This window comes from Salmo salar, chromosome 12 (assembly GCF_965601325.2).
Source record: "Salmo salar chromosome 12, fSalSal1, whole genome shotgun sequence".
In the NCBI taxonomy this organism is placed as follows: Eukaryota; Metazoa; Chordata; class Actinopteri; order Salmoniformes; family Salmonidae; genus Salmo; species Salmo salar.
This window is the reverse complement of record NC_138302.1, coordinates 33,327,334-33,602,579: the sequence shown is the minus strand read 5'-3', so window position 1 is coordinate 33,602,579 and position 275,246 is coordinate 33,327,334. Positions and strand designations below refer to the sequence as shown.

General features: G+C 43.9%; 3 protein-coding genes across 7 annotated transcripts; 1 reads left to right on the top strand and 2 right to left on the bottom strand.

The window, feature by feature from the left end:
• Positions 1–3,098: 3,098 nt before the first annotated feature.
• On the bottom strand, positions 3,099–41,520 carry LOC145859434 (CD276 antigen). Of its 5 annotated transcripts, XM_082958862.1 has the most exons (6): positions 17,281–17,604; positions 16,154–16,253; positions 11,293–11,481; positions 7,816–7,917; positions 7,303–7,638; positions 3,099–6,833 (listed from the first exon to the last, which is right to left on the bottom strand). In XM_082958862.1, exons 4-6 carry the CDS (start codon positions 7,892–7,894, stop codon positions 6,457–6,459), a joined length of 792 nt encoding a protein of 263 aa, XP_082814988.1. In that variant the 5' UTR covers positions 7,895–7,917; positions 11,293–11,481; positions 16,154–16,253; positions 17,281–17,604; the 3' UTR covers positions 3,099–6,456. The 5 variants fall into 5 exon arrangements, with proteins under 5 accessions (XP_082814988.1, XP_082814989.1, XP_082814990.1 ...); XM_082958863.1 differs by lacking the exons at positions 16,154–16,253; positions 17,281–17,604 and adding an exon at positions 41,246–41,520; XM_082958864.1 differs by lacking the exons at positions 16,154–16,253; positions 17,281–17,604 and adding an exon at positions 41,246–41,514 and having other exon boundaries at positions 11,293–11,476.
• Positions 41,521–52,356: 10,836 nt separating this feature from the next.
• LOC106564916 (E3 ubiquitin-protein ligase TRIM35) lies at positions 52,357–59,405 on the bottom strand. Its single transcript, XM_082958860.1, has 6 exons — positions 58,474–59,405; positions 58,120–58,215; positions 53,615–53,845; positions 53,442–53,464; positions 53,232–53,350; positions 52,357–52,992 (listed from the first exon to the last, which is right to left on the bottom strand). Exons 1-6 carry the CDS (start codon positions 58,876–58,878, stop codon positions 52,466–52,468), a joined length of 1,401 nt encoding a protein of 466 aa, XP_082814986.1. The 5' UTR covers positions 58,879–59,405; the 3' UTR covers positions 52,357–52,465.
• Positions 59,406–78,279: 18,874 nt separating this feature from the next.
• On the top strand, positions 78,280–224,278 carry LOC106564922 (alpha-1,6-mannosylglycoprotein 6-beta-N-acetylglucosaminyltransferase B). Its single transcript, XM_082958859.1, has 17 exons — positions 78,280–78,938; positions 84,593–84,705; positions 129,425–129,575; positions 137,068–137,177; positions 139,248–139,324; positions 141,050–141,235; positions 143,255–143,419; positions 157,268–157,437; positions 188,269–188,400; positions 201,563–201,696; positions 203,164–203,294; positions 215,365–215,520; positions 216,086–216,232; positions 216,408–216,524; positions 218,909–218,983; positions 221,870–222,156; positions 223,128–224,278. Exons 1-17 carry the CDS (start codon positions 78,871–78,873, stop codon positions 223,324–223,326), a joined length of 2,418 nt encoding a protein of 805 aa, XP_082814985.1. The 5' UTR covers positions 78,280–78,870; the 3' UTR covers positions 223,327–224,278.
• Positions 224,279–275,246: the final 50,968 nt, after the last annotated feature.

Genomic DNA, 275,246 nt, shown 5'->3' with positions numbered 1-275,246 from the left:
GACAGAGCAGTATCCATCAACACCGCACTACAGTTTAGCCAACCGTATGTGGTCTCCCGTGGCAACAAAGCACAAATGTACATGCTGTGCATGTACTGTACTACCTGACAGCTCACTCACACCACGGAGCTCCAGTTCTAATTCTATCACCTAACACTCCGACCCAAATGATGTAGATGCATTAAAATGGGCGTGGCAACCAGACTAGGACAAACATCTCTGTTCCAATGAGGGAACGAGAACATGGACAATCTCAGACCTCTTGGTGTGAATGGGGGGTTTGAGGTATGACTTGGTGCACTGATACCTCCACTTGTTCTGGGTGTTGAGTTGAGGTGACATTCAGGATGTTGAACAGCTTGTGCCAAATGATGTCGACAGTCCCTCTGGGTGGTATTCATTAGGCACCAAACGGAAGGAAGCAGACAACAGGGAGGGACTACTTGGACATGATCCAATAAAAAAAAATGCTCATTTTGGTTTCCCGTATTTTAATGTTTTCTGTTGCATGTCCTAACGAATACGACCCAGGTCTCCTGTTTCTGGCCCTATGGTACAGCTACATGGTGCTCGGACATTGTCGTGCCTGATGGGTAAAATGAACCACTGTCCCATCGGAAAGAGAATTGCATGTGTGTACTGCTCATGGGGATTCTAGAACAGAGCACGCTTCTCCTCGATCCTCGCTCTGGAAGCTGGTAGCTCCGCTTGTTGTGAGGAGATGTAGCCATCTGTGCCAGTTAAACAAGTCTTATGCAATTGTTTTGGTCTTGCTTCTTTATCTTCAAAAGACTTTGCCTCTGCAATCTTGCTAGTCCTAGACTATATCAAAACGATACGAAGGAGAATGGCATCAAAAGAGCAGGGTTCAGTACAATGAAGCTTTTCGCTTTGATGGAAGATTTTCTTCCCTATTCTTACACTGCAAGCTCTGGTGTGAAGCAGAGCTAGAGTCTCAGCACCTTGCTGTTTACATCAAAGTAGCTCCAGCACGACTCCGTTCTGCGATGTTATTCACATTATTGATTTCCAGAGCAATAGCGTTATATAAGCACAGAATATCTAATTCTCCTTCTGTCTGCATAGAGTACACATAATAAAGTCTATCTATCCCTATGAGATTCAGAACAGAAAACATTCCCCATTTCCATTATGCTCTTTCATTGAACTTTGACTTATTTTTCTTTGCCCTTTGAAGGCCAAAATAATCTGGAGAGAAACTGTTATAATTGTAGGCCCATTTATAATAACAAATCAATGTCACTTCTCCCTTTTATTTACACCCAAGGCTATTAGTCCCAAAGCCAACTGCCATTTTAGCGTTACCTGTTCTTTACGTAAATCCCAGGCCTGTGTTGACAGAATGGCCCTCGTCACCATGTTGATATGGCCAGCTGTGGATAGGACAGCTCACCTGACCATCGACCAGCAGGCTGTCAAGGCTGTAATGTAAACCACTCTGAGAGGAGATAACAGTGGCTAGGCTAATTGGACAGGGAGAGGAACACACGGCCCCTCTCTGTGTGCGTGCACGTGGCAGAGAGGCATCGGAGGGCTTCTGGTCCCCATGGCAACGTGGCTGCATTCCCCACTGTGTTCCCTGGGTTGGGTGTGTGTGTGTGACGGAGAAAAAGTGTGTGTGTGTTTAGAGACAGAGATCAGAGTTGCTATGGCTAACCACTTCACTTCTGAACTCTTTCACTCCTCCAAAAATGTTTCTGCTGGCTTGGGTATGTAGTGTTTTCAAGAGAGGGATCCGGTACATCTTCAAACAAACACTAGTGTGGTGATGCAACAAGACAAGCAAGACATTTCAGATAGTGAGGAAGGGGGTCATCTAGTGTCAAATCACAGTGAGTGTTTTTTCATGGTAACGTAGGATGACATGCATCCACAGGAGCTCTTTTCAATCAAAGGTGTTCTCATGCACTCAAGAAAACATTTCTTTAAATTGAATAGGCCCCCCATGGTACTGTGGGGATCAGTGGAGGCTGGTGGGAGGAGCTATAGGAGGACATGCTTATTGTAATTGATGGAATGGAATTAATGGAACGGCGTCAAACATGTGGTCCCTTACATTTTATGTGTTTGATACCATTCCATTTATGCCATTCCAATGAGCCTGTCCTCCTATAGCTCCTCCCACCAGCCACCACTGGTGGGGAGCCACTATGTGGGTGTGTGACACACAGCCTGAAGTTATTCCTCTGTGGTATGTTAGTTTCCATCTCTCTTGAGGCATTTTATAATCACTGCTAAGAGATGATATGGTGAATATTCACAAGTGCCCCTGAAAGAGAATAGGGTGCCATTTGGTACGCACCATATATGTACGAGGATTGCAGTCCTGATAAACTGTGTATGGTTGAATTTACTCAGGCCAACCGATACTCACGATCTCTCATAGTTAGTGTCACTCTCCCCCTCTTGTGGTGGAAAGGGGAAGTGGTTGAAATGCTGCTCTTCCTCTGAACAGAAATGAACCACAAAGAAACATTTTAGTAGTAGTGGACTAAACTCCACTCCGTGGTGAAGGAAGTTTACGATGATCTTCACCAACTGTGTGGAGTCGAGACCAGGCTTTGTGGAATCTAGCTCTGACTACATCTATTCGCCCAAGGTAAATACTTCAAAACATTTAAATGATGAAACGCCCACCTTGTACCTATGTTTTATCTCTGCGGGTTGAATACCTTTCTTAGTTTGCTGAAATCCAAACGTTTTCAATAAATGTTAATCAAATACAGCCACTGACTGTTTGCTCATTGCTTTCGCTCTAAGATGACAACTCAGTGCAAATGCACATCCCCATTGAATCTCAACAAGGAACCAGTTGGTGGTGGTATTTGATTAACGTTTATTGAAAAAGTATTGTTTTCAGCATCCGAAGATGACAAAACATAGGTACGAAGTTAGCGTTTCATAATGAAATGCTTTGAAGTATTGACCTTGGGCGAATCAATGTCATCGGAGCTGGATTCCACAAAGCCTGGTCTTGGCTCCACGTCGTTGGTGAAGTTCATCAGAAACTTCCATCACTGTGGAGTTTAGTCAGCAGTGTAAATCATAATGTATCATGATGACGATTTGTGATGATGGACAGTGTCTTGATTTGAATATCTGATCGTTTTATTGCATGCGGAACATTGAATTAGGGTAGCACCAAGTCTATATCCGACAGTTGAGAATGAAAACACAGACAACTCTTAATATACATTCATAGCATCCGTTACTAATGGAATTGGATGATGATTAGTGTTATTTACTGTACATTTTTTAAATCCGGTGGACTTTCAAATGTTAACCACATGCAGGAACCTCTGACTCCTTTAGCATGCAGTGTTAATGTCTATATGAGAATCACACTGATAGCTTCAGACTGATTTCACGTTTTCCATCAACTGCTTAGCCTGTTCACATTATATGAACCATCCGGCACATAGATATAGAGTTGTGGCCAAACCTACAGACCAGGAGGCGTGTTCATTATGCCGATCCTGTTGCAAATCTTTTCTTGAACAGAAGCAACAGAACGAAATGGGGACAGAACTACCTGCATTTCTCCAATAGAAACTTTTGTTGTCGTTGCAAAACGTTCCTTTTTTGCAACTGTTTGGACTGATGATTATAACCGAGTACACACTGCACCTCTCATGAGGAACTATTAGGTTCCTCAGTGACAATAAGGTGTGTGTGTGTGTGTGTGTGTGTGTGTGTTAACAGGACATTGACAGAACTTTCCTAGTACAGCATGACCCTAATAGTCCAGTCTTGACAGAGGGCATTTTTAACCTGTCTCATTAAAAGCACAGCCAGACCCCGTCTAGCGTTGACTTTAACAGGACCATTTGAGCAAAGCAGGCAGACTTGAAAAGCCTCCCAAAAACCTTGTTTAAATGGACGAAGAAGTGTTTTGCCCCAAAGGTTAGGAGAAACAATGCACTTAGCCCAAGAGGGTGAGATGGGTCACTGTGTATAGATAACCTTTGGACCCCATACTAATGGCGTGTTCACGGACATTTTCAACATGCTAACTGGATGATCAGGCACGTGTATAAATACAACCCATTAGCAATCTGACATTTTGTTTCCTAGTTCCGACTAGCACATGAACGTGGCATAAGGGCCAGAGGAGAAATGGAGAGAGGTTCTTATTTAGGGGTATATCCCAGAGCATCTATTTCCCATATTTAGTCCGTGTAATTTGATCACTCATACTGAAAGTGAAGTTGGCCACAATTGCAGCAGCATAGACTCCAGCAGAGAGCAGCATTTGGCAACAAGAGACAGATTCAACACAGTTGTCCGGTTTGCCCAGTGCTATTCCCTGTATTTCTTTGTCCAGCTGAAGAAATTGATTATAAAATATTTTACATTCTATATCTCCTAAACATCTATTGTTTTAGATCCAAGATGCAAACAAGGTAATTTATGGTATGCACACACAGCCAGCCAACTCAGAAATCACCTGTGCAGTATACTGTGTACAAAACATTAGGAACAGCTTCCTAATATTGAGTAGCACTCCCTTTTTGCCCTCAGAAGAGACTCAATTCATCATAAATAAAAGGTGAAATTTAAAAAAAATCAGGGCATGGACTCTACAAGGTGTCAAAAGCATTCCACAGTTGTGTCAAGTTGGCTGGATGTCCTTTGGGTGGTGGACCATTCTTGTTACACACGGGAAACTTGAGCATGAAAAAACCCAGCAGCGTTGCACTCCTTGATACAAACTGGTGTGCCTGGCACCTATTACCATACCCTGTTCAAAGGCACCTAAATCTTTTGTCTTGCCCAGTCACCCTCTGAATGGCACACATACACAATCCATGTCTCAAAGCTTAAAAACCCTTTAACTTGTCTCCTCCCCTTCATCTACACTGATTGAAGTGGATATAACAAGTGACATCGATAAGTGTGTATAGCTTTCACCTTTTCAGTCCATGTCATGGAAAGAGCAGGTGTTCCTAATGTTTAGTACATCCAGTGTATATTGAACACCTGACTAGGGATACCTAAAACAGCACAATTACCAGATTAATAAAGTTCCTGTTAATGAGGGGGAACATCTCAACTAGTATAAGATATATTTGTGACAGGCCACCTATTGAGGAATGGAATGGACCAGACAACATGATAAAAAATAATATATACACACACACACTACCGTTCAAAAGTTTGGGGTCACTTAGAAATGTCCTTGTTATTTAAAGAAAAGCAATTTTTTTGTCCATTTAAAATAACAAAATTGATCAGAAATACAGTGTAGACATTGTTAATGTTGTAAATGACTATTGTAGCTGGAAACGACAGATTTTTTTATGGAATATCTACATAGGCGTACAGCGGCCCATTATCAGCAACCATCACTCCTGTGTTCCAATGGCACGTTGTGCTAGCTAATCCAAGTTTAGCATTTTAAAAGGCTAATTGATCATTAGAAAACCCTTTTGCAATTATGTTAGCACAGCTGAAAACTGTTGTCCTGATTAAAGAAGCAATAAAACTGGCCTTCTTTAGACTAGTTGAGTACCTGGAACATCAGCATTTGTGGGTTTGATTAGTCTCAAAATGGCCAGAAACAAGGAATTTTCTTCTGAAACTCGTCAGTCTATTCTTGTTCTGAGAAATGAAGGCTATTCCATGCGAGAAATTGCCAAGAAACTGAAGATCTCGTACAACGCTGTGTACTATGCCCTTCACAGAACAGTGCAAACTGTCTCTAACCAGAATAGAAAGAGGAATGGGAGGCCCCGGTGCACAACTGAGCAAGAGGACAAGTACATTAGAGTGTCTAGTTTGAGAAACAGACGCCTCACAAGTCCTCAACTGGCAGCTTCAATAAATAGTACCTGCAAAACACCAGTCTCAACGTCAACAGTGAAAAGGCGACTCCGGAATGCTGGCCTTCTAGGCAGAGTTGCAAAGAAAAAGCCATATCTCAGACTGGCCAATAAAAAGAAAAGATTAAGATGGGCAAAAGAACAGACACTGGACAGAGGAAGTCTGCCTGAAGGCCAGCATCCCAGAGTCGCCTCTTCACTGTTGACGTTGAGACTGGTGTTTTGCGGGTCCATGCATCCAAAGCTCTCTCTATGAATTTGAAATGGTTACATTTCTCCAGCACCATCCATCAGCTTTTTACCAAAATGGGGGTGAAGTAAGCTTTGTTATTGTTTCTACTGCTGCTTGCCGTTTTTAATTAACAATCACATACACCTGGCACTGGCAGATCAACAAGGGTGCATTCACAATAGGTTGACAGTTCTACCCATTACATATACACTGATTTGCACCAGGTTATCAGCCTCTCTCATCTGGCCATCATTTCCTTGTTCTACGCAGCCAAGGAATCCTTTGGACCATGAAAGGAACCTCACACAATGGCTCTTCCATATTCTTATTAATTGATCCTGGCGCTTCCTGGTCCATTTGTGAATGTTTGTTTTCAAGACGTCACACCAGGAAGAGAGTACTCAGGAGGACTAGAAAGGTTTTCCACACAGAACCAATGGCCCCTGCCCCGTTGGCATTGGGCCCCTCAACCCTGGCTTCACCATGCTCTGGTACCAAGCTGCTGGTCAGGTAGGCTCCGGTACTGGGGATCCACAGGGAGCAGTTGTAGGCCCCTTCCCCAGAGACGGTCTTTCTATTCAGGGAACTAGTTATTGTCAAAAACTTTCCATCCTTCACTTGTTTAGTTTTGATTTTAGGGTCCCCAGTCACATTGTTGGGTCCCTGGAACCAGTGCACCTCTCCGTCAGGGTAGACCTCAGTGAAGGTGCAGGTTGGGCCCTCATCACTGATGCTGGGCTGGGCCTCCCTGTAGCACTCTGAATGGAAACAGAGCAAGTTTTTTTTAAACACAAAGAATATGGCTGAGGTTGGAGAGTTCTTGAGAAATGGTGCAATGCGCTTCTGTAAGCCCCCTGACACCATTAGTCATACATTTTGCTCAGTGGAGGCACTAAAGTCCCTTGTACTTCCTGGTGGTTAGGCAATGTCCATTTACTACCACTGACCTATATGCAATATTGACGAACAGTGCAAAATACCAATTGCAGAGGAGGCTGGTGGGAGGAGCTATAGGAGGACTGGGTCATTGTAATGGCTGGAATGGAATAAATGGAACAGAGTCAAACATGACTACCATTCCATTTAACCCATTCCAGCCATTACAATGAGCCTGTCCTCCTATAGGTCCTCCCACCAGCCTCTGGTCAATGGCTTCGGGAATACATGCATGACAGATGTCTAAGTTATGACAGTATTACATGAGTAAGAATGAGCTAGGACACTCGCCTTGCAGCTTCACCGTTGTAGTGGTCTCCTTTACTCCATGATTGGAGCGCAGCTTGCACAAGTACTTTCCCTGCTCCAGTGGCTGTACCTGCAGCAGAGTCAGGGACAGCTGTGTCTGTGGGGTATAACTACACTCCATGGCACTAGGTGTGTTCCCTGGGTGGGTCCTCATCACTCCAGTCGCATTAACATCACACAGGTACTTCCCGTCCTGGAGGACCCAGGCCAGATGATAGATTGACAGCCCCTCCTCGAAGGTGGAGATTCTGCATTGGAGGGTAACACTCTGGTGACATGGCACAATCAGAGAGTCAACAGTGCTTAGCTTCACCAGCTCTGTGGATTAAGGAGATACTAGAGTTAGTTTCTTCACTTAGCTCTCTTGGAATGACTGTGCTCTACTAATGCTTGTTCCTGACTTAAACTATTCCATTTTATGATATGAGCCTACTAGTGTGGGGCCCAAGCTACACTGTTGTCTTTAAAAGTCAAGTTTCAACTTGATTTGCTTACCTGCCGTTGGCTCTGTGTTGCTGAGCGTGACAGCAACACGGAGCCAAAGTATCACAGTTTGCTGGGTGAACAGGTTCATCTTATGTCTCCTGACTTGATCTCCTATAGACGCACACAAGTTACACATGGGTCATGTTACACTAGTACAGTATGTCACTTTCACCCAGTCTACCTGATATTCACCTTCACCTGTTGCAAACACAGTGCACTTCCTCATGTATCTGATTGATCCTTACAAAAACAGTACATATGCAGGATCCTGTTGCAGGATAACTTTTCTGCAATGCAAGACATTATAATGTATTTGATCATTTTCCTTCTGTAGCAAACGGGTTCAAATTAAGATCCGATATCTGTACGCTGTATCAGAATGTTTCTGTCCGACGGAGTCTTGTATAAGCAGAGTGCACTGTGTAATATTTTGCTTCGCAGACCAATCGTTTTTCTTTAAAGGTCCAATGCAGCCATTTTTATCTCAATATTGTTCGGGTCTGTGGGGCCCATTTTCAATGTTTGCTAAAAGAAAAATGATACAATTAATATTTTTTTTCAACCTGAGACTCATTGGCCTTGGCTAATTTTCTGTGAAGAACATGTAAAATAACACATTTTCATTGAGTGCACACTGTGCACCCCCCTACACATTTACAGTACCCGTCAAAAGTTTGGACACACCTACTCATTCAAGTGTTTTTCTTTATTTGTACTATTTTCTACATTGTAGAATAATCAGTGAAGACATCAAAACTATGAAATAACACATATGGAATCATGTAGTAATCAAAGTCTTCAAATCATAATATATCTTATATTTGAGATTCTTCAAATAGACACCCTTTGCCTGATGACAGCTTTGCACACTCTTGGTATTCTCTCAACCAGGTTCACCTGGAATGCTTTTCAAACGGTCTTGAAGGAGTTCCCACATATGCTGAGCACTTGTTGGCTGCTTTTTCTTCACTCTGCAGTCCAACTCATCCCAAACCATCTCAATTAGGTTGAGGCCAGGTGATTGTGGAGGCCAGGTCATCTGATGCAATCACTCTCCTACATTGTCAAATAGCCCTTACACAGCCTGGAGGTGTGTTTTGGGTCATTGTCCTGTTGAAAAACAAATTACAGTCCCTCTAAGCGCAAACCTGATGGGATGGCATATCGCTGCAGAATGCTGTGGTAGCCATGCTGGTTAAGTGTGCCTTGAATTCTAAATAAATCACTGACAGTGTTACCAGCAAAGCACCCCCACACCTCCTCCTCCATGCTTCACGGTGGGAACCACACATGCAGAGATCATCTGTCCACCTACTCTGCGTCTCACAAAGACATGGCGGATGGAACCAAAAATATAAAATTTGGACCTCCAAATTTCCACCAGTCTAATGTCCATTGATCGTGTTTCTTGGCTCAAGCAAGTCTCTTCTTCTCATTGGTGTCCTTTAGTAGTGTTTTTTGTTGTTGCAGCAATTCGACCATTAGGGCCTGATTCACGCAGTCTCCTCTAAACAGTTGATATTGAGATGGGTCTTACTTGAACTCTGTGAAGCATTTATTTGGCTGCAATTTCTGAGGCTGGTAACTCTAATGAACTTATCCTCTGCAGCAGAGGTAACTCTGGGTCTTTCTTTCCTGTGGCGGTCCTCATGAGAGCCGGTTTCATCATAGTGCTTGATGGTTTTTGTGACTGTACTTGAGGAAACTTTCAAAGTTATTGAAATTTTCTGTATTGACTGACCTTCATGTCTTAAAGTAATGGGCTGTCATTTCTCTTTGCTTATTTGAGCAGTTCTTGCCATAATTTGGGCTTGATATTTTACCAAATAGGGCTATCGTCTGTATACCACCCCTACCTTGTCACAATACAAATGATTGGCTCAAACGTATTAAGAAGGAAATAAATTCCACAAATTAACTTAACAAGGCACACCTGTTAATTAAAATGCATTCCAGGTGACTACCTCCTGAAGATGGTTGAGAGAATGCCAAGAGTGTGCAAAGCTGTCATCAAGGCAAAGGGTGGCTATTTGAAGAATCTCAAATATAAAATATATTTAGATTTATTTAACACTTTATTGGTTACTACATGATTCCATATGTATTATTTCATAGTTTTGATGTCTTCACTATTCTACAATGTAGAAAATTGTAAAATAAATTAAAACCCTGGAATGAGTAGGTGTGTCCAAACTTTTGACTGGCACTGTACATTACATATGTGGTGTTTGGGTCGACTGGACCCGGGGGTAACACACGTGTGGAAAGTGTGTGTAGGTGAAAACAAGTGAAAATGGAACAAAAAGGTTTGCTATGTGCCTTCACTCTGTCTTCCTCTTCCCTGGGCCTGCTGTTTCAACATAGGCAAAGAGACAGACAGCACCAATAACCTGTCTGCCTGTCTCCCGCTTTTCTCTCACTCTTTACCCTTTGTAGCATGTGAAACTACACATTATCTTGTGGGAATCTGCAGAATGTTATTACATTCAGGAGAAGGATGCTGGTGCCCCATCCACCCGACCCACAGAACCAACAACTCCAATACCGAAAGTACGTGTGAGTGATGTTGTTGCGTGTGTCTGACTCTCCTACCTTGGCCTGCTGTAACTATGTGAGTGAGATGTTAAGTAAAATTCCTGAACTAAATGTTTTAATCATTCTAGATTGCAGCCGGTAGCAACAAGAAGAAGCGCTGCGATGTGTATGGACCCAAGAAGGACAGGAAGACACAGTACACATGCATCAAGCGCAAGAAATACATTTGCAACACACACACAGTAAAACTCTGCCCCTCATGTGGTGTGTAGCCTGGCCTTAATTTGGTTCAATTGGGCTCATTTCCATAAAACACTATGTAATATTTGTCTTTCCAATTTGTTCAGTTCAAACAATAAACATAAATCGTGATGATAAACCTTGATTCATTTATATTTGTTCAAGATAAACATGATTTATTCCACACGTCTTGAGTATAATACATTTTTGTTTACAAAAATCTATTTTTGTAATTTTTTTTAAACGAATAGCGGTTTTATTGATAAATGTGATGTCACCACGGAAAGGCCAAAACTCCATCCCGCCCCATAGCGGCAGCAGCGTTGCAGTTCTTGCCACAAACCGGTGTGCTTGGCACCAACTACCATACCCTGTTCTAAGTCACTTAAATCTTTTGTCTTGCCCATTCACCCTCTGAATGGCACACATACACAATCCATGTCTCAATTTTCTCAAGGCTTAAAAATCCTTCTTTAACCTGTCTCCTCCCCTTCATCTACACTGATTGAAGTGGATTTAACGAGTAACATCAATAGGGGATCATATCTTTCACCTGGATTCACCTGGTCAATTTGTCATGGAAAGAGCAGGGGTTTTGTACACTCGGTCTATATAAAGCACACGTTTTTGACTGCACTGTGCCTTTAAAAGTACAGCTAGATAAGCTATATTGCGAGAAGTCTGACGGATACAGAAGCAAACTTGACTCACCCCAATGTGAAGAAGTGCTTGTCCCTTGCTTCTTTGAGTAACTGTCTGTTTCTTCTACCTTCTGAGCTCCTTCTCAAATAAATCCTCCCATTTCCTTGTAGGTTCCTTTAGCGAGGTAAGGAGGCTTTGTGGGGCTGCTGCACTTATCTCTGAGAAGGGTGTGTCTCATAACTACCTCTTGCTGCTGTTCTGAAAGAGAGTGAGAGAAAGTGTGTGTGTGACAGAGAATGAGAGAAAGTGTGTGTGTGACAGAGAGAGAGAGAAAGTGTGTGTGACAGAGAGAGTGACGGGTTAATGATAAGTCAAGGGAAACTGTCATATAAAGTTGTAATGGGAGATGTTGCTCTGATTGGGTGCCAACATCAAAGGGTGAGAGTATTGTTGCAGAAATCACTCCCACTCACGTGATTGGCTCATTCATAAGAAGGAAGTGCTTTCACTTGATAGGATTCAGTGTTAACTTTTTTAACGTCATCGCTTAGACATGGTCAAATGGATAGAATGTTTCTTTACGTTTGCTAATAAAAGTTTATGACGGTGTTTTGACTGACATCTTAATCTCACAGGCTGCATATTCATGTAACTCAATGTATTCATGTTGTAGAACAAGGGTGAAAACACAGATGTTCTGCAAATGATCCTGCAGTAACAGGATCTCTGAGAGTGTATGTTATAAAGTTTTTCAAAGGTTTGCGAAGTTCAAAAACATATTTGGCCCCTTTTTTGCTCGAATCCTCTTTTATCACACAGTCTGACAGATGAGATTTCATTAGTAAGTGTTCATGCCACTTTGTTTCCGGAGTAAAAAAAAAAAAACGATTTCCCCCTCTCTGTTAGCGTGACACACACCTACACTCATCACTCCGACGTGCCCTTTAGATTGTCCATGGGCGTTTTGTAAACTAAGTAAATCACTAACCATTGTACCCGACAAGTGGTTCTCCTGCTCCGAGCTTGTATTTAAGCTGTAACAGTTCTACTCTGAGGGAACAGGTCAGGTCCCCCAAACTGTTCCTTGAGTGTTGTGGCAACTCAATATGCATGTAGAATTCTGACTTCTGACTATACCTTGACCCCCCAGTGGTGGATGACCTCCAGTGGAACACCCCAGAGTGGGAGACAACAGCAAAGAGAGAGGAGCCTGGCAGGGTCTCACTGATGGCTGACCCACAGGGCTGACCTCTCTGTTGGACCTATGTGGTTTGCTGTGTGGAAGTGGTGTGTGCGTGCAAGTGTGTGTGTGTGTGTTGCAGTTCTTCTGTCTGTGTGTGTACTGCGTATGGTGTACTCGTGTGTGTGTGTGTGTGTGTGTGTGTGTGGGTGTTCAGGCTGACTGTCTCAGCTCTAGGGGCATCAGTTCTCCTCCCACATCAGCACCGCAGTAGCTGCCAACAACGAAGATATAGAAGACGCTGCAGGCTACATCTCCACTAAAACAATACACCGCTACAGAACAGAGAGCCTCTGCCTGCTTCATCACCAGCCCACTACCACGCTTCCGTTTGAGATTGAACATGGCGGTAGCGTGAGACGAAGAGATTTTCTGCCGCGCTCTGACCTTTTGTGCTGTACCCCCACACTAGGCCGTGTTGACGTAGCAACATGCTGCTTGGATGCCTCTCCTCTGACAGGTGTGTGTATTCCTCAGTACATCTGCATTTTAATGCTCAATTGTTTGGTCTGCCACCAGCACAGCGACCTTATGTGACGGGGAAACAAGCCATGTGCTGAGAGCAACTTTGAATAAAACATGAAGTCTAATAATAACTTTGTTGTCGCCCCCGACAACGGGAAACCTTTGCCAACAACGCCACGCTGCATTTCACACTTTCAGCCAACCGTTTCCCTGCAAATGACAGAATGTGGTGACTCTTTCTATCTCTGTCTCTCTCGCCCTGGCACGACACACTGCGCTACAGTTTATTTTCACAGCTTGTCGACACTCATCCAATACTTAATTGCTGTTGGGCCAGATTATCCCAAAATGCTGAGTTTTTGTCCCCGTAATGGTGTCTAAAAGGATCCAGCTCTAATGTGGGTGACTCATGCGACTTTGCCGAGGTAGTTCGTAAAGTTGTTAAGTTAACATTTTCGAAAGTTGACACTAATTCCACACTGGGAGAGAGGCTGTGGCATGAGTTCCTGCACTCTGGGCAGTTGTCATGGTTATTAGTCAGGTGGATTTACGATCGCATTTCCGTGGTAATCCTAGACCAGAGGCGACAGCGGCCTATCGGTACCAAGCGCATACTTTATGCCCTTCCGCCTCATCCTTCTCCCCTTTTGGGATTTTGGAGATATCCTTGCCTGGCTGTTTTAAGCTTGTACTAGGACAGCTTACTGTATGAATCACACTTCTCCCATATATCATGAGCCAGAGTCCTAAGGGACAAAGTCAAAAGTACACTCCAAAGTACCAATCGTTATTCAACTCCTTAGGCCCTGACCATAATGACTAAAGCCAAAGCTATACAAATCTTCTGCAAAGTTCAGCTAACTTGGTTTGAGATGTACAATTCTGATCGGCACCAAGTTGGCACCAATAGTTTGGAGGACAGTTTTGCTCTTAAACCAGACCAGCTCAGCTCCCTTGAGCAGTGACAGGTATTGCAATGAATGATCTTTTGGTCATTCTCTCTGGCTGAATTTCTTAAGTGGTCTTCTAATGTCTGTCCCCTTTCTCTCTCTCTTAGGACTGGACAAAGCAAGAATAAAAGGGGATGGTTAGCTTACACAGCCAGAGAGCTGTTATATGGGACCTGCAGAGCTGCCAGACCTCTTTACTCGGTCTGCCTCTGAGCAGTTGAAAGGAAAAGGAGCTTTTAGGCCTAGTCCATTAAGGGCAAGCGAGTAACTGTTCTCTCTCTCTCCATTCCATCCCCATCTCTCCACGGAGCTTTTCTCAGTGCTTTGTCCACTTCAGGGGCACTGGGGCATCTTCGAAATGAGATGGAGCGTTGACCAACTCCCACCACATTTCCTACCCACTCAAGCCTGGAAGGCTACAAGAAAAGAAAGTGGTATTTTTTTGTTGTTTCATGGAGAAGTGATGGAGTGAGTGGTAGGCCATGAAAGAGTTGGTTGTACCTCTCACCATTTCTCATTTATATGTGTTGTATGCCCCTTTCTAAGGTAGTTCCTCAGCAGGTTACTGTACTCAGGGGTGTTTTTAGACCTTTTTATCACAAAAGAGTTGATTTTAAACATCTAAGAACTCAAACAATAGTGTGAAAACAATTCTTCAAAGAGGAAAGCGAATTTAAAGGAAATGAATTGTACTGTATTCAAATGAAAGAATGAAGGGACATTTGGGACTTTCCCCTTTTTCCCATGAATAGGCCGTTTATTCAATGGCTTGTAGCGGCTTGCTAGAACATTTCTGTTGCATGTGTCAAGGTTTGGCACAGCCTTATAACCTTTTCCCCCCAGGAATGAATTCTCATTTTATAATTTCATACATGGTTGCAACTTCTACATACCAGTCACAGTAAGGTGGGACTCTCCTGTGCATCTAATATTTTGCTACACCACAACATCTAACATCGAAATGTAACATTGTTATCATGTGTGAGTCATGTGTGAGACAATACGAATGAGGACTATTGGGAACTTTTCTCCTGCCTGTATCCACCACAAGGCCAATGAAAAGCCATTTGAAGCCCCATCAGACCTTGCGACTTTCTCTTTCACTTCAACTGCCACATGCGACCACAATAACCCAACGACAGACAATATTATATCTGTTGGATGGGAGTCATTGACACATGGTGGAAGAATGGGCATGCTGGGCCGACTGTTACACAAAGTAACACAGAGGAACTGACATTCATAGGTGGCCACCTGGCTTTGATTTTCTCTCATAGAAGATGCATCTCATTACTCTAAAGCAGCTGCTTTCCACGTTTCCTTTGCCTCATCCACTCCACTGTTGAAAGATTCCACAAAAAAATACCCATCATGTTGCTTTTGCCTGCACTGTATTTTCATCTTAGTGCAGATAAATGGGAGAAGAAGCCACTTTAGACTATTGAGATGTTCCCAAAGTTCTGTACAGGCTCCTTCACTCACAGTAAGCAACAGCAGCACTCAGACCCACGAAAAGGTGTTGCATGGCCAATCCGATGTCTGCATTCCTACTTCTTGTGCTTCGCAGAGCTATTATGAAGGAAGTAGTCAAGGAAGTAAGTTTGTGCTTATATAGGAACTCCTGCCCCCACGTACAGTCAACCAATCATGTCAACGCGGAGCTATACAGATCCTTCCGCATTGTTACAAAATTTGAGAGGCGCACGACTATGCGGTATAGAGTTTGATTTGGCCTCTGCCCCCTCTCATTGACACCATGGAAATTCATTGTTTGCAGAAAACGGGATCCCACATTATAGTGAATGGAAAAATGCTGATCTTCGTGATAAATCTTTGTGTAAATAAAATACAAAATCAAAGACAATCATGGCACCAAAAACTGCTTCTAATACACCAGATGTATGTCCTTGAACCGATTATTTTTAAATCACACACAGAAGAAGTTATAAGAATAATTTTGTAACTAATGGCAGTTACTCAATGAGGGGACAGCAATGAGCTAGCCTGAAACGTCACTTCCTGGAGTAGCTCAAATTGTGCATGTTATGTCTCCATGAGACACCATCTTAATAAAGGGGAACTTCCTCCTAGAACCAACTTCTCTGGTTATAAACGGCCTATGTGACATTGATATGAGTCAGAAACATTAATTATAGTGTCAAAATTGACTACAAAATGTAAATAAGAGTTTTTGTCACAAAGTCAGTCTCGTCCAAAAACGAGATTTGGAAGTGAGTGCGTCATGACGAGTACGGGTTGGGTATGGATTACTTACATATTCATGCCCACTTTTGCTAATGATGTACAATTTGCAAAGAGATGCACAAGGTGGGGTCCACCCCCACCTGCCATGTGTTGTGGTCATGTTGTCAAGTCTGCAATACATGGACACTTGCTCAGCATAGTGAAAATTGGCTTCCATAAAGTTGATGCAAACTTCTAATACATTCAACAATGTTGTGCAAGATGGCAAGGAATGTATTACATACAACAAACGTACGACACGACAGCTGTGACTGGTGTGTGGTGAGTAGCTAGCTAGATAGCTATAATACTGGGATCTAGCTAAATACATAGCCTCTCCCTAAGGGTGGGTATAATTTGTGGAACATTCCAACAGGAATCTCTTCCAAAAACTTTGTAAAGTACAAGGTTGCCAACAAACAACGCATACAAAGTAGCACGATCAATTCATCTTGCTAACTAACTGCCAAATAGGCATCAACTCGCCACATAGCTTATTCTTAATGTTTATCCATAGGCTACCAGAGTGAGGACAGACATTTTTCGGCGAAAAACTTAATGAAATAGCCCACTCCCTACCTGGTATCTTATTCGACAGCTATACAGCTTTGTACGCGCTATTTGGTGGCAACCTTTTTTGGAACAGATTCCTGTTGGAATGTTCCACAAATTATACCCACCCTCTCCCTAATGTGTAATGTGATGTAATGTCATAGAGTGGTAGATTTGCATAGCTAACGTTGCACCTGACGATAAGGTTTGATAGGATGTAATGTTAGCCAGCTTGCTATCGATAATGTTTCAACTTGAACTGGCTAGCTAAGAAGATCCCTGCTAGCTAACGTTATCTAGTTAGCCAATTCATTTAAACTCGGACAAAGATATTGATAACTAGCCCGGATTTGCAAGTTAGGTAGTGAGCTACTATTATGAGAACAGACATGTTGTTTGGGTTAGCACTCGTTCTCGATAACTCAGACCCTGTCGGCATTCTGCCTTTACTGTAATGGAACTGGAAGTCCTGATCAAGGGCTAGGTTAGAACCAGCTAACGTTAGCTAGCATTCAGGGGCTTCGTTTGCTTCTAGTGCTGAAACAACATGCCTGTTCTCAAGAAAGTCTATTGTGTATTGTCTAGCGCAAAGATAAAGGATGGTACCTGTCTAGCCTGAGTACCAGTCCTTTTAGCTAACATGCTACAAATACGTGTCAGCAAGCATTCAGCAAGGGAACATTAAACAGCTGGTTGCATAGTAACAACGTCAGCGTCACTGGCCTGAATCTCAAACACGAGACGTATGTGGCAGGGTCTACAGACAATCACGGATTACAAAAAGAAAACCAGCCCCGTCGCGGACATCAATGTCTTGCTTCCAGAAAAATTAAACAACTTCTTTTCTCGCTTTGAGGAAAAAAACAGTGCCACCGACGCGGTCCACTACCAAAGACTGTGGGCTCTCCTTCTCAGTAGCCGACGTGAGTAAAACATTTAAATGTGTTAACCCACGCAAGGCTGCCGGCCCAGACGGCATCCCTAGCCACGTCCTCAGAGCATGCGCAGACCAGCTGGCTGGCTGGTGTTTACGGACATATTCAATCAATCAATCTCTATCCCAGTCTGCTGTCCCCATATGCTTCAAGATGGCCACCATTGTTCCTGTTCCCAAGAAAGCCAAGGTAACTGAACTAAATGACTATCGCCTCGTAGCACTCACTTCTGTCATCATGAAGTGCTTTGAGAGACTAGTCAAGGATCATATGACCTCCACCCTACCTGTCACGTCACCCTAGACCCACTTCAATTTGCTTACCGCCCCAATAGGTCCACCGACGATGCAATCGCCATCACACTGCCCTATCCCATCTGGACAAGAGGAATACCTACGTAAGAATGCTGTTCATTGACTACAGCTCAGCATTCAACACCATAGTACCCTCCACGCTCATCATCAAGCTGGAGGCCCTGGATCTCAACCCTGCCCTGTACAACTGGGTCCTGGACTTACTGACGGGCCGCCCCCAGGTGGTGAAGTTAGAAAACAACAGCTCCACTCCACTGATCCTCAACTGGGTCCCCACAAGGGTGCGTTCTCAGCCCTCTCCTGTACTCCCTGTTCACCCACGACTGTGTGGCAATGCACGCCTCCAACTCAATCATCAAGTTTGCAGACGACACAAAAGTGGTAGGCTTGATTACCAACAACGACAAGACAGCCTACAGGGAGGAGGTGAGGGCCCTCGGAGGGTGGTGTCAGGAAAATAACCTCTCACTCAATGTCAGAAAAACAAAAGAGATGATCGTGGACTTCAGGAAACAGCAAAAGGAGCACCCCCCTATCCACATCAACAGAACAGCAGTGGAGAAGGTGGAAAGTTTTAAGTTCCTTGGTGTACATATCACCGACAAAATGAAATGGTCCACGCACACAGACAGTGACACCTACAACACCCGATGTCACAGGAAGGCAAAAAAGATCATCAAGGGCAATAACCACCTGAGCCACTGCCTGTTCACCCCGCTTCCATCCACAAGGCAAGGTCAGTACAGGTGCATCAAAGCTGGGACAGAGAGATTGAAAAACAGCTTCTGTCTCAAGGCCATCAGATTGGTAAACAGCCATCACTAGCACAGAGAGATGGATGCCTACCTACAGACTTGACGTCATTGGTCACTTTAATAAATGGAACACAAGTCACTTTAATAATGCCACTTTAAGAATGTTTACATATCTCACATTACTTATCTCATACGTACAGTTGAAGTCGGAAGTTTACATAGACCTTAGCCAAATACATTTAAACTCAGTTTTTCACAATTCCTGACATTTAATCCTCGTAAAACATTGTCCTAACAGTGGACATAAGGAGAGATGAGACAAAATTAGCCAGTTATATGCTGAAAGCTGAGTTGACTGAAGACCGGGCATTCAACTTACAGTTGTTGATATCATTTCCACGGTAACATGTCTTTACATGACATAATAAAACTTAAAGTTGCAAGCTACTTTCGTAGTAAGGTGTTGTATAACGAGTGTCTCATGAAACATTCCAGACACTTGTACTTCATTCTATCTTGGCATAACTGTGATTTGACAGAAATATCAGCTAGCTAGATAGGCTATTCCCAAGCTATGCTAGCTAGCTAGCTGCTGTCAGGTTGGCTAAACACAAGGTTTGCGAAGGCTTTAGCCTACATACTGTATAGAACTGAATTAGCAGATCATTAGCAGGAACACGTCCTCAATTCAGCAGATCTTAATTAGCAGGAACACGTCCTCAACTTCAAAACTTCTCTCCATAGCAAAGCTAGCTTAGCTTACCTCGCTGTCACTACGTTACTCACTACTACCCTTGTTTGTTTGTTGTGATTGAATGGCAAAGACACACCCAATAAACACCCACATTAAATCACACCCTAAAGACAACTCTCGTTTGGGCTTCAGTAATGGCCGCTGCATTTCGTTAATGAGTACCGTAAGAAACCGGCTCATAATAGGTGAGTGCAGTTCACCTTTAACCGACTTAATTTGGCTTCAATGTGCTATTGAATCTTCACATATGAATGAATGGTGTCATGTGATCGATGGCTTTGTCCATTCATATAGAGTGCCTTCAGAAAGGATTCATACCCCTTGACTTATTCCACATTTTCAAGTCTTGCCATAGATTTTCAAGCCGATTTAAGTCAGAACAGTAACTAGGCCACTCAGGTGATTGGTCTTGGTAAGTAACCCAGTGTCTGTTGGAAAACAGACTGAGCCAGGTTTTCCCTCTAAGATTCCTTTCTTTTTCCCCTGAAAAAACTCCCTAGTCCGTGCCAATGACAAACATACTCATAACATGATGCAGCCACCACCATGCTTGAATATATGAAGAGTGGTACTCAGTGGTGTGTTGTGTTGGATTTGCCCCAAACATACACTACTGGTCAAAAGTTTTAGAACACCTACTCATTCAAGGGTTTTTCTTTATTTTTACTATTTTCTACATTGTAGAATAATAGTGAAGACATCAGAACTATGAAATAACACATATAGAATCATGTAGTAACCAAAAATTGTTAAACTAATCAAAATACATTTTATATTTCAGATTCTTCAAAAGGCACCCTTTGCCTTGATGACAGCTTTGCACTTTAGTGCCTTATTGCAAACAGGATGCATCTTTTGGAATATTTGTATTCTGTACAAGCTTCCTTCTTTCCACTCTGTCATTTAGGATAGTATTGTGGAGTCACTACAATGTTGTTGATCAATCCTCAGTTTACTCCCATCACAGCCAATGGATTCTGTAACTGTTTTAAAGTCACCATTGACCTTATGGTGAAAACTCTTTGCAGTTTCCTTCCTCTCCGGCAACTAAGTTAGGAAGGACGCCTGTGTCTTTGTAGTGACCAGGTGTATTGAGACATAATCCAAAGTGTAATTAATAACTTCACCATGCTCAAAGGGATATTCATTGTCTGCTTTTTTCCATTTTGACCCATATACCAATAGGTTCCCTTCTTTGCGAGGCATTGGAAAACCTCCATGGTCTTTGTGGTTGAATCTATGTTTGAAATTGACTGCTCGACTGAGGGACATTACAGATAATTGTATGCGTGGGGTACAGAGATGAGGTAATCATTCAGAAATCATGTTAAACACCATCAATGCAACTTATTATGTGACTTGTTAAGCACATTTTTACTCCTGAACTTATTAAGGCTTGCCATAACAAAGGGGTTGAATACTTATTGATTGAAGACATTTCAGCTTTTAATTTTTAAGAAATATAGGGTGCTATGTGTAGGCTAGTGACACAAAATCTCATTTTTAATCCATTCTGCATTCAGGCAGTAACACAACAAAATGTAGAATAAGTCAAAGGGTGTGAATACTTTCTGAAAGCAATGTATACCTTCATTGAGAGGATAATAATCTCTGAAGTAAACCTGATCAATAATGTAAATCCACGGACGCCATGGTCCATATCTTATTCACTGGAGAGTAGGGACCGTGGTTGTGGAGACACGTGTGTGCACACATGCATGCAAACACAGAGACACATACTGTACATTTTTTGCATGCATGCACTCACCCTTCACTGAGAAATGACAGATTTGGCATTTGTTAACTCCAGCTAGTGACACAAGTACATTAGCGACACAGGTCTAATGGACTAGGCCTCTAGGGCTCGTGCCGACCACATACAACCCCAAGGGACAATCGGCCCTTACTTTAGGCCTCTCCGTCTCTAAGCCCCTAAACTTTGAGGACACCTTAACCTCTGATTGCGACGGTCATTTATCCGCTTTATGAGCCATCCGCTGCTTCAGCGCTACATATCGTAAAAGCAGCCCAGCGCCTGTACCACAGTGCATAAAGACAGATATCGCACTGAGACTGCAGACAGGCGCCTGCAATCAGATCAGACAGAGGGGGGTTGAGTAGATGAGGAAATACTGTGTTTTGCCCGAGCTCCCTCTCATTTGATCGTCACTTGATGGCTATGCTTGAATGGACATACAGTGAGGGAAAAAAGTATTTGATCCCCTGCTGATTTTGTACGTTTGCCCAATGACAAAGAAATGATCAGTCTATAATTTTATTGGTAGGTTTATTTGAACAGCGAGAGACAGAATAACAACAAAAAAATCCATAAAAACGCATGTCAAAAATGTTATAAATTGATTTGCATTTTAATGAGGGAAATAAGTATTTGACCCCTCTGCAAAACATGACTTAGTACTTGGAGGCAAAACCCTTGTTGGCAATCACAGAGGTCAGACGTTTCTTGTAGTTGGCCACCAGGTTTGCACACATCTCAGGAGGGATTTCGTCCCACTCCTCCAAGATCCTCCTGCAGATCTTCTCCAAGTCATTAAGGTTTCGAGGCTGACGTTTGGCAACTCGAACCTTCGGCTCCCTCCACAGATTTTCTATGGGATTAAGGTCTGGAGACTGGCTAGGCCACTCCAGGACCTTAATGTGCTTTTTCTTGAGCCACTCCTTTGTTGCCTTGGCCGTGTGTTTTGGGTTATTGTCATGCTGGAATACCCATCCACGACCCATTTTCAATGACCTGGCTGAGGGAAGGAGGTTCTCACCCAAGATTTGACGGTACATGGCCCCGTCCATCGTCCCTTTGATGCGGTGAATTTGTCCTGTCCCCTTAGCAGAAAAACACCCCCAAAGCATAATGTTTCCACCTCCATGTTTGACAGTAGGGATGGTGTTCTTGGGGTCATAGGGAGCATTCCTCCTCCTCCAAACACGGCGAGATGAGTTGATGCCAAAGAGCTCCATTTTGGTCTCATCTGACCACAACACTTTCACCCAGTTGTCCTCTGAATCATTCAGATGTTCATTGGCAAACTTCAGACGGGCATGTATATGTATTCTTGAGTAGGGGGACCTTGCGGGCGCTGCAGGATTTCAGTCCTTCACGGCGTAGTGTGTTACCAATTGTTTTCTTGGTGACTATGGTCCCAGTTGCCTTGAGATCATTGACAAGATCCTCCCGTGTAGTTCTGGGCTGATTCCTCACAGTTCTCATGATCATTACAACTCCACGAGGTGAGATCTTGCATGGAACCCCAGGCCGAAGGAGATTGACAGTTATTTTGTGTTTCTTCCATTTGCGAATAATCGCACCAACTGTTGTCACCTTCTCACCAAGCTGCTTGGCGATGGTCTTGTAGCCCATTCCAGCCTTGTGTAGGTCTACAATCTTGTCCCTGACATCCTTGGAGAGCACTTTGGTCTTGGCCATGGTGGAGAGTTTGGAATCTGATTGATTGCTTCTGTGGACAGGTGTCTTTTATACTGGTAACAAGCTGAGATTAGGAGCACTCCCTTTAAGAGTGTGTTCCTAATCTCAGCTCGTTACCTTTATAAAAGACACCTAGGAACCAGAAATATTTCTGATTGAGAGGGGGTCAAATACTTATTTCCCTCATTAAAATGCAAATCAATTTATAACATTTTGACATGCGTTTTTCTGGATTTTTTTGTTGTTATTCTGTCTCTCACTGTTCAAATAAACCTACCATTACAATTATAGACTGATAATTTCTTTGTCAGTGGGCAAACGTACAAAATCAGCAGGGGATCAAATACTTTTTTCCCCTCACTGTAATCTCATTAAAAGTATAGGACTTTTGTTTTTTTCTGTCATGTCAGGTAGTGGCATTTCTGTCATATCAGATAGAATTCCACTATCATTCTGTACTGTATAACAGCAAGACTCTATCTTTCTCCTGTTATTAAAGTGGGGTGGTAAAATGGTAGTATGGGTTGATGTACTTCTGCATTATGCAGTCTTTGTCAGAACTTGTAAAGGCAAAAGTCCTTACAGGTTGGTATTGATTGACTTTGTGAGGTTGTTTGGACCATAAACCCTCTCTTGATATTGTTTATCTTGATGTCACTGCCAAATGCCCATAGGTTAATATTGGGCTCTTTGTTTTGATCGGTTTTCAAGACCTAGTGAAGTTTTATTTTCTTATTTTCATCTAAAATGCTGTCTACTCAACTTTCCATCAAGTAGTCTGTCACCTTTTTTGAGGGGACCTGAATCCCTGAAAGTGTATAAGAGATATTTATGAATATTTATGATTCAGACTTTCCTGTCTTTCCTGACAGAGGAGAAGGGGACATGTCCTACCAAGGGTTGGTGTTAACCTGAACAGTGAAAGCCCAGTGAAGTCTATCCATGTAACTTACAGTTGACCTTAGACTTCATTAAATATTGTACTGAACAAAAATATAAAGCAACATGTAAAGTGTTGGTCCCATGTTTCAGGAGCTGAAATAAAAGATCCCAGACATTTTCCATACACACAAAAAGCTTATTTCTCTAAAATGTTGTGCACGAATTTGTTTACATCCCTGTTAGTGAACATTTCTCATTTGCCAAGATAATCCTTCAACCTGACAGATGTGGCATATCAAGAAGCTAATTAAACAGCATGATCATTACACAGGTGCACCTTGTGCTGGTGACAATAAAAGGCCACTAAAATGTGCAGTTTTGTCATACAACACAATGCCATAGATGTCTTAGGTTTTGAGATGGCATGCTGACTGCAGGAATATCCACCAGAGTTGTTGCCAGAGAATTGAATGTTCATTTCTCTACCATAAGCTGCCTCCAATGTCGTTTTAGAGAATTTGGCAGTACGTCCAACCGGCCTCACAACCACAGACTACGTGTAACCACACCAGCCCAGGACTTCCACATCCTGCTTTTTTCGACTGCGGGATCGACTTAAACCAGCCACCCGGACAGCGGATGAAATTTAGGAGTATTTCTGTCTGTAATAAAGCCCTTTTTGGGGGAAAAACTAATTCTGATTGGCTGGGCCTGGCTCCCAAGGCCAACCAATGGCTGTGCCCCTGCCCAGTCATGTGAAATCCATAGGTTAGGGCCTAAGGACTTTATGTCAATTAACTGATTTCTTTATTTGAACTGTAACTCAGTAAAATCGTTGCGTTTCTATTTTTGTTCAGTATACATTCGATTCTTCTGTGGATATACAATGCATAGAGTTTCATAATCAATGTAAAATTCCCATTGTTATCTGTCCATAGGACCATTGATCCATCCTCAGTCTCTAGCTGTCATTGAAGGTCATATCGCTCCACTTAACACATTTCTGATTGGAATATATCGATTGATATGAAAGCAGCATCGTCACAGCAGTTAGCCTAGGGCCGTTAGCGACGCTACAGATGCTGTACGACCATAAAGGGACTGAATGGCGCTCGATTAAGTTAACCCCGCCATCTGTGGCCTCATCATAATAGTTTCATCAATGGTTATCTTCGAACCATTTACAGCTGACCATCACTAGAATAACAAAGCCCTCAGTCTCTCAAAATGATGATTAGCTGGACAATAGCCATAGCCAACACAGCAGCCAAGAGACTTATCTGCCTACACGGATTGCCTATATACTTGTAGTTATAGAGAGCTTTGAAATGATTGTTGACAAGAAAAATGGTCTAATAAATGTTGCTAGGACAAAGTGACAGGCTCAAATTGCTGTCTCTCTTTCATGAGCTGACTAATTGCTAAGGGCATCAGGCCTCATGTTTGAAATGCCACTGTATTGATTTTCTAATCATGACAGTTCACGGAAGTCTAGATAGCTCTCACCTAGAGGTGGCTGGCATTTTGTGCCTTTGATGCACTGATGTGTCGTTCTGCACAATTTTGTCCGTATGGAGAGGGTGACCACATGTTAAAGTGGATAGTTCACTCCAAAATCAAAAGTTTGCGAGATTCTTTCAGACCTCAGAAGCAGTCCGAGATTCTTTCAGACCTCAGAAGCAGTCCAACGTTGATATTGGTGCACATCCCCTGTCATCTGGTGTGTAGAACCAGCTACATGCCTTAACTTTCATATGATTAAGGCAAATTCAATCTTTCCCTCTCATTTGGAATTGAAAAACTTAGCTGGACCAAAACAACAGACGGTCCGCGACGTGGACTGAACTCGACATTTGACCACGTTTTGAGGGCGTACATTGGAGTGAACTATCACTTCAAAGTTTTGCCACTAGACTTGAGAAATCCAAGAGCGATATTATTAGCGTCATCGTGACCACTTCACTTCGTCTCTCCAGCCTTGAAATGATATGAGGAGGACTCATCGATTCTAACCAGGCTGTACTCATCCCACTGAAGTCATCCCTCCATCCCTCTTTCTCTCTAATCAGAATTAGCTCCGTCGTTGTAATCCCCTCTAATCTATGGAGGAGCGGCCATCTCAGAGATGCTTGTTGTCCTTTGTCTCCTCTCTAGATTGTTAATGGCTTCCATGTTTGCCCACAGAATATCCCAGACACATGCATCCATACACACACACACACACACACACACACACACACACACACACACACACACACACACACACACATCATAATCCCCATAGTGAAGCTTTGATGTAGGATGCCAGTGTTAAACTCATGTTTGAAGGAGGGTTATCCCTCGGAAAATGAGCTCGCAGGGGATCAGGGACACATTCCGTTGGAATCAGGGATGCTAATCTGGCTCAAAAACAACATTAGCTACCTGCTAAGATGCACAGCCATACCCAAACCCAGGGCCAGTGTTGGCTGAGGTAGAGGATTATAGCCCATAGTGTTTGCCTGCACTTTGTTTTATCTACCTGCTGGCTTGCTATGTTTGTCCCTCTGGTCTGCGTCAAACATAGGTGTGTCGGAAATAGCACCCAATTCCCTATTTGACCATAGGGCTCTCAAAAGTAGTGCACTATTTTACATTTTTGTCATTTAGCAGACGGTCTTATCCAGAGCGACTTAAAGTAGTGAGTTCATACATATTCATAATTTTTTTCATGCTGGTCCCTGTGGAAATCAAACCCACAACCCTGATGTTGCAAGATCCATATTGGTCACAGCCATAGCCCTAGTTCTGTCTTCGTTCCTGGATATAAATGCTGTTCAGATGACGGTTGGAGGTGGTTTTATGATATTATGATTTATTGCAGAGCAAACTCCCACGGCTAAAAGACTGACCCAGGGGCGATGAGCAACACTCAATGTCCACTTCACATAATCAAAGCTAATTGGAGAAAGTGGTATTTTTATTGCCCAAGCTCTAAAGTGGATATTTCTCCTCAATTATAAGATTATGATCATTATAACAATTCGGCAAGAGTATCCTTGGCCATGAAATGTATTTTCCTCTAAAATGCTTTAGTTTACACCCCCTCATCAGCTGTTAGCGCTACACAAAACTTTAGTCACAGCTAGGAGACATCTCCATAGTCAAAACAACAGCCAATTTCAAAACTGATGTTTTCTAATTGATCATTTTATTACTTTGTATACAGTATGTTGTGAAGGATCATGGACTCCAATTGCTTCCAATTAGCCCAGGCCACGCACCTTCCCTCCACACCTGTTCCCAATCCCTTAATCACCTCTCCTCTACCTTTTTCACTCCTCTGACCCCCCCATATTAGCTTCTACCTGAGCACCAGTAATGGGTCATGCCTGGTGATGCCATGGGGCGGCCATTTTAAGTGCCTAGTTATTACGTTGTTGGAGATACTATGTGCATATGCCGCCTTAACTATGTTATCTCTTTTGTATATCCATGTGCTTAGTTTGATAATGCTAATGCCCTTTTTATGTTTTTTGTCCTGGCAGCCTCCTTAGTTTGTCCCATTTCCTGTAATAGTCACCTGGCACTACTTTGTCATGCCTGCACATTTTATGTTGTGCTCCTAAAGTTTCCAGACCACCACATCCTTGTTATTCACATCCAATCTCCAAGGCCTTACAAGCCACAACTCCTAACCCATCCATCCTACCTACATACCTACAAGCCACCCCCCTGTGTGTGTGTGTGTGTGTGTGTGACCCCTAAACCTGGATTCCTTCTCCATCCACCTAATTTGCATTCTGACAGATGTGCCATGGTAGCAGCAACAGTCCTGAATCTTAGTTGGTCCTAGTCCATTTCTTCAATATACATACTATATATGATGTACCCTCTCGGATTCATAAGCCATCTTCTTATGGTATTGTAACAATTTGGCAGGAAGGAGAGCTATTGACATAAACCTTACTCCCTATTAAAAATATCATTTGGCAATTCATTTGAATCAGTGCCCGCAATCTGTGTCGATGCTTGTTTGCTGGCATCACACGCAAATCTACAAATTACTAACCTGGGAAGATGATTGGCATTTCAGACGCAAGCCATTATCTCACCCATAAAATATGGCCAAGTGGTGCAGTAAAGAGAACACTCCTCCATGATACTCAGAACAGGCGTTCTGTTCGCGACACTCTGATTTCACCCCTGCAGATGTTGTTAGGGAGGAGAAAGGGCGACTCAGAGGGAATGGGAAGGTGTGCAGAGCTGGAGGAGTCTACACCACAGAGTGACCGCAGAAGACGTTCACTTCTACTTTCAAATAAGAAAGAACAAAGTCTAGACTTAACCGTTCATTCAGCTTTAGTATTCTGATAGAGTTCCGATCACGGCATTCCGAACGCATCATGCGTCTACATCGAAATGTGTCTACCGTGTCCGGATTCCCTTTTCCCGCACTATATTCATATGCCAGTATGCATTCTACAAACTGGAATAGGCTAAATATGATAACACAACTGATGGCAGTAGCTTACTACTGTAGCTAACTAGCCAGCTAACCTCTGTATCAAGCTAGCAAGCAACGCTAAAGGGATTGCAAACGGGTTAGCATTTCAGGCCAGCAAACATGTTCCTCACAGGCTATGAATGTATTTCCTCCAACGTTATGATGAAAAAGTGCCTCTTGGCCCCAAAACTCATTTTCTGAGATTTGTGGGAGGGGTGCTGATGACGTTGCCCACTGTATGCGCTTTGGTAGCGTGACTGCATCCAGACGGAGGAGAAATCCATACCCAATGCATCCCAGATCTGATCACAATCAGACAACAAAGCGACTTTTGTGCGTCTAGACCAGTCTTTTCAATGCGATCTTCGATTCTGATAGCAGAAGTCACATGTAAGTGTCAAGTGTAGACATGACCAAGGACTAGTGAGACAGACAGTTCCTCTATTGATCACAGCAGACAGGAGCAGATATGCCTCTCTTCTTCTCTGTATCACCACAGGCAACACAGGGTTTTTGCGTCACAGCTTTTTTTTTCTTTGCCAAGAAAAACAAACTGTCCACTGTTTACACTGTCTTATTTCTTTGATAAACAGTTGAGTCTAATTTTGTTGAAGAACAATGGTTTCGACTTGTTTTGGAAATCTGGATTTCCTTTGATTGAACAGCGACCACGTGTCGCCTCTCTAAGACTCCCCAAGCCACAAAGGACTTTCACCACTAGTCACTCCACCAACACGCCGCTCTGATCATCTCCACCAGTCACCACCGCAAAGTAGCTCGTTACGGCGGTGAGGCAAGGTGACAATGTCACCTCGCACACAAGATTCCTTTTAACAAAGCACCGTGGGCAGCTCGTTAGCCCATTTCATAGCACCTAATAAAACTATTACCCTTCAGGATTGATGAACTTGTCCATTAGAGAGAACATCACATTATGATGAGCTGTTTCCTCCCAGGGATGCTGCTGATGAGAAAATGGCCTCCCTGCTCCATCAATGTTCCCACACCATTTGTGACCCTGAGACTGAAGCCATCTCCCAGGAGAGCGGCTGGCTGCTTTCATCAGCAGTGTTGTTTATTATCTATGAATATCTTCCTGACGTAGGCAACCAAAACAAATACGCCAGGACAAACATTAAGTACGCCCTAATCGATGACAACGGCACTCCACTGGGGTTTAAAAGTGTGTCCTTCTTGTTTTGAGCTCAGATCGGTTCCTGAAGGGGGAAAGTAAAAAGCGTGACACGTTGCTGCGTGGTGAAACTTGTTGGCTGCGGTCTGATTGTTGGCTGCAATCTGCAGGGGTTGGCAGGTAGCCAAGTGGTTAGAGTGTTGGACTAGTAACCGAAAGGTTGCAAGGTTGAATCCCCGAGCCGACAAGGTAAAAATCTGTCGTTCTGCCCCTGAACAAGGCAGTTAACCCACTGTTCCTAGGCTGTCATTGAAAATAAGAATTTGTTCTTAACTGACTTGCCTAGTTAAATAAAAAATTCTTTACCCTTCTCAACGAAGTGTGTACTCGTTCACTCTATTGGATTGGACAGTTCAGTTAGACTGTTGAAAAACCATCACCTGCCCGGTACTCAGCCCTGCACCTTCAGATGACTGTCTGAAGGTGCAGGGCTGAGTACCGGGCAGGTGATGGTATATATTAAACACTGGTCACTTCACATTCTGGTTATACATTGTTGTTTACTCACTGTGTATGTATTATATTCTTGACATAGCTCATCCTAATATACCTACATACGTATATTACGTACATAGGGGAGAGTGGGGTAAGTTGAGCCATTTTTACATTCAGCATCATTCCATCAAGGAAAATATAGTATTTTTTCTAACAAAGATATCTACATATATTTCAAGGTGTTGTGTGTCCATGGAAATGATCAGAATTCATATAAACATTTGTTTTGTAAACAGCTTGTCCCCCAAAAAAGTGGTCTCTTGGCACAACTTATCCAGGGTATGGGGATAAGTACAAAAAAAAATGTATGTACTGAATTAAATATTACCACTCACCTTTTTAAAACCATGTCTATCTTTATTTCCCAAACACAATTCAAAACAATCCAAATGGCTTTTTTTTGTCTTTTAAGCATCTTTTAGCAGAGGCTTAACACCTACAGTAACAAAAACGTTGTACTTTTTAAAAAAACAACACAGGCCAGGCCCTGTTGTTACGTCATATCCCAGTGACAATGTCTTGCATTACACCTGGGAAGAATACACTTTACTCAACTTGCTGTTGGCTCAACCATTGGCTCAACTTACCCCAAGGAAAACATTTTGCTACATTAGCCACACAGTTACAAGGATGCCCTTTCATGATAAGCTTCAATATGAGATTCTAAGCCTATCTATGAAATTATCTACTTTGGTTTAGATACGAGCATCATGAAGTGTCTTACACAAATTCATATATTTTTTTAACCTAATTTGCTTACCACTTTATCCATGTGATTTCTTCCATCGCACCCACTTCGCACCCACAAAAGGGCTTTATTACAAACAAATACTCCTCATCCCTGAGGCCGGTTGGACGTTCTGCCACATTCTCTAAAATGACGTTGGACGTTTAGCATTTCATTGCACCTGCTAAAACACCTGCAAATCTGAGTACGTGATCAATAAATTTGGATTTGAACACACAAACATGTACAGCAACCTGACCAGTAGGACCATAAGCACCGTGTCAGTTGACTTGGGAATGACCCGTAGTCAAGTCCATTACATTGGTGTAAGTAAATGGCCTAGAGGAAGTTTTCACTCCATTCCTAGACACAACCCAAAGCACACACACTTTATCTGGCAACTGTTCTACTATTGTCTTAGATGTAGGTCTTAGGAGGTAGGTGGAGTACATTAAACATCCTTTTCAATAGGTATCGAAAATGAAACCGGAAACATTCTGTCACTCTGTCGTTCCACACGCCCAATTTATCTTTCCGGACAGTGCTGCTATGAACAACTTCAAAGTATCTGTCTGAAAAGTAAACTAATTGACTTTCACAACCTGTCAGAAACTGGTTTCAACTACTTCAACAGCAGCCAGCGGGGCTTGTCTCCCTGTCAGAACGAGGTTTGTTGCTGAACAAAGCTCGAGGTGACAGTCGGAGGAACACACATCAACAGAGCTTTGCGTTAGGCGGCTGCCAAGGCCATCCACTGAGATATTCACACGGCTGAGGTGAGATAAACACCAACAGGCTGCTGCTGGGTTGATATTAGAAATACCTCAAACCTCTGCAAACTGTAGGTTTATGTTGACAGAGGCTTGAACGTAGATATCATCAGAGAATGAGAGACAGACATACAGATCTATGTAACCTATCCCAGAGAGGCTCAGTCTCATGCTGTGCTCAAACAAATGGAACACATCCATTTACCAAGGTCGCAGCCTGCACTGCACTTCAGGTAATTGTATATGGGAACTGAGTGTGTGTACGTGTGTATTTCACCATGTGCATACTTCTACAATATATATAAACTCAGCAAAAAAGAAACGTCCCTTTTTCAGGACCCTGTCTTTCAAAGATAATTCATAAAAATCCAAAGAACTTCACAGATCTTCATTGTAAAGGGTTTAAACACTGTTTCCCATGCTTGGTCACTGAACCATAAACAATTAATGAACATGCACCTGTGGAACGGACGTTAAGACACTAACAGCTTACAGACAGTAGGCAATTAAGGTCACAGTTCTGAAAACTTTGGACACTAAAGAGGCCTGACTACTGACTCTGAAAAACACCAAAAGAAAGATGCCCAGGGTCCCTGCTCATCTGCATGAATGTGTCTTAGGCATGCTGCAAGGAGGCATGAGGACTGCAGATGTGGCCAGGGCAATAAATTGCAATGTCCGTACTGTGAGACGCCTAACACAGCGTTACAGGGAGACAGGACAGACAGCTGATCGTCCTCGCAGTGGCAGACCACATGTAACAACACCTGCACCAGATCAGTACATCCGTACATCACACCTGCGGGACAGGTACAGGATGGCAACAACAACTGCCCGAGTTACACCAGGAACGCGCAATCCCTCCAGCAGTGCTCAGACTGTCCGCAATAGGCTGGGAGTGGCTGGACTGAGGACTTGTAGGCATGTTGTAAGGCAGGTCCTCACCAGACATCACCGGCAACAACGTCGCCTATGGGCACAAACCTATCATCGCTGGACCAGACAGGACTGGCAAAAAGTGCTCTTCACTGACGAGTCGCGGTTTTGTCTCACCAGGGGTGATGGTCGGATTCACGTTTATCGTTGAAGGAATGAGCGATACACCGAGGCCTGTACTCTGGAGGGGGATCGATTTGGAGGTGGAGGGTCCGTCATGGTCTGGGGTGGTGTGTCACAGCATCATCGGACTGAGCCTGTTGTCATTGCAAGCAATCTCAACGCTGTGCATTACAGGGAAGACATCCTCCTCCCTAATGGGGTACCCTTCCTGCAGGCTCATCCTGACATGACCCTCCAGCATGACAATGCCACCAGCCATATTGCTCGTTCTGTGCGTGATTTCCTGCAAGACAGGAATGTCAGTGTTCTGCCATGGCCAGCGAAGGACCTGTTGGATTGGAGCGTGAGGGCTAGGGCCATTCCCCCCAGAAATGTCCCGGAACTTGCAGATGCCTTGGTGGTAGAGTGGGGTAACATCTCACAGTAAGAACTGGCAAATCTGGTGCAGTCCATGAGGAGGAGATGCACTGCAGTACTTAATGCAGCTGGTGGCCACACCAGATACTGACTGTTACTTTTGACCCCCGCTTTGTTCAGGGACACATTATTCCATTTCTGTTAGACACATGTCTGTGGAACTTGTTCAGTTTACGTCTTAGTTGTTGAATCTTGTTATGTTCATACAAATATTTACACATGATAAGTTTGCTGAAAAGAAACGCAGTTGACAGTGAGAGGACGTTTCTTTTATTGCTGAGTTTATATAGAGTTGAAGTCGGAAGTTTACATACACTTACACTTGGAGTCATTAAAACTCCTTTTTCAACCACTCCACAAATGTCTTGTTAACAAACTATAGTTTTGGCAAGTCTGTTATGACATCTACTTTGCGCATGACACAAGTAAGTTTTCCAACAATTGTTTACAGACAGATTATTTCACTTAATCACAATTCCAGTGGGTCAGAAGTTTACATACACTAAGTTGACTGTGCCTTTTAAACAGCTTGGAAAATTCCAGCAAACGATCTCATGGCTTTAGAAGCTTCTGATAGGCTGATTGACATCATTTGAGTCAATTGGAGGTGTACCTGTGGATGTATTTCAAGGCCTACCTTCAAACTCAGTGCCTCTTTGCTTGACATCATGGGAAAATCAAAAGAAATCAGCCAAGAACTCCGAAAAAAATTGTAGACCTCCACAAGTCTGGCTCATCCTTGGGAGCAATTTCCAAACACCTGAATGTACCACATTCATCTGTACAAACAGTATGCAAGTAGAAACACCATGGGACCACACTGCCGTCATACTGCTCAGGAAGGAGACGCGTTCTGTCTCCTAGAGATGGTGCGAAAAGTGCAAATCAATCCCAGAACAACAGCAAAGGACCTTGTGAAGATGCTGGAGGAAACAGGTACAAAAGTATCTATATCCACAGTAAAACAAGTCCTTAATCGTCATAACCTGAAAGGCCGCTCAGCAAGGAAGAAGCCACTGCTCCAAAACTGCCATAAAAAGACAGACTACGGTTTGCAACTGCACATGGGGACAAAGATCGTACTTTTTGGAGAAATGTCCTCTGGTCTGATGAAACAAAAATAGAACTGTTTGGCCATAATGACCATCATTATTTTTGGAGGAAAAAGGGGAAGGGTTGCAAGCCGAAGAACACCATCCCAACCGTGAAGCACGGGGGTGGCAGCATCATGTTGTGGGGGTGTTTTACTGCAGGAGGGACTGGTGCACTTCACAAAATAGATGGCATCATGAGGGAGGAAAATTAAGTGGATATATTGAAGAAACATCTCAAGAGATCAGTCAGGAAGTTAAAGCTTGGTCGCAAATGGGTCTTCCAAATCGACAATGACCCCAAGCATACTTCCCAAGTTGTGGCAAAATGGCTTAAGGACATCAAAGTCAAGGTATTGGAGTGGCCATCACAAAGCCCTGACCTCAATCCCATAGAAAATTTGTGGGCAGAACTGAAAAAGCGTGTGCGAGCAAGGAGGCCTACAAACCTGACTCAGTTACATCAGCTCAGTCAGGAGGAATGTGCCAAAATTCACCCAACTTACTAGGATTAAATGTCAGGAATTGTGAAAAACTGAAATGTATTTGGCTAAGGTGTATGTAAACTTCCGACTTCAACTGTATATCCAGTACCAGTCAAAAGTTTGGACACACCTACTCATTCCAGGGTTTTTCTATATTTTTACTATTTTCTACATTGTGGAATAATATTGAAGACATCAAAACTATGAAATAACACATGGAATCATGTAGTAACCAAAAAAGTGTATTACATTTCAGTTTATTCAAAGTAGCCACCCTTTGTCTTGATGACAGCTTTGCACACACTTGAAATTCTCTTAATCAGCTTCATGAGGTAGTGACATGGAATGCATTTCAAATAACAGGGGTGCCTTGTTAAAAGTTCATTTGTGGAATTTATTTCCTTCTTAATGCATTTGAGCCAATCAGTTGTGTTGTGACAAGGTAGGGGTGGTATTCAGAAGATAGCCCTATTAGGTAAAAGACCAATCTATATTATGGCAAAAACAGCTTAAATAAGAAAAGAGAAACGACACTCCATCATTACTTTTAAGACATCAAGGTCAATCAATAGGGACCATTTAAAAAAAAGAAATTCTTCAAGTGCAGTCGCAAAAACAATCAAGCGCTATGAGACCCAGAGTTACCTCTGCTGTAGAGGATAAGTTCTGTCGGTGAAATTCATATTGAGAGAGACTGTAATTTCTTCAGACAATCATCTGTATTTAATATTGATTAATTATTGCAATTACGAAACTAGGCAACCCAACAGTCTGTACACAAATGCAGAGTTATTTATGTAGCTGACACAAAGAAATCTTAGTCATGGTTGGTTATCCAGTCGTTATCTGCACGGGGTTGTTGTCTTAACCCCACCCTGGCTTAGTTTCCCAGTTGCAAGGATGATTTTGAGACAATGATGGATTGTTCTACTCCTAAGCCATCTCTAGTTAAACACATTTGTGTCTATGCAATACAGAATTTAACTCATTTGTCATCTCAAGCCATCTATAGTGGCCATACTCCCAGATTAGCTGCAGGGAACTAGATTGGAGACAATAAAAGCACAGCATTAGCAGGACAGAAATATCTTCCTATTTGTTAAGTATTAATTGCTAACTATTAATATCAAACAAATCCGGTAAATACGTAATTTTTCTATCACAGTTAATTAGAGTTAACTGCAGCTCAGATTGGAGCCCAAATAAATGCTTCACAGAGTTCAGGTAACAGACACATCTCAACATCAACTGTTCAGAGGAAACTGCGTGAATCAGGCCTTCATGGTCAAATTGGTGCAAAGAAACCACTACTAAAGGACACCAATATTAAGAAGAGACTTGCTTTGGCCAAGAAAGACGAGCAATAGACATTAGACCGGTGGAAATCTGATTTTTGGTTCCAACTGCCGTGTCTTGTGAGATGCAGAGTAGGTGAATGGATGATCTCTGCATGTGTTGTTCCCACAGTGAAACATGGAGGAGGAGGTGTGATGGTGTGAGGGTGCTTTGGTGGTGACACCGTCAGTGATTTATTTAGAATTCAAGGCACACTTAACCAGCATGGCTACCACAGCATTCTGCTGTGAAATGCCATCCCATCTGGTTTGCGTTAGTGGGACTATCATTTCTTTTTCAACAGGACAATGACCTAAAACACACCTCCAGGCTGTGTAAGGGCTATTTGACCAAGAAGGAAAGTGATGGAGGGTTGCATCAGATGACCTGGTCTCCACAATCACCTGACCTCAGGTGCCCAGCATAAGTGGGAACTCCTTCAAGAATAAACATATTTTGATTTGTTTAACACTTTTTTGGTTACTACATGATTCCATATGTTTTGATATCTTCTATATTATTCTACAATGTAAAAAATAAAGAAAAGCCCTTGAATGAGTAGGTGTGTCCAACTTTTGGCTGATACTGTATACAGATATGGAGGAATTTTGCTTGTTTAAGTGCTACCTTTTCCTCCCCTTTCCTGTCCTTTCCTGTTTCCCTTATACAATAGTGCCTGGTTAAGGGAGGATGCAGTTGCAGGGGGTCTCTTGTACGTTCCAAGAAGATCATGCCTACTGCACAGTACTTTCCAGAGAACAAAGGGAGGATAGGCTAATTCAACAATAACACTGATTCCTTTTGACCTGTTTCAACCTGTCTAATCTGTCTATTTACCGACAATGACAGATAAAGGGTGCACACACTGCCCAACTTTTTGAATTCTCGTCTCGATTCCTCTTTTTTACAACTTTGGCACAGTGTGAGATACCAATTTCATGTATGAACTTGGAAACTGTGAACTGTCCCAGCAAACATGACCCTATTGATGTTTACCCATGTGGGTATTTGGTGGGCAAGGGCTAGCCCACACCTGCCCAACACAGGCTAGCCCACAGAAATCCCACATAAGCCCAACACGGGCTAGCCTGCGAGCCCAGCTCCGGATAGCCCACACCAAGCCCAGCTAGAGGCAGGCCCTCATTATAATATTTGGAGGCGTGGTTTGTGCACATTATTTTTGTGCAACCATGGCTGAGTGTGTCGTTCCAGTTTAAGTTTTCTGTTGTGCGATGCCAAATTTTTCTGTACAATGCCGATGATGAAGTCCTTAAAAAGTGTGTGTGAAATTTCTATAAACTAGGGTACCTGTGAGGATTTTCTACACTGGACAACTTGTTACAGCTGTAATAATGCAAAAGTCATTATTAAGATATAAGGGGGATTATTGCTAAACTCAATAAGATTCACAAGTTAGTTTAAAACCCTTTATCATGGTTGGTGTTTTGACAGATTTGTCCAAAATCGTGTGACATAAAACATTACTTTTCAGTCCTTGCATTTATGGCAGTGTAAATTGTTGTTATATCATATATTTAGCATTAATCAGTTAAATTAGACATTGAACCCTGTAAGAATCCTGGATCTAGCTGTCAGACAGTTTTTTGTATAGAGATCTTCAAAATGCAGTGTAACTATGTATCATTTCGTATCTCCTGCACGAAATGCACTGTTAGGGCTAGGAACACAAGCATTTCGCTACACTTGCAATAACATCTGCTATAAGGTTATATCCCAAAGTTGGGATACAGCCTTTATAGACTAAGCACATCCTTCTGAGTACATGGCAAACTACAGATGTGTGGAATAATGGGTCAAAGGTGAGGTTCTGTATGTGAGAAAGGAATATCCCCCAGCCAGATAGCATTTTCTGTGAACACTGTTCACCGGCCTCACAACCGCAGACCACGTGTATGGGCAGGCATACGCTACGGACAACGAACACAAATGCATTTTGTGAGGCCCATTTATTTCAACATATCTGTGACCAACACATGCATACCTGTATTCCCAGTCATGTGAAATCCATAGATTAGGGCCTACGGAATTTATTTCAATTGACTGATTTCCTCATATGAACTGTAACTCAGTAAAATCTTTGAAATTGTTGCATGTTCTAGAGATTCTGAGTCAGAGTCCAGGCTCTGTCGCAGCCGGCCAATACCGGGAGACCCATGGGGCGGTGCACAATTGGCCCAGCACTGTCCGGGTTAGGGGAGGGTTTGGCCGGCAGGGATGTCCGTGTTCCATCGCGCACTAGTGACTCCTGTGGGGGGCGGGAGTAGTGCACGCTGACACGGTCGCCAGCAGTACGGTGTTTCCTCTGACACGTTGGTGCGGCTAGCTTCCAGGTTAAGTGGGCATTGAGTCAAGAAAAGCTGTAAAGCTGTCATCAAGGCAAACGGTGTCTACTTTGAAGAATCTAAAATCTAAAATATATTTTCATTTGTGTAACACTTTTTTGGATACTACATGATTCCATATGTGTTATTTCATAGTTTTGATGTCTTCACTATTATTCTACAATGTAGAAAATAGTAAAAATAAAGACAAACCCTTGAATGAGTAGGTTTGTCCAAACTTTTGACTGGTACTGTATGTGGAACTGCATAAAAATTATATTTTGGGGGGTTTGAAACCATTTTGAAATGTTGATCTGAATGTCGCATATCGGCCCCATTATCTATAAAGACCCGTATGAAAAACGTAACAGTTTCTCTTGTAAAAATATATGTATGATAGCAACAACTTAGTTGTGTTTCTGATACATACGTTTAATAAAATTGCAATTAATAATTGAAATACATTTCTATTAAATGTTGGCAGCCTACACGTGGCCAATATTTTAGCCCTCATTAGGCTAATGTGGACATGTTTCCTGGGGTGCTGAGGCGGCCGTTTTGTAATGGCATTACTCACATGGCCTGAGGGCTCAATCACTGTTGGGCAACCAGGGAAAGTTATTATAGGGAAGTATGATGGCCTGAAGCTACACAACATGTTAACATACACCACCAACACAGCAAAGGCAAAGACGCAGCAAAGGCTTAACTTGAACCTTGCAGGAGATGGAGTGGGAATTTTCATATGGTGGTTAGCAGTGGCAATTTTAGCATGTACATCTTGGTGGGGCAAAAAAAAAAGAAATGTGGGATGCATGCCAGGAAGTCACAACAGAACGCTAAATAATACATTAATTGCACTATAACGGTGACAAACGATGCCCACAACAGCAACACCTTACCACTGCTACACCTGGCTTTCAGCGGAGCCTTGTCTGGCAGCGAAACAATTAATTCAGCCTCATTTACTGCCTTTTAAAAACACATAGCTGACATGGCTGACTTGCTTAAACAAATGTGGTTTCTACTGACAATTGAGATACACAAACTATGGCATAAGAGGCAATCCGTAATTTCGATTAAGACATTAATGAGCAAGCGACGACAGACGTAGTCAATATAACTAGTTGTTCACACGTTTGAAATGTACAGCGACAGAATTCAGAACATGGGCCATTTTTACAGTGTATTCTCTGTACAACAAGTTAGAACTATAGGATAAATAAATGGGGCATATAAACACACAATGAAAGCTCTTACAATATTCAATGACATTTCTCTAAAACAGCTTATAGGCTACATGTGCACCACCAAGTTAGAATAGTAGGCGAAATTAGACCAAATTATTACGGTGAGGCACATTGAACGCCATTTGGGTCTTTGCGTGTCAAAAAAGATACACATTATATATCACTATTTGACGCGTTAAATAAGCTTTTAACTTGACACGCCAAATAACACAATTCTATTATTGAATATTGTGTGTGCTGAATTTGCACGTGCAAGCCAAGCGCCACAACTACTATCATTTGCACTGTCAAAGCTGTATGAAGCAAGCACACACCGGCCACAAACGATGTGTGTACAATACCGCGTTAGTGAAAATAGACCAAATCCTACCTCATGATGCCATCTATTTTGTGAAGTGCACCAGTCCCTCCTGCAGCAAAGCACCCCCACAACATGATGCTGCCACCCCCATGCTTCACGGTTGGGATGGTGTTCTTCAGCTTTCAAGCATCCCCCTTTTTCTTCCAAACATAACGATGGTCATTATGGCCAAACAGTTCTATTTTTGTTTCATCAGACCAGAGGACATTTCTCCAAAAAGTACGATCTTTATCCCCATGTGCAGTTGCAAACCGTAGTCTGTCTTTTTATGGCAGTTTTGGAGCAGTGGCTTCTTCCTTGCTGAGCGGCCTTTCAGGTTATATCAATACAGGACTCGTTTTACTGTGGATATAGATACTTTTGTACCTGTTTCCTCCAGCATCTTCACAAGGTCCTTTGATGTTGTTCTGGGATTGATTTGCACTTTTCGCACCAAAGTACGTTCATCTTTAGGAGACAGAATGCGTCTCCTTCCTGAGCGGTATGACAGCTATGTGGTCCCATGGTGTTTATACTTGTGTACTATTGTTTGTACAGATGAATGTGGTACCTTCAGGCATTTGGAAATTTCTCCCAAGGATGAACCAGACTTGTGGAGGTCTCCAAAAAATGTTCTGATTTCTTTTGATTTTCCCATGATGTCAAGCAAAGAGGCACTGTTTTTGAAGGTCGGCCTTGAAATACATCCACTGGTACACCTCCAATTGACTCAAATGATGTCAATTAGCCTATCAGAAGCTTGTAAAGCCATGAGATCATTTTCTGGAATTTTCCAAGCTGTTTAAAGGCACAGTCAATTTAGTGTATGTAAACTTCTGACCCACTGGAATTGTGATACAGTAAATTATAAGTGAAATAATCTGTCTGTAAACAATTGTTGGAAAAATTACTTGTGTCATGCACAAAGTAGATGTCCTAACCGGCTTGCCAAAACTATAGTTTGTTAACAAGAAATTTGTGGAGTGGTTGAAAAACAAGTTTTAATGACTCCAACCTAAGTGTATGTAAACTTCTGACTTCAACTGTGTATATGTATATATTTTTTGTTCCTAAAAATATGGGGCTCAAAAACCCCACCTGCCCTGAAAAGCTGGTGGTTAGGGTTGAATAGGGTTTGCAACATTTTTGTAGCTTCCCCAAAAGTATTTCTGGCAAACCTCTGAATTTTGGGAAAGTGAAGTTTTGAAACCATACTCTTACTTCTATGTCTGCACTGTAGCAAAGAGAGAGCATCTATAACTGCAGTGAAACATTATCATGACAATGCATATTCTCATAATCGCAACAGAGCATTCACCCTAGCACTGAAACATGAATCCACAGAGGATTATCAGTTCTTGCTAGCAATCAGACATCCAGCTATTGTTAAGACCCAGTACACTGCACCAAGTTCAGCAACAATAAACGTCATCTTACTGTTGCTCTACTGTACAGTTAGAACCGTTCGTTAATATTGAAAGTAGCAATCCACGTACATACCTTGTCTTGCCTGGCTGCTTGTGAAATATGAACTGATTGCTTCTTAGTTTTGCTTTCCTTATTTAACAAACTGCTATTTCAATAGGGTATTTCCTGTAACCCTTTCCTGTAACCCTTTCATACGCAGTAAGTTGTCTAACACCGTCTTAACATGAAGTCACTTCTCTATTGGAAAGTGGACTTTCCTTGTTGGTTACGTCACCCTCCTTGTGATTATATCCTGTATATAAATATATACATATTTGTGCTGTATAATGTTGTTTGGCATTGACAAATACCATTCGAGATCTGGGACCAGGCTATAATGCCTGGTCCCAGATCACATTACCCCAAGAAATCACATTACCCCAAGAAATCACATTACCCCAAGAAATCAGTACACCCTAGAGATAGAACCGCAGAGGATAAGTAGAGAATAGCTGTATGTCTATGTACTAATTCCCTCTCATAGCAACTCAGCGAGCTGAAGTAAGCTTCTGTTATTGCCAAGGGCATTATGGGTCCATAAATATTTAAAAGAAACTCTATCGATCTGCTTCACTGAGGGCCACATAGAAGCTTTTCTTTCAGTGGTCTAGTAAAAACATGGACTGCGTCCCAAATGGTCCTCAATACCTATATAGTAGGGATCTGGACCCATAGGGTTCTGGTCAAAAGTAGTGCACTACACAGTGAATAGGGTACCATTTGGGGCACAGCCATGCTTTAGTGGCATAGTTGTTAAAGAGTGTTGTGCAACTGTTTGAAATAGGAGAAACCTTATCACCCCGGTGTAAAAAATGCCGTAGTGTGTCATGCTTCAACGAGAACAATTTATTGATGTCACAACCCGGCTCAAATTAGTCAGTCAGTCATACAGCATTTCTATAGAGCTGAATTTCTATACTGCTTTACATAGCTATTTGTCACAGATGAATGCTTCGCATTCAACGCTGATGAATAGATATTATTAACCTCCCTCCCTCCCTCCCTCCCTCCCTCCTTCCTCAGTGGCCCACGTTTTGTTATCAACCCTTTTAGCCATGCTCCTCTGTCCTTGTCTGTTTCACTCCCTTTCCATCTCTCTCACTCACTCACTCACTCACTCACTCACTCACTCACTCACTCACTCACTCACTCACTCACTCACTCACTCACTCACTCACTCAATCTCCCTCTCCCTCCCTTACACCTGCTCTCCTTCCCCCATCTTGGTCCATTGATCGGCAGGCCTCAGAAATTGTGAAAGACTCCAGCCACCCAAGTCATAGACTGTTCTCTCTGTTACCGCAAGGCAAGTGGTACCAATGCACCAAGTCTGGAACCAACAGGACCCTGAACAGCTTCTACCCCCAAGCTAAAAGACTGCTAAACAATTAGTTAAATAGCTTCCCGGACTATCTGCATTAGTACATATCTACCTCAATTACCTCATACCCCTCACATCGACTCGGTACTGGTACTTTGTGTATATAGCCAAGTTATCGTTACTTATTGTGTATTTATTATTATTTTTATTGTTACGTGTTTTACTTTTCTAGTATTTCTCTATTTTCTTTCTTTCTGCGTTGCTGGGAAGGGCCTGTAAGTAAGCATTTCACTGTCTACTCCTGATTTTTACGACGCATGTGACAAATAACATTTGATTTGTCTGAGCCAAGCTCCCTTAGGCACCCAGCCACATGGATATACAACCCTGGCCTGCTACAGGGCCTTCTGTTTTAATGAGACGCACACACACACACACACACACACACACACACAGATCCAGGTAAATAATTACCTGGGCTGCGGAGGAATCCCTTTGGCATTTAACATGAGGCCCATGTCTCACAGATGAATGGGTGATTTATGTGTGAAAGTCAGGGGCCGTGGCTCAAACCCATGCTGGTGGCAGATGTGTGTGTGCAGGGGTTAGTTCTGTAGTGAAAGATGGATAATAAAACTGACAGGCAGGAGAAGTGGGAAAAACAGTAGGAATCCTCATGTCTTACAAGCTGGCGGGTGTGACATAATCGATGTAGGGAGGGAGGAAGTGAATGAGCAGGGCTAAGACAACGAAAGAGGTGTGGGGGGGGGGGGGGGGTCTCTAGGTAGAGTAGAGAGAGTCGGCTGTGGAACAGTGGGGATGGATCAGTAGAGACACTGCATGGAAAACCTCCTCTCCTGCCTGTACAGACAGAGACCAGGTGTATTGATCTAGCATACCTACCGCTTGCAAAGTAAACAGAACCCCAAATCAATAGACTCGCTGTTCGTTTCATGTGGCAGTTGGTGAAAACGAAAAATCCCATTAAATGGGTGAGCGCTTCCCGCTTTCTGCGCTCTGGGTCGTTTAATTTGAATAGAGATGTTGTAAGAGTGCAGCAGTTCATCCGTTTGCTGAACAACAAGGGGCTGAGCCCGCAAATTGTATGTTTGTTAGTGTGTATCTCTGTGTTGTTGTTTTTGTCGCACTGCTTTGGTTTATCTTGGCCAGGTCGCAGGTCGCAGTTGTAAATGAGAACTCAACTGGCCTACCTGGGCAAATGAAGGTGAAATATATATATTTTTTAATTACTCCCTTCAGCCCCCAACTTTCCACCCCATGAAACCTAATGTCTACACTGACCCTCATATGTGTTCAGAGTTTGTAGCGTCCTGAGAATTCCTGTCTGGGTCAGTACACAGCACCATCTCTGCAGCCATCTGTAGACAAGCATATTATGGCATAATGGACTTGTCTCATAGCCCCCAGTGCTCAGCTGGAGTGTGTGTGTGTGTGTGTGTGTGTGTGTGTGTACTTACGTGTGTATTAAGGAAAGACTTAGTGTGCACACGTTTGTGCGAGTATCTATGGTTAAGTGTGTATGCACGTGTGCGTGTGTGATACTGTGTGTGTGTGACTCTGTACGTGCCTTGGCCTTGATAGGAGCAGTGCAGGCTGATGAGCTGTGTACTCTGGGAGTGGAATCTTTTCTCTTTGTTTAGCATTCCATTTCCTCCTGGCCGTCAGCCGATCAATAATGTCATTCTTAACCAGTCAGTGCTGCGCTGGGCTGAGACTTCAGTAATTACCTTCTCCATTATCGGACCACATCTCCCATTATACTGTAAGCAGCTTTCATTAGCCTGCTCTCTGCTGCCACTGCCAGGCCCTGCCAAGGGCCAAAATACATACTCAGGAAGTCATGTGAGCGGGCACACCAACTCAATCTTATCCTTGCAGATACATTCACATGTACACACACACACACCACACACACACACACACACACACACACACACACACCCTCAATTTGGCAGCCAGTGTACCCATCACAGAACATTGACTTGGTAATGTCCAATGTAGTAATTATATTTCTATGTGGCTGATCACCCAGTGGTCAGAGTTTTTTAGCCTGGAGTCAGAGACAAAGAGCTAACATCTCTCTGTATATACAGTAGGTCAGTATTTATTCAACGACCTTTGAGCCAAGCCCGATTCATCTCTTTGACCAACGATATCTTTTTGACCAATAGGTCTATTCTTGCTATTTGACCAATCAAATTTTGATTGCCAAATATGGTTTTGACACTGCAGTTATCTGGTAGATTTCAAGGAGACAATAATGTATTTTCTATAGGCTTGTGAAATTTATGAAAAGAGCACAACCACAATCTAAAGACCCATATCATTATATTCTCCCTGAGTGTCTAATAAATTAGTCCTTTTCTTTGTACTTAGCCATGCGTGGCCTGACCCGTGAAAAGGAAGTGCAAAAAGAAACCGTTATCCACTTGCATTCTCTCTGGCACCACATGTTCCGCTTCTTTTATATTACTCTGGTATCTCCCTGAATCAATGGCAGTGTGCTCATGGTGTCAGGAAACTTCAATTAGCTCTCTGCCACGCTCCGTTGCACGCTCTGTCCTTTCTCCGTGAGAGGGCCTTAAATCGTCTGAAATACCACGGCCATTAAGTGTTAATGCCCTAATGTCTGTTTAAACAGGATACAGAAACAGGCAGGCAAGGCAAAGACCCTCTGTGCACTCTTAGTCATGATGCAGATCCCTTTGGAGTCAGTGGTGTTTCTGTAATGTGCAAAGGATAACAGGTTGAGCAGAAACACAGGAAGTCTTTAATGATTTTGTTTTGGAATATTGGGTCATCAGTTCACCCCACAGGAGGTTTGTGGCACCTTAATTGGGGAGAACATGCTCGTGGTAATGACTGGATCGAAATGAGTGGAATGGAATGTAATACATTAAACACATGGTTTCCAAGTGTTTGATGCTTTTCCATTAACTCCGTTCCGGCCATTATTATGAGCCATTCTCCCCTCAGCCCAGTATGTTTTTGTTATGATCTGCCTTTAGCTTTGCAAATGCCTTTGAAAGGCTAAGGAATATTATACAGACTAGACTGCCGCTAGCTAGGGTCTGTAACTGTAGCCACCACATCAGGTCAAGGTCAAGTATTGACTTATTCTGCGGTATCCAGACTGTCTAGCCTGTCTGAAAATAGAATGTCATCCTCTCCTGTCTCTGGCAAACCCCGTTGCCTTCAATATACTGATATATTGAACTGCGGCAGAAGCTAAATTAAATCACTAAACTGTATTTAACACAGATACCACAGCCACTGTAAGAAAAAATTACCACTGACTTTCCTCCCCAAGGACATTCCCGAGGTCCATAGATGCTAAGTTCGAAACGTCCAAATGGTCGACATAACCATGATAATCCATGCAGCACCTGGGAGAATAGAAAGAAAGCGAAATAACAAAATGCACTTGTCAATGTCTCCTTTTTGATGCCCTCTCCCCTGACAACTGATGGATGGGTGTTTAATGGAGGGGACCCGTGGCTGATGCCAGTGGGGTGTGAAAGGCACATTGGCAAAGCGTGAGAGCCCGCCAGCCATGACTGGCACAGCTAGAGCTTACGCCAGCCATTATGCCCATGCAGGTCAACTCAGCTTCACCACACGTCAGAACCCACCGCTCTCACCAAGGTGAATTCATTAAAGGTAAACTGCCCCTTAAAACCAACTTCTCTGGATTTAAACTGCCCATGTGGCATCGATATGAGTAAGAAACTAATTCTAGTGTTAAAATTGACCACAAGTGTAAATAGGATCATTTTGGTCATAAAGTCAGTCTCTTTCAAAATAGAGTTTAGTCAGACTTCAGACTTCCTTAAGGGTTTGGTTTGGATTACAATTATGACAACAATTCATGGCCATTTTTGACCTGTTAACACGTTATGGCACCGTGTTTTCTGTGACTGGGCGAGTTCGCTTTGCATGGCCTGGTGCCCCGGTTGGGCGGAGACCTCTCCTTAGGAGGACCAATGGAATGGTCGAACATGAGCAAACCCTGCCCACCCGTGGCACCGGGTCACACAAAACGAATTTGCCCACTGGAACCTCTTCCCCAGACAACATGTGGTTAGAACTTGCCCTTGTATCAGGAAATAGCTACTCTAGTGATAATGGGCTTCCATAAAGTTCAACAAACTTCGGGAGATGACCTGGATGTGGATTACATCCGACTAGTTTCTATTTTGTTTGTCAACCGTCAAACCTGAGACTAGTGTGTTGGTAAGTAGCTAAGTTTTGTTTGTAGCTAGCTAGCTGCATGTCATAAGTTTTACTGGCAGGTAGCCTAGTGGTTAGAGCGTTGGGCCAGTAACCAAAAGGTTGCAAGATCAAATCCCAGAGCTGACAAGGTAAAAATATGTAGTTCTGCCCCTGAACAAGGCAGTTGACACACTGTTTTATTTATAGCTAGCTGCATGTCATTGTTTGATAGGCTATACAGGCAGGTGCGGCAGGTAGCCCAGTGGTTAGAGTGTTGTACTAGTAACCAAAAGGTTGCAAGATCAAATCCCTGAGTTGACAAGATAAAAATCTGTTGTTCTGCCCCTGAACAAGGCAGTTAACCCACTGTTCCTAGGCTGTCGTTGTAAATAAGAATTTGTTCTTAACTGACTTGCTGCTATGATACTGTGCAACTAGCTAAATACATAGCCTCTCCCGAACCTTCAATGTGAGAGGAAGATTTGCATAGCTAACATTATGAATATAAGTATTACTTATATTCTTTCCCATTAATCTATACCGTTATTTTCATGCTTTGCTTAAGTTTAATAACATTTCCATTTTGTGAATTTTACTACATTTCTGCAAGTGTGTGTTTACTGTATATTCATTTGAAGTCGTTATGTTGAGTCATGTTTGAGTTTGACTTCGAGCTCCAAGCTTGCCAAGGTGACACCCAAAATAAAATGGACTTGGCTTTGATTCACCACATCTCCTCTGCTTGGATACCCCCTCCCACTAGGCTGATCATTACGACCAACCCAATTGCCTGCCAAATGATTGTAGGCCAGCCCGCCAAGCGGTTGGAGACAGAAATTTAAGAAATGCCCTTCCAATGGTGTCACCCTGACAACCTGTTTAAGGCTATTTCCTGACATGTCGATTAAAAGTCACTTATCTTATTTCTGCTATTTCTGCCACTCGCCTTTTTAAAGACCCACTCCTCAATGGGTAGGCCTATATACAATGAATTTAAATCAGGGGTGTCAAACTCATTCCACGGTGGGCCGTGTGTGTTTGCAGGTTTTGGGTTTTTCCTTTCAATTAAGACCTAGACAACCAGGTGAAGGGAGTTCTTTACTAATTAGTGACCTTAATTCATCAATCAAGTACAAGGGTGGAGCAAAAACCCACAGACACTTTGCCCTCCATGGAATGAGTTTAACGTAATTTAAATGATCAAAACCAGCTGGCCGGGGGCCTTTAATACAGGCTTTGATTCAGCCAGACTCACAGATACTCCGTGGCTTTAAAGGATGTTAAATGGGACTGTTGTTGGTCTTCTTCTAGGGTCCTGTGTCGCCATCTCCTCACTTGTCCTTCTTTCCGATTGACCTACCGCTGTGCTGCTTTGGCATGAGATCACACATTCCCAGTGCGAGCGAGCTCGGGATCAGGAAACACCGCTGACTCATTCCCGGCTAACTTTCCCAGATGCTGCGAACTCCATGACATTCTGTTGTTTTGAGTTTTCCCACGTTTGTGTTGTTACATTCAATTAGGGGGGGACATAAGTATTCAGCTGGCATGGCGGCAACGGTGGTGTGGCAGCCTGTGCATGTCATAGCCAATCACGTTCAAAGTGACAAACTGGTGGTGACACCTCGCCGTGACTAAATAAATGATGGAGTGTGGAGCTGAGGGAGAAGAGGGCTGGGTGTTTCTATCATCTTTATGGGCGCTATACAGGCTACACTCCCCCCTCTCTCTGACTCTCTCCCCCATCTCTCACTCTCTCTGACTCTCCCCTCTCTCTCTGACTCTCTCCCCCCTCTCTCTCTGACTCTCCCCCTCTCTCGGAATCTCGCCCCTCTCTCTTTCTGACTCCCCCTCTCTCTGACTCTCCCCCCTCTCAGACTCTCCCTCTCTGACTCTCCCCCTCTCTCTGACTCTCCCCCTCTCTGACTCTCCCCCCCTCTCTCTCTCTGACTCTCCCCCCTCTCTCTCGACTCTCCCCCCTCTCTCTGACTCTCTGACTCTCTCCCCCCTCTCTCTGACTCTCCCCCTCTCTCGGAATCTCGCCCCTCTCTCTTTCTGACTCCCCCCCTCTCTGACTCTCCCTCTCTGACTCTCCCCTTCTCTCTCTCTCTCTCTGACTCTCCCCCTCTCTCTGACTCTCCCCCTCTCTGACTCTCTCTCTCTCTCTCTGACTCTCCCTCTCTGACTCTCCCCCCCCCTCTCTCTGACTCTCCCCCTCTCTCGGAATCTCGCCCCTCTCTCTTTCTGACTCCCCCCCTCTCTGACTCTCCCTCTCTGACTCTCCCCTTCTCTCTCTCTGACTCTCCCCCTCTCTCTGACACTCTCCCTCTCTGACTCTCCCCCTCTCTCGGACTCTCCCCCTCTCTCTCTCTCTCTGACTCTCCCCCTCTGACTCTCCCCCTCTCTCTGACTCTCCCCCTCTCTGACTCTCCCCCCCTCTCTCTCTCTGACTCTCCCCCTCTCTCTGACTCTCCCCCCTCTCTCTGACTCTCTGACTCTCTCCCCCCTCTCTCTGACTCTCCCCCTCTCTCGGAATCTCGCCCCTCTCTCTTTCTGACTCCCCCCCTCTCTGACTCTCCCTCTCTGACTCTCCCCTTCTCTCTCTCTCTCTCTGACTCTCCCCCTCTCTCTGACTCTCCCCCTCTCTGACTCTCTCTCTCTCTCTCTGACTCTCCCTCTCTGACTCTCCCCCCCCCTCTCTCTGACTCTCCCCCTCTCTCGGAATCTCGCCCCTCTCTCTTTCTGACTCCCCCCCTCTCTGACTCTCCCTCTCTGACTCTCCCCTTCTCTCTCTCTGACTCTCCCCCTCTCTCTGACACTCTCCCTCTCTGACTCTCCCCCTCTCTCGGACTCTCCCCCTCTCTCTCTCTCTCTGACTCTCCCCCTCTCTCTGACACTCTCCCTCTCTGACTCTCCCCCTCTCTCTGACACTCTCCCTCTCTGACTCTCCCCCTCTCTCTGACACTCTCCCTCTCTGACTCTCCCCCTCTGACTCTCCCCCTCTCTGACTCTGACTCTCCCTCTCTCTGACTCTCCCCCTCTCTGACTCTGACTCTCCTCTCTCTGACTCTCCCCCTCTCTCTCTCTGACTCTCCCCCCCTCTCTCTCTGACTCTCCCCCCCTCTCTCTCTGACTCTCCCCCCCTCTCTCTCTGACTCCCCCCCCCTCTCTCTCTCTCTGACACCCCCCTCTCTCTGACTTCCCCCCTCTGTCTTTCTCTGCTTCTCTCTCCGACTCTCCCCCCTCTCTCTCTCCAACTCTCCCCCCCCCTCTCTCTAAAACACCCGCCCATTACTCTGTCATGGAGTATATGTATATATTTCACCACCCTGTTTGTTTCCGCTTGAATGTGACACATTAAGTCATTTTCCCACCACTACATCGTGAATGTGAATCCTAACCGGAGAGAGCTGTTTGTGGCTATAGAGATTCATGAGTGTCCTTCTGACTGTGTGGCTAAGGAGCCAGGATAAAATGGTCCCATTTTTACACTGTAGTATAAACAAACAGAGGTGTGACTGAGAGAGAGTGTCCAGGATGAGCCACAACACAATCGCACTCACATTTAGTGCACCGGTTGTGATGGGCCCTGGTCAAAAGTAGTGCCCTATATACGGAACAGGGTGCCATTTGGGACGCAGGCTAGATCTCCCCAATGATGATTCATGGGTTTAATCTAGTCTGCCCCACACCCTCCCACCAACAATGCCGGAGCTTAACACATCACTGCCTCCGCAGGACCCACCACCATTTGTCCTATTTAGGACACCGTCATCCCCGCTGATATTCCGAGACAATTCAGGCGCAGTGTCTCGCTCTGCCGGCAGGCAACCCCCTCACGTTGGGTGCCAAGCCACCATCTAAGACATAGAGCATAACATTGGACGCTACCAACTCCAATTACTTTTAAAACAGGTTGAATAGTGTAGTTTAAAGTATATTGTCATTCAACAACTTATATCATCACAAATTAAAGCGAAGTAGAAAATGACTTTTTCTGCCTATCTGACCTGGAAGTAAACAGCATCTCTCTACAAGATATTGCAGTGTAAAGAGTAGTATTCCATTGTCCCTCTTTGACCTTAAGTACATCACCGGCCTCAATAAACCTCAATTGATTTTGCTGTGGCTTTTTATTGCTACATAACTTGAAAACCAGATAGCATCGGTCCTCCTCTTCCCATTTCCACCTCCTGGCAGACTAAGGGTTGTCCAATCCCAGATCCTTTGTGCTGTATTGCCCATAGAAATATCATCTATAGAACGGGCCCATTCAAGTAAATTATGCTTTAATGCGGTGGGCTCGCAGCCATTGTGAATGTACCAGTCAAATTGCCAGGGTTAGCGGTTCCAAACCCCTTCTATAGATTCTATTTCTATGGTATTGCCAACTCCTATGGTAGCACAAACGGATCTGGAACCAGGCTAGAGCTATGCGAAATAAGCTATTTAACATGTCTTAAATATTGCTTTAATGTCCCAGCGGGGAACGAAGAAAAACTCAGAGGGGGCATGAGGATACAGTTTTGCAGGAAGAAGAACAGAGGAAGGCCCCAGAGTTTTCCAAGCTGGAGTTTTGAAGCCGAAAGATACGGATGTTTGTGCCCAGCGTGAAATAGTATGAATCCTCTCAATGTGAGGTAAAAAGGCTCATTTTCAGCTCAGATTGCTCTGGCTCCAAACGCTGTTACTCCCCCCCGTCTCATCTCTCCATCCATATTTCTTTCTCCGTCTCCTTCTCTACCTCGCTCTCCCTCCTTATCCCTCTCCTCTTCTGCCCTTTGATAATTGCACTGAGCCCCCTTGCAACAGCAGGCAAGAATTTTATTAGGTGTGGCACGGTCTCAGGGAATGGCCACAGCATCAGAACAGAGATGGACAGAGTACAGACACTCAGTGGAATACTCACCAAAAACCAACATGCACTGCAAACACCAAACAAAAAGTCCCTTGCCTTCCTTAAGTAATGAAACTCTTTGATTGAAACAGGAAATCCCCCTGCTTCCACCCAGCGGGCCTCACTGCAGCATAGCCCGGCATTAATCTCATTATGACTCTGACTGTGAGTGGGATTGGAACGGAGCCGGAGCTCTGAATAAACAGTGAGAGGCTGTCCACCTGATGACGCTACTCCTCCTTCTAGACTAGAGCCTCAGGCTGCCTGGCTGGCCCACTGTTGGACTGCAATGAATGAGCAGTTACAGAGGAAGATTGGATTTGAGAGAGTGTGTGCGACCACTGTTGGAGAAGGGCTGTCTGCGTATGCATCTGTGGGAGAGTGTGAAGGTCAGTCAGTTAGTTTTTTCTGTGTATGTCTTTAGATCACATTGTGTATTAGATAGATTTGGTCTTTCCAAGGGGACTTGCCCTCTGTTTCCCTTCTGACCCTCTGTTACGCTGTGGGCCTGCGGACCCATCAGTCACAGTCTCATCCTGGGGCCTGTGTGGCACCTCTGGTCCTTTCTCCCCTCAGCCCTCCAGTCAACACACTGACTGCACCATCGCTGTACCCTGTCTAATGCAGCACCGCAGCAGTTAGTGTGTGTGTGTGTTCATAAAAACAGTGTTGGAAATGTAGAAAAACATACCATTTGAAGATCGATGGTTTTATTAAAGATTCCTTGAAGCAATATTTTTCAACAGTTGGAGATTGTGGAATATTATACTGTATATAATTACAGGCCGAGGTGGTGTCAACTTTAACTGTGCTGTGCCACTGTTACAGAGGCCTTCACTGGTAGGATCTTTAGCTTGCTTTCATATGTACGAAATACTGGAACGAGCGGCTCAGTGAAAACTAGTGGCATTGTAAGTAGGTGTGTGTTATTATCAGGGTCAGAGAACGTCAGCTCTCCTCTGTTCCTGTCCAGCTGCACTCTGATCCTCCGGGGGTCCTGATCCACTTTGAGACGACCGTCATACTCATTTGGGGACATTACTACGTATACACCACAAGTATGCATAACACCCCAGATTTCATCCCATCTATCATGATTACTGACAAAGTCAGGGGCCACACCTAGAAACCAAAAGTAACTGTCCCCAACCTCAACGTCCCAGCTGTTTGTCACTGAGTTCAAACCCTCAGAACCCCTAACGCATTCATATCCAAACCTCTCTGGATTGTCCGGAAGCTGCAGTGTTCTATCACCACCTCTCACACTGGTCAGATCCTCAGACAGGATAAGATAGGGGTGGGCAGTGTTGGGGTCCAGAATCACAGGAGCTGAACAGAGACAACAAGGTTTTAATATGACATTTAGCAGACACTTTTATCCAAAGCAACTTAGTCATGCGTGCATGTATGTATGGGTGGTCCTGGGAATCAAACCCCCAATTCTAGCGTTGCAAGCACCGTGCTCTACCAACTGAGCCATACAGGACCATTTGAAATATTTAACATAAAGTCAGACCCACAATCTTATCAGAGATCATAAATGTATTTTTCTGTAAGAAAGGACTCACTGTATTGAACAATCCCCTGCATCTTCTCCCAGACTTTGTAGGACAGATTGCCCAAGTGTTTGGCCACGTCTATCAGCGCTCCTGGGACTAGCTGTGGATCTGGCAGTGTACACTGGGCTCTGTAAGAACATTCCGGAGTTAGTGCTGCTGTGGGGTCGGGTGCAGAACCACAGAGAAGAGAGAGACAGTCACAGGAGGGAGATCACTTACCTTTTCACTGTGGCCTGGTAGGTCTGCAGAGGAATGAAAAAAGTCTACGTTTTTAACTAAATTCATGTAAGATGATGGATGATCATATATGATGATATAATGCAATTTTACCATACACCTGTAATGCAAAATTTGTATTTTTTTAAAGTTTAGTGTAAAAAAAAAAACTTTACCTGTAAGAATGAGATGTCGTCAGCTCTCAGTTTGTTCTCTATGGCTGTGATAGTGTCTGAAAGAGAATACATATCTTTGACCGTCTTCTCAATCTTCTTCTTCACCTTCCAACTCTTTTCCACCTCTTCCCTTTTCAGGGCGGCTATCCTGGCCGCCTCTTCATCTCGTAGGAACTGGTGAAGCTTCTCAAACTCTTTCTTAATCTGCTTCTCTGTGTGCTGGACCTGGGTCTGGAGACACGATCTAATTAGAGCTCTGAAAATATGACCTCTGTCATTTTAACTTTCAACATCCTGTAAAATGTCAACATCACCTCAGCTACCACTCCGGGGAGATGGAGGATAATGTTTTATTATTGCCCAGAATGAGAGGAGAATGGACAGAAAAAGGACTGGAATATGTCTGGAGAAGCAGTAAGGAGAGGCCTCACTTGGTGTTTAGACCATGTTGGTGCAACAGTTGAAGATAGATGGAAGATGGGCTTTTTTTTTGGTCCCATCATCCTCATCATCATTTGCACCATCTGCTACACCATCTTAGTTAACCTGCTAAGGCTAAAGAACAGAGCAAGAGTGTTGAGGCGCGCTACACTACTTCCTGCTAATGACCTTTTTGATGTTGAATGTTGCTAAGAGAATGAACTGAAAGGGAACGTTGACCGAGATTGAAAAGTGTCTTGTTACTTGAAGTTGACCTTTGCTTATTGTCTAAGTTCGGGGGGGGGGGGGGTCCTGTTTTGACATGTTAGAACCACAGTCCATTGTTTTAAAATGTGTGAAGTTGATGGAGGTTTGGTTGGTGTTATATCCACACTCAATTACTTTAAATTTAGTGGAGACGATGCAGTGTGGTTAGTGTTATATTCACAATCAATCACTTTGAAAATAGTCATGAGTTTGGCTTGCACTGAAGGGTTTTTCCATAAGAGGCAGACCATTTTGATTAGAAAAGGGAGGAGTAGGATAACAGAGAGCATTCTTCTTCTTCTTTTGGATGCTGAAGATCTGCTAGACTTGTGAGCAGTAGAGCCTGGTGGGAGGAGCTATAGGAGGACGAGCTCATTGTAATGGCTGGAATGGTATGACAGGAATGAAACCACGTTTGACTTCATATGTTTGATACCATTCCTTTTATTCCGTCCTCCTATAGCTCCTCCCACCAGCCTCTACTGCTTGTGAGTATTCTTAGGGAGTTTTAACTAAAAGCTGCAGATCCAGTTATGCATGTCTGTCTTTACTAAAGGGGTTTCATGCCAATACTGTATGTAGGTGAACTGCCGTTAGCACAAGATTGTTATTACAGATTACTAGAAGGAAACATTGTATTTTATAATGTACTAATGATTGACTATTGGACTGAAAGGAAGTATTTGTATTACTTTGATAGTTACAAATAAAATGTGTTAGAAGGAAAAACTTAATGCCTTCTATGCTCGCTTCGAGGCAAACGACACTAAACCATGCATGAGCGCACCAGCTGTTCCGGATGACTGTGTGATCACGCTCTCCATAGCCGATGTGAGTAAGACCTTTAAACAGGTCAACATTCACAAGGCCACAGGGCCAGACGGATTACCAGGATCCATTCCAGAACATGGAAATTCCATAGTTCCCGCTAGGGTTGCGCATTTTGGGGATAATTCAGAGGTGGAAACTTTCTGTGGGAATTAATGGGAATTAACGGAAATATATGCAAATTAATATTAATACCATTTAAATGTAGATGGTTTTGCATTGGATATATTTACCATATCATATGAAGACAGAAACAAACATTTTACCTTATCATAAGTAGACATAATTGCAAATTATGAAAATCCTTCAAATAGAAAAAAAACAAAAAACTATTTAGTTACAAATTGAACTTTAATTAAATGAGTTGACTCTTCACATGGGATTATTTCAATGAACAACAAAAGGGAATATTGAATGATCCCCAATGATCCATCGCATCTCCCAAAAACATTTTCAACATCTGTAAAATGATAGTCTAGAAACTAAACCTTTGATTGTCTTCCTTTCAGGCGTCCATGTCTTCTCCCTGGACCTCATCAATGTCCACCTGTTTAACATCAGACTCTGAGGCCTCATCTTCACTGTCACTTTCCAACCTTGTGGAGGATGGCTCGTTGTCAGGCTCAAAAAGCCTCAAATTTGCCCGGATGGCCACCAATTTTTAAACCCTTGTATTGGTCAGCCTGTTGCGTGCGTGTTCCCAAACAAGGACCAGTTGCGCTCTGAGGCGGCTAATGTTGGTAAGATTTGGAGGATGACGATGATGGAGGCAACAGTCCCTTCCACCAGGTGGCTAATGAGATGTTGGCACGACTGCCATATTGCATCTCCATCCCAAAGCCCTTGTTTGGAAGTGTACTTCGCCAGACTGCCAAGAACCTTGGCCTCATCCAGGCCAAGGTGGCGAGACACGGTAGTGATGACACCATAGGCCTAGTTGATCTCTGCACCAGACAGGATGCTCTTGCCAGCATACTTGGGGTCCAACATGTACGCTGCAGCGTGTATGGGCTTCAGGCAGAAGTCTTCACACTTTTTGATGCATTTCAGAACTACAGTTTCCTCTGCTTGGAGCAACAGTGAAGTGGGCAGGGCAGTACGGATTCTCTTACATCTGCAAGCAGAGTCTGATCATCAGTCAGGATGGCATTGTCTCCCTCAATCCGTGCAATGGCTACTGCTATAGGTTTCAGGAGTTTCAGGCTGCTTACCACTCTTCCAAAATACATTATCCAGGAGGATCCTCTTGATGGGGCTGTCCATATCGGCAGGCTGTGATATGGCCATTTCTTGGAGAGACTCCTTCCCCTCCTCCAGGAGACTGTCAAACCTGATGACAATCCCACCCCAATGGGTGTTGCTGGGCAGCTTCAATGTGATGCTCTTATTCTTCTCACTTTTGTTGGTGAAGTAGATTGCTGCTATAACTTGATGACCCTTCACATACCTAACTATTTCCTTGGCTCTCTTGTACAGTGTATCCATTGTTTTTAGTGCCATGATGTCCTTGACGAGCAGATGCAATGCATGAGCAGCACAGCCAATGGGTGTGATGTGTGGGTAGGACTCCTCCACTTTAGACCAAGCAGCCTTCATGTTCACAGCATTGTCTGTCACCAGTGCAAATACCTTCTGTGGTCCAAGGTCATTTATGACTGCCTTCAGCTCATCTGCAATGTAGAGACCGGTGTGTCTGTTGTCCCTTGTGTCTGTGCTCTTGTAGAATACTGGTTGAGGGGTGGAGATGATGTAATTAATTATTCCTTGCCCATGAACATTCGACCACCCATCAGAAATGATTGCAATACAGTCTGTTTTCTCTATGATTTGCTTGACCTTCACTTGAACTCTGTTGAACTCTGCATCCAGCAAATTAGTAGATAAAGCATGTCTGGTTGGAGGGGTGTACGCTGGGTGAAGAACATTCAGATATCTCTTCCAATACACATTGCCTGTGAGCATCAGAAGTGAATCAGTTGCATACACAGCTTGAGCAAGACATTCACCAGCATTTCTCCGACTACGTTCCTCAATTGAGTAAAAAAAAAACTTTGATTCCAGGAGGACCATGAGTTGTTGCTATCGATAAGGTGTCTGATTGATCATTTTCACCTCGAATAGAATTAAAGGGACTTTTGTCAGACATTGCTTGTTGTGAACGCTGAGGGAACTTTATGCACTTGGCCAGATGATTCTGCATCTTTGTTGCATTCTTCACATATGATTTGGCACAGTATTTGCACATGTACACAGATTTTCCTTCTACATTAGCTGCAGTGAAATGTCTCCACACATCAGAAAGTGCCCGTGGCATTATCCTGTAAAGATTAGAAAAAAATGAATAAAAATAAATAAATAAAATTCCATGCACAGATAAATAGTTAAGCAGTTAGATTAAACAACTCCTTTGTAAGATAAATGTTTTAAAATGAAACATGTATGGAAACAGGTGAATTAACACTCCTCAGTTAGCAGGCTCATGCAAGCTAAAACCCACATGGTAGCAAAAACTAACTAGCAGAAATTGTTAGCAAGTTAGAAAATATTTAAACACACTTTGCTGTAGGCTACTATTTACTAGTTAACAAAAAATTATTTGTCATATAAAATATATTCACCCCACCCAGTATTGTAATTAAAACTTACCAGAAAGCATGTAGTCCTTGGCTCAGACAGCATCTAATTATTGTGCAAGATCTTGAAAATCAGATGTGCATGTGATGGAAGAGTGCACTGTGCATGCAGAGGGTTGCAATTCCATTGAATTGGGGATAGTTTAACCAAAATATGCCACAAGACCTAGAATTGCCTTATATGTATCCCACAAAAAAGGTTCACTGTTATAAAATAACTTTTTGATGAATTTAAGCAAAATTCCCGGGCTTAACCTCCCATGGAGAATTTCCGGAAATTTACCGGAAAGTTTCCGACCCTTTGCAACCCTAGTTCCCGCTTCCGGGTGGGTCTGTTGCGGCACACATCATTCTTACCTTGATATGCTGTGCTGTTTTACAACAGGTAAGCTTGACTTCTTTAAAGACCTTCAGTTTCTCCTGCAATGGCTTCAGTGCACTCTGGATTTCCTTCTATAATTTAAGTAAAACATATCAGCACACCCAAGTGTACAAATTAGACAGGACTGTTCATTCCGTATCGAGGAAGTTTACACTGATTTAAATTTAAAGGCGTTAGCAGACACTCGTGTATAACCTTTACGTTTATATTGCCCAATCTGTAACGCTTCAGCGACACATTGAATAGAGCCCTAAATCCATAGTTTAAGTAATTCACAGTTCCAAATATCTAAACGTTAGGCAGACTTAAAATGACCACATGCTGCTTACCTTATGATCTTCTGCAGCTTCATCTATGGGGATGCAGTTATGACCTTTGTGTTTCCTTGAATCACGACACACCAAACAGATGGCGTGTTCATCCTTCAGACAGAAGAGCTTGAGTTTCTCACCATGCAGACTGCAGAGCACCTCAGACCCTGCTGAAGGTCTCTGACTCCTTTCCTTTAAGAAGGCCTCACACAGGTTCTTTAGAGACAGGTTATTAGGAGGTTCAGACCTTGAGGATCTTCTCCTGCAGACTGGACACTCTTGGGATCCGCTCTTTTCCCAGAATTTCTGCAGACAGGCTTTACAGAAGCTGTGGCTACACGACATGACGACAGGATCTCTGAAGATGTCACAGCACACAGGACAGGATAAATCCTCAACGGGGAGAGAGAATTTGCAAGCCATTTTCACACTTGCCTCGCTCCTCCAGAAGGGCAAGCAGAGTTTACTTTCACTTTAAAAGACCCACCCTGTTTGTTAAAAGAGCTATACAGTTTAGTGGAATGTCCTTATCTTCTTCAGTATCTGCTCTGAGATGTTGACATTAAAAGTCATGTGTTGTGAACCTTGTTCTGTGTTGAACCACAGGCAAATAAAGAGTTCTTAGCTGTTGACTTCAGGCTTACAGTTGCACTGCTGTCTGTCTGCTACACTTGACGGTGTGTTGGTTTGTTTGTCAAAGCGTTGCAACAATGTTGTTACTAATTCATGCAATCAATTACAGGAGTGGTCCTGAAAGATTACAACCACGACCTAGAGTGATAACACCAGCGATCGACACTTTACAAACTAAGCACGCTGGAAATAAACACACGCAACTGCCGTGCCAACCGAGAGCTCCCACACAGAGCCATCTTCATTATCTCCTTCCTGACTGCTGTTAAAGTGGCAGCGCACAGTGAAGGCTCCATGCAAGGATTTCGCAACATCATGTAATAAACTTCTTTTGAGATGATTGTTTTAATGAAAAGCTCTATATAAAATACATCTGCTATTAAGTGTATGAGGAGAGAGTGGAGCATATGAGCCATTACCTGAGAAAGATTTTGATTTGATCTGTGTGTTTGTTTGAGTGAGGTAAAGAAAGAGTTGACTTGCAGTGGAGGCTCCTCAGAGGAGGAAGGAGAGGACCATCCTGCTCAGTGAATTTCATACAAAATAAAAATATTAAAACATTTGAAATGTTTCATTTTTAGATAAAACTTTACTAATTATATTCACATCACCAAATCATTGATTAAGACACATTGTTTTGCAATGAAGGTCTACAGTAGCCTCAACAGCACTCTGTAGGGTAGCACCATGGTGTAGCCAGAGGCCAGCTAGCTTCCGTCCTCCTGTGGGTACATTGACTTCAATAAAAAAACCTAGGAGGCTCATGGTTCTCACCCCCTTCCATAGATTTAAACACTAATAATGACAACTTCCAGAGGACATCCTCCAACCCATCAGAGCTCTTGCAGCATGAAATGAATCTAGTACTGAAAGCATAAGCTACAGCTAGCTAGCACTGCAGTGCATAACATGTGGTGAGTAGCTGACTCAAAGAGAAAGATAAGTTTTGAACAAATTACCTTCTTAAAAAATTAAGAAAAAGAAAAAGGAGAGAGAGAGGTCATGTTTTTTTCACTTTCACTTACTCATGTTCACTTATTTAGCCAGCAAATGCAGCTAGCTCAAACAGAGGAATGCTATGTTAGCTAGCCTCTCTGGGCTAGGTGGGACGCTCAACAGCCAGTTGAATCCTGTGGCGCGTTATTCAAATACCTTAGAAATGCTATTACTTCAATTTCTCAAACATGACTATTTTACAGCATTTTAAAGACAAGACTCTCGTTAATCTAACCACACTGTCCGATTTCAAAAAGGCTTTACAACGAAAGCAAAACATTAGATTATGTCAGCAGAGTACCCAGCCAGAAATAATCAGACACCCATTTTTCAAGCTAGCATATAATGTCACATAAACCCAAACCACAGCTAAATGCAGCACTAACCTTTGATGATCTTCATCAGATGACAATCTTAGGACATTATGTTATATAATACATACATGTCTGTTCAATCAAGTTCATATTTATATCAAAAACCAGCTTTTTACATTAGCATGTGACTAGCATTCCCACCGAACACTCCTGGTGAATTTACTAAATTACTCACGATAAACGTTCACAAAAAGCATAACAATTATTTTAAGAATTATAGATACAGAACTCCTCTATGCACTCGATATGTCCGATTTTAAAATAGAATATTGCAAAATGTGCTTTCACCGAAAAGCTAAGTAGATAGCCCGGCATCACAGGGCTAGCTATTTAGACACCCAGCAAGTTTAGCATTCACCAAAGTCAGATTTACTATAAGAAAAATGTTATTACCTTTGCTGTCTTCGTCAGAATGCACTCCCAGGACTTCTACTTCAATAACAAATGTTGGTTTGGTCCCAAATAATCCATTGTTATATCCAAATAGCGGCGTTTTGTTTGTGCTTTCAAGACACTATCCGAAAGGGTAAATAAGGGTTACGAGCATGGCGCATTTCGTGACAAAACATTTCTAAATATTCCATTACCGTACTTCGAAGCATGTCAACCGCTGTTTAAAATCAATTTTTATGCCACTTTTCTCGTAAAAAAGCGATAATATTCCGACCGGCAAAGCCTGTTTACATTCAACGAGAGAGAAAGTAAAAGCATGCTATCCCCTCATGCACGAGCCTCAGTCTAAAGGCCCTCTGATAGAGCACTTGCCAAACGCGCTAGTGTGTTTCAGCCTGGGCCTTGAATTACGTCATTCAGCTTTTTCCCGGGTTCTGAGAGCCTATGGGAGCCGTAGGAAGTGTCACGTTACAGCAAAGATCCTCAGTCTTCAATAAAAAGAGCCAAGATGAACAACAACTTGTCAGACAGGCCACTTCCTGGTCAGAATCTTCTCAGGTTTTTGCCTGCCATAGGAGTTCTGTTATACACAGACACCATTCAAACAGTTTATTGAAACTTTAGGGTGGTTTCTATCCAAAGCAAATAATTATATGCATATTCCAGTTACTGGGCAGGAGTAGTAACCAGATTAAATCAGGTAAGTTTTTTATCCGGCCGTGTAAATACTGCCCCCTATCCCCAACAGACTGCTGGCTATGCCTATCCAGCACAACACTGGAATTCTTCCAAGTCAAGGTAAGCTTTTACAAATTTATTGCCACCGGGGCCCACCGGTGTACTGCTGAACTGCTAACTGACTGTACACTATGCTGCATGATTGTAGCGGGTTTACTAACGTCTTAGTTATATTAGCTATGTTGACTAGGACTTTACTTTAGCTAATATGGTGACAACGATGTAGGCTCTGTGTAGCGGTTATGATATGGTTTGGCTTGGAAAGGTTTTTTCGCATGGTCACATACAGCTGATGTGTTGTGCATTGCAGTCCACAATCGAAAGGAAAAGGTGAAAAGAGAATACAACGTGGCTACTATGAAAGTGAACTGTGTTTACATGTGACCAGGGGTGTATTAATTCCACCAATTCTGTTAAATCGTTTCTTAAAACGGAAACAAACGGAGCAAAACAGGTATTAACTTACACTACTGTTCAAAAGTTTGGGGTCACTTAGAAATGTCCTTGTTTTTGAAAGAAAAGCACATTTTTTGTCCATTAAAATAACATAAAATTGATCAGAAATACTGTGTTGTCACATCCTGACCAGTAAAGGGGTTATTTGTTATTGTAGTTTGGTCAGGACGTGGCAGAGGGTGTTTGTTTTATGTGGTTCAGGGTTTGTTGGGATATGTTCTTATGTAAGAGGGGTGTTTGTTTTATGTGTCCCAGGGTTTTTGGGTATTGTTCTGTTTTGTATTTCTATGGTTTTTCTATGGCTCTCAATCAGGAATCGTTGTTGCTGATTGGGAGTCATACTTAGGTAGCCCTTTTTTCACCTGTCTTTTGTGGGAAGTTGTTTTTGCATTGCTGTGTGTAGCCTGCAAGACTGTTTGTCGTTCGTTCGTTTTCTTGTTTTGTTTTTTCAGTGTTCAAATAAAAGTAAATATGAGCACTCAACCCGCTGCGCCTTGGTCTACTCCATACGATGACCGTTACAGAACTTCCCACCACCAACGGACCAAGCAGCGGGGGAAGGAGCAGCAGAGGAACTATGTGGACTACAAGGAATCATGGACATGGGAAGAAATTCTGGACGGGGCTGGACCATGGCACCAGGCTGGTGAATACCGTCGCCCACCGGAGGAGATGGAGGCAGCCAAGCCGGAGCGGTGCCGGTATGAGGCTTTATACGCGCCGATTGGAAAGCACGAGAGGCACCCCCAATAATTTTTTTGGGGCCAAGGGTGAGCCCTAAGCCAACTCCCCATGCTTATTATGAGGAGCATATGGAGTGGAGAGCGCCGGAGTATGCAGAAGTGCACACCATCTCGCCCATGCGCACGCACGCACAGTCCGGTGCGAGCGATCCCAGCCCCTCGCAAGTGCCGTGCTAGAGTGGGCATCCAGCCTGGAAGGAGAATGCCCACGCAGCGCATCTGGCCACCGGTGCGCCTCCTAGGCCCAGGCTACCCTATGCCTGCTTTATGCACGGCAACCATCAGGCCTCTGCACAGCCCAGTTCGCCCTGTACCAGCACTCGTGCAGGGCTGCTATTACCATCCAGCCAGGACAGGTTGTGCAGGAGGTGCGCTCCGGAGCCGAGAGAGCCGCCCCACGGTCCGGAGCCGAGAGAGCCGCCCCACGGTCCGGAGCCGAGAGAGCCGCCCCACGGTCCGGAATCGGCACAGCCAGAGTGGCCCTACGGTCCGGAATCAGCGTAGCCAGAGACGCCCTTCAGCCCAAGGTCTCCAGCGATGCACATCAGCCCGAGGTCTCCAGCGATGCACATCAGCCCGAGGTCTTCAGCGATGTGCCTTAGCCCAGAGACTTCGGGAAGGGTAACATTTAATAATTATTTAGCGGGGGTGGACAGGTTAGGTGGGGGAGTAAGGCCGGAGCCTGAGCCACCTCCATAGTAGGGGGGGGGGGGGGGGGTGTAGCACAAGAACCATCGGTGACGGTGGCCACCCTCCCTTCCCTCCCTTTAGTTTGGGATTATTTTGGTTTTGGGGTTATTTTTTGTGTGAGGTGCATCCGGGGTCTGCACCTTTGGGGGGGGGGGGGGGGGGGGTACTGTCACGTCCTGACCAGTAAAGGGGTTATTTGTTATTGTAGTTTGGTCAGGACGTGGCAGGGGTTTGTTGGGATATGTTCTTATGTAAAAGGGGTGTTTGTTTTGTGTGTTCCGGGGTTTTTGGGTATTGTTCTGTGTGTTCCGGGGTTTTTGGGTATTGTTCTATGTGTTCCGGGGTTTTTGGGTATTGTTCTATGTGTTCCGGGGTTTTTGGGTATTGTTCTATGTGTTCCGGGGTTTTTGGGTATTGTTCTATGTGTTCCGGGGTTTTTGGGTATTGTTCTATGTGTTCCGGGGTTTTTGGGTATTGTTCTATGTGTTCCAGGGTTTTTGGGTATTGTTCTATGTTTTATATTTCTATGGTTTTTCTATGTTATGTATTTCTTTGTTGGCCTGGTATGGCTCTTAATCAGGAACAGCTGTACATCGTTGTTACTGATTGGGAGTCATACTTAGGTAGCCCTTTTTTCACCTGTCCTTTCTGGGAAGTTGTTTTTGCATTGCTGTGTGTAGCCTGCAAGACTGTTTGTCGTTCGTTTTCTTGTTTAAGTGTTCAATAAAAGTAAATATGAGCACTCAACCCGCTGCGCCTTGGTCTACTCCATATGACGACCGTTACAGTGTAGACATTGTTAATTTTGTAAATGAAAATTGTAGCTGGAAACGGCTGATTTGTAAAGGAATATCTACATAGGCGTACAGAGGCCCATTATTAGCAACCATCACTCCTGTGTTCCAATGGCATGTTGTTTTAGCTAATCCAAGTAGAATTCCTGATTCTACCTGGATTATGTTGGAGAGGCTTCCATTAAAGAACACCCTCTGTGTTCACCCTCTGTTAGACAGGTAACTCTTTATCCACAATATAGCAGGGGGTGTAAGCCATAACACATACGTTTTTCCAGTAGAAGAATATGATCGATAATGTCAAAAGCCGCACTGACGTCTAACAAAATAGCCCCCACAATCTTTTTATCATCAATTTCTCTCAGCCAATCAGTCATTTGTGTAAGTGCTGTTGTTGTTGAATGCCCTTCCCTATAAGCCTGCTGAAAGTCTGACAATTTGTTTACTGTAAAATAGCGTTGAATCTGGTCAAACACCATTTTTTCCAAAACTTTACTATGGGTTGGTAACAGGCTGAATGGTCGGCTATTTGAGCAGGTAAAAGGGGTTTTACTATACTTACAGAGAGGGGGGAAAAGTATTTGATCCCCTGCTGATTTTGTACGTTTGCCCACTGACAAAGAAATGACCAGTCTATAATTTTAATGGTAGGTTTATTTGAACAGCGAGAGACAGAATAACAACAAAAAATCCAGAAAAACGCATGTCAAAAATGTTAAAATGATTTGCATTTTAATGAGGGAAATAAGTATTTGACCCCTCTGCAAAACATGACTTAGTACTTGGTGCCAACAAGGGTTTTGCCAATCACAGAGGTCAGACGTTTCTTGTAATTGGCCACCAGGTTTGCACACATCTCAGGAGGGATTTTGTCTCACTCCTCTTTGCAGATCTTCTCCAAGTCATTAAGGTTTCGAGGCTGACGTTTGGCAACTCGAACCTTCAGCTCCCTCCACAGATTTTGTATGGGATTAAGGTCTGGAGACTGGCTAGGCCACTCCAGGACCTTAATGTGCTTCTTCTTGAGCCACTCCTTTGTTGCCTTGGCTGTGTGTTTTGGGTCATTGTGATGCTGGAATACCCATCCACGACCCATTTTCAATGACCTGGCTGAGGGGAGGAGGTTCTCACCCAAGATTTGATGGTACATGGCCCCGTCCATCGTCCCTTTGATGCAGTGAAGTTGTCCTGTCCCCTTAGCAGAAAAACACCCCCAAAGCATAATGTTTCCACCTCCATGTTTGACGGTGGGGATAGTGTTCTTGGGGTCATAGGCAGCATTCCTCCTCCTCCAAACACGGCAAGTTGAGTTGATGCCAAAGAGCTCCGTTTTGGTCTCATCTGACCACAACACTTTCACCCAGTTGTCCTCTGAATCATTCAGATGGTCATTGGCAAACTTCAGAAGGGCATGTATATGTGCTTTCTTGAGCAGGGGGACCTTGCGGGCGCTGCAGGATTTCAGTCCTTCACGGCGTAGTGTGTTACCAATTGTTTTCTTGGTGACTATGGTCCCAGCTGCCTTGAGATCATTGACAAGATCCTCCCGTGTAGTTCTGGGCTGATTCCTTACCGTTCTCATGATCATTGCAACTCCACGAGTTGAGATCTTGCATGGAGCCCCAGGCCGAGGGAGATTGACAGTTATTTTGTGTTTCTTCCATTTGCGAATAATCGCACCAACTGTTGTCACCTTCTCACCAAGCTGCTTGGCGATGGTATTGTAGCCCATTCCAGCCTTGTGTAGGTCTACAATCTTGTCCCTGACATCCTTGGAAAGCTCTTTGGTCTTGGCCATGGTGGAGAGTTTGGAATCTGATTGATTGATTGATTCTGTGGACAGATGTCTTTTTTACAGGTAACAAGCTGTGGTTAGGAGCACTCCCTTTAAGAGTGTGCTCTAATCTCAGCTCGTTACCTGTATAAAAGACACCTGGGAGCCAGAAATCTTTCTGATTGAGGGGGTCAAATACTTATTTCCCTCATTAAAATGCAAATCTATTTATAAAATTTTTGACATGCGTTTTTCTGGATTTTTTTGTTATTCTGTCTCTCACTGTTCAAATAAACCTACCATTAAAATTATAGACTGATCATTTCTTTGTCAGTGGGCAAATGTACAAAATCAGCAGGGGATTAAATATTTTTTTCTCTCACTGTAGGTAGCGGAATGACTTTTGCTTCCCTCCAGGCCTGAGGGCACACTTTCTAGTAGGCTTAAATTGAAGATATGGTAAATGGGAGTGGCAATATCGTCTGCTATTATCCTCAGTAATTTTCCATCCAAGTTGTCAGACTCCGGTGGCTTGTCATTGTTGATAGATTTTTTTAAATTCACCTCTTCCTCACTCACTTTATGGAATTCAAAATTACAATTCTTGCCTTTCAAAATTTGGTCAGATATACTTGGATGTGTAGTGTCAGTGTTTGTTGCTGGCATGTCATGCCTAAGTTTGCTAATCTTGCCAATTAAAAAAATCATTAAAAGTAGTTGGCAATATCAGTCGGTTTTGTGAGGAATGAGCCATCTGATTCAATGAATGATGGACCTGAGTTTGCCTTTTTTCCAAAAATTCCATTTAAGGTACTCCAAAGTGTTTTACTATCATTCTTTGTCATTTTTTGTATCATAGTGTAGTTTCTTCATAGTTTTATTCAGTTTAGACACATGATTTCTCAATTTGCAGTACGTTTTCCAATTGGTTGTGCAGCCAGACTTATTTGCCATTCCTTTCGCCTCATCCTTCTCAACCATACAATTGCTCAATTCCTCATCAATCCACTGGGATTTAAGTTTTACAGTCATTTTCTTAATGGGTGCATGCTTTTAGTAACTGGGATAAGCAATTTCATAAATGTGTCAAGTGCAACATCTGTTTGCTACTCATTACACACCACGGACCAACAAATATTATTTACATCAACAACATAGGAATCACTACAAAACCTATTGCATGACCGCTTATACACTATGTAAGGCCCAGCCTTTGGAACTTTGGTTTTCCTAGATATGGCTACTATATTGTGATCACTACATCCGATGCATCTGGATACTGCTTTCAAGCACATTTCTGCAGCGTTGGTAAAGATGTGACCAATACATGTTGATGTTTTCATTCCTGTGCTGTTTGTAACTACCCTGGTAGGTTATTTGATAACCTGAACCAGGTTGCAGGCACTGGTTACAGTTTGAAGCTTTTTCTTGAGTGGGCAGCTTGATGAAAGCCAGTAAATATTTAAATCAGAGAGAAAATATACCTCTCTATTTATATCACATACATTATCAAGCATTTCACACGTTATCCAGATAGTGACTATTAGCACTTGGTGGTCTATAGCAGCTTCCCACAATAATGGGCTTTAGGTGAGGCAGATGAACCTGTAGCCATATTACTTCAACAGTATTTAACATAAGACTAGAAAGGATCTCTACAGGAATGTGGTTCTGAATATAAAACAGCAACATCTCCACCAGTGGCATTAGTATATTTTCTGAAAATGTTATAACCTTGTATTGCTACCACTGTATCATCAAAGTTATTGTCTAAGTGAATTTCAGAGATAGTAAGAATATGAATGTCATCTGTAACTAGCAAATGATGAAATTCATGAACCTTGTTTCTTAAGTTGAAGTCGGAAGTTTACATACACCTTAGCCAAATACATTTAAACTCAGTTTCACTATTCCTGACATTTAATCCTAGTAACAATTCCCTGTTTGAGGTCAGTTAGGATCACCACTTTATTTTAAGAATGTGAAATGTCAGAATAATAGTAGAGAGAAGGATTTATTTCAGCTTTTATTTCTTTCATCACATTTCCAGTGGGTCAGAAGTTTACATGCACTCAATTAGTATTTGGTAGCATTGCCTTTAAATTGTTTAACTTGGGTAAAACGTTTAGTATAACCTTCCACAAGCTTCCACAATAAGTTGGGTGAATTTTGGCCCATTCCTCCTGACAGAGCTGATGTAAATGAGTCAGGTTTGTAGGCCTCCTTGCTCGCACACGCTTTTTCAGTTCTGCCCACAAATGTTCTATAGGATTGAGGTCAGGGCTTTGTAATGGCCACTCCAATACCTTGACTTTGTTGTCCTTAAGCCATTTTGCCACAACTTTGGAAGTATGCCTGGGGTCATTGTCAATTTGGAAGACCCATTTGTGACCAAGCTTTAACTTCCTGACTGATGTCTTGAGATGTTGCTTCAATATATCCACCTAATTTTCCTCCCACATGATGCCATCTATTTTGTGAAGTGCACCAGTCCCTCCTGCTGCAAAGCAGCCCCACAACATGATGCTGCCACCCCCATGCTTCACGGTTGGGATGGTGTTCTTCGGCTTGCAAGCGTCCCCCTTTATCTTCCAAACATAACGATGGTAATTATGGGCAAACAGTTCTATTTTTGCTTCATAAGACCAGAGGACATTTCTCCAAAAAGTACGATCTTTGTCCCCATGTGCAGTTGCAAACCGTAGTCTGGCTCTTTATGGCGGTTTTAGAGCAGTGGCTTCTTTCTTGCTGAGCGGCCTTTCAGGTTATGTTGATATAGGACTCCTTTTTCTGTGGATATAGATACTTTTGTACCCGTTTCCTCCAGCATCTTCACAAGGTCCTTTGCTGTTGTTCTGGGTTTGATTTGCACTTTTCGCACCAAAGTACGTTCATCTCTAGGAGACAGAATGTGTCTCCTTCCTGAGCGGTCCCATGGTGTTTCTACTTGCGTACTATTGTTTGTACAGATGAACGTGGTACCTTCAGGCGTTTGGAAATTGCTCCCAAGGATGAACCAGACTTGTGGAGGTCTACAATTTTTTTCTGAGGTTTTTGCTGATTTCTTTTGATTTTCCCGTGATGTTAAGCGAAGAGGCACTGAGTTTGAAGGTAGGCCTTGAAATACATCCACAGGTACACCTGCAATTGACTCAAATGATGTCAATTAGCCTATCAGAAGCTTCTAAAGCCATGACATAATTTTCTGGAATTCTCCAAGCTGTTTAAAGGCACAGTCAACTTGGTGTATGTAAACTTCTGACCCACCGGAATTGTGACACAGTGAATTATAAGTGAAATAATCTGTCTGTAAACAATTGTTGGAAAAATTACTTGTGTCCTGCACAAAGTAGATGTCTTAACCGACTTCCCAAAACTATAGTTAACAAGATATTTGTGGAGTGGTTGAAAAACGAGTTTTAATGACTCCAACCTAAGTGTATGTAAACTTCTGACTTCAACTGTATGTTAACATGGGCTATTTTGAGCACTTTTCTGTAAGGCTTGCTTGTTTGTTTTTATTGCTTTACTGGGAAGCTTAGCAGAAGTAAATATTCTCATGTTATTTATGTTAGTGCAGGGTGAGCTGCACACAGTGGACTTCATACTAGAGCACACACCGCCACAGTGCTAACAGCATAAATTTGGTTCATAGGCTACAATTGCTGCATAGAATTATACAACTGTAAGATCAGCAGAGGCATTCAGGGCAGTTAGAGGGACATAAATTAGATTAATTCCATTGTGTCTTCCAATGCTCCTGGTGTAATGTACATTTGCTAAAGCATTATGATGATTCAGCGACACAATGGTAGGGATTAACTGAGCTGGGCTTGGGTCATTAAGTCATTGTCTCAACGCAGCCTCATAATGCTGTTTTATTTTTTATATTTCACCTTTATTTAACCAGGTAGGCAAGTTGAGAACAAGTTCTCATTTACAACTGCGACCTGGCCAAGATAAAGCAAAGCAGTGCGACCAAAAACAACACAGAGTTACACGTGGGATAGACAAACGTACAGTCAATAACACAATAGAGAAATCTATGCACAGTGTGTGCAAATGTAGAAAGATTAGGGAGGTATGGCAATAAATAGGCCATAGTGGCGAAATAATTACAATTTGGCATTAACACTGTAGTGATAGATGAGCAGTTGAGGATGTGCAAGTAGAGAATAGAGATACTGGGGTGGAAAAGAGGGGTTGGCTTTGGGGATAACCAGTGAAATATACCTGCTGGAGCGGGTGCTACGGGTGGGTGTTGCTATGGTGACCAGTGAGCTGACATAAGGCGGGGCTTTACCTAGCAACGACTTATAGATGACCTGGGGCCAGTGGGTGTGGTGACAAATATGTAGCGAGGGCCAGCCAACGAGAGCATACAGGTCGCAGTGGTGGGTAGTATACGGGGCTTTGGTGACAAAACAGATGGCACTGTGATAGACTACATCCAATTTGCTGAGTAGCATTGGAGGCTATTTTGTAAATGACATCGCTGAAGTCAAAGATCGGTAGGATAGTCAGTTTTACGAGGGTATGTTTGGCAGCATGAGTGAAGGAGGCTTTGTTGTGAAATAGGAAGCTGATTCTAGATGTAATTTTGGATTGGAGATGCTTAATGTGAGTCTGGAAGGAGAGTTTAGTCCAACCAGACACCAAGGTATATGTAGTTGTCCACATATTCTAAGTCAGAACCGTCCAGAGTAGCGATGCAATTCGGGTGGGCGGGTGAGGGCAGCAATCAGTTGAAGAGCATGCGTTTAGTTTTACTAGCATTTACAAGCAGTTGGAGGCCCCGGAAGGAGTGTTGTATGGCATTGAAGCTTGTTTGGAGGTTTGTTAACACAGTGTCCAAAGAAGGGCCAGATATATACAGAATGGTGTCGTCTGCGTAGAGGTGGATCAGACAATCACCAGCAGCAAGAGCGACATCATTGATAAATACAGAGAAAAGAGTCAGCCCAAGAATTGAACCCTGTGGCACCCCCATAGAGACTGCCAGAGGTCCGGACAACAGGCCCTCCGTTTGACACACTGAACTCTATCTAAGTAGATGGTGAACCAGGCAAGGCAGTCATTTGAGAAACCACGGCTATTGAGTCTGCAGATAAGAATGTGGTGATTGACAGAGTCAAAGCCTTGGCCAGGTCAATGAAGACGGCTGCACAGTACTGTCTCAGCTGATAATTTTAGAAAGAGAGTGTCCAGATTGTCTAGCCCAGCTAATTTGTAGGGATCTAGATTGTGCAGCTCTTTCAGAACATCAGTTATCTGGATTTGGGGGAAGGAGAAGCGGGGGGAGTGGGCTTGGGCAAGTTGCTGTGGGGGGTGCAGAGTTGTTGGCCGGAGTAGGGATAGCCAGGTGAAAAGCATGGCCAACCTAGAAAAATGCTTATTGAAATTCGATTATCGTACATTTTTCGGTGGTTACAGTGTTTCCTAGCCTCAGGGCAGTGGGCAGCTGCTCTTATTCTCCATGGACTTTACAGTGTCCCAAACCTTTTTGGAATTAGTGCTACAGGAAGCAAATTTATGTTTAAAAAAGCTAACCTTAGCTTTCCTAACTGACTGTGTATATTGGTTCCTGACTTCCCTGAAAAGTTCCATATCGCGGGGGCTGTCTGATGTTAATGCAGTATGCCACAGGATGTTTTTGTGCTGGTCAAGGGCAGTCAAGTCTGGAGTAAACCAAGGGCTATACTTGTTCTTAGTTCTACATTTTTTGAATGGGGCATGCTTGTTTAAGATGGTGAGGAAAGCACTTTTAAAAGAACAACCAGTCATCCTCTACTGACGGGATGAGGTCAATATCCTTCCAGGATACCTGGGCCAGGTCAATTAGAAAGGCCTGCTCGCTGAAGTGTTTTAGGGAGCGTTTGACAGTGATGAGGGGCGGTCGTTTGACTGCGGACCCATTACGGACGCAGACAATGAGGCAGTGATCGCTGAGATCCTGGTTGAAGACAGCAGAGGTGAATTTAAACGGCAAGTTGGTCAGGATGATATCTATGAACTTTGCAGGCTAACTCCACCCCCTTTGGCAGTTCTATCTTGTCGGAAAATGTTGTAGTTGGGGATGGAAATTTCTGAATTTTTGGTGGCCTTCCTAATCCAGGATTCAGACACGGCTAGGACATCAGGGTTGGCGGAGTGTACTAAAGCAGTGAATAAAACAAACTTAGGGTGGAGGCTTCTGATGTTAACATGCATGAAACCAAGGCTTTTACGGTTACAGGAGTCAACAAACGAGAGTGCCTGGGGAATAGGTGTAGTGCTGGGGGCTACAGGGCCTGGCTTAACCTCTACATCACCAGAGGAACAGAGGAGGAGTAGGATAACGGTACAGCTAAAGGCTATAAGAACTGGTCGTCTTCTGCGTTGGGAACAGAAAATAAAAGGAGCACATTTCTGGGCATGGTAGAATAGATTCAGGGCATAATGTACAGACAGTGGTATGGTAGGATGTGAGTACAGTGGAGGTACACCTAGGCGTTGAGTGACGATGAGAGAAATTGTGTCTCTGGAGGCACCAGTTAAGCCAGGTGAGGTCTCCGCATGTGTGGGGGGTGGGAAAAAAGAGCTATCTAGACATGTTGAGCGGGACTGGGGGTTCTACAGTGAAATAAAACAATAACTAACCGAAACAGCAGTAGATAAGGCATATTGACATTAGGGAGAGGCATGTGTAGCCGTGTGATCATAGGGTCCAATGAGCAGCAATAGGTGAGTCAGGGAGCCGTTCGGTAGTCGCTACTACGCTAGGTGAGTGGGAGACATGGCTTTCAGAACGCTAGCGAGCAGGGGCTAGCAGATGGGTCTTCGGGGACATCGCAACGGAAAAGCCTGTTGAAACCACATCGGACGATTACGTCGGCAGACCAGTCGTGATGGATCGGCGGCGCTACGTGTCGGCAATAAAGGGTCCAGGCCAATTGGCAAAAGAGGTATTGTAGCCCAAGAAATAGCTGGTATACCTCTTCGGCTAGCTGGGAGATGGGCCTAGCTTGAGGCTAGCTCAAGGCTAACTGGTGTTTGCTTCAGGACAGAGGCGTTAGCCAGCAATAGCCACTCGGTTGCATCTAGCTAGCTGCGATGATCCGGTGTAATGTCCAGAGCTTGCGGCAGGAATCCGGCAATGTGGTAGAGAAAAGCAGTCCAATATGCTCTGGGTTGATATATCGTGCTGTGCAGACTGGCAGGTTTTGACCGAGCTAAAGCTGGCTGGTGTCCGAGCTAACGGTGAAGACAGCTAGCAGTGGCTAGCTGACTACTAGCTAGTAGATAGTGAGCTGGCTAACTTCTGATGGGGGTTCCAATTATAAAGTATAAAAATAGCAGATCCCTACCACATTGGGTGAGGCGGATTGCAGGAAAGTATATTCAGTTTGTAGATGGAAAGTGAGATTAAGATATATACAAAAAAAACAAAGAAACTAGTTGAGGTAAGATCATGGGACAAGACAAACACAAAGACTGCTATGCCATCTTGGATTGCCAATAAATAAAGTGAAAGGATCCGGGAACCCAAATTATTTGGGTAGAGATGAGAGGGAAATATTAGCAATTGTATTACACCTGTGATTGAGAACACCTCCTGAATGCTCATGCACACACACACACACACACACACACACACACACACACACCTCCAAGACATTGGGTTAAATGTGGAAGACACATTTCAGTTGAATACATTCAGTTGTACAACTGACTAGGTATTCCCCTTTCCCACTGATTTCCCCCATTCATTACAAATAGATCAATGTCCGTTATTGTTACGTCCGCTCTCTACGCGTCTCTTCTCCACTTCTTCATCGATTCTCTTCATCCCTCCATTTGTATGTATCGCTCCCCCTCTTTTTTTACATCCATTAGTCCAAAGAAAGAGATTGCTAATTGGAACAAAAGCTGTTGGAATGAGAAACAATGGTCGGATAGGAGGGAACAGAGTTTCCATCCCAAATAGCACCCTATTCACTCTTTAGTGCACTACTTCTGACCAGAGCCCTATGGGTCCTAGTCAAAATAATGCACTGTATAGGGAATAAGATGCCAATAAGACGCAGCCAGAATGATTAACGATTATTCATTAGCTACTTTTTTCAATTACAGTTCAGCCTTAATTGTTTTTGTTTGTTTATCTCGACTCTCAGACACCCAATTAGCCAGTCTTTATTAGGGGAGCAAGGAGAAGAGGGAGGACGAGGACAATGATACGGATCATTTAAAATAGGCTTCCTTTTGCTCTTCTTATGTAACCTTCACTCCATCACAAGGGACTGGACAGGTAACAGTGCTCACCTGCTAGACAGGTACCCTAGTGGTTAGAGTGTTGGGCCAGTAGCCAAAAGGTTGCTAGATCAAATCTGGTGACAAAGTAGAAATCTGTTGTTCTGCCCCTGAACAAGGCAGTTAACCCATTGTTCCCAAGCTGTCATTGTAAATAACAACTTGTTCTTAACTGACTTGCCTAGTTAAATAAAAAAGTATAATAATATTGCTTTCATCCTCTGTTCAGATTAGTGCAGGTAAAATCGTAACAGGTCTCCCTAATTCACAATAGTGAGGATTCCTAAACTGGGCTGAGTTTAGGTTTGGCTTTGCATTGAGCCCAGAATCAAAGGTTAGTTGAAGTGCTCTGTGTGTCAACTAGCTAGATCCCAAACATGAACATATGGATCATGTGTGTACTCTGTCTACAAATGCTATACTAAATTACAATCTGCTTCTCATAACTCCACTCTCCTGTATGGTTTCTATTTACAGGACTAACATACCACGGGAAAAGCCTTTCAGCAGTGACAACACATTCCTAGCTGTAGAGTTCCTCAAGGTGCCATTGTGAATTAAATTAGATCGGTAACATTGGCAGTAGAGTATGTGATCACTGTGCATTATTCAAAACAGAGTATCCCCAGCCAACAACATCGACCTTACCTCAACTGTCATCTTTGGCTGGCAAAACAACGGATTTAAAATTACGTTCCGCATGGCCTGTGTTCTTGCTCTTTGTTCAAATCAAACCAAACGAGAAGCGAGGAAGCCTTTGACGCAAATCAATTCGCTCTCCCTTTTCACCACACAAACAGCTTCTCCTTTTCAACACAGGGTTATCAGCCCTGTCCAGAAGCCTACAATCTAGCGTGATTTACCATCCTGCACCAGACAAATATTATTTCATATGCTTTGTTTCCCTTGGTAATAGAACACAGACGACTTGTGTCGTCAGAAATAAGGTACCTCATTTATAAAACGGACTTACGATCAGTTTTGATCTTAAATATGACTTACGTAGAATACCACGTATATGTAGTTATTTATAAAACCTTACTTTGACCTGGAAATGATCTTATCTCTACGCAAAGTCTAGACTTGACATAAGTGATTTTCCTGCTGGTTATGTAGGGGTATTGCCGTTTGGGACGCAGATACGTCCAAGCATGTGGTGAACTTTGCTTTAGCTTTATGAACAATTTGTTAGGAATAATCAATTAAAGGTGTGAGGAATTAATTGCCAGACGTTAGGTGTTTTGAATTAAAAACAGGATGGATGTTCTATAAATAGTGTGTCAAATTAGAAAAAAGTAACCATGGCTGTTCTTGCATTATTGGAAGATTGAAAACCGTGCTTTTAGAAGGGAGAGAGTTTTCAGAGACCGGAATGACTTTTTTACGCATGATGATCCATGTCTTATAAATCGCTATCGTCTCCCAAGAAATGTTCTGTTAGATTTGTGCGTGGGTATATCACAGCCATCATTCAGCCGCATCCTGCCACAAATGCTCGAGGCGATTCCACACGTATTGTCCACGACGTACATTAGTTTCCCATTTACAGCCGACGAACAGACGCGCGAGAAAGCCGAGTTTGTCCGCTAATTAAATTTCCCAGGGGTCATATGTGCAGTTGACTGCACGCATTTTGCCTTACGCGCACCGTCTGTAGATGAACATGTATATGTTAACAGGAAGAATTTCCATTAATTGAATGTTCAGAACAGCTGCGATGCCCGTATGCAACTACTCAATGTATGCTCCAAGTGACCAGGGAATACGCACCACTCATTCATTCTGTTGCACAGCAGAGTAGGCCTGCGTCTAGAAGCTGGTGAGAGTGGAGGCGGGTGGCTTCTCTGTGAGTTATTTAAAAAAGTGTATAATAGCCTATTAAACGTGCAAAAGAATGTAACACAACGATTAGGTGTGTTACCCTATTAGGTGACTGGGGTTATCCACTGAAAACGTGTCTTTCAGTATCTTTGCCGGTCCAGGAACAGCAGACGAAATGCGCTACAATTTGGCGCACGGCAGAACTAGGTTGGTTGTAGAGCACACCATCGGACTGCTGAAGGGCAGGTGCCGTCAATTTGAAGGTCATTTGAGATTTACAGATCACAGGTGCGTAAATTACAAATGGGCTTCTTAAAACCTGCGTAAGCAAGTATCTTTTATGAATCGAACGTAAGCACACCGTCGGAAATGATCTTACGACTAAGTTCAAGTATAAATCATATATATATATAAATGAGCCCCCTGGTAACTTTTTTTTGAAGCTAGAGAACTTAAATGGCTTCTTTCTCTGTTACTGATGCTGGCACCATACTCCCTCCTGTCTCTGTCTGTCTACTGTTACAGTCTGTTGGTATGGTATATGGATGACACCAGTTATGCTGATTTCAGTGTTATACATCCCTCAAGTATAACACTCTGACAAGGACCAGGGCTTTATACACTCTTGCACAGTCTGCAGCTGTAATGATGGTTGCCATTGTGCGTTGAGTACCAGAATGACAGCAGGTACTGAACATTGGGTTGGATCCACTATGGTGCAGAACTGTACACGGAGCAGGTTTAGCCATAACACTACGTGTCTCAGTAAACTGCCAATGGTGTTAAGGGTTATTCTGCCCACTGTGAGGAGGGGAGCCCAGTGCCACTGCAGAGCAAATGAGTGTATGTCTGTGACAGAATGATCTTTAGACTGCATTGATCTCTTTTCTCATTCATGGAGGTGTGTGTGTGTGTGTGTGTGTGTGTGTGTGTGTGTGTGTGCGCAAACATCCACAAGTATTTGCAGGGGACATGGAAAGGATATAATACAATTATATTTTGTTATCCATTTGTGACAGGCTGGAAGCAACACATGGTCAGCCACAGGAGTATGCCGCCCAATATGGGAAAGTTAATTCCCTTCCTGTGCATTTTGGTAGAGAGTGTAAAATCATCAACAGGTATCCCTAATTCACAATAGTGTTTTTTCCACAACAGACTGAGAATAGACCAAAACAGAGTCCCCTGAACCAATGATACTGTACCTTAATTTGGAGGGCCAATGCGCTGCCTGTCAGTCAAAGTGACACATCAATGTCTCTCTCATGCATGACTGGGCTGGAGATTTCTATTTTCTGTCATCTGCATTTGGGCCCCTACAGATCTGCTCTCACACTGACTCGCTCTGTGCCGATTTCTGCTTCGCCGCACCAGTGATTCAGAGAGCTGGAAAGTGTGATGGAACTTGTGATGTGTCTGAATATGATTTTCTCTCCTTTTGGTGCTTTTTTTTTATACATCGGCCCATTCCAGGCCCACAGGGAATGTGCAGAGTAGTCTTATAGCTTATTGTGTGTCGGATTCAATTCATTGTCAGTTTGCAGGTTTATAGTTAATCAAACCACTAACTTCTTACCTTTTAATATAGGACAACTCAGTGTATTCTGGATGCATATATAAACACCTTTACCAATGAAGCAACATTGCAGTATAATATAAGGGAATGTCGTTATTATGAGGCGAATCCATGTTCGCCGTTCAAGTGACCGCTGGGTGTCACTGTTGCATCCGAATCGATGTAGAGTTTGGTCGCTGTCCACGGTCCTGAAATAGACAGCGACAGCTATAACGGAGGGTGAATATCTCCGCCGCTGGATGAGCTATCAGCGTGGCATTTCTTTGAAGAGACATTGGAATATGAGTACCTTACACAAATATTTGTTTGAAAGAGCTACCGGACAAATAGTTTTTACAATATGCAATATTATAAAATTGCCAATGCAAGGCATAGTAACGAAATGGTCTATTTTGCACAATAATGATCTAAGTCAGCAAAACTTTAATTGATATAAATGTCACTGGTGGCACAATGTGTTTTGAACATTAACCGTAGATGGCGCTATAACGAAACGTGTGCTTAAGGTAGCAGCCTAACTACCAAACGCACTGCAATTTCTCAACCCTCCCGAACCAGACACCCAAAAGCACTCGCGTGGAAAGGAGGTTGAGTAAAGCCCCCAAAGGATACGGGAGGACAAACGCTCTAACGCGCATTAGTTCGTCGCTTTCTTCAGAGAGGAAAGGTACCCAATAGACTTCGTTCTCCGAGAGTCCACAGTACATATTGGGAACAGGGATTTTGGAGACCAAGTTGCAGAGAAATCAACTGATTCATATTTTGTTCCACATCTGCTTTGAGGAATGCTACTCTAATACGCGACAAACCAGACCGTATCGTTCCAGTTATCCGGACAACCTGCAGCGACTAAAATCGAGATTATTTATTTAATTTGCAAAGTGACATAATGCAATCTAAATCGTAGGATTAAAAACAGACTTCGCTCAAATTTCAAGAAGTCAGAACTCTGGTTTAAGCTACTGTTCGCGTATTCAATTAAACGAAAACTTATGGATACAATCTTACATCTGACTATTTTCTCGGAGTTGAAGCATTAAAACGCGGGCGGCGTGCAGCAGTTTCAGCACCTAGTCGAGGCCCAGGTTGCGAGGTTAACGATGTCGGGGGTCGCTTGTTTGGTTGCGTGTTTTGGGAAATGATTACTGGCAACATCGACGGTAAAATAATGGTTAGAAGATGGCTTGTGACGTTCAAACCGTTCAGGTAAGAGACAAAAAATGTGTAGCCTAATATTTCCACTCTAGGCTTTGGTATTCATTTATAACACCCGGCACATGTGTTACAAATGAATATATTGTCATGGAATAGCCCATTTCTTTTTTAAAAGCATGGCCATCCTGCATGCGCGTGAGTGTGTTTGGTAATCTGTGAAGGAGTCTCCCGACAACACCAGCTGTTTTTTTCCTCTAACAGAGAAACGAGATTAAATTAGAGATGACATTACTGTGTTCACAGCTATATCCGTATGTCAACAGTAAACACGTAAAGCGCATTATCAACCTAGCGAGCGGTAATAAGATGCTTATCGCTTGGTTTGCTTCATTAACATGGCACCATATTCCCAAATGGCACCATATTCCCCATATAGTGGACTACTTTTGACCAGGGCCTACACACAATACCCCATAATGTCAAAATGTAATCATGTTTTTCGATAGTAACTACAAAGATACAATTGTCTTTCCTAACTCAGTTGCCGGAGAGAGGAAATACACCGTTCAGGGATTTCACCATGAGGCCAATGGTGACTTTAAAACAGTTACAGAGTTTAATGGCTGTGATAGGAGAACTGAGGCTAGATCAACAACATTGTAGTTACTCCACAATACTAACCTTAACAGAGTGAAATTAATGCATCCTGTTTACAACAAGGCACTGAAGTAACACAGCAAAACATTTGGCAAAGCAATTCACTTTACTGAGTACCCCTGCGAATATTATGGGTATGCTTGTAGTGGTTAAGGACTGGGGCATTTCTCAGAATAAAAAATAAACGGATTGGAGTTAAGCACAGGTAAAACCCAAGAGGAAAACCTGCTTCAGTCTGCTTTCCACCAGGCACTGGGAGATTAATACATTTTTCAACAGGACAATAACCTAAAACACAAGGCCAACTCTATACTGAAATGCTTAAAAAGAAGACCGTGAATGTTCCTGAGTGACCAAGTTACAGTTTAGACTTAAATCTACTTCAAATCTATGGCAAAACCTGAACATGGTTGTTTAGAAATGATCAACAACCAATTTGGCAGAGCTTGAAGAAAAATAAAGAAAAAAAAATAGGCTAATGTTGCACAATCCAGGTGTGGAAAGCTCTTAGAGACTTACCCAGAAAGACTCACAGCTGTAATCACTGCCAACGATGCTTATACAAAGTATTGACTGAGGAGTGTGAATACTTATGTAAATGATCCATTGCCCATATCCTTCTTTAGTGGATCCCGTGTGGCTCAGTTGGTAGAGCATGGTGTTTGCAACGCCAGGGTTGTGGGTTCGATTCCCACGGGGGACCAGTATAGAAAAAATGTATGAAATGTAAGTCGCTCTGGATAAGAGCATCTGCTAAATGACTAAAATGTAAATGTGGTGCATCTGGATTTTCTCCATTCCCTCAGCCTGTCCCCGAAGGGGTTAACATTGATATAAATTCTCCATTCTGTGAATTTTTAAAAGTATTTTTATAAACCCCTATAATTTTCTCTGGTTCAACCTCAAATCCTAGTGTGCAGATTAGAGGTTCAATCAGGCTGCATTTAGATAAGGCAGCCCAATTCTGATATTTTTTTTCACTAATTGGTCTTTTGACCACTCAGATCAGCTCTGAAAAAGATCTGATGTGAAAAGATTCAATGTTAGGGATCGAAATTTATTGGGGGGGGGGGGGGGGGGGGATGGGGCTGGTACAACTCAAGGTGTCTAAAAAAATGCACCCTCCCGCCCCCACCCCCTCCCCCGCCCCCTTCCCCAAAGCTACAAATGACCCTCCCCTTGTACTGTAAGTAAAATGAACAAACTCCCCCCTCATAGAATTAACTCAAAATGTATGTTTATGAACACAAATAAATATAGCTTATAAACGTGGATATCAACTTTTCCAATTCAGCATGCTTTTGTGGCACAGTCGATGCCATGCAGGGCTACTGGCCAGAAGGTTGAGGGTTCACTGACCACCACAGACGAGCTCACTCTCCCTGCCTGTTTCATTACACTACGATCAGAGCCGACTGCAGGCAATCAGATTTTCAACATTTTGATGCTATATTTCTAATTATATAAAATATATGCAACAAATTTTCCACCAACAGGTTTTTGTGTCAATGCAACACACAACCAATGAAACAAAATATATCGACTTCGGGGACTTCAATATCACTTCAACACCACACTAAATAGACTGTCAATCTAGACAAACGGAAAATACATCCCTCCCTACTCAGTATCGAAGGCTTGGCTTGACAATCTATGAATGTCATGAAACTTTTTTGTGTTTTGTAACAGATGTCTCTTTCCATTCATCAATTGGCCACTGCACAGTTTGGATTAATATATATATATTTTTATTTGTCATTTAAAAAAAAAATATATATATACACAGATTATTAAAAAGAAAATGGTATAAAGATAGGCATTATATTGTTAGATTATAGGAGTAACTCTGGTAGGCCTGAAACGGTCTTCCTCACCTCGGAGTCAGTTGGAGCACCGTGGCGCACTGCCTTCATATCATAGGCCCGCAGTAGCTAGAGATTAATAACAGCCACACCATACCTTCACAAGGTTTGGTCTCTAAACTTTATTAGGGTAATATCAAAAGTAAGTAAAGCCATTGCTTATAGGGAAAATACGAGCAGAAGAGTGAATGTAAACCAGGGGAAAAAATAAACTACCCTCAAAAGACCAATTAGTGGTAAAAATATCAGAATTGGTCTGCCTGTGTGAACTAGCCTACATTCAAAACAAACCATTAAAAAATCATTATACAGAGGGCAATCCTAATTGTCCCATTAACATCAGTAACAATGAGCGGAAGGCGGAAGACTGCAGAAAAAACAGCCTACCAAATTATTTGAAAACAGTCCGCTGAGCACCCAACAAGCCAACCGCCGGTTCACTTCAATCAACCTGGGGCCGAGATCTGATAAGCGCAGGTACGTGCGGCAAGCCAATTAGGAGATAGTGGATCTGTGCGTCTGATCCAATTACCCGACCCAAGCATTTACTTTAAGCGTTTTAATTAGAGAGGAGTCCGGCAGGCCCTGTGTCTAATCCTCCTTTATTATCACCCCTCCATCACCCCAGGTCCTCTATCACCCTCATGGAGGGGCTTTGAAATGGGGATAAACGATATGGGAGGAAAGGTGGAATCGATCACCCTGAGACGGGACTGGGGCACAGTGCTTTGACAGACATGCACTCCGAAGCACACATAATTGAAAAGAACACTGCATCTCCATGCAGAAGCATTAGGGACACGTACGCGCGCCCACGGCAAAGCATACTTATGCATACACACGCACACACACACATTACACACACACACACACACTCCATATGGCCTTGTTGAGGATTATAGAGCCCAAAGAAGCCCAAAGGTCACAGGGAGAAATTTGGTAAATGAGGGATTAGAAAGAGAAGTTGACTTTAGCCCTTTGCTTTTTCCATTTAATCAGCTCCTGTTCCCTCTGAGTTTGACTGTGTCCACATAGTATTACATTGCTGTCCTTATCCCCTTATTTCCCTTAGTTTACTCACTGAACTGAACAAAATGGATTGGAAGAAGCAGCATGGTCAGAATGATTTGGTATCAAACGCATCAAGCACATGGTTTCCAGCTGTTTGATGCCATTCCATTTGCTCCCCTGCTAGCATTATTATGAGCCGTTCTCCCAGCAGCCTCCACTGTTAACTACTGTACCTATCTATGGTCAGTGGCCCAAAGGAAAGGGAACAGAAAATGAAGTCATTCAGCAGTACTAGGACGCACCCCACAACTCTATGACTTTCTCAAATAGCTTTGTGACCAGATGGTCATAGCCAGGTAAATAATCCCAATCCCAGTTAGGATTTCTGGACGATAATCCACGATACACCCTGCTGTAATCAAACTTTCCTCCATCCCCCCCTCGCCAGATAAAAAAAAAAAATGTTATATGAGTCAAATCTGTTACAGGATTCGTCTCTCCGTTCCCCCAAACAGCGATTGAATCATCCAGACGTACTGCACAGTATGCTGGAGCAGATGGACGTAATATTTCACAATGTTCCAGTTTCCTGGAGAAAAAAAAGGATGGCTACGTCAGTAATGAATGTCTCCATGCAGTTCCTTCTCGATAGGCTGAAATGTTTGTGGTTTCCCTACCTCAGGTTCTTATCCTGTCATGATGCTCTCTGTCTAAATCAGGGGTTCCTAAACCTTTTCGCTCAGGCCTCCCCTTCCAGCATTGGGGAGCATCCGTCTATTTGTATATGCACAAGCACTGTACATGACACAAACTGTTCATACCCCTCTTGTTGGCGGAGAACATTTTGCAGGTTTTAAAGCTTATTTCCTGCTATTCTACACGTTTTGTTCATGGGGTGAAGAGAAAATAAAGCTCACTTTCTATATATCTTGCCATGTCTAATGTGTATTCCTGTGATATTTGAGTGACTCGAACATTACAAAAAAAATCTATGGGCTAAAAAACATTAGCTGACATGGGCTGGTTGATCTGGACATTTCTGTTCTAAATAGCTCTCTAAGGTATGCAATGACTGACATGACAAGAGGAATACTGATGATACACTATCCTATTTCAAAATGGTACCTTTTGCGTTCCACAATCACAACCTTCAAGAGTAAGTCGAAAGCCGGACTGAGCCCCCCCCCCACTCTTTATCACTCTTGACAGCATCGTTCTACATTCAATATCTTGCAATTATCCCAGTATGTTAAATCTGAACTAGCATTACAACGCTGTTTACTGTTCATGGAGTGTCGAAACTTTCACGGAATTCAGCATTCTAGCAAACTCCACTCGCTCGGCTTCAGAGTCGAGCTACAGTATGAAGTATTCAATAATTGGTCTCGCTATTGTGAGTCCTAGCTTTCCACTGCTGGCACAGTAACAAAGGCATACAGTATGTGGCTAGCACTGCATAAGTTGCTACTGTACGTACTATAACGGTCCAATGCACTTGCTCTGAGGATACATAAGTATAGAGGCATCCTGTATCTGGCTGTGTAAACATGCACATTTTAAAGTAGTGGTGGGTAGAGGCTGTTGTTTATCTACTGTAGCGTACCCTACATACAGGAATGTCGAGGTAGAATAAGGCGTGGGTAAAGTACACTCCTCTCCTCCCCTACTTACTGTCATAGTCCGTTACAGAATGTGCCAGCCAGCCAGCAGCGTTCATTTAGCCCCGTGGGGAATGAAGGAGGAAGCCTCCTCTTTATCTCTGGTGTGCGTGACACAAAGCATCAATTATAGGCATTTTGGAAGGAGCTGCTTGTCCCTAATTGGGGAACCTGAGGATGCATGGATGGGGTGCCAGTTAGCAGGGGGATGGAGACGGGAACTAAAATGGCCCCTGACGTTTTGACTTTAATATCCTCAGCTGGGTCGGTCTAATTGCCTGTGTTTCCTAATGCATGTTCTTTACTGTGCTGCTGTCCTCTGTCTGTTTTCTGACTGTTCCTTTCTTCTCTTCCTCCCTTCGTCATATCTCTTCATACTTCTCTCTTCTCGTCAACAATCTTTCACTTTCCTCCCTCCCGCCCTCTTTCATCACTTCTCTCCTTCTCCTCCCTCTTCTCGTCCATGCGTTCTCTCTCTTCTCGCTTGTCTTGTCTTCCCTCCCATCCCTCCATCCAGGATATTTGTGGTGGGGATCGGCTTCTTCAGCCTGTGTTTTCTAATGACCTCCCTGGGGGGCCAGTTCTCAGCCAAGAGGCTTGGGGACTCCCCCTTCACCATCCGGACAGAAGGTAGAGAAAACACTTTATGTGAGTGTGTGTGTGTGTGTGAGTGTGTGTCGCTGGCCCTATCTAAGTGGAGCTGTGGGGTTTGTCTATTAGGGGTTGTCTAGTCAGAGGGAGCTGTGGGTGTGGTGTTCCAGTAGGTCACACAGAAACACCATTACTCCTACCCTGTGGCACTGCACAGAAAAGAGACATATCCCTGTATGAGTGCAGTGCGGTGTACTGCATCGCTTCTAAGGGAGCATTGGTCTGCATTCACACTGCAGCAGCATCGAAGGCAGACTCACTCACATCAGCACTTGTCGTATGTACAGTAACCCTGGTGAATCATCAGGGGTCTGGTAAGTGTCTTCTGAAGGCTGCATACTCCGCTTAATATCTCACCACAGAAATCTCATTATCACATTGACCGACTGCAGACGTCACATGACCTCGACTGAGGCCTGCAGACCAATGACGGGACGGGAAAGAGCTGTGTCGAATCCCCCCGTCTCCTACTCTACGAGGTGCGAACTGTGAAGTCAGGGATGGGTCCTCTCTGGCGAGTAGCTGTCCCGCAACTGCCTGAGTAAAAAACAAGAGGCGATTTAGGTCCTTTAGCCGATGATGAACAACTCATAAGGGAGGATAATCTGATGTAATGCCCTTCTAACTCTGAGAGAGGATGTTGTAGTGTTGAGGTGTGTGTGTGTGTGTGTGTGTGTGTGTGTGTGTGTGTGTGAGCACACTTGATTAATTAACCACTCATGCTCTGTTGCCTGGGGAGACATCTGGACTGAGCTCATTAAGAGCTGCCGAGTGTCCAACCTAGAAGTTTACCACAGGAGTTTGTGTGTGTGTGTGCGTGTGAAACCCCTGTCTGTGTGTGTGTGTCAGATGAATTGGCAGAAAATGAATGGGGCGACAGCAGCAATGTGGGACAAGATGGAGAAGAGAGGGATGGAGAGCTGGTTCCATCTGCTCTCTCTAAGTCAGCCCTGGAAACAAGTGGCCCTTTAATTCTGCCGGGGAGAACCACCTGCAGAACCACTGGTCTAGCTAAGACACGCAAGCACGCGGACACACGCAAATGCACTCACACACTTTGTGTCAGTGGTCTCTGTAATGTTATTTTTGTACACTTCCATCCTCAGCTCTGGTGTCGAGAGAATAGCGCCTTGTTACCGCTCTTCCTGAGGGGATTCAAGATGAATGAAAAGTGCTAGTCCAAAACATCGGAGCTTCCAAATCTTTCTACAAAAATACTATTACAGAGTGTGACTAGCATTAGTCTGTCACCTTGAATCCCATCAGGAAGAGCGGTAACAAGGCGCTATTCTCTCGACACCAGTGGAAGTGTACTCAGTCCAAAATAAGCTTTTTTTTCACATAGTACATAGAGAAACCTTGTGAAACCTCGAGTATATCCTCATATATGCTGATAGTCCATTGTTGTACACAGATATTTACCCACTCAAACGACAGGTGAGCTTTGTTACCAGAGCTAGCAGCGCTGATGTCTGATGTTCTCAATGTGGGGTTATAAGTAGAATTCCTATTCCCTTGTTACACCGACAGGGTCTCCTCTTCTCCTCTCGCTTCCATGGATTATCAGCTTTCACTTGCCTTGCCTCACTGGGCTCTGCTGAAATCCACTCTCTCTCCAGCCCTGCGTGTTACAGACGCACTGAGTCAACCCGCCCTGCGTGTTACAGACACACTGGGTCAACCCGCCCTGCGTGTTACAGACGCACTGAGTCAACCCGCCCTGCGTGTTACAGACACACTGAGTCAACCCGCCCTGCGTGTTACAGACACACTGAGTCAACCCGCCCTGCGTGTTACAGACACACTGAGTCAACCCGCCCCGCATGTTACAGCACTGAGTAAACCCGCCCTGCGTGTTACAGCACTGAGTCAACCTGCCCTGCGTGTTACAGACGCACTGAGTCAACCCGCCCTGCGTGTTACAGACGCACTGAGTCAACCCGCCCTGCGTGTTACAGACGCACTGAGTCATCCCGCCCTGCGTGTTACAGACGCACTGAGTCATCCCGCCCTGCGTGTTACAGACGCACTGAGTCAACCCGCCCTGCGTGTTAGACGCACTGAGTCAACCCGCCCTGCGTGTTACAGACGCACTGAGTCAACCCGCCCTGCGTGTTAGACGCACTGAGTCAACCCGCCCTGCGTGTTAGACGCACTGAGTCAACCCGCCCTGCGTGTTACAGACGCACTGAGTCAACCTGCCCTGCGTGTTACAGACGCACTGAGTCAACCCGCCCTGCGTGTTACAGACGCACTGAGTCAACCCGCCCTGCGTGTTACAGATGCACTGAGTCAACCCGCCCTGCGTGTTACAACACTGAGTCAACCCGCCCTGCGTGTTACAGCACTGAGTCAACCCGCCCTGCGTGTTACAGACGCACTGAGTCAACCCGCCCTGCGTGTTACAGACGTACTGAGTCAACCCGCCCTGCGTGTTACAGACGCACTGAGTCAACCCGCCCTGCGTGTTACAGACGCACTGAGTCAACCCGCCCTGCGTGTTACAGACGCACTGAGTCAACCCGCCCTGCGTGTTACAGACGCACTGAGTCAACCCGCCCTGCGTGTTACAGACGCACTGAGTCAACCCTCCCTGCGTGTTACAGACGCACTGAGTCAACCCGCCCTGCGTGTTACAGACGCACTGAGTCAACCCGCCCTGCGTGTTACAGACGCACTGAGTCAACCCGCCCTGCGTGTTACAGCACTGAGTCAACCCGCCCTGCGTGTTACAGACGCACTGAGTCAACCCGCCCTGCGTGTTACAGACGCACTGAGTCAACCCGCCCTGCGTGTTACAGCACTGAGTCAACCCGCCCTGCGTGTTACAGACACACTGAGTCAACCCGCCCTGCGTGTTACAGACGCACTGAGTCAACCCGCCCCGCGTGTTACAGACGCACTGAGTCAATCCGCCCTGCGTGTTACAGACAGAGAAAATAATCAAGTGAATGAGGAAACGAGAGAATGGAGGAAGGATAGAGAATGGAGGAGGGATAGAGAATGGAGGAGGGATAGAGAATGGAGGAGGGATAGAGAATGGAGGAATTACTGTAGACTGTTAGAGGGATGAATTGAGACGAAGTCGAAGGTATAATTTCGAAATCAGCATTTAAAATGAATTTCTACAAAAAACAGAAAAGAGAGGATGGAGACTGCATAAAGAAAAGGGAGTAATTAGACGCAAATGACAGAGAGAGAGGAGGAAGAAGAAGAAAGAGGAATATTTCATGAATATAAGTAAGATACTGTTTGGAAAAGACTGGATCATAGGCAGTTCTCTATAGAACCCATTTGTGCCCTGCAGTTTACAGTGATAACAAGGCGACAGTCTCTTATGCCCCAAACCGCCATGTTTCACTTTCAGTGCTATATTTGTCTAAGAGCTAGCTCACTCAGTGTGTATTGTCTCCCTAGTGGGACAAAGAGCTACAGCCCTCCTCCCTGAGTTCCTGCTTGCATCCCAAATGGCACCCTATTCCCTATTTAGTGCACTACTTTTGTCCAGGGCATATGCGGCTCTGGCCAAAAGTAGTGGGCTATATAGGGAATAGGGTGCCGTCTGGGAGGCAGACTCTGTCTCGACAGATGAATGTAATAGCTCCCTATGTGGCTAAGGAGATGGAACGGGTCCCAGTACCAGCCAGAACCAGAGCTGTTTAACTAAAGAGTCTACTGTGTGTTATCATCACAATAACTAAAGAGTCATTGTAATTATAGCACACAGTATTGTTGTTATGATAGGGCTTACAGCAATTGACTTGTCATGTGGGACAAGGGGATGAGACACATTGTGTACCTGACCAATAGATGGGGAGATCACTGTCAATGGAGAAGTGAAAAGGTGCTGCTTTAACATGTGAAGACTGTGAGGAAGGATACTGTAGTCCATTATCAGTAACCATTATCATTGGTCATCCACATTGCACAAACTAGAGAGTTGAAGGCCGATAAAGTGGTGCTCTACCATTTGAGAATACAGTTGTGATAAAGACATGTATAGAAGCTCTAGCCTGTTATCAGGAACTATAGTCATCGTTAGTACACTAGAAACGTGAGGCCATTTAAAAGCCATCCTCTTCTCGACTAGGTGGTGATTGGCACGCACCGTTTGCCCTTGATTCCCCTTGCCCTCCGTGCTCTCTACATGTTTCATACATGTTGTTTATCAGTGCGATCGCCTATCCCCCCCTTAGCGCCTTTCCTCATCAGTGTGTGTCGAGCAAATCTCGCATGACAATCTCGTGCTATAGCCTCCACAGGAAGTACAATCACACGGGGAGAGCAGCAGCACTTCCTGCTTTGCTTCAGGCCAGTTTAGCTGGCATGGAGTGTACGGTACATGCCTGTATATATTTGCAGGTGAATTGTAATAAAGTAGATCGAGACTCTGGAGGCATTTGGTTGAATACTAATTATATTTGTAATGTGCAGATCCACAGGCTACATAGTATGTGTCTGATTGCACTATGTAATATAGATAATGAAGATGGCCTAGAGTTCTTCCATACTCTGCATCCTGTGAGCTGTTACTAACCGGTTCGGTGGACAATTGTGATGTAGCCTCAGGAAAGTCATTGCGTTCTGCCAAGAGCAAAATGTTCTGCACTTCACTTGAGCACTTCTGTCTCGACATGTACACCAATTCCTTGCTGTATAACTACAGTAAACCTATTGCCTCTCTTTGCAATCACCAGCTTGCCAACATTTGCCCCCAATCTGTTTCCCTGAAACCGCAGCCCATCCACAGTGCCAGAAGGTGCATGTTAAGGGGGAAAAATCCTCTCTCAACAGGCCTATACTCCTGTGGCATAAGCACTATTCCCCTCTCGCTCTTAATGAGGAATTTCAATGCAAAACCTTATCTCATATTCGTTCCGTACTAGCAAGGTGACTGCAACGCTATAGCCGCCTCAATTATCTTGTCAACTGCACAGCGCACATCCAGCTTTGTCCATAGGTTGCCAGCTCATCGTTTCTCCCCCTAAGCCGGTTATCTCCCCCCCCCCCCCCCCGCAGAGTCCTGATACCCCGTAGTATTCACTACAGGGCTTACCACTGATACACTAGTAGTCTTCAGACTTCTCTGATGGCTGTTGGTGGGAAGCTACCGACACCACACTATATCGTGTTTTCGAGAAAAGTAGGGAAAAAAACATACATTCTTGGTTGTCGTTACTGGCCCAGGCTGATAAAGTCCGGGAGCTTACCTACCGAGGCATAACTCAGATTAGTTGTTCACCCCTCTCCTCGTCTTCTCTCTTTCCCTCGGAGATGAATACATTAATCAATTGCCTGGAGTGAGACTGAATACTAATTGTGAGACGAACAGCTACAGCTGCTAGCGCTGCTGAGGTATTCATTATTACATTTTTCCCCTCGTTATCTTTGACTGTGCTGTCGGTGTGGAAGATCGTTCACCGTGGGCCCTCGCAGCCAGAAGAATGCTCCCTGCTTTTGTTTGAAAGAGACAGTAATGATCGCTCTGAGGCAAGAGGAATTCATTTGACACAGATATTTTTTACTTTTTAAAATCTAACATTTATTTAACTAGGCAAGTCAGTTAAGAACAAATTCTTATTTACAATGACGGCCTACCGGGGAACAGTGGGTTAACTACCTTGTTCAGGGGCAGAACAACAGATTTTTACTTTGTCAGCTTGGGGATTTGATCCTGCAACCTTTCGGTTACTGGCCCAACGCTCTAACCAGGCCCCGCTATCTTAAAAGTGGAATAGCCGGCTCCCAGACAAAGGAGGCTCTAAGTTTCAGGGGTTAGAATGTTCGCCCTCAGCGAGAGGCAGTGTCAAACGTAACCCTCTCATTTAGCCTCTGCAACCACTCGCTGTTTTGCCGAACTCTCCCAATTAGAGTAGATACAGGGAATGCTACTGCTAACGTTAGGTTGGGCCAGTGTGTAGGTATAACGTCTGCTTCCAACTCACACCCTCAAACACTGAATGCAGCTCACTTTCCAGCCCACTTTCCATCTCACACTCTCAAACATCTAGATCCCCTGAACGCCGCTCACTCTCCAGATCCCAATCACCTTAATTCTAATCACCTGTTCACACACCTGTATGTCATTATCACACACTATTTAGTTCAGTTCTTTGCACCCCATCACTGTGAGGTATTGTTTGTTTTGTGACACATGGCTTTAGGAGCGCTGTTTTTCCTGTGATTGACTCCTCCCGTGTATGATAGTTTTTGCCTGCCTCACTAATGATGCCTTTTGCCTATTCCCTGCCTGTACTATCGGATTTTCTACCTATTTCCTGATCTCCCGGACTACGTTACTAGCCTTTTCCCTGCCTGTACTGTTGCCTTTTTGGACCTCTGTGTATGACCTGCTGCCTGCCCCTGGACCCAGCTACCTGCCTCCTCCTATGGTCCTTTACATTAAACACCTGCTGTGCCCTGCGCTTGAAACCAGCTCTCTGTCTCCCATCGTGTTCATTACAGTAGGCCTAGTCAGGACCGGCCTGCTCATTATGCAGGATTAGGCGCATGGTATGGCAGATTGACGAGGGCGGCATTTTCCGAGCTAAACTGACCAAGATGCACATCCAACAATACATAACACCTCACATAATTCTGCCTGTAAACAACAACAATTTCTCTCAACCAGTGGCATATGGGCTATTTCGGTGAGCTCTGATGTCGCCCCGTGATAAGCAGGGCCCATTTAGTCAAATGCAGGGGTGCAAAATATTTAGCTTGTCCATTCCCAGCGCGCTTCTCCAGGGTGTTGTTGGAGAGACGCACTGCTGCAGCGCTCCAACAACGTTCCGTGAAAGAATGATCTAACATAAATCATGTAACCTATAGCCTCCGGTAGAAAGATCACTTTTTAGGCATGTTTCTCCTATCAAATAGCCTAACCCCATGGGCCCAATAAAATAAACAATGTTCTTCGATGTGAATATGACATGTTAACAAACAAGATATCCGTAAATGTCCTAAAAACAGGACAGGTCAAAGGAAAATGGACGATATGAAATGAACAATCAGGCTACTCATAACTGGTGTTGGGAAGTTTCACCCCGTGTGGGGTAAACGGTCATGGTAATCAGTGATTTCAAGTTTGTATTCATACATTTTTTTAACGAGCTGCATCATAGCCAAAAAGATAATACTTCTGCATTTCTCACTGTGCCTAACACATGGATGGGCATTCATACAATTCCATTGCGGGCCGACAGTGTAAACTACACTCTTTTAGTTTTGCAGGGGGAGGAGAGCGGAATTGTTTTGGGTCTAGGGTGGTAGAACAGCCAGGACCGGGCCTGGGCCTAGTCACTGGGAAACATCTAAGCAGCTCTCATATACAGTAGTAGATAGTAAGATGCTAACTCTAAGATGTAAGTGCCTGATATACAGTACGCACAATGTGTAGGCCTTAGTATCCAGGAGACAATCCAAGCAGCGCTCATATACAGTAGTAGATAGGAGGATGCTAACGCTGCAATGCTAGGGACTGGCAGACATACTAATTGTTAGTGCCTGCTACACAGTATGCTAAGATGTTAGCGCATGATATTCAGTATGCTAAGATGTTAGCACATGATATTCAGTATGCTAAGATGTTAGCACCTGATACACAATATGCTAAGATGTTAGTGCCTGATATATTCACAGCATGTAGGCTTAGTCTCCGGGAGACTAGCAAGCAGTGCTCATTCATACAGTAGTACACTGCTGGGAGGCTTCGCCCAGTACTCTCCTGTGCTATTTCAGGAAGCTGGCGCTAAGGAGGACAGGATATGACATGGGTGCCCCTCAGGGCACCACGGGGAGGGAGAGGACATGATCCAGACAACTACTACTGGAGCTGTGACTCCTCTATCTCCTCTCTCCCTGCCCTCATTTCCCATTTCATATTTAATGCACTATATTCAAGCTGGAGGAAGATTTGCACCTCTCTCTCCCTCTCGCCTTCAGTGTCCTTCCACCTCCATATCTCGCACTCAATCACCTCTCTGCTGTCTCTTCACTTTCCATCCTTCATACCACTTTCTTAATCTCTTTCACATCTCTCTATCTCGCTCCACCTCTCATTTCATAGAAACTCATCCCTCAGTATACACACTGTCAGAGTCATGTCACTAGATGGACAGTCAAGGATGTTGAATTTAGTGGAGCGAATGGAAAAAAACTAGAGAAGAGGGTAGGCCCCAGCGCTATAGGGAGAGGTTGACTCATTCTCTCTCTCTCTCTGTCTCTCTGTCTCCCTGTCTGTCTGTCTGTCTGTCTGTCTGTCTGTCTGTCTGTCTGTCTGTCTGTCTGTCTGTCTGTCTGTCTGTCTGTCTGTCTCCGTGTCTGTCTGTCTGTCTCCGTGTCTGTCTGTCTGTCTGTCTGTCTGTCTGTCTGTCTGTCTGTCTGTCTGTCTGTCTGTCTCCGTGTCTGTCTGTCTGTCTCCGTGTCTGTCTGTCTGTCTCCGTGTCTGTCTGTCTGTCTCCGTGTCTGTCTGTCTGTCTGTCGTGTCTGTCTGTCTGTCTGTCTGTCTGTCTGTCTGTCTGTCTGTCTGTCTGTCTGTCTGTCTGTCTGTCTGTGTCAATTTGCATTCAGTATTTTCTCACCCTGGAGGATGTACAGACAACCAAAGCCAGCCCTGACAGCTGATTCCAACGTGAAAAGAAATTCAAAAGAACAACAGAAAAACAGAGCTGTGAATAGAAGGAAGATGAGTCTCTCTGAGCCTCGTGGAGCAGTTAGACAGGCTGACTTGAGTGTGAGATGTGTTTCAAGGCCCCAGTTGGAGCGTTTGCCAGCAGAGACTGTCACTGAGCTCCTGTGAAGCTTTTCTTTCAGGTGGAGGGAGGACAATTGTTGGGAATTGAGCGAGCACAAACACACACCCTCCATCTCTCTTTCTCTCTCTCTCTCTCTCTCTCTCTCTCTCTCTCTCACTCACACACACACACACACACACCTCAGCTGCCAACAATCGGCACTGCCACCTCTCATCGCAGGCACCGCCAATATTAGCTGTCATGTTTTGCATTTCTCACGGCGGCGTGATAACGCCTTAACGCATCCCGCTGTCGCCTCCAGTGTTTACAACGTCTCACTGTGATGGAGCTGTCACTCACAACCATAACAGCCCCTAATGCCTAGCTCTTATCATCTCCTAGCCTCCACAACACACCATATCTCCCCTCTGGAACATTATTAACATCAGCAAGACAACAGAGCTGATCATGGATGAACATGGACATGGTCTACACACTGCCACACAGTTGTGAAGTGGGCACGACAACGCCTCTTCCCCCTAGGAGGCTGAAAATATTTGGCATGGGTCCTCAGATCCTCAAAAGATCTACAGCTGCACCACTGAGAGCATTTGACTGGCTGCATCACCGCTTGGTACGGCAACTGCAAGGCACCCGATCACAAGGCACTACAGAGGGTGGTGAGTACGGCCCAGTTCATCACTGGAGCAGAGCTCCCTGCCATACAGGACCTCTATACCAGGCGGTGTCAAAGGAAGGCCCTGAAAATGTTCTGACTCCAGCCACCCCAGTCATAGACTGTTCTCTCTGTTACCGCACGGCAAGCGGTACCAATGCACCAAGTCTGGAACCAACAGGACCCTGAACAGCTTCTACCCCCAAGCTAAAAGACTGCTAAACAAGACTGCTAAATATCTAATCAAATGGCTACCCAGACTACCTTTTTTACTCTCTTGCACTGACACTATGCACACACACTGGACTCTACCCACACACTCACACATACTTACACTGACACCCCAACACACACACACACACACACTACATAAGCCAACACACACATAACACGCGCACACATGCATACTGATGCGACACGCACACACTTTCACACTCCCCACATAGCTGCTGCTACTGTCTATTATCTATCCTGTTGCCTAGTCACTTTAACCCTACCTATATGTACATATCTACCTCAATTACCTCGTACCCCTGCATATCGATTCGGTACTCCCTGTAGTCATGTTATACAGGGAGCCTTGCTATTGTAGCCTCGCTATTGTTATTTTACTGCTGCTTTTTAATTATTTGTAACTTTTTTTTTGTAGGTCTTTTTTTTTAAACTGCATTGTTGGTTAAGGGCTTGTAAGGTCTACACCTGTTGTATTCGGCGTATGTGAAAAATACAATTAGATTTGTTATTACCTGGTACTCCCTGTATTTAGCCATGTTATTACCTGGTACTTCCTGTATTTAGCCATGTTATTACCTGGTACTTCCTGTATTTAGCCATGTTATTTTTACACTTCACTGTGTATTTATTTATTCCTCGGGTCACTATTTCCATTTAAAAAAAAATCTTTATCTTTAATTCTGCATTGATAGAAAATGACCCGTAAGTAAGCGTTTCCCTTTTAGTCTACACCTGTTGTTTACGAAGCATGTGACAAATAAAATGTTATTTGATTTAATGATCAGTAATTACCAGGTCGACTTTCATTGATGCTTCAAGAGGAGTCCTCTCTTCTTATGGCCAGTGTGAGTTTTGGAATGAGCAATGGGAATGCCTGAAATGGGTGCCATATGGTCTTGTCTTTGTTTTGCCCTTGTGTAATTAATGAGAGAGATCAACATTAAGAATTCACCCCCCCCCCCCCCCTTCATTTTCAGTTTAGGACTTTAAGTTTAAGAGTATTTTGACACAGACACATTTTGACCTCCCACTACCAACCTGCTATGCTGTAGAAACAAGTTTCTGATACGGAACAGCATGAAAAAACGTAATCATGAACATAATAGCACTGTTCCTGTAGAATGCACACACACACACACACACACACACACACACACACACACACACACACACACACACACACACAGTAGAGTAAAAAGTCCTTGTTGTGCCACGGTCACATCACATATCAATCAAAATGGTCTGCAAGGTAAGAATCTGTGATAATGCGAAGTTATTGGAAAAATACATTCTTATTGGTTCATCCAAGGCTGTTTCTCTATTTTGACTACTTTGTGAGCCTTAGAGCACAAGTCTTGGGTTTGGACGTGGGAGCCTTCTCATTCTTTAAAGTGGCCCTCTTACTCTAAAAGGTCCCATTAGGACAAAACATGAGGTTTCAAAGTAAGCGCCCTCCAGGTTCCCTTGGAGAGTTCATCAATGAGCTTGACGCCTTGATAAGTTCCTTTCCTGAGGATGGCTCACCTCTCACAGTTCTGGGTGACTTTAACCTCCCCACGTCTACCTTCGACTCATTCCTCTCTGCCTCCTTCTTTCCACTCCTCTCCTCTTTCGACCTCACCCTCTCACCTTCCCCCCCTACTCACAAGGCAGGCAATACGCTTGACCTCATCTTTACTAGATGCTGTTCTTCCACTAATCTCATTGCAACTCCCCTCCAAGTCTCCGACCACTACCTTGTATCCTTTTCCCTCTCGCTCTCATCCAACACTTCTCACTCTGCCCCTACTCGGATGGTATTGCGCCGTCCCAACCTTCGCTCTCTCTCTCCCGCTACTCTCTCCTCTTCCATCCTATCATCTCTTCCCTCTGCTCAAACCTTCTCCAACCTATCTCCTGATTCTGCCTCCTCAACCCTCCTCTCCTCCCTCTCTGCATCCTTTGATTTCCTCTGTCCCCTATCCTCCAGGCCGGCTCGGTCCTCCCCTCCTGCTCCGTGGCTCGACGACTCACTGCGAGCCACGAACAGGGCTCCGGGCAGCCGAGCGGAAATGGAGGAAAACTCGCCTCCCTGCGGACCTGGCATCCTTTCACTCCCTCCTCTCTACATTTTCCTCTTCTGTCTCTGCTGCTAAAGCCACTTTCTACCACTCTAAACTCCAAGCATCTGCCTCTAACCCTAGGAAGCTCTTTGCTACCTTCTCCTCCCTCCTGAATCCTCCTCCCCCTCCCCCCCCCCCCCTCCTCCCTCTCTGCGGATGACTTCGTCAACCATTTTGAAAAGAAGGTTGACGACATCCGATCCTCGTTTGCTAAGTCAAACGACACTGCTGGTCCTGTTCACACTGCCCTACCCTGTGCTTTGACCTCTTTCTCCCCTCTCTCTCCAGATGAAATCTCGCGTCTTGTGACGGCCGGCCGCCCAACAACCTGCCCACTTGACCCTATCCCCTCCTCTCTTCTCCAGACCATTTCCGGAGACCTTCTCCCCTAGCTCACCTCGCTCATCAACTCATCCTTGACCGCTGGCTACGTCCCTTCCGTCTTCAAGAGAGCGAGAGTTGCACCCCTTCTGAAAAAACCTACACTCGATCCCTCCGATGTCAACAACTACAGACCAGTATCCCTTCTTTCCTTTCTCTCCAAAACTCTTGAACGTGCCGTCCTTGGCCAGCTCTCTTGCTATCTCTCTCAGAATGACCTTCTTGATCCTAATCAGTCAGGTTTCAAGACTGGGCATTCAACTGAGACTGCTCTTCTCTGTGTCACGGAGGCTCTCCGCACTGCTAAAGCTAACTCTCTCTCCTCTGCTCTCATCCTTCTAGACCTATCTGCTGCCTTTGATACCGTGAACCATCAGATCCTCCTCTCCACCCTCTCCGAGCTGGGCATCTCCGGCGCCGCCCACGCTTGGATTGCGTCCTACCTGACAGGTCGCTCCTACCAGGTGGCGTGGCGAGAATCTGTCTCCGCACCACGTGCTCTCACCACTGGTGTCCCCCAGGGCTCTGTTCTTGGCCCACTCCTATTCTCGCTATACACCAAGTCACTTGGCTCTGTCATATCCTCACATGGTCTCTCATATCATTGCTATGCAGATGACACACAATTAATCTTCTCCTTTCCCCCTTCTGACAACCAGGTGGCGAATCGCATCTCTGCATGTCTGGCAGACATATCAGTGTGGATGACGGATCACCACCTCAAGCTGAACCTCGGCAAGACGGAGCTGCTCTTCCTCCCGGGGAAGGACTGCCCGTTCCATGATCTCGCCATCACGGTTGACAACTCCCTTGTGTCCTCCTCCCAGAGTGCTAAGAGCCTTGGCGTGACCCTGGACAACACCCTGTCGTTCTCCACCAACATCAAGGCGGTGACCCGATCCTGTAGGTTCATGCTCTACAACATTCGCAGAGTACGACCCTGCCTCACACAGGAAGCGGCGCAGGTCCTAATCCAGGCACTTGTCATCTCCCGTCTGGATTATTGCAACTCGCTGTTGGCTGGGCTCCCTGCCTGTGCCATTAAACCCCTACAACTCATCCAGAACGCCGCAGCCCGTCTGGTGTTCAACCTTCCCAAGTTCTCTCACGTCACCCCGCTCCTCCGCTCTCTCCACTGGCTTCCAGTCGAAGCTCGCATCCGCTACAAGACCATGGTGCTTGCCTACGGAGCTGTGAGGGGAACGGCACCTCCGTACCTTCAGGCTCTGATCAGGCCCTACACCCAAACAAGGGCACTCCGTTCATCCACCTCTGGCCTGCTCGCCTCCCTACCTCTGAGGAAGCACAGTTCCCGCTCAGCCCAGTCAAAACTGTTCGCTGCTCTGGCACCCCAATGGTGGAACAAGCTCCCTCACGACGCCAGGACAGCGGAGTCAATCACCACCTTCCGGAGACACCTGAAACCCCACCTCTTTAAGGAATACCTGGGATAGGATAAAGTAATCCTTCTAACCCCCCCCTTAAAAGATTTAGATGCACTATTGTAAAGTGGTTGTTCCACTGGATATTATAAGGTGAATGCACCAATTTGTAAGTCGCTCTGGATAAGAGCGTCTGCTAAATGACCTAAATGTAATGTAAATGTAAAACATGCCATGGTATAACATCCATCCATAGGATAAGGTATCCATATTAGGACAAACTGAGGCTGTCCTAACATGGACACCGTACATAACAATCATTTACACTGAGCATACCAAACATTAAGAACCCCTTTCTAATATTGAGTTGCACCTCCCCGCCTAGAGGCGTCACTACAGACCCTGGTTCGATTCCAGGCTGTATCACAAGTCCCATAGGGCGGCGCACAATTGGCCCAGCGTCTTCCGGGTTAGGGTTTGGCTGGGGTAGGCCATCAATAAGAATTTGTTCTTAACTGACTTGCCTAGTTAAATAAAGGTTAAATCAAATCAACATGTTGGCTGGATGTTCTTTGGGTGGTGGACCATTCTTGATACACACGGGAAACTGTTGAGCGTGAAAAACCCAGCAGCATTGCAGTTCTTGACCTAAACCGGTGTGCCTGGCACCTACAGTACTACCATACCCCGATCAAAAATACTTCCATGTTGTGTCTTTCCCATTCACGCCCTGAATGGCACACATACACAATCCATGTCTCAATTATCTCAAGGCTTAAAAATCGTTCTTTATCCTTTCTCCACACCTTCATCTACACTGATTGAAGTGGATTTAACAAGTGATATCAATAAGGGATCATAGCTTTCACTTGGATTCACCTGGTCAGTCAGTCATGGAAAGAGCAGGTGTTCTTAATGTTTTGTATACTCAGTGTATATGGCTGTACAATGTCACTATGCCGATTCAAGACACAGAAAACATTCACGTAACTGCTGCTGTAAACCACATTCCTAATCCCTTATGAAATGAACATGTTGACTATTTAAGCTTTTTTTCACCACTGTCTAAATATTCTCCTAAGTGTTTTCTGATGGTCATGGTGTAGTACAGATTATAGAGTAGCCAGGTTAGCTTACATTTTTTTTACATTTGAGTCATTTAGCAGACGCTCTTATCCAGAGCGACTTACAGCAGTGAGTGCATACTTTTTCATACATTTGCATACTTTTTCATACTCAAGGCAATGTTCGAGCTACAGTACTTAGTGCAGTGTCATGTACACATTATTTACTGTGGTGATCTCCAGGGTGTATCCCAAGTGACACCCTATTCCCTATATATAGCCCTGTGGGCCCTGGTCAAAAGTAGTGCACTATATAGGGAATAGGGTTCCATTTGAGACATGGCCGATGCTGGTTCAGTAGAATTCGTTCGTCGTCTGATGGATTGTGTTGGGTTGGCTTCTTTATTCTTCCCTCTGACTGATTTGTTTAATGTTCCTAATGGAAGTCAATGGAGTCGTTCACATCAGCAGCAGTCTATGTCTCAGAGGAGTCATTCACATCAGCAGCAGTCTATGTCTCAGAGGAGTCAATGGAGTCGTTCACATCAGCAGCAGTCTGTCTCAGAGGAGTCATTCACATCAGCAGCAGTCTATGTCTCAGAGGAGTCAATGGAGTCGTTCACATCAGCAGGAGTCTCAGTGGCTCGGTGGAGTAGGAGGAGACTGAGGTGGTTGGTTGAACTTTCTCATAGTGAATCTGTTCAACTCTGGATACAGACAATATGTTTTATTATTTTATTTCACCAGGTAGGCTAGTTGAGAACAAGTTCTCATTTGCAACTGCGACCTGGCCAAAATAATGCAAAGCAATTCGACACATACAACAACACATAGTTACACATGGAATAAAAACAAACATACAATCAATAATACAGTAGAAAAATCTATATACAGCATGTGCAAATGAGGTAGGATAAGAGAGGTAAGGCAATAAATAAACTATGGTGGCAAATAAATTACAATATAGCAATTAAACGCGGGAATGGCAGGATGTGCAGAAGATGAATGTGCAAGTTGAGATACTGGGGTGGAAAGGAGCAAGATAAATAAATACAGTATGGGGATGAGGTAGATTGGATGGGCTATTTACAGATGAGCAGGTGCAGTGATCTGTGAGCTTAAAGCTAGTGAGGGAGGTAAGAGTCTCCAGCTTCAGAGATTTTTGCAGTTCATTCCAGTCATTGGCAGCAGAGAAGTGGAAGGAGAGGCGGCCAAAGGAGGTGTTGGCTTTGGGGATGACCAGTGAGATATACCTGCTGGAGCCCACATGAGTACTAATGTGTGTTTTATATCCATATTGAAATGCATCCTGCTGCAAATCATTTTTCCCTTGTCTAGATGAGCAGTTCTGCTCAGGCGACGTATGCATTATAAATCCTTTGCATTATTCAAAATATAAATATTTGTCATATTTATAAGTAGTTGTCAGGCTTTAAACAAATACATATTCCAATATCCATTTTCAAAGGTTATTTCAGTTGGAATATTCATGATGACTCCAAACAGAAGGAAGCCTGGTAGCGCTCAAAAGATCTGCTACAAGTTGAACAGATTGATAACGTTGGTGTACAGTACAGTCAATGTCTTACTAATTGGTGCTACCAATAACTAGGCCTAAGTCAGTGGAGGCTGGTGGCTTGAACAATTGAGGAGGATGGGAGACCCACGGTATAGGCGCGGACCACACGGAGCCCACAAAGTGTGTTTCAGAAATCGTCAAAGACAAATTATTTTAACCTAAAGCATTTAATAAAGACATTTATAGTACAATATTATGGGGAATGGGAATGAGAGGGCTACTTACAGTATTAGAAAGGGATCACAGCAGTGACTGAATGAGGGTATGAGGCATGAGTTGAGGTGTTCAGAGGCTTGACCAGTGCAGGACAGGATTTTACTGGGAAGACAAAACAATAACACAAGACACTATATAGTTAGACAAAAGAGCTAAGAATGAGTTAGTCCACGCAAGGAATACAATCTTTCATGTGTAATAATGTGATTGTGTATGTGATTGACTCTACATACAGTAATGAGAGATAATTGATAGGGGTACTCACAGTGCTTGGAAGGGAAACATTCAATGTGCCAGTGGATGAGCGGGCACATGAGACGTCATAGCTTTAGTTCATGTCAGGAGAAAGTTGACAATGGTAGTGGAGTGGAATAGTCATCACCTCTTAATCAGGGAACAGGAGGGGACTTAGCTGGAAATACAAATAGCAGGTACATTCCATTACAGCTGCGCCATCGTAGGTTTGGACAACGAGTTTCTCTATGAAGTTAAACTCAAGGCATCTCAAAATTCATAAAGCCAAACACAGACTGCGCATCTCGCCCACTTGACACATGAAAGTAGACCAGAAACGGAATGGTGCCACCATAGGTCCCAGAGCGGTGGGGCAATTTTTACCTCCTGGGGCCTGGAGTTTTTCCTTATACGTTAACCTAACTACGAAAACTCTGGACCCTATAAGGTATGACAGTGATTAATCAGTTGTAAAAAGGTTTTATATGGGCTATGATGGGACCAGTTTTTCCTAATCAAGTCACATGGTTAAAAACAAAAACTCCTGGCACAGGTGGGATGAACCCTTTCAAACTGCAGCTACCTTATATTTGTTCATATAAATTATATTTAGACTAGATTAGGAGGGGGATTTCCTCTACCCAGACACAGACAGCAACTGATAGACAATAGAACTCACAGGGCTGAGCTTGCTTTACGCAATGTTTGCATCATGCAGCCTATGCAACTGTAGGCCTTATATAATATATATATATATATATATACACAAATGGACTATAAATACATAATGTTGCCAATTAGTTTACCCTGACCAGATGGACAGGGTGCATATGCTGCATGCAGCTGCTCTTATTAGTGACCTACAGTTGATCAGACGGAAAAATCATCTTGTTTTCATCCCATACAGTATGTCTAAAGATTTCTAATGTTTAGGTGTAGCCTAGGCTGCGGCAACCTCTCCCTTTTAATCTAACGTTTAATGGATGATGCATGTAACGAATCATAACATGCATAGGCGGCTTGATGATAGGCTCCCTGTTAACCATCTACACATTTGATACCAGTTGGTATTGAACGCTCTCACCTTTTCATCCTTCTTCATGAAACTGATGTCAGACCCTCGTTTTTAATTCTCACCTTTTCCGTGTACCCCAAAGAATGAAAGGGGTTCTTCAACAAAAAGTCCACAACATGTTCGGCAGCGTTGGCCATTCTGGCAGAGAAAAATTCAGTCTCGCGCTGGTAGCTAGCTAGCTACTGAAGTTAGCAAAGTACATTAAAATAAATTGCACTAACTGGACACAAAAATAAAGTTCTAAACCCAAGAAAACAATGTATAATATACAGTTGAAGTCGGAAGTTTACATACACTTAGGTTGGAGTCATTAAAACTCGTTTTTCAACCACTCCACAAATTTCTTGTTAGCAAACTGTCGTTTTGGCAAGTTGGTTAGGCCTTCTACTTTGTGCAAGACACAAGTAATTTTTCCAACAATTGTTTACAGACAGATTATTTCACTTATAATTCACTGTATCACAATTCCAGTGGGTCAGAAGTTTCCATACACTAAGTTTACTGTGCCTTTAAACAGCTTGGAAAATTCCTGAAAATGATGTCATGGCTTTAGAAGATTCTGATAGGCTAATTGACATCATTTGAGTCAATTGGAAGTGTACCTGTGGATGTATTTCAAGGCCTACCTTCAAACTCAGTGCCTCTTTGCTTGACATCATGGGAAAATCAAAAGAAATCAGCCAAGACCTCAGAAACAAATTTTAGACCTCCACAAGTCTGGTTCATCCTTGGGAGCAATTTCCAAATGCCTGAAGGTACCACGTTCATCTGAACAAACAATAGTATGCAAGTATAAAACCCATGGGATCACGCAGCCGTCATACTGCTCAGGAAGGAGACGCGTTCTGTCTCCTAGAGATGAACATACTTTGGTGTACGAAAAGTGCAAATCAATCCCAGAACAAGAGCAAAGGACCTTGTGAAGATGCTGGAGGAAACAGGTACCAAAGTATCTATATCCACAGTAAAACGAGTCCTATATCGACATAACCTGAAAGGCCGCTCAGCAAGGAAGAAGCCGCTGCTCCAAAACTGCCATAAAAAAGCCAGACTGAGGTTTGCACATGGGGACAAAGATTGTACTTTTTGGAGAAATGTCCTCTGGTCTGATGAAACAAAAATAGAACTGTTTGGCCATAATGACCATCGTTACATTTGGAGGAAAAAGGGGGACACTTGCAAGACGAAGAACACCATCCCAACCGTGAAGCACGAGGATGGCAGCATCATGTTGTGGGGGTGCTTTGCAGCAGGAAGGACTGGTGCACTTCACAAAATAGATGGCATCGTGAGGCAGGAACATTATGTGGATATATTGACGCATCTCAAGACATCAGTCAGGAAGTTTAAAGCTTGGTCGCAAATGGGTCTTCCAAATGGACAATGACCCCAAGCATACTTCCAAAGTTGTGGCAAAATGGCTTAAGGAAAACAAAGTCAAGGTATTGGAGTGGCCATCACAAAGCCCTGACCTCAATCCTATAGAAAAAGTGTGTGCGAGCAAGGTGGCCTACAAACCTGACTCAGTTACACCAGCTTTGTCAGGAGGAATGGGCCAAAATTCACCCAACTTATTGTGGGATGCTCATGGAAGGCTACCTGAAATGTTTGACCCAAGTTAAACAATGTAAAGGCAATGCTACCAAATACTAACTGAGTGTATGTAAACTTCTGACCCACTGGGAATGTAATGAAAGAAATAAAAACCCTAGTAACAATTCCCTATCTTAGGTCAGTTAGGATCACCACTTCTTTTAAGAATGTGAAATGTCAGACAAATAGTAGAGAGAATTATTAATTTCAGCTTTTATTTCTTTCATTACATTCCCAGTGGGTCAGAAGTTTTCCAAGCAAGGAAAATGTCAATAAAACACAAAACACAGCTAAATGAAGCACTAACCTTTGACGATCTTCATAAGATGACACTCCTAGGACATTATGTTACACAATACATGTATGTTTTGTTTGATAAAGTTCATATTTATATCCAAAAACAGCATTTTACATTGGCGCGTGATGTTCAGAAATGTATTCCCACCAAAACTTCCGGTGAATGTGCACATCAATTTACAAAAATACTCATCATAAACGTTGACAAAATATATAACAATTATTTAAAGAATTATAGATAGACTACCCCTGGATGCAACCGCTGTGTCAGATTTTAAAATAGCTTTACAGAGAAAGCACATTTTTCAATATTCTGAGTACATAGCTCAGCCATCACGGTGAGCTATACAGACACCCGCCAAGTTCGGGGCAACCTAAACTCAGAATTAGTATTAGAAATATTCTCTTACCTTTGCTGATCTTCGTCAGAATGCACTCCCAGGACTGCTACTTCCACAAGAAATGTTGTTTTTGTTCCAAATAATCCATATTTATGTCCAAATACCTCCGCTTTGTTCGTGCGTACAGATCACTTATCCAAAGGCATAACGCGTGAGCGCTGAACTAGAGACGAAAAGTCTAAATGTTCCAATACCGTACTTAGAAGCATGTCAAACGCTGTTTAAAATCAATCTTTATGGTATTTTTAACGTAAAATTACGATAATATTCCAACCGGACAATAGCGTATTCATTCAAGGAGAAAAAGAAGGAACAGCGTGCTCTCATAACCGCGCATATCCAATCCCTTTGTTGCCAGGCAGACCACTCAGTAACTGAGCTCCTATTATCTGCCCAGTGACAGGAGAATGCTCAAACCACTTTCTGAAGGCTTTAGACAGCCAATGGAAGCCTTAGGAAGTGCAACGTAACCCCACGGATACTGTAGTTTCGAAAGGGACTAGAAAGAAGAACTACAATTCTCAGATCCTTCACTTCCTGGTTGACTTTTTCTCAGGTTTTTGCCTGCCATATGAGTTCTGTTATACTCACAGACACCATTCAAACAGTTTTAGAAACTTCAGAGTGTTTTCTATCCAGATCTGCTAATAATATGCATATTCTACTGCCCCCTAGCCCAGACAGGTTAAATGTCAGGAATTGTGATAAACTGAGTTTAAATGTATTTGGCTCAGATGTATGTGAACTTCCGACTTAACCTGTAACTCCTCCATCTCCTGTAATTTGAAAAAACGAATTGGAATTTACTAATTTCCCAAAAATGCTCAACTATCACTCTTCACTCTTAATCTCTATCCAGCAATGTTGCCAAGCTTCTCAACACATAGAACCCCCATCATGCTTTGTGGCACAATCCCAATACAACACGCTTGGTTCATTCTCTGATCCTACATCTATGATTGGATAGACAACATGACAGTTCATACTGCAAAAGTTTTGATTAGTTGGAGGACGTCCTCTGGAAGTGGTCATAATTACCATGTATATCTATGGAAGGGGGTGAGGCCTACCAGCCTCCTAGGAGGATGGAAGGAGGATGGAGGATGGAAGCTAGCTGTCCTCCGGCAACACCATGGTGTGTTAGCCCAGACAGTGCTGTTGAAGACCTTCATTGCATAACAGTGTATTTTAACTTTTTTTTATGTTTCACTATTTTTATTTGTATGACATTTCACTGAGGAGGATGGGCCTCTCCTTCCTCTTCTGAGGAGCCTCCACTGGCCTAAGTCACACACATTGACAGGGAGAATGTTGACTATTGACTGGTCTATGTTGACTACTTTATGTTGACTATTGACTATCAACTGACTATTGACAAGTTGACAACATACTAGCGAGTGGTTGACTGGTTTGTTAGTGCAGTGTAAGGTAAACTAACCAACGTTGTTAGCTAGCTGCCTTGGTTGATCTATTGATTTACAAAGATCATACACTAAACACAGTAATTTCATACAGTAAACAGTCTTTTCATACAGAAAACACAGTCATTTCATACAGTAAACACAGTTTTTTTAATCGTCTTTTCATACAGTAAACACAGTCATTTCATACAGTAAACACAGTCTTTTCATACAGTAAACACAGTCTTTTCATACAGTAAACACAGTCTTTTCATAGTCTTTTCATACAGTAAACACAGTCATTTCATACAGTAAACACAGTCATTTCATACAGTAAACAGTCTTTTCATACAGTAAACACATAGTCGTTTCATACAGTAAACACAGTCTGTTCATACAGTCTTTTCATACAGTAAACACACTTTTCATACAGACTTTTCATACAGTAAACACAGTCTTTTCATACAGTCGTTTCATACAGTAAACACAGTCTTTTCATACAGTTGTTTCATACAGTAAACACAGTCTTTTCCTACGGTCTTTTCATACAGTAAACACACTTTTCATACAGACTTTTCATACAGTAAACACAGTCTTTTCATACAGTCTTTTCATACAGTAAACACACTTTTCATACAGACTTTTCATACAGTAAACACAGTCTTTTCATACAGTCGTTTCATACAGTAAACACAGTCTTTTCATACAGTTGTTTCATACAGTAAACACAGTCTTTTCATACGGTCTTTTCATACGGTAAACACAGTAATTTCATACAGTAAACAGTCTTTTCATACAGTAAACAGTCGTTTCATACAGTAAACACATAGTCGTTTCATACAGTAAACACAGTGTTTTCATACAGTCGTTTCACACAGTAAACACTGTTTTTTAAATGGATTCTATACTTGCATCCTGAAGAACCTCTCCTGTTAATGATTGAAAAAACATATTTTTGTAAATGCATTCCAGTATAAATAAGGAAATGCCCAACATTTAATCGAAGTAGAAACATGGACAAGTTATTTCAGACTTGGCCTCCAGAGTGGCGCAGCAGTCTAAGGCAATGCATCACAGTGCTTGAGGCGCCGCTACAGACCCGGCTTCGATCCCAGGCTGTGTCGCAGCCGGCCGTGACCCATGAGCACAATTGGCCCAGCGTCGTCTGGGTAAGGGAAGGGTTTGGCTGGCCGGGATGTCCTTGTCCCATCGCGCTCTAGCGACTCCTGTGGCGGGCTGGGCGCATGCATGCTGACATGGTCGCCAGTTGTATGGTGTTTCCTCCGACACATTGGTGCGGCTGGCTTCCAGGTTAAGCGAGCAGTGTGTCAAGAAGTAGTGCAGCTTGGCAGGGTCGTGTTTCTGAGAATGCATGGCTCTCGACCTTCGCCTCTCCCTAGTCCGTATGGGAGTTGCAGCGATGGGACAAGACTGTAACTACCAATTGGATAAAAGTTTTAAAACATTTAAATATTCCCGTCTTTCTTGAGTTGGCCAGAGGCAGAGGAGGAAGACACAGACATATAGAGGACAGGCTAGACAGGTCTAATCTCTCCTATCTGCTCTCTCCTGTCTGGTCTCCTGTCTAGTTGCTGTTATTAATCATTAATCACTCGGCAGGGGAAAGAAAAAGTCAATAGTTGATATTCTAGATGGGTCCATTGAGAGTGTGTGTATGTGCGCTTACTGTGTGACTGTGTGTGCACAAGAGAGGGTACGAATGCATATATGTGTAAGTATGTGCATGCATTTGCATGTGTGCAAGTGTGATGGAATAAAATACAAAATCGACTCCTTTATCTGTGATGAAATCTTCTGACTCACTTATGCTGTCATCACGGGTAAACTATTTGATCAAAGGGACCGATAGAGTAAATGCACAACCCATCACTACATCCTTAGAACGAATACAACACGTATCATCAGCCAGTCCCATCTCAGGTAATGTGATTAAGCAAGGGCCGCCTGCTACTGTGATTCCTCTGCCCCGGACGGGAGCTCATTGGAGCCGACATGGCTGTGAGATTAGACTGGGTGAGAGCCAGCCCTGAGTGCTCCAAAGGGACCTCGTACAGATTACCCTCAGTGTGTTAGAGAGACGAGGACAGGGGAGTAGATATCAACTGTGTCTTACTCCAGCTAAACACACTATCTAGTACTGCCATGGTAAGGCCTGTCTTGTAATGACAATCATATACACTGTGTATCACAGGAGGTTGGTGACACCTTAATTAGGGAGGACGGGCCCATGGTATTTGCTGGAGTGGAATATGTGGACTGGTAGAATGGTATGTGTTTGATGCCAACCCATTAGCTCCATCCCAGACATGATTATAAGCCGTCCTCCCCTCAGCAGCCTCCACTGCCGTGTATAGCTAGCTGTATTACTGGCCATTGCAAGGCCTGTCCTTGTAGTTACTCAAAGGGAGGCACGGCTCGCTTTTCTCCCATAGTTGACGCTGCCTCTTTTGTTGTAGACTGCAGCTAACCAGGCTAACATTTTGTTTTTGAGCGCTATCAGAAATGTTTTTTTGCTCAAACAGAACTGATTTTCATGGTTGTACAGTACAGTGACTCCATTTGCAGTTGCAGCTTGCCATTCTTACATAATGAACTGCACACTCAGTTCACATTGCTACAGTGTATGGAGAGAATGCTGTGCTGTTGAAGGCAAAGTACCACATTTACTGTGGAAGGATTCTGTTTAGTAGCAACTGCTGTGCTTATTGACATTTTTTAATAATGCCCCCTGCTTCCCGCTGTGACTTCCTGCTAGGAACAAAACGTCAAACTACTTTAATATTCTGGAGGTTATAGCTTCCCAGATAGTTTGGTGGCTCGGGAATTGTACTTCTCGGTTCTAGCTCAGCAAAGATCAACTCATTATTATAGCCCCTCACGACCACCTGGTGTTTCACCGCGATCACCTGCAGTTTCACCACACCAGGCGTCCATTTTGGCTCAGCGTAGGTATTTTGCCCCATGTGTCCCCGCTGCTGTTTCACCAGTTGCTCGCTTCATTACCTGTATGTCAGGAGTAAATAACAGGATGAATGAATGGTGCCAGGCCAATGAAGTGGGCCATCAACCATCATGCACCTGGCTCTGCCTTTTAGTGCAGACTGGGGGCGGGCAGCTGCTAATATATCTGCCGAGGGCTGAGTGAGAGAGAGAGAGAGAGAGAGAGAGAGAGAGAGAGAGAGAGAGAGAGAGAGAGAGAGAGAGAGAGAGACAAGAGAGGCTATTAGATAAGAAAGGTAGAGAGAACAGAAAGCGAGCGAGAGAAAGGGGGAGAGATGGAGATGGGGAGAGAGAGGGAAGGCAGAGAGAGAGCAGGAGGAAAAACAGAGGAGAAGGGAAAAGAGAGGGGAGAAAGAGTGCGAGAGAGAGAGAGCATTGAGAGACGAGATGTCTGGTTGAGTAGCTATTCTCCACTCTCCAAGCCAATCTCTTTACTGGGTTTTCTCTCCAAAGCGAGATGAGATTATGTTTTTGTTTTCTATTTCACAACCCACAGTGTCATTAGCAGTAAGCTCTCCATCTCTCGAGTGGCAATTCGAGCAATTTTCCTGTTCCTGTTTGCTAAAGCCTATTTCAATAAATATGTTTATACAGAACGCAAGAGAGGAATGTAGTCTAGACCACATTCCACCAAAGCAGCGCAAAATATCCAGTCAGAAAATATGCGCTCTCTCTCTCTCTCTCTCTCTCTCTCTAATATCGATAACCTATAGAAAAATCAAATGACAAGATTAATCAACTTTAAGCTTATGAAGAAGAAATGATCTGAGCGGGATGGGAAAATCCCTGACCCTCCATGCAAGGTTAAATAACAAACATTATCTTTTGTCATAATTCGTCCAGTTGTAGCATGTGATTTCACACTATAGCCCAACTGTGGTTTTAGCTGGTTATAGCCGAGGCGGGAATGAGGGGGTTGGCCAATAGGGGGCGTTACCATCATATGTCACAGTGTTTTATGAGTACTACTTCCCCATCTCTATTTTTTCTCTCTTACGTTCTCCCTTTATCGCTCCATCTCCCCAACTGCTCTCTCAAGGTAGGGTAAACCCCCGGTCAGAGTCTCACTCTCCATCCCCTCTCTCACTTTCTATCCTCTCTCTCACTCTCCATCCCCTCTCTCACTCTCCATCCCCTCTCTCTCTCTCACTCTCCATCCCCTCTCTCACTTTCTATCCTCTCTCTCACTCTCCATCCCCTCTCTCACTTTCTATCCTCTCTCTCACTCTCCATCACCTCTCTCTCACTCTCACTCTCCATCCCCTCTCTCTCTCTCTCTCTCTCTCTCTCTCTCTCTCTCTCACTCTCCATCTCCTCTCTCACTCTCCACCCCCTCTCTCTCTCACTCTCCATCCCCTCTCTCTCTCACTCTCCATCCCCTCTCTCTCACTCTCCATCACCTCTCTCTCACTCTCACTCTCCATCCCCTCTCTCTCTCTCTCTCTCTCTCTCACTCTCCATCTCCTCTCTCACTCTCCATCCCCTCTCTCTCTCACTCTCCATCCCCTCTCTCTCTCACTCTCCATCCCCTCTCTCTCACTCTCCATCCCCTCTCTCTCACTCTCCATCCCCTCTCTCTCTCTCACTCTCCATCCCCTCTCTCTCACTCTCCCCTCTCTCTCACTCTCCATCCCCTCTCTCTCTCACTCATCCCCTCACTCTCACTCTCCATCCGCTCTCTCTACTTTCCTCCAATACTCTCCCTGTCTCTCTCCCAGGGCAACGTGGTGCCCTGTCACATTAACACACAGTGACGTCCAGGGTCCTGCCTCGTAGTGGAAAGTGCCCCCTGAAGCCCTATGTCTCAGTTGTCCACAAAGCCACTGAGCCCAGTGAATTAATGGCAGTCGGCAAAGTTAATGCAGGCTGAGGAACAGACATGTTTACATAAGGGAGTCATTAAGATAAGAGGAGGCGCCGTGCTTGACTATAGGCATTAGGGACTTATTGTAAGGATGTGTGTGCTGTTGGTCCTGTGTGGCTCAGCTGGAAGAGCGTGGCACTTGCAACGCCAGGGTTATGGGTTCGATTCTCATGGGGGACCAGTACAAGCAAATAAGAAAATGTACGCACTCACTACTGTAAGTTGCTCTGGATAAGTATCTGCTACATTACTCAAATGTTAACCTTGCCGTGGGATGTACAGGTAACATTGTACGGCTGTAATCCTTTTCCCAGTACATGCACAAGGATATGTTTCAGGGGACAGTAGACTGTCAGCCCACAGGGGACACTGAATGTAAAGACATTGACAGAGGTAGTTGCGCCTCGTGCCAGGCTCCCATAGCTGTATCCCTAGCTTGACTTACAGCAGCCTTAGTCATTCTGCTCACACAGTGTGTGACTGGGATTGGCACTTCAGTTTTAGGTCGTCCTTGTCATTGACAGCATAGAAAGTAATGTTGACATTGAATGTCACTCACAATGCATCTACTGCTACATTACCCTTCCTAGGGACTGCAGATGCAAATAACAGGTTGCTTTGTGTATAACATGGTCCTTTAAAATAGATGAAAAGATCAAATATATACTCTTCTTGATCTTGCTGTACCTATTATTTCCCCTTTTCCATTAACATCCATTCAGTGCATGCCAAACCCATTACCCTTTTATATATTTTTATGCAATTTTGTCCCTATTCACACATTGTTTTTATCTGTGCCCATTTCTGGCCCTAATTGGGCTGTTTTCCCAAGCGCTGACTGGCTGTTGTGTGAGTAGAAAAACAGAGAGAGAAAAGGAGAGAGAGGGAGAGAGTGCTGATCCAAACTGAGCAGCGCAACTTCAGAGAAGCAGAAATCAAAGAATTGGTTCTGAGAGGATTTGCTAAAGAAGTGGGGGGAAAGGGGGATGAAGTGAGGAGGAGGGAGGGAGGAAGAGGAGGGGTGGAGAAGCTTTAATTACAGCTGTGTAGTGGTGCCAGATAGATACAGCTAGTACTCTACACATACACTCGCTCTCTGTCATTTTTTTCTCTCATCCCTTCTTTGGCGTGCACTTTGAAAGAGAGACAGACACAAAGGAGAAGTGACAGAAGTTGTCTGCTCTAATAGACTGAGAGCTCGCTTATCTCCCTCCCTCCATCTTTCTCTCCCTCTCTCTTTCTCTTTCCCCCTCAGCAGCTTTGAGTTTGGAATACTATGTTGTCTCGCAAATAGTGAGTATCCCCAAACGAAAACCGTCAGGACGTTGTGGGCGTTTCGGAGAAACTGAATGAGGGAAACTGAGAAAGGAATCGTCAGGTTTTTTACTTGTCTCACACTAACAGGTGTGTGTCTTCAGCCTTGGTGTATCTCACAGCTATAAGCCTGGCAAACCAGGCTAGGTTTGTTTTTTCAGAACATTTTCATGCATTACTGCTTGTTTTCATGTCATCGGCACTACACTCTTTAATTTTTTTAAATTTAAAAAATAATATTTATTACAAAAACACAAGGAAGGGGTAACATTAAAGTATTAGAACATGAAGGCCAAACAATACAGCATCAAGACACTATCAAACATGTATCAGTCTTTCCGCAACAGAGCCATCCTTATGTGTGAGGGTGCGTGTTCATGATAGTGATATAAAATATATGTCATAGTTTCCTTTTTCATGATCACAATCTTGTGAAACCCGAACCCTCCAAGATCCCCCCCACAGTTCCCCAATAGCTTCCCTCAGCCCATCCCATCTATCTCTGCTTGCCACCCACTTTGTGTTTCTAAGCAACATATATCTTTCAACTATGCTATGATGCTTAACGTACAATTTCAATCTATCTAATCGAATAGAATCTACAGATTGCGTGTTGAAGATAAATACTTTTACCAAGAGTATTAGTATATTAGTAATTGACTGACCCGGTCTCTCCAGATCTCCTAACAGTACTATTTCTAGGGTCAATTTTAGATCAATGCTATGCATTTTCAGCCATTCCTGAACCTGAGACCAGAAACAGGCTACCTGAGGGCAATACCAAAATAAATGGTCGATTGATTCTGTATCCTCACAACAAAATCTGCAGAGCTTCGATGATTTTATGCCCCAAATATTCAACATTTTGTTGGTGGCAAGAATTCTATTGAATAATTTTAGCTGAAAAACATGAAGTCTTGAATCTTGCTTTGTTTTATATATCAACTCATACACCCTGTACCATGGAATCGACACATCAAAAATCTCTTCCCAACTATTTTGCAATCTGTATGGCACAGTTGTCAACATCCTGGTCCTCAAATGAAACTGGTATACTTTCCTATTTATGCTATTTTTATACCTCCGCCAGTTTTGATCCTTTATATTGGGCAGACAGACCAGTTCCCTACCTCCTCCCGCTGCCACCCGCCTCCTCCATTTTTGGGGCAATGCTGTAGTCAATTGGTTGTACTCTTGGATTGAGCAGACCTTCCTGTACAATTCTGTTATAACTCTACCATTACAATTTACAATATCATGTAAGAACACAATACCCTTTTCAAACATCTTTCCCATAAATACAGGTATTTTATCAACCAGCACATTTGAGTTCAGCCATAATATTTGTTGTAATATTTGTTCTATCATTTCAGGGGGATGAAATTGAAATTGTAACCAGCTCTGCAATGCTTGTTTGAAAAAGACAGATACTTTGAAAAAAGTATCATTTTCAATTAATCGAAAATGAGACATGGCAATCTGCAAAAAGGCAATTTTTAAACAATGAAGGAGCTTTTCTTATTAATCTACTTGAGAACCATTTAGGGTTCAAATAAAACTTTTGAATGAGTGAAGCTTTTAGAGAGAGGTTTAGGGCTTTTATATTTAATAATCTCAACACACAATTCATATTCATTATATAGATAGGCTCGTTTTATTTTGTCTGGTTTAGTGTCCCAGATAGCGAAATATTTTTTGCTCACATGATTTGAAGAACAAATCAACAGGAGTAGGCAGCGCCATAAGTAAGTGAGTAAACTGAGATATGACTAAGGAGTTAATCAGGGCAATTTTTCCATAAATAGACAGGTATTTACCTCTCCATGGTTGCAGGATCTTGTCTATTTTTACAAGTTTTCTATTGAAATTCATTGGGGAGAGCTTATTTATATATTTTGTGATATGAATACCCGAGTATGTCTACTTCACCATCAGCCCATTTTATAGGTAAGCTGCAAGGTAATGTAAAAGTTGTATTTTTTAAGGATCCAATATGTAATATTGTACACTTATCATAATTAGGTTTTAGTCCAGAGAGTACAGAAAAGTTATCTAAATCTTTAATGAGACATTGCAAGGATCTGGCTTGCAGACTTAACATAAAACTTGAGTCATCGGCATACATGGACACCTTTGTTTTTAAGCCTTGGATTTCTAATCCTCTAATGTTGTTATTGGATCTGATTTTAATAGCTAGCATTTCGATGGCCATAACGAATAGATATGGTGACAGCGGACACCCTTGTTTAACTCCTCTTGACAATTCAAAACTCTCTGAGAAGTAGTCGTTATTTACTATTTTACACCTGGGGTTGCTATACATTATTTTTACCCATTTTACAAGAGAATTACCGAAATTGAAAAAATCCAGGCATTTATAAATAAAATCCAGTCTTAGTTTATCAAATGCCTTTTCAAAATCCACTACAATTACCATTCCTGGCTTCTTATATGTTTCATGATGTTCTATTATTTCTAGTAGTTGTCGTATATTATCTCCAATGTATCGTCCATGTAAAAAAACCTGTCTGATCAGGATTAACAATACCTGGTAAAACCCTTTTAATTCTGAGCACTATGCATTTTGCTAGTATTTTTGCATCACAACATTGAAGTGTAAGGGGCCTCCAGTTTTTTAGATAGACCGGGTCTTTATATTTGCCATCTGGGTCTTGTTTTAATAATAGAGAAATCAGACCTTCCTGCTGAGTACCTGACAGACAACCATTTCTATAGGAGTAGTTAAAAAAAAAATCTACCAATGGAGCTTTTAGTATATCAAAAAATACTTGATATACCTCTACCGGTATGCCATCAAGCCCTGGGTTTTTTCCAGACTGAAAGGATTTAATAGCTTCAAAAAGTTCTTCCTCTGTAATTTGGCCTTCGGCCTGATCTTTCTGTACATTTGTTAATTTTTCATTTTTTATATTATTTGGAAAGAATTACTTACCGTAATCTTCATTCAGTGGGAGAGGATGAGACAGAAAAGAGAACATCTGCCTAAAATAATTAGCTTCCTCTTTTAAAATATAATTTGGAGAATCATAGATGACTCCATCTTTAGTAACGAGTTTCTGCAAATGATTTTTGTTATCGTTCCTGTATTTGAGATTCAGAAAGAATTTTGTGCATTTTTCTCCATATTTCATCCAGTTTGCTTTATTTTTGTAATAGATTACATTAGATCATTCTTGAATAAGTTCCTCAAGTTCTTTTTGGTTTTTCCTCTAACTTATTTTGTATCTCTGTAGTCTCGTTTTTATTGCTATCTACCTCTACTATTAGTTCATGGATTTCCCTTGTTCGTTGATTTCCCTGTAGCTCAGTTGGTAGAGCATGGTGTTTGCAACGCCAGGGTTGTGGGTTCGATTCCCACGGGGGGCCAGCACAGAGAAAAATTTAAAAAAAATAAAATGGGAAAAAAAAAAGTATGAAATTATATGAAATGTATGCATTCACTACTGTAAGTCGCTCTGGATAAGAGCGTCTGCTAAATGACTAAAAAAATGTAAAAATGTCTTGTTTCTTTATCCAGAAACTGCTTTTTTATTATTGATGAATATTGAATTGAATGACCCCTGAAGGAACATTTAAAGGGATCCCAAACAATAAGGGGATTTGCTGAACCTATATTATACTGGAAAAATTCAGTTCTAAATTCTTTTGTCTTAGTTAAAAATAAGTTGTCCTTCAGAAAACTTTGATTAAATTTCCAATATCCCCGTCCACGTGGGAAATCTATAAGAGTTATGTGAATGCCAATTAGATGATCCGATCACATTCTGTCTCCTATTAAAACTGTTTTAACCTTTGATGCAAAAGAGAAAGAGACAAGAAAGTTGTCAAGACGACTAGCTTGATTAAGTCTCCTCCATGTATATCTCACTAGGTCAGGGTTTTTTAGTCTCAATAAATTGGTATAAATGTTTTCGAAGAAGTGTGGATCATCCTGATTTGGACCATATAGATTAATGAGCCAAATCTCTTTTTCGTCCACTTTCATATTCAAAAGGATCCACCTTCCTTGCGAATCATTCCTGATTATTTGCACATTCAGATCAACATTTTTGTTAATTAATATCATCACACCCTTTGAGTCCCTTTGTCCATGACAGAAAATTATTTCACTACCCCATTCCTTTTTCCAGGCAACTTCCTCTAAGGATGTAGAGTGAGTTTCCTGTAAACAGTATATGTTATATTCCTTTTCTTTTAGCCATGTAAAGACGGATCTTCTTTTTTTATATTCTGCCAAACCGTTACAATTATAACTAGCTATACTTATTTCACCCCTTCACCACTAGATACTATTCTCAGTCTAAATTGACCATAATTAGTGCTTGTAAAGTTACTGCCATCAGAGGTATTATGAAGGTCAAAACTAGAGCTTTCAAATGTCTGATATTTAGAATTCAAGAAATAGGTTCTAGCAATATTTTTTTTTCTCCCTTGCCTGTTTGCCTGTGAGATGTTGCCACAGATGTTAGAAAATTGAGAGAAATTATGCGTGTAACAAATCTGAGCAGGTTGATCTGTATGATATTGGATATGATATAATGAGAGTGTGTATGATGTCTGTATAAGAGTAGGACTATAATGTGTGATGTCCAAATAAATAATAACTCTGCCAATTTGCATGTTTGAGTGTCTATGTGTGTAACATGTAGTGCATCTAGCGTTAATATTCATAATTGTAATCCCTATCATATCACTATCATAGTTGCTTCATAATTACCTTTAACACAATTGAAAAACACTTCCCAGCATTTCCATGGCAATTAACGTTAAACATGATCATGAAAGAGACCTTACATTACTGTAGAGGCGGCTTCACTACAGTACAAATGTATTCCGTACAATATGTTATTATTCCCCAAGGCCCCTATTCTGATATCTTCCCCTTGCTTGTTGTAAACATATACAAAGAAAGACAGGGGACAGTGGGCTTAGGCCAGTGCATGCGCCTAAGCCCACTGTCCCCTGATCGGCCACTTGAAAAAGGCGATAATGTGTTTCAGCCAGGGCTTTGAATTACGTCATTCAGCTTTTTCCCGGGCTCTGAGAGCCCATTGGAGCCGTAGGAAGTGTCACGTAACAGCAGAGATCCTTTGTAATGGATAGAGATGACAAAGAAGGCCAAGAAATGGTCAGACAGGGTACTTCCTGTACAGAATCTTCTCAGGTTTTGGCCTGCCAAATGAGTTCTGTTATACTCACAGACACCATTCAAACAGTTTTAGAAACTTTGGAGTGTTTTCTATCCAAAGCTAATAATTATATGCATATTCTAGTTTCTGGGCAGGAGTAATAATCTGATTAAATCGGGTACGTTTTTTATCCAGCCGTGAAAATACTGCCCCCTAGCCATAACAGGTTAAGCTCCCTTCTTCTGCTTTTGATCAGCTCCTTTTGTTGGTAGTGTTCAAATTTTGCGATGATCGGTCGGGGACCCTTGGTCTTGTCGCTCCGAGCTCCAAGTCTGTGTACTCTGTGGAAAGCCACCTTGTTTACAGTCTCTATAGGACATTTCAATGCGGATTTCATGAATTCTCTGATCGCGCCCTCTGGATTATTGGATGCGTCCTCAGGAATACCAGAAAAAAATTAGATTTTCACGCATAATGCGACTTTGTATGTCTAGTAGCGACTCCTTCATCACCCTGTTTTCCCTGAGTAGACAATCCATGTTGGAATCGTGTATTTTTACCTTGGCTGTGAGTGTCTTATTTTCTCTTTGGAGCTTGACAATTTCACTCTGGCTGAACTCCAAACTCCCCCTCAGCCCTGCTACCTCCTCACACAACTTTTCCATTGTTGCATGGATTCCAGCCAGAGCACTAGCCTCTACCTCAATGGTAAGTAAATCGTCTGTGTCTGTAGATTAATCTTTTTCTTTTTTTGTCGGGTTAAAGTTATTTTGTGAGGTGGTCGGATCTTTCCACGAAGGAGTATGTTGTTCCTCCATAGTGTAAAGCTGTTGGTACTCGTCGATTTCCCTCATGATCTGCTTGGTATTCCGATTGTCTCTATACTGCAACCAGTTGTTTTACGAAAAGATAACAATGAGTCTTTCCCACGACGACGACAGGTGTCTGTAGTACAGCCAGCTTGCACTCGTGGAATCCACGCACACAAAAAAGGAACACAAACTTGCAGTCCCAGCCGTAAAGGCTAACCGCGTTGTGGAATCCTTAGTAACAAAATATTAGTTTGGATTAAAATTGATTTAATGAAAAAGTTTTAAGGTAAACAACAAACCGAGTGTAGACAGTCGGCACTACACTCTTAGGAGAACAACCCTTTTTGGGTCCAGGTAGCCCGAAGAATCCTTTAAGGTTCTAGATAGCACCTTTTTTTCTAAGAGTGTACTGAATATTGACTTACTCTTTTACCACACTATGACATTATTTATGGGGCCTCGGTGCTTTATTGTTTTGTGCACCTCTACAATTACTGCTACTTCCTGAATCAATGCTTATTTACCTCATTCTGATTGGCTCAAAGCACACATACCCCACTGTCCTAATCCAGTGTAGCATGAAAATCTGCAACCCTAGAGAAAGCTGGCTTCCTGTCCACATTTTGCAATCAGTCCTTTTATTCACTCCGTCAACTAATGAGTAGAAATTTAGTCAAATCCCCCATGATAGCTATGATAATTAAACTGCATCTAATTACATCTAATTTAATTCCAGTTTGGACATGGAGATGAGATGGAGAGGAGATTGCAGGCTTTACCCACTCGTCAAAAACTGGTTCAATATACATTGTTTCCACGTAACATTCACTTTAAAGTATATCTGATGATGTTGAATCAACGTGGGAAACTATTGAATTTGCAAAAAGTCATTAACGTAAGGGCATGCAGCCTTTTTTTCAGACATCTTAAAAACAAATGTTGATTTTACATTGAATTCACGTTAGTTGAAAACTTAACCAAATGTAAATTCACACTAGACGTTGAACTGACGTCTGTGCCCACCGGGTAGGCACACTTCTAGGCTCAGAGCATTCTCAGCAAATCCTGACCTTAATACCTGTTAGTGCTGGAACATCCAAAACGGACCTTAGATCAGTGCTTTGCTGTAAACAGCATGGAGATTATAATATATAACATTGTGTTCACTCTGCTGCACAGACTCTAGCAAACAGACTACCAGGGCTCAACTCTATAGAGAGGAACAGGGAGGGGAGAGAAGAGATGGCGAGGAGGGGAGAGGAGGGGAGGGGAGGGGAGAGGAGAGGAGAGGAGAGGAGAGGAGAGGAGAGGAGAGGAGAGGAGAGGAGAGGAGAGGAGAGGAGAGGAGAGGAGAGGAGAGGAGAGGAGAGGAGAGGAGAGGAGAGGAGAGGAGAGGAGAGGAGAGGTGGATCCCATACTTGCAAAATAGATGTACCAGGCTGTGAGGATTTGCTGGAAACACACACACACACACACACACACACACACACACACACACACACACACACACACACACACACACACACACACACACACACACACAGGCAAACCAACCTACTGGGAGTACATGACTGTATGATGAGTGTGAATGCATTTGTCCATATGCCTGTCTGCGTCTGTGTTAGAATGTATAAATGTAGTACATTCAGGGATGTGTGTTGCTCTGCTCCAGTTCATCTCCCTGTAAGTGTCAACTATGTCATCTCTAGTCAAACCTGACATGTACTTCACCCCATGAATATGCAAACAGCCTGTGGCCAATCTCACTAAAAACATCATCCTGTTGCCTGCTCCCTAACTGCACACCTCACACCTCGATCTGAGTCACTGCTGGGTGAGTCGCATTGGGAGCCTGGCCACGACTGTACGGACACAGCAAACTAGTACAGGAGGAACTACAGTACAGTATATTCCACTATATTCTATTTACTGTGTATCTGCTTTCATGCCAGCGGGGGAGACAGAGGGACGTCACAATGAACAACTCCTGGTGCACATTATGTGTTATAGGATGATGTGGACACAGAGTCAGAGTTTCTGTTGTGCTTGCTAGTGTATATTAAAGGTCTATGGGTGTTTATAGTCTGTCCAAGAAAAAGCAACCTGACCCACTAGCAACCGATTCTGCACAACACAACTGAAATGACCAGCATTTTCAGCTCATGGTTTACAATCCACCACCACACCGGGCTATGCCTCCATTGTCCTCCACATAGAGGCTTTTCACAGCGTTGCACAATGGGCCACGTTCTCAACACTGCACAAAGATGATGCTGCGTTTAACAGCCCACTGAGTGCTGAAGGGTCCTTTGGCTCTGACACAACATGAAAAGAGTTGGAAACAGAGAGGGAGTGCTTTTTAGCATCCCACTGAAGTGGAGGAGAGGAAAGGGGTAGAGAGGAGAGGGGTGGAGAGGGGTGCTAGTGTGAAGTAAACAGTGAGTCTGTCCATTAAGAGAGGAACACACACGAGAAGTGAGGACTGTTAGCATCGGGGACCATGTCCTTCCATTAAGGGTGTGTTGTTGAACAGTGGCGCTGGGTCGTTGTGCCCTGAGGTGTGTGGGTGTGTGTGTGCGTGTGTGTGTGTATGTTCTACTTTCACAGATTGGCCTCCCACTGAAATATGTCCCTTTTAACCCTCTAACATGTGAACAGTCCAACTACACACCTCTCAAGTCACAACGTCACAGTCCTACTGTTATTGACACACACACACACACACACACACACACACACACACACACACACACACACACACACACACACACACACACACACACACACACACACACACACACACACACACACACACACACACACACACACACACACACACACACGACCCAGGGCACAACGACCCAGCGCCACTGTTCAACAACACACCCTTAATGGAAGGACATGGTCCCTGGTGCTAACAGTCCTCACTTCTCTGTGTGTGTTCCTCTCTTGATGGACAGACCCACTGTTTACTTACTGGGCAAGTTAACACAGTCCTGCCTCTGTATCTTAGCAGGTATTGTAGAGGTGAACTACTCTAGCTGAGAGAAACAAAGAGTTGGCATTCTGTCTAAAACACAGGTTGTGACCAAAATAAAAGCAGACAAAAGTTTTCTCCTGCTTAGAGTTAGCCTCTCCCTGGAGCAACACACACACACACACCCACAACACACACAGAAACACACACACAACCCCCCCACCCCACCCCACCCCACACACTCTGTTCAGTAGCCCTGTTAGAGACACTTACAGGAATATTCCTTTCACGCCTCACCCACTCGCAGACCTGGGGTGAAATACGATGTGTCGTGACACTAAATATTCAGGGCAATATGGTGATTGAAGCTGGGGAGAGTAGTGGTGTTACGGTGACGTATGCCAAGCCACCCCACGCTAACTGGAGCACCCCAACACACTGTGACATAGTACCAGCCAAGAGAAGGAACAGACGCTCCTGTTAGCTCTACCACTGCTGAATCTTCAAATCTGATTGATTTGACCGAATCTGACATTTATTTTCACCTCAGATTTCAGTTTAAGAAGAATGTGGGGTCATTCATAAGACCAGGACAACAATCAATTAAGAAGTCGTTTTGAAGAATGTATTCGAGAATGTATTAATTCACACAGTGCACGGTCAATTAGACTCCTAATATAATATACACAATAGTTGCTATTCATACTTTTTCGCTTGGTTTTATCCATCTTCTCCTGGAGAGAAAGGGCATATATTTACAGTGGTAACAGTACTGTTTGCTTTATGGATAAACAACTTTTCTATCTTATGTTAACTCATATACATAATAATTAGGTGGGTGCTTATATTTGTCATATTTCACACGTGAATTGGAAATGACATTTTTGCATTTCCCAATCCCCCTGAGACACCCTCAGAGAGTGGGGTCAGAGCCAGGGATCAGCCATTATTGACGGGAGACCCTGGAGCAATTAGGGTTATGTGCCTTGCTCAAGGGCACATCGACAGATTTTTCACTTAGTCGGCTCGGGGATTTGAACCAGTGACCTTTCGCTTACTGGCCCAACGCTCTTCTGTTATTTGATCTTCAAGGAGGGCAGACGGGTGTACTTGAATTAAGCTCTCGGAGCCTTGTCCATCCTCTTTCTTGTTGTTGCACTAAGATTAAGACACTGGTTTTCTACAGGTACCTTTCAGCGCATGTCAATATCCCTCGCAAATAAGGAAGCTCCGTATGAAACACTAGGGTCCCCCTGGGAGAGCCCATGCTAATACTGTGTTCACTGAGGATCAGCACAGAGACAACGCTATGGTTGACTGGCTCAATAGAGCTATAGGAAGTAGACTATAACAAGTAGATTGGCCTGTAGCTGGCTCAATAGAGATACAGCGAGTATCAAATCAAATGTATTTATATAGCCCTTTTTACATCAGCAGATGTCACAAAGTGCTTATACAGAAACCCAGCCTAAAACCCCAAACAGCAAGCAATGCAGATGTAGAAGCACGGTGGTGTCACGTCCTGACCAGTAAAGGGCTTATTTGTTATTGTAGTTTGGTCAGGACGTGGCAGAGGGGTGTTTGTTTTATGTGGTTCGGGGTGTGTTGATATATGTGTTTATGTAGAGGGGTGTTTGTTTAGAGTATTCCGGGGTTTTGGTTATGTTCTATGTTTTGTATTTCTATGCTCTATCTATGTTGTGTATTTCTTTGTGTTGGCCTGGTATGGCTCTCAATCAGGTACATCGTTGTTATTGATTGAGAGTCATACTTAGGTAGCCCTGTTTTCACCTGTCCCTTGTGGGAAGTTGTTGTTGCACTGCTGTGTTAGCCTGCAATACTATTCATTCCTACGTTTTCTTGTTTTGTTTATTAAGTGTTCTAAATAAAAGATAAAATGAGCACTCAACCCGCTGCGCCTTGGTCCAGTATATACGATGACCGTTACAGGTGGCTAGGAAAAACTCCCTAGAAAGGCAGGATTCTAGTAAGAAACCTGCCTCCTGTAAGACACTATGATCTGTGAACCGTACATGATACAGATGACATCACGGTGTTGTTCTGCTCTTTTATAGTGTGCTCTATCATAAGGAGTATGTCTAGATTCTGAAAAAAACAACGTCATATTCAATATTAGACATATTGTTTAAAACACTACCCTCTACAAGAACATAACATTTCCATAGTGGGCTCTCTGCTAATTGTAAAGGTGTGATCAATTTTATGAGCACCACCAACACCATGAATGGGAAAATGGATTCAAAAGGAAATTTGACTTGCTGACCTACCAATCCTAAAACTGGGATTGGTTAATTGCCTGATAATTCAAATGTATATGTATAAAATTGGTCATATCATTAAAAGTACCAGAGAGCCCACTCTGGAAATTTGACGTGTATGAACAATATGTCTAAATCTAAGCTAAATCAAAAAGGGTCGTTTTGAGATCTTCGTATTTTTTATGTTGAATAAATGATTGTGGGAATGTGTATTTTAGAATCTAGACATACATATTTGAGAGAACACTACAAGGAGTATAATGACACCGTGATGTCATCTGGATCGTGTACGGTTCACAGATCATAGCGTCTTACAGGAGGCATGTACTGTGTAGGTCTAAAAAGGGCCTAAAATGACCAATTTCATCATGACTTTCTCGAATCTTGTTTGTGATACAAATGTAAAACCCATGTTAAACATCCTTCCTCCCTATGAAGGTTCTATGTGAGAATTGACAGAACAATCTGAGATACAGTACAACAAATATTTTCCGCTGCCACCGGCCTGTAATCACCACTTTACTAACTGATCCAGGGTCAATTTGTGGTTTGCTCTTAATACTACTGTTACCTGGTAGCCTACCCATTGACAGTCATCTTCAATTTAACCACCAGACCGTTGAACTAAGCTTCTGGCTGGATCACAAATGCCATTTTAATTGGCATTTTGTTAATAAAAATAACCTAAATTACCTCCATTACATTGTTATAATGACACTTTTAACACAGCAGCCAATGAGATCGCAGGAAGACGTTTCCGTGTCCAAATGACCATCGCGATCATTACGGCTCATCAGGAGTCAATGACAGCTAGGACGGTCGTCAAGGTAACACATCACACGGTGATGGGTTGACACGGCGATGCGTTAGCACCCCAAGGACACTATGTCACTCACTGTCACACAGGGGCCTCATCTGTCACCGTGGAGGGAGATAACTACCAGATTGCGTGGGGAGAGAAAGAGAGAGAGAAGAGAGTAGAAAAAGAGACAGAGGCAATGAGACAGATTCTAGAAGAGAGTAGTGAGAGTTCAAAGAGGTGGGGAGTGAGAGAGGGAGAGATAATAGGCAGAAAGAAAGAAAGAAAGAAAGAAAGAAAGAAAGAAAGAAAGAAAGAAAGAAAGAAAGAAAGAAAGAAAGAAAGAAAGAAAGAAAGAAAGAAAGAAAGAAAGAAAGAAAGAAAGAAAGAAAGGAAGAAGGAGAGTAGGGAGAGGAGAGAGAGAGATGGTGAGGAGAAAAGTGAGAGAGAGAGATAATAGGTTGCCATGGAAAGAAAAAATTGTGACCTTCTCTCACAGTTCTCCTGTGGAGGACTTAATCTGCTGTAGTTACCTGACAAGTCAATAGGACTGGAGTGTGATGGCGGAGAGGCCTCACACCTGGTGAGTACCATGACAATCACACCTCATACCCACTGGCATGATGATAGAGTAGACAAGAATATACAGTGACTTCTCTGTCTTAAAGGGAATGGTCTCAGATACTTTTAGTCATAGGGTTGTATGCCACAAGGCAGTGGTGTGAAGTACTTAAGTAAAACTACTTTAAAGTACTACTTAAGTAGTTTTTTCTGGTATCTGTACTTTACTTCACTATTTATATTTTTGGCAACTTTTACTTCACTACATTCCTAAAACAATGTATGTACTTTTCACTCCATACATTTTCCCTGGCACCCAAAAGTACACGTTACATTTTGACAGGAAAATGGTCCAATTCACACACTTATCTAGAAAACATCCCTGGTCATCCCTACTGCCTCTGATCTGTTAGACTCATTAAACACAAATGCTTTGTTTGTAAATTATGTGTGAGTGTTGGAGTGTGCCCCTATCTATCCATCAATTACAAAATAATAATAATAAAAAAAATGTGCAATCTGGTTTGTTTAATATAAGGAATTTGAAATGATTTATACTTTTACTTTTACGTTTGATACTTAAGAACAGTTAAGTAATCCCATGTACCTTTGATACTTAAGTATATTAAGAACCAAATACTTTAAGACTTTTACTCAAGTAGTATTTTACTGGGGGACTTTCACTTTTACTTGAGTCATTTTCTATGAAGGTATCTTTACTTTTACTCAAGTATGACAATTGAGTCCTTTTTCCACCACTGCAACAGGGCAGTATTTGAGCTCTGTGTTCCTTTTACTCTTACAATTGGTTGGTTGGTATTGGTTGGGGTAGGCAGCTCACTCCAGATAATTATCACTACCATCAAACCTCATACCCACTGATATTATGATGGAGAAGAATATACTGTGACCTCTCTGCCTTAAAGGGAATGGTCCAGTGCTGTATCTGAGCTATGAGTTTCTCTCACCTTTCAGTGACCATCCCTTTATGGTTTTCAAAGCTACAGTCTGGTATCTTGGGAACAGTTCCATGGTCATTGTGTGTGTGTGTGTATATATATATATATATATATATATATATATATATATATATATATATATATAAAACATTAGGAACACTGGCTCTTTCCATGACAAAAACTGTCCATGTGACTCCAGGTGAAAGCTATGATCCCTTATTGATGTCACTTGTTAAATCCACTTCAATCAGTGTAGATGAAGGGGAGAATTTTTAAGCCTTGACACAATTGAGAAATGGATTGTGTACGTGTGGGGTATGGTAGTAGATGTCAGGCTCACCGGTTTGAGTGTAACTGCAACACTGCTGGGTTTTTCACGCTCAACATGAGCCAGCATCCCTGTGTAATGCTTTAGACACCTTGTAGACTCTATGCCCCGACAAATTGAGGCTGTTCTGAGGGCAAAAGGGGGTGCAACTAAAAATTAGGACGGTGTTCCTAATGTATAGTGCATTCGGGAAAGTATTCAGACTCCTTCACTTTTTCCACATTTTGTTACAGCCTTAATATAAAATTGATTCAACTGTTTTTTTCCCTCATTAAGCTACACACAATACCCCATAACGACAAAGCAAAAACGGAAATATCAAATTTACATAAGTATTCAGAACCTTTACTCAGTACTTTGTTGAAGCACCTTTGGCAGCGATTACAGCCTCAAGTTTTCTTGGGTATGACACTACAAGCTTGGCACACCTGTATTTTGAGAGTTTCTCCCATTCGTCTCTACAGATCCTTTCAAGCTCTCTCAGGTTGGATGGGGAGCACAGCTATTTTCAGGTCTCTCCAGAGATGTTCGATTGGGTTTTTGTCCAGGCTCTGGCTGGGCCACTCAAGGACATTCATAGACTTGTCCTGAAGCCACTCCTGCATTGTTTTGGCTGTGTGCTTAGGGTTGTTGTCCTGTTGGAAGGTGAACCTTCACCCCAGTCTGAGGTCCTGAGCGCTCTGGAGCAGGTTTTCATCAAGGATCTCTCTGTACTTTGCTCTGTTCATCTTTCCTTCGATCTGACTTGTCTCCTAGTCCCAGCTGCTGAAAAACATCCCCACAGCATGCTGCTGCCACCACCATGCTTCACCGTAGGGATGGTGCCAGGTTTCCTCCAGATGTGACGCTTGGCATTCAGGCCAAAGAGTTCAATCTTGGTTTCCTCAGACCAGACTATCTTGTTTCTCATGGTCTGAGAGTCTTTAGGTGTCTTTTGGCAAACTCCAAGCCGGCTGTCATGTGCCTTTTACTGAGGAGTGGCTTGCGTCTGGCCACTCTGCCATAAAGGCCTGATTGGTGGAGTGCTCCAGAGATGGTTGTCCTTCTAGGTTCTCCCATCTCCACAGAGGAACTCTGACGCTTTGTCAGAGTGACCATCGGGATCTTGGTCACCTCCCTGACCAAGGCCCTTCTCCCCCAATTGCTCAGTTTGGCCTGACGGCCAGCTCTAGGAAGAGTCTTGGTGGTTCCAAACTTCTTCCATTTGAGAATGATGGCGGCCACTGTGTTCTTGGGGACCTTCAATGCTGCAGAAATGTTTTGGTACCCTTCCCCAGATCTGTGCCTCACCACAATCCTGTCTTGGAGCTCTACGGACAATTCCTTCCTCATGGCTTGGTTTTTGCTCTGACATGCACTGTCAACTGTGTGACCTTATATAGACAGGTCTGTGCCTTTCCAAATCATGTCCAATCAATTGAATTCAGCACAGGTGGACTCCAATCAAGTTGTAGAAACATCTCAAGGATGATCAATGGAAACAGGATGCACCCAAGCTAAATTTCGAGTCTCATAGCAAAGGGTCTGAATACTTATGTAAATAAGGCATTTCTGTTTTTTTTATACATTTGCTAAAATTTTAAAAAAAAACTGTTTTCGCTTTGTCATTATGGAATATTGTGTGTAGATTGATTAGTAGAAATGTGTATTTTAATCCATTTTACAATAAGGCTTAAACGTAACAAAATGGGGAAAAAGTGAAGGGGTCTGAATTCACTGTACGCTCTGAACAAAAATATAAATGCAACATGTAACAATTTCAAAGATTTTACTGAGTTAAAATTCATATAAGGAAATCAGTCAATTGAAATAAATAAATTAGGCGTAATCTATGGATTTCACATGACTGGGCAGGGGTGCACCCCGAAACGGTCCCCCAGGTGAAGAAGCCGGATGTGGAGGTCCAGGACCTGCGTGGTTACACGTGGTCTGCGGTTGTGAGGCTGGTTGGACGTACTGCCAAATTCTCTAAAACGTCGCTGGAGGCAGCTTATGTTAGAGAAATTAACATTCAGTTCTCTGGCAACAGCTCTGGTGGACTTTCCTGCAGTCAGCATGCCAATTACATGCTATCTCAAAACTTGTGGCATTGTGTTGTGTGACAAAACTGCACGTTTTAGAGTGGCCTTTTATTGTGCCCAGCACAAGGTGCACCTGCGTAATGATCATGCTGTTTAATCAGCTTCTTGATATGCCACACCTGTCAGGTGGATGGATTATCACTAACAGCGATGTAAACAAATGTGTGCACAACATTTGAGAGAAATAAGGTTTTGTGCCCATGGAATTTTTCTGGGATTTTTTTATATCAGCTCATGAGACATGGGACCTACACTTTACATCTTGCGTTTATATTTTAGTTCAGTGTATATAGTTCCAATGGTCCAGTTAGTTAGAGCATGGTGGATGTGTAGCACATGGGGATGTGTGAAACTTACTCCTCAACCTGAAGTTTCCCCACTTGGGCCAGCGAATAGCTAGCTTTTCACGTGGCGCCGACTGGTAAGACAAGGCGATCTTTTAAATAACTCAAGATGTGTTATTGCACATTGTGTCAGTGAAGGTTTGCCGGAAAGGCATCTTATTCATCTTCAGAAAAGATTCATTGCATTGTAATACTGTAAATGTTATTTCAGTCAGTCTGGCCCAATATGTTGTCTGGCTGTGTTTTATATAGAGCTGCTGTCTAAGTAGATTGATTGTGTATATGACCTTGGGTTGTCTAGCCAGCAACCACCACATAATCCTATAAAGAGAAGCGGAACAGTCAAAGCATCAAGAGGATAAAGAGCCTGGCCTTACACACACTCACACACACACACACATAAATACACACACACACACAGTGTCTGCACCTACGACCTCTCTGATTCACTAGGGTGAAATAAATACAGCCGTGGTTACACGTAATTGCATCCCCCGGAGTGCGGGGAATGTCAACACGATTAGTTCCACTTCATAGTTTCGTAACTCAGGCCTTTGCGGCAGTGTGTACCATTATAAATTATACTCTAGGTGGTAGGAAGTCTGGGAGTCAGTGGTTGAAATAATTTATGTTTTAGCCTGAGCTAGGCAGGCAAAGTATGCTGCTAGCACAGGAAGCTATAGGGCAGAAAGAGAAAAATGCTTACTTAATGATATGAATTGGAGACTGGGCTCGGCTAAATAGTAAGCGTTCTGCGCTCTCTTGTTATTGGGCTTTTATCGATTGTTTACTACCTCTCACTCACTCTCTCTCTCTCTCCCTCTCTCTCTCGCTGTGTAGTGATGGGGGGAGTGGAGTCTCGTGGGGTGCTTAGGAAGATCAGTGACATGCTGGAGGTGATCCTGAAGAGGATGGACAGCCTCTCCAAACTGGACAACAGCACCACCAGCGACACCCGCCGTCTGGATGAGCTCAGCTCGGCCATCAACAGGTACGGTCTGGATGGAGTGGTGGGCTTAGGACAGGCATCTACCTTCCTTGTCTTCCCTTTTCTCACTCACTCTTTCCTCCTCTCTTGTTGCCCGTCCTCCTCTATGCTCTTGTTTGTTTTCCTCGTCAGTTCTTCCTCCTTTTCTTCTTCCTCTTCTTTTTCCTCCTCTCTTGTTATTCTCTTCATACCCTTCTCTTTCTCTCCTCTTTTGGCTGCCAGGCAGTCTTGCCTGATCTCAGCAGCTTTACTATTTGATAAAGGAAACGGGGTTGTCTGAACTTGTCACTACCTTCTTCCCAGCACAGATCCTCTTTCAGTCCCTCTGTTCCACCAATATCCAATTTGACTGTCTGTGCTCTCCATTCAATCCCTTTTACTGCATTTCACATCCAATTTCTAAGGGTCAGGTTAAAATCTGTGGAAGGACAGTGACAGGACAGACAATGAAAGAGGAATGACAGCTAGGAAGGCCAAGGGTAGGAATAGCACATACAATGGGCTGAATCAAAGCTGCCGTGGGGCATACATGCATGTGGTCCAGGAGCCGAGAGCGTTACCGCTCGATCAGACTCCGTCTCTAGAATCCCTCATTTCTATAGCCACCAGAATCAGGCCTCATTATATAATGCCAGATGAACACTTCAGTTCAGCCCGGCATGTAAAAATGGGAGCGGAAGGTGTGGTATGTATTGTCTGGAGCAGATGTTAATCTCTGGCGCAGGCATTCCGCTAGCGGCCCACCTCGACAACATCCGGCAAAATTCAAAATACAGAAATACTCATAATAAACATTCATAAAAGATACAAGTGTTATATATCAGCCGCTGTGTCAGATTTCAAAAAGGCTTTACGGCGAAAGCATACAATGCGATTATCTGAGGACAGCGCCTTGCTTACAAAAGCATACAAACATTTTCAAGCCAAGTAGAAGAGTCACGAAAGTCAAAAATAGCGAGAAAATGAATCACTTACCTTTGATGATCTTCATCTGGTTGCAGTCACAAGCATCCCTGTTACACAATAAATGTTCATTTTGTTCGATAAAGTCCCTCTTTATGTCCCAAAAACTCAGTTTTGGAAACTTTAGAGTGTTTTCTATCCAAATTATATGCATATCCTAGCTTCTGGGCCTGAGGAGCAGGCAGTTTACATTGGGCACGCTTCTCATCCAGATGTCGAAATACTGCCCCCAAGCCATAACAAGTTTTAACTTGAATCAATATCTGGTAATGTTCCTCTCTTGCGTAAAGACTGTTTCACTCTACATACTAATTTGAGCCAGTTTCTACAACAGGAAAATATTCCTGCAGCAACAACAAATGTAATTTGTTATGTGGATTATAAGTAACCCCCTAGTCACTTGACACACCAGTGCATCAATCTAAGTTACATAACAAAAACATCCCCATCAAAATCAGTCAGTTTAAGCTAAAGATATCTGTTTCTTTGCATCGGATGTGTCTCAATCCACCGCATCTGCGGTGAAAGGAGGCAGAGCTAAAGCGGTGTTTGTCAGACCATGAGACATCCCGAAAATCTTCTCGTGTAAACGTCTGCAGTGGTTTAACGGTTTAACCTACGGCTTAATGAATGGTTTAACCTTTGACCCGCACAAGTGTGAGGAGACCTGTCTAAAGTTGGTACCATCGATGTGCCAACTTCTGTTTGGAAGCTTCCGAACCGTTTGGGCTACAAACTAATGGAAAGGGTGTCACATGTGTCGTCATGAAGAGAAGACCAAGGCGCAGCGGGTATGTGGATACTCATATTCTTTAATGAAAAAACACGCAGAGCATCCACAGGGAAAAAACAATAAATCATACTCACGACAAGAACAGTTTTGCAGGCTATCAAACGCAGTGCAAAAACAACTACCCACAAACACAAAGACAAACACACCCTATTATATAGGACTCCCAATCAAAGGCAACTCAACACACCTGCCTTCAATTGGGAGTCCCATCCCAATAAACTATACATAGAAAACGAACCTAGAACCTATACCCACAACTAACTAACTAAACATAGAAATACATAAACACAGAGCAGTGCCCAAAACCCCCGGAATACATAAATAAAACGACCTACTACCTACACCACCACCCCGAACCATATAAAACAAATACCCTCTGCCACATCCTGACCAAACTCCAACAACCACTAACCCTTAACTGGTCAGGACGTGACAGTACCCCCCCCCCCCCCCCCCCCAAAGGTGCAGACCCCGGAATGCACCTTAAAAAAAGAAAACACACAAAAAAAATCCCCAATACCCCAACAAAACCAATTAACAATAACCCCTAAACAATAAGGGAGGGAAGGGAGGGTGGCTGCCGTCAACGACGGCACTGTGCTACACCCTCCCTCCCCAACCCACCTATCCTGGAGGTGGCTCAGGTGCGGGACGTGGACCTCGCTCCACCTTCGGCGTCGCCCACTTCGGTGGCGCCGATAGCTGCGCCAGGCAGACGGGCCACTCAGGCTGACCCTGGCAGACGGACCACTCTAGCTGGACCGGAGGACAGGCGGGCAACTCGGGCTGGGCCGGAAGACAGGCGGGCCACTCGGGCTGGGCCGGAGGACAGGCGGGCCGCTCGGGCTGGGCCGGAGGACAGGCGGGCCGCTCGGGCTGGGCCGAAGGACAGGCGGGCCGCTCGGGCTGGGCCGGAGGACAGGCGGGCCGCTCGGGCTGGGCCGGAGGACAGGCGGGCCGCTCGGGCTGGGCCGGAGGACAGGCGGGCCGCTCGGGCTGGGCCGGAGGACAGGCGGGGCGCCCGGGCTGGACCGGAGGACAGGCGGGGCGCCCTGGCGGATCCGGGCAGGCGGCCGCCCTGGCGGATCCGGGCAGGCGAGCCGCTCTGGCGGATCCGGGCAGTCGGGCCGCTCTGGCGGATCCGGGCAGTCGGGCGGCTCTGGCTGCTCCTGACTGGCGGGCGGCTCTGGCGACTCCTGACTGGCGGGCGGCTCTGGCGACTCCTGACTGGCGGGCGGCTCTGGCGACTCCTGACTGGCGGGCGGCTCTGGCGACTCCTGACTGGCGGGCGGCTCTGGTGACTCCTGACTGGCGGGCGGCTCTGGCGACTCCTGACTGGTGGGCGGCTCTGGCGGCTCTTGACTGGCGGGCGGCTCTGGCGGCTCTTGACTGGCGGGCGGCTCTGGTGGCTCTTGACTGGAGGGCGGCTCTGGCAGCTCTTGACTGGCGGGCGGCTCTGGCGACTCTTGACTGGCGGGCAGCTCTGGCGACTCCTGACTGGCAAGGCTGGGCTGACGCACTAGACGCCTGCTGCGTGGGGCTGGTACTGGACGTGCCAGCCTGGAGACACGCACCTCCATGGTAGTACGTACAGCGGGAAACACCGGACCGTAGAGGTGCACTGGCGGTCTTGAGCGCAGGGTTGGCATCACCCCTTCCGGCTTGATGCTCACCTCACCCTGGCACATGCGGGGCGCTGGTACAGGGCGGACTGGGCTGTGCGTACGTATAGACGAGATGGTGCGTACCTCAGCGAAACATGGCGCCCTCCACCTCATACGCACCTCCCTGTAATAACGGGTAGCTGGCTTACGACTCTTCCTTGGCCTGGCCAAACTACCCGTGTGCCCCCCCCAATTTTTTTTATTGGGGGTGCCTCTCCGGCTTCCTCGCCAGCCGTGTTCCAGCATAACGTTCGTTCCCTTCTCCTGCTGCCTCCGCTCTTCTCAGTGCCTCCACCTGTTCCCATGGGAGGCGATCCCTTCCGGCCAGGATCTCTTCCCAGGTGTAGGATCCCTTGCCATCCAGGATGTCCTCCCATGTCCATTCATCCACCCGATGCTCCTTCCTCTTCCGCTGCTTGGTCCTTTTGTGGTGGGTAGTTCTGTAACGTGTCATCATGGAGAGAAGACCAAGGCGCAGCGGGTATGTGGATACTCATATTCTTTAATGAAAAAACACGCAGAGCATCCACAGTGAAAAAAACAATAAATGATACTCACGACAAGAACAGTTTTGCAGGCTATCAAATGCAGTGCAAAAACAACTACCCACAAACACAAAGACAAACACACCCTATTATATAGGACTCCCAATCAAAGGCAACTCAACACACCTGCCTTCAATTGGGAGTCCCATCCCAATAAACCATACATAGAAAACGAACCTAGAACCTATACCCACAACTAACTAACTAAACATAGAAATACATAAACACAGAGCAGTGCCCAAAACCCCCGGAATACATCAATAAAACGACCTACTACCTACACCACCACCCCGAACCATATAAAACAAATACCCTCTGCCACATCCTGACCAAACTCCAACAACCACTAACCCTTAACTGGTCAGGACGTGACAAAGGGGTGATTCTCACAAACACGATGGTGTTCTCCGTTTTGCTCCACACAGGACTCTTCTGAAGGTAACCGGTAACAGTTTTAAAAAATGAATGGAAGTATGAAGGTAGTTTTGTGCCTACCCCAAAAAAGAGGTTAAATATGTGTAAAAATAAATAAATATCTATATACAGTACCAGTCAAAAGTCCTGACACACCTACTAAGGATAGGGTTTTTCTTTATTTTTACTATTTTCTGCATTGTAGAATACTAGTGAGGATATCAAAACTATGAAATAACACATAGAAGAATCTAAAATATATTTTGATTTCTTTAACATGTTTTTGGCTACTACATGATTCCATAGGTGTTATTTCATAGTTTTGATGTCTTCACTAATATTCTGCAATGTAGAAAATAGTAAAAATAAAGAAAAACCCTTGAATGAGTAGGTGTGTCCAACCTTTTCACAGCTACTGTAATATATATATATATTATATATATATATATATATATATATATATAGTCATGTTTATTTTTTAATGGCCAAATGAATCAGTCAGTTAATCAATAATGCATTTCCATCTACTGTATGGTCGGTGCATCTTTAATTACTAGAGGTAGTGTGAGTACAGTTACTCTGCTTTGTAATATCCCTGTTGAGTTTTCATGGTGACCTAAAGAGCTGAGCTGTCATTGGACCAGATCCCCTGAGTGGCCCCCAGAGAGAGTTTTGCCCCAGGCAAGGTGTCCCCATGGCCCCTAAAGCTTAGAACTCTGTGACTTGGTGATATGCCCTCTAAAACACATGACCTACACCACCCTATGTATCTGTCACTATGGGACTGTGCTAACAGACATTAGTAAGAAAGGGAGAGAAAAGAGAGTGATAAGGGAGAGAAAGAGACTGAAAGAGAAGAAACAGACCGATAGGGAGATTGAGAGGAGGATAGTGGAGTGGGCAGAGAGCAGAGAGAGGAAAGTGGGAAAGAGAGAGAGAGAGAGAGAGAGAGAGGAGGGTGAAATAAGAAAGAAGAGCAATACTGTTGTGAGGCAAAAGACGGAGGAAGAGAGAAATAACCAGAGAGAGTTCTCCTGTATTACGTGACATCACACAATCAAGAAATATCCCACTGTCTTCGGCCCATGCCTTATGAGGAGGGAAACCAAAATTGTTACAGAGCCACATTAAATGATAATTATGATGAAAGATTACAGGCGTATACATATTTGATGTACTGGGAGGGCACGCTCTTCAGAATAACATATTTCTCTGGATTGAACGGAGGCAGACGCCTCCTTTACTATTAAACAGACAAGCTAGAGAAGAGAGGGAGAAAAAGAGAGCAACATGGAGTAGGGTGAGGAAATAGGTTTTGGTGATTCAATCATTCAATTCCGTTTCCCCTGTTTGGGTTCGTTTGGTTTGTTTCTTGTGTGTTCCCAGAAAAGGAATAACTTGACGGAGCGAACTCACGGGAGGGAGAGAGAAAGAGAGAAGGAGAGAGGGGAATCCGACAGCTAGCGAGAGTGAGTGTAGAAAGTAAGTGAAATAGAGAAAAGAGAGGGAGAGGGAGATTAGAAGTAGAGATGATTGATGTAATAGGAATCGCAGTCTACTGGAGCAGAGAGAGACGTGGCTTGTTCCTTCCGCGGCAGTCGCCGACTGTAAATGTGTGCGCGTTCCTGTGCGTACAGTATGTGTGAGCGTGCATGTGTGTGTGTCCCTCTCTGTGTCCTTTGTGCACGGCCATTAATCCTAGTGTGCTCAGTCAGAGGGCTGTACTCTGTGCTTTGGTCCTGTTCCCAGCCTAGCTGGCTTTAACCACCTCAGGTGAACCATCTAACCCCCTCAATGAGACTGTTCAATAACTCTCCTCCCTCCACAACAACTCTCCGAAACAAAGTGGTTCTAAGCTGACATATGGAATTGTTTTTAAGATGGTCATACTATGGATCATTTAGCTATTTGATTTTTCATTTTAGTACCCCTTTTAGGTAGAAAAATATGAATAAAATATGTTTTGATTTGTTTAACACTTTTTTTGGTTACTACATGATTCCATGTGTGTTATTTCATAGTTTTGATGTCTTCACTATTATTCTACAATGTAGAAAATAGTACAAAACAAAGAAAAACCCTGGAATGAGTAGGTGTGTCTAAACCTTTGACTGGTACTGGTTTGGCCGGTGTAGGCCGTCATTGTAAATAAGAATTTGTTCTTAACTGACTTGCCTAGTGAAATAAAGGTGAAATCAAATCAAATAAAACATGAAATATATGATGTCACCACGTTGAAACATCAATACGTACAGTATGTATATTTAAAAACTATCAAGGATAAACACAATAAAGTCCAAAATATAGTACTATTATTAGATAAATTAGGTCACTGCTTTTTGTATCCTTTACAGCTGTCTACAGCTTGTACTTTAAACCAGCCACAGCCTGAGAACACTAGTCTAGAATGAGTTTAATTTCCTCCCCTAAGACCGTTTCTCTTTCTGTAGCTAACTCCCCATCACTGTGGACAGACAGTTAGTCAATTAGGCAGCTCAGTAGTCTATCCTCTACCTCATTTACAGAGAGCACACACACTCCCTGATCCTCTCTCTGATCATTATCTCTGTTAGTGGGGGTTAATGCTGCCTGCTGACTGGGCAAAACAGTTAGTGGGTATTGCACACCTCTGTAAACTTAAACTCCTTCCCAAACCGCCCCTCCCTTCTCCCTTTACTCTCTCATCTGAACTGAGGACTGGTGTTAAATATGCAAGGGAGCCATCTTATCCTGCAGGGGAAATTGTATTGGCTGTTACAGCAGGCGGTATGGGGCTTTTTCTATTTCACGCTCCAACCAAGTGCCTCACAATTAGCCTCTTCGGCAGCCTGTTAACACTGTCTTACATCTGTAGGAAAGAGAGGGAGGGGGAGAGCGAGAGAGCAACAGAGAGAACGAGAGAGAGAGAGAGAGAGAAAGAGAGATGTATAAGTACAAGCTCTTTATTCTGCTCAACTTTTATTAGCGTTGTTAAGTCATCCAGTCAGATGGTACGGAGTTTGAGGTGACACTGATGTTGTTCTCTGTCTGTCTCGACACAGTATGGGATGAAAGAGCAGCCCAAAGTCTGTTTCTCACTTTGTATGATTGTGTCTTTTTGGTCTGTGTGTGTGCAGGTTCCAGCCAGCAGGCCTGGTAGAGAGGATCCAGGCTATAGCTCAGAACGTGTCCAACATGGCGGTCAGAGTGGAACAGATCCTCCAGAACAGCATGGCCGCCGGCAGAGGTACAATGTTATAACACTAACATTACGGACTAGGTTATTGTTGTGCAATACATATAGAACTGCCCATGTCTTATTCACATCATTGCGGTGGCCCAAACCTTACTTTCTATGAACATTGTCCTTTCCAGCGCGGTTCCAGCAACTATGGCGGCAACTATGGTGGATGGCTAACTAGGCCAGCTCAGTGCATCTTGGCTCTGGTCGGTTCGGCTCAAGCGGTGTGAAAAGGTTCTCAGCACTCTATGAAAACACTAAACGCTGTAATCCTTCGCCGGTAATCAGAACGTCAAGTCCAAACTTTCAAACGGCAAAACACGTCAGACTTTTACACCTCAGATCTAAAATACAGCAGCCATTCAAAGTGCAACAGGACAAGTGATTTCCGTATGAAATGAATTGATGTGTGGGAAATAAAAGTAAGATCTAGTCTAATATAACAGATCAACAGTACAGCCAGCCGTAGAGTCTTCCTTTATTCCCGTCTCCATTTTATTGCTTTCCCTCCACTGCTGTTGACTCCTTCTGCCCATCTCCTCCTTTTTTAATCAAATCAGAAATCATTTCACTACCGGCACAAATGATTCCGATTGCGCTGGAAACATACACACAGGAAGACACACACACGGGCGTTTATCAAGGGAACTCAGTCGACAGTCCTTAATCAACTCTTCTTCCCTCCTTCTCCCTCTCCTCAACCAACAGCAAATCGTTATCAGAGGTAATTAGTTTTATCTCCCTTTGCTTTCACGGTGAAGACGTGAGGGCAGAACCACAACCGCTTTTATTAATCACAGATTAATACAAACCACACTCGGTGGACTTTATTGTGCGTTTCGACTCGAGCGCGTCGGTGATTCATCTCGTGGCCGAGAGAGACACCCAAGACGATGTGCTCGGAAGTTGGAATTCGCGCCTCCCTCCCAGCCACCGCTTTTTTGTTTTTGTCCGAGTTTTTATCTAATTAGCCCGCCGCACATTTAATGGTGGCCATTGTGACGGTTATTATTGTTGTAGTCAAATGGAAGGCGCCGAAATGTGTCGCTGGGAAATATGTGGCGTGTTTGAGAGGAGAGAAGCTTGAGGGATGGAGTGACTGAGATAGAGAGAGACGAAGCCTTCATTAGACACATGGAAGCAGTCAGAGAATGTTTAAGGTCCAGAGAGAGGAGTGTATATATATATATATATATAGATGGAGGGATAGACAAAGAGGTAGGGGAGATAGAGAGAGTGGACGTGAGAGGGATGGAGAAGAAGCAGGAGATCTCTCTCTCCTTCCTGAGTCCAAGACCGAAACCTCATCAGTCTAACTTCCCGTCTTCTCCCATCCATACTGCTGGAACTTCCTGTTTCAACTCCAGTCTCTCTTCCTGGCTGTAGGCCCCCAGCTGCAGGGAGGCAGTTAGTCAACTCAATGGACCAATTAATGCAGTGAGCGCAGCGTGAGTAAGCGGATACACATTGTACCGTTAGCCCGGGAGGGGTGACAGCAGTGACAAGGGGTTGTATTTCTGTACCCCACGGTGAACAGTGTGCACCAAAGCAGGCCTGATGTTGCATGGGAACTAATGGTACATATGGTTTGCTGAAAATGTTGTTAAATGTCTGTTTTAAGGATGTCTATTGTCTTCACAGAATAAGTATTCTGTTGCTATTCAAGGTGATGTAGGCATAGATATGAGGCTTAAAGAGTCTGTATGACTATGATGTGTTTTCTATGTCTCCACAGTGTAATTATGATGTGTGTGTTCTATATCTCCACAGTGTAATTATGATGTGTGTGTTCTTTATCTCCACCGTGTGTAACTATGATGTGTGTGTTCTGTAACTATGATGTGTGTGTTCTATATCTCCACCGTGTGTAACTATGATGTGTGTGTTCTGTAACTATGATGTGTGTGTTCTATATCTCCACCGTGTGTAACTATGATGTGTGTGTTCTGTAACTATGATGTGTGTGTTCTATATCTCCACCGTGTGTAACTATGATGTGTGTGTTCTGTAACTATGATGTGTGTGTTCTATATCTCCACCGTGTGTAACTATGATGTGTGTGTCTCTTCTCTTCAGCGGTGAGAGACGGCTCATCAGGCCAGTGTGAGGTACCCAGAGACCCCCGTTACCCAGACTGCCCTGGAAAAGTCGATGTGAGTTTCTCTCTGTCTATCTAGCTAGGGTATAAGAGATTCTCCTGATATCTTATTACCAATGTTCCCTCTAAGCTTCCGAGGACTGCAGTGCAGAATAAATATCAGCCCGCGCAGAGAAGCACGAGATTGAACTTCACTCAACTTTCTAGAGGTTTCCCCCTTTGTTAACACTATCAACGTTTCCCTTTACCTTGGGAATTGTGATTGAATCAATGCAACATACCGAAACAAAACAAAGAGATTTTGTTGTAGGTAGAACGCATCAGAGTAGGATTCAATTGCATTGATATGCATGACTCAATCAATCATTCAAATGTATTTATAAAGCCCTTTACATCAGTGGATGTCACAAAATGCAGATGTAGAAGCACGGTGGCTTGGAAAAATTCCCTAGAAAGGCAGGAACCTAGAAAGAAACCTAGAGAGGAACCAGGCTCTGAGGGGTGGCCAGTCCTTTTCTGGCTGTGCCGGGTAGAGATTATAACAGAACATGGCCAAGATGTTCAAACGTTCATAGATGACCAGCAGGGTCAAATAATAATAATCAGAGTGGTTGTAGAGGGTGCAACAGGTCAGCACCTCAGGAGTAAATGTCAGTTGGCTTTTCATAGCCGATCATTCAGAGTTGGAGACAGCAGGTGCGGTAGAGAACTCAGCTCGTACTCTACACAGACTTGTGAGGCATAACCAATCTGAGCTGGAATAGGCCTATATGCAAATAGACCATTGCCATATATGGATCTGTGCCAATCACTTTAAACTGGACTATGTTTACAGCATGAGCGGTCGTGAGTAGATGTGCTTGTTTTGAAATTAAAGAGAGAGCTGCATGTAGCCATGTGTGCACATTTGTTCATATCCTTTGATAGTTAGTGAGTTATTAGCCCAGTTATAGATAATTTGTAGTTAGCAATGGGGGAGTGATTGCTTCCTGTAAGAGCACAAAACGTGTACATTTCTAGACATCTTTGAAAAGCGTGTCAGGTAAACAGTCTTTTTTTGTCTTAAAGGGGCAGTTTTGTATTTTGAGACAGGCTTGAATAAGCTAAGTAGCCAATAGGCAGAGGGTAGCATAATTTGTCTGATTCTCTGTAATAATGGTACATTTTAATAATGCATTTTATTTTGTAAAGAGGTTTCTGGTATCCAACAACACAACAACATTTTCAGTCACATCCTTGTCTGAAGGACAAGTGGATAAACAGGTTAATGTGAAGTCCTGTATGTTTTTTTTCTCAAAAGTCTCATGGAATGTCGGCCTACATTCAACACCACACATTGGCTGCTACTGTAGGCTGAATGATAGAACAGCTATTTCCATGTTAAAATGTGATGGGATGCGTTTTCTTCATTGCTTTTGATGGTAGGCCACTCTACAGTAGCTACAGTAGCCTACGTGGCCACTGTTATAAGTGTAAGTTAAAGCGGGTACAGTCTCAGTGTTCACAGTAAACGTGCGCTGGAAGTTGCACAGAACTTTCACAACATTCAAGTTCGCGCTCAGCAGACCTGAAATTAGCTCAGTGAAAAAATCAGAGGGAAAATGACTTATAACCTGCAATTCCATCTAACTGTACATTTGAACTTAAGTACAGCTAATCTATAACCAAGGAGTAGAAAACTCCCTTTTGTTTTAATATGTGGCAATTATTTTATCATTTTATTTGTGTTTAACAAAGTCAAAGTCACCTGACCATTAAACGTTGACCTGTGTATCACCAGTGGATGCGTGCCCGCTGGACGTCAGACCCGTGCTATGCCTTCTACGGGGTGGACGGCTCCGACTGCTCCTTCCTTATCTACCTGAGCGAGGTGGAGTGGTTCTGCCCCCCTCTGGCCTGGAGGAACCACAGCAGCCCCCCCACCGTCCACACACACACACACCAGACCACCACCACCAAGAGACAGGTGAGACACACACACACACAGAACCCTTCCTACCATCCATACACACACAGAACCCTTCCTACCATCCATACACACACAGAACCCTTCCTACCATCCATACACACACAGAACCCCTCCCACCCTCCATACACACACAGAACCCTTCCTACCATCCATACACACACAGAACCCTTCCTACCATCCATACACACACAGAACCCTTCCTACCATCCATACACACACAGAACCCTTCCTACCATCCATACACACACAGAACCCTTCCTACCATCCATACACACACAGAACCCCTCCCACCCTCCATACACACACAGAACCCTTCCTACCATCCATACACACACAGAACCCTTCCTACCATTCACACACACACAGAACACCTCCCCAACATCCATACACACACAGAACCCCTCCCACCCTCCATACACACACAGAACCCCTCCCACCATCCATACACACACAGAACCCTTCCTACCATCCATACACACACAGACACCGAACAACCACTGTCAAGAGACTGGTAAGAGGGACACACACACACACACACACACACACACACACACACACACACACACACACACACACACACACACACACACACACACACACACACACACACACACACACACACACACACACACACACACACACACACACACACACACACACACACGAAGGAAGACTCATGCACTCACAAAAGCAGATGCCCATATACACACGAGCCCTGCAAAGAGACGCATGGCTAAAGCTTACATGTTTAAGCACTTACACACACTAATTCACACAAAGAGCACAGCCAATAGTCAAATGAATCTTCATACTTACACTTTATAAGCTTGCATGGTAGATATGAAAACACATTCATATGAGCACATGACCGCGTTCTCTGCTAATTGTTTTACTGTGTTCATCTCTCTCCTCCATCTCCTCCCTCAGCTCCCTCTCTCATTGTGCTGCTGTATAGCCAACTCCACACGCAGCACAGATGAACTCTTTACACTCAAACATACAGCTCAGTGCCTGATACTATTTGCAGAACGGTGTTCAAGGCTGAGTCAATATGTGCTACTTATTCTAAACAATCCCTGCACAGCTATTAACCAGGTTCAGAGATGCCGACACACAGAGAGCGATCCCTGAACACAAGGTGTGTGTGTATGTGTCTGTGTGTGCCTTTGTGTGTGTGTGATCTGAGTGTGTGAGTGTGAATGCTGAGTGTGTTTGTGTGAATTCTCTGCTGTACTTTAGTATTGAATAGCTTATTAGGGTTTGGCAACATTCCTAATTACAGTAGTGGCTCTGTTAGCTAGATAATCTAGACCATTTATAGCAGGGTCTTTGAGCAAGCATATAGGTATGTGTGTGTGTGTGTGTGTGTGTGTGTGTGTGTGTGTGTGTGTGTGTGTGTGTGTGTGTGTGTGTGTGTGTGTGTGTGTGTGTGTGTGTGTGTGTGTGTGTGTGTGTGTGTGTGTGTGTGTGTGTGTGTGTGTGTCCATAACAGTAGGACTGTGACGTTGTGACTTGAGTGGTGTGTAGTTGGACTGTTCACATGTTAGAGGGTTAAAAGGGATGCGTCATGTGTTTGCGTGTATGTGATGGACAGAGGGAGAGAAACTTTTAGACTCCACAGTCATAGCCGTTTAACTAGCACAGTTTCCTCTAGAGACTTAGCTTGTAGTACTATCTCCCCAGAGAACACAGGCTGCACACGCTCCTCTGAACTACTGTGTTCCTATTGCAGAGGGAATGTGGGAGAGGAGCCTGTGTGGGTAGCTATCATGTAATGCCATATTCAGTGTATCTGTAGGTCGCTCCAGTTGACCTCCTCTCTTCTCATCCTTCCTCCCACACTCTCTCCATCTCTCACCCTCTTCTTGTGTCTTTCTTCACTACTTACACTCTCTCTGCATCTCTGTAAAGTTATAGGCTTTTATTGTTTTGGATTTTAGATAATATACATTTTTTTAAGATAAAAATGGGGGGGAAAATTGACCTCCCTCTCCCTCTCCCTCTCCCTCCCTATAGGCTGCATTCCGTACAGACCTGTCATCTCTGCTAGACCAGGTTGGCACGGGCAAAGAGTCCCTGAGCTTCATGAAGCGCCGCATGAGGAGGCTGGCATCACAGTGGGGCACGGCCGCCCAGCGCCTCCACGCCAAGCTGCGCCAACGCTGGAGGGAACAGAAGAAGGTAGAGATGAGAGAGATTGAGAGAGATTGAGAGTTTTGAGTTTTAAATAACCTTTATTGGGCCTGGGAACCCACAACACAATAAACACTCAAACAAAACCATGGTTACACATCAATAGATGTGCCAGAGTTTCAGACTCAGCACAGAATGGACACCCCTCTCCAACAGTAGGATCCAGGTGTACCAGATGCATATTGGTGGCTATGGCTCCATGTATTATCCCCCATTGGAGGTCAGCCGTCCTCTTTTCAATAGGCAAACACAACCGCCCACCTTGCCGATTTTACCCCTTCCAGGGAAGAAACACAGGACACTTTTACACAGATTTTGTACATGGCCTTCTTTCTCACCGCCTTGAGCTCCCCCAGCTCCGGGGTATCGAAGGAAAGTAGCATCCCCATGTTCTCCTCTAATGCCCCCGCCGCAGCACTAACATTCAGCGCAGGGAACGTATAATCCAGACCCTCCGTCCATCGATCAGAATTGGAAGTGTCAGTCACATACTGCTGATTGAAGTACTGGCAAGGAATCGCAGACCTCAGCTATGACCTTCCTCGGTAAGAGAGGATCGGATCCCCGCTCTTTCTCCCAGCTCCTCCAACGATCTGCTCCTGCTCCGCATCAGATGACCCAGCTTGGTACGCCCCACACTTAACAGGCATGAACGTGGGCTGGCTGAACCCAGAGCACGGGACTGGATGGCAGTGTTGTAAAAAAAGAGGCTCTTCATAAAGCCACGTCTCTGGTGGCGTGCCGACCTTACGGGACTTGACAAAAACTCATAAAATGGAGTCATGCCAGACAAATCACTCCCCTCTAGCTTTAAGAGGAAAAGGTGCTTGTCTAAGCGCAAACAGCCTGCTCTCCTCATCACTGTATAGGCTGTGTCGACCCAGCTAGAACCGTCTCTGTACAACAGTCTCTGTGCTGCTTGAAGCCGGAAAGCCATGATTCTGGAAGAAATGTCCACCGGGTCTTGCCCACCCTCGTGCAGTGGCAGGTACAGGGCTGCAACTTTAATCTAGTGTTGTCCCGACCAGAGGAAATTGACAAGGGTCCTCTGAAGCTCTGTTATCAACAGCCTCTGATGGCTGTAAAATCATTAGTCTGTGCCACAGGGTAGAGGCAACTAGATTATTGGCTACCAGCACCCTTCCCCTATAAGACATCTGAGGTAGCACTTATTTCCACCTTGACAATCTGGCACACACTTTCTCCACTACACCCTCCCAGTTCTTTTTCTGAAAGACATCGGAGCCAAGAAAACCCCCCAATCTTCATCCCATCTCTGCCCCACTGAAGCCCACCTGGTAACCGTGGAGCGGACCCCGTCTGAAGCTGACCTGCCCACAGTGATTCGCTCTTTCCCCAATTGACTCTAGCTGAGGAGGCCCCCTCTTACACCTTTAAAGCATTTGAGAGAATCTTAACATCCTCACCCCCTATAATATTAACTGTCACGTCATCTGCATACGCAGACAGTGCTATCGTGGGACCCTTCATAACCCCTGGCACAGAGAAACCAGTAAGCCTCGCTCTTAAAAAACAAAACATTGGTTCCATCGCCAGACAATATAACTTCCCTGAAATTGGGCATCCCTGCCTGATGCCCCTTTGGACGGGGATGGGGCAACTCAAACCACCCCCACCTTCACCATACATAAGGGTCCAGCATACAGTAAACTCACCCAAGACATAAAAAACATCCCCAAACCCAAAGGCTTTCATTGTTTTGAACTGGTGGTCCACATGGTGGTCCACATGGTCAAAGGCCTTCTCCTGATCCAAAGAAAGCAAATCCACATTCACATCAGACAGTTTACAAATGTCTAAAACATCTCTTATTAGAAACAAGTTATCAACAATAGACCGGTCAGGTTTACAGTAAGACTGGTCCTTGTGGACCAACAGCCCCAGATATTCTTTCAACCTGTTTGAGAGACATTTAGATACAGTTTTAGATTCTGCACACAGCAATGCAACAGGTCGCCAATTTTTTAGAAGAGCCAAATCCCCCCTTTTTGGCAACAATGAAAGCACAGCACGTTGACAGGGTACAGGAAGAGAACCCTCATGAAAAGATTCACACACCACTTCATAAAAATCCCCCCCAATAGACCCCCAAAAGTGCTTCTAGAAGTCAGATGGTGAACCATTGATGCCAGAGGCTCGGCCTGATGAGAGCTGCGTAACTGCTGTGGACAGCTCCTTCAGAGTAATGTCAGTGTCCAAAGCAGCTCTCTGCTCAGGGCCAAATTGAGGAAGTCCATGTAACGACTGTTCAGCGCACAGAGAATCACAATCCACCGCCTTATAGAGGGCATGTTGGCGCATTTCACTGTCATCCGTGGTCACCTACCCATCAGGGAGACGAAGGCAATACGCTCTGTACCCTCATTAGGAGCATAAACATCAAAAAAATAATAATAATAACATAGCATCCACCTTGACCAATAAAACACGACCCTTGACAATCTTTGTTGTAGATACCACAGTCACCCCTAAGCCTGAGGAAAACTAAATTGCCACCCCAGCGCTGAAATCAGCACCATGACTGAGTATATGCTGCCCCTCCCACCACATACCCCAGTCAACCTCATTAGCCTCATCACTATGTGTCTCCTGTAGAGAAACTACATTAAGCCCTCTTATTCCTGTCCCTTCCCCCATTAATACTGAGAGAACCTACCCTTAGTACCTCCGTATAGAAAAGAGGAAGGAAAAGCAGAAAACACCACAGAGAAACCAGACAAGGAGAAAAAAACACCCTATGAGGCCTGATCGTCATCAGTTTTAATTTTCTCTTAACCTGACCACGTTTCCCACTACCTTTTGCTGCCGTGACGGCGGTAACACATTTCCTCAAGCGAAAATGCTTCTTCACACTCAACTTGTCTAACCCCACCGTCTTCTGTAACGCCACAGCTCACCTCACAAACTCATCAACATCAACAACAAAAAAAATTGCAATTTGACAGATTTCCCAAAAGTCGGATCCAGGAACCCATTTATCTCCCCTAGATTATAAATTGAGTCGTCGCCAGCTGCTATCATATCAAGAGAGATATCCATATCCTTCTCCTGATCCTCCTCAACTGAGGCCACAGACCCCTGACTCATCTCAGCCACATCACTATCAACACTCCCCACTTGCACCCCACCACTCGTACTGGGCATCTCCTCCCCAGTCTGAGAAAATGGCTCCCCAGATCTGTCTTTACCTCCTACAACAATGTGTTTCTGCTGCATAACAGACGCATAACAGCCGGGTGTTTGAAACAACATAACCTGTTTCAAAGCTGGGTGTATGCAACCCAATGGGACAATCTTAATTGAACTTGCAAACTTCCCAAACCTCAATAACTCGCTCCAATAGCTCATTTGGAATAAACGGCAGTACATTCAAAATCGTTACCCTTGTTGACGGAGAAAAAAGCGGCGTAACTTGAATAAACATTCCTTTAAGAAGTACGCCTTGCTCAACCATACGATTAACAAGACTCTCTTCTTTAAGAAAAACCACCACCGCTTTACTCATCTGCGACGCATAAGCAACATTCTCATATCCTACCTTGTCTCCCACGGCGACCAGAAACTCCTCCACCGTGACCGTAGCTTCAGTAACACACCTAAAGCCGTGCCAAAGTGACAGGGACGGCGCCCCCGTGTGGGTCGACATCCCCGCCAAAGCCAGGGCAATTTCGACAAGAAAAACAATATACTTCATTCTACCACAACAAATGAATCAAATAACTAATCACCTTAATCATGCATAGAAAAATGAAAACCACCAAGAAAAGGAAAACAAGAAGGAAAACACAGGAGATCAAACTCCAGACAACACTCGCATACGCTCATACAATTCCCAGCATGCACCAAACACTCCCAGCATGCAGAGAGAGAGAGAGTGGTAGAGAGAGAGAGGTACAGTAGAGAGAGAAAGAGAGAAGGGGGGGTTGTCTTGTTTTGTTATTGCCTTTGCTTGTTACCACGTTAAGTCAGGGAATTCAGTGGTATTCCGTTTTTGCAAATGAAAGAAAGAAGTTACATGAAAGAATGAAAGTGAGTTCTCCCTTTACCTTCCCTGTGTTACCACCGTCAATGAATGCAGTTTTCTCTATTATTGTCTCATGCACACTCAGCAACATGATTAAGTAAGAGTGAAGGTAAACAAAAGTGAAAGGGAGAGAGAGGGAGTGGTCGAGAGAAGGGGTAGAGAGAGAGAGAGAGAGAGGACCGGAGAAATCGAAAGATGGAGCGAACGAGAGGTGATAAAAGAACAGGCCCTCATCTTTCTTTCCTCACATCTTGTCTCCGCCCGTTTCTCTCTCCAAAATAAGCCAACAGGCCTCAGATGGGCGTCCATCCACACAGAGCCTCCACAGTATTGATTAATGGAGCCGTCTTGAGCCTCAAACGCATGACGTGGATTTGTTATTTTAGATCGGTCGTCTCCTCCTCTCTCCTCCTGTGTGATACTGTGCTATCTCTACACCAGATGTTTCAACGCTTTAACTGCAGTTTTAGTGCGCTGGTCCAAAGCCGTTTATCATGACGTAATTGGTAGACAGAGGCTGCTGTGTGTGCTGATTAATACTGATAGGGGATCAGTGTACAGCCCAGTGATGGAGTGCTTAATATGTGGATAATATCTGATCCCAGATCAGGTGTTGACTGTCATTCTCTGGTATGCTTGTGTGTCTACCCCACCAGTAGACGACATGTCAGGAACTAAAGAACTAAATAATAAAACACTTGGGAGTCCTCCTGCCACCGTTTAACTCTGACCCCTGTGCTTCCTATCGTTTCCTCGATCCTGCTCTTCCTCCCTCTCTGCCTCTGTCTCTGACTCTCTCCGCTGATGCAATCCCAATTATGTATTCTTCTCCAATTCACTTTTTAACCTTTCAAAATGTTCTGGGGATTAAATTCTGTTTCCCTTGATTGAGTTTGTTTGGTTTGTTTATTGTGTATGCTCCGGGAAAAGGAATAACTTCCTGGAGCGGAGAGAGACAGAAAGGGAGTAAGGGAGAGAGATACAGAGAGTGATGGGGAGAGGGAAGGAGCGAGAGACAAAGGGAGAGGGAAGGAGAGAGACATAGAGAGAGAATAACCATTATTTCACCTGTCAGTGGCAGAAACAGGGACAGGGAAGGGATCCCAGGAGAGCATGGAATAGAGGAGTCTTTGTCTGTGTGTGTCTTGTGTGCACAGTTTTACATTTTCTATAATATATGCCACTCAACAGAGGCTGCTATCCAGAGAGACTTACAGTGCAGAAAGTGCATACTGAGTGCATATAGTTCTAGTTCATTTATGTGATCCCTGAGGGAATTGAACCGACTACCTTTGGAAAGAGTGGGGTTTCAAAAAGTTCCATTCCTGCTCTGTCGAACCTCTAGACTGAGAGAGAGAGAGAGAGTCTGTGTGCACACGCGCGCGCGTGTGTGTGTGTGTGTGTGTGTGTGTGTGTGTGTGTGTGTGTGTGTGTGTGTGTGTGTGTGTGTGTGTGTGTGTGTGGCGTGTGTGCGTGGACGTGTTGAACTATTTTTGTGGGGACCAGAAGTCCCCACAAGAATAGTTCAACAGGTCCACACACTATATACGCCACTTAACAGAGGCGGTTATCCAGAGAGACTTACAGTGCAGTGAGTGCATATTCAGTGCATATATCTCTAGTTCATGTATGTGAATAGTAAACAAACATTTGACCAACTGGGGATATTTTGTTGGTCCCCACAAGGTCAAATGCTGTCTCTAGGGGGTTTAGGGTTAAGGTTAGAATTAGTGTTAGGGTTATAATTACGTTAAGGGTTATTGTTAGGACCTAGGGTTAGTTTTAGGGTTACGGTTAGGAGCTAGAATTAGGGTTAGGGTTATCTTGGGTTAGGGTTAGGGTAAAGTTAAGAGTGCAGGTTGGGATTAGGAAAATAGGATTTTGAATGGGACTGAATTGTATGTCCCTACAAGGTTAGTGTGTGTGTGTGTGTGTGTGTGTGTGTGTGTGTGTGTGTGTGTGTGTGTTAGAGAAATCCTGACTGACTGTGGGACGCCCCCAAAGGCCTCCTAGTGAATTTCAATCATTTCCCTGTCAAGACAGTTTGAACCTTTCCTGATAGCTGTATAACACCTGAGTTTTAACCTAGTTCTTTAAACTAGAACATCTCTGAGGCAAACTGTAACAACCCTTATCATTGATGATAATGACTTACTTTTATGCAGAGTTTTAGTCTGAAAGTGATCTGAACTGAAGGAAGGAACACACCACATCCACCCCCATTTACTACAACACACCTTGTTCTGTTGCACTGAAATACTCAAACACAGAAGCATAGTCTAACACTGAGCATGGAAATAAAGTATTTCTGGACAAAGAAAGAGAGCTTTGAAGCTCAAAAGCAGTGATAAACAAACTGAATAGAAACATATAGAAACAAACTGAAAAGAAACATATAGAAACAAACTGAATAGAAACATATAGAAACAAACTGAATAGAAACATATAGAAACAAACTGAATAGAAACATATAGAAACAAACTGAAAAGAAACATATAGAAACAAACTGAAAAGAAACATATAGAAACAAACTGAATAGAAACAAACTGAATAGAAACATATAGAAACAAACTGAAAAGAAACATATAGAAACAAACTGAATAGAAACAAACTGAATAGAAACATATAGAAACAAACTGAAAAGAAACATATAGAAACAAACTGAAAAGAAACATATAGAAACAAACTGAATAGAAACAAACTGAATAGAAACATATAGAAACAAACTGAAAAGAAACATATAGAAACAAACTGAATAGAAACAAACTGAATAGAAACATATAGAAACAAACTGAAAAGAAACATATAGAAACAAACTGAATAGAAACAAACTGAATAGAAACATATAGAAACAAACTGAAAAGAAACATATAGAAACAAACTGAATAGAAACAAACTGAATAGAAACATATAGAAACAAACTGAAAAGGAACATATAGAAACAAACTGAAAAGAAACAAACTGAATAGAAACATATAGAAACAAACTGAATAGAAACATATAGAAACAAACTGAAAAGGAACATATAGAAACAAACTGAATAGAAACAAACTGAATAGAAACATATAGAAACAAACTGAAAAGGAACATATAGAAACAAACTGAATAGAAACAAACTGAATAGAAACATATAGAAACAAACTGAAAAGGAACATATAGAAACAAGCTGAATAGAAACATATAGAAACAAACTGAAAAGGAACATATAGAAACAAACTGAATAGAAACATATAGAAACAAACTGAAAAGAAACATATAGAAACAAACTGAATAGAAGCATATAGAAACAAACTGAATAGAAACATATAGAAACAAACTGAATAGAAACATATAGAAACAAACTGAATAGAAGCAAACTGAATAGCGGCAGGTAGCCTAGTGGTTAGAGCGTTGGACTAGTAACCGCAAGGTTGCAAGATCAGAATACCAGAGCTGACGAGGTAAAAATCTGTTGTTCTGCCCCTGAACAAGGCAGTTAACCCACTGTTCCTAGGCTGTCATTGTAAATAAGAATGAGTTCTTAACTGACTTGCCTAGTTAAATAAATAAATGTTTCTAATGAGGGAGGAATGGGAATCTCTCCTATGCAGCCTGAGTGAAGCTTTTAGAACACGTTGCTATCTAGAACCTAAAGGGTTCTCCGGCTGTCCCCATAGGATAACCCTTTGAAGAACCCTTGTTGGTTCCAGGTAGAACCATTTTGGTTCCAAGTAGAACCGTTTTGAGTTCCATGTAGGTTCCCTTCCAATGAGGGTTCTACCTGGAACCAAAAAGGGTTCTCCTATAGGGACTGCCGAAAACCATTTTGTAGCCCTTTTTCTAAGAGCGTATAGGAGAGCTATGGGAGACCAGCATGAACTGCATTTCTCCCTTCAATCCCAGGCTGTTTGATGAGCAGTGTTCACAGAGTCTATGTATGCTGTACTTTACAAAACAATCCTAGCACTTAAACACCCATTATGTGGTGTGTGTGTGATGACCTCATCACTCTTGGTGTTCCTTAGAGAGTAGACTGACCTACAACCTACAGTAGGGGGTAAGATACAGTATGCAGCCGTGATGGGACGGGGGTAAAGGGGAGGGTAGAGGCTGTAGTTGGCAGTGCCAGCCTGTGTGCCACCCTCAACCCCCTCACTCAGACATCTGTGCCCTTCGGACTGGCTGGTGGAAGGGCAGTGTGTGGGCACGCAGGTTTGTTAGAGCGCAACAGGTGCCCGAACACACACACACACACACGCTCACACAGGCACGCAAACCCCCCCCACCACCCTGCTAACGGGCACCAGGTTAAACATTAGTATTCTGCTGGAGTTAGCACGTTAGCGATGAGTGGAGCTGAGCACTGGAGACACACAGTATTATAGAGAGCTCTTCACTGTAGTGTCACTTCCAGATCTACCACACGCGCACACTCACACACTCACACACTCACACACACTTAAAACACTAGGTTTAGACTCACACACACACACACACTTAAAACACTAAGTTTAGACTCACACACACACACTTAAAACACTAAGTTTAGACTCACTCACACACTTAAAACACTAAGTTTAGACTCACTCACACACACTAAGTTTAGACTCACACACACACACTTAAAACACTGAGTTTAGACTCACACACACACACTAAGTTTAGACTCACACACACACTTAAAACACTGAGTTTAGACTCTCACACACACACTTAAAACACTAAGTTTAGACTCACACACTTAAAATACTAAGTTTAGACTCACTCACTCACACATAAAACACTTAAGTTTAGACTCTCAAACACACACACACACACACACACACACACACACACACACACACACACACACACACACACACACACACACACACACACACTTAAAACACAAAGTTTAGACACACACACACACACACACACACACACACACACACACACACACACACACACACACACACACACACACACACACACACACACACACACACACACACACACACACACACACACTTAAAACACTAAGTTTAGACTCTCACACATACACACACACACTTAACACTAAGTTTAGACTCACACACTTAAAACACTAAGTTTAGACTCACACACACACACCCACACACTTAAAACACAAAGTTTAGAATCATACACACACTTAAAACACTAAATTTAGACTCTCTCTCACACACACACACACACACACACACACACACACACACACACACACACACACACACACACACACACACACACACACTTAAAACACAAAGTTTAGAATCACACACACACACACTTAAAACACTCAATTTAGACTCACACACACACACTTAAAACACTACGTTTAGACTCACACACTGACACACACACACTTTCAACACATCCATTAGTTTAGACACTCACACACTGCGACACACACTTCATTTGACGCACATGTACCCATACACACACACACATCAAGGTCACCGACTTGTCAGTGATACACATTGGCCGCAGAGCAAGACTGGTACACAGTGCTGTTCCCCTATGTCCTCCCTCTGCAGCTTCACAGATTACTTATCTTCCTCACACTGTGCTCCACTCCACCACGCTGTGTGTGTGTGTGTGTGTGTGTGTGTGTGTGTGTGTGTGTGTGTGTGTGTGTGTGTGTGTGTGTGTGTGTGTGGTGTGTGTGTGTGTGTGTGTGTGTGTGTGTGTGTGTGTGTGTGTGTGCGTGCGTGTGTGCGTGTGTGCGTGCGTGCGTGCGTGCGTGCGTACGTGTTCAATCTCACTCCAAAGTTCCTATCAGCAATAGACATTCTCTTTGCCAGTCCTACAGACACTTTATCACTATTAGAGACGATGACAATTATATTGTAGCAGTGACACTGGGAGGGGGAAGTTGATTTAACACCATAGAAGGTGTAGCAGTGTGTGTAGGTGGTAAGATAGTGTGTAAGGGTACAGGGAAGCAGGTCGGTGAGTTGAAGATACGCTATTCTCTGTTCTTTCACCGTCTGTTTCGTAGATGTCTTTGCCTCTGGATCCATTGTGCTTTTCTGTTGTAGAGAGTGTTCTTCCTACTTCGTTCCTCGGGTTCTTTTGCTCTTAGAGGGAGAAACAGACGCATGGATGCACAAATGTTCACACATACACAGACAGAGACCCTCGGGGAGTGGCAGAAGTCCACTGTATAAACAGCTACCTCCGTATGCATGTTCAGACTCCTTAGGGAGTCACAGGTGGTGAGATGGCTGAGTCTCTGTGTGTGTGTGTATGCATGCAGGCATGTTCAGTATGTGTAAAATGTGTAATTGGATCTTACGCCTTGATCACACCAGTAGTATCATTGTGCAAAATGGTACGCAGCATCATCTGGATATGTGTACAACAAAAGTTCAACATTCACCTTCTGCTACCATTTCTGTCAAGCCGTCTACGCATACAGTTTGACACATACGTTCGATAAATCCGACGTATGCACCACAAAGAACACTCTGCAACTGCCTCTGCAGTCGAAAACCTACTTCAAGGTTAAATGTCAAGGTTACATTTCCAACGTCATTCCAGTATGTTTCATAAAGCTGCCTCCCATTTATACTTCAGTGGAGAGGAATTCACTTTGGCAAATTGAGATGAATGCTACCCATTAGCAAAAAGACAAATCCCGTTTTTCTACAGTACCACACCAGCACTACCAGAGCCAACCCAATAGGTTACTCACTCAGCAATAGAGTGCTGTTGCCAGCGTGCGAACTGAAATTCCTCCCTCCACACTAGTGTTTCTGCATTAGTCCGTGGTTGCCAGATCGGTGTGATATCCCCCTTTTTGGCCAAAGGCATTCTCAGGGGTGAAGTCATCTGCCATCTGCCACCCAAACTGTAATTTAATTGCACTTAACTTTTTTCTGAAGCACAAGTTTAACATAGAAAGCTTATTAAATCAGTGTGATATTTCATTTCATACCAGTCGCGTATTCGCTGGCGCTCGATTCGCTCGACTCTGCATCCCATAGACACTCTCGACACACACACACCCACCCACACCCACACACACAGACACACACACATATAGGGGCTTAGAAGCCAGCAGAGATGAGACATGGAGAACTGGTACGAGCTGGTTTTGAAGTTTGTCTATGGCAGGGATGTTTCTATGGGTCTGTGTATTACTGTGTGTCTATTTCAGAATCTATTTCTATCTCCTGTCCTTGAGGGCCACTGTGTGTAACTGTTTTCATCCTAATTACTTTCTAATAACAGACTACTTTTTAATTCGACCTGGGCGACCAGGAGTGTGAAATCGTTTGCTTATTAATGAGACAAATCAATCTCATCAGGATCATTAATTCCACTCTTTTGAATTCCGTTCCCTCCGTTCTGGCGCTCATACAATCTGACGGGTGATGGCTAGAGGAGGAGGAGTAGGAGGAGGAGAAGGTGGTGGTGTGTGCCAGTGTTGTTGTTTAGCATCCTGCCAGCCGCTGACTATGACTTTTAGCGCATAATTAGACAGTGACTCAGGCATCACACACAGGACAGAGAGAGAGGGGGAGAGAAAAAGAGTGAGAGAGAGAGATAGAGATAGAGAGAGAGGAAGAGGGAGGATGAAAGGAGGGAAAGAGGGGTGGCAGAGGGAGAGAGAGAAAGGAGGAGAGAGGGAGAGAGAGAGAGCGAGAGAGAGAGAGGGGGAGGAAGAGAGGGGAGGGTAAAACAGCCTCCAGGAACTTAATGAGGTATGCCCCGCTGAGTGGAGAAAGGGCTGTTAATCACTTCCACAACAGTTCAGACTGACACACACATACTCATCGAAACACGCTGCTTACACACATACACACTCTCACACACACACTATCTTTCTCACACACTCACACCACACACATACACACACAAACTCACCAGGGCCCTTAGGGCTCTGGTCAAAAGTAGTGCACTATGCAGGGAATAGGGAGACATTTGGAATGCAGCCTCTGTCCAATACTCTGAAACCATAGTGTTTTATTACAGCGAGAGTCGGATGTATGATTAACAGTAATGTAGGCAGATGTCTATTGAAAATATTTGATTGATTGAGGATGAACATGTGCTCTTGTCTGTCTGATGCTAATTCCTGTATTATTACAGCTACAGTTGGGTTCTGAACTGATAGAAATGATTTCTTGATTTCTAATACAATGGGAGGCAGGGTTGGGGTTCATTTAATTCAATTCAACCTGTGAATTGAAATTGAAATTTGAATTGAAATTGGACACACCCCACCGGAAGCAGACTTTAAATTCTATTTGAATGAAAGGAAGTCAAATTGAATTCAAGGCTATTCATAGAAATTCAACTGAAAAGTGAAACATGAAAAGTAATTCCATTGACATGTGTTTTACCCAAAGAACATGTCATTTATTACTTAAGATATACAGATACTATTTCAAATATCAAATCGATTATTACTCATAGATGTATTTTATTCTACCTTTTTTTGTCATGAGATGTGAGATTGTTCCCTTCCATTCTGGAGTGTTTGTTTGAAATGTCGTTTTTCCGACTAGTTTTTTGTAACATGTCAGTGAAGTATGAGTAATTATAGACAACCTACAAAATTATCTTAGAATATTTCAGTCATATGTTTAACATAGTATTGGTTACCATACAAGATGTCAAAATGAACATTGTATAGTGTTGTGTTCACATAAATAATATCCATTTGAATAGCCAAAATCCATTTGGAATTTTATTGAATAAAAATTCTACTTCCTTTAATTCAAATTCCATTCAGATTATGCTTCCTGTGGGGTGTAGTCAATTCAAATTCTGCTTCCTATGGGGTGTAGTCAATTCAAATGCAATTCAAATTCTGCTTCCTGTGGGGTGTAGTCAATTCAAATTCTGCTTCCTATGGGGTGTGGTCAATTCAAATTCACTTCAAATACTACAATTGAAATTGATTCAAAGAACAATATGCAACTCAATGGCGAAGGTGCATGAACATGTTGGAATTCAGATATGACGTCATGGTTTTACCAGTATCCATATAGTTTTATAACGACGGCGCGCTACATAGTTCAATGTGCCAATAAATCAACACTCTTAACTTTTACAATTTTTTTCAAATTGCCTGGTTCTTGGAGCTTAAATTGGGACCATGTATACTGCACTAATGATGAAAAAAAAAAGAGTAACAGAGAGCAATGTACAACACAGCGAACTTAGCAAACAAGGCATTTGTGGTAAGTACATGGAGCCCGCCATCTTTATGCACCTCCGCTATTCAGAATTGCTAGGAGGATGAACATGTGTTCATGTCCAACACTTAGAGAACCATGTCTACTGTATTATTAAGGCTAGTTGGATGGCTGATGATCACTAAAGCTCTCTCTCAAGTAACCCCAAAAGTACACGTTTATTGTAACCCCAGACAAAGTCATCTGAATTAACTCATTGCGGGCTGGATGACTAGTTGAAAAGTTGAATCAGGTGTGCTTGTCCCGGGCTACAACAACAACGTGTGCTGTTGGGTGTCCTCGAGAAGTTGGGGAACACTGGTCTAATGCAGATGTTCAGTGCCTGTTCTGTGTATGCTAGCAACGACTGACTGGCTACGTCTAGTACACTGGGAGATTGAACACGTGTTCATGTCTGATACTTATAAAACCATGCGTTATGGCTGGAGTTGGGTGTTTGACGTCTGATGAGCACTAAAGCTCTGTTAATGATGACAACGTGATGATATGTAATGTAATGTATGCAGACGTTCAGATGTGTACATTATCTCAGGTTTTCTTCTTCTTCTTTTTAAGTAACGATATAAAAAGAGTATGTAAATAAACATTTATATTTTCCCCCAGATCCTGGTGCACGTGGGCTTCCTGACAGAGGAGTCAGGGGATGTGTTCAGCCCCAAGGTCCTGAAGGGAGGTCCCCTGGGGGAGATGGTCCAGTGGGCAGACATCCTCACAGCCCTCCACGTCCTGGGACACAACCTCAAGATCTCCATGTCCGTTAAGGAACTGCAGGGGTGAGTCAGCATGTAATAATGTTACAATGACGTTAATGGGAAACTGTGTTTTGGCTGTATCTTGATTCGATCATCTTTTGATTGATTGAATTCGTTTGGGTGTTTTAGTGTGTGGTGGATTGGAAGCGGCTTCATTGATCTGACCACAGCCATTTTCTTCCATTTTGTTTAGTCAGCTACTGGCCAATACACACAGTAGGGCAATTAGCAGGTGCTTTTATCCAAAGCGACTTATAGATCCTCCAAGGAGATGGTGTTAAAAAGTGCTTTGTGATCAATGGACAGATGGTGCTCATTTGTATTTGATTGCTGTCCATTTCATCACTTTGACTTATCCCTCATGTTGATCCATAGAATTACAATGGGAACTTACAGTGGCTATAGAAGGTCTACACCCCCTTGAACTTTCCCATTTTGCTGCCTTAAAAGTTGATCTAAAAATTGATTCAAATAGATTTTCAAAGTGAAACAAAAACAAAAACTGAAATATCATGATTGGATAAGTCTCCACCCCATGAGTTAATACTTGGTGGAAGCACCTTCGACAGCCATTACAGTTGTGAATCATTTTCATTAAGGATCTACCAACTTTGCACAACTTTTAGGGAAACATGTATGCAGGCTCAGCAAATTTGTTTGGGGATCACTGATGGACAGCGATATTTAAACTTTGTCTCTGATTTTTTTTTAAAGCAGATTTAAGTCAGGACTGAAACTAGACCACTCAGGAACACTCAACAGCTCTTGGAAAGCCAATTGGGTGTCTTTTGCATAAACATTTGTGTAATTGTCCCACACAAAAACACAACCCTTTCTCAGGTTCTCCTCAAACTTTTTACCTAGGCTTTGCTCCTTTCATATTAATTTTGATCCTAAAAAACTCTCCAGTCCCTGTCAGAAATGTTTTCTATAACTTTCTTTCACTTTGAACATGTGGAGTAGGTAGTGTAGATCTGTAGGATCAAAAATCTATTTGAATTCCTTTTTAGATTACATTTTAACGCAGCAAAATGTAAAAAAAGTTAAAGGGGTTGTCTTTCTATAGGCACTGTATTTTAGATAAAGGACCAATTTTCAGGTAGAAAGCAAGTGATATTATCACTGGGCCACTATTCCTCTTAAACAGTTAATATTGTTTTAACCACATCAATATACCCGCTCTACCACCCCAGTTAACCCAATACATCAGCCCATCAGAACCTCAGACCTGGGCTGTGTCCCAATCGACAAGGATTCTGCCTTTTGAGGCAGCTTTTCTCGGCAGGACGTCAAAATTGTTATGTCCCAATCCCAATGTACCTTAAAATGCTGCTTTCTAAGGTGCCTTCATTGGGCACCTTAGCATCCCGTGTGTCCTTCGCTGAGGAGGCTATCCCATAACCCCTTTCGGCACACTGAAAATTCAAAACAATTCTGAATTAATGGTGGACACAAGTCCCCGCTTGGGAGAAGATGTTCCAGAAGAATAAGGAATAACTTGAAAAATGTAAGTATAACATTTATTTATTCACAAAATTATGTTAAAATGTTCAACAAATGACTTTCATATGAATTTTGAATTCAAATGTTGAGTAACTGTTGTTTATCAGCCCATTGCCAAGCTAGCTAGCTACCTAAAACATCATACGTGATAGTTAGCTAACATTAGTAGGCGATCTCGTCTTGCTTATCAGCTGTTTAGAAATGCACAACTAAACTAACTAGTTCTAATTGTAGATTAAACAATGTGTCAATTGTGAAGACCCAGACAGTTTTTAAATCAATGAATTGGGGAACTTGCTAGCCAGCTAAAAACATGTACTGTAGCAAATTTGTTTTCGGGGACTAAAGTGGACACCTGATCGCGTATTACTCCATTGCATTGGCTTGACAGGAGAAAACAGTCTTGCCCGACCCGTTTGGAGGTCAAACATGTAAAAAAAAAATTACAACATCTAATGAAAAATGTAGGAAATGCAGCCAGCTGCGTTCTGTTCATTCTAGGCTTGCTAGCCTGGAAAGTTATTTGTGCATTCTATTGATGAGTCTGTTGAGCAAGCTTGCTTGCTAGCTAGCTGCATGTAGTGTCTGTTTACGCAACATTAACGTTAGCTAACTTTCTCTTGTCACTTTCCCTTTCCCTATTGTGTTGCACGATTTGGTTTGTTGTTACTAGTTAAAATTAGAGGCTAAGTTATTCTACTCTTACTGTAAACAACTGATCAAGATTTTTTTTAAAAAGCTAAACTGATAACAAAATGATTGCACATTAATAAAGGTAGTTGTGGCTTCAGTGACTTGAACCAGCATTGACATTTGAGCAGTGAGGTTCATTTCTCCCCTCTTGTCTCTGCTTGTTCCAGCTCTCACGCTCAGACCCTGATGATGTAAAGAATGTGCTGGGAACCTCCCAGCCACCAGGATGATCACCATATCCCAGGATTTTATTAAGGAGTGTGCATCATCACAATGTTAGATAGAAAAAGATTCACCCATGTTATTGTTAATCATGTAGATTTCTCAGGACATTGTAACCTATGAATCTCATTCTAAAATACAGACATCATTTTCTGTCCCACAGGATTTCACTGTGGGCAAGTCTTCAATTTAGACCACAATTCGTTGAAATTAAGTAATATTAAAGGGCTGGAACAAAAATGTGTAAACTCCTGTCCTGTGTATAAAATGACTAAATCTGCCATCGTGTAAAGAACAAGTTTATGAGTGTTGGAGGTTAATCTCCTTGAGATTTCCCTCACTTGGGAATGACTTATTTTGTAGAATGGACTGTGCTTTAAGGACTAATGCACAGATACAGGAAAACAAATACAAATGTTAAACATTTATTCAAAAGTGTTGATGTCTCCACATGTTTTGAGGCTTGGGCCTCTGGTACCTGTTGCTCATCTGTCTAATCCCCTGCAAGGAGAGAGAAAGACATCAATAATATTGCAATGCTGTATTCATTTCATTGAATATATATTCCTGTTTGATGTGCATTCATATAATTACATTGGACATGTTATATTTTATCATGCCAGTATTTGTATCCAATGCATTTAGCTTACATTAGGATGAAGTAGCCTAGGCCCTCATATCTAGTTAGATTGCATCATATCACCTTTAAATATTAGTTATCAACGAATTTAAAACCATGTTATCCTGAACATCAGTGTCTTTTAATAATATGCACAGGTGTGATAGTTGTATGAATCAATCACAATGTCAGCCTATTCATAGAAAAAACATTAGCATTTGTAATGCAATATTAGTTTTACAGTGAAACATTACTATTCTTGCTATTAATCATTCTTAAACAGTCAGTAAAATATCTTATTTAGCTATCTCCAAAAAATAATATCCTGTATCATGCATGCAAGCTTGCTTGCTGTCCACAAAGATGGAGAGGAGAACCCTATACCGCAGGATAATTATTCTGGTCGATGTCAATTTAACCCATGGACAGGTACTGAGGAGATCGATTCTGTTACTTGTTTACTTGTTATTCGTGTCAGCTATTTCCATTTTGGGATAGTTGTTCAATGAATTGCTAGCAAACGTCTCGCGCTCGGTGGAATGCACATGCATTGTCACATGATGCTGCCTTCCAAATCCCGTCCAGATTGGCAATTACAGTACCTACTGGGAAAGTGCTACCTACTAAGTGAGTTGCCTTTGGAGGCAGGTATTGGGACACAGCCCTGCAGTCTTCTTATTGAGTTATTTAGTGACCCCCATCGATCGTCATTGACCTCCTCTCCAGTCAATGGTGCAATGTTGTGTCTCTTTATGCTCCCCTCGTTCAGTCAGCACCTCTTCATATATCCCATTTTTGTGCTGACAGATACAGTAGTCGCCGTCTCCGTGTGGTCTCCGGGCGGACCAGTAAGTCTGTCTCATTGGTTAAGACACTCCGGGGCCGGTGTCCAGTGTTTGGCTACTAAAAGCAGGGCTAAAGACTCTGTAAATCCCAAGAGATTGTCAAACACCGCCAGCCAGGGTTAGTCATACGGAGATTAATTGGGTAGTGTGGTTGGCCGCCAACCTGTGTTGGGGATTATTAATTGAGTTGTCTTGGAGTCATTTTTTAGCTTCTTTGATATAAGGAGATGTTTGGAGCTGAGTCATGGTTTGTTGGCTTAGCCAATTCCACTGTTTTGTGAGCTTCTGACTAAGTGAAGTGCCCCACTCAATCCAACTATCTGTCTCTTTCTCTACTTCTCCTTTCCAAACGTGCCCTTTGTTTCTCTCTCTACCTCCTTGTATATCCTCCTCTTCTCTGTCTCTCTTTTGTTCTCTCTTTCATATATTGTCTTCTCTCTCTCTCTTTACACCTATTTCTCTCTCTCTCTCTCTCTCTCTCTCTTTCTCTCTCTTTTTCTTTATCTTTCATTACATTCTCCACCTCTCTTGCTTCAAGTGCTATCGAACAAGGCTGTTTGCTATAACCCAGCTCACCATTGTTGACTTGAAACCCCCTATTTCCCATGACCCCATGCTTTCAACAGGACAAAGAACATTGGCCTTTTGGATTCGACAGATGTGATATTACAAGCAATTTCGCTGTCACTGGGGGATATGCAATTATTGTTGTTATTCCCCATCTATCGGTCTGTGTCTATATTTGGCTTTGATAAACAGAAATGGTTCTATTGATCATTTTTTTGGTGAACTCTTCACTGGACAAAAGAATTGGGACATACAAGAGGTTGATATCACGAAGAAGAAGATGACGCTCTCACGATGTCAGCGCAAGAGAGCATGAAGGGTCGTCATTTATTAATATGGGTTCAAGGAAAGGTGTTGTTTCCCCTTCACACGTTTGCTGTAGCTCTCTCTGCCTAAGTGAGGACACAGACAAGCGGGCCAATTAAAGATGGCAGATTTGCTGTTTGAAGAGTAAGTATGGATTTTTGTTGGCAGCCAAGTGCGACACAACGACATAAAAATGTTTTCATTTCGTCGCAAACAGCCCAAGGCATTGTTTTGAATAGCTTTTCTTGTTTATTCTTTTGTCTTTTATCGCAGAAGACAACAGAAGCCACTTATCATTGAGGCTTGTCTGAAATGTTGGTTTCACTCGTATGTCTCCGTTTTTCTGCTGACAAATTGCAATCAGCACTTTTGTCAGTAATCAAACGTGGTAGAGAAAACAACGAGGCAGACGGAATACTCAGCTAAATAATTCGCCTTTCAGATTCCGCTTTTACAGATTGGATTCCATTACAATTATCACATCATCTGAATTTTGAAATCAGCTCAGTTCAACAATGTACACTATATAGGACAACAGCCCACATAAAGAAGGCTTGAAGGTTTGCCAGATCCCCACGGCCCCTGTCTGTCAATGAGGTAGATGGATGGATAGATGATTCTATTAGGATTGATAGATGAATGAGTGGACAGGGAGAGCCTATAGGGAGGAGGGGGGAGAGGTACGATAGCAATGATTCAGCAACAGTGGGTATGTGTGTGGGTTTTGATTGTATTTACTGTGAATGAAGAAACCTCATACAACCCTATCTGTTGTCCATTGCATTGTTACAGCTATGAATGTGGAATCACAGCAGGGTTCAGTCTTTCACTAATAATCCATTATTCTGCTTGTGGTAGCTACTGTACACACACACACACACACACACACACACACACATTGAATATAGCCCATGCCTGTGTATTCTGCTGAGTCTGTATTCTCCTCTATGGGCCTATGACATAATTGCATATTGTAGATGAGGGCTAATTTACAGACAATTAGATAGACCACAGCCCAGATGTATTTCAACAACAATTGTCAAAGACTCCAGCCACCCAAGTCATAGACTCTCTCAGCTATCGCATGGTTTGTAACCAACAGGACCCTGAATAGCTTCTAGCCCCCAAGCCATTAGACTGCTAAATAGTTAACCAAATAGCTACCCGGTCTATCTGCATTTGACCCCTTTTTGCGCCAACTCTTTTGACTCATCGCATACACATCTGCTACTTCATGTTATCTATACCTATATGTACATATCTACCTCAATTACCTCGTACCCCTGCACATAAACTCTGTACTGGTACCCCGTGTAAAAAGCCAAGTTATCATTACTCATTGTGTGTATTTATTCATCGTGTTATTAGTTTAATATTTTTCTCTCTGCATTGTTGGGAAGTAAGTAAGCGTTTCACTGTTAGCCTACACCTGTGATTTTATTACCAGCACTTCTGGAGAGGACTGCTATCCATCTTATACACCTTATTTACATATATACAATCCATTTGAAATGTGTGGATTCGGCTATTTCAGCCACGCCTGTTGCTGACAGGTGTTTAAAATTGAGCGCGCAGCCATGCAATCTCCATAGACAAACATTGGCAGTAGAATGGCCTTACTGAAGAGCTCAGTGACTTTCAACGTGGCACCGTCATATGATGCCACCTTTCCAACAAGTCAATTGGGAAAATTTCTGCTCTGCTAGAGCTGCACCAGTCAACTGTAAGTGCTGTTATTGTGAAGTGGAAACATCTAGGAGCAACAACATCTAGCCATGAAGTGGTAGTCCAGACAAGCTCACACCAAGGGACCGTCGAGTGCTGAAGCGGTTGCAACACTCACTACTGAGTTCCAAACTGCCTCTGGAAGCAACGTCAACACAACAACTGTTCGTCGGGAGCTTCATGAAATGGGTTTCCATGGCCGAGCAGCCGCACATAAGCCTAAGATCACCATCCGCAATGCCAAGCATCGGCTGGAGTGGTGTAAAGCTCCCGACATTGGACTCTGGAGCAGTGGAAATGCGTTCTCTGGAGTGATGAATCCCGCTTCACCATCTGGCAGTCCGACGGACTAATCTAGGTTTGGCGGATGCCAGGAAAAACGCTACCTGCCCCAATGCCATGGAGGAGGAATAATGGTCTGGGGCTGTATTCATGGTTCGGGCTAGGCCCCATAGTTCCAGTTAATTAAAGGAAATCTTAATGCTACAGCATACAATGACATTCTAGACGATTCTGTACTTCCAACTTTGTGTCAACTGTTTGAGGAAGGCGCTTTCCGGCTTCAGCATGACAAAGCGAGGTCCATACAGAAATGGTTTGTCGGGATTGGTTTGGAAGAAAATGACTGGCCTGCACAGAGCCTTGACCTCAACCCCATCTAACACCTTTGGGATGAATTGGAATGCCAACTGCAAGCCAGGTCTAATTGCCCAACATCAGTGCCCGACCTCACTAATGCTCTTGTGACTGAATGGAAGCAAGTCCCCGCAGCAATGTTCCAACATCTAGTGGAAATCCTTCCCAGAAGTGTGTTGGCTGTTATAGCAACTCAATATTAATGCCCATGATTTTGGAATGAGACCTTCGACAAGCAGGTGTCCACAAACGTTTGGTCATGTAGTGTGTAAGTGTCTGGGTGTGGAGGAAAAAGGGTGTGGTCTCTATATTAGATGACAACACTGCGTCATAACCCCTCTCGAAACTAAATCTGACATTAAACAGTTGAGAAATAGCACAGCAATGTTATCTTCATATTACACGGTTGTTGATCCATACATGTTTTGTAACTCAGTGTTTTGTAACTCAGTGTTTTGTAACTCAGTGTTTTGTAACTCATACTGCATGTGGTTCAATCTGTGAGAAGAAGGCTTCATAGGTCTCTTTGGGCAGCTGTTGGTGATGAAAAGAGAGGAAGGACAAAGAAGGGAGAGGCTCTAGTTTTCTGCCTCCTTTATTCACAATCCGATTGGAGGAAGGACTACTCTCCTCTCATCCCCTCGGTTTTTTCATTCCCTTTCCACAGTACATTACTCAGAGAAGTCTTTTCTCCTTTTCTTCATGTTGCCTCTCTCCCCTCTCCATTTCTACTTTAAATCTCCTTACATCACTTATGCAATCAACTCCTGATATTCAAGACTGATGCGAGTTTGCTGAATTGACAGTATCGTCTGAAGGCTTACTGTAACAAAGACATTAGCTCAGTGGCTCCATAGAGAGTTGTTAGACAGAGACTGCCCAATGAAGGAAGGCAGTCAGGTGAAAGAGAGAGAAAGCCTATTGAGCCGTAAGGGAGGATGCTAGAGTGGTGGGAGAGTGGAGCGAGAAAGATAGAAAGGAAAATTCAGAGAGATTCAGGGAGGGAGGGAGGGAGGGAGAGAGATTGAGTGACAACAGATTTGTCTAAGGCATTTCATGCCCTGTTAGGTCTCTCTCTCTCTCTCTCTGTCTCTCTCTCTCTCTCTCTCTCTCTCTCTCTCTCTCTCTCTCTCTCTCTCTCTCTCTCTCTCTCTGTCTCTCTCTCTCTCTCTCTCTCTCTCTCTGTCTCTGTCTCTCTCTCTCTGTGTGTGTTTGGGGTTTAGCCCAACGATATGCACTTCTGTCACCACCACCTGGTGGACTACCATCTCCATGGAGAAAGGTCACACAGGTCACCAGATAGGTTACAGGGGACTCACATTCTGCAAATCAGCATTTCAAGCAGAAGTGGAGTGATGGCATCAGGTGCATTGGGGGTTAGATAATGCTGGTGGGCATATGAAGGTGCTTTGATCCTCGTTTTGACACATTTGTATGACCAGACGATGACAATTCCCACAACCCCATTCCTCTAATATGACCAAGATGGCTGTGATGCCCTATGTACAAATACAGTTGAAGTCGGAAGTTTACATACACCTTCGCCAAATACATTTAAACTCAGTTTTTCACAATTCCTGACATTAAACCTAGTAAATATTCCCTGTCTTAGGTTAGTTAGGATCACCACTTTATTTTAAGAATGTGAAATGTCAGAATAATAGTAGAGAGAATTATTTATTTCAGCTTTAATTCCTTTCATCACATTCCCAGTGGGTCAGAAGTTTACATACACTCAATTAGTATTTGTTAGCATTGCCTTTAAATTGTTTATCTTGGGTCAAGCGTTTCGGGTAGCCTTCCACAAGCTTCCCACAATAAGTTGCGTGAATTTTGACCCATTCCTCCTGACAGAGCTGGTGGAACTGAGTCAGGTTTGTAGGCCTCCTTGCTCGCACACACTTTTTCAGTTCTGCCAACACATTTTCTATAGGATTGAGGTCAGGGCTTTGTGATGGCCACTCCAATACCTTGACTTTGTTGTCCTTAAGCCATTTTGCCACAACTTTGGAAGTATGCTTGGAGTCATTGTCCATTTGGAAGACCCATTTGCGACCAAGCTTTAACATCCTGACTGATGTCTTGAGATGTTGCTTCAATATATCCACATAATTTTCCACCCTCATGATGCCATCTATTTTGTGAAGTGCACCAGTCCCTCCTGCAGCAAAGCACCCCCACAACATGATGCTGCCACCCCCATGCTTCACGATTGGGATGGTGTTCTTCGTCTTGCAAGCTTCCCCCTTTTTCCTCTAAAGAAAACAATGGTCATTATGGCGAAACAGTTCTATTTTTGTTTCATCAGACCAGAGGACATTTCTCAGAAAAGTACGATCTTTGTCCCCATGTGCAGTTGCAAACCGTAGTCTGTCTTTTTTCATGGCAGTTTTGGAGCAGTGGCTTCTTCCTTGCTGAGCGGCCTTTCAGGTCATGTCGATATAGGACTCGTTTTACTGTGGATATAGATACTTTTGTGCCTGTTTCTTCCAGCATCTTCACAAGGTCCTTTGCTGTTGTTCTGGGATTGATTTTCACTTTTCGCACCAACGTATGTTAATCTCTAGGAGACAGAATGCGTCTCCTTCCTGAGCAGTATGACGGCTGCATGGTCCCATTGGTTTTATACTTGCATACTATTGTTTGTTCAGATGAACGTGGTACCTTGGGGTTTGGCAATTGCTCCCAAGGATGAACCAGACTTGTGGAGGTCTTGGCTGCTTTTCCCATGATGTCAAGCAGGGATGCACTGAGTTTGAAGGTAGGCCTTGAAATACATCCACAGGTGCACGTCCAATTGACTCAAATTATGTCAATTAGCCTATTAGAAGCTTCTAAAGCCATGACATAATTTTCTGGAATTTTCCAAGCTGTTTAAAGGCACAGTCAACTTAGTGTATAGAAACTTCTGACCCACTGGAATTGTGATGCAGTGAATTATAAGTGAAATAATCTGTCTGTAAACAATTGTTGGAAAAATTACTTGTGTCATGCACAAAGTAGATGTCCTAACCGACTTGCCAAAACTATAGTTTACTAACAAGAAATGTGTGGAGTGGTTGAAAAACGAGTTTTAAGACTCCATCCTAAGTGTATGTAAACTTCCTACTTCAACTGTACATGTATATGTTTACAATCATTGGTGCCTATAGGCTCTAATCTCAGGGCTATGTGTGTCTGAGGTGGTGCTGATGATAGCTGACCCGGAGGCTGGATGATTCCCTGTTAATCTGACATATACTCACACCCCTCTGTTGTCTAGATGTCATCTCTCCTCTCCTCTATCCCGCCATCCCCCTCTCCTCTCCTCCCCCGGGCCCGTCTCCATTTAACTGTGTTGTCTTTCACGGCGTGGGGTCCTCGATGCAACCAGTTAGCCCGCAGACCATTAATCTCTCTCGCTCTCTCTCTCTCACACACACACACACACACATACACACACGCATAACACAAACACACGCACACAACGCACACACTTGCACTATGTACACGCACAGACACACACGCCATGATTGGAATTAGGCTCCCCACTCTCTCTAGTTTATCTTTCTCCGTCTTGCTTTTCCTCTCCAGGGTGTCCTCCCATCGTCATATCCATGTCTCAGGCACACACTCATGCATGCGTCACATGCTTTAAAAACACGTGTGCCCAAACACAAATGGCACGAATGTGTTAAATGCGTTCAGCGACGGACCCACACACTGCTTCATGTGTTCCCTACCATCCCTATTCCTTCCAGACGTCCATCCCATCTCTAAATAGGACTTAAAACAAGTCTGGTGTGAAAACATCTCCATTTCTCCCTAAGAAAACCTCGGTGTTAGAAAGCATTGCTTTCGGTCCACCATGTTAATATTTAAAGGCAGAGGACAAGTTTAGAGGAAGGCAGGAGGAACACTCAACAGCCATAGGCTGTTTACCCAGTCTCTTTCTACTGTAAATAACTTCCTTTCTAACCATTTTAAGGACCATGGTCTTACTGTTATATAAGTATTTGGGGATTGAATGTAAATACAGCCATTTCGTTCTCTCAATGTGTCTTCGTTAATCTGGCGTCATCTCTCTTTCTTTTGCTCACTCGCTCCCTCCCTTTTCTGTCTCTCTTTCTCTGTCTCTCTGCTTTTCTTTAGCCGTTTCACTGTTCCACACTTTCTTTTGATTGCTCTCTCCATCCTCCATTCATTAACGTGTTCCCTAAAGCGAGTTGAGATTCCTCAGACCCTGGTTCACCTTCTCTCAGAGTCGACGCCTCACTGTGAACATTGCTATTACATACAGTGCATTCAGAATGTATTCAGACCCCTTGACTTATTCCACATTTTGTTGCATTACAGCTTTATTCTAAAATGTATTAAACACAAAATGTTGTGCATCAGTATACACACAATAACCCATAATGACAAAGCAAAAACTGGTTTTAAGAAATGTTTGCAAATTTATAAAAACAAAAAAACTGATATCACATTTACCTATGTATTCAGACCCTTTACTCAGTAATTTGTTGAAGTATCTTTGGCAGTGATTACAGCTGTGAGTCTTCTTGGGTGTGATGCTACAAGCTTGGCTGTATTTGGGGTGTTTCTCCCATTCTTGTCTACAGATCCTGTCAAGCTCTGTCAGGTTGGATAGGGAGCGTCGTTGCCACCACCATGCTTCACCGTAGGGATGGTGCCAGGTTTCCTCCAGACGCAATGCTTGGCATTCAAGCCAAAGAGTTAAATCTTGGTTTCATCAGTCCAAAGAATCTTGTTTCTCATGGTCAGAGTCCTTTAGGTGCCTTTTGGAAAACTCCAAGCCGGCTGTCATGTGTCTTTTACTGAGGAGTGGCTTCCGTCTGGCCACTCTACCATAAAGGCCTGATTGGTGGAGAGCTACAGAGATGGTTGTCCTTCTGGAAGTTTCTCCCATCTCCACAGAGGAAATCTGGAGCTCTGTCAGAGTGACCATCGGGTTCTTGGTCACCGCCCTTCTCCCCTGATTGATCAGTTTCCCCGGGCGGCCAGCTGTAGGAAGAATCTTGGTGGTTCCCAATCTTCTTCCATTTAAGAATGATGGAGGCCACTGTGTTCTTGGGGACCTTCAATGCTGCAGAAATGTTTTGGTACCTTTCCCCAGATCTGTGCCTTGACACAATCTTGTCTCGGAGCGCTACGAACAATTCCTTCGACCTCGTGGCTTTGTTTTTGCTCTGACCTGCAGTTTCAACTGTGGGACCTTATATAGACAGGTGTGTGCCTTTCCAAATCATGTCCAATCTATTAAATTTACCACAGGTGGACTCCAATCAAGTTCTAGAAACATTTCAAGGATAATCAATGGAAACAGGATGCACCTGAGCTCAATGTTGAGTCTCATCGCAAAGGGTCTGAATACTTATGTAAATAAGGTATTTCTGTTTTTATTTACAAAACCAGTTTTTGCTTTGTCATTATAGGGTATTGTGTGTAGATTAATGGGGGGGGGAATATTTGATCAATTTTAGAATAAGGCTGTAACATAACAAAATGTGGAAAACGTGAAGGGGTCTGAATACTTTCCAAATGCGCTGTATATACACCTCCCCTACGGGGGTTCACACACACACACACACACACACACACACACACACACACACACACACACACACACACACACACACACACACACACACACACACACACACAGACACAGACACAGACACAGACACACAGACACACACACGCACGCGCAAGCAAACACACACACACTGAGTCAGGATACAAAATGGAGGAGTTGGCTAACTTCAATAAATGCACACATGAAAATCAGCTGTTATTGCCTCACATGCAATGCTATTTCTAGTTTCTAGAACAGCTGTACTTCTTTTGTGATGACAGGGAAGTCATTTGCAGACTTTTGGGAAAGCAGCTTCCTGTAGAATTGATGATTACCTGTTTGTGACTGTGGTAGAAAATATCGCATTAAAATACCCATTTGTGAGATGTGTTTTTTGCATGGCATATTAAAGATTTGCAAAACTGCATTATTTAGAATATAATTTATGACTGCGACAACTTTGGTGCAGACTCTGAAATAGCATCACTGTCACATTAATCAGTGAGTTTGTGTGTGTGTGTGGGGGGGGGGGGGGGGGGGGGGTACGCTCAAGCGCAAAGCAACATTCTGTCTGGTTAAAGTGTGTGAGTTAGCAGAAACAAAATGGCTGAATTATGTTCTTTCCCTCTCTCTCCCCTTCTCTCTCTCTGTATCTTTCTCTGTATCTCTCTCTCCCTCTGTATCTCTCTCTCTCTCTCTCCCTCTCTCCATCTGTATCTCTCTCGCTGCCTCTCCCCCGCCTCTGTGTCTCTCTCCCCCCCTCTCTCTCTATCTTTCTCTGTATCTCTCGCTCTGTATCTTTCTCTATATATCTCTCGCTCCCCCTCTCTCTCTCTGTATCTTTCTCTGTATCTCTTTCTCTCTCTCTCTCTGTATCTTTCTCTCTCTGTATCTTTCTCTGTATCTCTCTCTCCCCTCTCTCTCTCTCTCTCTCTCTCTCTCTCTCTCTCTCTCTCTCTCTCTCCTCCCCTCTCTCTCTCTCCTCTCTCTCCCCCCTCTCTCTTTCTCTGTCTCTGTGTGTATCTCTCTGTATCTGTATCTCTCTCCCCCCTCTCCTTCAGAACTTGAAGCTCAAATTAACAACTCAGCTTTTTACCTTCTACCTACGCTACAGCTGCCTTGACTTCTGACACACACACACATATACGGGCACAAACACATCTTCACTCGCCCGATAATGACTTCCCTCCTCCTAGCCACGGATTTGGAGAAAGGTATAAAACCAGAGCCTCTGGATGCCATTGTTCAAAGTGTCAGAGTGCCCAGCGGAGTCCACACACATGGGGCTTAAATGGAAAGAGCAGGCAGGTATGGCACGCTATGACGGAGTGCCCCTACTGCTGAGGAGGGCAGAGCTGGGGCAGCTTAATGGCTGGCTTCAGGCTGGTGGAGTTATAGTGGTTGCCTGGCTGGCTGGCTGGCTGCAGTCACGCTAGGGGAAGTTAAGGTGGCTTTATTGTGGTTTCAGGGGCCAGTTGTTGGCTCTGGGATCGATTGATATATATTGTTATTTCTTTGTCTTTCTTCATTTCACTCTCGCTCTCATAATCCTTCCTCTCAGGGTTCAGAAACTATACTGAACAAAAATATAAACGCACATGCAATAATTTCAATGATTTTACTGAGTTATTGTTCATATAAGGAAATCAGTCAATTTAAATAAATAAATTAGGCCCTAATCTATGGATTTCACATGACTGGGCATAGGCCCACCCACTGGGGAGCCAGGCCCAGCCAATCAGAATTAGTTTTTTCCTCGCAAAAGGACTTTATTACAGACATTGTTACTCCTAAGTTTCATCAGCTGTCCGGGTGGCTGGTCTCAGACCATCCCGCAGGTGAAGAAGCCGTATATGGAGGTCTTGGGCTGGCGTGGTTACACATGTTCTGTGGTTGTGAGGCCGGTTGGACGGAATGCCAAATTCTCTAAAACGACATTGGAGGCGGCTCATGGTAGAGAATCAAATCAAATTGTATTTGTCACATGTGCCGAATACAGCAGGTGTAGACCGTGAACACAATAAAATAACAATAACGGGGCTATATACAGGGGGAACCGGTACTGAGTCAATGTGCGGGGGTACAGGTCAGTCAAGGTAATTTGTACATGTAGGTAGGGGTAAAGTGACTTTGCATAGATAATAAACAGTGAATCGCAGCAGTGTAAAAACAAGGGGGGGGGGGGGGGGTCAATGTAAATAGTCCAGTGGCCATTTGATTAATTGTTCAGCAGTCTTATGGTTTGGGGGTAGAAGCTGTTAAGAAGCCTTTTGGACCTAGACTTGGCGCTCCGGTACCACTTGCCGTGGAGTAGCAGAGAGAACAGTCTATGACTTGGGTGACAGGAGTCTCTGACAATTTTGACAATTTTTTTATTAACAATTAAATTCTCTGGCAACAGCTCTGGCGGACATTCCTGTAATCAGCATGCCAATTCTGCGCTCCCTCAAAACTTGGCACATCTATGGCATTGTGTTGTGTGACAAAACTACATATTTTAGAGCGGCCTTTTATTGTCCCCAGCACAAGGTGCACCTGTGTATGGCTCATGCTGTTTAATCCTCTTCTTGATATGCCACACCTGTCAGGTGAATGGATTATCTTGGCAAAGGAGAAATACTCACTAACAGGGATGTAAACAAATGTGTGCACAACATTTGATAGAAGTAAGCTTTTTGTGTGTTTCAGCTCATGAAACATGGGACCAACACTTTACATGTTGAGTTTATATTTTTGTTATTGGCCATGGCAGGATCTTGCTCTCTCTCTCTCTCTCTCTCTCTCTCTCTCTCTCTCTCTCTCTCTCTCTCTCTCTCTCTCCTCTCTCTCTCTCTCTGTCTCTGTCTCTGTCTCTCTCTCTCTCTGTCTCTCTCTCTCTCTCTGTCTTCCTCTGTCTGTCTCTCTCTCTCTCTCTCTCGCTCCGCCTTTGTCTCTCTGTCTTTCTCTCGCTCAACTCTCTTTCCCAGACCGGGCAGCGAGGGCCTGGTGGTGGTGAACAGGTTCCAGGCGCCTGCAGACATGGCGAGCGCTGCAGAAACCAGGGAGATCAGTAGTAGTGCCATTCATCAAACGCCTGCTTCTCACAGAGCTGTATTTCTCATCTGACGGAAAAGAGAGGGGGCCAGAGAGAAAGAGAGAGAGAGAGAAGAGGGAGAGTGAAAAAGCCATGCAGACTCTGAACCTAGACGAGAGAGGGGGGATCGAAAGAGAAACGGAGGGAAATAGGGGATGGAAAAAGAGAGAGAGGTATAGTGAGAAGGATATAAAGGGTTAGCTGGTCAGAGAGAAATACAATAACATGGAGCAAGAAAGGATGAGATTTCAGTCTCGCCCAATCGATGGTGAGTTATGTGTAAAGTGCTTCGGTGGAGCCCTGTGGTGCTGTGCTAGAGCTAAAGCTGTGGCAAAAGGGAACAGAGATCCCTTCTAAAGGCCAGTTACATCAAACCCCACTCATTTAAAAGCTCAGACAGTGCAACTGCTGTTACAGCTGGCTCTAGACACTAATTGGGTAACAGAGAAGTAAAGGCTGCCCTGCTGTCAAAAGCATCACATAAACTCTGATTCTGAATTGGCTGAAGTTTCTCCCATAGGCACTGATCTGAGATCAGTTAGGAGTTTCTTCCAAATGGCCAAAGTTAGGATAAGGAAGTGTAGCTGATTGTGTGTTAAACGATCACATACCTCAATGTGAGCTAGCACGATAGCCCCATAACAATCCATTCAGACGACTGCCCTATGGCAGATAATAACTGAGTAATTGGCACTTCATTTGACATACTATCACCTCTGGAATGGAATATTGCCTTCCTTCCCGTTGCTCCTGGGGGGTCGTTTCCCGTCTTTTCTGCTCACCGCCCATCGAAAATTGAAATATTGTCATCTCATTTTCATATGACTTCGAAAAACTAATTATGGATAATGACGATGTTCCATATTTTCCATTGGCTTGGAGAGAAAAGGTCCTTCAAAATCAGGTCAAACTAGGGGCTGGAGTTTTTCTATATCCTCACTAGGGGCAAATTGGCCCATTTTGGTGCAGCCAGGCTTGAAATTAAGTTGAGTGGGATGAGGGTTGATTTTACTAAGAGGAAATATATAGCCCTCTTTTTCTTTCCCATTATTTCTCTGTCTGTCTGTCTGTCTGTCTGTCTGTCTGTCTGTCTGTCTGTCTGTCTGTCTGTCTGTCTGTCTGTCTGTCCTGTCTGTCTGTCTGTCTGTCTGTCTGTCTGTCTGTCTGTCTGTCTGTCTGTCTGTCTGTCTGTCTGTCTGTCTGTCTGTCTGTCTGTCTGTCTGTCTGGTCTCCTCTCTCTTTCTTTGAACTCTGTGTCTGCGTGTCTGTCTGTGTCTGTCTGTCTCTCTCTCTCGCCTCTCTCTCTCTCTCTCTCTCTCTCTCTCTCTTTTTTTTTCTTTGAACTCTGTGTCTGCGTCTCTCTCTTTTTCTCTCTCTTGTTTGTGCAGCTAACTGAGGAGGCTGTAATCGAATCATGTGAGATGAAGATGCAGAACATAATGGCAGTTGTTTGTGCTTTTGCATTAGATTGGTCCAGTAATGGCTCTCCTCTCTCCACTCTTCAGATAACCTAAGAGGGGAAATTGACATGTTTACCACGTTGGATATATCTGTCCGTGTCAGTGTACAGAATGTGCTGTGTGAAATATCTAATGACCCAGAGTTTTTCCTGCTCCATCCTTGTGTTCAGGAATAACTCCCATCCCCCTAGTAATAGAATACAACGTGTTGTGCATGTCGTGCCTGTTCTTCACCACCACCTCTATACTTTCTGGCTAAAGCGCATAGCCTTTCCACAAATCTTTGTTCCTCACCCTGTTCCCCAGTTGTGTGTCTACAGGGGATTCTAGAGGGCTTACCTCAGCCCAGTCCCCTGTATAATCACCCTCTCTATCACCAATCAATATGTCGTAATTATTACTCTTGTGTTTGTACACTGCCCTGTCAGCAGCCGAGCTTGGTGTGTGTGTGTGTGTGTGTGTGTGTGTGTGTGTGTGTGTGTGTGTGTGTGTGTGTGTGTGTGTGTGTGTGTGTGTGTGTGTGTGTGTGTGTGTGTGTGTGTGTGTGTGTACACCAATGTATGTGTGTTCTCTCCTCTGTGGCCCCTTTCACAACCAAAGGAGAGGCTTATTCGTCATGATTTAAGTGGAATTTCAGTGAAACAACTGGATTTGCTGACGTGTAAAACAGCGCTCAGCCAAAGTGGAGACAAAGCAGAAGCAGGATCATTATAGACGGATGCATGCATATGCAGGAGGAACGCTGAGCTCAGTCAGAACAGTCTCCCTCTCTCTCGGTCTCAGTGTGTCAGGTCTCTCATTAGTAAGCTGTCAGAGGAGAGAGAGAAAAGGTCTGTTTGTGGAGGAGGAGTGTTGGAGGGGTGAGAGAAAGCGTGGAAGAGAGAGGATGAATCACATGCCGAGAGGCCCGACTGGAACCCGTGGATGTTGGTTAACTTCTATGGGCTAAGTGGGATGCCAGCGTCCCACCTGCGGGACACAGCCAGTGAAATATCAGGACGGCAAATTCAAAAACAACAAAATGTCATAATTCAACTTTCTCAAACATACAACTATTTTACACCATTTTAAAGATACACTTCTCCTTGATGTAACCACATTGTCCGATTTCAAAAAGGCTTTACAGCGAAAGCAAAACATTAGATTATGTTAGAGTACATAGACAAAAATAATCACACAGCCATTTTCCAAGCAAGGACATGTCAATAAAACCCAAAACACAGCTAAATGAAGCACTAACCTTTGACGATCTTCATCAGATGACACTTCTAGGACATTATGTTACACAATACATGTATGTTTTGTTCGATAAAGTTCATATTTATATCCAAAAACAGCATTTTACATTGACGCGTGATGTTCCGAAAATGTATTCCCACCAAAACTTCCGGTGAATGTGCACATCAATTTACAAAAATACTCATCATAAACGATGACAAAATATATATATATAAAGAATGCACTCCCAGGACTGCTACTTCCACAAGAAATGTTGTTTTTGTTCGGAATACTCCATATTTATGTCCAAATACCTCCGTTTTGTTCGTGTGTTCAGAGCACTATCCAAAGGCATAACGCGCGAGCGCGGTACCAGAGACGAAAAGTCAAAATGTTCCATTACCATACTTAGAAGCATGTCAAACGCTGTTTAAAATCAATCTTTATAGTATTTTTAACGTAAAATTGCGATAATATTCCAACCGGACAATAGCGTATTCATTCAAGGAGAAAAAGGAGGGGCGTGCTCGCGGGATCGAGCATATCCAATCCCTTTGTTGCCAGACAGTCCACTCAGTAACTGAGCTCCTATTATCTGCCCAGTAACAGGAGAATGCTCAAACCACTTTCTGAAGGCTTTTGACAGCCAATGGAAGCCTTAGGAAGTGCAAAGTAACCCCACAGATACTGTAGTTTCGAAAGGGACTAGAAAGAAGAACTACAATTCTCAGATCCTCCACTTCCTGGTTGACTTTTTCTCAGGTTTTTGCCTGCCATATGAGTTCTGTTATACTCACAGACACCATTCAAACAGTATATTCTAGTTTCTGGGCCAGAATAGTAACCTGTTTAAATTGGGTACGTTTTTCACCCGGCCGTGAAAATACTGCCCCCTAGCCCAGACAGGTTAAGGAAGCGCTCCGCTCCTCTCTGATTCAGAGGGTTGGGTTACATGCAGACGACACATTTCAGTTGAATGCATTCCCCTTTCCCCTTTCCCTTCTCTTTCTCTCTGTCTCCACCATTCTCTTTCTCTCCTCCCGCCCCCTCTTTCTTTCGCCCTCTCTGTTACTCTAGGAACCAGGCAGACAGTTTATCCCTTCACTCCCTCTGACAGAGGAGGTGGAGTAGGTTTTCTCTCTTTCCTCTCCTCTCTGTTACTCTAGGAACCAGGCAGACAGTTTATCCCTTCACTCCCTCTGACAGAGGAGGTGGAGTAGGTTTTCTCTCTTTCCTCTCCTCTCTGTTACTCTAGGAACCAGGCAGACAGTTTATCCCTTCACTCCCTCTGACAGAGGAGGTGGAGTAGGTTCTCTCTATTTCCTCTCCTCTCTTTGACTCATCTAGCGCTCCTCTCTTCCTCCTCTGGCTGGAGTTAATGGCTTTAGCATCTCACTTATCTCAGACACACTGTCATGGCTCGGAGCTGGGATTTACTGGATGTTTGGAGCTGTGTGAGAAACACACACACACACTTGAGAGCAGTGAGGTACACACATGCATCCGCGCACACACACACACACACACATAAATATACACGCATGCATGGCTGCACACACACACACACACGGCCTAAACTAGAACCAATTAGAAGCATGTCATTTCACTGATTTGTTCCACAATATCCAGTTTCATCACACCATCCATCAGGGGAGGGAAGACAGCAGAGCAGCAATCAGACACTCAAACCATTCATGTAATTATCTAATCATCTGCTCCAGCATCCGCCTGTTTGTCCGTATAGGGCCTGCATGTGTGTGTGTGAGAGAGAGAGAGAGAAAACATGCGATACACATATGCAAGTCTGGCTGATACATGTATATACATTAAAGCCCACTATACCACAGTGATGTCACAGTCAGACTTTCATGGCCACTCCCCCCCCCCCCCCCCCCCCCCCCCTCTCCATGACCCTGTCCTCTAGTCGACGGACGATATGACAGCCTGCTGACAGGCCTGATGGGAGCGCCCCTCCCCCCTGCTGCTGCTCACACACGCACAGACACAGACACGGTCGGTCACACACACATACACACACTCGCTCTCTCTCTCTCTCTCTCTCTCATACACACACACGGCTCATCTCATCACCCTGAGCTGCTGCCACTGTGGAGGAGACCCTTCGCCCTGCACAGACGCTTAGCCAGCTGACAACCTCACACACACAGCTGGACACACACACACCCATATCCCTTTCTTCTTTGAGTACAGAGGAAGAGGAGAATAGGCCGCTTTGAGAGAGAGAGAGAACAACCCCCATCTTAATTCACTTAATGTAGATATTATCCAAGGTTTTACAAGTACTGAGAGATGTTTGACCTCTGTAGACATTGGGGACCTTGGATTCTCACAGAATAATGATCAGCATCAGAGCACTTCTCCATATTACCCCTATCTGTATTCAACAAAGCCTAACTCACTCCCTTCTTCACATAGGCCTACTATGTGGTCACAGTGTGCGGTCATAGGGGCTTGCTGATTTGACGCCAGCCCAGAGAAAAGGAGAACGCTGGGCGATTGGGCGCCTCTGTGCCCCTGAGTGTCATTGGACATGTGTGTCCTGGCACTCTGCCATTTCATTTTAAACGAGTGTGTTTGTGTCCCTCGCTTGTCGTAACTCAAACCACATGCCCACCGACATGTCCGCTCTACACAAACAACCCTGGCAATGCCAGTTGCTCACTGTGCCATCCTGGAATCATAATCGGTATTAGTAAGGGGGTAAGGGTGGGGGATAAATTAATCAAATGACTCCCTCGTTTTCCTCTGGTTTCCTCTCTTGCATGATTCTGACAACGTTAGTCACGCAGCAGTGGCATTGACAGGCTGAACGGCTGCCAAGAAACGAGGGAATAAAACAAGAAAAAAGCTAGCCTTTCTGAATGAAGAACAAGTATTAAAGACTGTTGCTCTGTTTTGTGCTAACTGGCTGTTACGTACGCAGGAGGGAACGCAACACCCTGCTACAACTCAACTCCCCATGGAGTGAAAAAAGGTATGTGATTGTAGGTGCGGGTAAGGATGACAGAGGCAGAGTATATTACCGTTTACAGGGAATTTTTTCTCCCTTCACACAGTGAGGTTGGGGAAAGGGGCTGGATGGAACCAAAGCAAAGAAAGTTAAAGTTCCCCCTCCCCTACGGCGGCCATTCTGTCTCCGTCACACGTCTCCAGTTTCCTACCGGGCAGGTGGTTACGGATGGGAAATATTGGAGACAGATAGCCATCTTAAGGCAAACAAAAGCTTGATTGAAGTCCTGCGGAGCGTAATGAGAAAGGATCACAGCTCTGTAGCCGACAGGAGCCTTTTCTCAATGCATCGTGGATGTGTCATATTATGATATTCATATTATAATATATGATATTCATCATTAACAGTTCAGGTTTGACTGATAATGCAGACAACAGGAAATGGAATCAGAGTGTTATGCAGGATTGATTTGATTCCTAAATCATCTAGTTTGATTGAGGACTGCCGCCCTCACACGCTGTCTGCTCTGCTTCCTGTAAATCTCCCAGTATGTGTCCCAAATGTCACCCTATTCCCTTTTTAGTGCACTACTTTTGACCCGGGCCCATAGGCCTCTGGTCAAAAGTAGTCCACAGTATGGTATCATGACACAAGGCGAGACCCAGATGCAGACACAGGAGGCAGATGGTTGGCAAGAGAATGGTCGTGGACAGGCAAAAGGTCTAAACCAAATCCAAGTCCAGGAGGTACAGAGTGGCAGAAAGGCTCATGGTCAAGGCAGGCAGATTGGTCAGGCAGGCGGGTACAGAGTCCAGAACAGGCAAGAGTCAAAACCGGGAGGACTAGTAAAAGGAGAATAGCAAAGGCAGGAGTACGGGGAAAAACACTGGTTGACTTGGAACAAGACAAACTGGCACAGAAAGACAGGAAACACAGGGATAAATACACTGGGGAAAATCAGCGACACCTGGAGGGGGTGGAGACAAGGACAGGTGAAACAGATCAGGGCGTGACATATGGGGTACAATTTGGGACGCACACCCTCTATTTCCTATTCCACTTAGCGTCTGATGTGCTGCGATGTTTTCACCTATTATTTTACTTTCGAGGCAATACAACTCAAAGGGAGGGGCAGACACTTTCAAGGTGACGTCTGAAGACAGTCAAAGTGAAATGTTTTCCGCATTGTCTTGTCTTTTATTGCCTCAAAAGAACAGGTGCAGATGCTTAGTAACTCAGACTATAGCCATCACATCATTTATACATCTTTCCAATTTTTCCAATAAACTGATGTAGGCTACAATATTATATGGAGTTATGAAGGACAGCTGTTCTCAAACCAGTCTGGAGGATAGAGTTCGCCTTTACACTCACACAACAAAACAGACAGAAGTTCCACTCTACTGCACAGACGTATGACACACACACACAAACACGTAAACACACACTGTACACACACACACTGCTGTTAGGTTCTAAATGAACCTAGTAAAACTCACGGATGATTAGTAAAGCTTAAACCAAGTTTATTCGCCCTTTGGGTCAATACAGCTGCATTAGACAAAAACATATTCACACAAGCACTGATATTTAACCCTTTCACAGGTACCATCACACGGGTGTGATCGTTCTACAGTGGTCCCTGAAGCGTACGATCACACCCGTGTTATTAAAATGCTTATTTAGAACGGGCAGTTTCGAATGATGCAACAATCAGCATTTGAGCTGGCCACACTTTTTTCTGAAACTATTTACACAAGCACAGTCCTTACAAAGTTATGTCCAGAATGTGAGCAGTTTATTTTTGGATGCAATGTTCAGATATTCACAGAAGTATCTATTGCATAACACAATCACCCAAACTGAAAAAATGTAGGCTACATTTGTCCAAGCGCTAACTGAGGAAAGATTGACGCAACACAAGCGGTCATATTTTTATAACTCCCGGCTGACATAAACTACAATATGAATTAGCTAATAGCAATTACTATTTATAATGAATTACATCACGGGCTCACCGTTGATCGAAATAATTGAGTAAAACACTTTCTAGAAATCGAAAGTAATCCGACGATTACTTTCAGCGCGCCGCCATGATTTTTTTCTGTTTATTGGTCTGTTTATAGTATGCATGTTGAAGGGGTGTGTCGTCTACCATCGTTCACATCCCACCATTCACTTCCTGAAGTTCTCAAAAATGTGTGAACCCTTACTCCTTTCATTTTGTACTAGCATCTTTGGTCCGACAGACGATTACGTGAAACCCAGAATGCATTGTATGTCAACAAACATGGCTCCACACATAGCTGGAATTAGCTTAGCTCATCATAATCAGTACATTTTACATTTACATTTTAGTCATTTAGCAGACGCTCTTATCCAGAGCGACTTACAGTAGTGAATGCATACATTTCATACATTTTTTTTTATAAAAAAAAAAAAAATCCCATACAGTACAACCTTCAAAAAAGTATTTTACACACATAATATGTTCCCATTATAATCTATGCAAGAATCGGAATGCATGATTTATCACTGGTACTTGAGAACATGTGAATAAAACAGTAAATATATAAATAATTACCAAAACAAAGTATTTTCTGATAGTGATTTATCGATACAAATGGCATGTGCCGGCAGTCAATCACATAACCTCTCACTCCCACTCTGAGCCATTCAGTATTGTTGTTTATGTATGTAGCTAGTGAGCTAAACTGTTGCATTAGCAATGTCTTTCAAAAAGGAGACAACTCACAAATGCGGAAATTCTGGAGATTTCTTAAAATTCTGCAAGTCAGGAATCAGATTCTGACAGTGACAGTGAGGAGCTGCCCCAGCCATTGAGAACCCTGAATCTGAGGACTCCTTGTCCACTGACAAAGTCCCAGGTCCCTTTGAAGATGCTGGTGGTGATGGAGGCAGACCGACAGTGGATGAAGTACAGGAGTTCTGTGGTAGCTGGAAGGCCACCAGCCATTTCACCCCTCCTGGCCCTGCTGTTCGCTTTGATGAGTCCCAGTCTAGAGTGCAACCCCCCTTGCCATTTCCATCTGAGGCAGAGTGCTTCAAGTTGTTTCTGACAGAGGAGCTGGTGGGAGACATAGTAGAGACCAATCGTTATGCCTTGGAGCTACAGGAGAAGAGAGAGCCAGGAGTAGGAGTAGGGGGGACAACCACAATTAGTGAAATGTATACCTTTCTGGTGACAGTCCTTCTCATGGGGATAGTAAATAATAACTCACTAAGAGAATACTGGAGCACAGATCCTATGTTTGCAACTCCCTTCTTTGCCACCCTCTTTTCCCAAGACTGCTTCCTTGTTCTGCTGCTATGGCTGCATTTCGTCAACAATGCTACTGCCATCCTAAATGACCCCGTTATACAAAATAAGAAATATTGTGCCATACAAAGACCTATGCATTGATGAGTATGAGGCACTTGGGGTGTCCGGGTCCGTGGTGATGACCATGCTGGCTCCTCATCTCAGCAAGGGACACACTTTGTATGTGGACAGCAGTCCCACACTCTTCCAGCATCTGCTCTCCAACAGCACAGGGGCCTGTGGCACAGTCAGGTCAAACAGGAAGGGGATGCCGGTATTCGGATGCAGGAAGATGCAGAGAGGGGAGGCAGAGTTCAAGGAGCACGGTCAACAGCTGGCAGTAAAGTGGCATGACAAGCGAGACATCCATGTCCTCGCCACTGTCCATACAGCAACCATGCCGGCCACAGGGAAGATGGACCACCTGACAGAAGAGAGAAAAATCAAACCAGACTGCGGGCTTGACTATAACTTCAAAATGGGGGCAGTGGATAAGGCGGACATGATAAACAGCTTTGTGGAATGCACTTGGAAAACAACCAAGTGGTATAAGAACATATTTTTCCATCTGATCAACGTAGCCCTCAATGGCCACATAGTTCACCACCATCTAACAGGTGAGATGATTACTGAACAAGGGATTTTTTGTAATTGGACATACAGTTCACATGCAAATCACATACAGAAACTATTAACGTAATAAGGCACTTACTTTGATAGAAACGCAGCCTGGATTTGAACCAGGGTGTCTGTAGTGACACCTCTAGCACTGAGATGCTGTGCCTTAGACCACTTGGGAGTCATAAAGCCAGGGTAGCTTCAAAATACAACGCAAGCTAATACTTCTCTGACGCAATTAGCATTGTTTTCCAGAGCTAATAGAAGAATGTAGCTAGCTACCTAAGCATTGAGTATAACTCCATAAAGGTTATGAAATGAGTAACGTTACCTCGCGTGTCCGCGGTTATAAGGAATATACACAAAAATATTATGCTACAGTTGAAACAACATAACACGACATGCATAAACTATTTTAACTTAATAAGGCACTTACTTTGATAGAAACGCACACATTTCCAAACTTATTATTGGTAATGAAAACAACTATGGCTGCGATGCAGGCAACAGACGGAAAATGTGAACGTGTGTGTGCAGGACGGGAGATGAGCAAATGTCTGCAGACTTGAACTGCACTAACAATTGGGAAGTGTTTGGGGAATTTTGTCCCGGTCAGAAATGTCAAAAAAATTAATTGGTCCGCAAAAGTAAAAATACTACTTTTATGTGAATGAATGAGGCGGAACACACCTCAATTCAAACTGTTCTTAGAAAATAAAAGACTTGTTTGAAAATAATTTGAAATTGACAAATTGAAAACAGCCTATAATTAAAAACAGGCTGCGTGCCTTGGTTTGTGGGCAGCACGGATTACATGTATTGATGCGTAACAATCACATTCTGGGATGGAGAGAACGTTCTAACATCAAGTGCATAAAAAAAACTCACGCTGGGGCGACCGTTAGAGATATTTGGAACTCACGCATGCAAAGTTGAACTCTTTCCCCTATGCTGAGTCTCCTCCTCCTACATCTGAACAGCCAATACATCTCTGTTGCTAGACAGATCCTTAGTGATATCTGTTCTTCCTCACTTCATCTGACCTGATCTCTGCCCCAAAGTGCTCGCACCTCCCCAACTCACAGCTGTCATGGTGACTGGTACCAGACTGTGTCTTTCCTCCTCCCATATGATCCCTGATGGCTAACGATAACATATCCTGACAGAATGGAAACGTTATATACTCCCCTCTCTCCCTCAGTGACATGAATAAGTATATTTCATGATTTCATAAGTCAAGAAATCACAACCCAACACTGTAAACACACAGCCTCCCCCCACACACCACACAATGTGTTCAACAAAATGTACCCCACTACATACAGACGCTCCTATTGGACTCAGTACCACCAGCCTTATGTAATGTATCATTAAAGCTTAAAGCTTATGCTCTTTCATGTCTTAATACTTTACAGTAAAAGCCTCCACTAGAGATTGCCACTGTCTTCCATTAGGCTCATACTCTGAAAAAAATGTAGATTTATTTGAATACATACAGTACATGCAGTACTGCAGGAATGTTGTGTTTAACTGTCAGTACAGTAAAGAACAGTACTTTAGTTTTTCTTTGGTTGTTATGTGAAATAGGCTACATGGGAGTGTGAGCGATGTGAAGGACAGAGAGAGTTGGGGGATATGTTAGTTGGATGAGGAGGGGGATTCTTGATGGGGGAAGGGCTCATCCCTGCCATTCAGGGCCGGACGGACGAGTGTGGGTGAAGAGGTGGAGGAGGGAGACAGTGGCAGCTCATCTTGTCTACGGTGAAACCTCTTTCAGAAATCCAATCAAATTGCATAGGCATACGCAAACACACACACACACACACACACGCACACACACACGTCAGCCACCCTTATCTCCTCTCACTCTCAAGGATGAGAGTCAGACAGAGACTTACAGTATTAGACACACATCCTCTCCTCTTTCTAACAAGAGCTCTCAGATCTATATCTACTGCAAAACAGTTCCTGGAGATAGTAGGTTATAGACATCAGCATCCTGTCTCACTCCATACAAATGACCCTCTCATCCCAACACATGACATGCTGTAAGGGCTGTGCATTGCGTGAGAGGCTTGTTAAAGGCTTCAGTGTTTATAGTATAATCAACAGTTGTGTCCTTAAGTCTGTAGGGAAATAGATGAGCTAGCCAGAGGAACATGTTGTGTCTGTATCGTGTGTGTGTTTCGGTAATAAATGTGTGTGTGTGTGTGTGTCTCTGTGTGTGTGTGTAGTGTTTGCTGTCTGAACTCCAAAAACACACATGCATGGAGACACACTGTCTCTTTCTCTCTCTCTTTCTCTCTCTCTCTCCCTTTCTCTCTTTCATTATAGCGTTGGGATTGTTACTTCAAATGAGTGTGTGTTTTATTTGCTCGTATTATAGTATGCGGTCATTCATATCAACTTCCTTTTCCAAATGCACTTATTGTAAGTCCCTCGGGATAAGAGGGTCTGCTCAATCAAATCTAGCGTGTTCTGTAGAGAGAGGAAATTGACTGTAGCCCACCTCCCACCATGTCCATTAGCCTTGTCTCCATCTGTCACGATGGGCCAACACACACACACACACACACAAAACCCCTCAGATCTCTCACCCAGACCACTCACAGGTCAGCTGTCCAATAGGGACTAGGTCGGCACGGTAACTCCGAGGTTTTAGCCAATCGATGCAAAAGGAAATGGAGTCAAGTGACGGGAGTGAAAGCAGACACAGCCCTGTGGTCTCAGGAGTCTCTACTTCTTCACTTCTAGTAGGAGGAAATGGATACAGTGGAAATTGATGAGGGAAAGACATGAGAAACATAGGAGAATCCTTCCGCCCAGTGGGGTACAGCAGAAATCAGTGAAGGCAAGGGTTTTGGGTTGCGGTAGATTCCTTTTATTTTTAAATGGTAAGGAGTTTAGAATGTTGTGGGGGAATCAATGGGAGGATCACTGTACTGTGGAGAGAGCAATGTGTGTGAGAGACACACACACAGAAGTAGACCGTACACACACACACTGACACACACACACTGACACACAGAAGTAGACCACACACACACACACACACACACACACACACACACACACACACACACACACACACACACACACACACACACACACACACACACACACACACACACACACACACACACACGCACACACACAGACACACACATCCTCTCTCTCACGGGCTCCAACTATCACTCACTCTTCCTTAATAATGCAAAAACTAAACCCCCCACTGGCAGGGAGTCTCTCTGCATCTCTCTCTCTGACACACACTCCTCTTTTGTCCTCTCCCTCGTTCCTCTCATCTCTGAAACGGACTCATTTCTCCCCGGTCGGTGCCCCTTTGACCGTTTGATGTGTAGATCTCCCTCTTTTTCGGGATACTGTTGCCCACTCACTGTTCTGGCCATCTGCTACTCATACAGTTTGGATCACGCTACTGAACGGCGCTTCACCCTCATCGTCAACACAGTGCTGTCGTTTCATCTAGCGGATTGATTGATGTTTCATTGTGTTTCTCTAATGCTCGGGGGCTTGGAAGCGCCTTCAACGTTTCTCTCGTCATAGTACGATAATGAGTTGGTGGTTAATTCAAAGTGACTTACAGTGAATGCAGTACAGGACCAAAGGTGTTTTGTCCTGACCAGGATCAACTTTTGACCCTACAGTCCAGGGCACAGTGTTAACTGGTCAGGGTTGTGGTGACCTGGTCAAGGTCATGTGGTCAGTGAAAACTCATGGTCCTAAGTATACAACAGGTCCCCATGCAGGCATCAAGCAGGGCAGCAGGTAGACTTGTGGTTAAAGTTGGTTCCAATACCCGAGCTGAGTAGGTGGAAAATCGGTCGATGTGCCCTTGAGCAAGGCACTTCACCGGAATTTTCTCTAGGGGCGCCGTACTATTATGGCTGACCCTGGAAATCAACACTTCTCACTGCACCTATCCGGTGTATGTGACAATAACACATTTAAATCTCCTACACTTCTCCAGCCAACTGATCCATGTAAACCATAGTTAATATAACATCTTCTCTGTCTGTGTGCTGTGTGTTTGAACCATACAGTAGTTAATGTAACCTCTGCTCTGTGTGTTTGAACCATACAGTAGTTAATGTAACCTCTGCTCTGTGTGTTTGAACCGTACAGTAGTTAATGTAACCTCTGCTCTGTGTGTTTGAACCATTCAGTAGTTCATGTAACCTCTGCTCTGTGTGTTTGAACCATACAGTAGTTCATGTAACCTCTGCTCTGTGTGTTTGAACCATTCAGTAGTTCATGTAACCTCTGCTCTGTGTGTTTGAACCATACAGTAGTTCATGTAACCTCTGCTCTGTGTGTTTGAACCATTCAGTAGTTCATGTAACCTCTGCTCTGTGTGTTTGAACCGTACAGTAGTTAATGTAACCTCTGCTCTGTGTGTTTGAACCATACAGCAGTTAATGTAACCTCTGCTCGTTGTGTTTGAACCATACAGTAGTTAATGTAACCTCTGCTCTGTGTGTTTGAACCATACAGTAGTTCATGTAACCTCTGCTCTGTGTGTTTGAACCATACAGTAGTTCATGTAGCCTCCGCTCTGTGTGTTTGAACCGTACAGTAGTTCATGTAACCTCTGCTCTGTGTGTTTGAACCGTACAGTAGTTAATGTAACCTCTGCTCAGTGTGTTTGAACCATACAGTAGTTAATGTAACCTCTGCTCTGTGTGTTTGAACCGTACAGTAGTTAATGTAACCTCTGCTCAGTGTGTTTGAACCATACAGTAGTTAATGTAACCTCTGCTCTGTGTGTTTGAACCATACAGTAGTTAATGTAACCTCTGCTCTGTGTGTTTGAACCATACAGCAGTTAATGTAACCTCTGCTCGTTGTGTTTGAACCATACAGTAGTTAATGTAACCTCTGCGCTGTGTGTTTGAACCATACAGTAGTTAATGTAACCTCTGCTCAGTGTGTTTGAACCATACAGTAGTTAATGTAACCTCTGCTCTGTGTGTTTGAACCATACAGTAGTTAATGTAACCTCTGCTCTGTGTGTTTGAACCGTACAGTAGTTAATGTAACCTCTGCTCTGTGTGTTTGAACCATACAGCAGTTAATGTAACCTCTGCTCGTTGTGTTTGAACCATACAGTAGTTAATGTAACCTCTGCTCTGTGTGTTTGAACCATACAGTAGTTCATGTAACCTCTGCTCTGTGTGTTTGAACCATACAGTAGTTCATGTAGCCTCCGCTCTGTGTGTTTGAACCGTACAGTAGTTCATGTAACCTCTGCTCTGTGTGTTTGAACCGTACAGTAGTTAATGTAACCTCTGCTCAGTGTGTTTGAACCATACAGTAGTTAATGTAACCTCTGCTCTGTGTGTTTGAACCATACAGTAGTTCATGTAACCTCTGCTCTGTGTGTTTGAACCGTACAGTAGTTCATGTAACCTCTGCTCTGTGTGTTTGAACCGTACAGTAGTTCATGTAACCTCTGCTCTGTGTGTTTCTGTCTAATAGATTTCTCGGGGTGCCCCCAGGCAGAGGGAGCTGCCCCTTGACAGGACCTCTGCCCTTTGACCTCATCTACACAGACTACCACGGCATGCAGCAGATGAAGCAGCACATGGGGCTTTCGCTCAAGAGACACAAGTATGTGTGTGTGTGTGTGTGTGTGTGTGTGTGTGTGTGTGTGTGTGTGTGTGTGTGTGTGTGTGTGTGTGTGTGTGTGTGTGAGTGTGTGTGTGCGTACGTGTGTGTGTGTATAATATACATGTATCAGTGTGTTATCATAGCTAAGGTTTACGACCTGTGTTTGAGTCCATTATGGCTGCTTATTAGATGCTGCTGACGTGTCTCTCTGCTCGTTACTCACACAGTTAGTTAATCCCCTATAGGTCAGTAAAACATCCCTCAGTCTCCGGCCAGACTGTCAATCCTGTCTAATCCTATGATGGAAGGGGAGGGGGAGGCATCAATACAAAAGGACAGCACCACAGCAGTAACAATACACACTCTCTCCATCCATTGAGAATTACATGACAGGTCTTCCTTTTGAAGTCCACACAGGCATAAATGCATTCTGAGAAACACAAACACACATAGACAACCAAAAACACATACAGTTGAAGTCGGAAGTTTACATACACTTAGGTTGGAGTCATTAAAACTTGTTTTTCAACCACTTAACAAACTCTAGTTTTGGAAAGTGCATGACACAAGTAATTTTTCCAACAATTGTTTACAGACAGATTATTTCACTTATAATTCACTGTATCACAACTCCAGTGGGTCAGAAGTTTACATAGACTAAGTTGACTGTGCCTTTAAACAGCTTGGAAAATTACAGAAAAGGATGCCATAGCTTTAGAAGCCTCTGATAGGCTAATTTACATAATTTGAGTCAATTGGAGGTGTACCTGTGGATGTATTTCAAGGCCTTCCTTCAAACTCAGTGCATCCCTGCTTGACATCATGGGAAAAAAGAAATCAGCCAAGAAATTAGCCAAAAATTGTAGACCGTCACAAGTCTGGTTCATCCTTGGGAGCAATTTCCAAACGCCTGAAGGTAAGGTACCACAGTCATCTGTACAAACAATAGTATGCAAGTATAAACACAATGGGACCACGCAGCCATCATACTGCTCAGGAATGAGATGAGACTTTGGTGCGAAAAGTGCAAATCAATCCCAGAACAAGAGCAAAGGACCTTGTGAAGATGCTGAAGGAAACAGGTACAAAAGTATCTATATCCACAGTAAAACGAGTCATATATTTACGTAACTTGAAAGGCCGCTCAGCAAGGAAGAAGCCACTGCTCCAAAACCGCCATAAAAAAGACAGACTACGGTTTGCAACTGCACATGGGGACAAAGATCGTACTTTTTGGAGAAATGTCCTCTGGTCTGATGAAACACAAATAGAACTGTTTGGCCATAATGACCATCGTTATGTTTGGAGGAAAAAGGGGGAGGCTTGCAAGTCGAAGAACCCCATCCCAACCGTGAAGCACGGGGGTGGCAGCATCATGTTGTGGGGGTGCTTTGCTGCAGGAGGGACTGGTGTACTTCACAAAATAGATGGCATCATGAGGGTGGAAAATTATGAGGATATATCGAAGCAACATCTCAAGACATCAGTCAGGAAGTTCAAGCTTGGTCGCAAATGGGTCTTTCAAATGAACAATGACTCCAAGCATACTTCCAAAGTTGTGGCAAAATGGCTTAAGGACAACAAAGTCAAGGTATTGGAGTGACCATCACAAAGCCCTGACCTCAATCCCATAGAAAATGTGTGGGCAGAACTGAAAAAGTGTGTGTGAGCAAGGAGGCCTACAAACCTGACTTAGTTACACCAGCTATGTCAGGAGGAGCTATGTCAGGAGGAGGAATGGGCCAAAATTCACCCAAAAGCTTGTGGAAGGCTACCCAAAACGTTTGACCGAAGTTAAACAATTTAAAGGCAATGCTACCAAATACTAATTGAGTGTATGTAAACTTCGGACCCACTGAGAATGTGATGAAAGAAATTAAAGCTCAAATAAATCATTCTCTCTACTATTATTCTGACATTTCACATTCTTAAAATAAAGTGGTGATCCTAACTGACCTAAGAATGGTAATTTTTACTAGGATTAAATGTCAGGAATTGTGAAAAACTGAGTTTAAATGTATTTGGCTAAGGTATATGTAAACTTCCGACTTCAACTGTACATCCCCAAAAAAAGGTAATTTTCTGACATTTTAACTGCATTGTTGAGAAAGGGCTCATAAGTAACTATTTCACGGTAAAGTCTACACTTGTATTCGACGCTTGTGACAAATAAATTGATTTGATTTGACACATGTTTAGAGGCAGACCCATACAGATACACACATACATGTTCAGTGCCGTCTATCTGACACACACCATTGGCAGACTTTTCTGCTCGGCAACAAATAGCACCAACTAGAACGCATACAGCACCACGCTCATACCAGCTCATCTTCTATATACAGTATGCACCAGCCCAGCTGTCAACAGCTTATTATTGCTGTTGTACTGGTTGGGTTCTGCGTTGAGGTTAACTATCGATCGTAGGGAGGCACTGAGACAACGAGGGAGTGAGATAGAAGGGAGAGTGCAAGTGGAAGAGTGGCAAGCCTCTTGACTCAAACTGACACCAGATAACAGCCGATGCCCACGCCATGTATTTTTTAAATCCAATTATGAATGAGGGATGAGAGAGTTTTGGTAGTCGTGAGTATGCATTTTGGCATGAGGTAAGAGCATGAGAAGTGGGCCCGATGCTCTAGTTAAATTATGCCAGCAGCTCTCTCTCTGTGTGTGTGTTTGTGTGTGTTTGAGCGCACGAGCATAGTAGGTGAACCCTGAAATCCACCCAGCAGCCTCTCTGGCTGTGTGTGTGGACGTGTTTAATTATACTTGTGGGGACCAGAAGTCCCCACAGGAATAGTAAACAAACAAAAAGTTAGCCAAATGCTATCTCTAGGGGGTTTAGGGTTAAGTTTAGAATTAGTGTTAGGGTTAGAATTAGGTTCAGGGTTAGGAACAAGGGTTAAGTTTAGGGATATGGTTAGGTTTTGGGGTTAAGGTTAGGGTCAGGCTTAAGGTTAGGGTTAAGGTAAGGGTTTGCGAAATTTTGAATGGGACTGAATTGTGTCCCCCCACAAGGTTAGTTGTACAAGATTGTGTGTGTGCGTGTGTATCACGTTGCAGGGAAGACCCAGATGCAGACAGTGTCGAAGTAACAAAAGTTTATTACTAGAACAGGGGGCAGGCAAAACGACAGGTCAAGGGCAGGCAGAGGTCAGTAATCCAGATCAGAGTCAAAAGGTACAGAACGGCAGGCAGTCTCAGGGTCAGGGCAGGCAGAATGGTCAAAACCCTAAAAACTATAAAACAGGAACTAGAAACAGACAGGAGCAAGGGGGAAAACGTTGGACGGCTTGACAAACAAAACGAACTGGCAACAGACAAACAGAGAACACAGGCATAAATACACTGGGGAAAATGGGGAAGATGAGGGACACCTGAAGGGGGGTGGAGGCAAGCACAAAGACAGGTGAAACAGATCAGTGTGTGTGTGTGCCTGCCTGCCTGCGTGTGTGTGCGTTTGTGACCAAACAACTTTGTCCGACTGGTCGTAATAGTTTGCTGAGGTCAGCAGCTCTCCCAGACAGCGAGTGGCTCAATGGTTATGGAGTCGTGTTGATTTCTGCTTGGCCTACTCGGATGTGAGTTTTAGTGCTGTGAGGCAAAGCGGCACACGCCAATCTCTCCCGATCAATCAAGGGCTTGCTGTGTATAAATCAACATCATTTTTTTTTAGTACAGCGAGATTTGAGGTTTCGAAACGTAATTAATATCGTAGTCCTAAACATAGTCAGATGTAGCTGTGGTAAACAACCTTTGGTGTTATTCTTTAATAAATCTCGCTGCAACACACAGGGAATTGACGTCACTATGAAATGTACGACCCTTTCCCTACGTGATACATTACATGTATAAAGCTCCGTATTTATTTGTAAGACGAACAAACTCCAGCGCTTTCTTCCGCACGGTCCATCATCATATACGTTGAGGCTTTAATACTACAAACATGAATAACTTATCAGTCTAGTCCTCACCTTATTGGAGCCTCATACGCTTTAAAGGATGAAGTAGGCTTTAGACACTGGCTTTTCTCCTCTACTTTAACCCCATATGTAGTAATTTACCCACAATCCCTAGGGGTTTTGTGGACAAGAATGAGATGCGAGCCTTTTATCAGCCCTATCAGCTGAAAGGCATATCATTAATCAAGTGCAGAGCTCCTGGGCCCTTCAGTCTCTGTTTAATTACTTTAGTTTGATGTTGCTCCCAATGTCCAGATGCATTAATAATGCCTGGCCAGCCAATACGCTAGTTTCCTGAGGAGGGAGGGGGAGGTGTGTGTGTGTGTGTGTGTGTGTGTGTGTGTGTGTGTGTGTGTGTGTGTGTGTGTGTGTGCGTGTGTGTGTGTGTGCATTCAGGGGAGGAAGAAGAGGAGGGGGGGTCAATGATATGAAGAGGGCAGAGGTCTGGTAAAGATGCTGAAAGCTGATATTGTGCAGCTTTAAATCACACCTCCCAACTGATAATGGGGATACACTATTGATCACTATGTACGTGTAGCACAAGGGGATGTGTGAAACTTACTCCTCAGCCTGAAGTCTCCCCACTTGGGCCAGCTAGCTTTTCGCGTGTCGCCGTCTGGTAAGACGCTTCAGGAGGGCGGTCAAGTGTGCTTGCAAGGAATATTTCCTGAGTTTGTGCCAGGTATGGATGGAATCGGGAGGAAGTGGTACTCACTAACCAAGCAGTGTGACGTCCTTTTACATACGCGTGGTGAATTTACTGCTCTGATAGAGCAGAGCTAGAAGAGGACTGCGAGGGTATACATACACACGTGCGCGCACACACACAGACAATGTTACGTAAGCACACACACTTACTCAGGAACCCAGGCCATTTCTCACCTCACAAACTTACTCACCTCATAAACGGCTCCTGGGAGCACTGATCACAGTATTTACAAGCCCCTGTTACTTTTTCCCCCTTTTTGACCCAGACAGCATAATGTACACTGAGTGGACAAATCATTAGGAACACCTTTCATAATATTGAGTTGCACCCCCTTTTGCCCTCAGAACAGCCTCAATTCATCGGGGCATAGACTCTACAAGGTGTTGGAAGCGTTCCACAGGGTTGCTGGCCCATGTTGGCTCCAATGCTTCCCACATTTGTGTCAAGTTGGCTGGATGTCCTTTGGGTGGTGGACCATTCTTGATACACCCTCCAGTTCTTGACACACTCAAACCGGTGTGGCACCTACTACCATACCCAGTTCAAAGGCATTTAAATAATTTGTCTTGCCGTCACTTTCTGAATGGCACACATACACAATCCATGTCTCAATTGTCTCAAGGCTTAAAAATGATTCTTTAACCTGTCTCCTCCCCTTTACACTGATTGAAGGGGATTTAACAAGTGACATCAATAAGGGATAATAGCTTTCACCTGGATCCATCTGGTCAGTCTACTGCAGGGGTTCTTACACTTTTTCAGCCTGGGACCCAAATGAGAAATTCTGTGTTTTCCTGGGACCCAAGCTTAGGAAAATATGCAACTATACGTAAAGATCGGTACATTTCATTGCCTTTATGCCTAAAAAAAATGCAATATAGACAAACAAATAACAATGAAATACCCATAAATATCTTTTCATGTTTATTTTTCCCCATTAAAAACACTCTTACATATCTGTCTAGGTTGGAACTGTTGCAGTTAAAATACAATAAATACATTTCATTCTGAACTGGAATAAACAGATTGATCACATCACACAGATGAATAACAGAACACACATACACAGGCTTTTTGATCATGCAACCCTAAGTAACAGTACAGATAAAACATGTAGAAATGATTGTTGATAGAAAGTCTAGGTTGGAACTGTTGCTGTTTTAAAATACATATTTTTTTATTCTGAACTGGAATAAACTGATTGATCACATCACACAAATATAGCCCAGAAAACACACGCAAACACACAGTCCTAATGAGAGGTGTTTGGCTGGTTGAAGTTTTCAACAAGCAGGTCTATTCTGGGCTCAGTTTTTGACAGTGCAACACTGAGGTCATGCTCAGCATTGACACGGTTTCTGTACTTGAGAACCCTGACTCGCAAAGGTATGTGGTGCCAAACTGGATCAGAACATCTACTGCTTTCTCAGTCAGACAGGAGACCGCTTCCTGCTGTAGATGTGCAACCCAGAACTGTATGAGTGTTTGCCTCGAAAAGCATCTTGCTTCAATCAGTTTATTCCAGTTAAGAATAACAATTATTATTGTATTTTAACAGCAACAGTTCCAACCTAGACTAGTTTTCAACAATCATTTCTACAGTAAGATGTACAGTAGGCCTGATCATTTTTCATCATCATCTGTAACATTACTGTTTCTTAGGGTTGCACTATCAGTAGCTAGTTAGCTTGCTTTGGCTGACGTTAGCTATTCGCTGTGTAACGTTACAAGGCCAGGGGATTGTTTGAAAGAGAATTCTGCTTATCATCACGTTACTGACTTAACGTTACTTTTCCACTGTCGACGCACTGTTTCCTGAAGCATTCTGCCCTGTTCTGAAAGAACTCCCTGGGTTTACCGTCATGTTGTGGATGTTTGGTCAGGACGTGTCGTTTTATTAATTTGTTCATTACGCGAGTCTCATTACTAAGCACTTCCACACACAAAACACATTGCGGGCGCTCCTCGTTATACGTTTGTATGAAAGAGAGAGAAACTCATCGCTGTATTTGCGTTTCATGACGATTGAGCTCAGTCAGAACTTGTGGCTAGCATGAATCCGTTTTATGACAGCTGTGAGTTGATGGTGAGTGGGAATAACAAGTCAGTGGTTTGAACGACAGCGCTGCAGCGTGTGGGTCACGGAGTGATCTTCAAGAAAACTGCAGAAAAAAGATCCGGTAAACCCCGAAGCACATGGGCATCTCCCTCTACCTCTCCCACTCACGCAGCTGCCAAACTGAGCAGAGACCGCTGCCAAGCAGAGAGCACTAAACAGAGAGCGCAGTTTGTGATGTAGAACACATATATGTATCTATATCAGTGGTTTGTGATGTAGAACACATATTTGTCTATATCAGTGGTTTGTGATGTAGAACATATTTATCTATGTCAGTGGTTTAAACCTCAACGGGAACAGTGGTGGGTGACAGCCTCCTACCCTGTCGTTCCCCAGGGACCTTTTCCGCTACAAGCAGCAATTTAACCAAGATTAGTCCCCACTCTGATCCTCTGCTAGATATGCTACCAGATATTCCACCCAGTAACTCCAAAGCCATTTCCCTCCTTCTTTTCATCCCTTCTTCCTTCCATCGCTTCACACCTCCAGGGTAATCTTATCTGTTGGCAGAAAATGATCCAGTTTTTGAGACGATAAGGGAGGGAGGGAGAACTGAAAGTTACATCTCTCATCAATGTTTCATGACACCGCTCTCTGTGAAAGCGCCCCCCTTGACTTACAGCTGCTCAAAGAAGCGTGGCACTTTTTAAGACGCTCCCGTGCAGATGAGATGTCGTCTTCAGACACTCCCTTCAAGATATATCGCTGTCGATCTAATGTCGTGCTTATTCGCGGTGAAAAACGTACCGAAGTGTCACAGAAATACCTGCATCGCCTTGTGCAGTATGGTGAAGATATTATGCCTACAGTGAAATGTCTATCAATCATGTTCACATGCTTGAAAATAGCCAATTAGCATCACAACAATGCCTTGAATACCCACACAGCAAACACACACTAGACACCGCGTCTCCGAATATAGGCCCAGCGAACCTTGCTGTCGTGTTGACACAATAGCAAAACAGTAATAACGTCAGAACAACGTTACCCACGACGGACAACAATACCCAGTGATTACATGGTGTGAGTCACTGCAGTGTTAAACAGTGCCCACGGTGCAGGCTGTTGTCTTAATGCAGTGAACATTATTTACTTTGAAATGGAGCCAGTGAATCTAGAACACAGTGTTAGAAGGGGAAGTTACACATACACACACCTACGCACACACACACACACGCTTCTGCTAAATAGTGGCCACCGATGCTGAAAAAAATCCAAGGGACACGCTGCACACACTCTGTCAAGGGGGCCTTGGTGGCCACTGGTCAGGAATACAGATGCGTTATGAGCTATACATGGAAATAGAAGATTCTAACTTGCATTGTTTCTGGAAAATATGTTATCGGTAGAGTGCAGCTCTGCTTCAAGTGTTTGTGTTTACTTGAAAAACTGAAACGTATTCTCGCAGAACATTTCAGCCCTGTCTCAAACTGGGAGAACCCATCCACACGCGCACTCTGCTTGGTATTCCACGGTAACGGAATTACGCTTTGACTCTGTTTATTTTTTTTTCACTTTAAAATGTATGCCAAACAAAAACCTCAAACCTTAACATACTATACAACTATGCAGAAGGAATACTTTGAACAATTTCTACAGAAAATTAAACAAAACGAATTGAGTGGAAGAACTGTGCAGATCCAACCGTAACAGAATTACAGTAAAATATCTCTCAGGTTTTTATGTGCCCACATATTCCAAAAACAAAATATCTGCTCCGAATTAAGATTCAAAGATGTCAGCAGAAAAAAAGGGGTGTCAGCTATGTCATGGTCGCTTGAATTTGAAAAAATCTATTTTTGTTATTGAAGTAAGTACATAAAGTGGATTTACACCCGGTAACAGAATTACGGTAACGGAATTACATCATGGGTCCCTGATCTGTACTACACAGAAATGCATAATTATGGATATGAATGTCATTCTCTGTTTAGACATCACAACACAGCACAGTAGATTACAGTACAATACAGTACAGTAGAGTACAATACAGTACATTAGAGCACAGTACAGTAGAGTTCAGTACAGCAAAGTAGAGTAGGGTAGAGTACAGTGCAGTAGAATACAGTATAGCACAGTAGAGCAGAATATAGTTCAGTAGAGTACAGAACAATATACTGTACTCTACTGTACTTTACTGTACTGTATTGTACTGTACTACTGTATAGTATTGAACAGTACTCTACTGTGCTCTACTCACTGTACTGTACTGTGCTAGCCAAACTTGTAAAACATACGTCTATGATAGGTTCAGATTTGGTCCAGTCCGGTCCGTCTGTGGACATGAACATCAGATCCAGGGAGGCCTGACCAAATTTCATCTACTTTTCAACGTCCATGGACGTCCGGTGTAGGTTGGTGCTCAGCGGGTGAGGATGCTGGTTAAAGTAAATGGAGGGAGAGGGGGCTCATGGGTAGGTTGTTTTAACACTCTTGGTTTGACCACCAGACGACAGAAAGACCAAGAAAGTTAACAGCTGAACATAACAGTATGCCAGCGGAAGGGAGAACAGAACCTTCTAACTGTGGGTTGTGACTGTTATGATTTACCATTGTAGCCAATTCAGTTGCAGTAATTCCATTATATATTTTGGGGTAGTTTTGGTAAACAGATTGAGTTTAATCACTTAATAATTAATAAACAGAATTCATATCATTAAAATCACTATAACTAATTGGTATGTCTACCATTACGTGTTACTTCTGTGAACTCACATTATCTTCCCTCCACATGAAGGAGAGAAATTAGAAAATTATCTTAAAGATATGTGGGTTGTTGGTAACGGTATTACAAGGCACAATGCATTATTTCTTAAACGTGCAGAAGGTAAACAATATCTCCAAAACTAAATATACGTCTTGATATCAGTTGGCAGGGGTATTTACGTCAACATGTGTGTTTGGATACACCTACACATTCAAGGGTTTTTCTTTATTTTTACTATTTTCTACATTGTAGAATAATAGTGAAGACATCAAAACTATGAAATAACACACATGGAATCATGTAGTAACCCCCAAAAAAGCATTAAACAAATCAAAATCTATTTTATATTTGAGATTCTTCAAAGTAGCCACCCTTTGCCTTGATGACAGCTTTGCACATGCTTGGAATTCTCTCAACCAGCTTCACGAGGAATGCTTTTCCAACAGTCTTGAAGGAGTTCACACTCATTCTGAGCACTTGTTGGCTGCTTTTCCTTCACTCTGCAGTCCAACTCATCCCAAACCATCTCAATTTGTTTGAGGTTGGGTAATTGTCAGGTCGTCTGATGCAGCACTCCATCACTCTCCATCTTGGTCAAATAGCCCTTACACAGCCTGGAGGTGTGTTGGGTCATTGTCCTGTTGAAAAACAAATGATCGTTCCACTAAGCTCAAACCAGATGGGATGGCGTATCTCTGCAGAATGTTGTGGTAGCCATGCTGGATAAGTGTGCCTTGAATTCTAAATAACTCACCGACAGTGTCACCAGAAAAGCACCATCACACCTCCTCCTCCATGCTTCACGGTGGGAACCACAAATGCGAAGATCATCCGTTCACCTACTCTGCATCTCACAAAGACACGGCGGTTGGAACCAAAAATATCAAATTTGGACTCAACAGACAGGTTTCCACTGGTCTAATATCCATTGCTTGTGTTTCTTTGCCCAAGAAAGTCTCTTCTTATTATTGGTGTCCTTAAGTAGTGGTTTCTTTGCAGCAATTCGACCATGAAGGCCTGATTCACTCAGTCTCCTCTGCATTTACATTTTAGTCATTTAGCAGACACTCTTATCCAGAGCGACTTACAGTAGTGAATGCATACATTTCATACATTTTTTTTTCTTTCTGTGCTGGCCCCCGTGGGAATCGAACCCACAACCCTGGTGTTGCAAACACCATGCTCTACCAACTGAGCTACATGGAAGGCCAGTAGCTCTGAACAGTTGATGTTGAGATGTGTCTATTACTTGAACTCTGTGAAGCATTTATTTGGGCTGCAATTTCTGAGGTTGGTAACTCTAATGAACTTATCCTCTGCAGCAGAGCTAACTCTGGGTCTTCCTTTCCTGTGGCGGTCCTCATGAGAGCCAGTTTCATCATAGTGCTTAATGGTTTTTGTGACTGCAATTGAAGAAACTTTGAAAGTTGTTAACATTTTCCAGATTGACTGACCTTCATGTCTTAAAGTAATGATGGATTGTCATTTCTCTTGGCTTATTTGAGCTGTTCTTACCATAATATGGACTTAGTCTTTTACCAAATAAGGCTATCTTCTGTATACCCCCCCTACCTTGTCACAACACAACTGATTGGCTCAAGTGCATTAAGAAGGAAAGAAATTCCACACATTCACTTTTAACAAGGCACACCTGTTAATTAAAATGCATTCCAAGTGATTACCTCATGAATCTGGTTGAGAGAATGCCAAGAGTGTGCAAAGCTGTCATCAAGGCAAAGGGATGGCTACATTGAAGAATCTCAAATATAAAATATATTTTGATTTGTTTATCACTTTTTTTTTGGTTACTACATGATTCCATATGTTCCCTGGAACTTTCATTTTTCACACCTGGCCGCTATTCCCACCAATTGTATTTGAATATATGTGCCCTTTGTTCACAATGGTGGTGTCGATTATTGTTACAATGTCCGTTGATGCGTGTGAGTACCTTTGCTCTGTGTTTTGGGCTTTCGTGCCCGTGTGGATTGTGCAGGTTATTACGGGTCTCGTCCCGTGTGTTAATCATTGTGTGCGTGTGTTATTTTTTCAAGGTACCCCTCGCTCTTTTGTTTGCGTTTCAACCCTGTGTTTTGTGTACGTGTTTGTTTGGTCTTCGTCCCCGTGCCCTTACACTGCACGCCGTAATTTGGGCCGTAATAAAAAGTCCTATTACGCATTCCTGCGCCTGTCTCCCGAATCATTGTTACCAACGTGACAGTGTTATTTCATAGTTTTGATGTCTTCACTATTATTCTACAATAGTGAAGTAAAAATAAAGAAAAACCCTTGATTGAGTAGGTCTATGAATTTTTTACATGGAACTGTATTTCTGATACCTTAAGACTTTTTCTGGTATATTTTCTAAGAAATCTTTTACATCTGTTTATCCATAAATAAAAGCCTATAATTATGCCAGGTTTTTTAGATGGAAAATGGTTGAAAAATGTATCTATGCCTTCATTTCCCAAAAATATAGACTCGTACTTCACATGTTGGTGCGTGTGGGTCCTTTTCGGTGGAAATGCCCTGGGCTCTCACAGGTCTTCAGCTCTTCTTCTAATCGCCCCTGAGCTCAGACAGTGGCAGCATTTAACACTCACTAGAATGGCAAAGCCCAGGCCAGAACGGTTAGGGCTTTAGAGTGTGTGTCGGGAATCAGTGAGTTACCATGTTTCTTGATTCCAAGAGATAGTTTGGTGTTCACGATGCAAATAATTCACTTCCATGTATACACTATTACCCAATATCTCAGTATTCCCCATAGCCACTACTTTACCATGCTGCTTTTAGTTCAATTACCTGCCCTTACATTTCTGAGAGGGTAAACTGAGTTTTAATCCTGCTTATTCTACTTGGTTTTCCATCTCAGCTCCCAAACAACACTTGGTAGCTTTTCGAACAACAGAAATGATTGATGCTTCTCTCTTATCAACAGAGGCACAGCTATATCTATTAACTTCTACTTAACAACAGTTCCATAGTGAGCTTTTGTCTCCGTAGTGTTGATAGTATGTTCAGGATTGTGCGTCTTGAAGACTGGTATTTAACCTTCGTTGCTTTTTCTGTGTTCTCTCTTAACAGACACATAGACATTGCTTGTCAGACAGACAAGAGTTTCTTAAACAGGCGTATGCACACAGATGCATACACATGGACAGGGTACACATAGCTTGTCAAACAGACACACACACACACTGCATATCGAACAGACAAATACATACACTCCCTTTTTGAATGAGTGAATGACGTGCGGAACAGTGGATGAATGGAAAGGACCCACGTGCACCAAGTCCGTCTTCTATCTCTGTCTCTCCACTTGTGATTACGGCCTTTGAGAAAACACAAAGGCTTCGGGGGGGAAAAGAGCGGTGGTGATGCATTGTGGCCATTATTGAAATGATAAATGCTGTCTAAAAATCAATTGTGACATGTCATTTATTTAGTTATTGACATTCATACAAAACATTCATGTGAAAAACAAGCATTCAGAAGTCGGGCTTTGTCTGTTCTGACAAGTTCTATCAGTTTTCAGCATGTTCAGAAATACACGTGATGTTTAAATTAATCTCAAATATTATACCAGTACCCACTTTTCACAGGAAATGTCAGTTGTGTTAATTGCTCTGTGGTGTCGTGTTAAAATGTGCTCCTCATTTCAGGTGCCACATCCGTGTGATTGACACCTTCGGGACAGAGCCGGCCTACAACCATGAGGACTACGCCACCCTGCACGGCTACAGGACTAACTGGGGCTACTGGAACCTCAACTCCAGACAATACATGACCATGTTCCGTAAGTATACATCAATATGGATTATCACTCATCAGTATTACAACACAATGGATGGTTGCAGAGACTATGACTAAAGGCCCAATCTGTAAGATTTCCTGGTCTCAGATTGTTGATTCAGTCTACCGCGGTATTGGATGCAAACGTCGTCATTATACTATAGTGATTCAGGGGGAGGGGTGCGATGGTCCAAGGCAAAGCACGACCCATGAAATATTAGGTGTTTTGGGAAGAAAGCTACAATTAGGACCTGAATAGAGCCATGTTGGGGGCTCAATTATTATTTGCTGTTGGAAAATGGCATATTAAAAAGGTTAGTTCACTATTATTGAATGTCAAGTCCCATACCACTTATGGGAGAGTTAGGAAGGAGGAAGAGTTGGGAGGCCACAGTGATGGGAGAGTTGGGAGGCCACAGTGATGGGAGAGTTGGGAGGCCACAGTGATGGGAGAGTTGGGAGTCCACAGTGATGGGAGAGTTGGGAGTCCACAGTGATGGGAGAGTTGGGAGGCCACAGTGATGGGAGAGTTGGGAGGCCACAGTGATGGGAGAGTTGGGAGTCCACAGTGATGGGAGAGTTGGGAGGCCACAGTGGGACACAGTAGGATTCCACCATCATAGAGCCCTGGCCTTCACTATCTGACTGGCTCTGCTTTTCATAGCAAGTCATTGAGCTAACTGAGCACTTGACTTTACCCACCCTCTCCCACTCCATCCTCCACAGTACCACTTAGCATCGCTATATATTCTGCACCAGCAGTACAGAGGATCACTCATTTGTTGCTGAGAATTTTCCAGCAGCGATGGAAATGCAAACATATAGTGTATTCAAGATTTAAAAAGGCTTCTAAAGTTTGTAATTTCCATTTAAAATGTCAGATTTGATTAGCCCCGAAAAATGTATCAACCCCTACAAAAAATGTCCATTAATTATAATCCAGATAATAATTCACATTTCCTGTTGTTGCAGGATTATTTTCCTCCTGTAACAAACTGGCTCAAATTAAGATCTGTACCTATCCACCTGGCTATAATGCACCCACAATACAAGCCAAACCACTCAACATTGTAATGCTATGGATACCTGCAGAATCCACCTAGGTTAAACACACCACTTAACATTGTAATGCTATGGATACCTGCAGAATCCACCTAGGTTTAACACACCATTTAACATTGTAATGCCAGTACTTTAGCATATAGACAGCTTTTAGAATAGCCACACTTACAATACCTTTTTGAATTAGCATATTAGAATCAGACTGAGGCACAGGCCATATCAATAACAGTAGCACCTCTTCACATTTCACTGAGGATATTGTTAAGCTCAAGTTCAAATGAGATGAGGGGGTCTATTCCTGTCTGTTTACTATATCTTCTGAATCTGTCTCACTCTTTTCCCCTGTCACTCTCCCTTCCCCTCACTCTGCCCTTTCCCTCCTCCCTCTCTCTCACCCTCCTCTCCTCAGCCCACACTCCAGACAACTCGTTCATGGGCTTTGTGTCTGAGGAGCTGAACGACACGGAGAAGAGGAGCATCATGCAGAACAAGGTCAACAACATGGCTGTGGTTTACGGCAAGGAGGCCAGCATGTGGAAGGTAGGCAAAACACACACACACACACACAGTCCACTCACAGTGAAACACGGGTTCAAATAATATGTATTATTTCAAATACTTTAGCTGTACTTGATTTAGCTTGCCCGATAAAATGGGATAGTCCCAAAAGTGCAAACCCCACCCACCTAGCGCTCCAGGCAGGCTCAAGCAAACACTTAACCTACTTGAAAGATTTCCAATACTATTTCAACCCAGGTCTGGGTGCAGAGAGATAATTATCCCACTCACATAGAAAGTTATACGTAGTGGGGTAAAGTGCCGGGGGTCAAATCTTTTTAGATTTTTGTAGAATCATAAAAATTCCCTTCGAGAATAAAGCATATCTGATCATTAATCTAGAACTGCTTTATGTCATCCAGCTCACTCTAAATTGCACCCTTAATATCCCTGTGCTCTTAGAATTAATACTTAGGCATTTGGATTGATATGGATTTGACGTTTAAAAACATATGGATGAGCTGGTTAAAAAGCTAAGATTTAAGATGCCTTTCTCTAAGCAGTAGGAAGCAGATTAATAAATCAACCTTTTTACCTGTTTTTGATTATGGTGATAATACTTATCAAAGAGCAGCTGCTACTACTCTTAAACCTTTGGATGCCATCTACAATAGTGCCCTTAGTTTTGTTACAGGTGACAGTTATGATACTCATCACTGTATCCTGTATCAAAAGGTTGGCTGAACTTCGCTAAAGACCCATAGATCTCTACATTACTCTCTTTTTCTTTCCAATGCCATACTTCATAAACATTCATCTTATCTGATTTTACCTAATCCATTCACAGGATTGGTTAAACTCTTGAGGTTCCTAGGGTCTCCACCGAACTAGCTAAATCTGCTTTTAGTTTTAATGCACTGTATTGCTGGAAAAAAAATCAAAAAATGTTTAATCTTGATGTTCTGGTGCCGTTCAGGCAATTTAAAGTATTGATTGTGGATTTATTTGTGGAGGAATGTAAATGTTTTTCTGTGATTTGTGATGTTTTATTTGTGCTTTGCATGACTGAGTTTTTGTATTTGAATGTGTGCATACAGTATACAGCATTTATACTGAACAAAATATCAACACAACATGTAAAGTGTTGGTCCTGTGTATTATGAGCTGAAATAAAAGATCCCAGAAATGTTCCATAAGCACAAATGTTACTAGCCGCGTCCTCAGAGCATGCTCAGACCAGCTGGCTGGTGTGTTTACGGACATATTCAATCAATCCTTATCCCAGTCTGCTGTTCCCACATGCTTCAAGATGGCTACCATTGTTCCTGTTCCCAAGAAAGCTAAGGTAACTGAGCTAAACGACTATCGCCCCGAAGCACTTACTTCCGTCATCATGAAGTGCTTTGAGAGACTAGTCAAGGATCATATCACCTCCACCCTACCTGACACCCTAGGCCCACTCCAATTTGCTTACCGCCCCAATAGGTCCACAGATGATGTAATCGCAATCACACTGCGCACTGCCCTAACCCATCTGGACAAGAGGAATACCTATGTAAGAATGCTGTTCATCGACTACAGCTCAGCATTTAACACCATAGTACCCTCCAAACTCGTCATTAAGCTCGAGACCCTGGGTCTCGACCCCGCCCTGTGCAACTGGGTCCTGGACTTCCTGACGGGCCGCCCCCAGGTGGTGAGGGTAGGAAACAACATCTCCACCCCGCTGATCCTCAACACTGGGGCCCCACAAGGGTGCGTAATCAGCCCTCTCCTGTACTTGTTCACCCATGACTGCGTGGCCATGCACACCTCCAATTCAATCATCAAGTTTGCAGACGACACTACAGTGGTAGGCTTGATTACCAACAACGACGAGACGGCCTACAGGGAGGGGGTGAGGGCCCTCGGAGTCTGGTGTCAGGAAAATAACCTCACACACAATGTCAATAAAACAAAGGAGATGATCGTGGACTTCAGGAAACAGCAGAGGGAGCACCCCCCTATCCACATCAACGGGACAGTAGTGGAGAAGGTGGAAAGTTTTAAGTTCCTCGGCATACACATCACGGACAAACTGAAATGGTCCACCCACACAGACAGCATGGTGAAGAAGGCGCAGCAGCGTTTTTGTTTTTGGCTTGTCACCAAAAACACTCACAAACTTTTACAGATGCACAATCGAGAGCATCTTGTCGGGCTGTATCACCACCTGGTACAGCAACTGCTCCGCCCTCAACTGTAAGGCTCTCCAGAGGGTAGTGAGGTCTGCACAATGCATCACCGGGGGCAAACTACCTGCCCTCCAGGACACCTACACCACCCGATGTCACAGGAAGGACAAAAAGATCATCAAGGACAACAACCACCCGAGCCTCTGCCTGTTCACCCCGCTATCATCCAGAAGGCGAGGTCAGTACAGGTGCATCAAAGCTGGGACCGAGAGACTGAAAAACAGCTTCTTTCTTAAGGCCATCAGACTGTTAAACAGCCATCACTAACATTGAGTGGCTGCTGCCAACATACTGACTCAAATCTCTAGCCATTTAATAATTAAAAATTGGATGTAATAAATGTATCACTAGTCACTTTCAACAATGTTGTCACACTACACAATGCCACAGATGTCTCAAGTTTTGAGGGAGTGTGCAATTGGCATGCTGACTGCAGGAATCTCCACCAGAGCTGTTGCCAGAGAATTGAATGTTCATTTCTCTACCATAAGCCGCATCCAACGTCATTTTAGAGAATTTGTCAGTATGCCCAACAGGCCTCACAACCGCAGACCATGTGTAACCACGCCAGCCCAGGACCTGCACATCCAGTTTCATTACCTGATTGATCGTCTGAGACAGCTGATGAAACTGAGGAGTATTTCTTTCTGAAACAAACCCTTTTGTGGGGAAAAACACATTCTGATTGGCTGGGCCTGGCTCCCCAGTGGGTGGGCCTTGCGCCCACGCCCTCCCATGGTTGCGCCCCTGCCCAGTAATGTGAAGTTCATAGATTAGGTACTAATACATTTATTTCAATTGACTGATTTTCTTATATGAACTGTAACTCAGTAAAGTCGATGCTATATATATATATATATATATATATATATATATATATATATATATATATATATATATATATATATATACACACACACTCAGCAAAAAAAGAAACCCTGACTTTCAAAGATAATTCGTAAAAATCCAAATAACTTCACAGATCTTCATTGTAAAGGGTTTAAACACTGTTTCCTATGCTTGTTCAGTGAACCATAAACAATTAATGAACATGCACCTGTGGAACGGTCGTTAAGAAACTAACAGCTTACAGACGGTAGGCATTTAAGGTCGCAGTTAGGAAAACTTAGGACACTAAAGAGGCCGTTCTACTGACTCTGAAAAACACCAAAAGAAAGATGCCCAGGGTCCCTGCTCATCTGCGTGAACGTGCGTTAGGCATGCTGCAAGGAGGCATGAGGACTGCAGATGTGGCCAGGGCAATAATTTGCAATGTCCGTACTATGAAACCCCTAAGACAGAGCTACAGGGAGACAGCTGATCGTCCTCGCAGTGGCAGACCACGTGTAACAACACCTGCACAGGATTGGTACATCCGAACATCACACCTGCGGGACAGGTACAGGATGGCAACAACAACTCCCCGAGTTACACCAGGAACGCACAATCCCTCCATCAGTGCTCAGACTGTCCGCAATAGGCCGAGAGAGGCTGGACTGAGGGCTTGTAGGCCTGTTGTAAGGCAGGTCCTCACCAGACATCACCGGCAACAACGTCGCCTATGGGCACAAACCCACCGTCGCTGGACCAGACAGGACTGGCAAAAAGTGCTCTTCACTGACGAGTCGCGGTTTTGTCTCACCAGGGGTGATGGTGGGATTCGCATTTATTGTCAAAGGAATGAGCGTTACACCGAGGCCTGTATTCTGGAGCGGGATCGATTTGGAGGGTCCGTCATGGTCTGGGGCGGTGTGTCACAGCATCATCGGACTGAGCTTGTTGTCATTGCAGGCAATCTCAACTCTGTGCGTTACAGGGAAGACATCCTCCTCCCTCATGTGGTACCCTTCCAGCAGGCTCATCCTGACATGACCCTCCAGCATGACAATGCTAGCAGCCATACTGCTTGTTCTGTGTGTGATTTCCTGCAAGACAGGAATGTCAGTGTTCTGCCATGGCCAGCGAAGAGCCCGGATCTCAATCCCATTGAGCACGTCTGGGACCTGTTGGATCGTAGGGTGATGGCTAGGGCCATTCCCCCCAGAAATGTCCGGGAACTTGCAGCTGCCTTGGTGGAAGAGTGGGGTAACATCTCACAGCAAGAACTGGCAAATCTGGTGCAGTCCATGAGGAGGAGATGCACTGCAGTACTTAATGCAGCTGGTGGCCACACCAGATACTGACTGTTACTTTTGATTTTGACCCCTCCTTTGTCCAGGGACACATTATTCAATTTCTGTTAGTCACATGTCTGTGGAACTTGTTCAGTTTATGTCTCAGTTGTTGAATATTGAATCTTATATATATATATATATATATATATATATATATATATATATTGAGCAAAAATATAAACTAACATGCAACAATTTCAACGATTTTACTGAGTTACAGTTCATATGAGGAAATCAGTCAATTGAATTATATATATGAGTATATTATATATTTTAGAATAAGGCTGTAACGTAACAAAATGTGGAAAAAGTCAAGCGGTCTGAATACTTTCCGTATGCACTGTGTATATATATTGTGTTTTTTTTTCTCATCAACCTACACACAATACCCCATAATGACAAAGAAAAAACAGGTTTTTAGACAGACCGGCCAATAGATACATGGAGACTCAGACAGACTCAATATGGATGAGAAGCAACACCCTGTTAAATCAGCTCATTTCCATTTGCTATGGTCAAGAACAAGAGGTTAAATCAATATAAACCCCTAGAGGGGTTTCAGTCTCATCCACATTCACATCCTCATCCACACTATGTTACCACACCCCTACTTCTCACTCCCCCGGTGTACACTACAGAGATGTAACCAATTAGAACAGAGCTGTTAACTGCATAACAGATAAAACGATCGACATGCCATGTATCTACTATCTATAGAAGATATTACATCTGGCACACATAGCCTCATGTGGATACATTTAACGGAATCATACAACTTTCATTTGCAGACAAATTTCCTTTCAAAAGCAGCCTGGTTGTTCACAGTGCGTATATTCGATGAGGGAGAGACTCGACCTGGATTTTGTTTAAAGACGTGGCTTAGCTGTAGCTTTGTTCCCCCTCTGCCTCTGTCGGCGAGCGGCAATTCCCGCGGATTTTTATTCAATGGTTTAGTCTTGTATCTCGAGCCGAGACAGAAGATGTTTTAGAAACAGTATGTGAATATTGAGCAATTGCCGCTTTATAGGAACAGAAGGAGGGAAATGTAATACATGACAGATCGAGTTGAATATTTATTTGTTCTTTCTCTTGTCTTCCCTCTTCTCGATTCCCTATTCCCTTCCGCATTCTTCTCTCCTCTCTTCTTTGACACTTCGTCGACACGTCTCTTCTCTCCTATCGCCTCCCCCCTCCTGTCTTCCTCCCGTGCGTCTCTCCATTGCATCTTGGTGGGTGATATATTCTACTACAGCTCCAGGTAAGATTCTTCTCAGTCGAACACACCAGCCCTGTTCCCTCTCTTTTAAACCTCCTTTCACACATTCAGTTCATCATTTCCTCCATGATCACACGTCGACGAATACACACTCTTGTGAATGTCAGTTTGAACTAGCATAAAGCTGCGATCACAATGTCACTCTGCCTTCCTTTGCCTTTCCTTTTATACACGTTTTATTTAGAGACAATGGTAAATTGACAAGACATAAGTGGTTTGAATAGTCCACTGCTAATCTTAGCCTGCAGCTGTCTGTGATGATGAGAGAGAAACATGAATTATTGGACTGGGAAGCTGTGTGATGCCACAGATGTCTTTCTGAATATTGAATACCGGGCGAGCGACTAGGACATCTGGTCCAATCAAATATACTGGAGCAAACCCAGACTTCACATGCCCATTTTATGAAGTAGTGGTTTTACCTATCTCAAGGCTCTCCAAAGAGTTGTTTTTTGGGGGGTTGACTTCTGCCCTCTCTCTTTCTGTCGCGTGAGACAATTTGTCGAACAAATCGATAGTTCTTGCGCTATGTGGTATTGGGCTTAGTCGTATCATGGAGACATGAGTAGAGGAGAGGTGTGTGTTGGGTTTTAAGGGATAGTACTAGTATTGATTTCTGAAATGTTAACCTTGTGAGTCGGGCCTGTAAGGCAGGCTAAAGCCGTAAACAGTATTGTGATGACTCCATCTTGTATTCCAAAGGGCATAGGGGACTTCTTGTGCTTTTTGCCTAGGATATCGCTCCTTGTGTTGGAGAGGGAGAGATGGAGAGTGAGTTGGAGAGGTAGAAAGAGAGATGGTAACGGTTAGAGGGAAATTGTGAGAAGTATGGAGAGAGGACGATAGAGATTTATAGAGGCCTGCAGGTGCAGTGTATTTTTGGAGCCAGTATGTTCATGCCACACACCCCTTCCCACACACACACACACACACTTGCCCATGCTGGCCTGTGTCAATTCTTGCTTGCTGTGTGTGTGCATGCGGGCTACCTGCTGGCTCTATGAGATATAAGGGCTTTTTCCTGTTAAACCCACAGGGGAAGTGCTCATTCTTGGAGGACACGCTCGTGGTAATTGCTGGAGCGGAATTAGTGGAATGGTATACAGTGGGGGGAAAAAAGTATTTGATCCCCTGCTGATTTTGTACGTTTGCCCACTTACAAAGAAATGATCATTCTATAATTTTAATGGTAGGTTTATATGAACAGTGAGAGACAGAATAACAACAAAAAAATCCAGAAAAACGCATGCCAAAAATGTTATAAAATGATTTCCATTTTAATGAGGGAAATAAGTATTTGACCCCTCTGCAAAACATGACTTAGTACTTGGTGGCAAAACCCTTGTTGGCAATCACAGAGGTCAGACGTTTCTTGTAGTTGGCCACCAGGTTTGCACACATCTCAGGAGGGATTTTGTCCCACTCCTCTTTGCAGATCTTCTCCAAGTCATTAAGGTTTCGAGGCTGACGTTTGGCAACTCGAACCTTCAGCTCCCTCCACAGATTTTCTATGGGATTAAGGTCTGGAGACTGGCTAGGCCACTCCAGGACCTTAATGTGCTTCTTCTTGAGCTACTCCTTTGTTGCCTTGGCCGTGTGTTTTGGGTCATTGTCATGCTGGAATACCCATCCACGACCCATTTTCAATGCCCTGGCTGAGGGAAGGAGGTTCTCACCCAAGATTTGACTGTACATGGCCCCGTCAAATGATGCAGTGAAGTTGTCCTGTCCCCTTAGCAGAAAAACACCCCCAAAGCATAATGTTTCCACCTCCATGTTTGACAGTGGAGATGGTGTTCTTGGGGTCATAGGCAGCATTCCTCCTCCTCCAAACACGGCGAGTTGAGTTGATGCCAAAGAGCTCTATTTTGGTCTCATCTAACCACAACACTTTCACCAGTTGTCCTCTGAATCATTCAGATGTTCATTGGCAAACTTCAGACGGGCATGTATATGTATTCTTGAGCAGGGGGACCTTGCGGGCGCTGCAGGATTTCAGTCCTTCATGGCCTAGTGTGTTACCAATTATTTTCTTGGTGACTATGGTCCCAGCTGCCTTGAGATGATTGACAAGATCCTCCCGTGTAGTTCTGGGCTGATTCCTCACCGTTTTCATTGCAACCCCACGGGGTGAGATCTTGCATGGAGCCCCAGGCCAAGGGAGATTGACAGTTCTTTAGTGTTTCTTCCATTTGTGAATAATTGCACCAACTGTTGTCACCTTCTCACCAAGTTGCTTGGCGATGGTCTTGTAGCCCATTCCAGCCTTGTGTAGGTCTACAATCTTGTCCCTGACATCCTTGGAGAGCTCTTTGGTCTTGGCCATGGTGGAGAGTTTGGAATCTGATTGATTGATTGCTTCTGTGGACATGTGTCTTTTTTACAGGTAACAAGCTGCGGTTAGAAGCACTCCCTTTAAGAGTGTGCTCCTAATCTCAGCTCGTTACCTGTATAAAAGACACCTGGGAGCCAGAAATCTTTCTGATTGAGAGGGGGTCAAATACTTATTTCCCTCATTAAAATGCAAATCAATTTATAACATTTTTGACATGCGTTTTTCTGGATATTTTTGTTGTTAATCTGTCTCTCATTGTTCAAATAAACCTACCATTAAAATTATAGACTGATCCTTTCTTTATCAGTGGGCAAACATACAAAATCAGCAGGGGATCAAATACTTTTTTCCCCCACTGTATGCCATTCCATTCGCTCAGTTGCAGCCATTATTATGAGCTGTCCTCCCCTCCGCAGCCTCCACTGCTGTATGCTCACCCTGAAGAAGGCACAGTGATGCCAAAACATTGGTGGTTTACTGAATAAATTACCCGGGAACTTGTATATAGAGTGTGCAACTCTCTTTATTCATTTTTAAGCCTACTTGCCATTAGTCAGCACCTCTACCAACTTTTTGGCGTGTTTTTTGGGCAGCCTTTAGTTATTATGCCCCCAGCTTCTGGAATTGCCTGCCAGAGAACCTGGGGGGCCCAAACTGTGGACATATTTAAAAGAGATCTTAAAACGCCTCTTTTTAGCTTTGCTTTTCCTTAGGGGGCTTTTTAGTCAGTTAGTTGTTGTCATTTTTCTGTTTTGTATCTTATGTTTGTTGTGTAGTAAATATTCCAGCTTTTCTTTTCATACATTTTTACTCGTTTTTTGCTGTGAAGTACATTGCGTTGCATTCCATGTCTGAAATGTGCTGTATAAATAAAGCTAGATTTGATTTGAGAACTTTTTGGGTGTAGGCCAGCTTATGCTTTTTATTAGTCTACCTCCAGCACAGACACACACTCCTCCTCACACACATCAGATAACCATGTCTCTTCCTCTTCTCTCTTTCTCTCTCATTCTCTCTTTACAGTCCCTCAACAGGTTATTTCCTAGCATGACATCCAGTTCACTTGAGATGAAACCCAGTCGAACAAACTTAAACCCAACACACAAAGTCCAGGTTGCCTTCAATTGTATAAATCAATCATTCATCTTCTCTGAGTCCTGGCTGTTTTTCACGCTCTTGTAACCCAACCTTGCTCTATATGAACTGATTCCTGAGAATAGAGTCCAGGTTAGATAATTAGCATTACTAATATGGCCCGGGTCTGGCCCAGTCAAGCCAGGTCAAGGATTAGCTAGCCTGGGCTAAGCCTGGGTTACATCCGTGTGTGTGCATCTCTGTGTGTGTGTGTGGTTCTCTCTCATGTTTTGTTGGCTCTAATTCATAGTGTCTGGTGCACTCAGAGCGTTGGCTAATCTCCTAATTGGCTGGGAAAATCCTCAGAGGAAACCATCGATCGCAGGAGTCAACCAATTACAGTACAGCCTACAGGGCGAGTACAGGGATACAGTAAGCTTCTTAACATCCAGGAAGCAGGAAGTCAATAAGGAGACCTGGGCTGTGGTTGATTCACATTGAGGGGGTGGGTTGTTTTGTTTTTCAGACGTGGAGGCTAGCTATGAAAGGGTGCCCATGCTTAAACACACACAGGCGAAGTGCGTGGACGCACACACACTCTCACACATCTCCCACCTCAAAATGCATCCCCTTTTATTGTCAACATCCACTTAAGATGCACTATTGGGTTGAAAGGTTATGCCTCAGAAGAAAGATGGTGCTTGGGCACATGAATGCGCTGTATTGAATCAGCCAGAAAGCACCTGTTATTGTGCGTAGATGTGGTTTGCTTTTATGCCACAGTAGATATGTGTACTCCCTATTTATAATCTATTCATTTCAATGTGTGGGTATAATCTATTCATTTCAATGTGTGGGTATCATCTATTCATTTCAATGTATGGCATAATCTATTCATTTCAATGTGTGGGCATAATCTATTCATTTCAATGTATGGGCATAATCTATTCATTTCAATGTATGGGCATAATCTATTCATTTCAATGTGTGGGCATAATCTATTCATTTCAATGTGTGGGCATAATCTATTCATTTCAATGTGTGGGCATAATCTATTCATTTCAATGTATGGGCATAATCTATTCATTTCAATGTGTGGGCATAATCTATTCATTTCAATGTGTGGGCATAATCTATTCATTTCAATGTGTGGGCATAATCTATTCATTTCAACGTACTGTATGGGCAGGCTTGCTGTTTTACAGTCTTTACTCCGAAGGCCCCATTACTGCATGATGGAACGGCGGGACCGTGAGGACACACTCTAACACACACGTTCATACTATTATTATTATTTATTTTGTATTATTGTTTGTATATTGTTGTATATGAAATGCGTGTGACTGTCCTTGTCTGTCACTGTATCAGTGTTTTGTTACTTGTCATGTTTTGTGTTTTTGTGGACCCCAGGAAGAGTAGCTGTTGCTTCGGCAAAAGCTAATGGGCATCCGAATAAAACCACTGAATTAACCAATCAGATAGGTAGACGTGCGAGAGCTCCATAGATGGGTCAGAGAGAGAGGGATGTCATAGCAGCCAGTAAGGAGAACCGGCTGGCACAGGCTGGCGAATGCTGTGCTCTGCTGCTGCTGCCCTCTGGGTGCCTGGAGTGGCAGTGGCAGTCTGCCAGTATCTTTTCCCTGCGTCCTTACACGGACGCCTCGCTCTCTGGCGCCGGGAAGAGACGCTAGAGGCCAAATGTGTGCGATGAGATAGAGAGGAATTGAGAGAAAGGGTGTGTGCGTGTGTGTGTGTGCGCGCACGTGTGCAGGAAACCAATCCAGATCCCTAGCACCTCACCTCATTCATATTGACGGCCCACGGCAGTGCGGCACTGTGTGTCTCTCTGGGATTTCTAAAGGGGTCTGTCACATTAAATGCCCTGCGCTCACTAACAGGCAATGGCTCTGCCTCTCTCTGTGTGAAGATACTGGCGTTCCCACAGCACACACACACTCACTCAGTGAATTCACAACCACTCATGCACACACACACACACACATACACACTCATAGTGCATCATCACACTAACACACACTCACTCAGTGAATTCACAACCCCTCATGCACACACACACACACACACATACACACTCATAGTGCATCATCACACTAACACACACACTCATTGCCCCTTATATGTACACTCCTAAACAACCACACACACAGCCATTAACACATCACCTCTAATCAAGTCATTCTCTCTGTCCCTCCTTCCCTCTCCATCTCTCCCTCCCTCCTTCCCTCTCCATCTCTCCCTCCCTCCTTCCCTCTCCATCTCTCCCTCCCTCCTTCCCTCTCCATCTCTCCCTCCTTCCTTCCCTCTCCATCTCTCCCTCCCTCCTTCCCTCTCCATCTCTCCCTCCCTCCTTCCCTCTCCATCTCTCCCTCCTTCCTTCCTTCCCTCTCCATCTCTCCCTCCCTCCCTCCTTCCCTCTCCATCTCTCCCTCCTTCCTTCCCTCTCCATCTCTCCCTCCTTCCTTCCCTCTCCATCTCTCCCTCCCTCCTTCCCTCTCCATCTCTCCCTCCCTCTCCATCTCTCCCTCCTTCCTTCCCTCTCCATCTCTCCCTCCCTCCCTCCTTCCCTCTCCATTTCTCCCTCCATCCTTCCCTCTCATCTCTCCCTCCCTCCTTCCCTCTCCATCTCTCCCTCCTTCCTTCCCTCTCCATCTCTCCCTCCCTCCTTCCCACTCCATCTCTCTGTCCTTCCTTCCATTTCTCCCTCCTTCCTTCCCTCTCCATCTCTATCTCCCTCATTCTCTCTCCATCTCTCCCTCCCTCCTTCCCTCTCCATCCCTCCCTCCCTCCGTCCCTCTCCCTCCCCCTCTCCCATCGCACTTGCTCCTCCACTTTCTCTCCCTCAACCTCAACCCACTCCCTCTCTCACTCTCTCCCTTTCCTTTCTCACACACTCATTACATTTTCCACCGTCCCACTTCCTCTCCTCGCTCACCAACTCCCCATTCACTTTCTTACATTCTTTCTCTCTCTCTCTTCCCTCCTCCTTGTCTATCAGCAGGGTAAGGAGGGTTTCCTCCAGATCCTCCACAGGTACATGGAGGTCCACGGGACGGTGTACTACGAGACCCAGCGGCCCCCCGAGGTGCCTGCCTACGTCAAGAACCACGGCCTGCTGCCCCAGCACGAGCTGCAGACGCTGCTCCGTAAGGCCAAGGTACTGGAACACACACACACTAGACGATACACAACATACACAAGAGGTAACACACTACAGATGTAGGATCTTCATTTGATCACCCTGTTGCAGGATAACTTTCCTTCAATGCAGGATTCTCTGTAAGTAAGTGTATTTGAGGTTTAAAAAATCTTCTAATTCCACTTTGAAATTCAGACTTGATTTTCAGTTACGGAAAATTGATCAACCCCTACAAACAATGTCCAGTCATTATAATCCACATAATAATTCATATTTCCTGTTGCTGCAGGATTATTTTTCTGCTGTAGCAAACTGGCTCAAATTAAGATCCTACATATGTACGTGCGCGAACACATTCAGGCACCATGCACGCACACATAATACACACACACACAACACACACACACACACACTAGTTCCACACACACTACTGTTGCACCAGCACTAACTACAACAGCATCTACGCAAGGCCAACACACAGTTACCTTCCAGTTCTGGATATATCTGTAATATTCAATTGACAAGCATTAATAAAATAACTGGTGGTTATCTTAACTAGTTCCATCTTCGTCTCCCCCACCAGCTCTTCATCGGGTTTGGTTTCCCCTACGAAGGGCCCGCCCCTCTGGAGGCTATAGCCAATGGGTGCATCTACCTGCAGCCCAAGTTCCACCCACCGCACAGCTCGCTCAATCACGAGTTCTTCAGAGGCAAGCCCACATCTAGAGAGGTGAGCTCCCATTGGTCAACACAGTATCTAGTACCACTCTTCAACTGAATGTTAACCAATAAAATTCAACAAACTGCCAACATTCCCGATTGTACACCAAATGTGCCACTTATACATCACAGAATATTGCTTTAAACTGGAATGTTCTACTAATTCTATACTCTGTCCCTCTCAGGTGTCGTCCCAGCACCCGTATGCAGAGCAGTACATCGGGCGGCCCCACGTCATGACAGTAGATTACAACAACTCCCAGGAGTTTGACTCCGCCATCAGAGAGATCATGAGTACCGAGGTGCAGTTATTTCATGATGTATTTCTTGACTCATTGGTTTCTTTGGCAGTGACCAAACACACTATGTTGCCTCTGGGAAGGACTGCACAACCATATAACATATAGCAGCGCTGGTACTGAACGGGTCACGCTGCTTTTTGTTTTAATGACGTTTCAGCTCGCTCCATCCAGCAGATACACCTCCTGAAAGCTCCATGTGGAGAAGCGCTAGCTGCAGCGTTTTCAACCTCGGACAGTGGTGTATGCTATGCTAGCATTAGGAAGCAGGGTGTCCACAGCCAGGGAGTAATTAGCCTGTACATGTGGCTTAATGGGAACCTGCAGTCGGTGTGAGGCTCCAGGGAGTGTGAAAGGTTGAGAGAAGTTGAGCAAGAGGTCAAACAGGCCGATTTGAGATGCCTCTATAAAGCTGTGTTGTTTGTGTGTGTGTTTGTGGGGTCTCTAAGTATGTGTGTGTGTGTGTGTGTGTGTGTGTGTGTGTGTGTGTGTGTGTGTGTGTGTGTGTGTGTGTGTGTGTGTGTGTGTGTGTGTGTGTGTGTGTGTGTGTGTGTGTGTGTGTGTGTGTGTGTGTGTGTGTGTGTGTGTGTGTGTGTGTGTGTGTGTGTGTTCTCCCCTATCCACTCTCCTGCTTGTCAGACATGCCATAGCTCAGTGCACAGGCGCTTACTCTCTGTCTTCCCTGTCTGTCACTCCACTGAAAGATGGCTGCCCTGTCTGTCTGTCTGTCTGTCTGTCACTCTACTGAGAGATGTCTGTCTGTCACTCCAGTGATAGATGGCTGATGGGTCACTTCATCCCTCACTGGAAACTGCACACTTCCCCTGTTTGTGGGCTGGCTCTCTGTCCAGGGCGGCTCCACATGCTCAGCCGTGCAGACCAAAGCAATCTCCACTGGCTGACAACTCTTCATGTTCACATAAATCCCTCTCCATTTCTCTATGTCTCTCTCTCTTGCTCTGTCTCTCTCTCTCTTTCTTTCACTCTCCCTCTCTCGCTCTCTCTCTGTTCCCCCTTTCTCATTCTGTCCATCCCACTGACCTGTTGTTTTCATATTTATCCCTCTTTAATAAATGGGAGGCAGTGAGGGAGGAAGGAGGGAGGGTGGGCGAGACTGTGCCTCTCTCTGCTTAGACCAAAGCAAATGTTGTGAGGCATATTTCTGTGCTAGTTTATATACATGATTCATAGTGTTATGTTTTGATCAGATTTGAGATGTGTAACTTTTTTTTCCGACATCCTCTCTCTACATATTTGCTTTTCTTTATTTGAAATTGGAAAAGTCAGATTCCACATGCAGTTAAACATTTTGTATAAAGAAAATGATTTACTGAGCGACGTATCAGTTACAAGTGAGATTTGGAACATTAGATACGGGATCTACTGTTAAAACTGGAGGGAATACATTATTAATATGTAGTCTGTGTGTATGTAGTTTCAGGCTCCACGTATTCCTAATGGAGAAGTTTAACATAACTAGTTCTGCTTAATCAAAAATGTATTTCCTTGAAATATTACATTGCGTCATTGTGCACAACATGTTATCAGAGACATTGGTTCCAAAGGGACATCCAGTTAAGTAATACTGTATTCAGTCGCCCATGCTAAAAAGAAAACGTACAATCCTGGTATTTTAAGCAAAATACTTCAACCAACTGAGCCGCCGGATCCACATGTTTACAATTACAATAGGGGACAATAATCTAAGACCATCTATTTCCGTATTTAGACCGGGAAGTACATTTCCAGGTAGTTTATTGAGTTTAGTTTCCTTTACAGTTTCAAGTCGGTAGGTGGGTGTGTTTTGCCTCAGCTAGAGATAAATAATTAGTATTCTGATGAATTACAGCAATATAGCTATTCTCTAATCAGACAAATCAAAGGTGAGCCTTTTGTTGCATATTGAATAGCTATGCAAATTAAATCAAAGCCTGGTTGCGTCCCAAATCACATCCTATTCCCTACATGACTCCAGAAGGGCTCTGGTGAAAAGCAGTGCACTGTGTAGGGAATAGGCTGCCATTTGGGGGACACAGGTCACCCACTGCAATTAAGCCACACCCACTTTAAAATGGCCACGGTTACGTCCCAAATGGTAGCCTATTCTCTATAATAGTGCACTACTTTTAACAAAAGCCCTGTGGGCCCTGGTCAAAAGCAGTGCACTATGTCGGGAATTAGGTTCCATTTGTGAAGCACCCCACGTTTATTTATTGTGATTAATGGGTAGAATTGGCTACTTATTGCAATTAGGATGAACGATAGGTAAAACAATATTGAAATTAGGAAAATATGGTAATTTAGTGGTTACATTGATTGCCTAGCAATGCATTCTGTGGAAATGTTCTGATCTGTGAAAATTTGTGGGTGGGTGGGTGTGTCTGCAGGTCGAGCCATACCTACCGTATGAGTACACATGTGAGGGAATGCTGGAGAGGGTACACGCCTACATACAGCATCAGGTAGGTTCACCGTGCACACACACACACATGCATACATACAGTTGAAGACGGAAGTTTACATACACTTAGGTTGGAGTCATTAAAACTTGTTTTTCAACCACTCCCCAAATTTCTTGTTAACAACTATAGTTTTGGCAAGTCGGTTAAGACATCTACTTTGTGCATGACACAAGTAATTTGTTTACAGACAGATTATTTCACTTATAATTCACTGTATCACAATTCCAGTGGGTCAGAAGTTTACATACACTATGTTGACTGTGCCTTTAAACAGCTTGGAAAATTCCAGAAAGTTATGTCATAGCTTTAGAAGCTTCTGATAGGCTAATTGACATCATTTGAGTCAATTGGAGGTGTACCTGTGGATGTATTTCACAGGGCCTACCTTCAAACTCAGTGCCTCTTTGCTTGACATCATGGGAAAATCAAAAGAAATCAGCCAAGACCTCAGAAAAAAAATTGTAGACCTCCACAAGTCTCGTTCATCCTTGGGAGCAATTTCCAAACGCCTGAAGGTACCACGTTCATCTGTACAAACAATAGTACGCAAGTATAAACACCATTGGACCATGCAGCCATCAGACTACGGTTTGCAACTGCACATGGGGACAAAGATCGTACTTTTTGGAGAAATGTCCTCTGGTCTGATGAAACAAAAATAGAACTGTTTGACCATAATGACCATTGCTATGTTTGGAGGAAAAAGTGGGGAGGCCATCCCACCATCCCAACCGTGAAGCACGGGGGTGGCAGCATCATGTTGTGGGGGTGCTTTGCTGCAGGAGGGACTGGTGCACTTCACAAAATAGATGGCATCATGAGGGAGGAAAATGATGTGAATATATTGAAGCAACAGCTTCAAGCTCAAGACATCAGTCAGGAAGTTAAAGCTTGGTCGCAAATGGACAATGACCCCCAAGCATACTTACAAAGTTGTGGCAAAATGGCTTAAGGATAACAAAGTCAAGGTATTGGAGTGGCCATCACAAAGCCCTGACCTCAATCCTATAGAAAATGTGTGGGAAGAAATGAAAAAGTGTGTGCGAGTAAGGAGGCCTACAAACCTGACTCAGTTACACCAGCTCTGTCAGGAGGAATGGGCCAAAATTCACCCAACTTATTGTGGGAAGCTTGTGGAAGGCTACCTGAAATGTTTGACCCCAAGTTAAACAATTTAAAGGCAATGCTACCAAATACTGAGTGTATGTAAACTTCTGACCCACTGGGAATGTGAAAGAAATAAAAGCTGAAATAAATCATTCTCTCTGCTATTATTCTGACATTTCACATTCTTAAAATAAAGTGGTGATCCTAACTGACCTAAGACAGGGAATTTTTACTAGGATTAAATGTCAGGAATTGTGAAAGACTCAGTTTAAATGTATTTGGCTAAGGTGTATGTAAACTTCCGACTTTATGTTTGTCCCAAAACATACCTTCATAATGTCTTCCTCCCATGCTGCCTTCCTACCACACACACCATCTCCCCTCTAATCAACCAGGAAAGGTCACTAATCAACACTGTGTCTGATTATGGACTAGACCAGGGTTTCCCAAACCCAGTCCTGCACCCCCGGTTTAACGTTTTGGTTTCGCCCTAGCACTACACAGCTGATTCAAATAATCAATGCTTGATGATGCGTTGGTTATTCGAATCAGCTGTGAAGTGCTAGGGCAAAAACCAAAACGTGCACCCGGGGGGGTGCTCTTGTGTGTTACTGTGCAATAGCCTACTATTTATATAATATACAGTCCTTGACATTATTTTTGACTTACGTCATTTAGCAGATGCTGTTATCCAGAGCGACTTACAGTACTGAGTGCATACAATATCGTACTCGTCCCCCGTGGGAATCGAACCCACAACCCTGGCTGTTGCAAGCGTCATGCTCTACCAACTGAGCCACACGTGACCACTGTGCTATTGTATTACTATGTAATACATATTTATTGGGTTGTTGTTACAGTTCCATATCCCATTCTATCGTACTCTGAAAAGATCTATTCAGCCCAGTGTATTTATCTACTGTATAGGATGTTCATAACCTCTCTGTTTCTGTCCATTACGGAACCATCCCCGTGTTCATCTTCCTCTGTGTGTTTAAATCAAGCTGCTGTGTGTGTTTACTCTTCGGCTGCGTTACTCCCATCTAACCGGGGACGGTGTCAGTGGGTAAAATACATAGAGGCGGGTCGTTCTCTTTCACTGACTCATCTCCACACGTCTCCTTAGAAACCACTGCTACCTCCATGTCCTGTTTGGTGGCCGGGCCGACACAGACAGAGACTGTCACTATCAGACTCTGATATTTCTGCTGTAATCTGTTTAATGTGTCTGGAAAATGCTATCAGAACTGCTATTTGAACGGTCTGGTTGACTTGATAGGCTGATATGTCAAATTGGTTCTCTTTCTTGTTTTAAAACAAGTTCTCTCTCTGGTGCTGTTGGACCCAGATGAGTTTTGTCAGGGAATAGGTGAAGGGTTGATGGGAGATTATTTAGAGGGATGTACAGTATAGAGGAGGTTGGAGAAACGGCTGTTTATTAGTATTTCTGTCCCACGATGCCCTGAAGTGTTAGGAAATGTAGATTTATTCACAGCTATAGGCAAAAGTGTCAGCGGGCTTTGATTTGTGTTGGCTTTCGTGTTTGTATAGTGTGGGAGTGATAATTCGTGCATGTGGATGTGCGTAGCTAACTTGGCGTCTGTGCGTGCATTTGCACCGTCATCAAAAATACCACATTGTGTATAATGGAATCTCGGCACAGAGAAACAAATCTCCCGTGTGTGATAGCACCAGAGACTACCTATGTGTTGTTATTCAACATCCCCTTCCCCTCTCTCTCGCTCTCTCTCTCGCTCTCCTCTCCCTCCGTCCCTCCAGGACTTCTGCGCCCCCGAGGTCCCCTTCCCTCCGGCCAACTCCTCATCCTCCAAGCTGGGGCTGAGTAGTCCGGGTAGCCCTGGGCCTCAATTTGTCCTGCTGCCCAACTCCAGTGCCCTAACCTGGGCCCCCGACGCCAGCGCCCCCGACGCCTGGCCCCCTCTCAGCTCTCTGAGGCTGCTGGCGTCCCAGGAGGGCCAGTCGTGTGTGGAGGCGTGCCAGCGTGCCAACCTGGTGTGTGAGTCCGCGCTGTTCCGCTTCGTCAATAACAAGGATGCTCTGCGCGGGTGAGTGGCACCTTGGCACACCTGTTTTCACGTTAAGCCATATTCGTACACACACACGCACACATTGGACATACGTTTCTAACAGCCACACACACATATGCAGAATGACTACACGTCACTAACAATCATACAGACATGCACACTGCTCTCCGACCTCTGTGACCGACCTACCACTCCATGGTACCAAACGGTGGTTAGTTCCCTAAGGGCTGTCTGTGGGCGTAATACTCAAACAGCTACAGCAAGGACGTCAGGCTCAAAGTCTTCTCAGTGATGTCAGCTGTCTTGTCGGCCCCATCTAGAGATCTGTAGTGACAGTGGAAGACGATAAGAGTGTCATAGCAACGCCAACTCTTCCTCTTCTTTTATCTTTCCCTTTCTCCTTGTCTTTCTCTTCATCACCCATCCTGCTCGACATATTTTTCATTGCTTTATCTTCGGTTCCTTTTTTACTTCATCCCTTTCTCTCTCTGTGTCCCTCTCTGTCTCTCTCTGTGTCTGTGTGTCTCTCTGTGTCTCTCTGTGTCTCTCTCTGTGTCCCTCTCTGTGTCCCTCTCTGTGTCTGTGTCACTCTCTGTGTCTGTGTCTCTCTCTGTCCCTCTCTCTGTCCCTCTCTGTGTCCCTCTCTCTGTCCCTCTCTGTGTCCCTCTCTGTGTCCCTCTCTGTGTCTGTCTCTCGCTGTGTCACTGTCTGTGTCACTGTCTGTGTCACTGTCTGTGTCACTGTCTGTGTCACTGTCTGTGTCACTGTCTGTGTCTCTGTCTCTGTCTGTGTCTCTCTTTTTGTCTCTCTCTGTTTCTGTCTCTTTCTTTCTCTCTCTCCCTCTGTTTCCCCTTCCATCTCTTCCCCCTTTTCATCCTCCCCCTCCCCTCTTGGACTCTCTCTTTCTCTCTGCATCACTCAAACACCCTCTATGCATCACCCCATCCCCCTCCCTCCATCAAACATTCCCCCACCCCTCCCCCCACCAGGTTAGAGGTGCAGTGTGAGGTGGTGGAGGCGGAGGTCAACCACGTGTTCCCGGCCTTCTCCGTCCTACGCCGGGAGTGCAGCCTCCAGAAGGACCCCCTCCTCTACAGCTGTGCCGGCCACAGCCCCAAGTACCGCCGCCTCTGCCCCTGCCGGGACTACCGCCGCGGCCAGGTTGCCCTCTGCCGAGACTGCTTATGAGGAGGGGCCAGGAGTTTTTCCCAATGAACGCCTGACCCGGCAATGTGGCTAGGAAAAACTCCAGGCGCTCTAGTTATAGCCTATGAATTGTAGACTATAAACTATGGACTATAAGCTTAACCGGCTCAGGTTACGATGCTAGGAGAGGGGCTGGCTAAAACCGAAGGACCCCCCCCCACCCAACTGAAAGACTTGGTTCAAAGCTACCCTCTGAGCTTGAGTGGGTTGTTGTCCCATAGTCCCCCCCCCCCTTCATTCCTTGGTTTCTAAATTGACTAATATGTTTCTGATATGAGCCTATGGATGGTTTGCCTCAAAGCTCCTCACTGGCCTTAGAGAGATGTGCTGGACTATACTGCAACGAGTACAACCGTTCACCATGTGGCCACAGGAAAACACAGTAATCCGCAATAGAGAAATGGCTATATCGCCATCTGACTAGCTACCTAACTAATACCTAGAGGAGACCACTGACCGGAAGATCATTGATTTGCTGCTACAATATCAATAATTGGACTTTAACCCTCCAAGACCAGGGAGTTAAGAGAGTAAACGACCCGGAGAAGAAAACAGGCGACACAACGTGTGTCAAACTCCTAGAAAACATGACCTTTGAGTGGAACGCCACCTTTGGGTCAATAACCCTCTCATCTCACCTCCTCTCTTTGGCGTTGTGCTTTGACAATAGATGATGGACACTCACTCTCTCCCTTAACTCTCTCCTTTTAAAGATGAACTCTTTCTTTTGTGCGACTAAGATAACCCTGGCTGCCAACGTAGTCAATGCAATCATCTCTGTTGCGCTAAAATGAACTAAAACAGATGAAAGATTATTTTTTAATAAAGTGAACGTTTTGAGCTCTGCTACTGCAGAACAGAGGATTTTTAAGAACCTTTCGGTGGTTTTGTGACAGAAATAAAAAATAAAAATGGAAAGTTAAAAGAGATCAAAGCGTCGATGTCGTTTTGTTGTCGGTCTTGTCATGACTCATAAATATATATTTTTTTATTTCTGGATTAATGGTTTCTTTCATCTCCGGCTGCTCAGTTTCCATTTCCCTCCTGTCCTCCCCTGCCCATCCATCCATGAGAGAGAGAGAGGGAGATATGAGAGATGTTTGATCTTCCACTCCTCCAGAGCCAGAAGCAGGGGATGAGATTGTCGATATGTTGCGTTGGAGGGGGGAGAAAATCAGATATCTGTTCTGCTTTCTGGTTTTCCAGATGAGACATGCACTGAGGCCAGCATTCACAACACTTGTGCTTACCTTGGGAAGTGAGTGGGGGATCCAACATAACCCTTAATGTACCAGTCCAATGCTCATAGGATAGGAGCTGGCCTCTACTACGAAACAGAATATGCAACATACTGTACACACTGAACATACCATTATACCTTACAAGTCTATGGAGTCTTGGAGTTAACTGTTTTTATGCCAAGTAGGAATCCTTTGGGAGAGATCAATGGTTTTCCTCTGATACTGTACGTCTATGGAGGTTGACATCTATGGTAGTGATGATAGTGGTCCGTAACAGTGAATGTCTATGGTATTGGATGTACTATCGGAGGCTCTGTGTATAGTAGGGGGTCTAATCTTCATAGTGAATATTGATTCGTTGTGTTCAGTACATCTATTGAAGCATTGGCTTGAAGCGTTTGTTGACAGCTCCGTTTCTGCTCCTGGTCAGTATTCCAGTGAATTAAGTAGAATGTAATGAATAATACAGAATCAGAGTGAAGGCCATGCAGAATTCCCCATTGGCCTGAAAGGAAAAATGACAGCGTTATTTAAATAACTCCTTGTTTTCAATTTCATACAGCCCATAGGCCAATGAATAATTTTTATCCAGGCGTTCATCTCTTGGAGCTCGATATATACAGGAATAATAAAAAACCACTTAGCTATACTTTGGGGAAAGATAGGAGTTTGAATGAAAGCCTAATCCTACTGTTCCAAGGGGTCATAACGCCATTGCTCAACAGACAGAACTGTTATAATGGGATTTTATTAGCATTACTTGTGATTAAGTCATTATATAATTAGCACAGTGATTTATTCCCCAGACAATGAAAGGTTAATTAACTCTTTTGTCTCAGTGTCTGCCTATTGCAGTGTGTGTGTGTGTGCGTGCATAAACAAATGTGTGTGTGTGTGTGCGTAAGGACTGTGTGTGAGTATGGATTAGTTTGGGAGGTGCACACATACACTTCTGAGCATCACGTGAGTCCCTGAAACAGGATGAGATTTATCACGATTGTTATTTATTAATCTGAGAAAATAAACACACGTTCACTCTTTCTTCTTCTCTCCATCCCCGTCTCTTTCTCTCCCTCCATCTCATAGGGTGACTTTCAAAGTTTATACAGTGAGGTCATCTCTTCTAATTGGCCTGAGTTGCTGATATTTGCATAAATGTTGCCTAAGAGAGACACTGAACTGTTCTGAAACAAGGATGCCCGTTTACCATGTGGTCCTGGTACTCCAGCAGGAAGTCAGAGCAGACATGGTGAAGATGATATCACACTTGAATGTTATCTTTGCTACCTAACTCTTAGCTACTGGAAATAACCCACCAGAAGATCATTCAGTTGCTGCTACAATATCAACAACAACAAAAAATACTTTAACCCACCAATACCAGGGAGTTAAGAGAGAAATCGACCCGGGGGGAGATAACAGGTGACACATCGTGTGTCAGACTCCTAGAAAACATGACCTTTGAGTGAAACGCCACCTTTGGGTCAATAACCCTCTCATCTCACCTCCTCTCTTTGGCATTGTGCTTTGACAATAGATGATGGACACTCAGACATTCTCCCGAGACTGTAACCCACTTTCAAAGTTTATATGGTGGGTCTGCATCCCAAATGGCACCCTATTCTCTAGCACTATGGGCCCTGGTCAAAAGTAGTACACTAAATTGGGAATAAGGTGCCATTTAGGACTTTCAGGATTTTCTGGATTTTCAGCAGCCGCATTTCATATTTTTTATCAAAAATCTTTTTCTATCAAAAAATTAAGCAGGCAAACAGTACTTCTCAAGGACACAGTGTGTGTGTGTGTGTGTGTGTGTGTGTGTGTGTGTGTGTGTGTGTGTGTGTGTGTGTGTGTGTGTGTGTGTGTGTGTGTGTGTGTGTGTGTGTGTGTGTGTGTGTGTGTGTGTGTGCCCTTGAGCAAAGAAGATATGCCACAGTGTGTGAACATTAAAAGTTCTCTTACTAAGAAGCCCGGTGACAATTTAAATACTCCATTTGTAGCTCATCACAGATTTCAGATTGTCATCCATTTTCAACAAAGGCAATACCATCCACATAATGCCGAGAGCCAGCACCAATGTCATGCCTACAAGCTAGTAAAGGAAAAAGATTGAATGGCACACACCATAGAATAATTCCAAGCCTCAAATATGAGAGTTGGCTAGTTTGCAGACGACACTACAGTGGTAGGCTTGATTACCTACAGGGAGGAGGTGAGGGCCCTCGGAGTGTGGTGTCAGGAAAATAACCTCACACTCAATGTCAACAAAACAAATGAGATGATCGTGGACTTCAGGAAACAGCAGAGGGAGCACCCCCCTATCCACATCGACGGGACAGTAGTGGAGAAGGTGGAAAGTTTAAAGTTCCTCGGCATACACATCACGGACAAACTGAAATGGTCCACCCACACAGACAGCATGGTGAAGAAGGCGCAAGAAATTCGGCTTGTCACCGAAAACACTCACTAACTTTTACAGATGCACAATCGAGAGCATCCTGTCGGGCTGTATCACCGCCTGGTACGGCAGCTGCTTTGCCCACAACCGTAAGGCTCTCCAGAGGGTAGTGAGGTCTGCACAATGCATCACCGGGTACAAACTACCTGCTCTCCAAGACACCTACACCACCTGATGTCACAGGAAGGCCAAAAAGATAATCAAGGACAACAACCACCCGAGCAACTGCCTGTTCACCCCGCTATCATCCAGAAGGCGAGGTCAGTACAGGTGCATCAAAGCTGGGACCGAGAGACTGAAAAACAGTTTATATCTCAAGGCCATCCGATTGTTTAACAGCCATCACTAACATTGAGTGGCTGCTGCCAACATACTGACTCAAATGTCTAGCCACTTAATAATAAAAAATTGGATGTAATAAATGTGTCACTAGTCACTTTAAACAATGCCACTTTATATAAAGTTTACATACCCTACATTACTCATCTCATATGTATATACTGTACTCTATACCATCTACTGCATCTTGCCTATGCCGCACAGCCATCATTCATCCATATATTTATATGTACATATTCGTATTCATTCCTTTACACTTGTGTGTATAAGGTAGTTGTTGTGAAATTGTTAGATTACTTGTTAGATATTACTGCATGGTCGGAACTAGAAGCACAAGCATTTCGCTACACTCGCATTATTAACATCTGCTAACCATGTGTATGTGACCAATAAAATGTTATTTAATTTGATTTTAAATTTGAGAGTTGGCTAGCTTGAACGTGATGGAGAGAAAGTTCTGGGGTGACTTCCTCAATGGAGTGTGATACATCTCTAGCAGTGGCGGTCAGTGCCGTTTAAGATGAGGGAGGACAATTTTTTTTCATGAGCATGGCCTTATTTCTATTACAGCATATTGGATGACTGTATCAAGATGTTGATACAACCCAGCCTATGAATGAAAGTTTACAACGTAGGTGCACACAGGTCGAGAGACAAATTTGAGGTGACAGTGACACATGGACAGACTCTGACATTCAATACCGCCTTGCCTGCATCTAGCTGATCTAGGTTGTAATCATTAGTCCAACAGTTGCAAACAAGAGTTTCTATTGGACAAATTCAGGTATGTTTATCCCCGTTTTGTTCCGTTTGCTTCCGTGTAAGAAATGTTTTTCAACAGAATCAGCGGAATGAATACACCCCTGATCACACGTAAACACAGTTCACTTTAATAGCAGCCATGTTGTATTCCTTCTCGCATCTATGCGCTCTCCTCTCACCTCTTCCCTTCGCTTGTGGATTTCAATGCACAACACATCAGCTGTATGTGACCAGGCGGAAAAACCTTTCCAAGCCAAACCATATCATACCTGCTACACACAGCCTACATCGTTGTCACCATATTAGCTAAAGTAACGTCATAGTCAACATAGCTAATAGAACTAACACGCTTCTCCTTCATTTTGGAAGAAATTCATTTGTTCAATGCTGTTCAACTAATTGTCATTCTCTCTCTTTGAGTCAACTACTCACTACATTTTATGCACTGCAGCGCTAGCTAGCTGTAGCTTATGCTTTCAGTTCTAGATGAATTCTCTGATCCTTTGATTGGGTGGACAACATGTCAGTTCATGTTGCAAGAGCTCTGATAGGTTGGAGGACATCCTCCGAAAGATGACATAATTACTGTGTAAGTCTATGGAAGGGGGTGAGAACCATGAGCCTCCTAGGTTTTGTATTGAAGTCAATGTACCCAGAGGAGGACGGAAGATAGCTGTCCTCCGGCTACACCATCGTGCTACCCTACAGAGTGCTGTTGAGGCTACTGTAGACCTTCTTTGCAAAATACTGTGTTTTAATCAATTATTTGTGACGTGATTATATTTAGTATAGTTTTATCTAAAAGGATAACTTTTATTTTTATGAAATTCACTAAGGAAGATGGTCCTCCCCTCCCTCCTCTAAGGATTCTCCACTGATCTCTAGATGGAGATATTCAACACATCAAAGCTGTAGATGGTGAGATAATTCTTATCTATGGAAGCAGGGCTATGGTGAGTTACAGCAATGCCTTAGCATTCACAATGGATTATATGCTGTTCATCATATCTTCTGGCGACTTTGCCAAGGAACGTTACAGCGTTATCCACAATGGATGGGGAGTGTTCATTTCAGAAGTGACTAGAATAGAAAATGAGGAGAAAGAACTAAACCAGACTGAAAAACTCAACATACAGGCTCAGTTTAGCTTGATCACCAATAATCTAGTGAGATAGGGAACCTGGATAACATTAATAACCTTTGGCTGATGTTGCCTCAATGTTGGATTTCCAACCTCATCCTTTCCAACATTCTCTGATATCGGGCCAACATTTCTGTTTCTCTTCTGCAATATTGTGTTATTAACCATGGAGTCCCCAAACTAAAGACTATTGACTGACATCACCAGCTATAGAGTAGATTATATCTATAGACACCAGTAGTAGAGTATATCTATAGACACCAGTAGTAGAGTATATCTATAGACACCAGTAGTAGAGTATATCTATAGACACCAGTAGTAGAGTATATCTATAGACACCAGTAGTAGAGTATAAAGACACCAGTAGTAGAGTATATCTATAGACACCAGTAGTAGAGTATATATAAAGACACCAGTAGTAGAGTATATCTATAGACACCAGCAGTTGAATATATCTATAGACACCAGTAGGAGAGTATACTGTAAATAAAGACACCAGTAGTAGAGTGTATATATAAAGACAACAGCAGTAGAGTATATCAATAGACACCAGTAGGAGAGTATACTGTATATAAAGACACCAGTAGTAGAGTATATATAAAGACAACAGCAGTTGAATATATCTATAGACACCAGTAGGAGAGTATACTGTATATAAAGACACCAGTAGTAGAGTGTATATATAAAGACAACAGCAGTAGAGTATATCTATAGACACCAGTAGGAGAGTATACTGTATATAAAGACACCAGTAGTAGAGTATATATAAAGACAACAGCAGTTGAATATATCTATAGACACCAGTAGGAGAGTATACTGTATATAAAGACACCAGTAGTAGAGTATATCTATAGACACCAGCAGTAGAGTATATCTATAGACACCAGCAGTAGAGTATATCTATAGACACCAGTAGGAGAGTATATCTACAGACACCAATAGGAGAGTATATCTAAAGACACCAATAGGAGAGTATATCTATAGACACCAATAGGAGAGTATATCTATAGACACCAGTAGGAGAGTATATCTATATACACCAGTAGGACAGTATATCTATAGACACCAGTAGGAGAGTATACTGTATATAAAGACACCAGTAGTAGAGTATATCTATAGACACCAGCAGTAGAGTATATCTATAGACACCAGCAGTAGAGTATATCTATAGACACCAGTAGGATAGTATATCTACAGACACCAATAGGAGAGTATATCTAAAGACACCAATAGGAGAGTATATCTATAGACACCAGTAGGACAGTATATCTATAGACACCAGTAGGACAGTATATCTATAGACACCAGTAGGATAGTATATCTACAGACACCAGTAGGAGAGTATATCTAAAGACACCAATAGGAGAGTATATCTATAGACACCAATAGGAGAGTATATCTATAGACACCAGTAGGACAGTATATCTATAGACACCAGTAGGACAGTATATCTATAGACACCAGTAGGATAGTATATCTACAGACACAAATAGGAGAGTATGTCTATAGACACCAGTAGGACAGTATATTCTATAGACACCAGTAGGAGAGTATATCTATAGACACCAGTAGGAGAGTATATCTATATACACCAGTAGTAGAGTATATCTATATACACCAGTAGGAGAGTATATCTATAGACACCAGTAGGATAGTATATCTACAGACACAAATAGGAGAGTATGTCTATAGACACCAGTAGGACAGTATATTCTATAGACACCAGTAGGAGAGTATATCTATAGACACCAGTAGGAGAGTATATCTATATACACCAGTAGGAGAGTATATCTATATACACCAGTAGTAGAGTATATCTATATACACCAGTAGTAGAGTATATCTATAGACACCAGTAGGAGAGTATATCTATATACACCAGTAGGACAGTATATCTATAGACACCAGTAGGAGAGTATACTGTATATAAAGACACCAGTAGTAGAGTATATCTATAGACACCAGCAGTAGAGTATATCTATAGCCACCAGCAGTAGAGTATATCTATAGACACCAGTAGGATAGTATATCTACAGACACCAATAGGAGAGTATATCTAAAGACACCAATAGGAGAGTATATCTATAGACACCAGTAGGACAGTATACTATAGACACCAGTAGGACAGTATATCTATAGACACCAGTAGGATAGTACATCTACAGACAACAACAGTAGAGTATATCTACAGACACAAATAGGAGAGTATGTCTATAGACACCAGTAGGACAGTATATCTATAGACACCAGTAGGAGAGTATATCTATAGACACCAGTAGGAGAGTATATCTATATACACCAGTAGTAGAGTATATCTATATACACCAGTAGGAGAGTATATCTATAGACACCAGTAGGAGAGTATATCTATATACACCAGTAGGACAGTATATCTATAGACACCAGTAGGAGAGTATATCTATAGACACCAGTAGTAGAGTACAGTGCATTTGGAAAGTATTCAAAGCCCTTGACATTTTCCAAATTTTTTTACGTTACAGCCGTTTTCTAAAATTGATTAAATGTTTTTTCTCCATCAATCTACATACAATATCCCATAATGACAAAGCAAAAAAATGTTTTTTAGAAATGTTTGCAAATGTATATAACACAAACTGTAATATAACATTTACATAAGTATTCAAACCCTTTACTCAGTACTTTGTTGAAGCACCTTTCGCACTGATTACAGCCTTGATTCTTACTGGGTAAGACGCTACAAGCTTGGCACACCTGTTTTTGGGTAGTTTCTCCCATTCTTCTCTGCAGAACCTCTCAAGATCTGTCACGTTGGATGGGGAGCGTCGCTGCACAGCTATTTTCAGGTCTCTCCAGAGATGTTCGATCAGGTTCAAGTTTGGGCTCTTGCTGTGCCACTCAAGGACATTCATAGACTTGTCCCGAAGCCACTCCTGCGTTGTCTTGGCTGTGTGGTTAGGGTCATTGTCTTGTTGGAAGGTGAACCTTCGCGCCAGTCTGAGGTCCTGAGCGCTCAGGAGGAGGTTTTCATCAAGAATCTCTCTGTACTTTGCTCCGTTCATCTTTCCCTCAATCCTGACTAGTCTCCCAGTCCCTGTTGCTGAAAAACATCCCCAAAGCATGATGCTGCCACCACCATGCTTCACCGTAGGGATGGTGCCAGGTTTCTTCCAGACGTGACGCTTGGCATTCAGGCCAAAAAGTTACATCTTTGTTTCATCAGGCCTGATTGGTGGAGTGCTACAGAGATGGTTGTCCTTCTGCAAGGTTCTCCCATCTCCACAGAGGAACTCTAGAGCTCTGTCAGTGACCGTCGTGTTGTTGGTCACCTCCTTGACCAAGGCCCTTCTCCCCCGATTGGTCAGTTTGGCCAGGCGGCCAGCTTTAGGAAGAGTCTTGGTGGTTCCAAACTTCTTCCATTTAAGAATGATGGCGGCCACTGTATTCTTGGGGACCTTCAATGCTGCAGACATTTTTTGGTACCCTTCCCCAGATCTGTGCCTCTACACAATCCTGTTTCGGAGCTCTACGGACAATTCGTTCGACCTCATGGCTTGGTTTTTGCTCTGACATGCACTGTCAACTGTGTGCCTTTCCAGATTTAATTTACCACAGGTGGACTCCAATCAAGTTGTAGAAACATCTCAAGAATGATCAATGGAAACAAGATGCACCTGAGCTCAATTTCGAGTCTCATAGCAAAGGTATTTCTGTATTTTAAAAAAAATAAATGTGCAAACATTTCTAAAAACCTGTTTTAGCTTTGTCATGATGGAGTATTGTGTGTAGATTGATGAGGGAAAAAAGTAATTGAATCCTTTTTCTAATAAGACTGTAATGTAACAAAATGTAACAAAAAAAGTCAAGTTTGAGTGAGACCCGGTGCTGCACTCCCATCCTTAAAATGAAATCAATATCGTGATTAAATGTTGCAGGCTTGCTTTGCTACAAATACCTCTCCGTGGCCTTAGATACATGTATGAAATTAAAATAACAGCCACCAGGTTCATCGTGCTGTATGACTCGGCCCTTATTAAACATTCATTGAATTTTTTCTTTTTTTTTCTTCCCCCAGACAGTGCTGCGCTTCAGTGCCACATTTCTCATTTCTATTATCCGCTGCGCTTGTTTGTTTACTTTTGCCGGTGCAGTTGTAAAGGTTTTAATTAGGCTTAAGCATGGTGCACAGTGGACATTGTGTGTGTGTGTGTGTGTGTGTGTGTGTGTGTGTGTGTGTGTGTGTGTGTGTGTGTGTGTGTGTGTGTGTGTGTGTGTGTGTGTGTGTGTGTGTGTGTGTGTGTGTGTGTGTGTGTCAGTCTGCCAGCGTTTGGAGGGACTAGGGGCCTGTGGATTTCTGGAATGAGATTTTCACATCTGTCAGCTTCTCAGCCTGTCCATTGGCACAGGGAGAGGTTTGTTTGTGTGGGGGCGTGGGGGGAGGGGTGTGGACCAGAAGTCCCCACAAGAATAGCAAACAAATATTTGACCAACTGGGGACATTTTGTTGGTCCCCACAAGGTCAAATGCAATTTCTAGGGGGTTTAGGGTTGAGGTTAGAATTAGTGTTAGGAGCTAGGGTTAGTTTTAGTGTTAGGAGCTAGGGTTAAAGTTAAGGTTAGGTTTTTGGGTTAAGGTTAGGGATAACGTTAGGGTTAGGGGTTAGGGAAAATAGGATTTTGAATGGGACTGAATTGTGTGTCCCCACAAGGTTGGTTGTACAAGACTGTGTGTGTGTTCATGCATTCGTGTGTGCGTGCGTTAAAGAGATGGTTTCCACTAAAAGCATGTTCCTAATGAGGTTGTTATCGCTGTAATTCACTCTGCTGTATGAAATGTGAATAAACCCACAATAATGAGAGGACTCGGCACATGGGAATATATTGATGTATATGGGTGATTTATAAACTGGGTGGGTTGAGCCCTGAATGATGATTGGCTGACAGCCGTGGTATATCAGACCACGGGTATGACAAAACATTTCGTTTTACTGCTCTAATGACGTTGGTAAGCAGTTCATAATAGCATTAAGGCACCTTGGGGGTTTGTGATCTATGGCCAATATACCACAGCTAAGGGCTGTGTCCAGGCACTCCGTGTTGCGTCATACATAAGAACAGCCCTTAGCCGTGATATATTGGCCATACACCACACCTCCTCGGGTCTTATTGCTTAATTAACTAACCGGGCAAATGAAGGAAAAGTCAGAGGACATTTTCTGGAGTAAACTACCATGCATTCTGTCTGCCAGTCATTTGACCTTTTCCACTCGAATGTGCACTCTCTCACATACACACACACACATTTGTACAGTTCCAAAGGCTTTCTCCAGACTCTTCCCCCTTGTTCTATCTCTTCTTGTCCTAAGCTTATTTCCCAGGAGTCTAATTTTCACCCCTCCTAACCGCCGTTGTTTACCCACAGTGTTACCTGTTGTTAGTTTTTGAATCGATTTGTGGATTTAATTACTTGCTTCTTGAAGTTTTAGTTGCCATATATTCCCTTGCCCTTGTTCACTGCTCCACTTTATGGACTACATCCACTACCCTGGAACAGGACACATTTCCTTTGCTATATGGCTGTGTCCCAACTGGCACCCTATTCCCTATGTAGTGAAAAGTACTGTAATGTTTCCTCACATTGCCTGCCAATGTCTTTTTGAAGTGGTGGAGACTGGATAGAAACAACACCACTGGTCATATGATCTCTTCCTTATGCTACCTCTCTTTGTCTGTTTCTCACTCTCTCTTTCTGGTTTTCTCTGGCTCTCTTTTCCGTTCACTTTTTCTCTCCTCTCTTCTTCTTTTCTTAGTCAATGTACTGTGTGCCTCAGCTGGTAGAAAATGGCGCTTGCAACGCCTGGGTTGTGGGTTTGTACTTACATGGGGGGCCAGTGTGACAAAGTACAAATATCTATGCCGTCAGTGTGGATAAGTGTCTGCTAAATGAACAAAACATGTATGATCCTTCGCAGAGCTCTATCAAAATGCCTGCGGTCCTAACATTATGTTATATTACAAAAGTCCTGTATGTCCCTTAGTTATTTGACAGTGTTTTCCCAACCAGACGGCTCAACTCGCTGGGCACACACTGGTTGAATCAACGTTGTTTCCACGTTGGCTGAGGGGTTATAAGAGATCTAATCTCTTATGTGTGTGTATGTATGTTTGTGTGCACGGGAGTAAATGTGCGTGCGTCCGTGTATTGAAATTCCATAACCAGCACATTTAATCCCATGCACCACAGTGTGAAGTCAGTGTGACATGGCAGTGCAGAGCCACCTTGCTGCTTGGTTAAAAGATCCAGTGACAATGCCACCTCAATTGTCCCTCTACATTAAAGCTCCATTCAGTGAAAGGCACACACACACACACACACACACACACACACACACACACACACACACACACACACACACACACACACACACACTGTGTAAGAAGATTTTCAACTCATCAAGCGCAGCAGGTTTATACAGGAAATCTGAGTGTTTTCACCAGCTGATATTGCACCAATTAGATTCATCACTGTACCTTAATATGGCGATCTAGTTAGTTGACTAGGTTCTGCACTCACATTCACTCACATTCTCTGATGGCTGCCGCGTCCAAGGTATACCCTTCTGGGTAGTGTAACTTGGTGAGGAAAAAAATGACGTTAAAACATGAGTTCAGTTCACATAACAGGGTTGACCTTAAAATGAGGGGCAGATTTTTTCTGAAGTCTTTATTCATATTAAAAATCGGATTTATTGGATTTTCCATGTGATCTATGTTAAAAGGAACTTCTATTTAATTTGACAGACTTTTAAAATCCAATATTGGTGCACAATTTCTACCTCAAATATCAAAGGGAAAATAGAAAAAAAGGGACTCATTTTGTGGAATGACCCTATTGCTGTAACATGCGTTACTCGCCATGCATGTCTGTTTTCTGCTTTCCCACCACGCCCACCCCAGCCTCCACCTGTTAGGGCTCTGCTTTTGTTTCAGTCAGGTGGATTGGTGTAGCATACCTTGCTCACTGCTTGCAATTACTATTACCTTACACGATGTAAGCTCTGGCAGTGAGCTCCCCCGAAGGAGCAGAGCCAAACGCCAAGACTAACGTACTGCATGTATTGTAATCGTCTAATAAATGGTTAAACGTGGCGTTTCCTGTCTGAACCTCTGTTAGGATGTGGAGAATATCATGCAACTGAGCAACGAGGAAGAGAAGAGGAGAAAGGTGAGATGAAGAGGGAGAGAATGGGTGGGGGGGAAATAGCCGGAGAGGAGAAGAAGGTGGCTTTGAATAAAGAGAGGAGGACGACGAGAAGGGATGGACAAAAGAAAGAAAGGAGGTGGAGAGGAGAACAGCAGCTTTTAAAAACACTGGGAGAGAGGAGGAGGGAGAGAAAGAGGAGGAGGAAATAGGAGGACAGTGGTGTTAATAATGCTAGGAAGAGAATAGAAAGGGTTGAAGGCAGATAGTTGTGGCCGCAAGGCGCAGCATCATCCAGAGTGTCGCTGTTATGCGAGAGGCTTTATTGCCCTTTCAAATATTTACGGAGGAGGAAATTAATGACAGACGCATAGGTATGCTAGCTAGGATACCTTTGCCCACTCTCTTTTCTTCCTCGCTCCTTTCCTCAGCTTTCTCTCCCACTCTCTCTCCTTTACCCTTTCTCTTCTCTCTCGCCGTCAATCTTTCCCTCCCTCTCTTCTCAGTATTAAGTAAGGAGGCAGGTGGTGGGGCTCCACTCAGCAGGTAACAAAGAGCTCTGTCAAGGTCTGAATTTCAAGGTCTGGGAGAGGGAGAAAGAGAGAGAGAGTGTGTGTGTGCCGTGTATGTGTGTGTTTGTGTGTCGTGTGCACGCATACTCTCCCTTTTTCATCTCCCCCTCCTTTCGCTCTCTCCCTCCCTCTGTCTAGCATTCCTCTCTCCCTTCCCTGTCCCACTCACTTCAAAGCTGGCTTTGGGGAGACAGGATTAAAATAAGATATGGGCCCCCTCTGAGCACTGGCGTGTTAATCAGAGAGAGAGAGGGAGAGAGCGAGAGAGAACGAGAGAGAGCAAGAGGCTGCTTTGTCATAATAGCCTGCAGAGCTCTGCAGTAATACGGCCCAATGAGACAGCAGGCAGTATGTGATCGGCCCTCTCTCTCTCACACACACACACACACACACACACACACACACACACACACACACACACACACACACACACACACACACACACACACACACACACACACACACACACACACACACACACACACACACACACACAGGTAAGCCACTGCATGACAATGCTATTAAAAATCACTTCAGAGCGACGCCTGCTGAAAAGTAACTGTGTGATTGATGAAATGTAGAAATAATACTCAGGGTAGGGGAGTTGTGCAGATGCTCCATGCATGTTAATAGGAGCCTTCTGAGGATGGGTAAACTTCAAAACAAAGAGATTGAGCAATGAAGAAGACGGGTCAAAACAGTCACTTCCAGGTAGGGGGTTGCATACGGAAGCTCCTAATTGCCTCTTGCTTTTACGTATGTTTAGAAAGGGATTTCAAGGTGGGAGAGTTTACTTTGAGAGAGGGGGGGGGAGCGGGAGAAAGAGCAGAGTAAGGGAAAGAGAGCGGGAGAGAGTGAAAGAGAGAAAGTAGAAGAGCTTGCTTTGAGAGAGAAAGTGGAGAGAGAGAAGAGGAGGGGGATCAACGGGGTAGAAGATATGGAGAGTGAGAGTGAGATAAATGGTAAGATGGTGGTTGAGAGAACCAGGCAGGCCTATGTCTCCGCTCACTCTGCCCAGCGAGGGTTCTCCTCAGATGGGGCTCGAGAGAAGAAGAGGCCCCTTTGATGGTGATGGATGTGGAAGCGTCTCCTCTATACATCCAGCTCTATGCCTGATGTATCAACTTTGAACTCGTCTTCTTTGTCGCTTCAAAAAGAAAGGACTTAAAATGCTGAAAATGGAGAAAAGAGATGATAGGTACAGACAGAAGGAGGGAAAGAGAGAGAACAGGAGCTATTATCGTAGGCAGGATGCAGAACTAATGAACGTCCCTGTGACTTTGGGCCAGACGCCTGGGAGTTGAGGTGCTGGGAACTGACAGGGGTAATGGCCCACCGCAGCGTAGCACCATTAAAACCTTAAGAGTGCTGCAGGACGTTTGTGTGTGTTCTTCCTTGCCTAAAACTTTTAGAATCTTGATACATCTCCCCCAAATCAACGTTTGTTATGTTTTAATACCTCACAAGGGGTGGGAAGTGGGACCGAGGTTCTATTTCACTACACCATGGGCAGTAGAAATTCAGATACGTGCATTACCAGAAAAGTACAGACCTCAGGCGCAATTGAGCCTTCGGCACTCATAGCCTCAACTACACAGTTCAACCACATACCCATGCATTATCTCGCACACAACACCCATAGCTGAATTCCCAGAACAACAGACACACACATCTTTTGAAGGATATACCTCCCTCTCTCCAACACAAATACTGTAGATCCACAGAAATATTACGTTACACCTGATGCTTTGTGTGTGGGGAGGAGCTATCCTACTGTATGATAAGTATGCCTACAGTTGAAGTAGGAAGTTTACATACACTTAGGATGGAGTCATTAAAACTCGCTTTTCAACCACTCCACAAATTTCTTGTTAACAAGCTATAGTTTTGGCAGGTCGGTTACGACATCAACTTTGTGCATGAAACAAGTAATTTTTCCAACAATTGTTTACAGACAGATTATTTCACTTATAATTCACTGTATCACAATTCCAGTGGGTCAGAAGTTTCCATACACTAAGTTGACTGTGCCTTTAAACAGCTTGGAAAATTCCTGAAAATTATGTCATGGCTTTAGAAGCTTCTGATAGGCATTTTTGACATCATTTGAGTCAATTGGAGGTGTACTTGTGGATGTATTTCAAGGCCTTCCTAAATTGTAGACTTCCACAAGTCTGGTTCATCCTTGGGAGCAATTTCCGAACGCCTGAAGGTACCACGTTCATCTGTACAAACAATAGTACGCAAGTATAAACACCATGGGACCACGCAGCCGTCATACCGCTTAGGAAGGAGACGCGTTCTGTCTCCTAGAGATGAACGTACTTTAATGCGAGAAGTGAAAATCAATCCCAGAACAACAGCAAAGGACCTTGTGAAGATGCTGGAGGAAACGGGTACAAAAGTATCTATATTCACAGTAAAACGAGTCCTATATCGACGTAACCTGTAAGGCCGCTCAGGAAGGAAGAAGCCACTGCTCCAAAACCGCCATTAAAAAAAGCCAGACTGCGGTTTGCAACTGCACATGGGGACAAAGATCGTACTTTTTGGAGAAATGTCCTCTGGTCTGATGAAACACAAATAGAACTGTTTGGCCATAATGACCATCGTTATGTTTGGAGGAAAAAGGGGGAGGCTTGCAAGCCGAAGAACACCATCCCAACCGTGAAGCACGGGGGTGGCAGCATCATGTTGTGGGGGTGCTTTGCTGCAGGAGGGACTGGTGCACATCACAAAATAGATGGCATCATGAAGAAAGAAAATGATGTGGATATATTGAAGCAACATCTCAAGACATCAGTCAGGAAGTTAAAGCTAGGCAAACACACACTCAAAGCCAGCTATCTCACACACACACACCACTCCACCCTACAACAAACACTCAAACACAACACCAGTTGTCCATAGAGAGACAGGAGTCTTTGAAGGTACAACGTTGGGATAGGGAGGAGGCAGCAGTAGCAGTTACGTGACAGTCAGGCTCTTAATTAAGTTAGCATTGTGTCAACTGTAGAACACCGTGGCGGTCGGTGCAGTTTAAGATGAGGGAGGACGCAAATTATTTTCATGAGCATGGCCTTATTTCTATTACAGCATGTTGGATGACTGTTCTTTCCATTCACCCAGATCAACATAACATCGATAGGTTTAGGCTACTTCATGATACTCAAATGTTCCCTGTACCCATCATGAGGTTGCTACAACCTAGCCTGTGAGTGGAAGTTTATAACGTAGATGCACAGGTTAAGAGAACAATTTTAGTTATCAAGGTGACAGACAGTGACACATTCAATACCGCCTTGCTCAATCTTGCCTGCATTTAGCTGATCTAGGGTGTAATCATTAGTCCAACAGTTGCAAACAAGAGTTTCTATTGGACAAATTCAAGTATGTTTAATTTTTTTAAACAAATATGACATTCAATTTCCAAACTGTGAAAGGCAGCAATACGCAACATAGGGTCTTGTCTGCCGGGAAGCCACACAAAGAAGTCTCTAATTAACATTAATGAGACACCTGGGTGGACAAACATTACTCACCTGCAAGGACTGTGCAAGGTTTAATCAAACTAAGGGCCAAACCACTGAATTCTTAAGCAAGTAGTCAATGTAAAAGCTACTTTTCTCTTTCCTGTATGCCTTGGATATAGCACCAACAACACTTTGTTTTGCACAAATGAGCGGGCGTGAAACAAGGTGGACTTTTAGTAGCTCCAGATCTGAGTCAGTGGTTGTTGGGAGAATTCAAGGCCTGGGTGACAAAGACTGAAGGAAAGTACCGGTTCGGTGATACTGATGGTTTCCCGAGAACTGATGACTTCTACGGTTGTGGATGAAGTGACTTTACGTAGCAGGTTAGGAGAATTAGGTCAAGGTTAGGAGAATTAGGTCAAGGTTAGGAGAATTAGGTCAAGGTTAGGAGAATCAGGTCAAGGTTAGGAAAGGCTTAGCTAAAATGCTACAGTTGTCCCCCAAGCAGATGGAGCTGTACTCCATCTCGCCACAACCGTAGAAGCAATCAGTGTCGTCACACCGGGAAGCTGTTCTAAAACAGTACTCACTGCCTACCTCCTGTTGGGAGACTTTCCATTAGCAAACACATCCAGTTAGGTTTGAAATGCAAGGTTAATGTCATGCCCTTTTCCCTGTACCTTGTTTTGCTTCGCTATGGCTTGTAAGTCACTGGTACTTGCTTGCTTTCTTATATCAAGACCAGCATACGAATGAAGCAATGTATTGGGCAAGCATTCTACTGTGTTTGCTCGAGATTATTTCCCAACCCAGCATTTTGTTGACCCTGCTAGACCCTGGTAGAAATGCATAGTCTTCTGTTGTGGCACAAATCCAAGGAGAAATGTATTTCTCAAAGGTTGCCAACATAGGAGGTTGGTGGTACCTGAATTGGGGAGGGCAGGCTCGTGGTAATGGATGGAGCGGAAAAGGCGGAATAGTATCAAAACCATGTGAATCAAATCCATTCCATTCGTTCTAGCCATTATGAGCCGTCCTCCCCTCAGCAGCCTCCACTGGTTACCAACATGCCTAATGCTAATTGGTGTATGTAGTTGTATGTGTTTAGCTGAGCCTAGGGATATGTGTTTGTGTTTTCTGTGTTTTTGTCTCGTTATCAGAAAGAGACAGCTGGTTCCGCAGGCTCTGTGTTTTTGCTGTGTGAAAGAGCTTTCTGTAATGTAAACATAAAATGTTTACGATGTGGCCATGGCACCCAACACACAGATGGTGGGAAAAATATGGCGCTGCGCAAAGATCAAACCAAATCCTACTTTTTCATGCACGATGTTGCTTTGTTAACTCTAGTACGCTTTCACTTTTCAGCCTTAAGCATTTTTAATTGTTTGTATTTGATTTGTCATTCAAAGTGTGTGTGTGTGTGTGTGTGTGTGTGTGTGTGTGTGTGTGTGTGTGTGTGTGTGTGTGTGTGTGTGTGTGTGTGTGTGTGTGTGTGTGTGTGTGTGTGTGTGTGTGTGTGTGTGTGTGTGTGTGTGTGTGTGCGTGTGTGTGTGTGTGTGTTCATTTGAGCAGTCGTGGGTGCGTATCTGAACAATTCATGCATTGCTTTTGGCATCAGCTATATTCCAGGTGAATGCCTGAAGGTAGCTGAGAGGTGTCATTTGAAAAACAAATAACATTTGGAGTCTTGCGCTCCAGTGCTCCTTCGCTGGCAGAACAATTGAAACTCAGGCAGGTGGAATTAGATTTCTGTCAAGTTATCCTCACATTCAGCACAGATCGCTCAAGCATTTTGTGGCCATGGATGTGGAATTACAGACACTGTGGAGTTTTCCTCTTGAGCAGGTTCCTTCTTTCCTTGAAGCAGCTTCTTATGAAGGTTGACTTATAGTGCCTTTATAAAACACATTCGTAGCACCTTTACATATGAATACGTAGCGCATTAGGGAACTGTATGATTATGCAATAAGGCTTAGTTATGACATGATACATCCCACCTTGCTGTTATTGTGATGTGGAAACGTCTAGGAGCAACAACGGCTCAGCCACGAAGTGGTAGGCCACACAAGCTCACAGAACGGGACCGCCGAGTACTGAAGTGTATAAAAATCATCTGTCTTTGGTTGCAACACTCACTACCAAGTTCCAAACTGCCTCTGGAAGCAACGTCAGCACAATAACTGTTCGTCGGGAGCTTCATGAAATGGGTTTCCATGGCCGAGCAGCCACAAACAAGCATAAGATCACTATGCTCAATGCCAAACGTCGGCTGGAGTGGTGTAAATAAACCTCACCACCAATGGACTCTGGAGCAAGGGAAACGCGTTCTCTGGAGTGATGAATCACGCTTCACCATCTGGCAGTACGACGAACGAATCTGGGTTTGGCGGATGCCAGGAGAACGCTACCTGCCCCAATGCATAGTGTCAACGTTAAAGTTTAGTGAAGGAGGAATAATGGTCTGGGGCTGTTTTTCATGGTTCGGGCTAGGCCCCTTAGTTCCAGTGAAGGGAAATCTTAACGCTACAGCGTACAATGACATTCTAGACGATTCTGTGCTTCTGTAACGGCTGTCGGGAGAGAGAGTAGACGAAGGCGCAGCGGAGTTAGTGTTCATCATGATTTTAATTTAATAAAGAACACTATACAAAACAAAACGAGAAAACTGACAGCCAAACAGTCCTGTCAGGTGCAAAACACTCAACAAACACTCAACCCAAAGGAAAAACATGCTCCTTGTGTGTGACTCCCAATCAGCAACAACGAACTTCAGCTGTGCCTGATTGGGAGCCACTCACGGCCCAAAACAAAGAAATACAAAAAACCTAGAAAACGAACATAGAACGCCCACCCAATGTAACACCCTGGCCTAACCAAAATAAAGAACAAAAAAACCCTCTCTATGGCCAGGGCGTTACAGCTTCCAACTTTGTGGCAACAGTTTGGGGAAGGCCCTTTCCTGTTTCATCATGAAAAAGCCCTTGTGCACAAAGCGAGGACCGTACAAAAATGGTTTGTTGAGATCGGAAGAACACAGAGCCCTGACCTGTGGAAGAACACAGAGCCCTGACCTCAACCCCATCGAACGCCTTTGGGATGAATTGGAACGCTGACTGCGAGCCAGGCCTAATCGCCCAACATCAATGCCTGACCTTACTAATGCTCTTGTGGCTGAATGGAAGCAAGTCCCCGTAGCAATATTCCAACATCTAGTGGAAAGCCTTCCCAGAAGAGTGGAGGCTGTTAGAGCAGCAAAGAGGGGACCAACTCCATATTGATGCCCATGATTTGGAATGAGATGTTCGATGAGCATGTGTCCACATACTAGTGTATCTGGGAATTACTCTGTAGTGTATATGTGTACAAACACAAATGGGCTTACGCACACACACAATTTTTCTTTCATCCGCCAACCCACACACACTCACACTTGCTCTGACACACACATGCACTCCCTCTTTCTCACTCACACACACGGAAGCCCAATAACAATCTGAAGGCTGCCAGTAACTTTTAAACTGAAGTGATCCCTGGTGAGCCACCGTAGATGGACAAGAAGCATCGATGCGTGGGAAACATTGAGCCCGAAACAGCCCTCTGAAAACCCACTCGCTTCCTCAATTTAAAGTCATCTGGGCTTTTAACTTAATCGGCTCGATTCTCCAATGCTTTCTCCCTAAGAGCATCATGATCTCTTGAGTCAAGTCACTTAAATCGGGTCACCCGTTAAGCTTCGCCGCGAGAGACTCTAGTCTCTCATAACTCATGCTGATATCATGAGAAACGTCTATCCCAGCCGCAGCTCTGCCGTAACACCGGTGTAGAGCGGATTTCCGTTCCGCGGTGTGATTTGTACAATTCCTTGTTGAGCTTGTCAGGGAGCTGGGTTTTACGCGTGACAGTGTTGATGTTTAACTCATTGTCACACACTATCTGAGCTATCTGAGCAGCTAACTGATCACTGCAGCTGTACATAGTCCATCTGTACATTTGTATTTATTTGATTTATTTCACCTTTCTTTAACCAGGTAGGCAAGTTGAGAACACGTTCTCATTTACAATTGCGACCTGGCCAAGATAAAGCAAAGCAGTTTGACACATACAACAACACAGAGTTACACATGGAGTAAAACAAACCTACAGTCAATAATATAGTAGGAAAATAAGTCTATATACAAAGTGAGCAAATGAGGTGAGATAAGGGAGGTAAAGGCAAAAAAGGCCATGGTGGCGAATTAAATACAATATAGCAAGTAAAACACTGGAATGGTAGATTTGTAGTGGAAGAAAGTGCAAAGTAGAAATAGAAATAATGGGGTGCAAAGGAGCAAAATAAATAAATAAATAAATACAGTAGGGGAAGAGGTAGTTGTTTCGGCCAAAATATAGATGGGCTATGTACAGGTGCAGTGATCTGTGAGCTGCTCTGACAGCTGGTACTTAAAGCTAGTGAGGGAGATAAGTGTTTCCAGTTTCAGAGATTTTTGTAGTTTGTTCCAGTCATTGGCAGCAGAGAGCTGGAAGGAGAGGCAGCCAAAGGAGGAATTGGCTTTGGGGGTGACCAGAGAGATATACCTGCTGGAGCGCGTGCTACAGGTGGGTGCTGCTATGGTGACCAGCGAGCTGAGATAAGGGGGAACTTTACCTAGCAGGGTCTTGTAGATGACCTGGAGCCAGTGGGTTTGGCGATGAGTATGAAACGAGGGCCAGCCAACGAGAGAGTACAGGTCGCAGTGGTGGGTAGTATATGGGGCTTTGGTGACAAAACCAATGGCACTGTGATAGACTGCATCCAATTTATTGAGTAGCCCACCCAATCTTCCTACCTCATCCCCATACTGTTTTTATTTACTTTTCTGCTCTTTTGCACACCAGTATTTCTACTTGCACATCATCATCTGCTCATTTATCACTCCAGTGTTAATCTGTTAAATTGTAATTCTTCGCTACTATGGCCTATTTATTGTCATACCTCCTTATGCCTTTTGCACACACTGTATATAGACTTTCTTTTATTTCCTACTGTGTCATTGACTTGTTTATTGTGTTATTGGCTTGTTTATTGTTTATTCCATGTGTAACTCTGTGTTGTTGTCTGTGTCACACTGCTTTGCTTCATCTTGGCCAGGTCGCAGTTGTAAATGAGAACTTGTTCTCAACGAGCCTATCTGGTTAGATAAAGGTGAAATAAAAATTCTAATTTAAAAAAAAATGGTGTTTGCTCTCCTCTCCATCTCTCCTTCTCAGATTTGATCCCCTGTTCTTATTTCTTTATTTCAAAGCCCGCTGGGTTTTCATTAATGAAGGAGCGCTAGTGTAAATGCAGGTTTGCCGGCTGGGTGTCAGCTCTGTGTGTACTCTGGCTTACACTGTACTAATGTATTTTATTATCCAATACTGTAGTGGACTGTTTCACTGTAGGGTTGGTGAGGTTGAAACTTGAGTACACGTCATACAGATGCAGTATCAGTGATTCTTTGTTCTTTAGTACCTTCATTTTTATCTGTCTACACCATAGGATAGTTTTCTCCAACCCAGGTCCTGCAGCGCTGTAAGGTTTAGTTCTAGATGATGATTCAAGTTGAATCTGGTCTGTTGATGCTGAGCTGGAATGATCTGGAGCCAGCGGTGACTTCATACTGTATACAAGAGTGTCCCTTTAACCCTTTGCCCCATTTCAAATGCACTGTGACTGGCTTACATGAATCACTGGAGGATGGGGACTTGTAGGGCGCTCCGTTGGGGCCAACGTCTCTCCTCTGCTCTCTCTTCCCTCTCTACTCCTCTCCTCTCTCTCCCTCTCCTATCTCTGAACTGTCCCGCTGCAAAATGGCCCAGTTTGGATGATGACACACATACAGACTTTTATAAATGACCCTCCTCCAATTCCACTGTGTCTGAAATCGCTTCCTCTCTGGCATTTGACAGGCTTCAGAACACTTCATTTTTAGAACTTCTCTCTAAGTCTCTGTATTAAAGTTCTAATATGCCCCTTTGGGCTTTGTGGGGAAGAGACTGTTGTTCAGTTGTACAGTGAGAGTGTTTTGGAGCTACTGTGATGCTCTTTGTGGGATAATGAGGAAAGGGCCTTGACAGCTTACTGAGCATAGATCTATTGTCTAGTTACTCTGGCCATTGGCCCTTAAACTGGGATAAATGGTATTTAAAAAACTTTAAGAAAAAGTCAAAATGTTTTACCCAAGATGCAGTTACTTGGATATATTTTTTTACACTGGATATTGATGGGTGAAGGAAGTTGTGTATATTCTATGCATGACCGCTGAATTTGGTTATTGTCAACGGAATACAGCTTGATATCAGAACACACCGAGGAGGAAATATGTATGGTGTGAGAGGTGTGACATTTGTGGCACCTGCCTACACACACCTCATATTCCAAGATGGCGTAGCAGTTCAGACGTCCTTTACCCTCCTCTTGTCGTGTCCCGTGTATATATATATTTACATATTTTTCTTCGCATTATCTTTTTACATTTTTTATTTTTATTTTTCTTCTAAAACTCAACCTCAAAGCACTCTCCTGCAACCCGCCTCACCAATTTAAAAAAGAAAGTATTATTTACCTCAAATCCGAAATCCACAACAGAAGCTAGCCAGAGGTTAGCCATTTTCACTGGCTAACGTTGGAGTTCAGCTAGCCACGGTTAGCTGTCCTCAGCTATCCGTTAGCTCGAAAAGCTATCGCCAGTTTTTGTACAGCGCGACTCAGACCAGACCATACCGGACCTATTCTCTCTCCTTTTCCCGATTTCTACCACAGGCTCAGGACATTTACACCTGGATCTTGCAGCTAACTAGCTGCTACCTGAGTGACTATTGGCAACGTCGGTCCCGGAATTAACACACATTATCCCGGAGCTAACCAGCTGAAGAGTTCCGTCAGCCACTCGTGGGCTTTTCCTGAGCTAGCCAGCTGAAGTGTCCCCTGGGCTACAATCACCTATCCTGACCAGCTTTACTGCCGATGCGGAGCCCCATTGGGCCCTCACGACTGGACCACCGACGTTATCTGGCCGAGGGAGTTATCCAACTGGCCCCTCCGTCGCGACGTAACCTGATCGCCCATCTGCGGCCCACTAATCGTTAATCGTTAGCTGTCTTATCGGCTGCGATCTGAATAGGTCTATCGGACACTTTTCTTGGGCCACTATAACTAACTATTTTGCCAACTTGGACTGGTCCCCCCTTCCACACGGAACCCCACTAACCCACAGACGGAAACGCACGAGGTGGCTAAAAACAGACCTCCCTCCATCTTCCACCAGCTTGCTACCTATGGCCCGGCTAGCTGTCTGAATCTCACTGGACCCTTTGATCACTCGGCTAAGCATGCCTCTCCTCAATGTCAATATGCAATGTCCATTGCTGTTCTGGTTAGTGTTTATTGGCTTATTTCACTGTAGAGCCTCTAGCCCTGCTCATTATACCTTATCCAACCTCTCAGTTCCTCCACCCACACATGCTATGACATCTTCTGGTTTCAATTATGTTTCTAGAGACAATATCTCTCTCATCATCACTAAATGCCTAGGTTTACCTCCTCTGTATTCACATCCCACCATACCTTTGTCTGTACATTATACCTTGAAGCTATTTTATCGCCCCCAGAAACCTGCTCCTTTTTCTCTCTATTCTGGACGTCACAGACGACCAATTCTTATAGCTTTTAGCCGTACCCTTATACTCATTCTTCTCTGCTCCTCTGGGGATGTAGAGGTGAATCCAGGCCCTGCAGTGCCTGGCTCCACTCCTACTCCCCAGGCGCTCTCTTTTGATGACTTCTGTAACCATAATAGCCTTGGATTCATGCATGTTAACATTAGAAGCCTCCTCCCTAAGTTTGTTTTATTCACTGCTTTAGCATACTCTGCCAACCTGGATGTCCTAGCTGTGTCTGAATCTTGGCTTAGGAAGTCCACCCAAAACTCTGAAATCTTCATCCCTAACTACAACGTTTTCAGACAAGATAGAACGACCAAAGGGGGCGGTGTTGCAATCTACTGCAGAGATAGCCTGCAGAGCTCTGTCCTGCTATCCAGGTCTGTACCCAAACAATTTGAACTTCTACTTTTAAAAATCCACCTCTCCAAAAACAAGTCTCTCACCGTCGCCGCCTGCTATAGACCCCCCTCGGCCCCTAGCTGTGCTCTGGACACCATATGTGAACTGATTGCCCCCCATCTATTTTCAGAGCTCGTGCTACTAGGTGACCTAAACTGGGACATGCTTAACACCCCAGCCATCCTACAATCCAAGCTTGATGCCCTCAATCTCACACAAATTATTAATGAACCCACCAGGTACAACCCCAAAGCCGCAAACACTGGCACCCTCATAGATATCATCCTAACCAACGTGCCCTCTAAATACACCTCTGCTGTTTTCAACCAAGATCTCAGCGATCACTGCCTCATTGCCTGCACCCGTAATGGTTCAGAGGTCAAACGACCTCCACTCATCACTGTCAAACGCTCCCTGAAACATTTCAACGAGCAAGCCTTTCTAATCGACCTGGCCCTGGTATCCTGGAAAAATATTGACCTCATCCCGTCAGTAGAGGATGCCTGGTTATTTTTTTTAAATGCCTTCCTCACCATCTTAAATAAGCATGCCCCTTTCAAGAAATTTAGAACCAGGAACAGATATAGCCCTTGGTTCTCCCCAGACCTGACTGCCCCTAACCAACACAAAAATATCCTGTGGCGTTCTGCATTAGCATCGAACTGCCCCCGCGATATGCAACTTTTCAGAGAAGTTAGAAACCAATACACACAGGCAGTTAGAAACGCCAAGGCTAGCTTTTTCAAACAGAAATTTGCTTCCTGCAACTCAAACTCTAAAAAGTTTTGGGACACTGTAAAGTCCATGGAGAATAAGAACACCTCCTCCCAACTGCCCACTGCACTGAGGATAGGAAACTCTGTCACCACCGATAAGCCCACTATAATTGAGAATTTCAATAAGCATTTTTCTACGGCTGGCCATGCTTTCCACCTAACTACCCCTACTGCATTCAACAGCACTGCACCCCCCACAGCTACTCGCCCAAGCCTCCCCCATTTCTCCTTCTCCCAAATCCATTCAGCTGATGTTCTGAAAGAGCTGCAAAATCTGGACCCCTACAAATCAGCTGGGCTTGACAATCTGGACCCTTTCTTTCTAAAATTATCTGCCGAAATTATTGCAACCCCTATTACTAGCCTGTTCAACCTCTCTTTCGTGTCGTCTGAGATTCCCATAGATTGGAAAGCAGCTGCTGTCATCCCCCTCTTCAAAGGAGGTGACACTCTTGACCCAAATTGCTACAGACCTATATCCATCCTACCCTGCCTTTCTAAGGTCTTCGAAAGCCAAGTCAACAAATAGATTACCGACTATTTCGAATCCCACCGCACCCTCTCCGCTATGCAATCTGGTTTCAGAGCTGGTCATGGGTGCACCTCAGCCACGCTCAAGGTCCTAAACGACATCGTAACCGCCATCGATAAGAAACAATACTGTGCTGCCGTATTCATTGACCTGGCCAAAGCTTTTGACTCTGTAAATCACCACATCCTCATCGGCAGACTCAGTAGCCTTGGTTTCTCAAACGATTGCGTCGCCTGGTTCACAAACTACTTCTCTGATAGAGTTCAGTGTGTCAAATCGGAGGGCCTGCTGTCCGGACCTCTGGCAGTCTCTATGGGGGTACCACAGGGTTCAATTCTTGGGCCAACTCTTTTCTCTGTATACATCAATGATGTCGCTCTTGCTGCTGGTGAATCTCTGATCCACCTCTACGCAGACGACACCATTCTGTATACTTCTGGCCCTTCTTTGGACACTGTGTTAACAACCCTCCAGACGAGCTTCAATGCCATACAACTCTCCTTCCGTGGTCTCCAACTGCTCCTAAATACAAGTAAAACTAAATGCATGCTCTTCAACCGATCGCTGCCTGCACCTGCCCGCCTGTCCAGCATCACTTCTCTGGACGGTTCTGACTTAGAATTTGTGGATAACTAGAAATACCTAGGTGTCTGGCTTGACTGTATACTCTCCTTCCAGACTCACATCAATCATCTCCAATCCAAAGTTAAATCTAGAATTGGCTTCCTATTTCGCAACAAAGCATCCTTCACTCATGCTGCCAAACATACCCTCGTAAAACTGACCATCCTACCAATCCTCGACTTCGGCGATGTCATTTACAAAATAGCCTCCAATACCCTACTCAACAAGCTGGATGCAGTCTATCACAGTGCCATCCGTTTTGTCACCAAAGCCCCATATACTACCCACCACTGCGACCTGTACGCTCTCGTTGGCTGGCCTTCGCTTCATAATCGTCGCCAAACACATTGGCTCCAGGTCATCTACAAGACCCTGCTAGGTAAAGTCCCCCCTTATCTCCGCTCACTGGTCACCATAGCAGCACCCACCTGTAGCACGCGCTCCAGCAGGTATATCTCTCTGGTCACCCCTAAAGCCAACTCCTCCTTTGGTCGTCTCTCCTTCCAGTTCTCTGCTGCCAATGACTGGAACGAACTACAAAAATCTCTGAAACTGGAAACACTTATCTCCCTCACTAGCTTTAAGCACCAGCTATCAGAGCAGCTCCCAGATCACTGCACCTGTACATAGCCCATCTATAATTTAGCCGAAACAACTACCTCTTCCCCTACTGTATTTATTTATTTTATTTATTATTTTGCTCCTTTGCACCATATTATTTATATTTGAACTTTGAACTTTCTTCAAATTATAATTCTACCATTCCAGTGTTTTACTTGCTATACTTTATCCTCTTGAGGATACCGTAGGATAGGGGGCGCCACAGCGCATTTTGAAAAAAAATCGTTCCCATTTTCAACGGCCTACTAATCAAACTCAGAAGATAGGGCATGCATATACTTATTATATATGGATAGAAAACACTCTAAAGTTTCTAAAACTGTTTGAATGGTGTCTGTGAGTATAACAGAACTCAAATGGCAGTCAAAACCCCGAGACCGATTGAAACAGGAAGTGGAATTCTGAATTGTGGACTCGACTTCTCATCTTTCCTTATTAATCACACCGTTAACCATGGTTCAGTGAGCACTTCCTATTGCTTCCACTAGATGTCGCCAGTCCTTTCACAGTGGTTTGAGCCTTATAGAGTCAAAACTCAGTGAATGACACGAGTTTGAAATTGGTCACAGGGGATGGGCCATCACCATTATGACGCCGGCGGCCATGTCTGCCCCCACCTTTGGATACGGTTTTAAAGGCCATGACATCATCCCCCTCGAATCTTATTGGCTCTCTTGGTGTTAGAGGCCCTGAAGATTTATTTTATACAACGTTTGACATGTTTGAACGAACCTACATGCGCGAGCATTGCATTTATTCTGAACTTCAGCCCTGCGCTTGGAGAGAGCCATAGGACGCGCTACCAACATCAGGCTAATGGAACGTGAAGTATGGACTTTTTGACCGAAAATACATCTGTTGTGGACCTGGGATGCTTTCTGATGAAGACAACTAAAGGTAGGCGATTATTGACAATATTATACAAGATAAGATGTGACATGCGATTCTTTCCAAGATGGCGCCGAGCTCTGTATATTAGCTAATTTTCTGAGTATCGCATCTCCTTTTATCGCAAAGTGTGATTACCCAGTAAAGTTAATTTAAAATCTGGTATGACGGGTGTTCTCAAGAGATATTCATCTATAAATGTTAGATTGACAATATACATTTAAAAAATCGTTATAGGATAGTAATTTAGGGAAATGTAGCATTGTTTACCGGGACGCTTTTGAGGGGAAATTATGTAGTCAACCTCAGACAGAGATGTAAAATGCTGTTTTTATATATAAATATGACCTTTATTGAACAAAAGAATGCATGCATTGTATAACATGATGTCCTAGGGGTGCCATCTAATGAAGTTTGTAAAAGGTTAGTGCTGCATTTAGCTGTTTTTTGATTATATGTGATGCAAGTGGTTGGTCGGAAAATGGCTATGAAGCTGCTTTTTACGATGGACTCATCTAATATAATCTAATGATTTGCTTTTCCTGTAAAACCTTTTTGAAATCGGACGACGTGGGTCGATTCAGGAGAGGTGTAACTATAAAAAAAAAAAAAAAAAAAAAAAAAAAAAATTTTAAATTATGATTTTTTTTTAATGCTAATTGGCGATATGATTTTTCGCTGAAGAGGATATTATTTACTTTGCCACCATGGCCTTTTTTTGCCTTTACCTCCCTTATCTCACATCATTTGCTCACATTGTATATAGTCTTATTTTTGTCTACTGTATCATTGATTGTATGTTGTTTTACTCCATGTGTAACTCTGTGTTGTTGTATGTTGTCGAACTGCTTTGCTTTATCTTGGAGAGGTCGCAATTGTAAATGAGAACTTGTTCTCAACTTGCCTACCTGGTTAAATAAAGGTGAAATAAAAAATAAAAAACACCCAAACACACACACACAAGCAAGCATGCATTTCCCTTACATGAATGTGCATTAATAATAAGGCAAAGGTGTTCGTGTTCTTCCAGGGCTAGCTAGGTAGCGGCGTAGCACCAGCCTGCATACTGATTGTGTTGTAACACCGCTGTGTGAGAGGGTCACCACAGCTGGTGTGATGCTACTTCCTCTCATCCCATGGAAACACGTTTAATTAGAACACCAGAGGGCGAGAGAGAGACAGGGAGAGAATGAGGGAGAGGAGAAAGAGGGAGGGCTGCGAACGAGCCATGATAATGAAACTCAACCAGACTGGAGGGAGAGATATAGACTGAGAAAGGGGAAGGGAAAGAGAGATGGAGAGAGGTGTCATTACCTATAAGGCTGTGGTCAACAGAAAAGACAATCACAACGAAAAGGGAGGACAAACATCAATGAAAACAGGGGCATCTTGTCCAATTTCAAAGGCCAGAGAAGTAACATCAGTGGGAGCCTACACTAGAGCACTGCTTCTTAGTGCAACTTTAGCATTTGACCATATTAGAGACCAGATCGTGGTGTAAATCCTCACTGGGCAGGAAAACGGCTCAAGCGAGGAGGGGAACCAGCAGGATTAGCATGCGTCTATGGGAGCCAGTGGGTCTAAGTGGGTTTGCATGTGCGTACCTGTGTGTGTGGGCTCGCCGGGCGAATACTAAAGCCAAACATTATCTACGTCTCTCTCTCTCTACAGTCAGGAGATGTGAGATGCCCCTGCTGGAAGATGAAAGGAGAGGAAGCGCTGGATGACTCGCCCAGGCCTCTTCTCCTCCTCACCGCCCCGGGTTCATCATTATTCATTAACCAAGCCAAAGAAGTGTGTGTGTGTGTGTGTGTGTGTGTGTGTGTGTGTGTGTGTGTGTGTGTGTGTGTGTGTGTGTGTGTGTGTGTGTGTGTGTGTGTGTGTGTGTGTGTTCATTGTAGACGGAGAAGCTTGTTCTCCAGACTGTACCAGATTAGCCTCACTCCATCACACACACACACACACACACCATCAGCCCACTGCCTATTAACCATCACTCACTCTCTCACGCGCACACACTCACACCATCAGCCCACTGCCTATTAACCATCACTCACTCTCTCTCTCACACACACACACACACACACACACACACACACACACACACACACACACACACACACACACACAAGATAGCGATTCTGGAGAGAGCCAGGAATTTGAGAGGATCCAACATCTTCCTCAACGAGGACTACTCTGAAGCTGTACGCCAGAAGCGGGAAAAACTTAACCCAGCTATGAAAGCTGCCAAAGAGCGTGGGCTCATTGCTTACATCCACCCTCCCTCCCAAAAGCCTGGGAGGAGTGAGAGAGCCAAGCCTCCAGGTCAGTAGCTTCAGCCCACCATCACACACATACATCAACTGACACTCACAAGTGCCTGATTGACAGACTATTAGCTAAGCAATGTTTTTACTTTACTTTTTATATATACTGTATATGTATTATGTCTATCTCCAATATGCTAACCGGGAAAGTCGCTTTAGAAATAAGTTTAATGAAATCAATAACTTGCTAACATCGGATAACATTCATATACTGGCCGTTTCGGAAACTCACGTAGATAATTCCTTTGATGATACAGCGGTAGCAATACAAGGATATACTGTAACATCTACAGAAAATACAGGAATGCCTATGGGCAAGGTTGTTGTATATGTTCAGAGACATACACTGCGTGCACAATTATTAGGCAAGTGAGTATTCTGATCTTATCATTGTTTCTATTCACATTTTCGAACTCCAAACCATATAAACTTGAATGCTTATTGGATTCAATCATTTTCAGGTGATATGTATTTGTGTAATGAGGGAGGGTGTGGCGAAAGTGAATAACACCTTATGTCAAGGTGTGCATAATTATTAGGCAGCCTCATTACCTCAGGTAAAATGGGCCAAAAAAGAAATTTAACTGACACTGAAAAGCCAAAAATGTAAAATGCCTTTCAGACGGATGCGATACTCTTTAAATAGCTAAACTATTGAGGTGTGACCACCGGACATTCAAACGTTTTGTTGCGAATAGTCAACTGGGGCGCAAAAAACGCATGGGGAAGAAAAGGCGCAAATTAACTGCAAAAGACTTGAGAAGAATTAAACATCAAACTACCAGGAACCCATTATCCTCCAGTCCCACCGTATTCCAGAACTGCAACCTACCTGGAGTCTTCAGAAGTACAAGGTGTCAAGTGCTCAGAGACATGGCCAAGGCCAAGAAGACTGAAACAAGACCACCACTGAATAAGATTCACAAGTTGAAGCGTCAAGATTTTATGGTTTTATGAACAGATGAAATTAAAGTGACTCTTGATGGACCAAATGGATGGGCCCGTGGCTGGATCAGAAATGGACACAGGGCACCGCTTTGAGTCAGGTGCCAGCAAGGTGAAGGAGGGGTACTGGTATGGGCTGCTATCATTGAGGATGAGGTAGTTGGACCTTTTCGGGTTGAAGATGGACTGAAACTCAACTCCCAAACCTACTGCCAGTTTCTGGAAGATTCTTTCGTCAAACAGTGGTACAGGAAGAAGTCCTCAGCATTCTAGAAGGCCATAATCTTTATGCAGGACAATGCTCCATCACATGCATCCAAGTACTCCACTGCTTGGCTAGCCAGCAAGGGCCTCAAAGATGCCTGAATAATGACCTGGCCCCCTTCCTCACCTGACTTAAATCCTATTGAGAACTTTTGGGCCCTTCTCAAACGTGAGATTTACAGTGATGGAAGACAATACATCTTTTTGAACAGCATTTGGGAGGCTGTGGTTGCTGCTTCAGCGAAAATTGATCGCGAACAGATCAAGAAACTGACAGACTCCATGGATGGAAGGCTCATGGCAGTTATTGAAAATAAGGGTGGCTATATTGGTCACTGAATATTTTTGAAAGGCCAAAAATGTTATAATTGTCATTTTGTGTTACTTATGTTACACTTACTGTAAAAATTGTGAATAAACAAGTGAGTTGAGAGAAATTATTTTTGTAATTTAGTTGCCTAATAATTCTGCACACTTATATATTTCCCGGAGAAAGACAAAACTCACTTTTCCTTTGTTAAACATTCAGGTTTGAGGTTCAATAACATTTTGGATTGACTGAAAGCATTGTGTTTGTTCAACAATAAAATTAATCCAGAGGAATACAATTTGCCTAATAATTGTGCACGCAGTGTATTTCTGTGAAGCTTAGAAAGGATCTCATGTCAAATGTTGTTGAAGTGTTGTGTTGTTGCAGGTTCACCTGCCTCATCTAACACCTCTTCTTTTATGGTGCTGCTATAGGCCAAGTGCTAACAGTCAGGTTTTAAATAATATGTATACAATGCTTGATAGTGTGTGTGATGTTAACAGAGAGGTCTATTTTCTGGGTGACCTGAACATTGACTGGTTAGCAACTAGCTGTCCTCTCAAGACAAAGCTTCTATGACTGATGGCTGTAATATGACCCAAGTTGTCACTCAACCAACTAGAGTGCGTACCAATAGTGTTGGATCTGTGACATCCGATTGTATTGATCATACAGTCACCAATTCTGCAGAGCTTTGGCTGTAGTTGTAACGGCTGTCTGGAAGAGGGAACCAAGGTGCAGCAGAGGATGTGTTCATCATTAGAATTTTAATTCAAAAAACAAGAGAACACTACAAAAATGAACAAAAACGACAGCAAACAGTCCTGTTAGGAAAATATTCTAAACAGAAACAATTACCCACAAAACCCAAAGGAAAAACATGCTCCTTATGTGTGACTCCCAATCAGCAGCAACGAGCTTCAGCTGTGCCTGATTGGGAGCCACACACACGGCCCAAAACAAAGAAATACCAAAACATAGAAAAAGGAACATAGAACGCCCACCCAATGTAACACCCTGGCCTAACCAAAATAAAGAACAAAAAACCCCTCTCTGTGGCCAGGGCGTTACAGTACCCCCCCCCCCCCCCCAAAGGTGCGGACTCCGGCCGCAAAACCTGACTCTGAAGGGGAGGGTCCGGGTGGGCCTTCTTACGGCGGCGGCTCAGGTGCGGGACGTGGCCTCTGCTCCACCCTTGGCGTCGCCCTCTTAGGTGGCGCACCTGGCCGTGCCGAAGGTCTGGTGGGCGACGCTGACTGCGCCCGGCTGGCGGCCGGCGATGGTTGCGCCCGGCTGGCGGGCGACCCTGGCTGCGCCCGGCTGGCGGGCGGCGATGGCTGCGCCCGGCTGGCGGGCGGCGATGGCTGCGCCCGGCTGGCGGGCGGCGATGGCTGCGCCCGCCACTCCGGCAGTTCAGCGCAGTCTGGCCACTCCGGCAGTTCAGCGCAGTCTGGCCACTCCGGCAGTTCAGCGCAGTCTGGCCACTCCGGCAGTTCAGCGCAGTCTGGCCACTCCGGCAGTTCAGCGCAGTCTGGCCACTCCGGCAGTTCAGCGCAGTCTGACCTCTCTGGCGACTGTTGACTGGCGGGCAGCTCTGACGACTGTTGACTGGCGGGCAGCTCTGACGACTGTTGACTGGCGGGCAGCTCTGACGACTGTTGACTGGCGGGCAGCTCTGACGACTGTTGACTGGCGGGCAGCTCTGACGACTGTTGACTGGCGGGCAGCTCTGACTGCTCTGGACAGGTGAGACCCACTGGAGGCCTAGTCCTGGGAGGTGGCACAGGATGGACCAGGATGGGGAGACCCACTGGAGGCCTGGTCCTGGGAGGTGGCACAGGATGGACCAGGATGGGGAGACCCACTGGAGGCCTGGTCCGAGGAGGAGGCACAGGATAAACCGGGCTGTGGGGGAGCACTGGAGTTCTGGTACGGACACTCTTTACCCACACTCCAGGCTGAATGCCCACTTTGGCCCGGCACGGGCGGAGAGCAGGCATTGGGCGAACTGGACCCTCCCAGCGCTCTGGAGACACAGTGCGCAACGCCGGCGCAGGATAACCTGGACCGAGGAGGCGCACTGGAGACCAGACGCGCTGAGCTGGCACCATCCGCCCAAGCTCGATACCTGCACTCGCATGGCACTTGCGGGGGGCTGGTATGTAGCGCACTGGGCTTTGAACGCGCACTGGGGACACCGTGCACTCCACAGCATAACACGGTGTCTTACCAGTACCACGCTGCTTCCGGTAAGCACGGGGAGTTGGCTTAGGTCTACCACCTGACTCCGCCAATCTCCCCGTGTGCCCCCCCAAAAAAAAATTGTGGGGCTGCCTCCCGTGTCCGTTGCGCTCCCTCTCCTCATACCAGCGCCTCTCAGCTCTCGCCACCTCGATCTCCCACTGCGGGCGGCGATAATCCCCAGCTTGAGTCCATGGTCCTTTCCCGTCCAGGATTTCCTCCCAAGTCCATGACTCCAGATAGCCTTTCTCCTGGTGCCTCTCCTTGTGTTGTTCCTTCCTCTGCTGCTTGGTCCGTTGTTGGTGGGTAATTCTGTAACGGCTGTCTGGAAGAGGGAACCAAGGTGCAGCAGAGGATGTGTTCATCATTAGAATTTTAATTCAAAAAACAAGAGAACACTACAAAAATGAACAAAAACGACAGCAAACAGTCCTGTTAGGAAAATATTCTAAACAGAAACAATTACCCACAAAACCCAAAGGAAAAACATGCTCCTTATGTGTGACTCCCAATCAGCAGCAACGAGCTTCAGCTGTGCCTGATTGGGAGCCACACACACGGCCCAAAACAAAGAAATACCAAAACATAGAAAAAGGAACATAGAACGCCCACCCAATGTAACACCCTGGCCTAACCAAAATAAAGAACAAAAAACCCCTCTCTATGGCCAGGGCGTTACAGTAGTGACCATGCCATTGTGGCAAAAACAAGGAAAGCCAAAGTGCCAAAGGTTGAGCCTAAAGCGATTTATAAGAGATCATAGAAAATATATTTTTTCAGGACTCTTTTGTTTAAGATTTTGTTTTTTGTTAAAACATGTATGTTGGTCTGATGTGTATGAGGAAGTGAATACAGATGCAGCACTGGAAGTATTTGGAAAAGTATGCATGCCAATTGTTGACAAGCATGCTAAGAAATGAACTGTGAAAACTGTTAGAGCACCCTGGATTGACGGTGAATTGAATAATTGTATGGTTCAAAGAAATTATGCAAATAGTTGGCAAACAAGTCAGGCTGCTCAGCTGATTGGTTGACATACTGTACATTTAATCAACTTAAAGCTGCAATATGTGACTTCGGCAACCAAACCAAATTCACATAGAAATGTGTGTTTATAGACCTGTCATGCTCATTGAAAGCAAGTCTAAGAAGCGGTAGATCTGTTCTATGTGCGCTATTTCTATGCTTCCCATTCTTAAGTTTTGTTTTTGCGTCTTTTACTTTCGGTTTTGTACACCAGCTTCAAACAGCTGAAAATACAATATTTTTGGTTATGGAAAATATATTTCATAGCTGTTTAAATGGTACAATGGTTCTCTACACTATACTTGCTTGTTTTGTCACATAAACAGAAATTAGACAAACTATTAGAATTTTAGCAACCAGGAAATGGTGGAGCGAGTTCTGCATGGTGCATCTTTAACAAAAAGAAGAAAAAATGATATTACTAAACCAAGATAAATGACATAAAAGACAATGGAGTACCTTAAAAAACCCAAAACCCAATTCACCTCCAACACATTGACGTTGATGGGTCATTTATAACAAAAACCTTTTGATATTGCTCCAGCTCTCCTGCTATCTCTCTCAGAATGACCTTCTTGATCCTAATCAGTCAGGTTTCAAGACTGGGCATTCAACTGAGACTGCTCTTCTCTGTGTCACGGAGGCTCTCCGCACTGCTAAAGCTAACTCTCTCTCCTCTGCTCTCATCCTTCTAGACCTATCTGCTGCCTTTGATACTGTGAACCATCAGATCCTCCTCTCCACCCTCTCCGAGTTGGGCATCTCCGGCGCGGCCCACACTTGGATTGCGTCCTACCTGACAGGTCGCTCCTACCAGGTGGCGTGGCGAGAATCTGTCTCCGCACCATGCGCTCTCACCACTGGTGTCCCCCAGGGCTCTGTTCTAGGCCCTCTCCTATTCTCGCTATACACCAAGTCACTTGGCTCTGTCATATCCTCACATGGTCTCTCCTATCATTGCTATGCAGACGACACACAATTAATCTTCTCCTTTCCCCCTTCTGATAACCAGGCGGCGAATCGCATCTCTGCATGTCTGTCAGACATATCAGTGTGGATTACGGATCACCATCCGCTACAAGACCATGGTGATTGCCTACGGAGCTGTGAAGGGAACGGCACCTCCATACCTTCAGGCTCTGATCAGGCCCTACACCCAAACAAGGGCACTGCGTTCATCCACCACTGGCCTGCTGGCCCCCCTACCTCTGAGGAAGCACAGTTCCCGCTCAGCCCAGTCAAAACTGTTCGCTGCTCTGGCACCCCAATGGTGGAACAAGCTCCCTCACGACGCCAGGACAGCGGAGTCAATCACCACCTTCCGGAGACACCTGAAACCCCACCTCTTTAAGGAATACCTAGGATAGGATAAAGTAATCCTTCTAACCCCCCCCCCCCTTAAAAGATTTAGATGCACTATTGTAAAGTGGTTGTTCCACTGGATATCATAAGGTGAATGCACCATTTTGTAAGTCGCTCTGGATAAGAGCGTCTGCTAAATGACTTAAATGTAATGTAAATGTAATATTGCCAATCATTTTCAATGACTATTTCACTATAAAAGTGGAAAAACTCAGAAGAGAAATTGAACATTGAACAGTGAACCATCATTTTATAAAATATCCAATAATGAAAGAGAAGAATGGCTGTTTTGAATTTGGTCAAGTTATTGTGGGAGATGTGGAAAAACTATTGTTATCTATAATAATGATAAACCACCAGGTATAGACAACCTTGATGGTAAACTATTGAGAATAGTAGCAGACTGTATTGACAACCCTATTCGCTTTATCTTTAACCAAAGCCTAAAGGAGTGTGTGTGTGTGTGTGTGTGTGTGTGTGTGTGTGTGTGTGTGTGTGTGTGTGTGTGTGTGTGTGTCCACAGATGTGGAAGGAAGCTAAAGTCATTCAACTACCTAAAAATAGTAAAGCACCCTTGCTGGCCTTACCAGCTGCCCAGTCAGTTTGCTGCCTGTTCTTAGTAAACTGACGGAGAGGACTATGTTTGACCAAACAATGCTACAGTATTTTTCAGAGAACAAGTTAACTACTGTCTTTCAGCATGCATATAGAAAAGGGCACTCAACTTGTACTGCACTGACTCAGATGACAGATGACAAGCGTTTCTCTGCAACCACAATAACATATGTTAAATATGTGCCTATGTGACCAATAAATGTCATTTGATTTGATTGGTTAAAAGAAATTGATAAGATTATAGTCGATTCTGTATTGTCAGATTTCAGTGCAGCCTTCGATGTTATTGATCATTCATCTTTATTGAAGAAACTCACTTGCTATGGCTTTACATCCCCTGCCATTCACATGGTTGGAGAGTTATTTATCTAATTTCAGTTACAGTATGTACTGTGCGGTGTCATATTGACAAAGTTGTTGTAAAGATGGGGAGTGGTATGTCTGTTATTAAAAGATGTTCGGCGCTTTTGACACAAATTAACTGTACTAGTTGTCTAGACTCTGGTCTTGTCCCATCTTTGATCACTGTCTGGTAATATGGTCAATTGCAGCAAAGAAAGACCTAGCAAAGCTGCAGCTGGCTCAAAACAGAGCAGCACGCCTTGTCCTTAACTGCACTTACAGAACTAACATCATCAACATGCAAGCCAGTCCTTCCTGGTTGAGGGTGGATGAAAGATGAACTGCTTGCCTTCTAGTTTCCATGAGAAATATTACTGCGATGAAATAATCTGCATAATCAAATAACATTCTGCTCAGACATTCATACATAGCCCACAAGACATGCCACCAGGGGTCTCGTCACAGTCCCGAAGTCCAAAACGAATTCACGGCAACGCACAGTATTATACAGAGCCATGATTGCATGGAACTCCCTTCCATCCCCTAATACTCAAGCAAACAGCAAAATGACCTTTAAAAAATGGATGAAACAACGTCTCATGGAACGACGGGGACTTTGAGGGGACACACAAACACACGCACACACAGACACTCTAACGCACACAATTCTTTAGTTGTATTGTTTGTATACCGTTGTATTTAAAATGTGTGTGACTTTCCTTGTTTATCAATAACCAGGTTTCCATCAAACCTTTTTATGCGAGTAAGGCACATGTGGAATACAAAATGTCATGACAGGCCTGATGGAAACGTTCCAAATGTCGACTAAACAAAATGCGCTAGAAAAGGTGAACTTTTTCAGTCTGTAAAATTAATTATGCAAGAAAAATTCGTATGGAAAAGCATTTGAACGCAAATATTTATATAATAACCATCATATCGAAGTAAACTGGGAGTCACGTGATGACGTTACGTGGTCCTCGGACTACAACTCGTCAAGCATGCAGTTTATTAAACTACAGATGAAATAAGTTAGAACGAACTTAAGAGGTGGGTGAAAGTGATGAGCTTAATGTTACTTTCCAATAAATATCGAGGGTCTTATTCCGGTGACATGATGATCGACGCTTGGCTGCCATTTTGAAAAAATAACCGTCATCTCGCTCCGTTGTCCATATAATCTCATCATGTGGGCTATACGTGCGCTCCAGCCAACCGCGTGCGCTCCAGCCAACCGCGTGCCCTCCAGCCAACCGCGTGCCGATAGCGTTGTTGGCTAGAGCGCACTTGCCACCACTAGAGTGGGCACACTCGCTGGATAATGCCAAAAAATGTGTGAGAAAATCTTATGTAACTGGCATGCTCATCTGTTTAAAATATCCATAAAACACACTTGTACAGGTTGTTTTTGCATCCATGTTTGGCAATGACTTATTATTGACCTTGTGCTGTATGAACATTCGGTGTTAATGTAAAGTCTTGCCGACTGAGATAAGAAGAGCAGCAGGTTGAGATGTCAGAGCATTGAACTGGTGTAATTACTTACAAGATCGAAGAAACGCTGACCTTCTTTCATGACCTCTTTTAACATTACATCATGTCTACTCACAACCGAGGTGGCTTGTGTAGGAACCCTACTCTACAACCTCCCAGCCTTCAAAATCCCAACAAACCTCATTGATGGAGCTCATTGGTTAAAACATCTGACACAACTCTCAGTAGTAGCCAGTGAAATAGATGGATGGACTTAGTTAGAACAGAAATATGCCAGCCAGGCCCTACTTACTCCCTATAGCAGCCATTGGGACGATAGTGACGGCACTGATGCGATTGGTGGCCATTAGTCTTCATCAGACTGTTTTGTGTGTGCGGAGAGGCGTGAGGTAGTGTAGTCAGTCACTTTGTCTCAATGAGCCCTGGGGGCTGGCGGGCCATAGTGGTGCCTGGCACTGCCCATCTGGACTGGCTTTGGCAGTGCCAATCCAATGGAGTTGGGATCTGGGTGTGGTTGGTAGGGTGAGTCAGCGTTTCAGTTGGTGTGTATGTACAGTTTGTATGGAGGGGAAATGTGTACTGTTAGACTGTTTTAGGGTCATGCTAAAGTGTGTCATCTCAAATACAGAGCAGTGTCCCTTTACTGGGCTCCTGAGTGGCGCAGCGGTCTAAGGCACTGCATCTCAGTGCTAGAGGCGTCACTACAGACCCTGGTTCGATTCCAGGCTGTATCACAACCGGCCGTGATTGGGAGATCCATAGGGCGGCGCACAATTGGCCCAGCATCGTTAGGGTTTGGCCGGGGTAGGCCGTCATTGGAATTAAGAATTTGTTCTTAACTGACTTGCCGAGTTAAATAAAGGTTAAATAGAAATTAGACAGCTTCACTCACAATTTCAACACTACAGGGATGTGCCTGTACTCTTACAGCACATGGGAGTTCAGAAAGTAATCACAAGTTTGCTAACAAGATCATTTGCTATATCAGTGGCTTAATCAAAGTGGTTGGGATGCTAATCACGGTCATTACGGTGATTATTGATCGGTCTAAGGCGGTGCTGTGGTCTCTAGATGGCTGATTAGAACTAAGGTCTATAATAATGGCCTTGATTGGGAGTGCCTTTGAAAGAAACCTTGAGCGGGCTAGATCCTCGTAAAAGGATAAGGGCTCCGAAAATACAAATACTATTCACATAAAAGGGGAAAGAACTGGCCTGTCTTTAGAGCGGGAGAGAGGGAGAAGGAGGTGGGAGAAAGAGAGAGAGAGTAAGGAACGGTGAGAGAGAAAGGAAGAACGACAGAGGGGGGAGGCACTGGACTGTTTGCTGAAAGAAAGAGAGGAGAGGAGGGGTACTTCTTTGGGGTCTTTTATTTCTAGACTTCTCATCCTTAGGCCTATTGCTCCCCTCTGTGGTGTCATGATGCTATCCGGAGGACCCAGAGGACCTCATTTAGTCAGGCAGGAGAAAAGGCCAGCTCAGCAGAAAACAGGGTCCTGTGTCGCTCTCAGTCTCGGGCTCTTTCTGTCTCTGTCTCTGTCTCTGTCGTCTCTCTCCCTCTCTTTAACAGGCTCTGCTCTCAGTGCTGGTTGGGCCTCTGTGGTCCTGTCCTTTATATCTCTCTTTCATTCCCCCTCTCCCTCCCTGTCTCCTCTGTCTCTCTCTCTCTCTCTCTCTCTCTCTCTCTCTCTCTCTCTCTCTCTCTCTCTCTCTCTCTCTCTCTCTCTCTCTCGCCCTCTCTCTCTCTCTCTCCCTCTCTCCCTCACTCTTTCTAAACAAATCCACCTCTCTTCCTAATACCATTGATCTCTCCCCATCAAAACCATGCAGTATTTTGTTACAAAGTTCATGAATGCAACTTAAAGCTCCGCTAAACTAAATGAAAGCAGAGATGCTCTTTTGAAAAGCTTCATGGCCATGAGCTGAGATCAAAGGAAGTTCCTGATATAACAATGTTGTTGAAGGAGCATTCGTCCATCCCAAATGGCACCCTATTCCTTACATTGTGCACTACTTTTGACCTGAGCCCTAAGGGGCCCTGGGCAAAAGTGGTGCACTATAAATGGAATAGGGTGCCATTTTGGATGCACACATGCTCCTTCTTCAACAACATTGTCAACAACTGTAGATGAATAAACTGTGCAGCATCGAAAGACATTGGCCTCCAAAGAACCGAACGAATGGCTGTTGTTATGATCAAACCAAGGCTGACCTTCCTTTGCACTCCTCTGTCTGCAATGCAAATATTTTCTGTTAGAAATAAGAAATGACCTTTTTAAATGGCAATAACAACGATGAATATGCAAATGTACTCTATAATATTCAGTGACTTTGGCTATTGTGCATAATCAACCAATAGAGAGGAAGTGGCTTTGAATGCTTATTATGTTCCTTCTTAATGCTTTAAGGATATGACCTCTGCTGTGATCAGTTAACCCACAGCGCGTGTGTGGGGGTGTTATCGTGTGCGTGTGTAATGTATGCTGATCAGTGCTTAATGGCCACATGGGGAACATGAGAGGATGCTTACTATTCAAGTGTGTGTGTGTGTGTGTGTGTGTGTGTGTGTGTGTGTGTGTGTGTGTGTGTGTGTGTGTGTGTGTGTGTGTGTGTGTGTGTGTGTGTGTGTGTGTGTGTGAACATGTTTAACTTTACTTGTGTATCGTTAAAATGGTAAACAAACAAAACATTTGACCAACTGGGGACATTTTGTTGGTCTCTGGGGGGTTTAGGGTTAAGGTTAGAATTAGTCTTAAAATTAGGATTATTGTTAGGAACTAGGATTAGGTTTAGGGGTTAGGGAAAATAGGATTTTGAATTGGACTGAATGAGGTTAGTTATACAAGACTGTGTGTGTGTGTGTGTGCGTGTGTGTGTTCACTCGTCTCTAACTGTGAGGAGCATGAGAGAAAGCATATGTGTGTGGGTCTCCTCGCTGACCCCCTGTCGTCTCCCTCATGTCTCTCGTCCCTTCATCCCTTCACAGTCAAAGCTGACAAAGTGAACCAGAGTGGCTTTAGTGGCTGGCGAAGCTTAATGAAACTGAATCCTATTAGAGTCAAAGCTACACATTGAGACAGATGGGAGCCTGGGTGGGCTTGCCTGGGTGGGCTTGCAAGTGTAAGGGACCACACACCCTCCATACCATCATTATTAGCTCTCATCACATACCGAGACGGAGACGGTTGCTCTCCATCTTCTCTCTTCCCTCTCTTCCCTCTCCTCCCTCCATCCCTTCTTCCTCATTCCTCCTTTCTTTCATCTGGGTGCCTGTCACTGTGTTTGGAGTTGTGCAGCTGAAGTACAACTTAGTTTGGTCTGCTCAGTGGCGCTGTTACTGGTGGTTGCTCTGTATCCTCCCTCCCTCCCTCCCTCCTTCCTTCCTTCCCTCCCTCCCTTCCTTCCTTCCTTCCTTCCTTCCTTCCTTCCTTCCTTCCTTCCTTCCTTCCTTCCTTCCTTCCTTCCTTCCTTCCTTCCCTCCCTCCATCCTTCTCTTTCTTGCATATGTAGCCTCTGACTTTCTTGACTGTTACGATAGCACCAGCGTTGCGCTGCATCTTCCTCACTACCTCAGCTACAGTACGGTCACTAAGTGTCTTCCTCACCCGTATCTTCCTGTATTGACGTAGAAATCCCCAGGCAGGTATAATCTGCTGCCGCGCCTCACCTTTAAACACACCCATCATTCCCTTTCATGGAAATTATCTTTTTTTTTTTAATGACAAGACACTTTCTAAAAAGCCATTACCCCCTTAAACCGGTGCCGTTCAAAATGTCAGGACGCCATTATTATCGTGAGAGGTGTGCCGGTTTTGTATGGTTCTCGCCTGCTCGGGCTCACCTCTGATATTTTGCTATTTGCCAACTGTGCCGAGAGGGCGTTTGGGCATTCGAGTTCAATATTATGGAAATGTTCATTTTGTTAAGCTGGCTGCTGTTTTCTTTGACTGACAGCGGAGTATAATGGGCTGTCTGGCAGGCTGTGCACTCGGCTATGGGGGAGATACACAATGCACACTTAATGAGAGGAGATAGCATTGTGGGGAGAGCTGCTGTGGATAGGAGGAGGCCAGGGCAGTGTGTGTGTGTGTGTGTGTGTGTGTGTGTGTGTGTGTGTGTGTGTGTGTGTGTGTGTGTGTGTGTGTGTGTGTGTGTGTGTGTGTGTGTGTGTGTGTGTGTGTGTGTGTGTGTGTGTGTGTGTGTGCGCGCGCGCGTGTGTGTACACGCATGGGCAAGCACAGGGATTACACTGGGTCTTAGAGGGTAATTTCAGTGGATGAAAATGTGTGAGTGGTGATGATTCATCACCAGATGTGTATGGCTACAGAGCTGTGATTATAGCTATGGCTGGTGCAAGCATTTATGTTGATAGATCACAGTTAGGGGTAATGTCTACATGAGCTGTTTAGCTGTGGAGTAGACAGGAAAAAGTGGTGATGTGATTAGGGGTGAGGCTGCATTGTCAGGTTGTGTATGGCTGGAGGGTAATCTCGCCCACACACATTGTCCTGCTGACGGGAGCAGAGACGGAGAATCATATGAAGCTCTATAATGGGTGGATCAATAGTCCATTCAGTGGTGATGAGACACCAGCTAGTCAGCCTGGCTGGCAGACAGACAAATAGATAACAATCGCTTGTTTACCTTTCATTTTTTAGCTCACCTAATTCCACTGTTTCACAATCTCTATCTCTCTCTCACACCACACACACACACACACACACACACACACACAGTCGTCGTCCCCCGTCCCCCCCCGCTCTCTCGCTCTCATTTCTCTATGACACTGGGTGTCGTATTAAAAAGTGATAACTACTTGATCAAGCTCATTACCTCTACTGGAAACTAGATTGAATCCTACTGTTCACCATTTCATCACTGCTCCATTTAACCCCTAATGTCAGATTGAAAGGGATTAGTAATGTCGGTTAACCCTTTCATGGCCAACAGTAGGAATGAAGACACGTAAAAGGGCGACGGCGTGTCTGACTGTCGACTTCTCTCAGACGGATTCAACTCCATGCAAATCTGCAAGGACCACATATTATCATGTAGCTTACTGTCCATATATCTTACGAACTATGGACTCCAATCCAATTTCGACATTTCTCCAAGGCAGTTATGCGTAGGGAAGCAGCGTGTGATATTAAGGTGTGTGCTAGTGGTTGTGCCTGTCACGTTCTGACCAGTAAAGGGGTTATTTGTTATTGTAGTTTGGTCAGGACATGGTGTTTGTTTTATGTGGTTCGGGGTGTGTGTTTATGTAGAGGGGTGTTTGTTTAGAGTTTCCGGGGTTTTGGTCTATGTTCTATGTTAGACTAGACTGAACATAGAAATACACTATCTATTTTCTATGTTTAGTTCATTGGAATTGGGCCTTCAATTGGAGGCAGCTGTTCCTCGTTGCCTCTGATTGAAGGTCCTATGTATAGGGGTGTGTTTGTTATGGGAATTGTGGGAGGTTGTTTGTGCACTGCTATGTTTAGCCTGCATTGCTGTTTAGCTGTTGTTCGTTTTTTCGTTTTGTTGTTTTTGTATAGTGTGCGTCATAAAATAAAGATGAGCATTCACGTACCCGCTGCATTTTGGTCCACTTCCTACGACGGCCGTTACAGTGCCCACCGTGGCCATATCTACCTTCCTCTTATTCACCCCAATTGGAAGCATCAGTCCCGTAACCTTGACTATCAGGCATAGGAAAGAATAAGATAGGATGAACTTTAGTGTCCCTGAGGGGAGAGTTGTCTTAGACACACAATGCTGCAGTGTAAAAATTACATTATAGCAGGAACACTAGGGCTGCAACCTATAGCTTACTAATGAAAACTAACCTGATAGAACCTGATAGTGTAGGAGTCGTGTTCTCTTTCTTTGATTAATTAGACAATGACACAGTAGTCGCCTTGGCAACCTGCAGAGTAGTGTAGGACACAAATACACCTCGTGCCTGAGCCAGCAGGCTACAGTATATCCCCTGATACTGGGGTCTTGTCTGCCGTAATATTATTCCACATCCAGTGTATATAGAATAGCTTGACTCAGACTGAATAGATGTTTGAAGCGAGATGTGTCACCTTTGAATTGATGCGATTACGCCTGTGCTCTCAGTCTCCTTCAATTTGGTGTCGGAAGTCGATCCGTAGCATATTTACTAAGATGTGTGATTTGATCATGTTTTGTGACTCTCACAAATGTTTTGGTTTCATTACATCCAAATACACCGTGAAGACAATCACGATATTGTGCAAGTTGTTTCACAGTGGCACTCAATTATTTTTCTATTCATTCTCTCAAACGGGTTGTCAGGTCTAACTTACCTCATTGTCTAAACCCACCATGTTCTACAATCTGGTGGATCGTGCGAGGAATGCACTGCTACAGCCAATTGGCAAACTGCCCTGTCAGGTAGAAGCCAATCAAGAAAAGGGGCCGACTTTTTTTTGTCCCCGTCAAAACCCCATTGACCTGTCATTAATCTGTAGCGGAGAGGTCAGGAACAGATGTCGGGTCAACCAATACTGTTAATACGTTATATAAACGTTGTGCCACCCACCGTAAAAGGGTCAACCAATTAGGTCGGGGGAGCTGGCTGGCATGGAGAGATGAGGAGAGTGGGTGGACATTTTCTCCTTAAAGAAGCCTTGTTAGATGGCTAATATTGGTTGATTTATGTAACTAGGCTGTAACCTATAACGTCTTAAACCACATACCACAGTCGTTATTGTGGGTGGCTGGGGGTGGTTGTGCAAACTGCTCATGATCCCAATGGAGAACATGGCAGCTGTGATGGAAAGAAACTGTGAGGTGATTATGTCAAAATGATAGCAACTCTTGTTTGTATCTACTGTATAGCTACTACTGTGGTCTATGTTGCTTGAGCTTCCAACTGCTGTTTCCTTTTGCATTGAGGAGGGCTGCGGTAGTCTGGTCCAATCTCCAGACACACACACACACACGCTCTCACACACATACTCTCACATGGCGTATTTATCAGCTCGGCGAAATGTATTCCTTGTTCTTTATTAGTGCCTTGACACCCAATCTGGCCGCTGTGTGACAGTGATGAAGCAGTCCATCTCCCACAGAGCGATGGGGGGAGACGGGGGTGGAGGGGGGTTGGACTGACCCACATCCAGCTAGCAACTCTTCATTACAGGAGAACTCCAGAGTGTAAACCACGGGCAAAATAACCTTCATTTGGTGGGTGTTTATAATATAAGTATATACGTTTGTTATTACAGCACATAAATTCATATGTTCAAAAAAGTTTTTATTTTTTGATTTTATTTATTTCACCTTTATTTAACCAGGTAGGCAAGTTGAGAACAAGTTCTCATGTACAATTGCGACCTGGCCAAGATAAAGCAAAGCAGTTCGACACATACACCAACACAGAGTTACACATGGAGTAAAACAAACATACAGTCAATAATATAGTCTATATACAATGTGAGCAAAAAAGGCCATGGTGGCAAAGTAAATACAATATAGCAAGTAAAACACTGGAATGGTAGATTTGTAGTGGAAGAAAGTGCAAAGTAGAAATAGAAATAATGGGGTGCAAAGGAGCAAAATAAATAAATAAATAAATACAGTAGGGGAAGAGGTAGTTGTTTCGGCTAAATTATAGATGGGCTATGTACAGGTGCAGTGATCTGTGAGCTGCTCTGACAGCTGGTACTTAAAGCTAGTGAGGGAGATAAGTGTTTCCAGTTTCAGAGATTTTTGTAGTTTGTTCCAGTCATTGGCAGCAGAGAACTGGAAGGAGAGACGGCCAAAGGAGGAATTGGCTTTGGGGGTGACCAGAGAGATATACCTGCTGGAGCACGTGCTACAGGTGGGTGCTGCTATGGTGACCAGTGAGCTGAGATAAGGGGGGACTTTACCTAGCAGGGTCTTGTAGATGACCTGGAGCCAGTAGGTTTGGCGACGAGTATGAAGCGAGGGCCAGCCAACGAGAGCGTACAGGTCACAGTGGTGGGTAGTATATGGGGCTTTGGTGACAAAACGGATGGCACTGTGATAGACTGCATCCAATTTATTGAGTAGGGTATTGGAGGCTATTTTGTAAATGACATCGCCGAAGTCGAGGATCAGTAGGATGGTCAGTTTTACGAGGGTATGTTTGGCAGCATGAGTGAAGGATGCTTTGTTGCGAAATAGGAAGCCAATTCTAGATTTAACTTTGGATTGGAGATGTTTGATGTGAGTCTGGAAGGAGAGTTTACAGTCTAACCAGACACCTAGGTTTTTGTAGTTGCCCACATATTCTAAGTAAGAACCGTCCAAAGTAGTGATGCTGGACAGGCGGGCAGGTGCAGGCAGCGATCAGTTGAAGAGCATGCATTTAGTTTTACTTGTATTTAAGAGCAGTTGGAGGCCACGGAAGGAGAGTTGTATGGCATTGAAGCTCGTCTGGAGGGTTGTTAACCCCTGTGCGGCCGACGGATATCCAGCGAAAAATGCTATCGCCATTAGCATAACAAAATGTAATACTTTTTTTTTTTTTTTTTTTTTCAAATTATATCGTTTTATAGATACACCTCTCCTGAATCGAACCACGTTGTCCGATTTCAAAAAGGCTTTACAGCAAAAGCAAAACATTATATTTTGTTAGAGGAGTATATCGTAAAAGTAGCCACATAGCCATTTTCAGACCAACCACATGCATCACAAATAACCAAAAAACAGCTAAATGCAGCACTAACCTTTGACAATCTTCATCAGATGACACACCTAGGACATCATGTTACACAATACATGCATTCTTTTGTTCGATAAAGTTCATATTTATATATAAAAACAGCATTTTACATCGGTGCGTAACGTAGCGGCCAGATTTCCCTCAAATGCATCCGATGAAACAGCGCTACAATTTACTAAATTACTATTCGAAAACATTTTTTAAATGTAATATTGTCATTCTAAGATTTATAGATGAATATCTCTTGAAAGCACCTGTAATGCCAGATTTAAAAATAACTTTACTGGGTAATCACACTTTGCGATAAAAGGGGATGCGATACTCAGAACAATAGGCTAGCAATACAGGTCAGCGCCATCTTGGAACAATCGCATATCAAATCTAGTCTTGTATACTATTGTCAACAATCCCTTAACTTTTATTATCTTCATCCTTAGGCACTTCCAGGAATCCCAGGTCCACAACAAATGTATTTTCGTTCGAAAAAGTTCATCCTTTATGTTCCATTAGCTTGTTGTTGTTAGCGCGTTCTGAAGGCTGCACCAAAAGTTCTGACGTACTCTTTCAACAAAATGCATTTTTTTCTTATTTAGGTTCGTTCAAACATGTCAAACGTTGTATAACATAAATCTTTAGGGCCTTTTTCAACCAGAGCTCCAATAAGATTCGAGGGGGACGATTGCATTGTGTTTCAAAACGTTTCGAAAGGGGAGGGTAGCTAGGGGCGCCGGCGTCATAATGGTGATGGCCCTCTCCGTGTGACCACGTTCCACAGCGTGTCATTCTGTCAGTTTTCACAGTAGGAGACTCAAATCACTTTGTAAAGACTGGGGACATCTAGTGGAAGCAATAGGAAGTGCTCAATGAACCATAGCTCACGGTGTGATTAATAGGCAACATGATGAATTTGAGTCCGCAATTCAGAATTCCACTTCCTGTTTCGATCTGTCTCGGGGTTTTGACTGCCATATGAGTTCTGTTATATTCACAGACACCATTCAAACCGTTTTAGAAACTTTAGGGTGTTTTCTATCCACAAGTATTAATTATATGCATATCCTAGCTTCTGAGTTTGAGTAGTAGGCCGTTTAAAATGGGCACGAATTTTTTTCAAAATGCGCTGTGGCGCCCCCTATCCTAGTCGACCGTCAAGAGGTTAACACAGTGTCCAAAGAAGGGCCAGAAGTATACAGAATGGTGTCGTCTGCGTAGAGGTAGATCAGAGACTCACCAGCAGCAAGAGCGACATCATTGATGTATACAGAGAAAAGAGTTGGCCCAAGAATTGAACCCTGTGGTACCCCCATAGAGACTGCCAGAGGCCCGGACAACAGGCCATCCAATTTGACACATTAAACTCTATCAGAGAAGTAGTTGGTGAACCAGGCGAGGCAATCATTTGAGAAACCAAGGCTATTGAGTCTGCCGATGAGGATGTGGTGATTGACAGAGTCGAAAGCCTTGGCCAGGTCAATGAATATGGCAGCACAGTATTGTTTCTTATTGATAGCGGTTACGATATTGTTTAGGACCTTGAGCGTGGCTGAGGTGCACCCATGACCAGCTCTGAAACCAGATTGCATAGCGGAGAAGGTGTGGTAGGATTCGAAATGGTCGGTAATCTGTTTGTTGACTTGGCTTTCGAAGACCTTAGAAAGGCAGGGTACGATAGATATAGGTCTGTAGCAGTTTGGGTCAAGAGTGTCCCGCCCTTTGAAGAGGGGGATGACCGCAGCTGCTTTCCAATCTTTGGGAATCTCAGACGACACGGAAGAGAGGTTGAACAGGCTAGTAATAGGGGTTGCAACAATTTCAGCAGATCATTTTAGAAAGAAAGGGTCCAGATTGTCTAGCCCGGCTGATTTGTAGGGGTCCAGATTTTGCAGCTCTTTCAGAACATCAGCTCACTGAATTTGGGAGAAGGAGAAATGGGGAAGGCTTGGGCGAGTAGCTGTGGGGGGTGCAGTGCTGTTGACCGCGGTAGGGGTAGCCAGGTGGAAAGCATGGCCAGCCGTAGAAAAATGCTTATTGAAATTCTCAATTATAGTGGATTTATCAGTGGTGACAGAGTTTCCTATCCTCAGTGCAGTGGGGAGCTGGGAGGAGGTGTTCTTATTCTCCATGGACTTTACAGTGTCCCAGAACTTTTTTGAGTTTGTGTTGCAGGAAGCAAATTTCTGCTTGAAAAAGCTAGCCTTGGCTTTTCTAACTGCCTGTGTATATTGGTTTCTAACTTCCCTGAAAAGTTGCATATCATGGGGGTTGTTCGATGCTAATGCAGAACGCCCCAGGATGTTTTTGTGTTGGTTAAGGGCAGTCAGGTCTGGAGAGAACCAAGGGCTATATCTGTTCCTGGTTCTACATTTCTTGAATGGGGCATGCTTATTTAAGATGGAGAGGAAGGCATTAAAAAAATAACCAGGCATCCTCTACTGACGGGATGAGGTCAATATCCTTCCAGGATACCCGGGCCAGGACGATTAGAAAGGCGTGGAGGTCGTTTGACCGCTGACCCATTACGGATGCAGGCAATGAGGCAGTGATCGCTGAGATCTTGGTTGAAAACAGCAGAGGTGTATTTAGAGGGCAAGTTGGTTAGGATGATATCTATGAGGGTGCCCGTGTTTACGGCTTTGGGGTGCTTACCTGGTAGGTTCATTGATCATTTGTGTGAGATTGAGGGCATCAAGCTTAGACTGTAGGATGGATGGGGTGTTAAGCATGTCCCAGTTTAGGTCACCTAGCAGCACGAGCTCTGAAGATAGATGGGGGGCAATCAGTTCACATATGGTGTTCAGAGCACAGCTGGGGGCAGAGGGTGGTCTATAGCAGGCGGCAACGGTGAGAGACTTGTTTTTAGAGAGGCGGATTTTTAAAAGTAGAAGTTCAAATTGTTTGGGTACAGACCTGGATAGTAGGACAGAACTCTGCAGGCTATCTCTGCAGTAGATTGCAACAACGCCACCTTTGGCCTTTCTATCTTGTCTGAAAATGTTGTAGTTAGGGATGAAGATTTCAGAGTTTTTGGTGGTCTTCCTAAGCCAGGATTCAGACACAGCTAGGACATGCATTTACATTTATGTTTTTTGCATATCGTATTCTCCCTGAGACATCCTCGGAGAGTGATGTCACGGCCAAGGGCAGTCATTATCAACAGAGACCCTGGAGCAATTATGGTTAAGTACCTTGCTCAAGGGCACATCGACAGATTGTGCACCTTGTCGGCTCGGGGATTCTATCGACCTTTCGGTTACTGGCCCAATAATCTAACCACTAGACTACAGTACCTGGCACCTCTGTGATTCCCTCAATCTGCATTCAGAGTGACTGCCAGGGCTAGAAAAACAAGGCCCTTAGTGACAGATCGCAATGTACTCATAAAACAGGCTCTCACTTATGCAAGCTGCTGATTAGGTGAAATGTATTCAGGGTACACTTCAAATCATAACCCCCCTCTTGGTGGTGAATGGGCAGGAGAGGAGTCTAGGGATGCATCCCAAATGCCACCCTATTCCATATAGTGCACTACTTTTGGCCAGAGCCCTATTGGCCCTGGTCAAAAGTAGTGCACTATATAGGGAATAG

Coding starts and splice junctions, on each gene's coding strand:
- LOC145859434 (XM_082958863.1), bottom strand. CDS start 7,894: ATGAACCTGTTCACCCAGCAAACTGTGATACTTTGGCTCCGTGTTGCT. Junction 7,639..7,815: donor CAACACAGAGCCAACGGCAG/GTAAGCAAATCA, acceptor CTTAATCCACAG/AGCTGGTGAAGCTAAGCACT. Junction 6,834..7,302: donor TACAACGGTGAAGCTGCAAG/GCGAGTGTCCTA, acceptor GTTTCCATTCAG/AGTGCTACAGGGAGGCCCAG.
- LOC106564916 (XM_082958860.1), bottom strand. CDS start 58,878: ATGGCTTGCAAATTCTCTCTCCCCGTTGAGGATTTATCCTGTCCTGTG. Junction 53,846..58,119: donor AAACAGCACAGCATATCAAG/GTAAGAATGATG, acceptor TCGTGTCTCCAG/ACCCAGGTCCAGCACACAGA. Junction 53,351..53,441: donor TACCAGGCCACAGTGAAAAG/GTAAGTGATCTC, acceptor ATGTTCTTACAG/AGCCCAGTGTACACTGCCAG.
- LOC106564922 (XM_082958859.1), top strand. CDS start 78,871: ATGATTACTGGCAACATCGACGGTAAAATAATGGTTAGAAGATGGCTT. Junction 137,178..139,247: donor CAGCATGGCCGCCGGCAGAG/GTACAATGTTAT, acceptor TCTTCTCTTCAG/CGGTGAGAGACGGCTCATCA. Junction 201,697..203,163: donor ACAATACATGACCATGTTCC/GTAAGTATACAT, acceptor TCCTCTCCTCAG/CCCACACTCCAGACAACTCG.